Genomic DNA, 238,922 nt, shown 5'->3' with positions numbered 1-238,922 from the left:
GGTGAATCCAGGACAGGAGCGGTGGGGGGTCAGAGATGCCAGCCCAGTGCTGAAGTTGACTGGGCACAGGCCAGGCTCAGATCCAGAGGGACGGATGGATAGAAGGGGGTCTGGGAGGTTGGGGTGGGGGTCTTGCCTCGGGCTCAGCAAGTGTCAGGGAGCTGGACAGGAAGCAGCCCTCTTCCCTCTCTGCCCTCCTGGCTGCAGAGCCCCAGGGCCTGCGTGCTCCACCTGGGGGCCGAGGGAGGGCGGGGAGGACGTTTGGATACGGGATGAGTCCCTGGTCTGGGGAGGGCTTCAGCCAGAGGCCACTCCACCCAGGCCCTGGCCTGAGCCCCCAGCTCTCTTCTACCAGGTTTGTGGGGGGCTGATGGCTTTATCTTTGCCTTGTGACGTGTGGCCCATGGTTTCCTGCCAAGAACTTCTGTTTCCGGAGGCCCAGCAGGGCCGCCCAGGCCGAGTCAGGAGGGGCAATGGGGCTGGGCCTGGGTGGCCCCCCTCCAGCCCCGCCCCCATCTATCTTTGGGAATTTATTTGTTCACAGGCACGGCTGGCCCACAGTCCATCGCCTGCCAGGGGCCAAGAGCAGCTCTGACCACCCAAGGACGCTCCCACTCAACTCAAGTGCTGCCAACCGACCTCTGACTCCTGACCTCTGGATCCACCTGTCCCGCCCTGCTCTTTGTGAGGGGTGGGGAACCCCCAGAAGCTTTGCCTCCGTAAACGCTGTGAGCACTGACGCCTGGCTCACCCCTGGGGAGCCAGGGCTTTGCAACGGGCTTGGTTCTCAGCCCCTAGCCTGGCCACCATGGCGCAGCGGATCCAGGATGAGCTGGCTTCCTTCTTCTTTGAGTACGACACCCCCCGGATGGTGCTTGTGCGCAACAAGAAGGTGGGCATTGTCTTCCGCCTGATCCAGCTCGTGGTCCTGGTCTACGTCGTTGGGTGAGTGTGGACCCCCCTCCCCGCTGCCCCCCGTCACCAGCCCCCAGCCAGGGCTTGTCCTCCAGGCTCTGCGATGCCTCCCATGACCCCAGAGAGCCCCTCTTTCTCTCATGGCTGTCATCCCTCCTGACAAACCCTTCTGGTGCCCTTCAGAAGGAATGGGAACCTACTAACCCGCTGCTGAGATGGGGACACAGGGATGAGGGGCAGCCCTGCCTCCAGTCATATGGGGACAAGAGGTTAAGCCATTGGGCTCTGAGGAACTGACTCATGGCTAACGGTTCCCTCGAGTGGCTTCCCACAGAGCCCTTCCACCTCTGACCTCCCAATGCACTGCTGAGGGATGGAGGCAGTGCCTCACCTTACAAGCCAGCGTGGGATAGACCCTGCTCCCATCTGCCCGCCTGAACTAGAAGCATCCTGGGTTGCTCGAGACTCTGAGCGGAGACACCTGGAGGTTCAGAACACTTGGTGCCTTAAAGGCACCATGTCACACGAAGGTCGGAGGTCGGTTCTGGCCCCAGGGATGACAGCCCCTTTCTGGGCATCATGGGACCTATCCCACCCACCCCGGGCTGCAGGGGCAGAAATAGGTGGGACTCACCTATGGGCTGCTATTCTGGGGTCCACACAAGGCCATCTTCCTGGCTGTCTTAGCAGGTGCTTATGTGATCACACGCGTGGTGTGTGGATGCGTGTGTGTCATACCCAGAGCTCTGCATGGGCTGTATGTGCCTTCCTGTGTCTGGGCACCTGCTTATCGGGTGTGGCTGTGGGGTGTGTCTCTGGGACTGAGTGCCCAGGGGGGTGGTGAGCAGGGCAGGGGGCAGGTGCACTTACAGTGACCCCACAGAGGGCTCCCGGAGGCCCCAGGGCCACTGAAGGGGGTTCAGCCCCTGCTGGGGGGTCTGGGGCACCAGTAACCTTGCCCTCTGGTCTCCACATTCCCATTTTTGCCGTGAGACCAAACCAGGGCAGGCTGACCAGGAGCCAAATGGAGACCACATAGTCCTGGTTCCCCCAGGGCCTTCATCATCCGAAACAGCCTCCCCTCGGCTCCATCTGGCCCCCAAAGCCTCAGAACCGAGCAGGTGGAGCACGGCTACAGACCAGCCCTCCGAGACCTTTTGGCTTCGGCCTTCTGTCCACAAACCAATTTGATATCTGCAGTGTCACTGAGCTTGTGAGGGAAACGGACCCAGAGGGGAGCAGTGGAGCTTCCAGGTCACGCAGCGAGTCAGCCTCCAGTCCCAGTTTGAACCGGGGCCTCCTGGTCCCCGGCCTCCTCCTCTCCTACCTCTTGAGGGTGAACCCCTCTAATGGGTTCACCATTAGCCACACTCCTGATCCTCCTGGGAAGGGAGGGGTTGCCCAGCCGGGCCCAGTCGACCCCTTGCCCCAAGAGGCCGGGAGAATGTTGTCCTCACTGTGGCCCCCTGTAGTTCCCTGTTTCTGCTTCCGGGTCAGCACTGGGAGCAGTGCCATGCCTCCTTTTGTGTGTTGGTCACAGACTGTCAGAGGGAAAGGGGACAGTCCTCCCACCCCACCCCCAGCTGCAGCATATGCCCCAGGGCGCCACCCGGTGCTGAACACATGCCTCCAGGGACGAGGACCTCTCTCCCTCGCCCCCCAGTCAGTGCACTCAGCTTCCAAATGGACGTGGACTCCTTAGGGTTGCCAAGACTCACTAACTTAGCCAGGTTTTCACAGCTACAAAGACGCAGGATCAGGATCTGAATCCAGCTGTGTGGCTCCAAAGTCGGCCTTGACATCCTGGAAAGGAAATATGCTCAGAGAAGGGCACTGACCTGCCCAAGTCACAAAGCAGAGGGAGGAAGGCAGGGTCTCTTTGACACACCCGCTAACTTGACCCTCAAACTCCGGCTGGAGCTGCGACTCCTGCTGTCTCTGGCGCCCTCATCTGGCCACTTCCCATCACTGCACAGATGGCTCAGCCAGGCACCCACTGCCATTGACCAAACCCTGGCTGCACTTGGTCTCACAACCTGAGGTTTCGGTTTCTCAACTGTTTCACGGAGCAGGGGGTTGGGAGACCCTCTAAAGACATTGCCTGAAGGCTGAATAATTTGCTCTTTCCTGAGGAGGGATGGCCTCTCTTTAATTACTCCCACCTCCCAAGGCTCCCCTGGTGGTCAGACAGTAAAGAACCTGCCTGTAATGCAGGAGACCCAGGTTCAATCCCTGTGTTGGGAAGATCCCCTGGAGGAGAAAATGACAACCCACCCCAGTATCCTTGCCTGGAGAATTCCATGGACAGAGGAGCCTGGTGGGCTGCAGTCCATGGGGTCTCAGAGTCAGACATGACTGAGCGATTGAGCATAGTGAGACGGTTAGGACTTCTCTGGTTAAGAATTCACCCGCCAGTGCAGGGGACACAGGTTCAGTCCCTAGTCTGGGAAGATGCCTCGGGGCACCTTCCGCTCATGTGCCGCAATTACTGAGCCTGCACTCTAGAGCCTGTGAGCTGCCACTACTGAAGTCTGTGCACCCTAGAAGCTGTGCTTCACAACGAGAGAAGCCATGGCAATGAGAAGCTCAGCACCGCAACTAGAGAGTAGCCCCCGCTCACTGCAACTAGAGAAAGCCTGCACGCAGCAACGAAGACCTAGTGCAGACAAAAATAAATAAAGGAATAATATTTTAAAATTCAGACAGTTAATTTACAGTGAGAGCTGTCTCCTGGGAGGTGATGAGCTCTCCGTACTGGAGATGTGTAGGCAGTGGGCTGTCATTCTTGACCGTGCAGGTCCATACATGGGGTATGCTGGGACATGTCCCTGTCTGGCCTGCTCTGGTCAGGGGAGGAGAGAGGTCTGGCTGCACACACAGGTGGGTCTCAAGGGGATTTGTGAATGTCATGTGGGAAGGGGAGTCTGGGAAGGCTTCCTGGAGGAGGTGACACAGTGATAGAACCAGGCTTGAGCAAAGGCCAGGAGGCTGTAGTCCAGGCAATCTTGCTCTTGGCTTTCCTGTGGGCCTTCTGTGTGCCCCTATATGGAGCACTTGAAGCCACATGTCTCTGATCCTTATCAGAGTAAGGAGAGATACAAGTTATCGTTGGGAGAGAGGTATCTGAGGACACTTATCCAGCATCTTCTCTGTATCTAGGGCTGTGTCAGGTTCCCTGGGATAGAGGTGGGGTACAGGGTGGACAAGGAGAGAGAGAGAGAGAGAAGCTGGGGATGGATTAGCTGGAACTTCTTGGTTTCCATTGGCAGAAACCCAATCAAAATGAAGAGTTAGGGGTATTGATTGGTTTGTGTAACTGAAAAATCAGTGCAGGCTTCAGGCCTGGCTGGATCCTCCACGATGAAGGTGCAGAAGCAGCACATTCTATGGGATGGTGAGGAATTCAGGTTGGTCTCATTGGGTTCTCCAAAAAAGCAAAGCCAGGCTCTCCTCTTCTCGGCTCTGGTTTCCTCCATGGAGGTCTCATTCTCAAGTCGACTCTATCCACAGAGTGGAAAAAAGGCCACTAGCAGCCGTGGGGCACAACTCTGATCTCCTCCTCCAAAGTTCCAGTGAAGTCCCAGGTCCAACTCTTATTGGCTGGGATTGGGTCATGTGCTCATCTCAGAACCAATCAATCATTGTGGCCAAGGAAAGGGAGTATCCTGATTGGTGGAGCCTGGTTGAGTACCCACCTCAGTCCAGGCGCTTCTGCCGGAAAGCAGAGTGTGAACAAAGGTCCTGGGTCAAGAAGGGAACAGCAAAAGAGTCGCTAGGATTAGGCTGGGGGAGCATGAAAGGAGCCAAGGGAGAGGGGAGGGAGGAGCAAGCAGGGCCACTGGCTCAGACCTCTCAACTCTGAGCTAAGGAACATGGGCTTTTTTCTGTATGTGCTGGAGGGCCATGGGGAGGGGGGCGGGGGGGGGGGCGGGTGTCTAACAGGGGAAGGCCCAGGACAGGCAGGTGCTGGGGTAGAGTGGGGCCGTCAGAGGCAGGACATCTGAGAAGCAGCAGTGATGACAGGAGAAGGTGAGGCCAAGGAAGAAGCAGTAGCAAGGAAGACAGGTCATCATCTCGCGGGCCCCGTGCTGGGGGTGGCCACCCCTCAGCCTCTTCTGCCCATCATTGCAGCACTGAGCGATGTGACCGGCATGGCCAGAGTTCCTGGCTTCTCAGGAGCGGTAGGAAACTGGAATTTATGGATGAAAGGAACATTTCTTCGTTTTTAGAGGCTGGTGACTCATTCAAAACATTTAAAGACATAAATCATCAGCTTGACTTGTCTGCATGTTGATTAACCCCTGAGCTTCCCGTGTGGGCTGCCGCTCTGAACACAATCCTTCCTGAGCTTGGAGTCTGGTCTGGGCCCTCCCCAAGGATGCTCTGCCTGCTTGATAGTGCGTGGACCAAGGTTACACCCTGTATCACCAACTGCATGACCTGTCCCCCCTGTCCCATGTCAGAGCTGCCCTGGAGTCTGATCCAGCTCCTCTTGTGTCTCAGCCCCTCCCCCTACAAAAAGTTCTCTGGGTCTTTTGGTGAAAGCCAAGGGGAGACAGGAAGGATGGAGGGATATAAAGAATATGAGCATGAGGCAGGGCAGGGCAGGGGGCTGGGGGTGGGGCGTGAGCATCGCCATGTCCAGGCTGTGAGCCTGGGGGCTGGGGTAGGTACTGTGCTTTTCTGCAGGATGAAGGCACCAGAAAAGTAAGTTCTGTGGGGAGTTGAGGCGTTCAGTTTGGCCCAGTTGAACTTTTGTTTTGAGATGGATTTCCCATGTCATAACATTCATCCTTTCAAAATATGCAAGTTGGTGGTTTTTAGTATAATCACAAAGTTGTGTAACCATTGTGCTCAATCGTGTCCAACTCTTTGCGACTCCATGGACTATAGCCCGCCAGGCTCCTCTGTCCATGGAATTTTCCAGGCGAGAATACTGGAGTGCGTTTGCCATGCCCTCCTCCAGAGGATCTTCCCAACTCAGGGATCGAATTCATGTCTCCTGCGTCTCCTGTATTGGCAGGCAGATTCTTTACCACTGAGCCACCATCACCACTATCTAATTCCAGAATATTTGCACTACCCCAAAATGAACTTCATTGGAAGGACTGGTGTTGAAACTGAAACTCCAATACTTTGGCCACCTGATGCAAAGAGCTGACTCATTTGAAAAGACCCTGCTGCTGGGAAAGATTGAGGGCAGGAGGAGAAGGGGACAACAGAGGATAGATGGTTGGATGGCATCACCAACTCGATGGACATGGGTTCAGGTGGACTCCGGGAGTTGGTGAAGGACAGGGAGGCCTGGCGTGCTGTGGTTCATGGGGTCACAAAGAGTCGGACATGACTGAGCGACTGAACTAAACTAAAAATGAACTTCACACCGTTAACAATCATTCCCCATGTCACCTCCTTACCCCTTACTTTGCCTATTCTGGATATTTCATGTAGATAAGATCATACAACATGTGGCCTTTTTGCGTCTGGCTTCTTTTACTTAGCATCATGTTTGCAGATTCATCCATGTTGGTTATAACCTGTCAGTTCTTCAGTCCTTTTCAGGGCTGGATAATACACCACTGTATGGAAATTCCACACTTTGCTGGACATCTGAGTTGTTCCCACTTTTTGCTTGTGAATAATGTTGTGAACATTTGTGTGTGAGTTTCTATGAGGATATGTTTTCAGTTTTCTTGGGTATTCAGTTCCTGGTAGTAGCTTATGGTGAATGGTGTCAGGTTCTTGATCTCCGAAGAAGATTTAGCTTTGGGACCAGGGACCAGGCTTACTCACTCAAGAGCTTTTGTGTAGCAGAGTTTTATTAAAGTATGAAAACGGACAGAGAGAGCTTCTGACATAGGCATCAGAAGGGGGACGGAGAGTGTCCCGCTCGCTATTCTAAGCAAGGGAATTATATACGTTTTAAATTAGTTATTACAATAAATCAAAAGAATGTCTCAAGGTTGTAGAGATCTTACTAGACCCACTCCCATATTTTACATTTTAAGATAACAGGATTAGCCAGAAGGTTTTCAGGAAGGAGAAACTATCCTCAAGCAGGATACACTGTTGTTATACAATCTTTAGTACAGAGTTTAAACTGAGTTGTTTGTTGTGTAATCATCAGTTACAGGCTTAAAGGAAAAAAATGATTTATGTGACTAAGACTAAGGAATATAGAGAAAAAAAGATGTTTGTCCTTTCCTCCTCCTTGAGAATTCCAGATCCCTATCTCCTCTTGAAGAACCCCAGACCCCTCTCTCCTTCTCAGGGACCCCGGACTTCTTATCAACCTGCCTAGGAATTGACTCTCTCACTAGGAGTGGAGTTGCTGAGTCAATGGTAATTTCATGTTTAACTTCTTTTTTAATATTTATCTATTTATTTATGGGGCTGCCTCTGGTGTTGGTTGCCACACACGAGATCTTCCTTGTAGACTCTCTGGTTGTGGTGCCTGGACTCAGCTGTTGCGGCACACGGGCTTAGCTGCTCTGCGGTATGTGAGATCTTAGTCCCAGACCAGGGATCGAACCTGTGTGCCCTGCGTTGCAAGGCAGATGCTTAACCACTGGTCCACCAGGGAAGTGCCTTCCAGACTGTTTTCCAAAGGGTTGAGTTAAGGTGGGGGCAACTGTGCGATGTGTGGAGGCAGGGTGGGCCCAGGGCAAGCGGAAGGAATGTGTGTCACCAAACATTCACAGCTGGAGCCTCAACATTTGGAGAACCTCTTTGAGAGCAGAATTGGGGTTTATTTGGTTCTTTTCTGTATTTTTCACGCCTAGAGCGGTCCTTGGCACATAACAGGGCCTGATAAATAGATACTTGTTGAATGACTAAATGAATGTGTGGGATTGAATCTCGGAGGAGAGTGCAGAAGCGGAGATGGAAAATCAGGGACAAAGTGTGCCTGCAGCGGTGCACATAGGGTTCCGCCTGGGCCGAGAATAGAAGCCAGGGGACGGGGCCAGATTGACATTTAAGGAGGAATTAGTGAAGGAGGACCAGAAACCGTAAATAAATTGGATTGTTTTTTTATGGGCTAACTGCATGCCAAGCACTGTGCTGATTTCCTTAAAGAGAACTCACGGGGGCATCCTCCAATCACCTGGACGCTTTCTCTTCTTGAGGCCCAGGCTCAGTGAGTGGCTGCGTTTGTTGAATCAGCAGCATCTTTGAGGCAGGTGCCTTCACTTCCTTTTTAACTGAGAAATCTAGGGCTCAAGAGGTTTAGTCTTTAGCCTGAAGCCACACAGCTGGTGAGTGGCGCTGCTGGTACTTGAACCTTGACCTCCGCGGCTCCAGAGGCCGCTCTCCCAGCCATTCCACCACGTGATCTCTCCCACAAGGGGCTGTTAAAGAAGAGAGACCAGGTCAGGGTGTTGTGGAGGGTGAGGAGGAAAGAATGGGAAAGAGAATTTCTGGAAGAGGAGGGGCTTCTGAAGATGCTGGTGTCTTTGGCATCAGGCCCCCTCGGTGGCCTTCCTGGGGTGGTGACTACGAGACCCAGTCCAGGTGAGCATGGCTTTAGGGGGCGGGCCAAATGGCCCCATGGTCATTCTGTTATTGTCAGAACTAAGGTCACTGAGGCCAGATTTGGGCCTCCCGGGACTGACAGCCCCTGGGGGTAGACACAGCAGGGAATAGCGACATTGGCTCCAGGGCACAGCCTCCGTGTGGCTCCCAGTAGACATGTTGATGCCAGGCTGCTCTGCGGAAAAGGGGGCAGAATCCTGGGCTGGGGACTTCGAGCCTGGGGTCTGTCTCAGACACAGAAGGGACACTCCCTTCAGTTCAGTTCAGTTGCTCAATCGTGTCCAACTCTTTGCAACCCCACGGACTACAGCATGCCAGGCTTCCCTGTCCATCTCCCAGAGCTTGCTCAGACTCATGTCCATCAAGTCGGTGATGCCATCCAACCATCTCATCCTCTGTCGTCCCCTTCTCCTCCCACCTTCAATCTTTCCCAGTATCAGGGTTTTTTCCAATGAGCCGGTTCTTCGCATCAGGTGGCCAAAGTATTGGAGTTTCAGCTTCAGCCTCAGTCCTTCCAGTGAATATTCAGGACTGATTTTACACTCCCTTTGGCCTCTCTTTTTCCATCTCTACATGAGGAGTTGGTTTTGGGCAAAGAAAGAAATAAGGCTAAGATGTCAGGAATGAGAGCTGCCAAGAGGCGGGCCTGTGACCTCTCCCGCAGCGAGTTCAGAATATGGGACAGCTCCCTATCTTCCCTGACAACAGCGACTTCAGACGGCCCACCTTCCCTGGTGGGGCTGGAGACAGAGAGGCAGGCTCAGGAAGCATTAGGAGGCTCCGTTGGGCCTCACCTGTTGCCATCCGAGACCTGCAGGGGGCAGCAGTGACCATGCTTAAGTTTGGGAGGTGTGACCATGCTTAAGTTTCTGGGGGCCAGCACCAGGCTATGGTCCGGGAGGGGGATAGCAGGGAAGGGGCTTAAAGGAGAGGAGTGGACCCTAGGAGTGGAGAGGAGGACATGGTGGGCTGCCTTCCTGGGGCCTGGAGCAGGGAGACACCCCCAGAGAGCCAGCAGTGGCTCTGAGAATAAGAGGCCAGGAGAATCCTGTCTTGGGGCCTGAGTTCTGGGGGACAGAAGAGGGATTTTGAGCTCTGCTTTGGACAGGTGGGTTAAAGGTAGTATGAACAGTGACAGAGGCAGAAACACACCTCCCGACACTCAGTCGCAGCCACAGATGTGCTCACAGATTTGCCCTGGAGATACACAACTACACACTCTGATGGGTACCATGGATCACACACACACACACACACACACACACACACACACACACTCTTACAGTGAATCGCCAAGATTCTTTCCTGAAGGAAGGGGACCACACCCTGGAGAGGAGTATTCTCCAGAACTCTCATTTGTAAGCAGTGGAAACCAAACCCAAACTGGCTTAAATAAAGGAAAAGAATTTATGAGCTCATGTAACTGGAAAGTCCAGAAGTAGATTTTTCAACATGCTTCAGGTATGGCAGGATCCAGGTGCTCAAACAGCACTGTCAGCAGTCCAGTCCTCCCCATCTCCCGGCCTGGCTTTCTCTTAAGCTGGTTTCCTTCTCAGGCTTGCTCTCTCCGTGAGATAACAGATGACTCACCATAGTTTTGGTCTTGTAACCACCTGGCTTAGCCACCCAGCGGAGATGATGTCTCTTTCTCAGTAATTCCCAGAAAAATTCTGGCCTCATTGCTGAAACTCCTCGGGATTCTGTGCCCATGCTTAGACCCATTGCCATTGCAAGGGCAATGGGACATTGCTTAGCAAGCGGTGGTCATGTGCCCCCACCATGGGGCTAGGAAGGAGGTTGGCCCCACGAAACCTCCCAGATTAAAAATGAAGAACCTAAAGTAACAGGGGTTCTTTTTTGAAAATATTCATGTATGTGGCTGAGTTGGGTGTTCGTTGCAGCATGCAGGATCTTTAGTTGCAGCATGAGAACTCTTAGTTGCGGCTGGTGGGATCTAGTTCCCCTGGCACCTAGCATTGGGAGCGTGGAGTCTTAGCCATTGGACCACCAGGGAAGTCCCAAGAGCCGGGGTTCTTGATGCTGGGAGGGGAAGGCCAGAATTTCCCAGGAAAGCTGGGAGGCCTCCAACCTGAGCCACTCCCACGAAGGCCTCACCTGGGGCCAGATGCTATAAGTCCCTCAAAGGGCCACTTGCCCCCTCTGGCTTCCCTTCCAGTCAGTCCCCCTCCCCAGGAGCTCCCAGGATGGCTGAGATAATAGCAGCTAATGTCTGTCTGGAGAAGGCAATGACACCCACTCCAGTGCTCTTGCCTGGAAAATCCCATGGACGGAGGAGCCTGGTAGGCTGCAGTCCATGGGGTCGCTAAGAGTCGGGCACGATTGAGCGACTTCACTTTCATTTTTCACTTTCATGAATTGGAGAAGGAAATGGCAACCCACTCCAGTGTTCTTGCCTGGAGAATCCCAGGGATGGGGAGCCTGGTGGGCTGCCGTCTATGGGGTCGCACAGGGTCGGACACGACTGAAGTGACTTAGCAGCAGCAGCAACGTCTGTCTGTACAGTGCTTACCCCATGTCAGTTTCCATTCTAAGTGCTTTTCCAGGCATTGACTCACAGCACAAGTACTGTTGGTACTCTTGTTGTTTACGTTTTACAAGGAAACTGAAACAGAGAGGAATTGAATAGCTTCCCCAAATCATAGAGCCTGTGAGATGCAAGCCCGGACTTGGACACCAAAGGTCAGGCTCTCAGCCATCATCATGCTCTGCTATTTCTCAGTGGGAGGGACTCAGGAAGGAAGGAGATAGGGATGAAGACTGGGGTCCAAGAAGCTTGAAAAGTGAAAGTGTTAGTCGCTCAGTCGTGTCCGACTCTTTGTGACTCCATGGACTATGGCCCGCCAGGCTCCTCTGTCCATGGGGATTCTCCAGGCAAGAATACTGGAGTGGGTTGCCATTTCCTTCTCCAGGGGATCTTCCTGACCCAGGGATCAAACCCAGATCTCCTGCACTGCAGGCAGATTCTTTACCATGTGAGCCCCTAAGAAGCTTGGCCTCCAACAAACCCTACTCTTGGAAAAGAAGCTGAAAGAGACCTGCAGGGGCTCTTCTCCGTAGGAATTAGCATTTTCCTAGTGAAAAGGATGGAGCTCCAGCACAGGGAGGCAGGTGAAGATTTCCTGCCTCCAGCCCCACAAGAAGCCTTAGGAGTAGAGTGGCCTCAAAGATGCACTTGGGGACGGGAAGGGAAAGGACTTCCCCTCCCTGGGGGAGGGAGGAAGTGGCAGTGGCCCACAGCCTTGTGCCATCCTGGAGTGGCTCTGCCCAGCTCTGGCTCCTCTGCCCTCCTCATCCCCCTCCAGGTGGGTGTTTGTCTACGAGAAGGGCTACCAGACCTCGGGCAGCCTCATCAGCAGTGTGTCTGTTAAACTCAAAGGTCTGGCTGTGACACAGCTCCCAAGCCTGGGCCCCCAGGTCTGGGATGTGGCCGACTACGTCTTCCCAGTGCAGGTGAGCTGACTGTGCGGGGGGCACCTCCCACCCACAGGGCGTGCAGGCTCAGAGCTGGGTTAGGCTCTGTCCCGCCTCCCTATGGGCCTCAGTTTCCCTGCGAACGAGGGACAGATGCAGCCCCGTACCATCAACCCACTCTGATGTCATGAGTGTTGAGGCTGCTGGGGGTCCTGTGGGTTCTGGGGGCTGGCTGGGACCATGCTGGTGTTCTCCGGGCTCTTCCAGCTCAGAACCCTGTCTTGCCCTCCCCCTGCCTCTCACTTCCAGGGGGACAGTTCCTTCGTAGTCATGACCAATTTTATCGCCACCCCCCGGCAGGCTCAAGGTCACTGTGCAGAGGTGAGGACTGTTACCCATTCCCTGTTTTTTGAACCTTCAGGAAAAAGTAATGTGGAAGAGGAGGTCCCCCGGAGTATTGGAGGGAAAGCCTGATTAAGCCTCCCTGTGGGGCCGTAATGGTGGAATTTCAGGCATAGATTCACACAGAGTGATAGCCCACCGTTGGCAGAGCTGAGGCTTCCCTCCCAGCTGTGTGTCAAGCGGGATGCTGAGCCTCAGTGCCTGCCCAGTCCCCAACACCTTCCCCCCGAATCCCTGCCAGCTGACATCGGCCCTGGGACAGCTGGGCACAAGCCCAGAGAGGTCCAGGCGGTGCGGGGACTGGGGAAAGGAGGATGTGAGCAAGGGTCACCCTGTAGGGATCTCAGATCCTGCCCCACACCATCCCTAGGGCCCTGGGCGGGGGGGGGGGGGGGGGGTGGCGGGTGGGATGTCTGTGTATCTACTCAGGACCCAACCCAGAGGGCCTATGGCCAGCAGCTCTCTCCTCCCCAGAACCCAGAAGGGGGCACGTGCACAAATAATAGCGGCTGCACCCCGGGAAAGGCAGAGAGAAAGGCCCAAGGTAAGGCCGTTCTCCTCTGCAGCTCCAGGCTTCCTCCACCAGGAAGTCCTTCCTGCCCCCTCCCCTCCTGCCACCCTGACCTTGGCCTCCCCCATCCCAGAAGATCTGTCTTCAGGCTCCTGCTCTTGGGTGCCCCATCACTGGGGGCTCCCAGGAGTGGGGCCTGGGGACTCTCCTCTGCCGTCCCAGCTTGGGGTGGGCACCCAGGGATTCCACCCTCGCTGCAGGCATCCGCACGGGCAAGTGTGTGGCCTTCAACGACACGGTGCAGACATGCGAGATCTTCGGCTGGTGCCCCGTGGAGGTGGACGACAACATCCCGTGGTAACGCCCTGTCCTTCCCGGGAGCGGGGAGCAGGGTCCCCAGCCCAGATAGAGGGGCGTCCGGATCTGTGCTCTGGGAAGGTCTGTCCCCACTTCTTCCAACCCCACCCACACCCCATCTGTGCCGCCCAGGCCAAAGATGCCTCAGCCCCTGATCAAGGGGCCTAGGAGTCCACATTACAGCACACCCACCCCTCCGATGACCCAGGAAGATCCCATGGGTTCTCACAGTCCCAGCCCCCCAGCCCAGCTCCTGTGGGCCCTAGAGGGATTCCTGGGGAGGGGCTGGTGAGTGAGTTCGGTCTCCTCCAGCCCCGCCCTTCTCCGAGAGGCCGAGAACTTCACTCTCTTCATCAAGAACAGCATCAGCTTTCCACGCTTCAAGGTCACCAGGTTCGTGGGAAAAGCAGGCAGAGACACAGGAGGCCCTTGGAGGCCACCACTTGTCCCCTCTGTCACCCTGCACTCGCGCTGACTTCCTTCTGGGGCAGAAGCTCGGCCGGGCCCCTGCAAGTGGGGCGGCTGCCTTCAGCTCCAAGGGCTGTGGGAGGAGCGTCTCTGGGGCCTGGGAGGGAGGGGCTCCCGAGCTCCCCGGCCAGGGTGGGTACCCTTCCAGCTGGCATGCTGCTGCCTTCTTGCCCGCGCAGGCGCAACCTGGTGGAGGAGGTGGATGCCCGCTACATGAAGACCTGCCTCTTTCACAAGACCCTGCACCCTCTGTGTCCAGTCTTCAAGCTCGGCTACGTGGTACAGGAGTCAGGCCAGAATTTCAGCACCTTGGCCGAGAAGGTATAATGCCGGGTGCGTGGGGAGGCCTGGACCCCAGATCACTGGGCCTTATTTTTTGACCTGGGTTAACAGGCCCAATTAACCACCCCATCCCTCCAAGTCCCTGGTTCTGGTTGACCATATATACAGACCTGTCCCTTAATATTGGGGCCCCTGAGATGCAGGCCTGTGTCCTTGGCAGGCCCTGGCATGGACCTGGCACCGAGGAGGTGCCCAGAATGAATGGCCATAGGCAGATACGACCTGGATATCTTCTGAGGGCCTGCTGTTTTTCTTTTTCGTTTATTAATTAATTTTTGGATGCGTTGAGTCTTCGTTGCTGCATGCGAGCTTAGGCTACTCTAGTTGCAGCGAGTGGTGACTACACTGTAGTTGCAGTGAGCAGGCTTCTCGCTGTGGTGGCTTCTCTTGTTGGGGAGCACGGGCTCTAGGGCATAAAGGCTTCAGAAGTTGCAGCACACAGGCGTAGTTGTCCCACAGCAAGTAGGATCTTCCCAGACTGGGGATCAAACCCATGTCCCCCTGCATTGGCAGGTGGATTCTTAACCACTGAACTACCAGGGAAGTCCTGCCTTTTAAGTATTAGATAAAAGCAACTTAAACCCCATGGTCCATGCCCTTGACAAGTCCTGTGCCTGCCTGGGGTTACTGGGGATTCTGGAGGAATTCTCAGATGTGCAGTCGCGTGGGGTTCCGAGAGGAGGGGAACCTTATAAGGAGCACAGACCAGCCTGACTGGGTTCAGATCCTGGCTCTGGCCTGAACAAGCCACATGACCTCAGACAAATTCCCTACCTTCCGTGTTTCTGAGCTTGTACTCATGTGAAGTGGGAGAAATAAAAGTACAAGTCTTGCGGGGTTGTCCTGAGGTCAAGTGAGTTCACACACAGGATGGCACTTCAGCACTGCCTGGCCCGAGGCATCCAAGGTACATGTTCCCCCATGATTCGTATCATCAGGCTCCTGCAGGACTCAGAGATGGAAATCAGTCCCTTTCTGTGACATCACCTGCCAAAACAACTCGCTCACCCCTTGTGGTTGTTTGGTCGCTCAGTCTTGTCTGACTCTTCTGCAACTCCATGGACTGTAGCCCGCCAGGCAAGAATACTGGAGTGGGTTGCCATTTCTTTCTCCAGGGGATCTTCCCGACCCAGGGATCGAACCCACGTCTCCTGCTTGGCAGACAGATTCTTTACCACTGAGCCACCTGGCAAGCCCTCATTCACTATACCTTTAACTAGTATGGGGGTCAACAAACTTTCTTTAAGGGGCCGGAGAATAAGCATGAGCCACAGGTCACATGGTTTCTGTTCCAACAACCCAGGGCAAAGGCAACCACAGACAATAGGTAAACCACATTTGGCCCTCAATCCTCAGTTTGCCAACCCCCGGAGGGGGTTTACTCTGTAGCAACACACAGGACCAGAAAGCTGAATGTTATAGTTTTCCCTTTTCCTAAAAATCTCCCTGCCACCCACACTGGGAACTTCTCACCCATCACCATTGTCTGCAAGCATCTAGCCTCCCACTTACCTGCCTAGCTCCACGCCTGCTCTGACCTGACACAACTCTCCTCTTGCTCAGCCCACCCCGACCTGTCCCTGGTTCTTGTCTCGCCCAGAGGAGCTTCACGGTCTCAGGTTCTTTCTTCCCAGCCCATGTCTTTACAGACTTACTTTTAAAAAGTATGTGTTATTTATTTATCTGACTATGCCGGGTCATACTGTGTCACACGGGATCGTCGATCTTCCTTGCGGTGAGCGGTTTCTTTAGTTGCAATATGCGAACTCTGAGTTTTGGCATGTTCCCTGATCAGGGATCGAACCTGGGCCCCCTGCATTGGGAGCACAGGGTCTTAGCCACCAGGGAAGTCCCTACAGACTCACTCTTTAATTCAACAGCGATTTCCTTGCCTCCCATGCTAGGACTCAGGAATTGGTGCAAATGAGACAGTCCCACCCTTGTGGAGTTTATGGTCATGGGTGAATAACCACAGAAAATAAATATATGGCTATAAAGTAAAACATGTTTTAGAAGAAAACACTTTAGAAGGACTCACAGGGGCACATTTGAGACTAAGGGTGGTGGTTAGGGGAGGACTCTCAGGAGAAGTGACCAAAGGATGAGAAAGAGGCAGCCTTGTAGGAATGGGAGGTGGGGGAGGGGGTGACTGCATGTGCAAAGGCCCTGAGGTGGGAAGAATTTGGTGTATTCTAGAAACTGGAGGGTGATGGGTGGGAGCTGGGGCCAGAGAGGGTGACAGGACCTCAACCCTCAAGCAGCTTCTCAGGGTCTCTTCTCAAACAAACAGCTAAACAAAAACATTCCCTCTTCAAGAGACTGCTGGCAACAGTTATCAGGCAGGAGTTCCTGATCCTACACCCTGGATCTTGAGCTCCTGTGTCCCTGGCAGGGCGGGGTGGTGGGCATCACCATCGACTGGCACTGTGACCTGGACTGGCACGTGCGGCACTGCAAACCCGTCTACGAGTTCCACGGGCTGTACGAGGAGAAAAAACTGTCTCAAGGCTTCAACTTCAGGTGCCTGCCGGGCCCCCACCAGCGCATCTTTCCTTGGGGCCCTGCGGGTTTTTCTACTCCCATCATCCCTTGAGATCAAGCAGGTGTCCTCAGGAGGGGAGCAGAGGAGCCTGGGAAACTCCCATCCTCCTGGGGTTGGCCAAGCAGGGAGCACAAGCTTAGAGGCCTGAGCCCCACCCCGGCTCTCCATTCCCTTGAGGCCCACCTGGCCAGGACTGGCTGGGGAAATTGCCAACGTCAGGAGTTAGGGTGATGGTTGAATACAGCATTCGTGAAATGAGGCTTGGATTCCTGCCAACGATTCCCCTTCTATATAATATTGGGGGCATGGGGCTTCCTCCTGGACCTCTAAGGGCTCCTGTGTCCCTGATGGTCTGGGAACTCTCAAACCAAGACGTTTCTCCATCATTCTTGCGACCTCTCCCCTTCCCCAAGATTTGCCAGGCACTTCGTGGAGAATGGGACCAACTACCGGCACCTCTTCAAGGTGTTTGGGATTCGCTTTGACATCCTGGTGGACGGCAAGGTGAGTGTCTGGTGTGAAGGGCAGCCTGAGACACATTCTTGGTTCCTGCTGGTTTCTCTGGGGTGTCTATGGTTTTAGGCAATGGGAAATTGGATGGGCCTCATTCAGCACTTCCATATCTGATAACGTGCTGTTGCAGGCAGGGCTTTCCTCTATCTCCCCATGTCCAGGGTGGCAGAGCCAAGGTCAAAACCCAGGGCTCCTGACCAGTGGCTGCGACCCCGTGCAAAGCCAGAACCGTGGGCAGTGGGCTACGGGGCCAGGAAACACTGGAGGGTGGGGAAGTCCCCCGGCCCCCAGCCTGATCTTAGGGCTTCTGAGGAAGGCCTTGTCCACCAGACCTTTCTGACCATTAACCCTTCTTTCCCCTGGGCCCTGCCACCAGGCTGGGAAGTTTGACATCATTCCCACAATGACCACCATTGGCTCTGGGATTGGCATCTTCGGGGTGGTAAGTGCTGAGGCCATGCAGTCATTGTGTTGGGGTCAGTCCCTGTCCTCCCACACCTCAGCAACAAGTTCCCACCCCAAAACCTGACCAAAATTGTTCACTCTTTCTGAGCCCACCCCACCTCCCTAGACCCACAGCCTGTCTGAGGAAACCAAGGCCCAGAGCTGGGGCAGGACAGAGGTGGGAGGGGACCTGAGTCCAGACAGCACTCAGCCTGGGCCCCGAGGTCAGCAGGGATGGAGGTGGGGTGTTCAAGGTCCTGTCCCCAGAACCCTGTGCTCTGTCCTCCACCCACCGCCCTCAGGCCACGGTTCTCTGTGACCTCCTTCTGCTCCACATCCTGCCCAAGAGGCACTATTACAAGCAGAAGAAGTTCAAGTACGCGGAAGACATGGGCCCAGGGGCGGTAAGAGAACTCCCCCACTTGGCCCCTCAGAGGCTTCAGGCCTGCATGTCTGTGCCGGGGACCCATCTGCTTCCGGGGGGCTGACCCACCACCCCCCTGATGCTCACACAGGGACAGCATGACCCTGCGGCCACTGGCTCCACCCTGGTTCTGCAGGAGAACATGAAGACATCCTGACCTCCATCCCCAGCTCCTACTGGACGCAGCAGGAGGGGAGCCCTACTCCCTGGGGAGCTGGTGGGGTCCCAGCCAGCGCAGAGGGGTCCCTCCACCAGGGTGGAAGGATCTCCCCAGGAGCTCTCCCACCCTCTCAGCCAGGAAGACACCAAGTTGCCGGAAGCTCACAATTCTGGGCTCCAGCTCCGACTCCGCAACCCTCCCAAGGAAGCCTTCCCCAGCCTCAGCCACTCCTGGCCCCAAGCTTTGTGCCTGTCCCTCTGGGCCCTCATCCATCCATCCTGCTCCCTCGTGTCTCCAGACCTCTGCTCTCCCTAATGGCAGCCACTAGCTGCTGGTGATCTTTTAAATTTAAATTAATTAGGATTGAATAAAATTAAAACTTCAGATCCTCCAACTAGCCACATTACAACTGGTAAAGACACATGTGGCTAGCAGTTGCCCTACTGAACCACAAGAGATGTTTGCAGTATCCCAGAGAGTTCTGTTGGATGGCTAACCTTGAATCCTGTTCCCTACTGGCCCCAGATCTCCGTGGGATGTTTGTCAACAGTGCTGGCACTTGGGAATTCCCTGGTGTTCCCATGGTTAGGATTTTTACCGCCAATGGCCAGGGCACGATTCCCTGGTTAGGGAGCTAGGATCCCACAAGCTGCCAGGCCAAAAACAAACAAAGAAATGCAAAAACAGTGCCGGACCCGGGCACACCCCAGATCTCCCAAACCAGAATGGCCAGGGCTGGTCACATGGTCTCCAAAGATAGCATAACCCTTCAGGACCTAAATTTTAGAACTGCTCCTGATGGGGTATCAGACTTCATTGCAGCCAGCATCACCCGGCAGGTGCAGGCCTTGAGCAGGTGTGTAATGTGCTCACAAGCCACACAGTGTCTCATGCACACATACACACGTGCACTCACCCACATGCACAACCTCCTCCCATCCACACTGTGTGTTTGAACAGCTTGGGCCCTGCAAACACAACCATCTGAACACACCTACACCCCCAGGCACAGACTCATGGTCCACGCCTTGTCGCCTCCATGGGGATGTGTTATCTTGAAGTGTGTGAGGCCAGGACGGCCCTTCTTAGTGATGGATCCTTACTCAGCTACCTCTGGTCAGGGTGGGAACCTCAGCCAAATCCTGGGCTCTCTGCCTGTGACCCAGCCCCGGCTCCTGAGGCCTGCCCAGCTCTGTTAACACAAGGTCTGAGAAATGAAGGTGTGGAGGATAATAAAAGGAATGGTGAATGAGTTCAAACCTCTGCCTTCTGCCTTTTCTTTCCCGCCTTCTCTGAAACTCAGCATCCCAGCTGTGAAACTCAGGGCTGAGCTGAGTGACCGTTGAGGTCCTCCTGGATCTCTCCGTGGAGGTGGTGAGCTGACCCTTAAGCCCTGAGCCCCGCAGAGGCAGTACTGGGGATTGGTTCACCTTTATCCATGGGCCACTGTCCTGGCACAGCGCCTGAACATCGGCGCTCTTCCCAGTCTTCCACATGCCCCTCCCCTGGTTTTGAAAGGCCTAGCACTGGGACAATTAGAGACCCCAGGCATGGCCTCATGAAAGCTGGGCTGGGGAAGGGGCTGGCTGTCCTAGGAGAGAGTTGTGCTGGAGTCCCAAAGAGGAGAGGCAGGTCTTGAATGGAGACAGTGTGGGAGGGGTCTCCAGGGACCCTGCTGTGGGCATGACCCTCCGGCCACATGGGGTCTCTGGGCACCCCCATCACCATGCTCTGTCTAGAGCAGCATTGTCCGACACCAGTGACAGAACGTTCTCTATCTGTGCTGCCCAATGTAGTATTCACGTGTGGCCATTAAGTATTTAAAATGTGGCTCACACAACCCAGGAACTGGATGTTTAATTGCATTTGTGTTAATTTAAATCGCCACATGTGGCTACTGGCTACCATATTGGATGGCATAGGCTAGCCCCACCCCTTGCCCCCAGGCCCTTGGCCTTCTGCCCTCTTCCCTAGCCAAGAGCTGTGTCTCGGATTTTACAAAACAGGAACTTTCCCTCTTCTTCCTTCTCTGGAGCTACCCGGTTTTGCACCTCCTGTTTCCTTCCCTCCTGAGCAAGCAGAGGATTCCTTCTTGATTTCCAAACCTCACCCAGCCTGGAGACCTCCCACCAGAGGCTGTCTCTCCTCTCCCACTCCTGCGTTTGCTCCCCTCTTCCACCTCCTTCTCACCCTGCTTCTCCACCCTGCTACCTTCTTGCCCTTCTGTTTCCCTGCTACTCGGCCTGCCCTCCCTTCACTGCCAACACCATTCCGGAAAGACCAGTCTACACATATTCCCTCTGCATCCCCCTCTCTACAATTGGCCTCCAGCCCCTACCACCTTTCTAGATGCCCTTGCCAAGGTTACCAGCAGTGCCCTTGTTGCCACATTCAAGCAGACACTTCAGCCCATATCCTGCTTGGCCTGTCAGTCTCTGACACTGTTGGCCAAGCCCTGCTTTGTTGAAAGATTTCCTTTCAGCAACTCCTAGGTCCCACCCTCCCCTGATTTTCCTAGCCAGCCTAGTATACAGGGAAAAGATAGTTTTGAATTGCAGTTCTGCCACTATATGTACTTGGGCAAGTTGCTTAACTCACCAAGCTGCCTCTGTGAGTCAGGGATAATAATAGCCTCTACTCAGGTTGGGCTAAGATATATAAAGTACCTAGCATGGAGCCTGGTACACAGCAGTGCTCTGCCCCTCCGTCTATCCTCTCTGCCAATGGTGGAGTCAGCAAGCTGTCCCCAGATATGTAGTCTCTACAGTGATACAGCCTTTGGTTCTTGGTTGGGTATGAGGCTGCCTAGAAGCTGCATTTCTCAGCCACCTCTTGCAACTGGCTCTGGTCATGTGACTAAGTTATAGCTAATTGGATGTTTGTAGATGTGTCATGTGACACCTTCTGGGAACTTTCATTAAAAGAAAGCTGGTAGATCTTTTGCCCAGTTCTTTATCTTTGTCTCCATCTCACTGCCTGGAATGCGTATGTGATGGTTGGAACTCTAGCCATCACCTTGAATCATGAGGACAAGAGTCAAATCCAGAGGTTGCTGGAGCAGTGAGTGGAAAGAGTCACTTCTGGGAGGTCTTTGTGGAGCAGAGCTGGAGCAAAACTGTTGCCCCCAAACTAGGTTCATCTTGTAGTGGGTGTCCAGTGAAAACACACAACCAAGCCAAAGAGTGGGAGAAGGAAGGATTTATTACTTGTAGCAAGTAAGGAGAACACTGGGGATCTTTCTCTGTAACAGTGTCTCTTGGAACAGCAAAACTGGGGAAGTTTCAAGCTTAGGGCACATGCTTATTATTCATGAAGAGGCTTGGGGAGTTTACGTATCATAGAACTGGGGCAAAGGTTGACAGGAGGGTCAGAAAAGCTCAGGGTCATCCCTTAGGTTTCGGTTGATCTAGTGGTTGAAGGGGGTTTCAATTCTGCAAAACAACTCAAGAAAGTGCTTCAGGCTAATCTTTACCATTGAAACAGAACTGCGGGGTCTTTACCACTGATATATCATCTTTGCTGCTGCTACTTCTTTGCCTGACAACAGTTGTTTGATCCTGCATTCTTTTGTTCCTTTAAAATCATTAATTACTGGGACCTGTTCATTCATTATTGAGACCTGTTCAAAGACAAGCATTGTGACCAGGCTTGGATCACAAAAGCGGCTTAGGGCACAAATGACTTCTCTTATACCAAAATGCTACATTTGGTTCTTTTTCTCTGGGACTCCTTACTTTATCTGCTTACAATACCAACTCAGGACTGTTTACCCTGAGGCTTTTATGTGGAATTTCTGTTATGTAAGTCAGAACTGATTCTGCCTACTACAGAGATTTTGGGGCTTCCCTGGTGGCTCAAATGGTAAAGAATCTGCCTGCAGTGCAGGAGACCTGGGTTCGATCTCTGGGTTGGGAAGATCCCCTGGAGGAGGAAATGGCAACCCACTCCAGTAATCTTGCCTGGAGAATTCCATGGACAGAGAAACCTGGTGGGCTACAGTCCATAGGGTCACAAAGAGTCGGACATGACTGAGCGTCTAACACTATACTACTACAGAGATTTTTTCTCCCCTAAAACTGTCTGTCCTCAGCCCCTGTGTATTTGCTCTGAGTTATCTCACCCTTTCCCATGGCTCTACTATGGGTCCTTCCTGATAACTCCTCAAAACGCCTCACTGGCCCAGCTCTCTTCCCTGAACTCCAACCCCACACATCTGATCCCCTGATTGCCATATAAAATTAATTATTCACTCAACAAACATCTTTCATGCAATGTGTCAAGCTGTGTGCTGGATGAATCAGGCACAGTCCTGCCGTCAAGGAGCTCACAGTTCAGAGAGGGGAACAGGCAAGTAAACAGATGCCATAAACTTCCAAGGAAGTCCCTAAGGAAGGTTGTTAACCCGTGCTGTGCAGTGAGGTCATGGGGAAGGGTTTCTGGTAGAAGAAGCATTGAATCAAGCCCTGAAAGGAGTAGAGCCGGTGGTTAGGACTGATGTCATGGAGAGCCTGATTAGATCTCTTCCCAGGGTACTGCTGAGCCATGGGAGACTCCTAAGCAGGAGCTGACCAGTTGGACTTGTGTTTCTGAAATATTGTTCTGGATACCAGGTAGAGAAAAGCTAAGTGGGTGAGGGTGGTGGGGGAGGGCGATGAGGTTGCTTGGGGCTGGGAGTCCCAGGAGGAGGCGGCTGTAGCAATTCAGGTGCAGGAAGACAGTGATCTGAGATAAGAGAGGGACAGAGAAGTAGAAATAAGTGGCTGGATTCCAGGAATATTTAAGAAGGAAGTTGGGCAGGGCTTGGTGATCTATTGGTTGGAACAGGAAAGGGGTTGGCTATTCAGACTCCCAGGTTTCTGGCTCCAGATTGAGACAGGGACGCAAGAGGCTAGGTTTGCAGGTGTGATATGGGGCTCCATCTTGGACAAGTGGTGGAGTGAGGTGCCAGAGGGTATACAAGTGCAGAATGTAACTGAACCGATAACTGATGAACTCGCCAGGGAAGAGGTGGGCTACCTCCAAGCTCAAGACCTCCCGCCCCAGCTAGGCTATTCCTGTTGCCTGCTCATAGGTCCCTTCCCCAAGTGACAACCCGATTCTAACCCCAGCATTATGTTAGAACCGCTTCCCTTTCCCCCTACACCCCACAGCAGCAGAAGGCTAAACTCCTGAGTCTACCATTCAAGGCCTTTCTCCCTGGCCCTAGGCCTGGGCCCCATCCAGTGGCTGATCTCGCTTCGCCCCTCCCCTAATACACACTGCACCTCATACCCGCCCCCGAGGGCGGGGGTGCGCTCTTGCCCCTGCCAGGCCGAGATGGCTGGGGGACAAAGCGTAGGGATGCACCCGTACCCTCCAGGCCCCGCTAAGGGGCGCAGGCCGCGGCCTGGAAGGATTTCGGGGGACCCCAGGTAGCGATGGGGGCGTGACGAGGCCGGTCCCGCCGCAGGGGGAGGTGCCTCTCTGGAGCCACCGCCCGCCGCGGCCCCTCCCCTCCGGGAGCCGGGCGAGAGTCCTGGGCTCTGATTGGGCAGCTCCGGAGGGGGGCCGCGCAGCTCCACCAATGAGCGCGCGCCGGGCGCGGCAGCTGGCGGAGGAGCGAGCGCAGCCTGGAGCCGCGGCGCCGCGGGTCTGAGCTCGGTGATCTCGGCCCTGGGAAGGCGGGCGGGGTGGGGTGCGCGCCGCGGGAGCGAGCCTGGCAACCCGCAGGGCCGCGGAGACTGTCGTTGGACGCTGAGGTAGGGGTCGGCTTGGGGGGGTGGGGGGTCAAGGGCGGGGGAGCGGGAGGGGACGAACGCCTGATCGTCTGCCCGGAGCCTGTAGGGGAGAGGGATGGTCTGGGAGGTTGCGAAGACAGCCCAGACCTAGTCCATGCGGGGATCCTCCCCCTTCGGTCTGCGGGGCCCAGTCTTTGGGGTGCCTCCCGCCGGAGCCTGCATCTGTCTGCGCCGGCACCCGGGACCCGGGACCGCATCTCCGAGGACGCTCCGCCGTCTGCGTCCCATGCCTAGCTCTGATCTGCGGGACCGCGTCCATACCCAGCGCACTACCCCCTCCCCTGCTCTTGGTGGGAGGCCGTGCCTTTGAGGAGTGGGCCCAGACTGGGGCACCCACGTGTGGATCTGCGCGGAGCGCTCCGCCCACACGGCCCTCCCCCGAGTCTTCCTGCAGGAGCTGGGGCTGGAGGATGAATGGGACAGATGCAACGCTCTCGTGGCTTCGGCTGCGCTGCGCAGTCCTCCTGGCTGGGGCGGGGGCGGAGGGGGGCGGCGGAGGTGGAGGCTGCGGTGGCTGCGGCCTGACAGGCGCAGAACTGGTAGCTCGGAGGGTGCACACGTGCTCGAGGACCTGTGTGTGGTGTTTGGAGGCGGGTGTGCGTGTGTCACGTGGGCATAGGAGTGTGCCTGTGTGTGTGAGGGGGGTGCATTTACTGGATGGAGTGGTGTGTGAGGGCGGGTCACGCGGACATGGGCGTGCGCCTGCTCCGGGAGTGGTGTGTGTATGTGTGTCTTCGGGGTACAGGAGTGTGTAGAGAAGGTTATGTCCCAGGTCACAGGACTATGTCTGGGTGGGCACACATGGGGTTTATATCCGCCACGGGGGTGGGGAGTCTGCAGGAGCAAACAGCTTGTGTCCTTGAGGATGCACTGGTCGCCCCCACATCCCTCATTTTTCCCTCTAGAGCATACAGATGGAGCACCCACCGAGTGCCAGACTGTATCCTAGGCCCACAGACTCTGGGGACCCCTGCCTCTTCCTTGGCCTGTTAGCCCTAGTCCCCACAGAGGACAGAGGGTTCTTTTTTTTTAAATCTCATCCAACGCAGTCACTCCCCTACTCAGACCCTTCCTTTGGCTTTTGAGATTTCCTGGTCTCTGTCCAAAAAGACCCCCGAGGCCAAGCCCTGCGTCCCAGCCAGGAAGTGGCTGTCTGTCATGCACAGTGTGACCTTCCATCGCCTCCTCTGAAACTCTTACTCAGCGATCAGGAGCTTAAATGCCACCTCCTCCAGGAAGCCATCCCTGAGACCAGGCACAGTGAATGACTGTGCCTTCTCATCAAGGTGGAGCTCTGCTTGCCATCAGGTACCTCTCACACATGGACACCACACTCCAAGGACATCGGCCTCCTTGCTGTTCCTCAGATAGCATGATCACCGTCTTATCTGGATGCATTGGGTCTTAGTTCTGACACATGGAATCTTTGTTTGAGTCATGTGGGATCTTTCCTTGAAGGATCTTCGGCTCATGGACTCTTTGTGGTACGTGGTCTTAGTTGCTCAGCAGCATGTGGGGTCTTGGTTCCCTGACCAGGGATGGAACCCATGTCCCCTGCGTTGCAAGGTGGATTCTTCACCACTGGACCACCAGGGAAGTTCCTGGGCCTCACTCTTGATTCCCTCAGACAACTGTAATTTTTTTCTCCACAGCATGTACCACTTGACATGCCATCTATTAATTCCCGGCTTTCTTGTTTGTTGCTTCTTGTCCCACTAGAAATTAAACTTCACTGAAGCAGGGACTTTGTCTTTTTGGTTTGGTGCTTTATCTCCTGGCACCTAACACCGTGCCTGGCACATACAGCAAGTGCTCAGTTGAGTTTTTTTCATGTGAATGAATGGTCCTGGGTTCCCTGGCTGCTTCCCAGCCTCTGAGCCCCAGTCTCCTCGCTGCTCAGAGCAAGGTCTCCTGCTCTTCTGTCCTTCAGATTCCAAGATCCTGGAAGGCCAGGTCTGGAAGAACTGAGACCAAATTAACTTGCATGTTAGCAATATCCCCTCTAGGAAGTGGTATGGAGGATGGGGTGGGGTGGGATTGAGGTGTGAGCCTGGGGGTGGGTGGCAGGTATGGAGGAAATAGTGGGGAAGGAAAGTGGAGGGCTGGATCTGGACTTTTTAAGGAGTTAAGTTTGGTGACCTCACCCAGCTGTGGGGAGATCAGGGAGGAGATGTCTGAATTGTCCTCCAGCAGCCAAGGAGAGGGAGGTGTGTTCCTGGCAGAAGGCACAGCCTGTCTGAAGGGCTGGCAGCACAAGAGAGTCTGCAGTTTGGGACTTTCGGCTAGAATGGAGAGTAAGTGGGGTAAGGTTCGGGGGTTAAGGATGGGCAAAAGGGAAACGATGGGTGATAAGGAGGGCTGCCAGGCTTCTGGCCTGGGAGAACTGGGAGGATGATGGCACTCATCTCTGAGATGGGGACAGAGGAGGAAGAGCGGACTCGAGGGAAATGCTGAGCTGAATTGGAACCGAGCTGCCGGGGAGCACCGAGGGGAGGAGGCAGCTGGCTGGAAGGAGTTGGGCTGGAGGCATGGACCTGGTTTGGAGGATGAGGAGGGGCAGAGAGAGGAGGGAGGACCTGGAGGACATCAGCAGGAGCCACTGAGGATGTGCTAAGGGCTGCTGGGCTGAATTAGGCGCAGAGCCCACCTCAGTGGCTGGGGCCTCCCTGGGGATGGTGGGAGGGGGCGTTGTCACAGCAGGCATCCTCCAGCATGACTTGGCACCAGACGCCTGGGCCTCCCCCGAGGGGACTGAGTCATCCCAGGCGGAGGCGGGAGCCGCGGAGGCCACCCGTTGCCAGGGCCATCCAGACACTTGTCAGGAGCATAAACACAGCTCCTGTGAGGCAGCCTAGGGATACCCAAGGCCACCTTCTATGTCTGGTCCCAGGGGACCAGACCACCTCCTTACAGCTTTCCCTTCTGGCCTGTCCCCTGGCAACCAGGGCCATGTCTTGTCTTGCCTAGATGGTAGCTGGGCCCCTGCTCAACCTGGCCCTGAGATTCCCAGCGGCCTTCCAGAATTCAGGGCGAGATCTGAAGACATTCATCCCAGGCGGGGCTGCTTGAACCAGTGTGGGTGAGAGCAAGATATGCCTGCTCTGTCCTCTTCTGGGCCTCCTCTGAGGGACCAAGGTGATGAGGTTCATCTTGAAGAGGAGACCTGGTCCTGTGGGGTCTGGAGCCAGGGTCTGCATCCCCTGTGCGCTTCGGGCTAAGTCCCTTCAGTCATGTCTGACTCTGCGATTCCATGGACTGTAGCCCGCCAGGATCCTCTGTCCATGGCATTTCCCAGAGAAGAATACTGGAGTGCATTGCCATTCCCTCCTCCAGGGATCTTCCTGACCCAGGGATTGAACCCAAGTCTCTTGTGTCTCCTGCATTGGCAACCAGGAGGGCCTCCTGGGAAGCCCCCTGCATCCCTTAGGAGCAGCCAGATACCTGGGAATGAGGTGGGGATGAGGGACATAGCCTGGAAGGAGAAGTCTGAGCTGGGTAATGTGCCAGGCCATCCTGGAGCCAGGGGTAGATATGGGGCTATGCTTTGTGGGCTTTTTGTTTGTTTTTGTGTTTTTAAGAGTAACTTTTTTTTTCTTTTTTGTCTGTACTGGTCATTGTTGCTACACGTGAGCTTTCTCTAGTTGCAGCGAGCAGGGGCTACTCCCTCGTTGTGTGCATGGGCTTCTCTTGTTGCAGAGCACAGGCGTGCGGGCTTCAGTAGTTGTGGTACATAGGCTTAGTTGCCTTGATGCATGTGGCATCTTCCTGGATCAGGGATCGAACCTGTGTCCCCTGCATTGGCAGGCGGATTCTCAACCACTGGACCACCAGGGAAGTCCTTGAGGCTGCACTTTGTGTGCACAACAAGGCTCTCTCTCTTGGTGGTTGTGACAGACATATCCTAGCCCCACATCACTCAGACACAATCTGCTTCAACGTCCATAGTCTCATTCACTTCCTCCCATAGCCCTGGGAGATGGCAGGATGGGGGCTATCTATCCTATTCACATAGCTTACTGAGGCTCCAAAAGTTCAATGATGTGTCCAGGGCAACATAGCCCCAGTCTGGGAGGACAGCTGGGGGTCGCGCTTCTCAGTGAGGAAGGGCCTGAGCCTGGCCATTCTCACCTGCAGGACCAAGCTGGTCCCTAGGAGGCTCCCCATGCCTGTAGAAGTCCTTGCTCTGCCCTGGGCCTGGCTGCCAGCCTGTCTGTCCTTCTTTATGCCCATGTGGCTCCTAGCTAGCCGCCGAGTCAGTTTCTATACAGTGTCTACAGACTTAAGGGCTTAAGCTTGGGGATGGCCTTGAGAAACGCCCTGGGTGAGCTTCCAGAGAGGGATGGGTCCTACCCAAGACATACAGCCCAGCCCAGCAGGCAGCCCCGGGCTGGTGGACAGGTGACTGTGTGGGAACGTGGGAGGTTCCAACTTGACTTTCTGAGATCAGGTTCCCATGGCACCCAGCGGGTGCAGGGCCCACCCCCTCCCCCAATCCTGGGGCACGGGTACACAAAGACCCCAAGACACACAACGCACATGAACATGCTTAACCACCGAATGTAGACCACAGCCGTAGATTTTTGTTTCCGGGCAGACGGGCTCCTGTGTGCAGAACCCCCTCCCCCCACACACACTGTTACCCAGAGCTGACAGCCCTGCTCGCCCATATTCCCTCACTTGACACACACCCTCACACACAGGGTGCCAGGCCCTGTCGCCTGGACACAGGCAGGAACCGGGGGCCTCCCCGGGGCACCTCCTGCACAGCCGTGCTTAGTCACCTGAATCTGATCCAGGCGGGAGGGAGTGTGGAGGGCCTGACGTCAGCTCTCACAGCTGCCTGTGCCGCCCGCGCCTCCATCTGGGCCACCGCGTGTCCCAGGCAATCACAACAACAGCAACACAACAACTCAGTTTTACGGGGCTCCGTTAGGGGCAGGCCCGGTTCTGAGCCCGGTAAGGGCGTTCCTCCCTTTACTCCTCCCAGCCACCTGGGCAGTGATACTGCTGCTAACCCCATTCAGCAGATGGGGAAAACCCAGGCACAGAGATCAGTCACCTGCCCGTGGATGGGCACACCACCAGGAAGGGGCGTTGGCCTGGCAGCCTGGCTTCAGAGCCTGGGTCCTAAACCAGGGAACAGGGCCCCAGAGTGGAGCAGGAAGGGTCTGCCCTGACCTGAGGTGTGACCCCAGACCCACCCCTGTCCCTTGCTGGGCCCTACTTTCCTCATCTGAGAAAAAAAGGGTGACAGTCTCAGGGGAAATCATACGCAAATTTGTTGGGCTCTGCAGCCTGTGGCCTCTGCCTGTGATGGTTCTCAGTCCCCTGGGTTCCTGCTGGGGACCAGAGGACAAGAGTTCCAGACACTGCCATCCATTCCCTGCTGTGGGCTGGGGTCTTAAGCTCCTTGGGGTTCCCTCTCTCCTCTCTGCTTTCCCATCTGTGTAATGGGGCCAGGACTGTAATGATCACTATGGCAAATATTATTGAACGCCTACGATGCCTCAGGTACTGCTGCAGAGGCTAGTGGTCTTATGGAGACGAGGCAGACAAGAACCCTAATCTGTGGAGTTTATGTGGGAGAAAAAGAACTTACAGAGTGAGGGGGAAGGGTGGCAGGGTGGGCCAGGCTTGGAGGGTTCCTTTTAGCCCTGGCTTCTTCCTTCTTGAAACCATCTGGTTCCTAAAGCCTTTCTGATGCTCTAATCCCATTCCATCTCCTCCAGGAAGGCCTCCATGATGCTCTAGCCCTACTCACTTCCTCACCTACTTCAGAGAAGCCTTCCCAATGTTTTAGTCTATTTGCCACTCTAACCTCCTCCAGGGAGGCCTCCCCGATGCTCACATTCCCCTCACTCCTTTAGGTCCAGCGTCCGTATCTTTTCCTGTTGCCAGTCTAGATCCCCTTCCCCCTTCCTTTCTGCATGCCAATATCAGCTCCACCAGGCTACCACTCATTCAATACTTTGGGTGTCAGACACAGGGGGTCTGGACCATGCCCTTACCCACAGTTCATTTCCAAGTCTTGTAGGCTTGGGAATCTGGGAAGGTCCTGCATCTGTAGTACAGATGGGAAGACTGACGCTCAGAGCTGGGAAGGAGCTGCCCTAGGTAGGTTGGCAGGCAGGACAGGAACCCAGCCCAGGCTCCTCTGTAGCCAGTGGACTCCAGCGAGCCCAGCCTCCTTGACATCTGTCAAAGTAAGGTGATGGGGGAATAAGGAGTGAGATAAAGACCATGTTCTCGAAATTGTTTTGTGGTGACAGTGCAAGTTACCACCAGACAGGAAGGGCAGAGGGTCAGGAGTCCACTTACTTCCTTTTCCGGAGAAGATACTCAGTCTGGTCCAGGAAGGGGGAGGGGCACTGAGTGGGGTGGGGCCTGTGCTCAGCCCTGGGCAGAAATGGAGTCCCAGCCTGCGTATCCGGGTTCAGCCCGGGGTCAGGGTTCAGCCCAGGGATGTGGTTGAATATGAGGGCTGGCTCTGGACACCAGAGGTTGGTTTGGGGTTCAAGCTGGAGAGGTCTGGGGCCTTGCTGGGGGCTCAGACTACAGTAGGACCAGGGTGCAAGGCCAGGCCAGGGGAGCATCTCAACCTGAACAGATGAGGCGAACATTTTGGCCACATGAATAAACTGGAAGGGAAAACCAGGAGAAATAAGTGCAGTGAAGTCTCTCTTCACCGTCATCAGAGCAGTAGCCCCCTCCTCTAATGGAGCCTGTCCTGGGCTGCAGGCTCTGCTGGGGCAGGGAAGGGAGCGATGGGAGACTTGCCCTATGGCCCTGGAGAGGCCTCCCTGGAGAAGGTGCCAGGGTGGGAGAGGCTGGAGCCCCAGGAAGTCTTCCTGGAAGCAGCAACAGGGGTGGAGGGGGGGACCTGAAGCATCAGGAGCTCAGCTCGGCTTCAGGCAGTGCAGCGGTGGTGGCGGCAGCCTTGGAATGCTCTGCTGTCAAGGGGTGGAGCTGTGAGTCACTGGGCTGTCTGCTGGATGGGGGCCCAAGCTGACCCTGGGTTCTGTTTCTGCCAGTGCCGCGAGGCCTCCAGTTCTGCCCAAGTCTGTCTGTTCTGACTCCAGAATATCAAATTCTCCCTGCTTCCCTGTGAAGCCAGCAAGGCTGATGTGCCTGTTTTACAGATGGGAATACTGAGGTCTAGAGGGCTGGTGTGCAGCAGAGCCAGATAAGTTCCTGGAATTCCTTTTTTTAAAAAAACCTGTATGTATTTTTGGCTGTGCTGGGTCTTCGTGGCTGCGCCGGCTATTGTCTGGTGGCGCAGGCTTCTCACTGTGGTGGCGTCTCTTGTAGCGCACGGGCTCTAGGGCCCTGGGCTTCAGTAGTTGCGGCACGTGGGCTCGGTAGTTGCTGTTTCTGGGTTCTAGAGCTCAGGCTCAACTTCAGTAATTGTGGCGCATGGGCTTAGTTGCTCCACGGTACGTGGGATCCTCCCAGATCAGGGATCGAACCCCTGTCTCCTGCATTGGCAGGCGGATTCTTTTCCACTGAGCCATCAGGGAAGCCCTCTGGCATTCCTTTAGTGAGGAGGGAGACCTCAGTTTGGATGCTGGCGACCCAGGCAGAGGGAACAAGCAGGGCAAAGGCATGGAGGTGGGACTCGCAATTTGTGGCTATGGTGGGGGTGGGGCCTGGGAACCTGACCTCCTTGCTCGGTGGCCAGGACTGGAGCCTTCTCTGCCCTCTTTTCTCAGGCTCCCCATAAGGCTGCACTGAGGACCCCCTTGACTGTGGCAATGGAGGGGGGCCCGGCGGTCTGCTGCCAGGACCCTCGGGCTGAGTTGGTGGAGCGAGTGGCAGCCATTGATGTGACCCACTTGGAGGAGACGGATGGCAGCCCGGAGCCTCCCAGGAACTGTGTGGACCCTCCGTCTCGGACCAGAGCAGCCTCCCTGATCCCCAGCGGTCCTTCAAGACACCCTGCAGTCCGGCCCAGCCTCTCGACAAGGAAGTTCTCCCTGCAGGAACGGCCAGCGGGGAGCTGCCTGGAGGCCCAGGCTGGGCCTTACGCCACGGGGCCTGCCAGTCACATCTCCCCGAGGGCCTGGCGCAGGCCCACCATTGAGTCCCACCACGTGGCCATCTCGGACGCAGAGGTTGGTGGAGCAGAGCTGGGGGTGCCCATGCGCTTCTCAGCTGTCCTCAGTGAAGACCCTTTGGGACCCTTTGCTCCTCCCCCTGCCACACAGCTGTCCAGACGTTGGTTTGCATACCCCCGGAGCTGAGGAATTCACTACCTATGTGGCCTCTTCCCACCCAGGGGAGCTCCATCTGAGCCAGTTGCTGCCTCCTATAAGTCCCACCATTCCCACTCCCAGTCTAAGCCTAGGAAATAGATCCCTCCCTTATTCCCCAAGAAGTCTGTTCCGAGATTTGAAGATAGACAGTATGTTCTCCTGTCCCCCAAGGCTTCGCCAGCTTGAGTCCCCCACTTTAATCCTGCCTCACAGAGTCTGCTGTGACTCAGAAACTGCCAGTGTGCTGCCAGCCTCTGGGCTCCCACTGGCTCTGTCTTTGCCTCTTAAATCTAAAGTGAACCTAAGTACCGAGCAATCTACAGATTTTAGAAGCTGAGGTTTTTATGCCTGAGCCAGGGCTCTGGTCTCTGGTCCCAAGGCTGTCCTCATTTTTCTTGTCTACACAGTCTCCTCATTCAGCTTCTTCTAGAAACACTTGCTCGTGGATTTCTTACATCAGGGTCTCCCAGCCCCCAGTATCCAGGTGGAAATGAGTGCATTTTTCCACCACTTCTCAGGGAGCAAAGCATAGGCAAGGTTCACCATTCACATATTCAAACATCATCCAAGTCTTCTGGTCGCTTTCAGTATCGCTTTTGGTGTTGGCGCGACCTCAGTTCCCCATCTAAACCTGAAATGTTGAGGAGGCCCAGGGCTGGGGGTGAGGGGCCTGGGGCCAGGACTGGGCCCTGGAAGTGCACGTGGAGTGCTGCTTCTGGATCAAGCTCTGCCTCATGGCCCCTCTCTTTCCCCCACCAGGACTGCGTACAGCTGAACCAGTACAAGCTGCAGAGTGAGATTGGCAAGGTAGGCCTGGGGGCAGGCCAGGAGCAGGGGGAACTTGTCTTGGGGGTTTGCAGAGCCATGCTGTCTGGATCCTCCACAATCCCCTCTCCTCCTCTGGGAATGTGAGGCTGAGCCAAGAAGGTCCTACCCTGGATATGAGGGAAGTTTTATCCTCTACAGGGGATGGGAGATAATTTTTGATTCCTGACTCCCTGGAGTTTTATATGTTTATTTATTTATTGCCTGTCCTGGGTCTTCCTTGCTGCATGGGCTTTCTCTGGTCGCGTTGAGCAGGGGCTACTCTTTGTTGCAGGGCATGGGTTTCTCATTGCAGTGGCTTTTCTTGATATCGAGCGTGGATCTAGGCTCACGGGCTTCAGTAGCTGCGGCTCACAGGCTCCAGAGTGTGGGCCCAGTAGTTGCGGTGCCTGGGCTTAGTTGCCCCATGGCATGTGAAATCTTCCTAGACCAAGGATCGAACCCTTGTCCCCTGCATTGGCAGGTAGATTCTTAACCACTGAACCACTGGGGAAGTTCTCCCCAGATTTTTTGATGGACGGGACTGGGGAAGGCATAGAGCTGTGCTGAGCCCAGCAGGGGCAGTGACCAGGGCATGGAGCCCTCTCCTTGCCTGCCTGAAATTTATGCCCACTGGAGGCCAGGGTGGAGATGGGATGTGGGAGGAGATGGGGGGCAGGAGCAGCTCAGGCTCCCCTTCTCTTCTCCCCCTAGTCCTGGGGGAGGCTGCCCTGTCCAGCAGGGGCTGACCTCTGCCTCTTTGCAGGGTGCCTACGGCGTGGTGAGGCTGGCCTACAACGAAAGTGAAGACAGGCACTATGTAAGTCTGGGGAAAGGAAGGAGGTGTCGCCTACACTGGGCCCTAGATGACTTGGGGGTGGGCAGAAGCTGTGCCAAGACGGTGGACAAGGCTGCCTGTGAAGGGAGTAATCTCCCTGTCCCTACCAGAATGCAAAGGGAATGAGCTTATTGACCCTGGGAATATGCAAACAGAGGCTGGATGCCTCCGAGGGGAGAGCTCCAGAAAGGGTTGTTTTGGGAAACAGGGGTAAGGCCTAAGGTTCAGTCATGGCCACCTCCTAACTCAGTGTAACTGCAGCCAGTCCACACGCTCAGTGCCACGTGCCCATGAGCCTTTCTGGACCGCAGTTCATATGTAACCAGCCTGTTCTAGCTCCTGGTGGCTCCACGTAAGTGACATCTCTGCCTCTCCCTCCTCAGGCCATGAAAGTTCTTTCCAAGAAGAAGTTACTGAAGCAGTACGGCTTCCCACGTGCGTATCTGTCTGGTCCTGTGCATGGGAGCTCCTGGCCTGGGGGCGGAGGAGGAGACCTCGGAGGCTAGCTTCGTTAGGACTGGGGGTGGACAGGGAGAGAGTGAGCAAAGGCCTGGTGGTGGGACTGTGCTTGGTGGGTTGAGGCCAAGGCCAAGGTCTTGCAAGATTCTTGCTTGAGGCTGGTTGCAGGGCTGTGATGAGGCCCAGCCTCCTGTGACAGGCTGGACTCCTGTTCCTGGTCACAGGTAGGCCTCCCCCCAGAGGGTCCCAGGCTGCGCAGGGAGGCCCAGCCAAGCAGCTGCTGCCCCTGGAGCGGGTGTACCAAGAGATTGCCATCCTGAAGAAGCTGGACCACGTGAATGTGGTCAAGCTGATCGAGGTAGGTGGCAAGCCGATGAGGCCTATGGAGTAGCCCTTGGTGCAGGGGGCACCTGGCATAGACCCAGGGATTTTGCCAAGGCGGGTATGCCAAGGGCAGGGCCAGAACTGGGATAGGGTTGGCCAGGGGGCTTCTGGGGTCAGGTGAGGCTGCTCTGGAATGTCCTCAGGTTCTCATGGAGGGAGACGAGCTGTTCCAGAGGCAAGAAGTGAGCCCCATGGCAGAAGGGGAGAGGGACAGGGTGCCATGTGGTGGACCAGGGTCAGGGGCCAGTGGTTTCTGAGGCCTCATCAGCCTCGTGCTGGCACAGTTCCTGCTCCATCATCTGGGGTGGTTGCAAAGCATACAGTGGGTCCTGGGGCTGGCAAGCACCCCTACCCCAAGCCTCCCCAAGTCCCACCCCCATGTCTGCTCCTTCTCACCAGGTCTTGGATGACCCAGCTGAGGACAATCTCTATTTGGGTGAGTGACCCAGCTCATCCCCAAAGTAGCTTACCCGGGTGGGTCCAAAGGCTCCCCAGGGACACACTTGACCTTCAGATGGGCCTTGTGAAATGCACTGACCTCCTGGGGACACGGAGGAAAGACATGTTCTCAAGCCCCAGATTCTCTCCCCAGCGCTACTGAGCCAGACTCAGGATATCCAATTAGAGTCAACTAGTATTCCCAAACCCCCACGCCACTGATCGGAGAGACAGTGGATCAGGCAGATGCAAGAAGTAGGCCATGTGATGTGGGTTCCCAGGCCCTGTCTGATAACTCTGTGCCTCAGTTTCCTCACCTGTAAAATGGGGGTAGTAATGGTATCTACATCATAGGGTTGATGTGAGAAGTAAATGAGTTATTACGTGCAAGACACATTAGCTATTATTGTTAGTAATAGTAATACTGATGCTGTTACTTAAGTCCCTGGTGCTTGATTCAGGGTTGGGCTTAGAGGCTTTGAGGGAATGGGCCAGAAGCAACACAGGCTTAGGAATTAGAGGCCAAGGCTTTAGCCTCCACTCCCTCTCATACCTGCCCCTTCTCTGAGACTCAGTTTCCCCTGTTAAAGGGGTTCATGATGATGCTCCGCACTCGGCACCTAAAGTTCCAGTGAGGCAAGTTCACAGTAGACCCATTCTCAGCCATTTATCTTCTCTGATACCCTGGGACCCCTCTCCTGTCTCTCCCTGGATGCCTGGATGCCTGCCCCCTCTCCCACCCTCCAGAAGGGGCAGAGATCTTGGCATCAGCTGTGTTTTCAGCCTGGCTGCAACTTACCTACTCTTCTTTTCTTCTCTTTTCTTTCAGTGTTTGACCTCCTGAGAAAGGGGTGAGTTCCCCATCGCGTTCAGGCAGGACAGGTCTTCCTTTCCCTCCCCGTATCCCTAATCCTAGGGTCAGCTACTCTAGTGAAAGAAAGAGGCCCGGGCTCTGTCCTTAGGGAGCTGTGGTCTGGGTTCAGGGGGTGGGGTGGGGGAAATGGGTGGGAAACGAGAGACCAAGAGGGTGATTCTTTGAAGGCTGGTGGGGTCAGTGAGGCTGGAATAGTCAGGGAGGCCTCAGGAAGAAGGGTGGATTTCCAGCCAGGCTTTGAAGAACTGGAAGAAAATTTTGATGCCAGAGCGAGAGAAGAAAGGAAAAGTATAGAGATGAAACTCAGGTCTCACCTGTATTCAAATCACAAAAGAGTTCTTTCAGTTTTACACGTTTTGTGAGGTAGCTGGGACTGCATTCACTCCCTTTTACAAGAGGGGAAGCTGAGGTTCAGAGAGGGTAAATGGCTTGCCCAAAGTCACACAGCGAGTTGCTGATGAAATCTAGGGTTCTAACTCATGTCTGCTTTGTCTAACCTTCTCAGGGTATGTGCAGAGCTGCAGACATGGAGTAGTGGGTGCAGGGCTGGGTGGACTGGGCTCCTTAACCACTAAGGTCTTGAATACAGTCTGTGACTTGTCTCTCTGTCTGGGAGGCTCTAAAGACCAGTTCTGGGAAGAGGCAGGGAATGTGTCCTTTAAGACTCAGGGGCTTTCAGCAATTTTGATCTCTGTTCCAAGTAAGAAATAAAGTTTTACATTGCCATTCATATCTGTAATTGAAACCAAAGTTTTCTAAAACAGTATATATCCTTATTACATGTGATATACTCTAGTATATAGGACTTTATTAGAAAAAAAAGAAAAAGCAGTAGCCACCCACTAAATTGAGTTCATGACCTTCTTGGTCCTGGACCTATAGTTTGAAAAACACAGCTGTAAATGGAATCTTTGCAACTGTCTGATTGTTGATAATTAAGTACTTAGAAGAAGATATACCGAACCAATCAGAAGTAAGATAAAGATAATTTGAAATTGTAACGATTGAACAGGGATATTTGCATCTATGTGTATTTTCAAATTTTCTTTATATGAGAGAAAAAGCTACTGTGTTCCAGGGACCCATCGAGCTTAGAGGGCTCCTGAAAGGTCCCAGGGAGTTTGTAGGGCCCAGTGAAGGGGAACCTGCCATCTGCTTTTGCTCATCCTAATTCCAGCTAAACACGCCCCCCCCCCCCCCCCGCCCCGCCGCCCCACCACGCTCCGCCTCCTCCCCCGCTCCGCCCCCCCACCCCCACCCCCGCCTCGCCCTCCCGACAGGCCGGTCATGGAAGTACCCTGCGACAAGCCCTTCCCCGAGGAGCAAGCTCGCCTCTACCTGAGGGACATCATCCTGGGCCTTGAGTACTGTGAGTGAGGGGCTGCCTGCCCCCCTGGGCTGGGGACCCGAGAGGGGGACACGAGAAGGGTTGGAGCCCAGGCTGAGCCGGCTCTGAGCCGTACCTGTCAGTCAGTGTCGATCTGCCAATCATCTTTAGCTGGGGGCGGGTCAATGGGCCTGTGGGTGGGGCCGAAACGTCCTGAACAGGTAGGGTAGCGGCAGATTTCACTGGGCATGCGCCAAGTCCTCCTGGGAGCCTGCTTATTACCGCATAGGTGGATGTTCTTCCTGTATCTCAAGCTTAGCCTCTCACAGGGCATCAGGAGCTGTGAGAAGGAGTTTGTGTCCAGCTGGTCGAGGAAGAGTCAGTCCTGGCATGGAATCGGTGGGTGGCAGCAGAGTGGGTTTATTGTGAGGCCCCCTAAGGTGATGGAGAGCTCAGCCTCCAGGTTGAGCATCACCTCCGGGCTCAGCATCACCTCCTCTCCAGGTGATGTTAGCTTAGCCTCTGTCTCGAATTCATTTATTCATTCATTTGTCCATTTATGGGTACCTAGTAAGTGCCAGTTGGGGGCATGTAGATGTCAAAGACCCAGAAGAGATCTCCAGGATCTCACAGCCTAGTGGGAGAGACAGGAACCTAAGCAGTGCTTGCCAAGGCTGGGGAGGCACAGGAGCTGTCAGAGAACTAAGGGACCAAGGGAGGCTTCCTAGAGGAGACCACTTATAAGCAGGGTTCTGAAGGGTGAATAGGAGTTCACTGGCCAGTTTGAGGCATGGTGGGAGGGTGTACCATATGGCAGCAGCATAGAGGGGAGTAGGCATGTACTGTCTGAGAAGGGAGAGTTCAGTTTGTTTGAGTCTAACCAGGGAGCCAGGGATGGGGAAAGATGATGGAAGCAACTGTCCAGGCCACACCTTGAGGGCTGGGAATGTCTCTGCAAAGGACTTTCATGATTTCATCCTGTCAGCCTTGTGAGACCCAGAGGGCTTCGAGCAGGGGAGAGGAGTGATCGGATTTGTGTCTTAGAAAGCTCTGTCTGGCAGCTGTGTGGCAGCTGGATGGAGGGCAAGAGGTGGCCAACTGGTTAGGGAGGAGGCTGGTTTTGCAGCCCAAGTGACAGATGGTGAGTCCTGGATTAGGGCTGCGGCAGTGGGAAGCAGATGTGAAGGAGGTGGGGTGGCCAGGACCGGGTGACTCTCTGGTCATAGGGAGAAGGGAGCCTGCACACACCTAGGGTCCTGGCCTGTTTTGGGGAGTGGGATACATCCCCCCTCTGAAACCTCAGCTTGGTTTATCAGAAGCATCTTGTCTCCCTAGGGGACCAGGTGAGGGCCAGCTGAGGTTTGACCTGCAGCAAATGTCTATCTCATTTGAGCCACTCCAGTGCCTTCATGTTAATGCTGTCTTTGTACATATGGAGAAACTGAGGCACAGAGAAAGAGGGCTTTGCAGAAAGTCCCTACAAGGGCCTAGAGGTGTGAGAGGAGGGCATTTCAGCCTGGTGTGGTTGCGGCAGACACAACCCTACACCAGCTTGGCTTCCACCCACTTCCTGTCCTGGGCCTGTTGTCTCTCATCCTCTCTCTGCAAAAAAAAAAAAAAAGCCAAGCTGATCCCATCTGACTCTTGGGTAAAGCCTCATCAAGACCTAGCTAATCACAGTCGATGAAGGGCTTTCTGGAGTGGATAGGACAGCACCAGGGGCTGGACAGGCAGACAAATGGAGACAGTGGGTGCTGGAGGCCCATCTTCTGATTCCGTGCCTGAGAAGGGGGAGTTGAGGCTCCCGGTGCTCTGGGAGGCTCAGGCCTGACTCTCGCAGACAGGGCGAGTGCAGCCATGCAGGTAGGAGAAGCAGTCGGGTCTGGAATATATCTGAGAGGTCCACCTCGTAGGACTTGCTGATGAACTGGATGTGAGATTTGACGGAAAGAGGGGTTTTTGGCTGAGCAACTGGTATTATGGCCATTAACCAAATGGGAAGGACTAGACAGGGAACAGGGTTGTTTGTTTGATGGTGATTGCAGATAGAGAGGTCAAGTTCTGAATTAAATATGTGTTTGGGGGACTTCCCTAGTGGTCCAGTGGTTAAGACTCCATGCTCCCAATGCAGGGGGCGTGGCTTTGATCCCTGGTCCAGGAACTAAGATCCTGCATGCTGCATAGTACGGCCAAAAACCAAAAATGTGATTGAGAAATATCGGGATATATATTGAGATGTCTGCAGGATGTCCATTTGGATAAAGAGCTGAGAATTCAAGGGAGAGGCTAGAATTTGGGAGAGGCTAGAATTTGAGTCCACTTTCCATGGTCAAATACAGAGCCTCCTGAGCCTCATGCTCGAATGGGTGTGTGTCAAATGCTTCATGCGCATCTGACACATAGGAGGAGAGTGCTGTAGGGTCGTGAGTTCTGTTGTTATTATTTTTTTTAAATAATTTTTATTTATATATTTGTTTTTGGCTGTGCTGGGTCTTCGTTGCTGCCTGGGCTTTTCTCTGGTTGCCGTGAGCGGAGGCTGCTCTGTAATTGCGATGTGCGGGCTTCTCATTGTGGTGGCTTCTCTTGTGGATCGAGGGCCTCCAGGTGCGTGGGCTTCAGTAGTTGTGGCTCCCAGGCTCTAGAGCACCAGGCTCGATAGTTGCAGCACACGGGCTTAGTTGCACTGTGGCATGTGGGATCTTCCTGGATTAGGAATCGAACCTGTGTCTCCTGCACTGGCAGTCAGATTCTTTACCGTTGAGCCACCAGGGAAGCCCTTCTGTTGTTAGTATTATATGACCCTCACTCCTTCTGCCCCCCACCTCCAGCCACCTTCTCCTTCTCCTCTCCCCTCCCCTGCCCTCCTTCCTGTTCCATCTTCCCTTGTCTCCATCATCCCAGGATGTGTTGGTCCAGGGGAAGGTATTTGCTGAGTGGCGAGCTCATAAGTGCATGGCTGTGAGTGAAGTCAGTGCCTTTTCTCTACTGGGACATCTCTGGTCATCTAAGTCTGAGCTGCTCGTCTCTTCCCAGGAATGCTGGACCCAGGAAGCAGGGTGGGCACTCAGCCTACTAGAGAAGGCTGACCATAACCCCAGCCATGTTCATCCTGGAGGTCCCAAAGCCTGGCATGCCCTCCCTCTCCAAAACCCCATTGGCCCAGAGTCCAAGGGCTGAGGGCAATACCTCTGCAGGATACCCCACAAGCCTACCCTCAGTCCAAGAAGCAGTGGCAGCTGTGACAGGCTGGGTAGGGGAAGGAACTGGAGGCAGGTTTATTTGTTTAATTGATTTATTTAGCTGCGCGATGTCTTAGTTGCGACACACAGCGTCTTCAGTCTTCGTGTGGCATGCAGGACCTTATAGTTGCAGCATATGAACTCTTAGTTGTGGCATGTGGGATCCAGTTCCCTGACCAGGGATCGAACCTGGGCTCCTTGCATTGGGAACATGGAGTCTTAGCCACTAGGCCACCAGGGAAGTCCCAAAGTATGGAAAGATTCTGATGGGCTTTGAGCCTGCAGATGGCACTCACATGGGAGGGGGGCAGGGAGGGCCTATGGAGACCCTCTTCCCCCAGTTTCCTTTGACGTCCACTCAGTGGCAGGGGCCTTGACTGCCATGGAGAGAGCACCGGGCTTGGAGTCCCAAGATTCCTAAGAGTCCAGGCTTGGCTCTGTTACTAACAGCCTGAGTTAGTGTCTTCACTGCATAGCTGAGCAGGGGGCCCTGACATCCTCTTCCAAGGTCCTCATGAGACGAGTGTGTGCAGGGGCCAGGAAGTCTCAGCTGCTTCTCTCCTGGAGCTTGAGGCCGCCTCCTGGGCCAGGCGAGGGCCGAGGGGGCAGTTTTGGGTGAAGGGGCCGCAGGCCGACGCTCGAGCTGCCTCTCTCTGCAGTGCACTACCAGAAGATCATCCACAGGGACATCAAGCCATCCAACCTGCTTCTGGGGGACGACGGGCACGTGAAGATTGCTGACTTCGGCGTCAGCAACCAGTTCGAGGGGAACGACGCTCGGCTGTCCAGCACGGCTGGGACCCCAGCATTCATGGCCCCTGAGGCCATTTCTGACTCCGGCCAGAGCTTCAGTGGAAAGGTGGCCCCCAGGGTCCAGTCTGGGTTGGGGTTTAGATGGAGGGGTGGGAGAGCATGTTATGCCATCCCATGTCCAATCTGGGGGAGCCAGGGTCCTCGTGTCTCAGGAGTGAGCACCAAACACGGCCCTCTCCCCCAGGTTTGCCTTTTCCTGGCAAACAAGAACCCCAGCTTGGGTCTCCTCTCTTTCTCTGGCACAATGGCCCCCTGCAGAAATTTCTCATCAGCTGCTCTGTGCTGAGTTCTGGGCTAGGATGTGGAACAGTCAGAGCTTGGATGGCTCAGCTCCCTGCCCTCTGGTCATGGTGAAAGAACAGGAAAGCTCTTGTCTAGGGGGATGTCGGAGGCTCCCCTGACTTCTTGGGCTATGGCAGTATTTGAACTAGGCCTTAAAGAACGGAGAGAATTTACAGGAGGTGAGGTCCAGAGAACATACCAGAGAACTGAGGGGTGCAGTGGCATTTGGGCAGAGTTTAGAGGGTCTGGAGTGTGGGCTTGGTCCTAAGTGACAGAGGCAGTGGCAAGGCTTTCTGAGCAGAGGCTGTGTTCTGTGTCCCCGGGCACACAGCCTGCTGTCCCCTGTGGAGTGCTGGCTGCCCCCCACCGTGGTTCTGCCATGGAGGAAATGGTTGAGGAGTTTGGACACGTGTGTTGATATGGAGGTCAAGAGAGGGATGTAAATAGAGACTTTTTTTTTAAATTTTTATTTTAATTAATTTTTATTCGAGTAGAATTTATTTACAATGTTGTGTTAGTTTCAAGTGTGCTGCAAAGTGAATCAATTATACATATATACATATTAAGTCATTCCCATATAGGTCATTTTATCCCAGTTGCCTTTTCACTGTGGAAGTTGTAGACATTATCCCCCCTTTATGGCTAAATACTGCCAGGGATGTTTTCTGAGAACAAGGACATTCTGTTACATAACCTCAGTAGAGTTATGAAAGTCAGGACATTTATGATCAATAAAAGACTGTTACCTAAGCGACCTAAACGACCTCACTCAGATTTCGTCAGTTACCCCCATCCTGCGTCCTTTAATGCCTTTTCGTTTTCTGGTTCAGGATCCAATCCTGGGTCAGTTACTGCATTCACTTGTCCTGTCTCTTTGGGGCCCTTTAATCTGGAAGAGTGGCTTAGCCTTGGCATTTGCGAAGAGAACAGGCCTGTTATTTTGTAGAATGACATCAGTTTGCATTTGCCTAGTGTTCCCTGATTGGATTCAGATGAGGCATCTGTGGCAGGAATGTGTAGGTAGAGATTTGAGGATCACTCACATAAGAGAAAGTGGATATGAGAAGAGGAAGTGGGGTTCCAGAAGCGGGAGCTTGTAGAGACAGGCCACATTCGAATCCAGGGTGCAGGGGAGCCCCGAGGGGTTGTGGAGGTGACTGAGGGCCAGGGGCTGTTCTGGTGTCAGAAAGAAGGTGGATGGTGGCTTCTCCAGTGGATCATCAGCAAGAGGGATGACTTCTCAAAGCCAGAGCTGGTTTAGCAAGTATAAATTCAATATTCTGGGGTGCATCAGTGTTATAGGTACTGCAAATGTGACCTTGTAGACGAGGTGGGTTTTGCACTGTTCTCTTGGAAACATGTCTGGTTTGGGCCCATTCCAAGGAGACTTGGAAACCCTGGAGGGCAGGGGCCCTGCTCTGGCCATCCACATGTCCCCAGTGCTCAGCACAGGGTCCGGCATAGAACAAGGGCCTGGGAGTGTTTGTTGAGTGAATACATGACTGGGGAAGGAGGTCTCCTGCTTGCCCTCTCCCATGGCCCACTGGATCTGGGTGAGCAAGGGGTGTGTCTGTTCCTTTTGGGGGACTGATGGGAACTGTTTCTTTCTAGGCCTTGGATGTGTGGGCCACAGGGGTCACGCTGTACTGCTTCGTCTATGGGAAGGTGAGTGCTGGGTGGGCTGGCAGAGCCGGGGCCAGCCCACACCCCTGGCACCATGGATTGGGCGAGCTGAGCCAGGATGCATGATAGATGTAGGCTGTGCCTTTGCGTCCTGAAGTAAAGTGACTTTGAAAGAGCCCACTCAGCTCAGAGATGATGGAAGGAAAAGGGGCGTTTCTATTTTTCTCATGTCCCCTTGTCCCCTTGAGGGGATGGATTCATGTTCAGGAGTCCTGGGTCAGCAGACTTCCCATAGAGGTTAGATGGTGGTCTTAAACACCACTCCAGCCTGAGCGCTCCCTGTCCTTCTATCCTTCGATGCCATTCATTCATTCACAAATTCACTCAATCCTTCATTCATTCAACAAATCGTCCTGGACACCTGCTCTGAGTCAGGCCGGACCCCCGACCTTGACATGGCCGAGATCCCTGTCCAGAGGTGTTCCCACTCCAGGGACCGTGCTGAGGCACAGGACGGAATCTCGGGGAGCACGTTCCCAAACCTTAGGCCCCGGCAGTGCAGGCCTTGCCGCGAGTGGCTGTTACGCTGGCGGGTACACAGTGTCCCTCCATGACACATCCATTCAGTCCACGTTTGTTGGGCATCTCCTGTGGGCCAGGCCCTGATGAGGCCCCCCTACCCCCATCTCATGAGGAGCCCAGAGCTGCCCCCAGTGGGCTGAGGCGCTGGGCCCGCATTCTTTGTCTCTTCCCCCTGCAGTGCCCGTTCATCGACGATTACATCCTGGCCCTGCACCGCAAGATCAAGAACGAGGCCGTCGTGTTCCCTGAGGAGTGAGTTGTCCAGTTGTCCACCATGGGCCCCGCCCACCCCCAGGGAGGCGTGTCTGAGTCTTAGCAGAGCTTTTGTCTTTCCAGGGCCCCGCCCCAGCCTGCAGACCTGGAGGTGGGGGTGCTGCTCCCTGGGAGCAGACAGGGGGTGATGTCAGAAGGTCCCAGATACCTGAGTCAGATCTCCTTGTACAGACAGGAACTCTGAATCCAGGAGTGGGACAGGGATGACCCCAGGTTACATGTTCATCTGCTCCTTCACTGAAGGCCTCCATGAGATCAGTGACATCATGCCCACATAGACCCTGCACCCATGGGGAATTTCCACCTTCTCCACACAGGGTGGGGGGACTTCATGGTGCCAGTGTGCTCCCCCATTTCACAGATGGAAAAGTGGAGGCTCAGTGGGCCTCGGACTTGAAGCCACTCCTTCCGCCCTCCCCCTTCCTTTGCGACTGAGGTCCCTGAGCCCAAAGGGACTGTTTGGAGAGGCCCCCCTGTGCTCATTCAAGGTTCTGATCAAGATGCTGGTTACCACGGCAGCCGGCCTGCGGACCCAGCCTTTACATTTTAGGGCCCTTTTGCCTTGTGCTCAGAGTGCCCCAGGCAGGTCAGAAACCAACGTGGGAGCTGTCCTCTGTGCTCCTACCCCCTCTCGCCCAAAACTTCCTGTCTGGCTCCAAGCCTTGGTGAGTCCACCGCTTACATTTTTTTGGCTTGGTTGCCAAGGGCACCTCCTACCTGGTTCAGTCCTCCTCCCTGTCCAACCACCATGGTCAGGCAGAGTGACCCTATAAAGCACAACACATCTCACCCTATCTCCTGCTTCAAGAACAGGAGCGCCCTGGCCCGGGCATTCAAGGACCCCCGGGTCCCACCCGCTGTTCACCCACCACATGGCTCCCCGCCCCCCAGCTGCCGCCCCCACAGCACTGGCTGGTCCCTTTCCTCTGACTGCCGGGCTTCTCGTCCTTCCTCCTGCTTTGTATCCTCCCCAGCCCAGGAGTTTTAAAAGGGATTAGGAATCTAGGCCAGCAGAGGGAGCGAAGGTCATAGTCCTAAGAGTAGGCTCCTTCTGCCAAGAATTTAAGTAGCAGTGAAGCCTGAAGCCTGGGCAGAGCCGGTTGAAGCTGATGTGGGCTGAGCCCTGCACCCTCCCCACGAGCCTTGGCCCTGCCTGCACTCTTGGTGCGGGGTCGGGGTTGGGGGTGAGGTGGGGTGATGCGGGCCTTGGTTTCCTTCTCTGTCCAGTGGGTATCCTCCTGGCTGCCTCCCTGGTGGACGAAAGGAGAAGATGGGGGTGGGGTGAGTGGGGCTGAAGGCCCCCTGGAGCCTCATAAAGCGACTCTTCTCACATTATCCTCATCATCTCTGCCCTCTGCGGGCGGGTGTCCAACACCCACGGGAGCCTGTTTGTGTGTCTGTGACCTCTGCCCCCTGAGGGTGACTGCTTTACGTTGTACTCAGGGGAGAAGGATATCCGTACCCTTGTTCTGAAACTCTCTCCTTCCACCTTGGTGCCTTGGGGGCGTCTCTCCTGTCCTGCCCTCTGAGACCTGAGGGTCAGCAGTGTTTCTGCTCTGTGTGTGGGTCCTCAGTCATGTCTGACTCTTTGTGACCCCATGGACTGTAGCCCGCCAGGCTCCTCTGTCCATGGAATCTTCCAGGAATACTGGAGTGGGTTGCCATTTCTTTTTTTTTTTAATATAAATTTATTTATTTTAATTGGAGGCTAATTACTTTACAATATTGTATTGGATTTGCCATACATCAACATGAATCCGCCACGGGTGCACACGTGTTCCCCATCCTGAACCCCCTTCCCACCTCCCTCCCTATACCATCCCTCTGGGTCATCCCAGTGCACCAGCCCTGAGCATCCTGTATCATGCATCAAACCTGGACTGGCGGTTCGTTTCACATACGATATTATACATGTTTCAATGCCATTCTCCCAAATCATCCCACCCTCGCCCTCTCCCACAGAGTCCAAAAGACTTACTCCGGGGGATCTTTCTGACTCAGGGATCAGAGAGTCACTAAGAGTCTCTGGCATCTCCTGCATTGGCAGGCGGGTTCTTTACCACTGAGCCATGTGTCAATTCAGGGAAGCCTGGAGCAGGGTAGGGTGGAGAGGTGGGAAGGAAAGGACCATCAGCTGTCTCTCCCTCGTCTCCTTCCTTCCTCTTTTTTAGGCCAAAGGTCAGCAAAGAGCTCAAGGACTTAATCCTGAAGATGCTAGACAAGAACCCTGAAACGAGAATTGGGGTGCCAGACATCAAGGTTGGGAACCAGAGGTGCTGGGCCAGGCTGGGCCGCAGAATGCAGGCCTTGGTTTCCCCATTTGGGGAGCCTTACACTGGAGGCATGTGTGTGCTGGGTTGGGGCTTGTGGCCTTTGGGCCCTCAAGGGGACTGCTGGTGCAATGCCCAGGTCCTGGCATTTGCTGGCCAGTGTCTATCACCGGTGGCCCTGACCCTCCCTATCCTCTCCTCCACAGTTGCACCCCTGGGTGACCAAGAATGGGGAGGAGCCCCTTCCCTCGGAGGAGGAGCACTGCAGCATGGTGGAGGTGACGGAGGAGGAGGTGAAGAACTCGGTCAGGCTCATACCCAGCTGGACCACGGTGGTAAGTGGATGGGGGCAGAAGGCGCCAACTCCTGGGAGGGCCTGGCAGCGGGCGTGGGCACCACCTGAGACTTGCTCTGTGCTGGGCCCGATGATGGGACCGACGGCTTTCTGCTTGGCCAGCCCCATTGCTGGGCCCAAGGCCACTGTTTCACTGCAGACCCACGGGAACAAGGTCACGCTATTCAGTCTCATGGTAGAGAGACCAGGAGGCGTGGTGAGGAGAGTGAATGATTTAAATATACTGGCCCTTGCTGAGTGTCAACATTCACCACAACTGGAGAAGCATTTCCTTCCTTCCTTCCTAAGGTTTATTGAACTTCTGCTATTTTCCAGGCACTGGACTAGGTGCCAAGGACATGACAGGGGAAAGGCCTCGGATGCCTTTGATTTGGAGAAGTGACCCCGGGGCCCCCGCACATCAGGCAGACACCACCTGTGTGCTCCCCCTGCTCTCCTGTCAAGTTTTAGATGTTCTCATCCTCCTCTGGACATCTTCCACCTTAACAGTTGGAAGTTATTAACATAGCCCCTGATGGCCATCTGTTTTTTTTTTTTTTTTTGGTGGCGGGGGCAGGGGACACTGAGAGTCATGGCCTGCCCTGTGCTGAGGTTTCATGGTGAGTCAGGGTGAGCACGATGCCAGGAGAGCGAGCTGGAGCCTGTGCCGGGGGTGGGGTCTGGTCTGTGCACTTCATGCCTCCCTACTGGGTCCAGGCCCAGCTAGGGCCAGCAGGCTAAAGGTTCCTGAACTCCACAGAGCTCCGGGGCTGTATGGAATCCCTGGAATTATCAGCTCCTATAGCAATGGCACCCCACTCAAGTACTCTTGCCTGGAGAATCCCAGGGATGGTGGAGCCTTGTAGGCTGTAGCCCATGGGGTTGCTAAGAGTTGGACACGACTGAGCGACTTCACTTTCACTTTTTACTTTCATGCATTGGAGAAGGAAATGGCAGCCACTCCAGTGTTCTTGCCTGGAGAGTCCCAGTGACGGCAGAGCCAGGTGGGCTGCCGTCTATGGGGTCACATGGAGTCGGACATGACTGAAGCGACTTAGCAGCAGCAGCAGCATAGGGTCCATACTGCCACATCCCTGGTCTTAGCTACCATCATCTCTCTCCTGAACCAGTGGAATTGCCTCCCAGCTTGTCCCCCTGATTCCACCCTTGCTCCGGTCCCCCTACAGTAAATGCTCAGCTCAGCAGCCAGGGTGGTCTGGTGACCTGGTCATGTCACTTCTCAGCTCAGACCCTGCATGGCCTGCCTGTCCCCCTTTCCCTGCCAACCTCCTCTCTTCCCTCCATTCTCTTGGTTCCAACCATGCACCACGGAAGCTGCTGCCCCAGTGCCTTTGAACATCCTTTCCCTCTGACTGGGACACTCCAGCCCCAGTGTCCACAGAGCCGCTTCCTCACTCCCTCCAGGTCTTCATTCCAGAGTCATCTTGTGAGACGAGACCCTTCCCAGCCCCCTTATCAAAAATTCCATCCTCCTCTTTGTCATACCTTATCCCCCTTCCTTGTTTTATTTTTTCCACCTGAGCCCTTACCACTAATGAACATATGTTCTAGTCATCTGTCTTATTTATTGCCTGTCTCTGCAACTAGAATATAAACTCCATGCTGCTGATGCTGCTAAGTCGCGTCAGTCATGTCTGACTGTGCGCAACCCCATAGACAGCAGCCCACCAGGCTCCGCCATCCCTGGGATTCTCCAGGCAAGAGTACTGGAGTGGGTGCCATTGCCTTCTCCGATAAGCTCCATGAGGGCAAGAATATTTGACGCAGTGTGCTCCCTGTGCCTAGAATAGTGTCTGGCATATGTAGGCACTCAATATAACACTTATTGATAGAAAGAAGGAAGGAAGAGATGAAGACAGCCCTGGCGCCATGCACACGTGTGAGAGTTTATGTGCATGTGGGCAGGGGGGATGGAGCTGTCCTTATAGCGGGAGGAGGGACAAAGTCACAGAGTCAGGGATAGGGGCCTGTCCTCTGTCGACATCCCCCCACTCCACTGCGCAGCCCAAGACAGCCTCTCCTCCACTCCATCCTTCCTGCGCAGCCAGAAGGCATTTCCTTATTGCACTCCCTGTGCCCTCCGCCTGGTGGTCCAGATCCTTCCTGGTCCGCTACCGGTCTCAGTGTCCCCCACGCACCAGGCTCCTCACCGTTTCCAGAATCCACCCTCAACCACCTTCCCTCCATGCTCTTGCCCTTTCCTCTGCTTGGGATGCTCCTCCTCGTCCTGTCCCAGGAAAGGGAACCTCAGCAGGGCCACCCAGCTGCCTCCCCGTCTGGAAGTCAGAGTGGAGGCTGTCTGTGTGTCTGGGAACCTGGGGGCCTGTGTTCCTCATGCTGATCCATCCTCCCCAGATCCTGGTTAAGTCCATGCTGAGAAAGCGTTCCTTTGGCAACCCGTTCGAGCCCCAGGCACGGAGGGAAGAGAGATCCATGTCTGCCCCAGGAAGCTTACTGTCGTAAGTACTGGTGGGCTGAGGCCTGCCGGGCGCTCCCTGGGGTGGGGTGGGGGCTGCGGCACATCCCCTCACTCTGAGCATCACCAGGCTGAGCCCCGAGCCTGGGGATTCAGCCAGGCCTCACAGCAGGGCCCCGCCTGCACCTGCGTTCTCAGCCCCTGGCAGCCTAGTTGAGGTTTCCAGACAGGCCTCAGGTCTGCTCTTTGTAGAAGGCTGGCTTGTCTTGGAGGCAGGAACTGCTTCTTCCTGGTCTGGGGGAGCGTTCGCTGCTTTTCTGAGTGGCCTGTGCGATCTCTGGTCATTGCTGAGGCCGTGCGCCCAGTCAGCACTTTGTAAACGCTTATCCAGCAAGTAAGGACAGGCTGGCCGATGACAACGACGGCCAGGAAAAAGGAACCCCCATGGCTGCAGGCTCCCTCCTGAGAGTCAGGCCTGTGCATTCACCACCTCCTGAGAGAGGGCCAAAAAGCAGTTCCCCAAACCTCCGTGAGCCCTGTCCTCAGCACTTCCGCCTTCTTCCACTGAAATAAAAGTCAGTTTGGGGTGCCAGCGAGCCCTGCTGGAGTTTGTGCAGAGACCCACAGGGAGAAGGCAGTGAGGGGTCCTGGGCCTTGGGGAGCACGCCTTCTCTGAAGAGCATGTGGGGAGGTGCAGCCCCTCCTCCCCGCAGCCCCTTCATAGGCTACAGGAAGGCGTGCTCCCCAGGGAGGTGAGCAGCAGCCACTGTCCATGTTCCTAGGCCTCTCAGGAAGGGGCAGTTTCGCTTGTGCCATCCAGGGGCCCAGATGTTGGTTTTGTTCATGTAAGGCCACCTTCTTGTAAGTGGGCTCTTCAGACTATTGAGTCCCATCATTGTGGACGAGCTGGTGTCTGCTCCCTGACAGAGGTTTCTCACCCTCAGGGAGGTCCCTGTACCAACCTCGGGCCCTCCTCTTGACAAAGGAGGGTTGCAGGTGGGGGCCTGGGAGAGGCCTTGACTGTCCTGAGCTTACCGCTTGTTCCCTGTGAAGTGGCCAGGCCTGGGAGACGGAGTCCTTGTCCTCCTCGGGATCTGCAGGCCACAATGCTAGAACTGGGTTTCGTGTAGGGGACCATATATCTACCATCCAAATGGAGCCACTTTGGAGAGTGAAAGAGAAAGCTATTGCTAATTATGTCCAGACAGCAGGCAGAACTAAGACCAGAGGGGCAAACCTGAACATCTGGTCTCTAGCTAAGTGCCTATGACTCAGCGCCCCCTGGTGGTGGGACAGGCCAGTCACAGACTAAGGACACATCCAGCCCAGGTCAATGACGGGCACAGGGCTGAGCGCCAAGGGTACAACTGAGCAAGGCAGCCATTGTTCTTTTATTGACACGTTAGTGGGGAGACAGGTCAGTTCCTTCATCTGGACTGTGAAAGGATGGGGCTTAACATTTCCTAGATATAAAAATTCTAATTCTGTGACACAGGCTTCCCCAGTGGCTTAGTAAAGAATCTGCCTGCAATGCAGGAGCTGCAGGAGACACAGGTTCAATCCCTGGGCTGGGAAGATCCCCTGGAGGACATGGCAAGCCATTCCAGTATTCTTGCCTGGATAAGCCCATGGACAGAGGAGCCTGGTGGGCTATGGTGCATAGGGTCACAGAGTTGGACATGACTGAAACAGCTTAGCATGCACACATGTCACAGGTTTAGTTTTGAAAAGTAGGTTTTACCCCATCAGAGTCCCAACATTTATCCTTGATTGACTCTGTTCTTTATGCTTTAGGATAACTCTATAGTAGAATTAAATGGGATGGATCCTTTTTAAAGATACCAAAACCCATTTATTAATCTTTTTTTTTAAAGGCCCTGGCACGGGGTTGTGGAGGGGGGGGGGTGATATCAGGATGATAATGGGAATCTACTGAATATGGGACAGAATCCCAAGACTGATGGGTAGAATCTGTCCTGTGAACAAAGAAAAAGCAAAACCAAAGCCCTCCTACCCTGGACCATGGGGCCTGAGCCAGGCCATGTCTGGTCAGATCTGGCAAGGCTCCAGAAGTCAGGGTGGGAAGTCTAGACTTCCTTTCCAAGCAATAGGGAGCCATGGAGGGTGGTGGGCTGAGACTATGGGTGGGGAACCAGCAAGGGACCACAGTGCAGGGTGGCGAGACTGAGCTGAGCTTGGGGGATTTGAGAGATGTGGATAAAAATGCCTATGAGTGTATATGAGCGTGTCCTCCTGCATGCATGTTCTGACCTCTGAGGTCCCTCTGCCCCTGGTGTCCCCTGAACAGGAAAGACGGGTTTGGCGAAGGAGGCAAAAGCCCAGAGCTGCCCGGTGTCCAAGAAGACGAGGCTGCGTCCTGAGCCCCCCGCATGCGCCCAGGGCCGCCCGGCAGCACGCTCATCCCGCGCCTCCAAAGGCCCACCGCCCTCATGCCAACAGCCGACCCTGCCGGCAGGGGGCTAAGGACTGTGGCCCCTCTCCCGGCCCTCCTCCCCCGTCTGCATGACCTCCGCGCGCACGTGTCCAGGGACAGGATCGGAATGTGTGTCACCTGGGGTGTAGGGGGTGGGTAGGGCTCCCACAAGGCCTTTCTCTTCGTCCTGGCTCTCCCTGGCGGGACTCATCCTTTGGGGAAGCTCGGTGCCCGTGATGCCTTAGAAACCCAGCCCGGCCGGTTGGCAAGGCCCAGGGGCAGGAGGCAGGAAACAAGGAAGGCGAGCGGGAAGCCTGCAGAGGCCAGGTGGGCGTGGCTCAGCGGCCGCACGCTCGAGGAGGGGCGCACGCTGCCCACCTCCGGGGGGCGCTGTCGGAGCCCGTGTCTGCGGAGAACACTGGCGTGGAGGCTCTGAGTCCTTGGTGGGTAGTCCTGGGCCTCGCTGGGGCTGGGGCCAATGTCGGAGAATCCAGATTCCTTTTTCTTTTGTTTGTCATCTGGTGGGGGAGGCAGGTGCACAGCCCTGCTTGGGAACACCTAATGAGCTGTGGGTGGTCCCCAGCGTGCCCACCATTCCTTGGCCACCAAGTGGATTGGACTGACCGTCCTGGATCGTGTTTCAGCCCTCTCCGCAGAAGGGGCCAAGTTGAGGCTTTGAGCAGAGAGGCCTGAACCAAGAGCATCACTCTTCCCTGCGCCTCTGTCTCTCCCGCGGTGGCTCCCTAGAGCTGCGGCTGCAGAAAGACACCAGGGCTGACATTGACCGAGGGCCCTGGGCTCACAGGCCTGTGGGCTTAAAGATGGTAAAGTCACAGAAATCAGATCATCAGCCGGCCTCCCCATCTGGCCCCAGAAGCTGCCCTCACATTCCAGCGCCCAAAGGACCAACTGCCCAGGTTGGAGGCTGCACTAGAGGCCTAACCCTGGTGAGGTATGCACTCGGGCAGTTGCCCACAGAGAGGTGGGCCTTTTGTTACTGCCTCACCCCGACAGTCATCATCCTGTCTGCTCAGAGCTGGAGCTGACTTCTCTCTGGGATCAGTGCCTGGCTGGTGGCTCGGCCTTGGACTGACCAAATGCTCAAGAGACTGACCCCCCCGAAGGAAAATAAAGCAGGACTCGGATCCCTGCCCTGAATACATGAGCCAAACAAGGGATTTCAGTCGCCTGCACTGGGTTCGTGTGGCAGGAGTGCTCTGTTGAGAGGAAAGAAGGCGGGGCTGGAGGAACGGTGCCTCCCGCGTGTTCTCTGTGCCTGTGGGTGTACGTCGCTCCTCCGCACACGCGCCCGTGTGTGCCCATCTGCTGCACACAGCATGTCTTGCACTGGCAGATGCATCTGTAATATACTTTCTATGTTTATTTAAGGCTCTGAGCAGAATGCGGCCCGTTGTCACTGGGTCCATGTTTCTCCCTGCTCCTTTGCACTAAGTCATTGTAACCCAGGGCTTAAACGATGATTTGGTACTGTTCTTCAGAACACTTTTATGGAGTTCATGGGAGGCCATTCACAGAGCAGCATGTTTTCCTTCAGCATCTGTGTGCTGAGACCTGGAGGGTAGGGGTTTCAAGGGCACCTCACCACCACCTTGCAGGCTCACAGTGGGCTTAGCCTCACTGGGGCCCAGCTTCATTGGGGTGGGTCCAGCTTCATTGGGGGTGGGCCCAGCTTCATTGGAGGTGGGCCCAGCTTCACTGGGGGTGGACCCAGCTTCATTGGGGGTGGACCCAGCTTCATCGGGGTGGACCCAACTTCTTTGGGGTGGGCCCATATTCACCCCATTGCTGAGGGTTTTGGTTGGCATCATTGTTTCTGAATGTAGCACAAGGGATGGATAAACTCCATAAGAGTGTTTTAAAAATTAACTTCCCAGGAAGTGAGTTAAAATCAATAAAAGCCCTTTCTTGAGTTTAAAAAAAAAACACAGACTTGTATGTACATTTTCTGCATCTGGATGTGTTCTTTCTCACCAGCTGGCTTTGCTACCTTTTCTGCAGGGGTCTGAGTAGGAAAACAGGGGGAGGAACTCTGAGTGTGGAGGAGGCTGGAGGGCTGGAGGGAGGGGTGATTGGGAAGGCAGCTACCTTCCCAGCACGATACCGCCAATGCTGCACCGAGAGGGTTGATTTGAAGAGTGAGGGGCTACAGTTCAGGATGTGACTCAGTCTCCTTGGTGGGTCCTATGGCTCCTGCTTGGAAAGAACAGGGTGTTTGGGAGCCGATCGGCAGCCCCTAAGGACATCCTGCCTGTTTCACGGGGGCCCAGGGAGGCCAAAGTCTGCTCCTGGGGAGCCAGTGCTACTCCTCATGGGGCTCAAGTCCCAGGTGGGCACTCACAGGAGTCCCTGTGCCACGGGCCAGTGTCCTCCTGGTGCCTCTTAGCCTTGGGCACTGGTACCAGCTTTTTGGCTTCCTTTGTAGCTCAGGTGGTAAAGAATCCATCTGCAATGCAGGTGATGTGGGTTCGATCCCTGGGTTGGGAAGATCCCCTGGAGAAGGGAAAGGCTACCCACTCCAGTATTCTGGCCTGGAGAATTACATGGATTCTACGGTCCATGGGGTCTAAAAGAGTAGGACGTGACTGAGCAACTTTCAGTTTTACCAGCGTTTTGGACCCAGCAGCTCCCCTCTCGTGGAAGGCCTCTCCATAGCCATGATGAGAATAGTCATCATTGGGGTACTTCCCTGGTAGTCCAGGGGTCAAGGCTGCCCCTCCTAATGCAGAGGGTGTGGGTTCGATCCCTGCTTAGGGAGCTAGATCCCACAAGCCACAACTAAGAGTTCACATGCCACAACTAAACCCTGGGGCAGCCAATACGTATTTTTTTTTAAAAATGATCTACCCCGCCCCTCAATTTTGGACCCACCATCTCTCACTTCCTCACTGGTCTCTGGCCTTGGTCAGTGCTCCAATCCATCTTCTTACAAGCAGCCAGTGATCTTTGGGCACCCACCTGACCACATCCACCCCTCTCAGAACCCTTCCGAGCTCCCTACAGTGCTCAGCCTGGGGTTTGAGGCCATTGCCATCAGCCCCGAAGGCCTCCCTGTATGCTCTCCTGACCCATGCCCCACCTACCCCCTCTCCTTGCTCCCCATGGCTCCTCAGACTCACCCACTCCTCCCGGATGTGGCCATTCCCCCTCCCCGCTTCTGCTCATCGCTGTTGGCCCCTCCCTCCAAGGCCTATTCTGCGGTGGGAAAAATCCTCAGGCTGGTTCATCCCCAGCGCTGGTCACCAAATCTCCTGCCTGGGTCTGACAGTCCAGTTTGTCATGTGTTCCAGGAGCTCTAAATGGGACCGCGATGTCATTTCGCCACGAGGACAGCCACTCTATGTGCCATACTAAGGTCAGGAAACTGAGGCTCAGAGTCACACTCGTGAGTTAGGGAAGAGCCAGGCTAGAGCCCAGGTCTCCTGCCCCCACCGCCACCCAGGTCTTCCCATGTCATCTGTCAGGAAAACCAAGAGCTCTGCACACCTGGAAGAACTAGGAAAAATCAGAGATGGGGGTTGCACTCCCAGGCCTAACCACAGGGTGGAGGTGAGTCCAGGCCAGGGTGCCCAGCTGAAGGCTTGAGGCAAGTCCAAGCTTTACCGTGGAAGGTCCTGATTTTTTGCAGAGAATGTCTTTGGGCTCCGAATTCCATAGGCACTGTGCCTGGTCTCTCCTCCCCCCAACCTCTATCATCCTATATGGTCTCAGCCTGAAGGAGAGGAGGGATGGGTGGTCAGGGCCACTGAGAGGCCCAGTATTCCCAGGGAACATCCAGACGCATACTGGGACCCATATAAACAGTTCACAGGTTCTAGAATCACTCCCCTAAACACAGACTGGCACATCCACATAACCTCCCCTCAGGAAAACAAGCAGACCCATCTATGGGGCTTCCTCCTGGGCCCTGGGATTCCACTGAGGGAGGCCAGGGAACAATGTGGTGGGCCCTAGGAGTCAACTGGGGCCCAGAAGGAGACCAGGAGGGGCTGGGAGGAGACTGTCCTCTGTCCCACCTGCAGAACAAAGCCCTGGTCACTCCCTGCACTGCATCAGCCTCCTGATGGTCTGGGTGTCCATGGCTTAAATGACACTTCCTGTCCCTGTCCCTTCCTGCACACACACACCCCTGGATCTGCCCTCTGGGGTCTCAGACACATCCATTTTTCCAGCTAGGATGACCCAGGGAACAAAGTCTGGGTCCTCTCACTCTCCAGGACAGCTGACAGTTTATCATTAGCCCATGCCAGCTCTGTGGTCAACTTCCTTGCCCTTTCCATCTTGCCTTCCCTGCCTAGACCCCCACCATCTCCAAGTCACCTCCAGGAAGCCTTCCCTGGTCCACTGTCCCAGAGGCACCCTTGGCATGTGGTCTGGTGTCTGGTCCATCTGCTACAAGACTGGAAACAGGGCTCAGGGGTTGCAGCCTTGTCCACTGACTGTGTCACTCCCTGATCTGCCGTGGTGAAGACCATTCAAAAAGCATCTTTCAACTAAATCACAAGAACAGGGCCTCCCTCCCACCCAAGGGCCTCCCTCCCACCCATCCCCCACTTCGGGAATCCCATTCTGTCCACCTGATCCCTAGGAAGTTCCTTCCCTGGCCTGTATATCTCTGGCCTTTGCTGGTCATCACCTCCTGCTCCTCAGCTTTCTGACTAGCTCAGGTCTCCCCTTAACCATTTATCCAATTTCTACTCCGTTGGCTCTCTGAAGGCTACTCCTTTATACTCCCAGGCATTCAAAAAGAACCCCCTTTGCCTTCTCACTCAAACACGCTCTGCACAGGCTCCGTCTTCCCTCTCGCTGCCTGGTTCACTCTGCCCCGTCCCCAGCAGGGCTGGTCACTGCTTGGCCTAGTCATAGCACATGCTCTTGGCTGATACTCTCTGCACTGACAGCCTGTTGACCCACTGGTCTTTTGGTCTCAAGACCCACCCCCTTGGCCCAGGCACAGGTCCACACTGAAGGAATGATCTCACAACCACAGGGAACCGAAACACGGGAAGCAGCTGGTTAAACTTCTCTACCCTCAGTCTCCCCCAGGTCCAGGGGATCAGCCTTGAGGCGAGGAGCTTTCCTGGGAGAGGATCCGCATGCTCCCAGGTGCTCTGGTCTTCTTTCAGCTAATCTTGCCAACTTCCACCTGCCTTCCTGAGAAACTACACCCCAAAAGGGAGAGAGGGCTCCCAGCTGTGGTTTGCCCTCTCCCACTCTCAATTCAGCCTAAACAGCAGTTATCAATGTGGCTAGAATTTCCTAGGGAGCTTTTTTTTTTAATTAATTAATTATTTTAAATATTTACTTGGCTGTGCCAGGTCTCATTTGTGGCACGTGGCATCTTCCTTGTGACATACAAGCTCTAGTTCCCTGACCAGGGATCGAACCCAGGCCCCCTGTATTGGGAGTGCAGAGTCTTAACCACTGGACCATCAGGAAGTCCCTCCTAGGGAGCTTTTAAAAAATCATCCACCCCTAGAGATTCTGATTTAATTGGTCTGGGATGTAATCTGGGTGTCAAGGTTTTGTTGTTGTTTTAACAAACAGACTTTATTTTTTGAAACAGTTTGAGGTTGACAGAGAAATTGAGTAGAAAGTATAGAGTCCCATATACCCTCTCACCCCCGCCCTGACCCAATTTCCCCTGCTAGTAATCTTGCCTTAATGTGGTACATTTGTTATAACAGATGAGCTAATATCAATACGCTATTATTAGCTAAAGTCCACAGTTTACTGTGCGGTTCACTTTTTGATTTGCACGTTCTATGAGTTTTGAAAAATGTATGTCATGCATCCACCATTACAGTTAAATACAGAATAGTTTCACTGCCCTAAGAATTCCTTGTATTCTACTTGTTTATCCCTCCCTCACCACCACCACCTCCCCTCATCGCCATCTCCCCCAGTGCTTGGCAATCACTTCTCTTTTTTTAACTGGACTCAGTGCATAATCCTTTCAGCGTCTAGATGATTTACAATTCTTTAAATTATTTTAGAAATTAAGATAAAATTGGCATATACCATTGTATAGGTTTAAGGTGTGCATGATGTTGATCTGATATATTTGTATTGCAATAAGATTGCCATTGTAACAGGAGCTAACACCTCTGTCTTGTTATAATTATTCTTTCTTTCTTTGAGAGGAATAGAGTAGCTTTGTTACTTTTCCAGGCAAAGGGGGAACACAGCAGGCTCGCACCTCAAGAACTGTGCCCCCTTCCCTGGTAAGTAGGGAGAGGTTATATAATCATTGTTGTTCAGTCGATCAGTTGTGTCCACCTCTTTGCAAACCCATGGACTGCAGCGTGCCTGTCCTTCACCATCTCCTGGAGCTTGCTTAAACTCATGTCCACTGAGTCGGTGATGCCATCCAACCATCTTGTCCTCTGTCGTCCCCTTCTCCTCCTGCCTTCAACCTTTCCCAGCATCACGGTCTTTTCTAATGAGTCGGCTCTTCGCATCAGGTGGCCAAAGTATTGGAATTTCAGCTTCAGCATCAGTCCTTCCAATGAATATTCAGGGTTGATTTCCTTTAGGATTGACTGCTTTGATCTCCGTGCAGTCCAAGGGACTCTCAAGAGTCTTCTTCAGCACCACAGTTCAAAAGCATCACTTCTTTGGCACTTAGCCTTCTTTATAGTCCAACTCTCACATCTATACATGACTACTGGAAAAACCATAACTTTGACTAGATGGACCTTTGTTGGCAAAGTGATGTCTCTGCTTTTTAATACCTGTTTAGGTTTGTCATAGCTTTTCTTCCAAGGAGCAAGCGTCTTTTAATTTCGTGGCTTGCAGTCACAATCCGCAGTGATTTTGGAGGCCAAGAAAATAAAACCTGTCACTGTTTCCAATTTTTTCTCCATCTATTTGCATGAAATGATGGAACAGGATGCCATAATCTTTTTCACTCTCCTCTTTCACCCTCATCAAGAGAGGGTGTAGCTATTTTCTAAGCCCAGACTGCACTAGGCAGTCAGCTCAGGGACCGTCCTCTACATCAGGCCCTGCCCCGGTTTCCCAGTCGGTCCCGCCTCTTCTTCACCAGATACAGCTCCAACCGGCCCTGCGTCCCTCCTGCCACCAGGGGACGCCGGAGCCTAAGAAGGCTTTCTGACCGCAGAAGGCGACGCTCTAGGTAGCGGCGGCTGCTCCGCGGCCAGTGGCAGCGACGCTCTAGCCCGCAGTGTGCCGGGCGGGCTCTCAGTGGTGCGGCCGGCGGGCGGCGATGGCGGCCGTACGGGGCCTGCGAGTGTCGGTGAAGGCGGAGGCCCCAGCGGGGCCGGCCTTGGGGCTCCCGTCGCCTGAAACGGGTTTGGACCGAGGCGAACCGGAGCCCATGGAGGTGGAGGAGGGCGAACTGGAGGTCGTGCCGGTTCGGCGCTCGCTGAAGGAACTGATCCCGGTACGGGCGGGGGGCGGGGGCGAGGAGGAGGTCGCAGAGCGAGTGTCCCGCGCCCGAGCAAGCCGGAAGGGGAGGCGGCCGGGGCCGGGGGGAAGTCTGGGGAAGGGGGCACCGGGGCGAGCGCCCTGGGGGCGGGGGCGCCAGACTGGAGCAGAGACGGGGGAGCGAGAGAAAGGACGCCCGGGCGCCCGGAAATGGGTGTTAAGGGGGCTTGAGGAGGAGGGGTCGGAGAGATTGGGGGGGTAGTTGAGATCACCCCCTTCGCTGCCCCTCCGAGCCGTTCTGTGCAAGAGGGCGAGTGAGGAGGGGTAGGGCTTGTCTGGGGGGTGCAGTTTGAGATAAAGAGGGAGCCCCCCCTGGCGGGGACACAACCTGGAGCGGCCAAGAAGGAACTGTCGGGGAGCGGGGCGCTGGCATCCTGCTCCGGTTTAGCTGGTGTTTGTTAAACAGAGCACCCGCGGTTTCCCTCGAGAGGGCTGGGCTTGTCAGCTGCAGAAACTCAGTGTTTCTGTTGTGACTTGAGGGTCATCTCGTCCCCGCGCGCCTTCACTGCTACACCGTGCCTCCAGCATCTCACCCTTCGTGGAATCAGAACATCAGCGAGCCAGCAGTGGTCCTTGGTCCCTCTCTTCTGTCACAGTAGGAATGACGAGAGGTGTTTTGCTTGTCCTTTGGTGGTCTGATGTCCGGTTCTTAGGGCTGGTCTCAGGCCTGCGTGGCTCCTCTCCAGTATTGGTACTTAATTTCTCATCTGACCTCGTCCACTTTTTTACCATGTCTGCAAGTGTTGCATTTAAACTGAAATTATGGAAGAAGGTTTTTAAAAAAATGTAGGAGCACTACAGATTGTAAATTATAATGACTCTGGCAACAAAGTTAACATAGTGGTTTACATGTTATCATTTAAATATCACGGAAGTTGTGAAGTAGATGTCATCCCTTCATTCATTCCGTTGGACCTGTACTGTTGCATCCCCACACTTTGTGGCAGGCACAGTCCTAGCCGCTTGATCAAGGTCAGACTCTGTCCTGGAGTTTATGTTCCAGTTGGGGGCCACAGGTTAACTAATAATTTCCCATAGTGGTGAATGCTGTGGAGAAAATAAAACATGTTAATGGGATGGAAGAGTGCAGAGGGAAGCTGTGGAGAGCAGGAAGCAGAATGCCACAAGATCACCAGGAAAGTCCTCTGGATAGCGACATTTCAGCTGGACCCTAAGTGACAGAAAGGAGCTACCCATGTGCAGATCTGGAAGAGTTTGTTCCCAGCAGGGGCAACTTAGTAAACCCAGAGGCTCTGAGATGAGAACAAGATTGATTTATTGGAGAAACAGAAAGTTCTATAGCACAAGTAGAAGAGCAGTAAAAGAGATCAGAAAGGTAGGCAGATGCCACAGAAGAAACCCAGGTCCAGAGAAGCCAGGGGACTTGTACAGTGTCTTGTAACCAGTGAACCTTAGAGCTGTGATTTGAGTCCCCCGGCTGCAGAGTCTCATTGTGTTTTCATTGCACAGTGTAGCGTTTCCCCCAGAAGGTCGAGGTGAGCCTGGACTTTCTGCGTTTCAGTGAAGACTTGTGCCACATCTGGTGGCCTGGCACAATGAATTTGTCCATTCTGAGCTGGGGAGATGAGTGACTGTACCTCATCTTGGGTATTTCTCACGAATGCCTTTGGATTTTCATTTACACGGATACCTTCAGTAGATGGAATTACTTTAGGTTGTGGACAGGCTCTGATTTAGAAAAAGCTTCTTGGTAGAGTGGTTGATTGCTACCATGGAGTCGCTGGGACAGGCTTCCTCATAATAAAGGGTTGTCAGGGTGGGGAACAGATTGCTGAAAGGAAGACTGTCCAGAAGGAATGGGTTGTCAGGCTGTTGTTTATCATGCGCTTGTCCTCAGTTGCCTGTTAGCATTTCTCACCCATCCCCTTCGTGTTAGGACACAAGCAGAAGATATGAAAACAAGGCTGGCAGCTTCATCACCGGCATTGATGTCACCTCCAAGGTAAGATACACCGTGATTCATTGATTCATTTTGAGAAGCGGTTGAACTTAATGAGCAAGTCCCTAGGACTTACAGAGCAGCAGTTATTCTTTACCACCTTTTTTTGTCGTTGTTGGATTAAGCCTTTGTAAGTTTATATTTTGTGTTTCACAGTGATGCCTGAGAACATTCAGGCAGCATTTGTGTGTTCTTGAATCCATAAGAAGATAAAGTAACTAGACGCCTGTGCTTAACCATGTCCAAGAAAAAGTTCTGTTTGTTCCTTTTCCATACATATGTATCTGGCTGTGTCATGCCTTAGTTGTGGCATGTGGGGTCTTTTGATGCCGAGCACAGGCTTAGTTGCCCTGCAGCATGTGGGATCTTAGTTCCCCCACAGCATGTGGGATCTTAGTTCCCTGACCAGGGCTAGAACCTGGGTCCCCTGCATTGGCAGGCGGATGTCCCTATCCATTTTTTAAAAAATGTGTAAACTGTTTCCACTTTAAATGAAGCAAAGCATAAAAGTGTCTGGCACATAGTGGGCCTTTAGTAAATGTCTTTATTCCTCACTGATTGAGGCCTAGAAAAATAGGCTTTCATGAATATGTGGCTAAACTTTGAAGGCCAAGCAGACTGAACTGTTTTCACTGCCTGGGAGTATTGCCTTTTATCTGGTGATTGCTGTTACTAGATTATCAGCTTCATTGCAGCTCTTCACAGAACCAGACATATTATTTTCCTTATAATCAGTACTTATTTGTTGCTTTAATTGGTGTTGATATTCAGCTTAAACATTCCTTCTGATTTTAATGTGTGCCATTTAAAGAGTTGAATTAAAACTCTGAATAAATAACACTGTGTTACTATATTGGATGTATGAAAGCAAAAATAAGTATGTCATGCTTGCTTTTTTGTGTTTTATCTGGGTCTCAATCTGTCTCAAATTGCTTAAAGGCAAAAAGAAAGAACTGATCATCTTTTTTGACAGGAAAATAGAATGAAGTGAAGGTTTTTTCTTACTGAAACTGAAAAAGCAGTATGCAATCCTGTTCTTAAGCCTACACAATTTACCATTATTTGAAACAAATATATGGGGGAAAGGGTGGTAGCCAAGAATTGGTACTTTGGTTGTTACCAAAGGAAGATAAACCAGTTGTTTCCAATGGGAAGACTTCAGTGGAGAAAATTAACATAACTATTGGGAAATAACAGAAGTGTTGCTGCCTTACCAATCCCCAGAAGCTTTCTATAGTCAGACCTTCAATTAGTGTGGCAAAGTCAATATACAATTAGTGAAGGTTCCAAAGAGCTATCAGAAACCCACAGTTGGACCTGGGTATATTTTAGCTCTTGGGAAAAAAAAAAATTAGGAAGCTGATTATTTGGTCTTTCAGAAAGCATCAGTGCTTCTTGTCACTTCAAGATGAAAACTGGCAATTCTGTGGACACAAGTTTAGAATAAAGGAGAGAGTTTCTTGGCTTCAGTGTTATTTTTAAGCACAGAAAAAGCTTTAGGGAGTGGACTGCTCAGGCAGACATAACGTGATAGGTGTGATTACCATGCACACAGACGATGTGAAATGGGGGCGGTGGTGGGGCTTCTAGAAATAGCGCCGAGAAAATCTGCCCCTTCCCAGCTGAAGTGCCCCTGGCAAACACTGTAACTTGTTTGCGCCTCAGTTTCTGCACAGATACAGTGATGGGCCCTGAGTCATCCTGGAGATGATGACAGGTTGCAGCGTTGGTAGTGTCCACTCTCCCAGTCATCGCCAATACCCTGTTCATTGCAAAAATGAGGCAAGGCACAGTGTCCTTTACACCTTCTGAGTTGCTTGTCGCGGTGTATCATTTGATGTTTGTGATTTAACTCTCCTCCACATTTCACTTCTTTGGCTTTTTTTCTGCACCTTCTAGGAAGCGATTGAAAAGAAGGAACAGCGAGCCAAGCGCTTCCATTTTCGATCAGAAGTAAATCTTGCCCAAAGAAATGTAGCCTTGGACCGAGACATGATGAAGAAAGGTACAGGGTGTCTGGGGGTTGTTTTCCACAGTTTCCTTGCCACGGCCTTGTGCTTCTGGCCTCACCTCACATGGAACTTGTGAATTCGCCACTTCTGAGGTGGCCTGTTAACGATGAGCTGCATTAGCTGTCTCAGTGTTGTGTGTGTGTGTGTGTGTGTGTGTATTCATTTGGCTGTGTCCGAACTTTCAGGAGACTGTCTAAGGAGCCCCAGAGAACATCATGGAGTTGGTGGCAGATCGGCGATTAGAACTGTGGCTCTGTGGGACTGACTCTTACTCTTTTTCTGCTTTATTGTAGAAGTGTTCACTTTCCTTTGCCTTTAAATGTAGCAGGAATGTATCACAGTGAGACTCTTTTAGAGGAGTCCGATTGGGGAGGGATACCGTTAATACGTCTGTTGATACAGGTTTGTGATTTTACTTTATTTTTGTGTTTTATTAAGGTTAAGTATTTTGCTTCCTGAAACTCACCCTGAATTCTTCAATATAATAACCTATCCCAGTTTTTGAAGACGGTTTATAAATAGAAGGGAAAATTATTGCTTCCCTTTTAGAGAGTTCACAGCCATGTTTATTATTCCATAAATGCAAATGATCTCCCTTTGTTGTATTTGCAAATTTGAGACTTGGCAAAGGGCTTCATAGGCAGCCATCTGAATGCACGTTAAAGGTCTGTGCTCTGCTGTGTGAGTTTCTCTAGGTTTGCCTATTTGATAAAAACTTGAGGAATGAATGAAAGAATAGCTGCTATTTGTCGGGAACTTGCTATCTTATGAGGCACTGTGTTAATTAGCACATTACGTATTTGTTTCGTACTCATTTCTCACAACAACCCCACGAGGAATATATTTTTATCCCTATTTTACAAAGAAGGAAACAGGCTCAAAGAAATTAAATAAATGCGCAGGTTTACACAACTGGTAAAAGTGGAGTCAGGATTAGAACCCAGGTTTATCTGACTCTAAAGCTCACTCTTAACTGTTGTGCTCTGTCGCCTTACAGTGTATGACATGATAGCAGAGACCCAGGCCTCCTCGGTCCTTCCCAGTGCTCAGAGTAGCTCAACTCTGGATGCTACTTCACTGTTTTTATTCTGCATCGTGTTCAATTTGGAAACATGACCTTGCTTGCCTCACAGGCTAGGTTTCCAGGCACCTGCTCGAGTGGCTGGCTGTTTCAGGAAAAGTCCTGTGAAGGCCAGGGCCAGCCGTGCAGCTGGTCATCCATGTACCTGCACACTGGACCCACACAGACGTCTGAGGCCTCTCCCACAGCTCCACCTTGAGAGCACCGTGGTTTCACATCATGCCTGTTTACTTCTAGTCCTGGGCGCATTCCATGTGACATCTTGCCTCTGATCTCGTTCATGCCTGTCACCCTGCTGATTTGTCTTTCCTTGTCCCACACTTTGTCTGGTTCAGATGTCATTCCCTCTGCAGCATCCCTGATTACCCACGTCAGTCTCTCTCCCCACCTGTGCTGGGGTTCTTCTGAGCCAGAGTCCTCCTGGGATCCAGTCTCAGTTCTTTAGTGAATGTGGGTGAGTTAGTGAAATTTTTTAGGTCTCATTCTCTTTGTTTATAAAATGGGAATATGATACCCTCCTGAATAGGATCTCTTCTTTTGGGGTTAAATTTTAATTTAAAAAAAAAGCTTTTTGAAAAACAATCTTGATTCTGAAGATACTCATAAAAGACTGTAGATCTCCCTGGACTATCAGTGGCTCGTTACAACCTGTTTTTGGCCCAGAAGGCAGCATGGCTTCAGACTGTGTTCTTGAACTCCAGAGAACCCTGCTGCCTTTCCCAGATCAATTTAAATTAGAGTAGGGGGTAGGTTTGGATAAATCTCAGAGTTCCTGTTTTTTCATCTCCCCTGGTAATTCTGTTGTACAGTCAGGGTTAACTGTACCCTAAGAGCGTGGATTCTGAAGCCTGACTGACTGTATTCAAATCTTGACTTGTCACCTTCTAACTCTGTGATCTTAGGCAAGTTATTTAGCCTCTAAGAACCTCAGTATCTTCATCTGTAAAGTCAGGTTAACTTAGTTCTTACAGGGTTGTTGGGAGGTTCTAACAAAATGTTAGGATTCCTAGAGTGGTGCCTGGCACATAGTAAATGTTAGTTATTATTATTATCTGGCATTCTCCATCTTCCAGACAGCCATTTAAGTGGCCCAGCCTCTTGTGAGAATGGGGACATTGGAATAAACATCTCGATTCCTGCAGCCACAGTAAGGTACCGGGTTATTTCTTCTTCTTAATATCAATAGTGATGAAATATACCATTCTATAAGTGCTCCCCACATGCCAGTCACTCTGCTGTGTGGTTAATGTACCCTTTCAGCAACCCCATTGCAGGGAAAGCGTTATCATTTCTGTTTTACTGGTGGGGAAAGGAAGATGCTGAGAGGTTCAGAAACTTGCCCAAGGTCCCACGGGGAGTAAGTAGCAAGGCTGACTTAGAAGGCTGGTCTGACTGAAACCTGTGTTCCTGACATCTCTGCTAGTTTCAGGGGTGCAGTGTGCTAGACCAGTCTGTACTGAATGCCCTGCTACTCTTGAGTGACTGGGTGTTAAGCAGCTTGGATCTTTTTATCTCCAAGGTCAATGCTCTCATGGCTGAGGGACCTTAGGAGTCACCTGGGTCCCATATCTGGCCTGGTGCTGCAGGCCTTTAGGCAAAGTTCCCAGCGGTCTGTGGCCTCTGCCTGAACAGTTCCTAGTGGTGGCATGATAGCTATTTATGAAGCGGTCAGTCTTGTTTTTGGATACATCTTCATGTTGAAAAGAAATTGCTTTCTAGTAATTTCTATCTGTTAGTTACTGCATAACACTTAGAACAACATGAAGTCATTTCCTCATTCACACAGTAACTCTTCAGGTGAAGGAATGGACAGCCTGTTCCCTGGACTCTCATGTGACAAGACTTTCTGGTCTCCCTCCTTTAGAGCCTGCTCAGTTTCTTGCTGTGCTTCACCAGGTGAGGTGCAGATTCCAGATTTGGTTGGATTTGTGGAGTGCTTGGCAGGACTCTGACCATGGTCTCTGTACTGACCACTTCATAGTAGTCATCTTCTAGTCAGCCAGAGCACCCGTTCTTTCCCCCAGGAACTGCACCTGTCGAAAGAGTCTTCCTCATTGTGTCCTTAAAAAACTTGCCTTTTTCTTTATCCTGATTAAGTTCCATCATGATTTCAAGACTCCGTTTCAACCTGTGGAGTTATGTTCATTTTAATTCTGCCCTTCGGCATTTTAGCTATGCTCCTCCCTTTGATATGGCTTCTGCATGTTCATCCAGTTGTTGGTAAATGTCAAACAGGATAATCCCATATCATGCCATGACACACAGATCCATGAATGGTAGTCTTATTCTATTTTCTGGCCCATCTCTTATTTTATTGTCATGGGGATCTAGATTACGTGCCTTAATAAACTTGAGGTAGAACACCATCTGTGGTCTTCTTTGAATTTCTTGGCCTGCTAATCCAGTCAGGAAAGAGAAGAGGTCAGCTGGGTTGCTGCTTGGCTTATCATTTCCTATGAAAAAGACTTGGTTTCTTAAGGGATCAGATATTCTGTCTAAGGTGTATTTTAAAAATTTCTGAGAATGACAGTCTTTTTGATCTGTTTGGGAATTTCTCTTTTCTTCTTTTATGAAAGTCAGTATGGGATTAGTCCTCAAGGATTTAAGGTACCTTGCTCCTTCCCTGCAATAATCTTAAGAGATTATTACCCGATTGTGAAATCACTGCTTCGTGTTTTAGTCAGTACAGTGGGGTATAACTCTAAACTAGAGGGTTTGAATCTATTAAAACTATTCCTTGGGGACGTCCCTGTCAGTCCAGCGATTAAGACTCTGTTGCCAATGCGGGGAGCATGGGTTCGATCCCTCGTCAGGGAACTAAGATCCCATATGCCACAGGGTGAGGCCAAAAGATTAAAAAAAAAAAGACTATTTCTAAAGCCCTTGTCACCTGTCTTGGTTTTGGTTCTTCCTTAATGATAGCTGCTGCTGTCCGTTAGTACTGTAGCAAAATTGATCAACAGTCCTGCCCTTTTTCCTGCATCATCTTCCCAAAGCAGTGTTGCTCCAAACACTTGTAAATAAAACCAACCATCAGCATTTTTGTTGAGCCTGTTGGCTCTGGACTATAACCTTTTCTTCTTTAGATGTTAGACAGTTCATGTCCACCAAAGAACATTTGGAGAATGAAGTAAGAAGAGAAGTTGCCCACAGTCTACCACCCAAACCCAGTCATTGTCAGCATCTTGTGGATTTCCTTCTAATCTTTCCCGAGTGTGGACTTTATTTTTGTTTTCCCCTTTGTAGTCATGCCGCTTTCTTTCTCTTCACTTGACAGTCTGTCATCGGCACTTTGTATGTTGTTTTAGAGCCTGACAAAGTTTTTCAGATTCTTACATCTATTCTCTTATATTTGTTAATTTGTCCTTTATCCATCTCCCATACATGTTCTTTGCAGGTCATGCTCAGCTAAGCTTTGCTGCTTTCTCTTTTCTTGGGATCACCTCTCATACTCTGAGTTACTGTATTTAGTGTCTTCCAGGTTTTTTGATCCTTCTGATCTTAGGCTTGGACTGACTACTACTTCTTTGGATTTTCAGAAATCTGCTTTCCTAAAAACTTGAGTTTTGTGTACTGTGCTTAGTTGCTCAGTCATGTCTGACTCTTTGTGACCCCACGGAATGTAGCCTGCCAGGCTCTTGTCCATGGGAATTCCCCAGGCAAGAGTACTGGGTGGGTTGCCACATGCCCTCCTCCAGGGGATCTGCCCAACCCAGGGATCGAATCCGGGTCTCCCGCACTGCAGGCAGATTCTTGACCGTCTGAGCCACCAAGGAGCCCTTTTTGTACTGCTACCTGTCAGTAATTGGGGTCTTCCCTGTTGGAAGGGAGGATGACTCCCTCACCCCCTTGCTTGCGGTCGGCACTTGGTGAATACCCAGTTCCATCCCCCCGTCCATCTGTTTACTGGCACCTCAGCAGTTAGTCCTCGCTCGTCAGCTGGGCCTGAGTCTAGGTGCCATCTTTGTTGCTTTGTTTTATTTTAAGCAGTGATGTTGTCAGCAAGGTGACGAAGTGTGGACATTCTGCTTTGGCAGGCTTCCATCGTTTCTTGAGCTTGTCTCATGTATGATTAGTCCTTCTTCATATCAGCATCTCCAAGATTTTCTTCTCTCGCTCCGTAGTCTGTTTCCTCTGCCTTCACCAGGAGCTCTCCTTGTTGTTTGTTACCTTCTTCAGAACCAGCTCTTTACTTCTCATAGGATTCTTTTCTTCCAAAATCATGCCACTTAGTTTCAAGAACTGAGGAGGTTCCCCGGGCTACCCCTTCAGTTTCCCACCCTGCATGTTAGAGTCACTCTGCATGGCCAGTGTGGCTTCCATCTCACTTGGGTCTGTGCTCATGTTTCTTTTTTTTTTTTTAGTATTTGCTTACGTATTTGTTTGACTATTCCAGGTCTTAGCTGTACCATGCAAACGCTTATTGAGGCATGTGGGATCTAATTCCCTGACCAGGGATCAGTCCTGCCCCACTGCATTGGGAGCGTGGAGTCTTAGCTCCTGGACCACCAGAGAAGTCCTTCTGCTCATTGTTGTACTGCTGGGCACTAATAAGGATTAGTGCTAGGATTAATAAATCTTGATATCTCTGTCTTCATGAATCTGAGTTGGCAGAACAATACTTACCCAATTTATTCTGGCCACATTGAATGGGCTCCCATTAAACCTATCTTGTACTCTTCAAAATGACAAAAAAAAAAGGAATTTTTATCTGGAAATGTTCACGTGTATTTTGGGTTTGTTTTAAATAAAATATATGACATATAAAAGCATCCTTAAGAGTCGTGGATGTTGAATTCTTGACAGAACTGCTTTGGAGAAGCTGGGGAGAGAAGGGATACAGAGAGCTTACACAGGGCCTGGCATTATATGCAGCATTTTATTTGCCTCGCATTGTTATAGGAATTTAAGCATAAAGCTAGGTGGTGGATCTAAGGTATTTTTAAAAATATCTTTTCTTTGTTGATGTATTTTTTGATACATTTGTTGATGTATATTTTGATGATCTTTTCTTTGTGATGTATTTCACAATTAAAAAGATTAAATAATGTAAAGTTAACACACAGTTCTGGTAATGCTGGGATTCCTTTTAACCACAGCCTTCAACCTTTCTTCCTTCCTAGAGGTAAGAGCTATTATCAGTGTGGACTGAATTATTCCAGCCTTTTTTTTCTAGATATTTGTGTAAATAAATATGTACCTTTAGAAAATAATTGGTGATATTTATCTTTTTTTTAATGTATGTATTTTTCTGCATCTTTTTTTTCACTCAGTAATCTGTCTTAGAATCTTTCCATGGTATGTGATAAATTATCTCTTTGTTTTTAACTGCTTGCTTACTGTCCTTTGACTATCATATGGAAAACCCTGATTCATTTGATATGGATAAGCCATAATTTATTACTTTGATAGCTACTGGGTTATTAAAATAGTGCTGCAACGAATATCTTTGTGTGAGCCACTCTGTGAACCCATGTGTTAGGACACATATTGAAGAGAATTCCTAAGCCTATTAATTCATTTGTAATAGGTACTCTGAGTTGCCCTTCGGAGTGGCTGTGCCAGTTCACACTTTCCACCAGTAGAGGCCGTGTCTCATTCTGCCACTAACCGATACTAAAAGACTTAAGTTAAACATCTGGTCAGTGGAAACTGATACCTTGTCTTAAGATGGATTTTCCTGATTAGTAGTAAGGCCAACCATCTCTTGACGTGTTTATTGGCCTTTCCTCTTTCTTTGTGTGTGAGTTGCCTGCTCCTGTCCTTTGCCCATTTCTGTTTGGGACTGTCATTTTCTTACTGGTTTGTAGGATTTCTTTACTCCAGTTTCAGACTTTGCTTTACATCCAAGGGCAGTGTCTCTTCTTCTTTTCAGAATTGTCTGGACTAATACACATTTCTCTTTGACATACCTTTAAAAAATATTAGAATCAGTTTATCAAGTTCAGTGTATAATCCTGTCGCATTTGATATTCCTTTAATTACTACAGGTCATTTTGAGGAGAAGGTATCGTGTATATTATAAGCACCACTTGTTTAATCTTTCTCAGCCTAATAAGCCCATTCTGAATTAAGTCATTTGTTTAATGCTCTTGTTGTGTGATAAAAACTTAAAGTTTGCCTTGCTGTCAAGTCTTATTTTCTCTTGAAATAATTGTCATCTCTTTCAGCATATTCTTTTTTTTTTTTTTTTTTGCCATGTGACATGTGGGATCTTAGTTCCCTGGCCAGAGATGGGACCTGTACCCTCTGGAGTGGAAGCACAGAGTCCTAACCACTGGACTGCTGGGGAAGTCCCAGTGTATTTCTCTTTAAAATACGTATTATCTGAACTGTCATAAAGGGGTGCTGGTGGGCTGTGCAGCAGCAGGTGGGAAAATTCTCTCATCTTTTCTGTGTCCTGTTTTCCTAGCAATCCCCAAAGTGAGACTGGAGACAATCTACATTTGCGGAGTAGATGAGATGAGCACCCAGGATGTCTTTTCCTATTTTAAAGAATATCCTCCAGCTCACATCGAGTGGTTGGATGATACCTCCTGTAAGTACCCTCAAAGTGTTCTGTTGAATATGCTTTCATATATGATTTTAAAAGAATTCTTGCCATCTCAAATGGTGAACGATTGTGGCCAGACTATGTCTAACCTCTGCCTTCAGCCCAGGAGAGAAAAATTTCCCATTGATGAGAACCAGAGTCCTTGTACATTAGCCAGCCTGCCATATCATTTTCCATAAGTGTTCCGAGGCAGCTCAGGGGTGGTGGTCAGGCCGCTGGGAGGTTGGTTGCTGGCATCTGAATCCAGGTACACAATTGTGACCCCTCCTGACACCCACAGTTTCCCAGCAAAGGCGTGAGTCCAACTGCATAGACTTGGGGCTGCCCTTGCAGGGCTTTCAGCTTTGTCATTGCAACAGCTTTTCAGAGTGCTGTCTCTGACCTGGAAATAGACCAGAGCCCTCTGACGCTGTGCCAGACCTCTCACCTCTGCTTGCTCTGGTCTGTGTTCTCTCAAGCTTCATCTGCTGGCCCTAATCTGGGGCTGTTCCGCTTGTGAGCTAACTGTGATTTCTGACTTGTGTCCCTACTCTCAAGTCTAGTCTGACCTTCGGTACCCACTCTGCTGGCTTCTGGTCCTGACTCACTTCTAGTCTAGCTTCATTTTCTGCCAGCATGCTGACCTGGTTTTCCCAGTTTTTCTGGCTGCTTTCTTTAGATGTTAAATCACCAAAAGAAGAAACATGACTGAGTTAAAAGATTTTTCTCCTTTTTTCTATTTGCTTAACTTAGACCATCCAGATCAGGGGTTGGCAAACTTTTTTTTTTTTTTAATAAAAATAAAAGACCGGATAAAAGATATTGTAAGCTTTGCAGACCATATATATTCTCTGTGGAATCTACCCAGCTCTGCCATTGTAGCATGAAAACAGCCATAGACCATATAATTGGATGAGCCTGGCTGTTTTCTGTAAAACTTTGTTTGCAAAAACAGTTGGCAGGTGTGTAGTTTATTGTATGTTACTTATAACTAAATAAATAAAGTACAAATATAAGTAGATAAATGGATGGATGATGGATGAATGAATGAATAATGGGTCATGGGCTAGATTTGCTAACAGCTGATTTAACTAATTAAAACTATCTATCTAAGCAATGTTAGAGGGACCCTTAGCGTCGTCCAGCTCACTCCCTCATGTACATCAGAAACAGAGGAGGGAAATTACTTGCTCAAGACCATGTAGCATATTGGGCTTCCCTGGTGACTCTGGTAAAGAATCTGCCTGCCAGTGCAAGGGACCCAAGTTTGATCCCTTGAGTCTGGAAGATCCCCTGGGGAAGAAAATGGCAACCCACTCCAGTATTCTTGCCTGGGAAATCCCATGGACAGAGGAGCCTGGCAGGTGACAGTCCATGGGGTCACAAAAAATTCAGATACGGCTTAGTGACTAAATAACAGCAACAACAATGTAGCATGTTATTAACAAAACATGAGAATCTTTAGACCTTCATTTCCCAAACTGAGATACAGGGGTAGCTTAAGTTTGAGAAATGCTGCTTTAAAGTTGATCTTCTCAAGACCTTTTTCTTGCTAAATTCTCTTAAAGGAGCAAAATAAATTGGTTGCTGCAAAGCCAAGTGGCTGTCACTCCTCCATTCTATATATGCCATGGGTGCCCTCATCACCCACACTTTACAGTAGGGAAACATCATGTAGCATGTCTGGATGACAAGGAAGACCAGAGGGCTTCCATGTGAGGGGCAGAAGAATAAAGGATAAAGGACATTTGTTTGACATTTTCATCATCGTCATCAGAAACTGCTAGCACTTACGTATAACACTTACTGTATGCCAGGCATTTTTAATATATAGAACTTTTTTTCATGGAGTACCTGACCAGTATTTTGTGGGACCCAGTTTGGAGTACTTCTCTAGGCTAATCTTATTAAAGAAGTTTTTACTACCAGATTCTATACTTCTTTCATTGGTTGGTCTGTACATTTATTGATGTCAGTCCATAGCTGAATGATACTGTAGCAGTGAATATAATGTAGTCTCTGCTGTCAAGAAACTTAATCACTTGGATGTGATGTGTTATTTTACATCTTATTTTAGGTAATGTGGTTTGGTTGGATGAAATGACAGCCACAAGAGCCCTTATCAATATGAGTTCTCTGCCAGCCCTGGATAAGATAAGAAGCAAGGATGCCAATGAGGAAAAGTCATCTGAGAAAAGTAAAAAAGGTAACTGACTACAGAGGAGGAACTTTGGGGCTGAAGGTCCTATTCTTTACAATTTGAATTCTGTGCAGTGTTAACGTAGTATCTCATTGCCAGTTACTTCTGAAACAAGCTATGATGCTTTGGATCATTAATAAAGAGGAGGAGACAGTGTTAGACTTTTAATGTATGTGAGATGGAGTGAAGATTCATCTTGTCCCTCACATTCCATTTTAGACAAGCAGGAAGACAGTTCTGATGACGATGAGGCTGAAGAAGGAGAAGTTGAAGATGAGACCACAAGTGATGTAGAGGTCAGTAGAGGGCACAGGTGTCTGTGAGGTTTCCCTGTAAACAGCTGCCTACAGCCTTGATACCTGAGCCTTAAAGGCTTAGGATAGGACGTTGTGTTCTTCCGCTGACTAGCACCATCGAACCTCCTGAGGGGGGCCCAGGCTCTTCGCCTTTTAAGTTCTTGTGGGTGTAATGAACGATTCGTCTTGAGACCTTAGTACTCACACTTCTGTATGAAAGGAAATGGTTTTATTGAGAAAGACTTTGCAGTGCTATCTAATCAGTAAAATTAAGGAATAGCAAGTAATGGTGTATCTCCTAATGGCATATGGCGTATGTACTATTGTTGGAAATATTAAAGTGTATTCATTTTTAAATTATTTATTAAGTGCCTACTATATACCAAATTCTAGGTGCTGGGGATATAGCGTCAAGCAAAACAAAGTCCTTGCCCTGTTGGAGCCTACATTCTAGTGGGGAAGACAGACAATACACAGATACGCAGATATGTAATGTAATGTCAGGAAGTGATGAGTGCTATGAAGAAAAGTAAAGAAGGGTAAGCGGATAGTCAATGATGGAGATGATTCTTTTAGACAAGGTGGTCAGGGAAGACCTCTGACTTAGACATTCTGCAGAGGAACTGGTGCTGTGATGCTTATGGGTTTTATTAAAAGTAGATTGCTTCCTTAATCCATGGTATCTTTGCTACTGAATGAACATGAAAAAAGGCTTTAATTTTTATATCGAAAATGCTCTTTTTTTCTTAAGTTGGACACGTTGTCGCAGGTAGAAGAAGAGTCGCTGCTGAGAAACGATCTTCGTCCAGCTAACAAGCTTGCTAAAGGAAATAGGTTATTCATGAGATTTGCTACAAAAGGTAAATGATAATTGGTATTGATTTTAAAAAATAATTTTATTTGTTTATTTTTGGTTGTGCTGGGTCTTCCTTGCTGCTCGGGCTTTTCTCTAGTTTTGGCCAGTGGGGGCTCCTCATTGCGGTGGCTTCTCATGTTGCAAAGCACAGGCTCTAGGGTGCCCAGGCTTCAGTAGCTGTGGTGTGTGGGCTCAGTGGTCGTGGCTTCTGGGTTCCAGAGCACAGGCTCAGTAGTAGTGATGCAGGGACTCAGTTGTTCCTTGGCATGTGGGATCTTCCTGTATCAGGAATCTAAACCGTATCTTCTGCATTGGCAGGCGGATTCTTTACCACTGAGCCACCAGGGAAGCCCCTGACTTTTATTTTTAATGAAGTGATATTTATTAAGTGACGCCTTCTCTTTTGAATTGGAACTTAGACCAAGTAATCTCAAAGATCCTTCAAACTGTAACATTCTACACTTAACAAAATCGATGACTTGCTGCCTGAGTTGGAATTTCAGACACTGAAAGTGGATAATAGCTATTTGTATACTTTTGTGATATCTGGCTAAAGTAAGTTATTTTCTGTTAAAGCTGGTTTGCCCCATATGCTTTTCAGCCAATTTATCATCTGAACTATGAAAAATTTTAAAAATCTCATGTATCACGGCAGTGTCTTCCTAGATGTTGCTAATAGTACCTTTCAGCTCTAATTCTCAGAAGAATTAAATTAAAAGCCTATTAATAATTCATAAGGCCTTTTATGCACAGTGATTTTGATATGCATTAATAATGTGGGAGGAGTGGTTTTGAGTCAATTGAGAGTTATTGGAAATGACAACCCTTCACCCCTGAATACTTTAGTAAGTATTTCTGAAGAACAAGGACTTTGTTTTACACAGTCATCAAAATTAGGAAATTTAACATTAATGCCATTCTGTTATCCAGTTCATAGTCTGTGTTCAGATTTTACCAGGACCCCCGCAGTGTGCATTAAAACTGCCTGGCACACATCGAGTGCAGTATGTGGGCAGTCTTTGATGATGACGACGACAGCGACGATGATGATTGTCAAGTAAATTTGGGTTATTCTTGGTACTCCTTCCGTGCTACACTAGGGTCCACTCCAGGACTGGGCGTTTCAGTCTGCCGTGTTCCCTCAGTGTCCCTGAATGTGGAGCCACTCCTCTGCTGTGTTTTCCTTGACTGAGACATTTTTAAAGAGAACAGGCTCATTATTTTGTAAGCTGCCCCTTAGTTTTGTTTGTTTGATGTCTCCTTGTAATTAAATTCGAGTTGTGTGCTTACACCACAGAGATTGTGTCATTCTCAGTGTGTCGTATCAGGAGGCACATTGCATTTATTTGTCCCCTTCCTGGGGATGCTAACCATTATCTCCTGGTTAAGGTGACAGTCGCCAGGTTTCTCACTGTAAAGTTACTTTTTCCATTTATAATTTGGAGTTTTGTGGAGAGATGCTTTGAGGCTATGTAAATAGCCTGTTCCTCATCAGATTGCCATACAGGAGCTTTAGATCCATTGGTGATTTTTTAACTCTCTCATTTACTAGTTGGCACTTAACTGTAAGGGGGAGCTTTCCCTTTTTACCCATTTATTGATGTATTTACCTGTTTTTTTAAAAATGCATTTACTTGTTTATATTAGTTTAGATTCGTGGAGTTTTATTCAGTGGGCTATCATTCCTTCTGTCATTATTCGGATTCACAGGTTATTTTGGATCTAATCAGTAGAGCCTCTTCACACTGTTCTTTTGACACGCCTGCGTGATTCTTCGAGTACTTTCTTGCAATTATGGCACAAGGCGCCATCTTGGTTTGCCAGTCTCAACTTGTACTTTCCTAGTCCCAGATCTGGAACCAGCCGTTTCTCCAAGGCGCTGGTGGGCGTGTTTTTCGTAGGGTGCACATTCTGGTTTATGCCTCTAGGTTTACCTGGAGCACTGGGTGCACTCTCGTCGGTACTCATCTTTTGTAGTGATGCGTGCCCATGGAGTTGTCAAGAGGCCTTTATATTGTGAAGATACGTGTGTTCACTGAGCACCTTTTCTTCCTGTCAACTGGCATTTTACCTTGATAAATGGGATCTGTTCTCCTTTTGCTTATTTGAGTGCATGGTTTACCAAATACATGGAACTATGTATAACCTGTTTCTTGGACCCTGATTCTGTGTCATTAGTGTGTGTCGTTCAGAAACGAGTATCATCTTTCGGAGGGCAATGAAAGTGCCACCTCTTCTAAAAGCCTTTTTGATCCCTGAACACTGGTGATAACCTACACTCTCTTGTGCTTCTTGGGAATTGCGTTGTTGTTGTTGTTATTGTTGCTGGCATTTTCTCTTTGAAGTCAGCTCCCCGGCAGCAGCTTAACCTCATTCGTCTCTGAGTTTTGCTCCACCCTCTCGACACTGCACTGCTTTAGGAGGACTCAGAGTGGTCATAGTGCATCTTTCTCTTCTGTAGGCAGAGTGTGCTGATCTGATCCCAGCTATGAAAAACATTCTGTTTGTTCAAACCCGTTTAACATTGCCTTCACACTCGCAGGGAGTCCTTGGTAACTGTTGTAATTAATTTTTAGATGACAAAAAGGAACTTGGAGCAGCAAGGAGAAGTCAGTATTACATGAAATATGGGAATCCAAATTACGGAGGCATGAAAGGAATCCTTAGTAACTCTTGGTGAGTCCAAAACCTTAAATACAACAGTTTATATAGTACTTAAGCTTTTCATAATCCTTCAGGGATCTACATTAGTTGGTATTCTTCAGCGGGTATTCTGCAGTGGACTGTCAGCACCGTGTGTGGATGGACGTGAGGAAGACAAGAAGAAAGCGCTCAAGGCTTTTAACTGTGGTAAATGGTGTGAGAATGCTGAGTTTCAGTTTCATGCGACATGTCTCTGTGTCAGCACCTAACGTCGTGTCAGGGTGTAGTTGACATTAACTAGTGGACGTCGAGGCCCTTCCTCTTGGTTTTTGATTCTGTGCTTATTTTGGCGATGTTGCAGGAAGCGGAGATACCATTCCCGTCGCATTCAGCGGGATGTTATTAAGAAGAGAGCCCTGATTGGGGACGACGTTGGCCTGACGTCCTATAAACACCGACATTCCGGTAGTTGCCTGCTCAGCTCTTGGGTAGACACATGTTTGGCTCCCGAAATGACATTTTTATCCTTAATACAGTCCTTTAAGGTTCCAAACTTTATCATCCTCTCTTCCTTGCCCTCACCCTCTGCCAACATATAGGAAAGTAAGTCAAGTCACAGTTAATTTGAAATTGCCCATACAAAGAGGTCAAATGATTTTATAAAAGCTATTCTAACAATAAAGGCAAAATGTAGGAAAAATTAAAACTTTTCCTACGGAATCTAATTTTCCTAATTAATAACAAAAGCTGCATGAAAAAATTTTTAAATTATTTTGTCAGACGAGTTGATTTTATTGTTCTTTTGTCTGATGATGAAAATAAGCTGCTGTGTCTAGTACTCTGCTTATTGGCTTGTGCACGTGAATGCCACAGTGAAGTGGGATACAACACGGGTTTCATTTTGGTTTTTGTTTGTCTTTTTTCTTTTCTTCTTTTTCTGTTCCTTTGTCTCCCTGGGGCTCCCACCTTCCCACCCTTCAAATCTCCCTTTCTTCCCCGCTTTCTTTCTTTTGGTGCTTATTCTTAAAGAACTGTTTTTATTATGTTTTATAGAGATTTGTTTTTATGTTGAAACTGATCTGTGAAAATCTACACACTTTGTAGAACCAGCCAAGTCAGCATACAAACACAGAATAACAGGCATACACTTTTATCTTTGTAGTAGGGACAGGGAGAGGTGAAATCTATACATTTTAATTTAATGTGAATGCCCAAACTTGGATATTTGAAATCTACATCTTAATGCACATACTTTTCTGTTAGACAGTTAAGCTTTTCCAATTTCACTTACTTTAAGATATTTTTATCATATAATCTTAGTATTCATATCAAAGAAATTAAAAAGCAAAAAGATAAGAACTGATTTCATTTTACATTTTTCTTATTTGTCTCTTTTCACAATAAATATAACTGTTGTGGACATATATTTTATATTGTGCTTCTTCCATTTATAAGCATTTTTCCATGACCTTTAAAGGCACATTTCATTATTCATGGCGGTTATGTTCTGTAAAGTCACCGTGATCATTGAAAACCATTCAGAGACTCTTAATCACACTTTTTGTCAACTGATCAATATAGAACCTTAATTTGATGTATGTTTCTGATTAAGGACACCTTATTTAATACATGTTGATTCATTAACGTTGAACTCAAGGGCAGCAGCCCTGGAACTCAGGCCCAAACAAAGCCTGTCTCACACATGTGTTGTCTCCATAAGGCATATCACAGCCTTCTTGTATTTAGGAACACTAGACAGCTTTGGAATTCTGCTCGGAGGCTGTTTGAAACAGGGAAATCGTCAATAAAAATCACAAAGGTGTTAAGAAGTAGCACTCATGGACTGCAAAAAGGACCCTTGTTTACAGTGTTTGAGCGCTGCAACAGAAAGGCAGGACAGACCTTGTTTCCCTGCACCTGGGAACTTGCATGGCTGGTGTCTCAATTTTTGGGGGCTCCTGTGCATGTCCACAAATGACCACAAAAGTGCCATGGGTGTTGGTTGTGGAATTACAAATAAAATTGGCAGATTCATAAATCTAGAATCTGTGAATAATGAGAGGGTCTGTATTTTAGATAACTTTATAAAATTGCATCAGGCTGCTAGGCCATCCTTTACCTAGATGTTCATGTGTTGTAGGGGTCAGAATGGTAACCAGATCAGCACTGTTAGAGACAGTGCTCCAGTAAACTCTTAGGATGGGAATCTCATCTTCTACAAAGGTCACTGATACAGAACAGAAGATCCGGTGTTAGTATTCATGCTTTTACTAATAATGATTTTTGGTTAAATTCCTTAGGACTAGTGAATGTTCCTGAGGAACCTATTGAAGAGGAAGAAGAAGAGGAGGAGGAGCAGGACATGGATGCCGACGACAGAGTGGTGGTGGAGTACCACGCGGAGCTCCCGGCCCTCAAGCAGACCCGGGAGCGGAGCGTGTCCAGGCGGTCCAGCGCCAGCAGCTCAGACTCGGATGAAATGGACTATGACCTGGAGCTGAAGATGATTTCCACTCCTTCACCAAAGAAGAGCATGAAAATGACCATGTATGCTGATGAGGTGGAATCTCAGTTGAAAAATATCAGGTAAAAATATTCTTTTCTTTTTATCACTGCTAGCTTTTAATTTGATTGAAATCCGATTACTAACTTCTTCTTAGTACCTCTAAATTTTGTAATCACTTTTTTCGGTTCTAATTTCAGCCCTTTATAGAATTTGAGTAAAAGCATCTGGTTTTTCCTCTTAATGAACAAGAAATGATCCTTGTTATAAAAACTATGAATGATACAGAAGGTGAAGTCACCTGTAATCTCATCCTCCCCTAAGAGAGTGACTGTTAGCAGTTGGGTAAATAACTTTATTGTCAGCTTTATGTGTATATATAACATATGGGGAAATTATAGATGCATTTGTACAAAAGTTATACTGTTTATATTGTTTTGAAATATGCTTTTTCCATTTAATATAGTGGAGACATTTGCTCTTTTTTCAACTATATGTAGTCCCTGTTTCCAAATGTTATCATTTGTTGAACCAATCCCTTCCTGTTGGACGTTTAGATTTCTGTTTTTTTTTTGTCCACATCCTGCAGCTTGAAGGATCCTAGTTCCCTGACCAGGGATTGAACCTGGGCCCTCAGCAGTGAAAGCATAGTGTCTTAACCACTGGACCACCAGAGATTTCCGTAGATTTCTGTTTTCTTACTGTTGGACTAACTAGATACATTCCAGTTATTGTGCAAAACAATGCACATGCTTTAAAATGTGGTATGGCTAAATTTCCTTCCTAAAAGATTTTACCCACTCACATTACCACATGTTACCTAGATATTCACCAGCCTTAGGTATTATCACTGTGATTTTTGGTATTCATGGACAAAGAAGTACATTCTTTGATAACTAGTGGGGCTGAGCAGATTCCTGAAGGCAGAGAGCATAGGCATGTCTCAGAGGGCTGGAGGCTAGGGTGCTCTCTTAAGAGTTCCTGATGGTGTGTTTGGGAAAAGGGAAGAAGAAACTTGTAAGCTGGTTGATTTGTATGGCTTTGTTCACATCCTTAGTTTTTAGAGAACTTTCCAATGGCAAATGCTGCCAGAATAATGCCCTTGCCCTGACACAGTGGGAGAGGTCTTCCCTTTAAAGAAAGGGATTGTAGGCTGTCTTATATCTTGACTACAACCAGTTCACAGCCCGGAGAAGCAGAGGCCTTCAGTCCTTCGCAGGCCTCTACTTAGGCCTGTGTCCCAGGAGAAGGGCAGGCACAGTTATGTGCTTTGCGATCGCTCCCAGATACTGCATGTGGAAACCACCCCGGAAACCTCGGGGAGCTGCTTACCCCGACTGGCCTCTTTGGCAAGCCGGTCGTGACTTTTGTGAGCAAATTACTACTGGTGTATGGTGTTATTAAGTGAATGTTGGCCTTATTAGATTGGGTTTCTTAAATTGCTTTTTTCCAGAGTGTGTGAGATGGTTGTGTGAGTGTTGCCTCACAGTTCAAGCTGCTTTACTGTACCCCCGCCTCTCTTTTTTAAGGAATTCCATGAGGGCAGATACTTTATCCACAAGCAATATAAAAAACCGAATTGGTAACAAATTGCCAGCTGAGAAATTTGCAGATGTCAGACATTTGTTAGATGAAAAACGTCAGCACACACGTCCACGGCCGGCTGGCAGCAGTACTAAAACAGGTATTGTTGTTCGGTTGTGTTCCTGGGCTCTGTCCTGAGTTCCAGAAAGCAAATGCAGACAGGGGAGGTTCTTGAATAAAACACTGTCATTTGGGGACCAGTTTAATTGTCCATATTCATCACTTCTAAATTTTGGGTTAGGCACTGGAACTTGAGGACATGAAATTTAATCAGATTTTTGCAATATTAGCTTTTGATATTTTTGTCCCAACAGTGATTTTACTCTGTATGTCATTGGTATACATAAGGGTAATAGAAATTAGGTCGAAGTATTGTATAAATGGTTAAGAATTTGAACTGGTGAGTTTATATGTGCAGACACGCACATAGCAGGCCATACCCACCGTGTGCCCGGGCTAGGCACTGGGGGTGTCATAAGTCTTCGCAGGGGATGCCAGCTCATCATAGACTCCGATGCAGCAGCCTAAGGGCACATGCTCAGGTAATTCCTCCTGAACCTGAGTGGAGTGAGTGGCCCGGTAGGCACTATGAGCAGTGGGCTGTGGGAGCGAAGAGGGGAGTGGGTCTTCTGGGGGAAAGCCTGTTGTGGGAGGCGTCTCAGAGCAGGTGGCAGTGGAGCGAGGCCTCGGAGAGGAAACAGGATCTCAGTCACCAAACCGAGTTCTTTGCGGTGGGAAGCAACCTGATCTTCTGATGAAAATGTCCAGCCTTGTAAAGGAGGAAGACTCAGCACTGGGAGGAAAGGGAAAGAAGCCATGGGGCTCGGGCCTGAGGGGCTGAAAGATGGGGGTGCTGTTCTCAGAGAGCAGATGAGGTGGGAGAAGGCCCAGCGCAGGGACTTGCTCATGACTGTTTGTGCTGTTGCTATTAGCGTAAGAAAGCTCCAGAGGATTGGCAGATTCTGGAGGGGTTGGAGGAAAGGCAGGTTTGATTTGGGACAGCTTCCCCTGATCCTTTGCTTTTTGTCGGTCTCATTACCTTTATTGTTCAATGTAATAGTCTTTATTGACTAGCTTCTTATATGTTCAAAGAATGGGGCTTCTGCCCTCAGGGAGCGTGCAGTATTTCTCATTAGCTGCACTGTTTGTTAATTATTTGCTCTTGATTCTACTATTTAAAGAAGGAAAAAAAAAAGACAATTCTGCCTCAAAAATTCCTTTCTGAAGCAGTCAGCTAAGGTTTCCCCCAGCTGCGAGCCCCTGTGGGTTCTCACTTGAATTTTCCTGGGAGAATCCAGGCTGTGTAGAGGGAAGGCTTTTAGAAGCTTGGTAGTGCTGGGCCCCATGTCCTCACTCGGGAAGATCTCAGGTTGGCAGTACAGATGACACAGTATAGTCACATGGTCACAGCAGTGCTTTTTTCTTTTTCTAGATATACGCCAGCGATTAGGAAAAAGACCATATTCTCCGGAAAAGGCTTTCGGTAGTAATCCAGTTGTTCGGAGAGAGCCCTTTTCTGATGTGCATAGTAGGCTGGGTGTTCCCAGGCAGGATGTTAAAGGCCTCTACTCTGATACTCGAGAGAAGAAGTCAGGTTGGTAACAGTGGGGACTGATGGGGAGGGAACTGGGTAAGAGTAGAGACCATGGGCGCAGCATGGAAATACTTTGTTGATACAGGACAGAAGCAGCACAGGAGAAAAATAAATTATTTTTCCCTCTTCCATTATAATCATCATAACGATAACGGTAACAGTGTGGGAAACAGAAAGCAGGAAACAAGACTCACCCCTGAGTCTTTGTGATTAACACGAATACTTTTTAGTTCCCTGCTGTTCCAACCTTTGTCCGTATACATACCGTACTTTTTTCATATAGCATTTTATCATGATCATTTTTCCATATAAGTTATAGCCTTTATAAATAAAACTTTTAATTGCCTTATCGTGTGGCTATCCTATCAAATTCTATGTATTTGTCTATTGTCAAATACTAACATTTTAGAAAGTGAACAGAGAGTTGGCAGAATCTCAAAAGTTGACAGGGTAGCAGGTCCGTGAATTTGCAGCATGCTGTAGGTGGGGATGGCCTGGGAATGGCCCGCTCCTGACAGAAGGAAGTTGTGCACAGGTGGTTGTCTCAGCAGACAGGGGCAGAGGGAGCACAGGCAGCCTCCCAGCTCATTCTGATGTATCTGGTGTGGGGGTTTTGGGGGTGGTGGTGCGTATCCCCGAGCTGGGAGAATCTCCCAGCAGGTCCAGTTCCCTGTCTGCCGGCAGGGAACTGGGAGGACCTGCCCAGGGCTGCTCCCTGGTTGCAAGTGCCCCAGAGCCCCCCTCCCCTAGTGTTCCCTGCACGTGAGGCATTGCAGTGCCCCTCTTGCTCAGCATTAACTGCCAGAGCTGAAATGCCTTCTCACCCACACAGGTAGCTTATGGACTCGCTTAGGATCTGCACCCAAGACCAAAGAAAAGAACACGAAGAAGGGGGATCACAGGGCGCCGGGCACAGAGGAAGACGACTCGGAGCTGCAGAGGGCATGGGGGGCTCTGATTAAGGAGAAAGAACAGTCTCGCCAAAAGAAGAGCCGCTTAGATAACTTGCCATCTCTCCAGATCGAAGTCAGTCGGGAAAGCAGCTCTGGCTCAGAGGCTGAGTCCTGATGCCCTGGAGGCCGAGGCGGCCGCCCTGAAACCTGACAGTCTTGCGTAGGGCGGGGCGCACAGTAGGACCCCCCCCTTGGGAGTTGGCGCCCCTCCCCTCTTGCTCATGCAGTCGCCCTCCGCTCTTGCTAGTTCAGCAAGACATCTTAGGAAACGTGACCTGTTTTGAAGGGCATCCATCTAATCTTTTTGCTGCAGAGTTACAATTCTGGGCCCTTGATTCTTTTCCCACCACCCCACAAGCTTTACCCATTGAGGAAAAGGCAGCCCTCCAGATTTTGTAGACATTTTTTTCTTAATATTTTTAACATTGTGTCTTTTAAGAGAAAAGTTTTACACAGTTCATCCAAAGAGCAGAGAACTGAACTTCTCACTATTGCCTTGGCCCTGACAGCTTTACCAGCACCCTTTTTCCAAGAAAAGTCAATTCCCAGGTGCTTATCGGACAGCCTTCGAGAGGAAAAGACTAGGGAAGCTGCCAGCTCACCCTTCCAGGATCCTAGTGTGGGGGCTTACTCACATGGACCTGACCTCAGAGGTGCAGCCGTGCTGCCCGGGTAGATCAGAGCTGCAGCGCCGACCGCCCTTCGTTCCTCCCCGGGGATCTCTGTCAGGAGCCTCGTTAGCAATCAGCTTGAAGTGAAGATCAAGTTCAGTGCTGTGGGGTTTTTAGGAACAAAAAACTGTGACTTCTGGATTTGGGGTGGATTTTCGTGCTAGGGGTGGGGTCATGGGTTAATGTTGAACAATTTGTAAGTCTGTATTATGTTTAAAAAATACTGATGATTTGAAAGTTTAAATTTTTAATTTTTATATGTGAAAATACTTCCTGTTGGCCTCCAGGGAAGCTCAAGTGGTGTCTTCTTATGTGCTGTTAAATATATATTATATACTTTGGAAGAAGGCAAAGAGAGGCGTCTCATTATTTTTAAAGGATCCTAACTGTAGAGTCTGTCTGTTATACATAGAGTTTAAGTTCCTCTTTGGCCAGTGAAAGCAGGAAAACCTGCCCCTGAGATGGGAACCTGTTGTGTGTGATCACTTCAGAAGTGACGCACCGCTGTTTATCCTTTCTGTCTCCCAAGTTCTGGCCCCTGAGGACATCTTCAAAACTGGCAAATAAGATAATAGTCACAGAAGTTTTAGTTTGTTTATTTCTAGTCTCCTTTCAGATTATTTTAACCATGAAAAGGCCTTAGGTTCTTTGGTCTTCCTGTCTTGATTTTTATTTTGAAGTATTTAGTGTTTGTATTCTTCTGCAGGCTTAAAAATTGTGTTTTAAATTCAATTCAGTAGAGCTTAGGAGTTAGAATAAAGCCCTTGCTCCTTGTGTGATGTCACAGCCCCTCACCTGCGTGGAATGTTCAGCACCCAGTGTGGCTCGGGACTCTAGAGATCTTTGCTCGCTGCTGAGCCAGTGAATCACACTCATGGTTGATGGCACCATGGTGTGATTGAAGGCGGAATTAATGCTGTGGTTTAGTAAAGAAAGAGCAGGGAGACTCGAGAGTTACAGAAAAACGGTGTTGTCCATATTTTGTTGGTTAACCTGCTGTTTTCCCTCCCTGTAGAAAGATGAGAATGTATAACCATGATGTTTCAGCTTCCTGGTAAGATTCCTGGAAAGAGCTGGTTCCGGTTTCTCTGCCAGTTGAGACCGAAGGTCGCTGAGGTTTCTCAGCTCTTTGCCTCTGAAGCACGGAGCTGAGAGCCAGGTTCTTGAAGAGGGAGGGAGGGTTTGGGGCGGGGGGCGGTTAGTCACATGAGAAGTGCAGGGGCTGTGGTCAGAGACGCCAACTACTGGCTCTGCTTCATGGACCCAGGCCTCAGTTTCCCCTTCTAGCCAGTGAACAGGCTGGTTCCAGAGCTGCTGGCTTCACTGTGTCTCAGTGGTGTTTCACTGTCCCCAGAGCTGTGGCCGCTGCAGGCTGGCCAGCACCAGTGTCTGTGGCAGGCCGGGGGAAGGTCAAGGAGACGACCGAAGGTATGCATGAGTTTGTGGATGGGACTTAACCCCATCCCATTCCACCCTCTGGGTCCTCTCGTGAGGTGTCCCTGGGGCCAGCGTCCCCTCTGACGTGCTCTCTGCAATGTTTGTTCAGAAGATGCCCCTTCTTACACTTCTTGTGTTTCCCAGTCTGGACCCCTCCCACCAGCAGTTCAGGCCCATTTGTCCCAGGCCCTTACTGCCCTCACTAGTCTGCTAGAGATCAAGGCAGACTTTCAGGAAGCCGGGTAGTCTCTAGTGGAGACTGACCTAACCAAGAGCGCCCACTTCAGCAGCCTTGCAGTTCTCACAAACAAGCAGAGCCTGGAAAATTACTTTTGTGCTCAGGCGCTCAGTCGTGTCCAGCTCTTTGTGACCCTGTGGACTGTAACCCACCAGGCTCCTCTGTCCATGGGGATTGTCAAGGCAAGAATACTGAAGGTCGGTTGTCATGCCTTCCTCTAGGGGATCTTCCCAACCCAGGGATTGAACCCAGGTCTCATTGTGGGAGGACTCGTTACATCTGAGCCACCAGAGAAGCTCAAGAATACTGGAGTGGGTAGCCTATCCTTCCAGGGGAACTTCCCGACCCAGGAATTGAACCGGGGTCTCTTGCACTGCAGGCGGATTCTTTACCAGCTGAGCTACCCAGGAAGCTGTAAGAGCTTTACATTTTAAAGATGTATTTCCCACGGTTATGGGCCTTAGCCTCTCACCGTCGAGCCCACACTCTAGCACTCAGATGGTGTGGCATCTGATACATGTTCTGGATGCCCAGGCCCTCCTTGGGAGCTGGGGAGCGAGGATGGGCAGTCGGGGCTGTCCTTGGCCAGCAGCTCAGGGCGTTCCTCGTGTATGAGGGCAGCAGGGCTACAAACTTCTCTCTATTCATTTTAGTCTTGACACAGTGTGGGATTTGAGATACATTTTTGCTGCTTGATGATAATGGCAGATACCTCATTCCTCTTTTCCATTCTCCATCTTGGGAGAGGTACCAGCTACCCAGGACAGCTTGTGGAGTCCGCCGCTGGATGGAATCTCTCCTCCCCTGGAATCTCTCCTCCCCTGGTGTCTCCAGTCTGACCCCGTGAGTGCCTCCCCTCAGTTCAGCCTCTGTCCTCTCCCACTCCACCCCTGCGGCAGCCTCTTTCCCGCTTCCTCTCCCTGCCTTTCTCCTTTCTGAACCCTGCAGCTGGGATGTAATTTGCATCGCCTTTGTGATTGTTCAGTCGCTAAATTGTGTCCGACTCTGTCGGACTTTGCCTTCTCCTCTCCTTCACCCTCAAGGATGGAGACTTCTCCGGGAAGCTACCCATAACTTCCAGAACTGGGTTACGTGTCCCATAACGCTGCCACGGAGTCTCGTTAAGTTCCAGGGTCAGGGTATAAAGTCATGCCTGGGATACAGATGGAGCGTGATAAAAATTCCTCTCCGAAACCCTGAGGAAGGTGCCTTGCTGAAGACCCTTATCGCGAGGCCGGGTGCCGCTGCTGCCTGCCCCTGTGGGAGCAGGTCACAGCTTTCTTTGGGTGAGCCCCAGGAGAAGTCACAGACCTGCAATTCAGGCTCTGTTATGCAAACAGCAGGTGTTAGACTCACACTCAGGCGAGCTGCTCACTTTTGAAGAGGCCCGGGGACCCGAGACAGGCCACAGGAGTAGCAGGGGCTTGAGCTCGCCTCAGGCCCTCCTGCCTGGCTGCTCAGGGGATGGAGGGACAGGTGTTGTTCAGTCACCAAGTCATGTCTGACTCTCTGTGACCCCATGGACTGCAGCACACTAGGCCTCCCTGTCCCTCACCGTCTCCTGGAGTTTGCCAAAGTTCATGTCCATTGAATTGGTGATGCTATCCAACCATCTCATCCTCTGTGACCCAAATAACTTAAAATTGCTTTCCCCATTTTTTTCCCCCTCCCTAGCTTTTTCAGACAAATACCATGTGTTTGCTGAAGTGAAATACGCATGGAATACCAGATTTCTGCACCCTCCCCGCCCCAAACCTGCACACCTGTACACTGCATCACAGTTTCCTCTTACTGTTTGTCTGTGTGCTAGACTGTGAGCTCCATGAGAGCAGGGCCATGTCCGGCTTGTTCATGGGGGTCCCCCATCCGGGTACCGTGCCTGGCACCTGGCAGGTCCCCCCGACACAAGGCTGACTGTGTAAATCCCCTGCTTTACAAGGGACAGCTCCGTTCTCTGAAGGCCAGGCACTGCCTTACAGGCCAGTCCTCATGGTTCTGCCTTGCACACGCAACACGTGATGCTTTGTTTCCCCTGCTAGCAGCCTCTGATGAGCAGGCGTCTTCGTGTTCTGATCTCTGTTCCTCCTACCAGGCCACTCCAGAGTGATGCCTAAAGTGTTTGGGAAAATGAATAAATTGTGGAAACCCAACCAAGCTCTGGTGTTTTTGTCTGCAGGCTGGTCTGCTTCTAGCCAAGACTTGTTGTTTTTCAATCGCCCAGTCGTGTCCGACTCTTTGTGAGCCCGTGAGCTGCAGCATGCCAGGCCTCCCTGTCCCTCACCATCTCCTGGAGCTCGCCCAAGTCCAGACTACTGGTTTCAAAAAGAGGAAGGTTATCCATAAGTGCATAAATTGCACTCTTGTAAGCATCTCATTAAGGAGGTCTCCATAAAATTCAAAATTCAAATCTTAATGATCTGGCTATATATGAGCTGAAGCTTCCCTGATATAAAGAATTCTCTGAAGAGTCATGTAGATAGTCTAGAATATTTTTTAGAAAGCATTCATCTGTACCAAGGACAGCAGGAAGGGAAGCGGGCATGTGGAAGAGAGGCCTCAAAGAGGCCACTTCTTAGCATCCAATCCAAGGCGTGAGGAAGTGACGTTGGCCCAAGGAGGACACAGAGGAACAGACTTATTCCTGCCTGCGGCCCTTTCGCCTAGGGTAGCCTCTGCTGTCAGGCTGGGCGGTGTGAAGAGTTACAGTGCGATGTGAACTCGAAGTTTAGATGAAGGTTAGCAGAAAATGACAGCTTCACAGATTGATTGCTGCCCAAATTAGTTGATGTATAAGTCTTTGCTTTTAAATCTAACATAACAAGAAGTAAATAGAAGTCAACCCACTTTTTCTTCTTTTTAAGAACTGAAAGGACAGAATGTCTTTGATCTTGAGAACAGCATACTGGCTTCAGGGCAGACTATTGTTGTGTAATCTGACAAGCAATAATGTAGAACTTTTCTTACATGTTTATAAAATAAATCTTAAGTACTGTAGCTTTTTAAGAAAATGAAATTCTATGAATGTTTCACAGAGCTTTGATGTTCTTGGGAGCAGTTAGGGAAATGCTCACTCAAAAGCTTATTTCAAGTAGTTGTGAGGCATTGCAGTGGGCTTTTTTGCTCTGCTCCAAACACAGCTAGGGTGTAGGTGGTCTTTAACACACCACAGTAAGCACTCAGCCCCGGGGCTCTTAGCTGGTTTTGTTAGAGCAATTCCAAAGGCCCGTCCTGGAGGACAGAGTCTTCAGTAGTTGATGTTCTGTGTTACCTCAGACTGTCACCCCCCGCCCCCAACCAGCGTTGGTCAGAGCTAGAGAGCAGATGCCATTGACAGGAGAGCTGACACGGCCTTCCCATCCCTTCCTGGGGCTCTCGTGTTTAATGCGTCACCTCTGTTTATTGGCGAGGGTTCCTCAGAGGACCCATGTGCTCCAGGAGGCAGCCAGCCCTTTTTGCTCAGGTAGAATGTCAGAATTCTGAGGACCGTCAAATAGGCTGGCAGCTGAGGCTGGGCCTGGGGCCCTGGGGGCTCATTCATCTCATCTACAAACTGGAAAAGACCAAGCAAGTCCCTTTACTTCTCAGGACCTCCATGTCCCTGTCAGATAACAGGCTTGGCGGGAATGTCTCCAGGTTTACTTCTAGTGCTAATGTGAGTTCTAGGATCTTTGCTGAGCTTTCCCAAGGAGCATCTGGAGTGGAAGTTGGAGAGGAAGGAGTTGGGGACAAGCAGCAGACATTACTTGGCCGACAAAGTTCCGTCTAGTCAAAGCTATGGTTTTTCCAGTAGTCATGTACGGATGTGAGAGTTGGACCATAAAGAAAGCTGAGTGCCGAAGCACTGATACTTTTGAACTGTGATGTTCAAGAATCACTCAGACTTCAAGGAGATCAAACCAGTCAATCCTAAAGGAAATCAGTCCTGAATATTGGAATGACTGATGCTGAAGCTGAAGCTAGAATACTTTGGCCATCTGATGTGAAGAACTGCCTAACTGGAAAAGACCCTGATGCTGGGAAAGACTGAAGGCAGGAGGAGAAGGGGGTGACAGAGGCTGAGATGGTTGGATGTCATCACTGACTCAATGGACGTGAGTTTGAGCAAGCTCCGGGAGATGGTGAAGGACAGGGAAGACCTCATGCTGCAGTCCATGAGGTCACAAAGAGTCGGACACGACTGAGCGACTGAGCAACAACAAGATGCCTAAGCCCTTGGATCCTTGGTTCCATGACCCAGTGCAACAGCACCACCCAGCCCCGCCCCCGCCTGCCCAGCCCCAGTTATGGAAGGACAAGGGGATCCTCGCCCTTGTTCCCTTCCCCACTCAGCTCCCTTTCACCAGCAGACGCACACACACGGATGTTTTAACATGGGAGAATTTTTAGGAGTAGCGCATGTGTTAGTCAGCTTAGGCTGCTGGAACAAAATACCATGGACTGGGTGGCTTAAATAACAAATTTATTATCTCAAATTTTGGAAGTAGAAGTCCCGAGATCAGGGTGCCAGCAGTTGAGTTCTCACAAAGCCTCTCTTCCTGGCTGGCAGACAGCATCTCTCTGTGGGCTCACGTGTCCTCTCCTTGGCGCATGAACTTGGGGAGAGAGAAATCTCTCCTCTTCTAAGACCTCCAAGCCTATTGGACTAGGGCCCTACTAAAGGCTCTGTCTCTAAATGCAGTGACCTTGGGGATTGTGGCTTCAACATATAAATGTGGGAGGGATGACCCAGTTCTGTCCATGGCATCCAGGAATGCAAGGATCCCGGTGTCTGTGTGGAATGAAGTCCCTGCTTTTTAAAGGCTCACAGACTGGGAGGAGTTTAGACCCATGGGTCTGGAGGCAGTAGGGTTTGTAGTCGTTCAGAGTCCTGGATCTGGAGGAAAACAGTTTTGTTTGAATCCCAGCTTGGCCACTTATTAGCATGTGAGAGAGTGTGTGTGTGTGTGTGTGTGTGTGTGTGTGTGTGTTCAGTCACTCAGTTGTGTCCGACTCCTTGTGACCCCATGGACTGTAGCCCCCCAGGCTCCTCTGTCCATGGGATCTCCCAGGCAAGAATATTGGAACAGGTTGCCATTTCCTGTTGCAGGGGATCTTCCCGACCCAGGGATCAAACCTTCATCTCTTGCCCCTCTTGTGTTGGCAGGTAGATTCTTTACCACTAGCACCACTTATGATCTGGAACAAATTACTTAACCTATTACTGAGCCAGCATCCTGATCTGTGAAATCAGGATAACCGAGCAGGGTGGCTGTGAGGGTCAGACGGGGGCTTGTGTGGAAGGCCCCTGGCACCGAGCCTGTGCCCACTCTGGATGCTCAGTCAGTGGAAGTGATTACGACTGCTTTTCAGTCTTCCCGGTGCCCCTTTGCCAACTCTGTCCTTTGCCGCAGTCCTGCCTCTGGTCTCAGTAACATCCTCACCCTTCCAGATGTCCTCTTCCTAGCATCCTAGGACTCAGAGGCAAGTAATTAGAAACACTTGCTGCGTCTGGGGGCGGTGGGACAGGACTGTGGGAACAGCCCCCCACCCGTCCATGCTTTTCACTCGCTCTCCAGACAGAGCATCAGTCCTACCCCGTGCTAAACACGTGTCCTCTATGCTCTAATTTTAAACTTCTTACTGTGGTATCATTTAACAATCACAGAATAGTTTTGAGGGTAGAAAGCTCTTTTCTTCCTCCCCTCTTTCCCCCCTTAACCCTTATCCCCCCAACCATAAACTATTTGAGAGTCACTTGCATACATATGTAACTTTACCCTCTAAATATTTGAGTGTACATTTTCTAAGAAGAATGATTTCCCTGGTGGCTCAGATGGTAAAGTGTCTGCCTACAATGTGGGAGGCCCGGGTTCGATCCCTGGGTTGGGAAGATCCTCTGGAGAAGAAAATGGCAACCCACTCCAGTACTCTTGCCTGGAAAATCCCGTGGACGGAAGAGCCTGGTAGGCTACAACCCATGGGGTCGCAAAGAGTTGGACACGACTGAGCGACTAAACGTTCACTTTAAACTTTGTAAGAACAAGGACTTTCCTTCATATGACCACAGCAGTGTTATCAGATTCAGAAATTGTTTAATTTTATTCCCTGGTGGCTCAGACACAGTAAAGAATCTGCCTGCAATGCCAGAGACCCAGGTTCAATCCCTGAGCCAGGAAGATCCCCTGGAGAAGGGAATGGCAACCCACTCCAGTATTCTTGCCTGGAGAATCCCATGAACAGAGGAGCCTGGAGGGATACAGTCCATGGGGTCGCAAAGAGTTAGACATGACTGAGAGACTAACACACACACATCTAACAATAGTAATATCTAACCTGTCGTTCATGTTTCAGTTTTGTCAACTGTCCCAATAATGTTTTTTTAAAGCAATTTTCTTCTGATCCTGGGAGTCAATCCAGGATCACACACTGCACTTGATATCCTCTCTTTAGTCTCCTATAGCCTGGAACAATTCCCTTGTCTTTCTTGGCCTTTTATGATATGGTCGTTTTTGAACAGTTCAGTCCAGTTATATTATAGAATGTCCCTCAAGTTGGTCCCTTAACATTTGTTTAAAATAAAATGTACTTCAGAAGCCATTTTCACATTCTTTTAAGGTACGGAGGTCATTCCTGAATGCCTTGCACTAGGCTCTGTGAGTTGGGAGCATGATATAGCCTGACTCTGCCTTGGGACCTGAAGTCTGGGTTTGTGGGCAGTTACTGTCAGAAGGACTGGAAGGGCCTGTCCATGCTCGTGACTAGTGGTCTGCCATGCAGCACCCAGAAGCTTGGAAAACGCATCTCAGAAGGATGCAGGCCAAGTCAGCATTCTGGAAGTCTCCAAAGATGCAGAAAATGGCTCCGCACCTGTTTCATTATCCAAGTTCACACTCTCAACCAAAGGCCTGCTTTTCTTGGACGCCTCCAGTGGGCACAGTCCTGGGTTCCAGCCTGTCCCTAATTCTGCTCTGCTCTGTGGCCTGGGGCTGCTCTCTCCCTCTCTGGGCCAGTGGTGGGAGAGGAGCCCCTCCTTGCTCTGCCAGGCGCCCCGGGAGCTAGGGACAGGGAGGGAGAGAGGCGCCGAGCCCTGAGTGTGGGAAGACACCCAGGACCTCGGCCCACAACAGGGTTAAGCCACCTTGGGACAATCTTCCTTGTGACCAGGCGGATGACTCATCAGACCCGGAGCTTTGCTTTCTCAGCTGTTTAACGTCTCCGTTGGGTGGTATATATAGTGTGGAAAATGGTGAATCGTAATCTCAACAACCATGTAACATCCGGGAACTGTCCTGCTAGGTGGAGGCATTTTCTCAGACCAAAGCAAGCAACATAAGACTGCAACGTGACCTCAGTCATTACAGAACTTCAGCCAAGCAGGCTTTCATCATGAGAAACAAGATAAAATTGATCTTCATCTAGTCATCGAGTCAACACCGTCCTCTGCTGCAGGTTTTTTTTAAAGTTTCCTTTTTTAATATGTATGTATGTATTTGACTGTGCCAGGTCTTAGTTGCAGCATGCAGGATCTTCACTGTGGCATATGGAATCTAGTTCCCTGACCAGGGATCAAACCCGGGCCCCCTGCATTGAGAGCATGGAGTCTTAGCCTTTGGACCACCAGGGCATCCCATCTGCTGTGTTTTAACCCTTATATTAACACTGCAAAGTGCTCTCCCTGGAGATGCACGCATCCAGGTGAAAGATTTTGATTGTAAACAAAATTAAATAAAATGGAAAATTCAGTTCCTCAGTGACTGGGGACATTTAAAGGACACAGTAACCACAGTTGGACTGTGTAGGTCTAGACACTGATTGCTGGGCTCCGTGGGACAGCGCTGCTCTGCACGGCCAACCGTCTGGGAAGCAAAGGTGCGAGAGAGACTTCTGCGACAGACGTGGGCACACATGGAAAATCTGACAGATCGTGATGTTGGCACTTACATGCGACTGAGGGCTGTTGGCAGTGCAATTCTCTGGGCTTCTGGGCTGAGTCAGAGATGTGCTAAAAGATGCATGGAATTTCACTTCTGTTCTGGTAGCCCAGATCTCTGTTAGGTTAGTTCTACACCCTGGTACTGTAGTCAGGATATAAAGAGAATGCAGCTGTGAATTGGAGAAGGCAATGGCACCCCACTCCAGTACTCTTGCCTGGAAAATCCCATGGACGGAGGAGCCTGGTGGGCTACAGTCCATGGGGTCACTAAGAGTTGGACACGACTGAGCAACTTCACTTCCACTTTTCACTTTCATGCACTGGAGAAGGATATGGCAACCCACTCCAGTGATCTTGCCTGGAGAATCCCAGGAACGGGGGAGCCTGGTGGGCTGCCGTCTATGGGGTCCAATAGAGTTGGACACGACTGAAGCGACTTAGCAGCAGCAGCAGCAGCTGTGGATTAAGAATCCCCCTGCCAATGCAAGGGGTATGGGTTCAATCCCTGGTCCAGGAAGATCCCACAGTGCCACAGGGCAACGAAACCCATGCACCACAACTACTGAGCCTGTGCTCTAGAGCTGGAGAGTTGCAGACACTGAGCCCCTGTGCCACAACTACTGAAGCTGGCATGCCCTAGAGCCCGTGTTCCGTAATAGGAGAGGCCACAGCAATGAGAACTTGGTGCACTGAAACTGGAGAGTAGCCCCCGCTCGCTGCAACCAGAGAAGACCTAGCACAAAAAATAAATAAAAATTTTTTAAGTTAAAAAAAGAATGAAGAGAACGCAGCCAAAGCTGAATTGAGGCAGTGATTCAGTCATTGCCAGGGTCTTTCCCTTCACCGGGCCCTCCGCAGTCTCAGGGCCTTGAATGTGGAGGCGGTTTCTAGCTGTGGGGGGTGCTTCCTGTGGGAGGGACCCTGGGCCAGGCTCCGGGGCAGAGGTGGGTGGTGGGTGATGGAGCAGGGCAAGGGGGCTGGGACTCGTCCACGAGGATGATAAACAACACATCGCTGGATTCATACTGCTCCTGTCCCTCAAATACCTGCTCCTGACATCATCCGGCCCTGTTCCCAGGCCAGACCTCAGCTCCCAGTTCCACAAAAGTGGTAGAGATGGAGCAGGGCTGCCAGATGTCTCTGGGCTTCCAGGACCCAGGTCTCCTCTACTGAGGAAGCCACGCAGCCTGTCTGTCTGTGGTCCTGGCCTGTGGGTGCGCCTTTGTCCCCGCCTCCTGCCCGCCCGAGCCCATGAGCCCAGGAGGGAAGCTGAGCCCTCGAAGCCTCCCTCGGCTGTTGCCTGCGCTCCCGCCAGGATGTGGCTCTTTCACTCTCTGCTCTGCGTGACCAGTAAGTCGGCCTCACCCCTTGCCCCCCAATGGGCTGCTGTGCCCTCAGCTCGGCCTGTCCGTTTGTGCGTCTGGTGGGGCTCAGAGCCCGAGGTTAGAGAAGAGGTGGGGCCTCCCCCCGGGTGGATGCTCTTGCTCGGTGGATCAGACCCCCTCCCTGGGGCTGGGAAGGGCCCCTGAGGCTCCCTCTGACTTTGGACTCCTTTGGACTCCGGGGCTCTGCCTCCTATTCCTCCTGCCACCTCCCCTCCCCATGCGTCCCCTTCCCCCAACCAGGCGTCCATGTCAGGCAGCCCCTCAGGTCTGTGCCGCGCTTCTCCTCAGAGTGTGCAAGCCCACCTGCCCAGCAGAGCCCCCTTCTCTTACACAGGAAGGGTTTAGCTGAGGAGGGGGTAAGGACCCTGTGAACAGGTGACCGCTGATGAGAGATGATGAGAGATGGTGGGCTGTGTGGTGGAGGACGAATGCAAGGGGGGGCCAGCTTCCTGTTCCTGACGTTAAGGCCCTGTGAGAACCTGTGTGGGGGAGGGGGCGCTTCCTCTCCACACTGCCTAGGGGGTCCCTTTCTGGCCTTTAAAATACCCATGGAAGCCCCTGGAGGCAAACCAAGCCAGGAGCCCACACCCAACCACCAGGCCCCAGGGAGGAGAGAGAGCGTGGTCAGTGAGCCCTGCAAGCCTGAGGCCAGGTGGTCCTGCTTAGTGATCTGACAGGACTCCTGTGCTGGTCAGAAGCTGGATGGAAGACCGGGTATCAGGCAGATGTAGTTTCAAAGCTCCTAGGAGCCTGTTTCCCCTAAGGATTGATGCAGGCCACTGAGTGAGGCCCGACAGTAGCTGAGCTGAGGCCAGGCTGGGGGGTGCTCAGAATCACTAATAGCGCTACCACAGGCCAGGCCGCCCAAGAGGCCGGCCAAATGCGCCCCAGCAAAGCGCACATTTCTGCACTCTGTTTAATATTTGATTATTTAAAAAAAAATCAAAATAGTTATCATGGAAAGATCAAAACCTTGTTGAACTTCCTTTTCCTTATTTTACAGTTTAGACTTCCCTTTATTTTCAGTTACATGTGGTGTGTGGAGAAGGTCTCATGCTTTTTTGATCTTGCATCACCAAACGTGTCCATAGACGATGTTCAGACGAGACCCTGGTCCACTCCTTCCCAGTATGGAAGAGGTGACTGAGGCCCAGACAGGGGTAGTGACTGGCCATAGTTACAAGCAAGTGCTGGTGGAAACGAGGCTTGAGCCCAAGCCTCTGCCTGCCTCCCGGCTCTAGAAGCTCCAAAATACCCCACGGCCTGGGACACTGACCCTGGTGTCACTCTGGGCTCCTGCTCGTCTCTTTCTCCTGTGGCCTCTGGAAGGATCAGTTATCACCCCAGCACCTTTTTCGGCGATGTCAAGTCACATGAGCTTTACAAAACCCCTTCTGAGGCCAAGGCACCCCCCAGGTGGATGGACAGTGGAGAGCAAGATGGAGCAGAGCCGCAATGAGATCCATGAGCCCGCAGCTTGGCTATGCTGTGGGCCAGGGACGAGAGCAGGGCCCCAGCAGCACCAGTGTGAGTGGGAGAAATGGAGCCGTGACAATTCTGCCCTAAGAGTGAGGTCCTGAGACTTAGGGGTGGACTAATCATGAAGAGCTTCCTGGAGGAGGCGAGACTGGTGCTGAATCTTAAGAGCTGGAGAGCGTCTGAGAAAGTGACAAGGAGAGGCCAAGGGAGGGCGTAGGAACCCCTCAGACTGTGAGCCCAGGCCCTGCATCCTGGCTGCACCTCGCTAGGCTGGAGAGAATCCAGACTGTTCCTGGTCTGACCTCCTACCCTTCTCACCGTGGGGAAGCCCTGCAGCTGTTCCCTGCAGCCTGCTACTCCCATGTCAGTCTTCACCCTGACTCATTCGGTGACCACAGCCATTCACTTCTCCTCCCAGGCTCTTAGAGATTGCATCTACATAGCTCGGGTGAAGAAGGGAACTATGCTATGGTCTATAGAACCTTACAGTGGTCCAGGAACCAGAAGTCCAGGGTTGGCTTAGCTGTTGTATCAACTTCAGGCTGGAGCCTGGGGACCCCTCTGAGTCCTGCTGGGGGAATCGGGGAGGTGTCAGACCAGGCTCTGCCCAGGGCACACCCCAGATGGAAAGGCAAGTCTGTGATGGAAAACCTCAGCCACTGAGGGTGGAGGACTGTAGTGTCCAAGGTGGCCCGTGGGAGGGGGGAGGTCCTTAGCAAGTGCAGACAGTGATAGGGGTGGGAAGCTTCTATGCAGGAGAAGCAGTATGGACAGAGACCCCAGTGTGAGGATCATGTTTAAGGAGACACAGGGTGAGATCTGAGTGGGGATCAGATGCTCTGATGTTGACTGCCCCCCACAGCCAGGACACCCTGGGCACTAGGGGGAAGCAGGCCACATGCACACCAGGACCCTCTGTCCCCAGCTGGAGGGCCCGCTAAGGACACCTTCAGGCAACACATGGGGATGGGGAAAGTGTCCCCCAGGCAGAGAGGTAAGACACATGCAGTGTGCACGGGCAGGCCAGGTGTGGGGGCAAGCCACTCGGGAGCCAGACACCTCTGACCTCCTCCGGGAGTCTGGGTTTTGGGGAGTGTAAACAGGGGCCATGCGGGTGGTCAGGGAGGTGGTGGAGAGTGTGGGGGATCCAGAATGCTAGGCTAAGGGAGCTCCGGCTGCACTCTGACGGCAGGGGGAAAGCCAGTAGGCCCCGAGCCCAAACGTGACCATGAGACTTGCCTGTTGTGTAGAAGGCAGTGTCCTGGAGGAAAGGGAGGCAGAGGCTCGTGAAGAGGCAGTTGCCGAGACTTGGGGCAGGAGGATGTGGGGAGGAGGAGACACGGGGAAGATGTAGGAGGAAACCGCAAGCACTTTGCGTGGAACCTAGCCCCCCAGGTCTCCCCCAGACCTGCTGGCCGTGGCCATCAGGTAGCCTGTGAAGGGAGTCGGAGGGCAGGCATGAGGCTTGGGGCTGAGATGATGAGGCTCAACTTAAAGGCCCAGGTGGGTGAGCGCAGGGTGAGCTGCCCCGTGGGACAGGCAGCCTGCAGACCTTTCTGGGTGCTCTCGGCTGGGCGTCAGGATGGCTGAGTCTAGTCCTAGTTCTATGGCCGGGCTTCTTGCTTAATTTGGGGAAACCATGCCCCCCAGGTTCAGTTTGCTAAGCTGGGAACAGTATTGTAAGAATGTGTATTTAAACAGCCCAGTGTGATGGGGGAGAGGGGGGCTGGTGGGGGGCCGTGGGGCTGACAGGATGGAGTGGGGTCTGACTCAGCAGGCCCGTGTGGCTGAGGCAGCTTGGGAAGGCAGCCCTGTGGGTGGTGTGGTGGCAGACTCTGGTTCAGCCGGGCTCTCATCTCTGACAGCACTAGAGGGGGGGCTTCACCCGGAGAGCAGACGGCAGAGAGCGTGGCGGGCCCTCTGTGGTTATAACACTGACATTAGCACCCACCTACGGAGCCTTCGGTATGTCGGGCCCTACGCAGGGCATCGCCCTGCTGGTGCGCACGGTTCCACATCATAGCTGAGAAGACTGCAGTGAGGTGACCGCAGGTCCTTCAGGGACTCCGTGGCAAAGCGAGCACTGTCTCCCTCCGGGGCTCATGCTCATTTCTCTGTCTAGGGGGGAAGTGGGAAGGGTGGGGGGGTCCCTGATGGATGCACAGTCTGGGTAAAGGGACTGTGGCAGCGACTGGGTGTAGAGTCTGCTCCAGCAAGGTGACTCACGTCTGGTGGACCCCAGGCACCGGCTGGCCTTCTGAGAGAGCTCAGTGGACCCGTTGACACACCTACACACACACACACACACACTTCTCAGCTCAGAGGACCCTGTGACACATTAGCACACACACACAGCTTACACACGTGTGCATGTGTGTTGACCTATCTATACATGCACACACACACGTGCGCATGTTCTCAGGTCAGCAGACCCATTGACACACCTACACACACACACACACAGCCTACACACATGCACATGTTCTCAGCAGACCAGCTGACACATCTACACACACACACACATACACATATTCTCACTGACCTAATTACCAGCTCGCTCACCCAGAGCTCTGCCCCAGTTCTCATCTGCTGGCACAACAGGGAGCCTGGTCTCAATTTACACCAACACCCTCGTCCCCAGGGCCTCCGGCTTTTACTGAAGACCTTAGAATGAGGCAGACCTGGGCCCCAGACACCAATTTCAGTGGGCAGATGGGCCACAAAGCCATCCCCTGACCTCTCTGAGCCCCAGCACCTGTGTATGGTGCCTGGAAGAGAGCAGGTGGTCCAGGAAGGTGGTCGTGAGTGTCTCTATGCTTGTCTCCTCCCCTTTCCCACCCCTCAGAGATTTTGAGCCAAGACCCCTCAGGTGAACAAAGCGAAAGATGGGGGTGCCGGGGTGGAGATCAGAAATCTCCGGCCCTATCTGATGTTTCTAATCTGGGCCTGGCACTATGTCAAGTGGGACTTTGTGGTTGAGGGTGTCATGGATGACAGATCAGATTACTGTCTGGGGGAAACAGACTTCATCGTAGATCACTCTGACCCAGACAGGATTTAGTCAGAGCCAGACAGAGACAGCCCAGGATGCTGAGGGGGCTCAGAGATCAGAAGGGCAATCTGGTCAAGAATCTAGTTGGCTCCTGGGGCAGGGAGTGCCTGAACAGGGCCCCAAAGGATGGGGCAGAGCTGGGAGAGTGATGAGGAAGGCACACGGGGCAGAGGGAGCCGCCGTGCACAGGCCCTGTGGTGGGAGATATGCAGTGTGTTCAGGAAGTGGGGTATCAGGCAGCTGGAGAACAGAGCAGGCAGAGGGGATACTGGGCTGGGCAGGGAGATATCATGGATGTCCGGGAAGGAAGACTACACTTCTCACGGGGGTTTCAATTCATGTCTGTGAGTCACACAGATGGTAAAAAAGGGGAAAGAAGGCCTTCCACTCACTCCTTGTAAGAAGTGGGTAGTTCTCACTTCACTTTTTAGTTTTTGTTTTTTTTTACCTGCCCCATCCTTATAAGTTTTATTTTAGCGCATGATATATTTTTATGAATCACCACCCATCATTCTGGGCAAGGCAGGGGTATAAAGGGAAAGCAATAAAGTACAGATTTTGTGTCGGGCTCAGGGAAGAGGAAAGAGAATTGAAAGGTGAAAGCAGACACTGCCCCTCAGAGGGAGCCTGCGCCTTCAGCCTTTGGAAGATTGGTTTTTAACAAAGTTTCAAGTGTGTACAGAAATAAAGAAAACGAGGGGACTTCCCTGGTGGTCCAAGGGTTAAGCCTCTGCCCTTTCACTCCATGGGGCATGGGTTCAGTCCCTGGTTGGGGAACTAAGATCCTACATGCTGAGTGGTGTGGCCAAAAGAAAAGGACATTAGTAAACCCAATCCCAATATGCCCATCACCCAGATGACACAGCTATCAAGATCTTGTCACACCTGCTGCATTGATTTCAGCTGTCATTTTTTGTTTGCTTTACCAAAGTATGTTAAAGTCTTGATGCTCACAGCTTGGTCTGAGGACCAGATGCAGCCTGGCATCACTTACCAGCCTGTTAGACTAGGATCTCAGCCCCACTCCCTTACGTCCTGAATCAGAACCTACAATTTAGAAGAAGATCCTTGGGTGATCTGTTTGCACTTTCATGCTTTGGAAGCTTTATTTGAAGGAAAATCCCACCGTCAGTCATTTTACCCTCAAATGCTTCAATACAAATTTTTAAAGGCGATATCCTCTTACAGTCTCAATGTTCTCATCACCTAACAAAATGAACAGTAATTCTTTGTTAATGTCTAATGTTGTTGCTCATTTGCTAAGCTGTGACTCTTTGCAACCCCATGAACCGCAGCACGCCAGACTCCCCTGCCTTTCACTATCTCCTGGAGTTTGTTCAAATTCATGTCCATTAAGTCAGTGATGCCGTCTAACCCTCTCATCCTCTGCCACCTCCTCCTCCTTTTGCTAATACTCAGCTTGTATTCGAATCTTCCTGACGGTCTCCACATGTCTATTTTTAACAGTTGATGAGTTCAGATCAAGAGCCTAACAAGGCCCAGACATCACGTGCGGTTGCTATGCCTTTCTTATTCTAGAGGGGCCCCCTCGCTCATTTGGGCGTCTGTGTGTCCTTTTCAAATCTTTGCTTGACTGCAGAGCTCCGACGCTTGTCCTGCAGAACAAATAAATCTTCATGAAAGATTTTCGTGTTTGCTTCCTCTCAGAGTGATTTGTCCTTCAACCCCCTGTATTTCCTGAAACCTGGCAGTTAGGGCTAATGCCTTCAGTAAAGGCAGGTTTAACTTTTTTTGACGAGCACACTTTATACCAGCCATCCCCAACCTTTTTGGCACCAGGTGCTGGTTTTGTGGAAGACAACTCTTCTGGACAGTTGGGGTGAGGGGGTGTTTTCAGGATGATTCAAGCACACTGAATTTCTTGTGCACTTTACTTCTATTATTATTGCATCAGCTCCACCTCAGATCATCAGGCATTAGATCCCGCAAGTTAGGGACTCCTAGTCAAAAAAATCAGGAGGATTTTGCCATTTTTCCTGCATTTCCCTTGCTCCTTTTTTCGGTTTCCTCTGCTGAGGTATTTTAAAGACTTGCTTCTTGGTGTGGTCTGATGACTGGCAGCCTGGACACCACATGGGAGCTGTTAGAAATGCAGAGTCTTGGGCCCCAGTATTCTTCCTGGGGAGTCACACTAGGAGGCACACATGCCTGGGGGACCCACTCTTAGGGGTGCTAAGATGAACTAGTGGGCTGGGGGTGTCAGTCTAATTGTGAAGCGCTCTATCAAGCTTTCATCCAAGTAGTTTCTTCCATTGATGATTGTGGCCTGAATTAACTGTTGTATTTCATTCAGATCAGATCAGATCTGATCAGTCGCTCAGTCGTGTCCGACTCTTTGCGACCCCATGCATCGCAGCACGCAAGGCCTCCCTGTGCATCACCAACTCCCGGAGTTTACCCAGACTCACATCCATCAAGTCAGTGATGCCATCCAGCCATCTCATCCTCTGTCATCCCCTTCTCCTCTTGCCCCCAATCCCTCCCAGAATCAGAGTCTTTTCCAATAAGTCAACTCTTTGTATTTCATTAGGACTTGCAAAATTGTATGCTTTTTTTGTTTTTGACTGCATTACATGTGGAATCATAGTTCCCCAACCAGGGATTGAACTTATGCCCCCTGCACTGAAAACTTGGAGTCTTAACTCCAAATTAAGACTTAAATCCAAATCCATTGGATTGCCAGGGATGTTCTGCAAAATTCTGTTTTTATGATTCTATTATTCCTTCCCCATTTGTTAGTAATGATTCTTCCTTAAAGAACTTTTTCTCACCAACTAAGACTGGTGACCCTGAAATGCAGTGCATACAGGAAAGGCAAGATTGTTGAATACTTTCCCTTTCATAGTCGATTTTCAGAGTTAGGGGACAATGCCCTCATTACACTGCCAATGGTGAGCAATGCAGTGTTTTGATTTCTTTTGTTTTTGCTTCCTCTTGGACACAACTTGGCGACCGAACAACAACAACAACAAGTCTTTTAAGTATCATTAAGAATCCCTGGAATTTTTATATATTAAATATGTTTCAGACACTTGCAATTATTATTGTTTTTTAAATTGAACTATAGTTGATTTACAATATTGAGTTAATTTCAGGTGTACAGCAAAAGGATTCCATTATATTGGGTTGGCCAAAAAATTCTTTCAGGTTTTTCCATAAGACATTACACATATACATTCTTTTTCTTTATAGGCTGTCACAATATACTGAATATATATATAGTTCCCTGTGCTATACAATAAATCCTTGTTGTTTATCTATTTTATGTATGTGTGCTTCATTCGTGTCCGACTCTTTGCAACACTATGGACTGTAGCCCGCCAGCCTCTTCTGTTAATGGGATCTGCCAAGCGGGAATACTGGAGTATAGCAGTGTATTAATCTCAAACTCCTAATTTATTCCTTCCCACCCCTGCGATTACTATTTTTTAAGGTAGGCTGTTTTTTGAAGTCACACACAAAAATGAACAAAGTCAGAGCAGTGAATTTTCAAATTAAATCAAATCCACATGCTGATACCCATTTCAAGAAACAGAACATTACCGACATCCATAAACACCTCCTGTGGACCCTCCAGTCATTACTTTACCCCCAAGGGTAACCATCCTCCTGACTTCTAATATCATGGATTACTTTGCCTGTTTTGAACTTCACTTAAATGAAATTATACATGTTCTGTTTCGTCCCCAGCGTTTTTCATCTGACGTTGTGTTTATAGATCTACCCACCTTGTCGTCAATTATTTTTGTTGCTGTAGGGTATTCCATTGGTGAATATACTGCAGCTTGTTGGTGGATATGTGGGTTGTTCCAGTTTGGGGTTATTATGAATAGTGAGGCTGTGAACATTCTTGTACATGTCTTTTCATGAATTTATGAACATATTTCTATTGGATTTATGCCTAAGGCTAGAATCGCTTAGTCATGAGTTATGCATATATTCAGCTGTAGTTGATAATAGCCAAACGATTTTCTAAAGGGGTTATACAAATTTACACCCCCACCAGCAGTATATGACTATTCTAGTGGCTCTACGTTATTGTTAACACTTGGTATTATCTTTTTCGGTTTAGCCATTCTGGTGGTTATGTAGTGGTATTTTTACCGAAAGAGTATGTGTGAGGTCTGGCTGCTCACTGCTCAAAAGCCAGTGAACAGGCCAAGTAGGTGGAAAGGAAAGTTTGCTTTATTTCAGAAGCCAGCAGCTGGAGGGTGGGGGGAGGTGGATGTCTGTCCAAAGTCCAATCCCCGCCCCATCCCCGGCAACCAGTGGGGCAGAAGCTTTTATAGACAGAAGGATGGGGTGGTGGGGGTGGCTACATGCAGAAACCGCAGTCAGCTCTGATAGTCATCTTCAAGTTGGTCATCAGTGGTCTGACCAGTGTCATCTTGATTGTTTTAGGTACAGTTAATCTTCAGTTCCAGAGTCTGTTTGTTCCCATTTCTTTGTGGCCAGTTCTTGGAATTGTGGCAGGAATTGTCCTGGGTACAGTCTGGTCATCATGTAGTTAACTTGTCTGCCTGGTGTAGCTAGAAGACAGCTCCCAGGACATGGCTCAGAGTATTACCTATAGCCCTTGAGAAAGAATTAAAGGTCCTTGACTATGCTTAATGACTACGTTATTATTATTTAGTCTCCTTTGACAGTTTCCCTTTGATTCTGCCTTTCTCACTTCTCGGATAAAACTATTTGACTGAAGTTTTCCACAGACAAAAGGCAGGCAGAGGTGCCAGGGTGGGGGGCAAGGACCCATAAGGTCTTGCGCTGTTTCAGCATCACACAATCTCAGTTTGCCCTTCTGTGAAGTCTAATGATGACTTCTCATGATTACTGGATGTTGCATAGTCTCTTTTGTGAAACGTCCTTCTGTCTGTTAGCTTACATGCCTTTTTCATACTGATTTGTGATCAGATGCTTGTATTGCAAACATCTCCTCTCTGTGGCTTGCCTCTCTCGTCTTTTAGTGATGTCTTCTGATAAACAGTTCTTAAGTCTAATGAAGTTCAGCTTATCAATGCTTTTCTTTATAGCTAGTGTTTTTTTGTGATCTGTTTAAAAAGTATCTGTCTACCCTAGGGTCCTTTGTTTTCTCTTAAAAGCTTTCTTATTTCACTTTTCATAGTTAGATATATGGTCCATCTAAACCCACATTTTAATCTTCAGTTCATCAGGAATTGATTTTTTGTGCCTATAATTTTTTTCAATGTTGATATCCAAGTGACCCAATCCAATGTATTTAAAAGATCATTCTTTCACCACTGTTCCTTACTGTCACCCTTGTCCTAAATCAAGTGACTATATGTTTTTGGGCTCTCTGTTTCATTGATCTATTTGTCTATCCTAATGCCAATATAATTCTGTTTTAATAACTGTAAGTTTATAATATTGATAAATGATAAATCCAAAAATTTTATTCTTATTCTTCAGGAGTACCTGACTATTCTTGCCCATTGTGTTTCTTTCTCTCTTCTTTTTTTTAATGTCAGCTCTGTCCTTCTTGTTTAAAAAATTAATTTATTTCTTAATTGGAGGAAAATTGCTTTGTAGTGTTGTGTTGGTTTCTGCCCTAGAACTCGAATCAGTCATAATTATATTGCCCTTTGCATTTTCACATAAATTTTTTAAATGGCTTGCTAACATCTCCCCCCTCCCCACAATAACTTGCTAGGATTTTTTTTTAACTAATCAATTTCATTTTATTTGTTTATTTGGCTGCCTTTATTTGGGCTATGAACTGTAGCCCATCAGTTTCCTCTGTCCATGGGATTCTCCAGGCAAACACACTGGAGTGTGTTGCCATGCCCTCCTCCAGGGGGTCTTCCTGACCCAGGGGTCGAACCTGCATCTCTTTTATGTCTTCTGCAGTGGCGGGTGGGTTCTTTACCATCACAGCCACCTGGGAAGCCCTAAGTTGTATATACTATCCTCTTATTTCATGAATGTCTTAGGATGTGTTCTGATGTAGTTTTTTCATTCATATTGGTAATTTCTATGTTCTCTCTCTTTTTTTTTCTTCCTTAATCAGTGTTGCTAGAGGTTTATCAGTTTTATTACTCTTTCTAAAAACCAAGCTTTGATTTTCTCTATGTAGGTTAGTTTTCTATTTCATCGATATGCTCATATCTTTATTCCTTCCTGTATTCTCTCTGAGTTTGATTTGGTTTCCATTTAGCTTTTTGAGATGGAATATTAGATAACTAGTTTTCAGTTTTTCTTTCTTTTTTTTTAAACATATGCATATAATGCTGTATGTTTCCTCTAAGCACTTCTTTAACTGTATCACACACGTTTTGATTTGTCCTATCTTAATTCTCATTTAGTAAGGTCTCCATTTTTGACCTTACATTATTTAGAAGTACATTGCTTATTTTCCAAGAAGTTCAGATTTTTCTTGCTTTCTGTTATTGATTTATAGTTTAATTCTACTATAGTCAGAGAACATACTCTGGATTATGTCAATCCGTTGAAACGTACTGAGGTTTATTTTATGACCCGGCACACTTATGGTCAATTTTGATATTTCATGTGTACTTGAAAAAAATGTTTACTTTGCCATTGTTGGCTATAATATTCTGTTAGTCGATTATATCAAGTTTGTTAATTGTGTTGTTCAGATCTTCTAAATACTTACTGGATTTGGTTTTTTGCTTTTTTTTGGTCTACCTAATATGAAAGACTTGTTAAATCTTTTAGTTCAATCAATTTTTGCTTTGTATAGTTTGAAGTAATGTTATTGGAGACATACATATTTAAAGTGGTTATATCTTCCTTAGGAGTGAAGAACCACATAGTCGTAAGTTTTGTATTTCCTTCTCTTCTTTAGTTAAAAGAATAGTTTATACCTGTCTGTTGCTTAAGGATTTTACTTTGTTCCTAAAATCTCTACGCCAAGTGAAAAGCCATTAATTGGGGGGGGGGGGGGGGGGGGCGGGGCGGGAAACTTCCATCAGTTTTTCAAATGAAAAATTGTGATGCATTACAGCCACCCCAATATCTAAATAACTTTTAATGATGGAAAATTTTATAAATTTACAAACAAAACAAGTATATATTAAAAACCCAATCATTTGAATATAAAATTACAATTTACAGATACAACTTATTGTAATGAAGGCTTGCTGTCCTCATTAGAGGAGGAAAGGAAGACTCAGGGGTGGGTGGTGGAGGATGGGTGTGAGGGGGTCGTTACTAAAAAAGTACATTTTCCTTTCTGTACCACTTCTTTACTGTTTTTTAACTTTTGGGGGACCTATGGCTATCTTACATTCAAACTCCCTTTAAAAATAAAGTCACAGAGAAATATTTTGAGGCCAAAATAAATACTAAACCTTAAAATCACTTCAAGACACATGGAAACAGCTTGTGCACTCAGTAGCCTGTAGAATCATAGAAGACAGTATCTCTTCAGCTTCCTCGATGGGCATACATATGCAAAACAAAGTATATGAGGTTTACCCGAACTTGGGGCTTCCCTGGTGGCTCAGATGGTAAAGCGTCTGCCTGCAATGTGGGAGACCCAGGTTCAATCGCTGGGTCGGGAAGATCCCCTGGAGAAGGAAATGGCAACCCACTCCAGTCCTCTTGCCTGGAAAATCCCATGGACAGAGGAGCCTGGTAGGTTATGGTCCATGGGGTCGCAAAGAGTCAGACACAACTGAGCAACTTCACTTTCACTTTCACACTTTCAAACATGGCAAGCAATGCAGATTTGTTTCCTATGATATTGTTGGGCTAAGAAACTCTCATGTAAGTAAATTGGTGCATATGTTTTTGCCTGAAAATGTAATGTCAGAATACACTTCCTTATAGCATGTTTATTTGGTGTATTCAGGGGTGAAAAAAACCATTGTATCAACACAGAAAAAAGGAATGTCCTTTTTTTAAGTGGCATGGCTGGGCGCGCCCCAGCAGTCCAGTGGTTAGGACTTGGTGCTTTAGCTGCCGTGGTCCTTCATTCAATCGCTGGTTGAAAACTAAGATCCTGCAAGCTGTGGGGTGTGGCCAAAGCAAAAACAAAAAAAATTGAGCGAAACTCAAGAAGTGGCATAGCTTGTCAAGAGCCATTGTGACAAAAAGTTGTTAATTGAGCGGTATTTGAACAGGTAAGTCTATAGACTGAGCTTCACTTTGCCTTTTTTTCCCATGCAAACATATATTGTAATTTTAAGCAGTGGCACAGCACGGTCAAACCATGCTTTTGAAAATTCTTTCTGACTACTGGTATGGAAAGGATGTACCTGGAGGGACAAATCTGGAAAGAGAAAGGCAGGAGACTAATGAATGTGTTCAAGCAGGAGAAAGTGAGGTCAGTGGGGCAGAACTGAGTCCCTGGGGACACCAAATTGCATGTGAGAATTCTGAGAATGATAAAGTGGTATTTCAAACCTATGGGAATAATATAAGCTATTTGAGAAGGAATGCTGGGACAATTTCATTTGGGGGGAAGAAAAATTAAAGCTGGGTATATGCAAAAATAAAATCTAGGGACTTTCATGGCAGTCCAGGGGTTAGGACACTGTGTTTTGACTACAAGGGACATGGGTTTGAACCTTGGTCAGGGAACTAAGACCCCACAAGCTTCATGGTACAGCCAAAAGAAAAAAGTCTAGATGAATCAAAGATGCAAGCATAAAAAAATGAAACAAATAACATACTGGAGAAAATAAGAGTGAATTAAAAAAATAATCTCTGGTGGGAAAGTGTGACACAGGAAAAATAATTTGACTACATAATAAATGTAGGTTTGGGAAAAAATATAAGGAAGTCGAACAAATACCTAAGTGACACGTTGACAATTTCTTCTGGGAAAAAAAGCTCTTGTATATTAAATAAGAAAACTTCCCTGGTGGTCCAGTGGTTAGGACACCAAACTTCTACTGTGAGGGGGGTGAGGATTTAATCCCTGGTCAGGGAACTAAAGATCCCACATGCCATGTTGTATGGCCAAAAGAATGAAAAAGAAAACAATAAAGACCTCTTTAAGATGGGTAATGTACATGAATAGACAGAAAACAGCTTATAATAAGAGGCTTGACTTCACTCCTAATTAAAAAGTAGTTTTGGAAGCAAATGATGAGATACTCTTTTAAAACAAGGATGAAGAGGTCTGCACAGTCAGCTCAAGCAATGCTGTGGGAAGTAGGCCTTCCATTTTGTTGCTGGAGTACAAATTGGCACAGCCTCTTTGGGGAGCAATCTATCCATATCAATTCTGCCTCCCCGAGTTTCGCCCCCACATTTTTAGTGAAGAATTTCCAAACATAGAGAAAAGTTGAAAACCTTGTGCAGTGGACAACCACATATGACTGACTTTGTTGTAGGAAGGGGGAGGCCCCCTTTCAGGGCCCCAGGAGCGGGCTCTCGTCTAACACGTGGAAAAGAATTGTCTGAGGAGACACGTGCTGACAAAGCAAGACATTTTACTGGGAAAGGGCACCCGGGTGGAGAGCAGTAGGGTACGGGAACCCAGCAGAACTGCTCTGCCGCGTGGCTCGCAGTCTCGGATATTATGGTGATGGGATTAGTTTCCGGGTGGTCTTTGGCCAATCATTCTAATCCAGCGTCTTTCCTGGTGGCGCACGCACCGCTCGGCCAAGATGGATGCTGGCGAGAGGGGTTGTGGGAAGTGGACGGACACGCGATGTCTCCTTTTGACCTTTCCTGGACTCTTGTGGTTGGTGGTGGCTTATTAGTTCCGTATTCCTTACCAGGATCTCCTGTCATAAAACAACTCATGCCAATGGTTACTATGGTGCCTGGCCAGGGTAGGCGGTTTCAGTCAGTGTGCTTCCCCTAACAACCTGACAATGTACAGATTTTACTATACATATACTGCCGAGGTCCAGCCCCGGTGGAGTCAGGGGTTTCGAAGGGGAGCCGACTTCAGCGATCAGGAAACGACAGCTTATTTAAATGTTAATTAAAGATATAAAGAGTGGTTAAATAAGGATAGCTCAGTGAGAAAATTTAGTGGAGAAAAGAGGCTGAATAATTCAGCCAGAAGGTGAGAGAAAGAACGACATGGGGAGACCAAGTTTCGGTGAACAAGGCCCGCACCTTATTTTCCAAAGTAGTTTTTATACCTTAAGTTATGCATAGAGGATAATGGGGGAAGGGGTGGAGTCATGCAGTAAGCCAGGCTTTCTTCCTGCAAACTTATCATATGCAAAAGTTTAGGTGATTTGCATCATCTTCTGGCCCGGAGGCCTGTTAACATTTTAAGACCCTTTCTTCAGAAAACTTATTTTTCTCTAAAGGTGATTAGTCAGGCGCCACCCTCCAAAAGCATTAGATAAAGTTGCATTCCTACAGGGCAAAGGTGTGGTGGGCTATAACAAGAAAAAGAATTAACTCAAGGGTCCAAGGTTACAAACATTAAAGCTACTACTTACACCAATTATATTAATCAATACACTGCCAGGGACACAGCAGGTAAGGGATATGGAGACTTAGCAGCAAACATTGGCCCAACAAGTGAAAAACCCTTCACCGATACAATTTCTAATCAATCTTTTAACTGCTCAAAGGAAGCTGTATTTAGACAGTTTAGAACATCTCATGCCTCTCACAGTTGGGAGGCTCTGAACAATCACATGTGGCCGGAAAAACCTATTCAGGCAGGCTAGAGGACTTCCAAAGGAGTTTGTAGGTTGAAACACTATCACACCCAGGAACTTTATTAACTGGAGCTGTAAGTTAATTTTTTCAAAGAGAGGTAGTGGGGGACAGCCCCCCCGTAAAGTCAGAGGTGTAGGTGAGAGCACAAGGCAAAAGTAGGCAGACTCTGGTTTTGGGGGTAGATGCTCGAGAATTTCCAGGGGGACTCCTGAGGTTTGATCCCGCCTTTGCGTATGCCGAGCCTCCTTCCTCATGACCTTTGCCACAGGCGGAGTTCCTCACGCTGGCTCCAGGCAATATACTTTTGTGTATCACATATATGTAAAATATGTGTGAGAGCGCAAATACAACAACATGTTGACAATTGTAATTAATGTATATAAAAACATTTATTTATATCCACCTCTATGTAAATTACCATCCATATATATATCCAGCTATCCACCCATCAAGCCGGCTTACATTTTGATGCATTTCAAAGTAAATTGCAGGCATCAGCACGGTTTATCCCTAAACATTTCAGCATACATGTTGACTAGAATTCAATATTTGCTTATGGTTTTTTTTTTTTTTTTTTTTTGAGGTAAAATTTACATAGTGAACCAAATTTTAAGTGCATCATTTGATGGATTTTTGACAAATTCATGTCTTTGTAATCCAAATGCCTATAAAGATGTAGGCTATTTCCAACACCCCAAAAAGCTCCTCTCTGCCCCTTCTCAGTTAATTCCCACCCCAACTCTCACTACTCCAGGCAATATTTTTTGCTACAGTTTTTTAATATTTATTTTTCTCTATTTATTCATTTCAGCTGTGCCTGGTCTTACTTGCAGCACGTGGGATCTTTAGTTGTGGGAACTCTTAGTTCAGCATGTGGGATCTAGTTCCCTGACCAGGGACTGAACCTGGATTCCCGCACTGGGAACTCAGAGTCTTAGCCAATGGACCAACCAGGGAAGGTTCACCCATCTTGTTGTCCATGTCAATTGTCTGTTTCTTTTTACTTCTGAATAGTATTCATTGTCTGAAAATATCCGTTTATCCATCCCCCAGCAGATGGTCATTTGGGTTGCTCCAGTTTGGGACTGTTACAAATAGGTATTTTTGAGGACGTATCTTTTCTCTTGGGTCAATTGATGGAGGTGTATGTAGACAGAATGTAAGCAGATCCTCTCCATTGGGCCCATAGTCTATTTTAACTTTGGTACCTGACACAGTGATGAACATGTGCTTTGAGGCAGGTACAGAAAGTGAACAGTGGGAGGTGTGAGAAGGTGGGAAGTGCTCTGGGACAGAACCACAGAAGGCTTCCTGGAGGAGGGGGCCTTGGTGCCAACATAGCTTGGTTTAGTAGGAGGGTCAGGGGTTCTGGGTCAGACACACCTGCATTCCAGTCCTATTCCTATAGAAAAAGACCTTGGTTGATGAGTGGGGGGTTGTGGGGGCGGGGGACTTCCCTGACTGTCCCTGGTTAAGACTTTACCCTTCCACTGCAAGGAGCACTAATTTGATCCCTGCTCAGGGAACTAAAATCTTGCATGCCACAAGTCATGGCCAAAGGAAAAAAAAAGAAGACCTCCTGGGGCAGGGATCCTTGGTACAGACACAGCTTGGTTTAGCTGGAGGATCAAGGGTTCTGGGTTAGATGTGCCTGTGTTCCAGTCCCATTCTTATGAAAAAAAATAAAAATAAAAAGTCCCTGGGAGTCCTGCTTTTCCCATCTTTAAAGTGGGGATAATAGCATGGCGGGAGGTGATGGAATAATGATGCCTCTCCTGTTAATTGTTCTTCTTTCCCCCTCAGGCCTGGCTCCCCTGGCCGCCTTCAATGTGGATGTGGTCCGGACCTGGGTGACTCCTGAGGGCGGCGACCCCTATGTGCTTAGCTCCCTTCTGCATCAGGACTCCAGCACCAAGAAGACCTGGTGAGCAGACAGGGGATGGGCAGTGGGGACCGAAGGGTCCTCGGAGAGCTGGAGAAGGCCCCAGACAAGGCTGTGGTACCCCACTCCACAGCTTGGGAGAACCCCTTTCAGAAGGGCATGCAGGGGAGAGGCCATGAGCCCAGGGTCAGTCCTTGCAGGCTGGCCCCTGACCTCACTCTGGCCTCTCCCGGGGTGGAGGAGGGGGAGACTAACTACCTCTCTTTTGTCTCTTACAAAAGTAACACATGCTCAATATAGAAATTTTGGGCAGTGACAAAAAAAATATTTTTTTTAATGGAAATTATGAGGCAGGCGGGCGTAGTGGTTACGAGCGAGGCCGGGGCTGTGGGTCTGGCCGCCGTGGTTGGGCGACAGCTTCACTCTGTATTTATAGCAAGACACTCAACCCCCAGCCTCAGTTTCTCATCTCTGCAATGGGGGTGATATTTTCCTACTTTACAGGGTTGTTGCAAAGACTGTCTGAGTTAATGCACGTTAAGGGTTTGACACAATTTATGGCTAAGTTTATTGATATTTCTCCTGGCAATCTTGATTCCAGCTTGTGTTTCTTCCAGTCCAGTGTTTCTCATGATGTACTCTGCATATAAGTTAAATAAGCACGGTGACAATATACAGCCTTGACGTACTCCTTTTCCTATTTGGAACCAGCCTGTTGTTCCATGTCCAGTTCTGACTGTTGCTTCCTGACCTGCATACAGATATCTCAAGAGGCAGGTCAGGTGGTCTGGTATTCCCATCTCTTTCAGAATTTTCCACAGTTTATTGTGATCCACATAGTCAAAGGCTTTGGCATAGTCAATAAAGCGAAATAGATGTTTTTCTGGACCTCTCTTGCTTTTTCCATGATCCAGCGGATGTTGGCAATTTGATCTCTGGTTCCTCTGCCTTTTCTAAAACCAGCTTGAACATCAGGAAGTTCACTGAATTGAACTGATGGCTAAGTTTAAGATCAATACACATCACTTTGTATTTTAAACATATCATCCATACCCACCCAACAGATAAGCAAAACATTTTGTCTGACAACATTCTGTTGGCCAGGATGTGGTGAAGGAGGGACTTGTGGAGATGCGAGTTGGTATCATCTCCTGGGTGAATCATTTTGTCGTATCAAGCAGGTCTGAGGATGCACATAGCCTTTGACTTGGGGATCCCACCCCTAGATACCACCCCCAGGGGTATTCTCAGATACTCGTAGAGGTATCGATTGTGATGCTGTTTTGAAATAAGCATCATTGGAAAGTGAAAGAAATAAGGTGTGAATCACCTAATGTGATACCAAAAGCTGGTAAAATGAATGAATTGAGTGCAATGGTTATGAACTGAGTCAATCTCAAAACATATTGTAAAATGGAGAAGGCAGGTTGTAGAATGATTTGTACCACGGCCCTTCACTCCACAAGCATTTATTTATTTTAAAAGTATTTATGTATTTGGCCGTGCCAGTCTTTAGCTGCGGCATGTGGGGTTTCTCCTTGGGGCATGTGGAATCTGATTCCCTGACTGGGGATGGAAACCAGGCCCCCTGCTTGGACCCATTGGACCACCAGAGTCCTTTCACAAGCATTCAAACAGAGCACCTACTGTGTGCCAGGCCCTGAGGGTACCGTGGTGAACAAAACAGACACAAATCCTCATGCTCAAGGAAGGTAGACAAGAAGCAAGTCGATCAAATGTGGATTCTATCAGCGGGAGGTAGTGGTGGTATGTAGAGACATGTCTGGTTTTAGAAGTTTTGCAGTCAAGGGTCACGACACGCCCTCCAACGTCCCCTGTGGTCGCCAAGATGACAGTCAGGCTTCTCTCCCTCAACACCCAGCCTAGGAATTTCGTCAGCCTTCCCTGTGGCAGTGGTACCCATTGTCATTGCTAGAGTTTTCCCTTGTGGGAACAGTGCTGATGAGAGGTGTTCTGGCAGTTTCCTTGGCCTATGACAACCAGCGCAGCTCTGCATTTTCTTTCACTGGGCATCTTTTTTAATCAAACACCAGGGAGCCCAGCTGTGGAATTGCTAGATCATGGCTTCTGCACTGGGTCAGCGTTCAGTTTTAACAAAGTTTGCAGTGCCTGACATTCTGATTGCTCCCCAGCTCACGGCTGGGTTTCAGCCTGAGTTATCTGTGACTGTCTCCTGCCCAGCCCCCCTCCCACCAGTACCCCAGCAAGGCCCTCACCACACCCACTTCAGGCCCAACAGACTTTAACCCCTCTCTCTCAGAAGCCAAGCCAAAAGGCCACAGCGGAGGAGGGGTCTTTGAAGTTCCCAGAGCAGAAGGCTCTGAGCCACCCCACCTCCCACCTCAGGGCTGGGGGAAGAGCGCTCTTGGGCTCAAGAAAACCTCCCTGAACACCTGTTGAAGCAGAGAGGGGCTCACAGGTTTGAACGTGCAGGGGAGGAGGATGTGGTGGGAGGCACTTCTGGGTTTCAAACCTTGGAGCCTGAGACCACGGGCTGCTCACAGGGCAGGAAATGCATTTCTGGCCATCTGGGCCACAGAGGAACTAGCTGGGGTCCCTGGGCAAGGATGATGTGTCCCCTCTTTCCCTCATGTCATTTCTCTGTAAGATGTAACAGCCAGAGCTGGCAGCATCATGGACTTGGCTGCTGCAGTAGGTGGAATGGGATATAAATGTGGTGACTCAGATGGTAAAAGCGTCTGCCTGCAACGCTGGAGACCCGGGTTTGATCCCTGGGTCAGGAAGATCCCCTGGAGAAGGAAATGGCAACCCACTCCAGTATTCTTGCTTGGAAAATTCCATGGATGGAGGAGCCTGACAGTCCAAAGTGTCACAAAGAGTCGGACACTACTGAGCGACTTCACTTTCACTTCACACGGGAAGTATGGGAATAGCCTCTGAGTGAGAGCTGGGTGAAGGTTGGAGATGGGCGGCACTCAGCCCAGGTGTAATAGGGTCTCTGGGGCTATCAGCTGATGGTAAAGTCAGTTAGAATTTAGTTTGCCAGTCTCTTGGTGGATAAACCTGTAGATCAAGAGACCACCCACCATGGAGGGGCTGGTTAAAGGGGTGAGCAGCAGAAGCAGCTCAGACTGGGCCCCAGGCCACGGCACTGCATGACTATGGTATGAAGGCAACCTTGGGTTCTGCAGTGTGCAACGTGTGCAACTGTACGTGGTAGTCCCACCTGAACTCACAGTCTACGTGGGAACAAAAGTCGGGGATAAGCGTAGGTGTCCAGGAGTGGGGGCTTCCTAGAAGGCTTGGAAAGGGTCAAGGTGCTCCTTCTTTGGGGAAGGCTTTTTGACGAACTGGTATTTAGGAAGACTGTTCTGCAGGAAAAGGAGGTGAAAGGCACCACAAGCGGAAGTAACAGCTTGCGCCAAGGCCTAAAGAAGGAAGGAGACCTGAGGCTATTCTAGGCTGCACCTACAGCACCAAAATGTGGTCTGGGTTAGAGCCCAGTTCTGAGCCCACCTTTGTGGGGGAGCAGAGAATAAGGTGCTGGGCCCAGGGCTGAGGCTCGGGCTGGGCAGGGTCTGGGAAAGAGGCAAGGTTGCTGAGCAGGCAACCTAATCTGGGGGCTCAGATTTAAGCCCACAGAGCTGAGCTGCATGCGGCCCTCCTCAACCTCACCCTACACTGGCTCCCTCACCTGCTGCCTGGACAGTCATTCAATCATCACTCAACAAATATTTACCAAGCCCCTGCTCTACAGAGGTGCCACATTCCAGGCGCCTTAAATAATACAACAAACAAGATAGATAAGATCCTTGGGGAACATATCATCTAGGGGGAGAGAGAGATAATAAACAATAAAAAAGTGAACAGGATGCCATCAAACAGGACAAGTTCTGGGAAGGGAATGAATGGGCTGATAAAAAGCAGAGAAACTGGGTTGTGATGTGAGGCTGGTTGGAGAAAGCATTTGTGACAGTTAAGCGAGGCCAAGGAATGAGAATGGGCCAGGTTTGGGGAAAGTAGGGGACAGCAAGGCAGAAGGCCCAAGCCAGCAAAGAGCTGGGTGCAGCCTAGGAACAGCAGCCAGCCCGTGTGGAGCTAGAGCTTGAGGAGCGAAGGAGCCGGAGGGGAGTCTCAGGGTTGGGGAAGGTGCTAGATGGTGCAAGGCCCTGTTGGCTGCAGCGAGGGGTATGGGCAGACTCTCTTTCTAAGGACATGGGAGGTTGCTGATGTAGGGGAGTGATGTGGTGTAATTAACAAGACTGAATTTTAAAAAAGAAATAATAGTTACGAGGCTATTACTACACATCAGGCGAGATGATGGTGGCAGGGGAGACAGAGAGAAGAGATGTTCTGTAGATATAATTTGGAGGAAAAACCAGTAGGGTTTACTGATGCATTTGATGGAGGGAATGAGTGAAAGAATGAAGCAAGGGGGCCCCCCAGGCCTCGGACTCCAGAACGTGGTGGTCAGGGGTGACATGCATCCGTGGCGGGGAGATGGAAAGGTTCAGTTCAGGTGCAGGAGGACAAGACCATAGTTCTGTTTCGGACATTCTAAATTTGAGAGACGTGTTAGACTCTGGGCAGTAGGTTATTTATTACTTCCTAGGGCTGCTATAACAAAGTCACCACAAACGTGGGACTTTGCTGGTGCTCCAGTGGTTAAGAATCCACCTTCCAGTGCAGGGGACAAGGGTTTAATCCCTGATCAGGGAACTAAGATCCCACACGCTGTGGGGCAACTAAACCTGTGTGCCACATCTACTGAGCCTGCAAGCCACGGCTAGTGAGTCCATGTTCGGCAACAAAAGATCCCACATATAGCAACCAAGACCCAACACAGCCAAATAAATATGTTAAAAACTCACAACAAACTTAAGTGGCTTAGAACAGTACACATTTGTACAGAAACCACAGTTCAGTGGTTAAGACTCTGCCTCTCCAATGCAGGGGGCACAGGTTTGACCCCTGGTCAGGGAACTAAGATCCCACGTGCCCTGTGGCCAAAAAGAAAAAAAAAAAAGAATTTATTATCTTAAAGTTTTGAAGGTCAGAGTCCTTCACGGGTCTTACTGAACTAAAATCAAGGAGTTGGCAGGGCTTTGTTCCTTTAGGGGCTCAAGAGGAGAATCTATCTGTACCCTCACTTCTTTTAGCTTCGAGGGACTGCCTGGACCCCTTGGCTTGTGGCCCCTCCTCCATCTTTAAGGCCAGCAGCGCCTCCCTCTGATAAGGACCCCTGTGGTTACACTGATGTGCATGCTGGGTCTCCCCGTCATGTACGATTCTTTGCGATGCTTTGGACTGTAGACCACCAGTCTCCTCTGTCCATGGGATTTTTCAGGCAAAAATACTGGAGTGGACTGCCATTTTCCTCCTCTAGGGGATCTGTCCGACTCTCAGATTGAACCTGAATCTCCTGTGTCTTCTGCACTGCAGGCAAATTCTTTACCTGCTGAGCCATCGGGAAAGCCTGATTACATTGGGCCTACTCACATAATCCAGGATAAACTGTCACAAGATCCTTAACTTAATCACATCTACAAAGTGCCTTTTGCCATAAAAAGTAGCTTATTTGTGGGTTCTGGGAATTAGGACATGGACTTCTCTGGGAGTGGAAGGGTCATTATTCTATTTTCTATAGCTATGCTCATCTGGCTTTTTTTCTTCTTTTTTCCAAGGGTGAAGCTAATTTGTATTTATTCTTATTTTTATTATTTTTTGGCTGTGCCACACAGCATGTGGTGTCTTAGTTCCCTGACCAGGGATTGAACCCTCACTCCTTGCATTGAAAGTACAGAGTCTTAACCATTGGACTGTCAGGGAAATCCTTCATTTGGCTGCTGGTGGAGGAATCCTAGAATTGCAGGTATAAAGATGGGGATGTCAGCATCTGTAGGTGTATTGAAGCCAGTGATTGGAGGGGATCGATAGGGAGAGTGTGTGGTGAGGAATACAGGGACCCACCCAGCGCAGGTGACATTTAGAAGTCAGACAGCAAAGGAACAAGCCAAGGATTAGGAGAAGGAATAGTGAGGAAGGTCAGGGGAAATCCAGAAGAAAGTGCTTCAAGGGGGAGATGGGCCCTTAGGAAGACGAGGACGGGAAGGTGTCCCTTGGGCTTGGCGATGTGGGGACCACCGCTGACCTTGACAGGAGTCCTATCGGGGTGGAAGTCAGCTTGGGATAAGCTGGGGAGGGCACACACCCAGTATAGATTTTATTATTATCCTGTCAACCATGAAAGATAAAGTGAGAATCTTTCATAACTTCCTAAAATGTCAGGTAACAAGAGGTGAGGAAGTGGCAACCCAACCTTGTTTCTGGCCCCCGGCCCACCATGGCTCATCATGACCTGTCTAAGCGTGTGGTTCCCTTTCATAAAGCCCTCTGTGGCTTCGCACTGCCCTTGGTGTAAAACCCTGGACTTGCTTCCCTGTTACCCTTCCCCAGTGCCCCCTACTCACAGCCCTTAAGACAGAGAGACCTCCCTGTCAGGGGCAGCTCTTATCCTCCCTGGGTGGCATGGACACCGAGAATATTCAGGCCGACGCTGTCTCTGTGTCTCTCTGGGCTCTGAGTCGGGGGCAGAGTTTGCCATCGGGAATCACATCTCCTGAGGCTTCCTTAACCAGGCCGAGGTGCCCAGAACCTCCAGTTCTGACCAGCCCCTGTGAGAGGGGGCACTAGAATGCTCTTCTCAGGAAGCACGGTCACTGAAGCCAGGTGGGGGCAGACCCCCCAGCAGCCACTAGGAAGCCAGCACTGCCGGCAACAGAAACAACTGTGCTGCTGGTGGCTTCCGGGTGCCCCCCCACCACCATCAAAGAGCAGAGAGTCTTTATTTACCACCAGTATCACCCCGTGTCTGTCAGGGTGGGCCAGCAGGCAGAGAGGGGAGGTATTTAGCCATTGCCTGCTGGAAACCATGTGAAGGTTAAAGCCCGTGCCTCCCTTGAAATACAGATCCACTGTCCCGGGCTGGGAGCCTGCCTGCCTGTCCTGGGCTGGTCTTTTCCATCGTTTTCCAGATGGGGAGCCTTTGGGTCTCTGGGCCTGGAACGGAAGGATCGAGCCTGGGCAGTGGGGAGGCAACAGGGGATCCTTGACAAGCTCAACTCTTTTGCTCAGGCTCCTGGTCACCAGCCCCAGAACCAGCCGAACAGCAAAGCCCCTGCATCAGTGCTCTCTCATCCAGGATGAGCTCCACTGCCAACCAGTAGGTAAGTCAGCCCCCACTCCAGGGAATACTCCCAGGACCTCCTTTCCAGGAATCCCACTCATCCAGGCCAATCATTCCAGCCCCGGCCCCACCTAATCCGGTCCCTCCACCACAGACTCCGCAGCAACAAGCCTTCCCCCCTGGTGCCCAATCCCATCTCTACCCAACCCTAACCCCTAACCCATCTTTCCAGATCCAATTCTAACAATGAAAATGAAATCGAAAATGTATGGAGTGTTCACCATGTCGCCTGACACTCTTTTATGTACTTCGTGTACTTTTAATTCTCAAAACCACAGCCTTTTACAGAAGAGGAAGCTACAGTTCAGAGAAGGCCTCTGGTTTCCAGTATGACTAACATCACATATCTGGGTAGTACCAAAGATGCGAATCCAACTCCACTTGATTCCAAAACCCACCTACCCCAACTCATTGCACCTCAGTGGGACCCAAGCCTTCCCGCTCCCATCTAACCGTGGCCATCTTGTCGTCCAGCATATTGCTGTTGTTCAGTCGCTAAATTGTGTCCAACTCTTTGCAGCCCCATGGACTGCAGCACGCCAGGCTTCTCTGTCCTTCACCATCCCCCAGAGCTTGCTCAAACTCACGTTCATTGAGTTGGTGAAGCCATCCAACCATCTCATCCTCTTTCGTCCCGTTCTTCTTCCGCCTTCAATCTTTCCCAGCATCAGGGTCTTTTCCAATGCATGCGGCCTGCCATATATTAAGTGCTCAATAATGCTGTTTGAATGAACAAAGGAATGGACCTCATTCAGTCATTGACCAAACACTCACCACCCACCCAGTCCGGCTGAAGGCCCATCTTTGCTGATGACCACTCGGCAGTGTTGGGTGGAGTCCTGGACTGTGAGGGAGGCCCTGTGTTGAACAGCCTCCATCTCTGCCTCAGAAGGGAACATGGTCCAGCACGGTGGCTGAGTGATCCTGAGACTCAAATATGAGAGTCTGCTGAGGTCCACAGTGGGGAGGGAGGGGAAGGAGCTACACTTCCGCCCCTGCAGTTGTGGGGCAATAAGATTCCCCAGGGACGGGACCTGGCGAGGGGAGGGTTCATCAGACTCTCGGCCAGTCCCTCAGCCTCTTGCCCTCCTCCCCCGTGCTGCACACACATGCCAGCTGCTGCTTCTCTACCTGCCTGCCCACCAGCCCAGGAGCCCCTGAGGACCAGCAGCAGGTCTCAGTGTTTCTGGATCCCTATCACCATCTGTCACAGGCCAAGCATAGAGCAGACATCATGGGGCACGTGTTGAATGAGACACTGAAGGAGCCTGGGGGAGAGGCTTGTCCTTGAAGGCTCCCCCATCCAGCTTCTGGAGGTTGCTCTGAGTGGCCAGCTGGTCCTCATGGGGCCTTGACCAAGATGGCCCTGTGGCCTCAGCCTTGGCTCCTGGGTTGCCTCCCAGCATCCCTCCCCCCTTACCTGGGCTTCACTGTTTCAGAGCACATCCCCATCCCAAAGGGGAGGTACCAGGGCGTGACGGCTGTCCGAAACCACCACGGTGTTCTGGTGAGTGTGCGTGGCTAGGGGATGGAGGGCCTCGGGGAGCTGGTGGTGACCCCTGTGGTTGACCCCTGTGGATACTAGTCCTGGCTGGTGTGTTATTCTCAGGGCTGAGCCCAGGTATATCATTGATCAACCCCAGGGCTGATGGCGGCTCTGACCTGGGTACACTGTGTGACGCTGATGCTGGCACTGACTCGTCCTCCCCCTGGGGAGGGGCGAACAGGCTGTTCTGTGGCCCCTGCCTGGTTGAGGCTCTGGGTTCTGGCATGGGAGTGTGGGTGTGGCCTGGGTCAGGGGTGACTCTGGCTTGCCCCTTCTTTGTTCCCCTGTTCTACCAGGTCTGCATTCAAGTGCCAACCCGGCAGCCCCACAGCCTCAGCTCAGAGCTCACAGGCAACTGCAGCCTGCTGACCCCTGACCTCCGTCCCCGGGCCCAGGTCTACTTCTCCAACCTTGGTAAGCACTGGACCTGCGTTGGCCTTGGACAGCTCTGAGGGCTCTCCTGGGGTCTGCAAGAAGAGGCACCAGCCTGCGGTAGATGTGGAGGGACACAGGGGCCTGGAGAGGGCAGGGCAGCCTGGAGAGGGAACCAGGGAAAGCTAAGTGAGGGCTGGCCTGGAGGTGAACCAGGAAGCTGTCTGACTCTGAGCTCTTCCATGTGGACTTTTTAAAGAAAGATTTCTGGATCCCGACGCCCCTGTGGATGCTGAAGCCTGCCCCAGGGACAAAAAAGGCAGCACAGAGAACACAGCCAGGAGGCGACGGGATTTGAAGGTGGAAGAGGAGGAAGAGGAGGAGGAGGCAGCTGGTGAGAAGAGGCAGATCTGGGCTGCTCCCAGAGGCTGTCAGAGCTGACCCCTATGCTGGAGACCTCTAGAGTTGAGGTGTGCCTTTTCCAAGAGGTGGGAGGGGTGGCTGGATTCTGCAGGCTTGACCAGCTCTGTCTCCCCTCATCTGTAGGCCCAGGGAGCAAGGGTGCTGGGAGAGACTCATACAACATCAGAGCCTGAGCAGGTTCTGGCTCTCTCTGCCTCTGAGACAAAGGCTTCACTCTTGGGAGTGGCATCTGAGTCCCCCCCTGAACTGAGCCTTCAGGGCTTGACTGGGCGGGTGCCCTTCAGAGCAGGAAGAGCTGCCCTCACTCCAGACGCCACAGCCACTCCTAACCTGCTCCCCATCTTGGCCCAGGCACTGAGATCGCCATCGTCCTGGATGGCTCAGGAAGCATTGATCCCCCGGACTTCCAGAAAGCCAAAGACTTCATCTACGACATGATGAAGAACTTTTATACGAAGTGCTTTGAGGTGGGCTTCCCTTAGAGCTGGATTCACACAACTTGTGGGTTGTCTACCACCACTGTGAACAAACTGCTTCAAAACATCCACCAAGGATCTGTTCTCCTTCTGTGGGCCAGCCATTCAGGTTGGGCTGAGCTGGGAGGTTCTTCTGCTGTTCTTACCAGGAGTTAATTCCTGCAGATGCAGACACCTGCTTGACTGGACCGTAAATTGCCTTCACTTTTCTGGGCCATTTGTCTCCAACAGCCCAGCCCAACTCTTTCATGGCAAGCACTTTCCAATGCTCTGATTGCATCACATTTCCTGATGTCCATGGGCCAAAGCAAGTCACCACAGCCTATCCTGGAGTCAATGTGGAAGAAGGGGCTACCCAGGGACATAGATTCGGGAGAAGCCCATGATTCCCCAGGAGCCATTGCCATCACACCTTTCTCCACCCTTGCTGGCTTAGAGGTTGCCCTCTGCCTGAGCATCTCCTCCTGCCCAGAGACTAAGAGGAATGAGTGGATTCTTCCACTTCTTCCAGGGGGAGCCATCTAAGGGGTAGGGGTGGCCTTGAGCAGCTCTGCCAAACTCCTCCCTTCTTGGCCCCTGCCCTGCAGTGCAGATTTGCTGTGGTGCAATATGGAGAAGTCATCCAGACCGAGCTTGACCTTCTAGACAGCCAAGACGTTAGAGCCTCCTTGGACAGAGTGAAGAACATCAGTCAAGTGGGAAAAATCACCAAGACTGCCTCTGCCATGCAGCACGTCCTGTGAGTTATCTGTAGACCTACTGGCTGCCAGCCTGTGACCCTGCCCAGAGGCTCTGAGACATCCTGCTTGGAGAAGGTGGCTGGACAGACTATGTAGAGGACAGGGTCAGGGTTCAGGCTCTTCCTTGGCTAAAAGGGGACTGTGAGGTCTTCCAATCCAGCCTTGGCAGATGGATGACACCCCAGGACAGTCCTCCAAAAATTCTTCCAAAGACTACTCCTGTGAGCAGCAGTGGGGCACAGTGCTTACCAGAGGAGTGAGTGGGCAGGCTTCCTGGCTTCAATCCCAGCTCCAGTTTGCACTCGTGAGACTTTGGGCAAGCTGTTTAACTTCTTTGTGTTTCAACTGCCTCACATTAAAATTGAGAATCATAGGGAATTCCCTGGTGGTCCAGTGATTAGGATTCTGCACTTTCACCACTGAAGTCCAGGTTCAATCCCTGTTCAGGGAACTAAAATCCTACAAGCTGCAAGGGGTGGCCAAATAATAATAATTATTATACTTGCCTTATAGGATTTTTGAGGATAAATGGGTTAAAATATGTTCAGTGCTAGGTTTTCTCTGCTGGTTCAGTGGTTAAGACTGTGCACTTCCAATGCAGAGAGCATAGGTTCGATCCTTAGTTGGGGAACTAAGATCCCACAGGGTGCGACCAAAAAATACATATATATGTGGTTCTTACCACAGTGGCTGGCACATACGTGCTATGTAAATCTTAGCCACTGTAATTAATATCATTATTAGTCTGACATACACACAAGGAATAGGCTCCAGTGCTGTCCTCTGGTGTCACCTGTCTGTTGGGAGCAGGTGAGGGGTAAGAACACCTGCGCTGCAGTCTTACCTCCTGTACCTGTGCTGCTGTGTACCCAGAGACATCACCACCCCTCTTTGGGGCTCTGTCCTCCTAGGAGGGCTCCTTTAATCTTCTTTGATTCTAAAGCAAGCCAGTGAATAAAACCTCCCCAGGGCTCAGTCAACCATCTGGCAAAGTTCTCTCTCCCTTTCTCCCTCCCCGACTTAGAGATAACATCTTCACACCAAACCAAGGCTCGAGAGCAAAGGCATCCAAGGTCATGGTGGTGCTCACCGATGGGGAAATCTTCCAGGACCCCCTCAACCTCACGACTGTCATCAATTCCCCAAAGATGCATGGTGTTGAGCGCTTTGCCATTGGGGTAAGAGCCAGGAGCTGGGGGTACCTCGTGACTCTGTACAGCCTGAGGCAGTGAGGAGCCAGGGTTCCTTAAGGGGCATCAGAAAGCAGCTTACTCAAACCCTGCTCTAGTCACAAACACCAACTTCTCTCAGCCCCTGTGTCCCATGCTCCCCACACCCCCAACCCCGCTCAGGGTCTTCCCCCAGATGGCTCACTTCCTACTGGTGGTCACAGCTTACTCTCCCAGAAGTTATGGGGAGAGCACTGGATACCCTGGGAGCCCCCGGGAGGGAAGTTTCCTGGAGGAGCTGATGCAGAGCCGAGTCTCAGAGGACAAGAGGAACCACTGACCTAATGCCCGGGGAAGGGTGGAAGGACTGCAGGCACAGGAAACAGCATGGGCAGGGGTGGGGGGCCCTGGTGTATTCAGGAACATTCAGGTAGAGTGTGGGGAAGCAAGGTACAGGGAAAGAAGGAAGCAGGTGCTGGGGGGCCCTCAAGGCCAGACGGAGGGGCTCAGCTCTCTCCCTGGGCCTTGAGACCCTCACAGTGCTGGCCCACTGACCTGGGGCCTCTGTGCAGGTGGGAGAAGCATTTAATAAAAGTAAAGCATACCATGAGCTGAAGCTGATCGCCTCGGATCCCGATGAGGATCATGCCTTCAAGGTGACCAACTACATGGCTCTGGATGGGCTGCTGAACAAACTGCAGGAGAGCATCATTCGAGTGGAAGGTGAGGCTCCAGGGCCCTGGCCACCCTGTGGCGGCCCCCTCGGCATTCAGCGGGAGGCCCCAGGCCCACCCTCCAGCCCCATCCCCGTCCTCCCTCTGTGTGGCACTCTGGCAACTCCCCTCACCTCTCTGAGCCTCAGCTGTTCCATCTCTAAAAAGGTGACAACTGACAGGGGAAGATGAGGGGAAGGAATAGTTGGGGAATTTGGGATCGTTGGGTACACACAGCTGTATTTAAAATGGATAACCAACAAGGACCTACTTACTGTATAGCACATGGAACTCTGCTCAAAGTTATGTGGTAGCCGGATGGGAGGAGGGTTTGGGGGAGGAGAATGGATACTTGTATATATATAGTTGAGTTCCTCCACTGTCCATCTGAAACTATCACAACGTTGTTAATCGGCCATACTCCAATATAAATCAAAGTGTTAGTCGCTCAGCCGTGTCCGACTCTTTGCGACCCCATGGACTGTAGCCTGCCAGGCTCCTCTGTCCTTGGAATTCTCCAGGCAAGAATACTGGAGTGGGTAGCCATTCCCTTCTCCAGGGGAATCTTCCTGACCCAAGGATTGAACCCAGGTCTACTGCATTGCAGGTAGATTCTTTACCATCTGAGTCACCAGGGAAGCCCCCAATATAAAATAAAAAGTTTAAAAAATCAAAATAAAAAGGTAACAATAGTCCCAGCCATCCTCGGCACTCCCAAGTTCTGTGAAGCTCTGATGAGAAGCTCTTTCTCTTGCTGGAAGAAGAAGGGTGACTGGGGAATGGTTCCTGCTCCCAGGAGCTCACAGATGAGGAGACCGAGGCCCAGGAAGAGGGAGGGAACTGCCCAGCCTACTTTGCTGGCAGCTGTTAAAGCAGGCCCCTCAGTCTCCACCCTGACGTGGTTTTTCCCTTCGCCTCTACTCACGGCGGGCTCACTGGGCTTCTTGGCTTTCAGGCACGGTTGGAGATGCCCTCCACTACCAGCTGGCACAGGTTGGGTTCAGCGCCCAGATCCTGGATAAGGTACGTGGCTGACTGAGCACCAGGAGAGCTCAGCACAGAGGAGGAGCCCCAGGGACTCCTAGGAACTCGGGGTCTCCCCTGCCCCCACCTGGCTTACAGGGTCCTCCTGTAGTGAAGCATCTAAAGGAACCATTCTAGGACAAAAGAAAACACTTCTGTGCACTTACCCTAACCTGGACCTGTGCGGTCGAGGAGAGAGCGACCCTGTTTATAACAGGGAGTCATTCTGTCCTGTGCTCAAGGGTTAAGTGGCTCACTTAACACAGACTGGGAACCCCCAGGCCTGGGTGGGTTTGCCCACCAAGCCGGCTACTTCTCCCCACTGGAGGCCCTGTTCCCCACCGATGGGGTGGGATACAGGCCATGAGGACACGATCCACGAGTCTGGTGGGAGCATGGTTAGCATGTCACTCAGCACAGTGGGCCTTGGGTGCCAGGCCCAGATGTGCAGCCTTGGGGGAGACAAGCCCCATTTTGCTGAGCCATACTTGTTTAATGTGGGCTTCCCAGGTGGCTCAGTGGTAAAGAATCTGCCTCCAGTGCAGGAGACCTGGGTTCAATCCCTGAGTCGGGAAGATCCCATGGAGTAGAAAGTGGCAGCCCACTTCAGTATTCTTGCCTGGGAAATCCCATGGACAGAGGAGCCTGGCGGGCTGCAGTCCATAGGATCGCAGGAAGAGTCTGATGTGACTGAATACACCCGCACGTCCTTTTTACACTCAACGTCTGGGCCCTCCGGGATGGATTTCTGAGCCAGAGGCTGCTGGTACTGGAGGGACAGCTGCCCTGGTGGAGTGCTGGGTACAAGGCCAGAACCCAGTGTTTGCCTCTCACCTTCCTCCTGCGCCTCTGGGCCGGTGGGCACTGATCTCCACCACCTCCTCCCCCAATCCCCTGCAAGGTTTGCTGTGCTGGCAGATAGACCTGCGGTCACCTTGGCTGGCCCTGAGTCCCTCCGGCTCAGATGGCCTCCAACCCTCCTCCCCTGCAGGGGCAGGTGCTGCTCGGAACCGTAGGGGCCTTTGATTGGTCCGGGGGCGCACTGCTCTATGACACACACAGATGTAACGGCATCTTCCTGAACCAGACAGCAGTGGACACCAAGTCTGCGCAGTATGGCTACCTGGGTGAGGGCGGGGTCCGGAGGCCGCCTGGGTGAGGGGCGGGGCCCGGAGGCCGCCTGGGTGAGGGGCGGGGCCCGGAGGCTGCCTGGGTGAGGGCGGGGCCCGGAGGCTACCGGGATGGGGGCGGGGCCTGAGTAGGGACGCAGGCTGTGGTAGGATTCCTAGCTGGAGAGGGCCCTGGTTGTTCATGTGGACTGAGGGATGGACGCTGAGGCTGGTACCAAAGTGCCAGGTCCTGGGCCGCTGCCTAGGGAGGCGGGGCCTCTCCATTAGTAATAGTGGTGAGTGAGCCTTCACTCGGTCCTCAGTCTTCATATACTGCGTATGTGATGAGCGTGGGTGGTGCATGTGTGTGGAGAGCATTTTGAGTGAAGCTGTATGTGTGGTAATGTGTGTATATCACTTCTGTGTGGCGGAGCACATGGGTAAGTGGGAGCCACCACTGATGATTTTTAAGAGGATGAGATAGTGTCTCCAGTTTTGCCCCGCTGCCCAAGCTACTTGGAAGGCCTGACTGGGAAGGTGGAGGAGAAAAGAGTGGCCCGGCGGGAGGTCCTGATCACAATTCCACCACCCCACCTGGCAGGTTACTCGGTGGCCGTGCTGCACAAGGCTCATGGTCTCTCCTATGTGGCGGGGGCCCCAAGGCACAAGCAGCAGGGGGCTGTGTTTGAGCTCCAGAAGGTGGGCAGAGAGACCAACAACTTCATGCCAGTGCTGGAGGGCGAGCAGGTACCTGTTAGAGAAGGAACCCCCCCCACACACCATTATTATAGATGGGGATCCAGAGACCCCGGAGGGAAAGGAGTGGGCTCCAGGGCACACAGCAGGTGGGGGACCGCGTCTGAGCAGAACTCAGCCTTGGCCCCGGCTCTGTGTGCCTGAGTGCCAGCTGGCTTTCCCCATCGTGGGGGATCCAGCCGTTGACCCAGCCTCCAGTGTTATTCCGGTGAACATACTGACCTGGTCTGACCCAAATCTGATGGTCCAGGAAGAACATAAGCAGGGGTCTAGGCTTGCCGAGGGGTCTGGTGGTGGTGGTGGCAGTGGGGGCGGGGGGTCCCTGGCACTCCCCGTGAGCTGCAATTCCCCTGGCCTGTAGTTGGGGTCCTATTTTGGCTCTGAGCTGTGCCCTGTGGACGTCGACATGGATGGCATCACAGACTTGCTGCTGGTGGCGGCCCCATTTTACCACATTCAAGGAGAGGAGGGCAGAGTCTACATGTACCGTGTGAACAAGCAGGTTAGAGATCTCCATCTTCACAAGGTGGCTGAGGCTGTGGCTGCTCAGCCTGGGACTGAGGTGACAGAGGCTGGAGGTGCCCTGGCCCTGCCTGGCACTGGAGGGCGGTGATGGGGAGCTCAGGATGGATGGCAGCCTGGTGGGGCGGCTGCTCCCCTACCCCTCTTTCTTACTTTCCCCACCCCACCATCTCATGTTGATGATGATGACATTCCACATAGCTGCACAGTTGACAAAGCATGTTTTATCTGTAATCTCATTTGTTTCTCATAGTAACTGCGGGAGGTGGCTGTCACTCCCATTTTACAGATGAGGAAGCTGAGGCTCAGTGATGTTTGAGACTTTCCCCGGTTTACAGAGCCAGTGTGTGATGGAGCCAAGCCAAGAAGCCAGGCCTCCTGATTGCCAGTCCAGTACCCCGATTGTGGGAGCGAGGGGCACAGCTCTGGGTCCTGGACTGCAAGGCAGCAGGACCCCAGCTTCATCAGTCACTCACTATGTAAACTTGGGGAGGTCTCTTGCCTTTTCTGGGCCTCAGACTCCCGGCTGGAGAGTCAGAATCAATGAGTCTTTGAGCCTGCCTCCGGGGTGGCAGTGGGGTGAGACCTCGCTGCCTCCCTGTCTTGAGGGCTGAGCTGCCTCTCTGCCTTACAGGATGGCTCCTTCTCCTTGGCACGCAGGCTGAGTGGGCACCCCAGGCTAACTTACGCACGATTTGGCTTTGCCATGGCAACAGTGGGGGATATCAGTCAGGATGGGCTCACAGACGTGGCCATTGGGGCCCCCCTGGAGGACTTTGAGGCAGACAATGGTGCAGGCTTCGGCAGTGTGTACATCTACAATGGACGCTCTACCAACCAGCTGGCTGACCTCTCTGCCACCCAGCCACAGGTGACCTCTTGCCTCTACTCTGGCACTTTGATCTTCCCCAGATATGAGGGCCTGAGACCCGAGCCAGCTCCAGTCCTAAGTGTCAGGCAGGTCCCAGGGGGTTGAGAGGGCCCCTGGGGGACAGAAGTCACTGGGAGGTTCTCACCTCCACATCCTTCCAGTGGGGCTAGAGGTTGTGGCAATATCCATCTTCTTTCCTGACCTATGACTGTCTCCTTCTTTGGCATTCCTGACCTTGGACCTGCCCCAGATCCTCCTTCCTCTTTCTCTGTCCCTTCTCTGGCTCCTGTCCCTACACTGCCCCCCGCCCCACCCCATTGCATAACCCTCACCCCTCTGGACTCCACTGCCAAATTACACACTGTATCTTCTATGGGCACTGCCACCCACCTCCAGCTGCAGTTTCTCTCCAAGCTTCAGTCCTGTGTGTCCAGCGGCTCCTGAACCCCTCCCCTGAATGGCCTCCAGCATCTCACTCCCAGGATGCCCCACTGAAAGCACCCTCTTCCCTGATACCTGCTGCTCCTCTGGGCCCCATCCCTCCACCATTCACAGCAGAAACCTGGGCTAATCATAGACCCCCACCTCAGCCTGTCAGCCTCCATGTCCTAAAGATCTTACCATCTTCCAAATCCAGCCCCTCCTCTCCATCCCCATCACTACACCCTGACTCCTACCTCATCTTCCACCCTGTGTCTGCAATGGGGTTCTGAAGTGTAATTCTGTAGACACACCCCAGCCCCGCATCAGGCCTCCGGCACCCAGTCTCCCCTTTCCCACTGCACTGACCCCTGACTGTTTCCCCACCCCCTGTTCTCCTTACCTTCTCGGTCAAGCCCCACCCCCTTCAAGCCTCTGTTCCAATGCCATTTCCCCTGGGAGAACCTTACTTTTTCTTTCCAGTGCCTCAGTGTCCCTGGAGTGGACCAATCTGTTGACTGAATAGAACTGAAAGGAAACCCCTTCCCTCTCCGACATCCTGTGTTTCTCCCCCACAGAGGATCAGAGCCTCGGCAGTGGCCCCAGGACTCCAGTACTTCGGCACCTCGGTGGCCGGTGGCTTAGATTTCAACGGCGATGGCCTTGCTGACATCACCGTGGGTGCGCTGGGCCGGGCGGCTGTACTCCGGTAGGGCTCTGCCCTGCCTTCTGAGCAGCTTCACCCCCTTGCCCTACCCTAAATGACCCCAAGAAGACACCAGGCACTGATGGGAGGGAGGGAGTGCCCTGTTTAAGAGCATTGGTTCTGTTGAACTGGGTTTGAATCTAAGCTTGTACTTAAGTGTGTCCTTGGGCAGAATCTCTAAGTTCCAGTTTTCTCATCTATAAATGTGAATAACAATGCACCTACTTCACAGTAGCCCCTAGTCTCTATTACCTTATCCTATTTTATTTTTAACATACCTTTTCCGGCACAGAGGATTTTCCTGTTTTTTCATGTTTATTTGATAGTTGTCTGTTTTCCCACTAGAGCAAGGCTTGTCTCTTTCTCTGCTATATTCTGAGGACTCAGAAGGAGCACTTGGCATATGAGAGATGTTCAGTAAATATTCACTGAATGAATGAGAGAGCCAGACACTAATCCAGAAGTCCTGTGGTCACTTCTCATATGCCCCTTTGCTGTCTTACTTAGCTCAAGACCAGTACTCTTGCCTGGAAAATCCCATGGACGCAGAAGCCTGGTAGGCTGCAGTCCATGGGGTTGCTAAGGGTCGGACACGACTTCACTTTCACTTTCACTTTAGCTCAAGACCTGTGGTTCATCTGAAGGTGTCCATGAACTTCACTCCCAAGGCGCTGCCCATTGGCTTCAGCAGCAGCGTGAATGTGTGTTTGTGTTTTGAAATCAACTCCACAACCCTAGCTGCCGAATCAGGTAACAGGCAGCCTAGCTGATCTTTCCAGTGCTCTGGTCACTCTTTGTTGGCTTCAGTGGGGGCGGGGACAGAGAAAGAGGGCTGGGTGGGGGTGGGGTGTTATGAAATCCCTCTATTAGATTTTAGTTCCTTTGACCTGTTGTTGCTGTCCAGTCGCTAAGTTGTATCTGACTCTTTTTGACCCCATGGGCTGCAGCACGCCAGGCTTCCCTGTCCTTCACCATCTCCTGGAGTTTGCTCAGATTCATGTCCATTGAGTCGGTGATGCTATCTAATCATCTCATCCACTGCTGCCCTTTTCTTCTCCTGCCCTCAGTCTTTCCTGGCATCAGGGTCTTTTCCAATGAGTCAGTCTTTCGCATCAGGTGGCCAAAGTATTGGTGCTTCAGCTTCAACGTCAGTCTTTCCAATGAGTATTCAGGGTTGATTTCCTTTAGGATTGACTGGTTTGATCTCCTTGCAGTCCAAGGGACTCTCAAGAGTCTCTTCCAACACCACATTTTGAAAGTTTCAGTTCTTTGGTGTTCCTTTGACTTTAGGTTCAGTTTAATGGGAACCGCCCCAGAAAAGGGTGACCTGCTGTTAAGTCCACATTCTGAAGAAGTCTTTCTGACCCTCTTGGGAAGGGGGCATTGGATCCCGTCCTTGGGTTGAAGGGTTGGGTTTCTGAAAGAAAACTTGGAAAAAGGCAGGCCCTTCTCCATCTCCAGCTGCTGTGCCCACGCCTGTGTGTGTGTAGGTGCCTCTCCTCTTTCTCTCTGATTACATCTTCTTCCCTTCCCTCCCTCTGCCTTCTCCCCAGTTTAGGGGGATTGGATAATCTGCTGGAGGCCTGGCTTCCCTTCCCACCCTCTTACCTGGTGCTGGCTGGGAGACCTTCTGGAAGGCAGAGGGTAGGCATGACTTTCACAACCCAGGTACTTACTGCCAACCCAAGAGGTCTCCTCCAGCACAAACCCTCAGCAACAGTCCCCAGGGCTTCGTCTCTCAGTCACCATCCCTGAGAAGTCGTTCTACTTCCTGCAGGTCAGAAAGCGGGCTCCCAGGTGGCCTGGCTTTACCGTAGGAGTCCAGGATCAAGTCTGGTCATTAGAGAAGGGCAGCCCTGTCGTTTCCAGCTGTACAGGCTGGAAGGTTTGGGCCACAGAGCCTGAACCGCATCTGCTGGGTGGTCATGTGACACTGGGCAGGTGTCCTTCACTCTCCGTGCCTGGTATTTTGTTTTGTTTGATATTTATTTATTTTATGTATTTTTGGCTGTGCTGGGTTTTTGTTGCTGTGCGGGCTTTCTCTAGTTGCAGCGAGTGGGGGCTATTCTGTAGTTGTGGTGTGTGGCCTTCTCACTGTGGTGGCTTCTCCTGTTGCAGAGCACAGGCTTTAGGGCACTCAGACCTGGCTCAATAGTTGTACCACACAGGCTTAGTTGCTCCACAGCATGTGGGATCTTCCTGGACCAGGGATTGAACCCGTCTCCTGCATTGGCAGGCAGATTCTCTACTACTGAGCCACCAGGGAAGCTGGGGCCCCCGTTTTTGTTCTCTACAGATAGGGAGTTGGCCCAGGTAATCCACAAGGTTCTTCCAGCTCTGCTATCCTCAGGTTTTACTCTATAGTCTCTCTCTCCTCCTTCCTTGAAATTTTCCTCCTCAATATTTCCCCCCTCAATCCCAGCCTCCTCTCTAAAGGCCCTCTTCCCATAGGGAAGACTGACTTAGCCTGGGGATGTTCTGCCCCAGGTTTGGGTCTGGGGCACTGAGGGACCCTAACTAGGGGACAGAAGACATGAGAAAAGTAACTTTGAAATGAAGAAGAAACTCGGGGAAGTGCCTGTGTGGGGGGCACCACTCAGGAGGGGCTCATGGGAGGGCCCTCGGTCTGGAGTTTGACCTCCCTGGCTCAATCAGAAAGATCTGATCTTCATTCCCAGGCCTTGGTGAGACCTCTCTGAACTTCACGTTGGATGTGGATGTGGTGAAGCAGAGGAAACGGCTGCAGCATTCAGACAAGAGGATGGATCAGAGCTCCCTTAGGGAGTGGGGCAGGGGGCCCCTTCTCTGTGAGTCCTTCTTGCTCATCCCTACAGATGGAGATGTGAGTGGAGGAGTTTCCAAGAGTCCAGAGGGTTCTGTCTTTTTTTTTTTTTTTAAAGGTTGCTTTGCTTCATTTTTTTTTAAATTTTATATCAGAGTATAGTTGACTAACAGGGGTTTCGCAGGTAGCACAGTACTAAAGAATCCGCCTGCTGATGCAGGAGGTGTGGGTTCCATCCCTGGATCGTCGGAAAGATCCCCTGGAGAAGGAAGTGGCAACCCACTCCAGTATTCTTGCCTGGAGAATCCCATGGACAGAGGAGCCTGGGGGCTAGAGTCCACGGGGTCGCAGAGTCGGACACGACTGAGCGTGCTCGCATAGTTGATTAACAGTGTTGTTTTAGTTTCCGGTGTGGAGCAAAGTGATTCAGTTATACATACACACGTGTCTGTCCTTTTTCAAGTTCTTTTCCCATTTAGATTATTACAGAATATTAAGCAGAGTTCCCTGTGCTGTGCTATTCAGTAGGTCCTTGTTGGTTATCTATTTTATTTTATTTTGGCCGTGCCGTGTGGCATGTGGGATCTTAGTTCCCTGACCAGGGATCGAACCTGTGTCCCTTGCAGTGAAAGCTGGGAGTCTTAACCACTGGACTGCCAGGGAAGTTCCCCGAGGGGGTCTGTATTGTTGAGAAAAGAACTGAGGTGTATGGAGTGAAGTACAGGGATCCGTACACACACATGAGGCAACTAAAACAATCATAATAGATCAAGAATCACATGCTGGTGTGGGAGATGAGGGTTATGGTACCAGAAAACCAGGTTAAAGCAATCTACAGAGACTGAACACTAAGGAAATCTCTGAGTTTCCTAGAAACTGTACAAAAAAGGGAAATCCTCCAATTTTTTGGAAATCCTGCCATTTTTCTTGGTAATACATTGGAAATAACAGAGCTCCCTTGCCTACCTGATAACAACAGTGGGGCAGAAGGCCCTTATGTGAGACGACATTAGAAAACCTGAGTGAGGCAAAGTAGAAATAGAAAGACAAAAGTTGTCATTTACAAAAGTTGACTCCTGACAAAGGTGCCTAGAAACATGAAAAAAATGTATTTGTCGGGACTCAGAGTCTGCCAGCACCCAAAACTGTGGACCTCAAAGGATCATGTATTCCAATAACCTCATAAATTATGCTTCAGACTACACATCTGTTCCAACATCTGTTTGGTTGTTAAATGGATTAAGACTTCTAGTTAGTCTGTGGCTTCCCTAAAGATAAGCATAGCTACCTTTTCCAGCCAAGACGCTTGCTCACCTGTTCTCAGGTGTTCAAAGCTCCCACCTGGCAAAAAGTCTCAATAAACAAAGAGAATGGCAAGTGGCATCCCAGGCCATCTCCTGGTCTTCAGGGTTCTTCTGTTCGTTTGTTTCGGCTGTCCCCCGACCAGGGACTGAACCCATGACCCTTGTATTGGAGGCACGGAGTCTTAACCACGGGACCTCCAGGGAAGTTCTGGTCTACGGTTTTTATTTTTCTGATATGTCCTCTGTGCCGCTTCAAGAAAGATCTTTGTAAACATAGCTGAGACCACGACTCTTCCTCTTCTTGGCTCCCCTTTGTCCTCTAAGTCCAAGCTGGCGTTTAACTCCTGCTGGCCAGAACCCCTCTGTGACTGGGGCAGGAACCAGAAGGAGATAGGAGGCCAGAGGCCGTGGCAGATCAAGGGAGGTTTTCTCAATGCTCTTGGCAGCCTGGCTTACTTGGAAGAGGCTTAGGACTCCTAGCTTAACCCCTTTCATTCGTTAATATTGTGACCACATCAAAGTTAAAAGTATTCTTTTTGTCATCTTCTCCCCCGCATCCAACTCCAACCTCGCATTCCTTGGTGACTGTGCAGCTGTGTCAGGAGGACTGCTTCTCCAACATCACTATCAAGGTCAGCTACCACCTCCAGACCCCTGAGGGCCGGATGGACCAACCCCAACCAATCCTGGACTTCTATGCTGAGCCCTCTGCCATCTTCCAGGTGACTTGGCTAGGACCAGACTCTCCCAGGTGCCACCCCTGTAAAAGTCCCTGCTCCCTTATCTTCAAAGAGTATTAAAGTTGGGAGGGTCTTCAGACAACGTTTAGGACCCTCCCTGCACAGACGGGGATAATAGAGCTCCTGAGATGGTGTTAATTTGCCCAGGACCTCACTGGTGGGTAATACAGGTCTCCAAATGACTCCCAAGGCTGGTTCTTTTCTGTTCACCAAAGGTGCCTGCTACATATTTAATGAAGCATATGGATACTTGGCACAGGTCTCTGATAATGGTGTGGTGGAAGGCCTGTGTGGGGACTGGACTGAAGCCCACCTGCCCTGTACACAGAAAGTCATACCAGGGCTAGTTCCCTTTGAAATTAATAAGTATATTATGAGGAGATACTTTGAGATTACATTTGTGTGTGCTTAGTCACTCCGTCGTGTCCTACGCTTCATGACCCCATGGACTATAGCCTGCCAGGTGCCTCTGTCCGTGGATTTTTTTCAGATAAGAATGCTGGAGTAGGTTGCCATGCCCTCCTTCAGGGGATCTTTCTGACCCAGGGATCAGGAATCTGCATCTCCCGTGTCTTCTGTATTGCAGGTGGATTCTTTACCTGCTGACCCATGATGTATCCTGTTTAACATCCATTCAGGATTCTTATCTTAATCAATGATTACTTTGATGCTTTGGCAAAGAGATTTAAAAAAAAAATGATCCCACTGAGGAAATGGGTGAGGGGAAATTATTTGGTGTTTAGGCACATAGATGGGCTTCCCAGGTGGCACAGTGGTAAAGAATCTGCTTGCCAGTGCAGGAGATGCAAGAGATGTGGGCTCGATCCCTGGGTCGGGAAGATGCCCTGGAGAAGGAAATAGCATCCCACTCCGGTATTCTTGCCTGGAGAATCCCATGGACAGAGGACCCTGGCGGCTACAGCGCATGAGGCCACAGAGTCGGGTACCACTGAGCAGCAGCGGCAGCAAGCACATAGATTTTTCCAGAGAATGAGCTCTAGCTGGGCACTTAGGATGTTTTAATCCTACTGAAAGAGAACAAGCTGCTTGGCTATATTAAAAGCAAAACTAAAAAAAAAGAAGCCCTCAATTGTTGACCCAGTCAGATAGTGCCCCAAGCTCTGACTTGTGCAATCTGCATCTCCCTTCTCTGGGCAGTGGAAGGTTTTCTTTCTTACCCTGGGCTCTCACTGTAAGCTCCAATAATGGAAACAGTCCTTGCGTAAAGCTACTGTGATGGTCGCTGGCTGCTGGGAAGATAAATGCAGTGATTCCCCCGGTAGGAAGCTGGCTGTGTCTCCTTCATAATAAAAAATAGACCTTCTCCTTTAGAAAATGTGACTTTGCAACCTGAGCTGGAACTTTTCAATCTTACATGGACCTTTTGGGCCCACTGTGATTTCTGAATTTGTTGGGTGTAGGCAGGACTGCAAGGGGGAATATTTAACCTACAGAGAAGACTAGCCATGGGGGTAGAAAAGCTCACGGGACTGAACGTTGACAATATTTGGTTAGGAACCCCCCCCTCCCAATTTGTCCCCTGATGTTCCTGCTTTACTTAAGAGGACTAAGGAGGCTTTTCTTCATATGGTTTCACCCACCCCTAAATGTTCAGAGTAGTGAGCTGTGAGTGTTGCTACTTAATTAGCATAATATGCAAGTGACGGCTACTCCCGCTGTTTCACAAAGGTCACCCTCTTTTTGACCTTGGCCAGTGGCCTGATGCATGGTACCTGTGTTTTAGGAGCAAGCACACCCCCATGCCTGACAAATCAAGGAATAGCACAGTCACACCTCTCACAGCCATGTGGACACAACCTCAGCCTGTCAGCCTCACCTACACTTCTCAGAGTCAGCGGAAGGGACACACATGTCCTAGGGAGAAGATCACAGAGCAAGGCTGCGGGGGATGGCGGCGTCCCTGGGCTGATCCTGCCCTCTCTGTCTGCTTACAGCTGCCCTATGAGAAGAACTGCAAGAATAAGCTGTTTTGTGTTGCGGAGTTACAGTTGGCCACCACCATCTCTCAGTGAGTTGAATCCGGTTGTCATGGTTTCTGCAGTTAACTCTCCTGAAGGCTTATGGGGCAAACCCCTCACCAGGATCACTTGCTTCCTCCTTTCCCTCACAGCCCACAAAGGGCTTTTGCACTAATTGTATCATTGCTTCCCCAGCCACCCAGTGAGGAAAGCAAGACAGATTTGTATTCTTACGTTATAAATTTGGGAAGAGTCAGTAGTTGCAGGCCTGCGTGGGGTCCCATGATCATTGGATGGGCTTACACCCAGATTTCTTTCCATAACCCAGGGTCCCTCACTCCTAGGACCCCCTCACTTAGAGATAACCTCTTCCCTGGCTCAACGCTTTACCAAATTACTTAATTCATTACATACTTAGGGAGCTCCTCCTCTGTGCCCAGCACTTGAGGTGCTGAGAGATACAGGAAGCCCCTTTTTCACTTTCACAATTTTGCTTAGGGAGAGAAGATAATATATAAGTCAACTATGTTGAAAAGATGTACTATGAAGAAAAAGAAGACAGGGAAGGTGGGAGGGAAATGCCAGGGATGCGGTTGGGGTTGCAGTTTCAAATAGAGTGGTCCAGAAAGGGCTCATGGAGAAGGTGATGTTTAGGTTCATGGAAGTGAGGTGGAGGAATAAACTCTGTGGGTGTCTGAAGTAAGAGTACCTGTCAGTGCCCTGAGCTGGGTGCTTGGAGGTGGGAGGAAGAGGCCAGGACACCAGAGTGAATTGGAGGGGTGGTGTTATTCAGTGGCTAAGTCTTGTCTGACTCTTTGTGACTCCATGGACTGAAGCATGCCAGGCTTCCCTGTTCTTCACTATCTCACGGAGGTTGCTCAAACTCATGTCCATTGAGTCGATGTTGCCATGTGAGGGGAGGAAAAATCCTATGTGGCTCCATTTCCATGAGGACTTTTACTGTGAGCTGGGAAGTCAGAGGAGTGACATGACCATGCACTTTCAGAGGATCATTCTTTGTATGTGGGGGGGAGCTGCTCTCCCCCACACACTGCTGTCTTTGTTGGTGCGCTAGGGCTCTCTAGTTCCCCTGTAGCATGTGGGATCTTAGTTCCCTGACTAGGAGTCAAACCCACATCACCTGCATTGGAAGGTGGATTCTTAACCACTGGACCACCAGGGAAGTCCCGATAGGATCATTCTTGCTGCTGTGTTGAGAATAGACTGTAGGAGCAGAGGTGGAGGTGGGGTGACAGTAGGGAGCTATTGTGATAACTCGGGTGAGAAGTGATATGACTTGGGCCAGAGTGGGAGCAATGAAGGTGGTTATATTTTGAAGTTAGAGCCCGCAGGATTGGATAACAGATTGGATGTGGGGAGTGAGAGAGAGGGGTCTAAGAAGTCTTTCAGGGTTCCAGCCTGAGCATCCAGAACTGTGCTGTCCAACACAATAGCCTCTGGTCACATGTAGTTATTTAAATTGAAATGAATTAAAATTAAAGAAGATTTTAGGTCTTTAGTTGCCCTAGGCACCTCTCACGTGCTCAGTACCCACATATGGCTAGTGGTTTTGAGCAGCACAGATATATAATAGGTCATTTCCATTACTTCAGAAGTTCTCTTGGACCACACTGAATTCTAGAATGATGCAGATGCCAAGAACTGAACTGGGAAAGCTTTTGGAAGAATGGGTTTGGAAGGCAAGGTGGGGAGGAGAGGTCATGAGCTTGGTAATTTTTTTAAATTGATTTTTATTGGAGTATAGTTTCTATATATTGTTGTGTTAGTTTCTACTGTACAGCAAAGTGACTCAGCTATATATATACACGTATCTCCTCTTTTTTGGATTTCCTTCCCATTTCCCTTGTAATTGTCTTTCATTTCTGTTACTATGATTTGTTGTTGTTTAGTCGCTAAGTCATGTCTGACTCTTTTGCAACCCCACGGACTGTAGCCCGCCAGGCTCCTCCGTCCATGGGATTTCCCAGGCATGAATACTGGAGTGGGTTGCATGAGTTTGGTTTTGGACATGTGGTGGTCTTAAAATGCTCTTTTCCCCCACACCTAGTGCTATGTGCAGAACATGGCACTGATGGCCGGTTGGCTGAGTTGGCATCTCTGAAGAAGAGCTCTGTTCTGGGTCCTGAGAAACCTTTTCACAGACATTTGCAGGACTTGTGTTTCAGATGCGGATAGCTTAGCTCTGCCCGTCTCAGTCATGGAGGAGCCAAGTCAAGGCTTTTGAGTGCTTTGGAATCCAGCCTAACAGGAAGACTTGTTTCTAACCGGGAATTCATTACAGCCCCTAAAGCCCAGCCAAGTCCTTGCGGAATAGACTGCGAAACAGCTGGCCCTACATCACCCCCTAGTGTCCACAGCTGGCAGTCTCGCCTTTTTCCCCAAGTATTGAGCCTAATCCTTAGCATCCAAATGCCTCAGCGGTTTGACCTTTTTTGTGGACGTGAATCTCCTGAAGAATCTAAGGTAAACTACAGACACTTGTCTTTAGAAGATCACACTTGCAAACATGAAGCGTTTACATTCAGGGAACTCTGAAACTGTCCCTGGACCTCGAGTTAAGAATCCCTGGTACAAAAAAAAAAAAAAAAAAAAGAATCCCTGGTACCTATTCCAGTGACTCTCAGATCTCTCTGTTGGGCTCTGAGACAGGACACCCAACTGACATTTCAATGTCCCTGCCTTCCTGTCCTCTGAGCGCTTCTCATCATGTGCCGGACTGAACTCATCTGGCCAGTTTCCACCCTCTGGTCTCCCGCTGTGCTCTTTCCATCACAACTAGCCCCACTGGGTCATCCAAGCTGGAAACTCTGAAACAGAAACTCAGGACACATCCTTGACTCTCTTTTTTTAAAAAGAGTTTTTAAGTTTTGGGCCATGCTCATGGCATGTAGGATCTAGTTCCCTGATCAGGGATCGAACCAACACCCTCTACACTGGAAGCATTGAGCCTTAACCACTGAACTGGCAGAGGAGTCCCCAACTCCTGTCTCTTTTGCGCTCTGTTTGTAAGCATGGCCTTATCACCCTCCCCATCGCCACTTCGTTCGTTAGTTCAGTCGCTCAGCCGTGTCCGACTCTTTGCGACCCCATGAACCGCAGCACGCCAGCCCATCGCCACTGCCGCTGTCTTATTTCAGGTCTGTGTTATCTCCCAGACGGATCCCCACACAGGCTCTGTCACTGCCTACTATCTTCCTCTCAGCTGTGATAAAAAACAAAAATGACTCAATAAGACACAGGTCACATTACTCCCCAGAGCAGCACATTCTATTTTAAGACCTCTCAGATGGTTAGGAAGTTTTCTTTGTGTTGTCAATGTGTTTCCCTGTAGGTCTCAATTACTGAGAGTGGTTGTGCACTCCGGGACCCCACGGGGCCTCAGTGTGCTCAGTGTGAAGGGAGCCCTCACCGTCCCCACATCTTCTCTTCTCCATGCTGAACAGACTCACGTCTTAACACACAGCCTGTAATCTGGAAGGGCTGGGGTGGTTTTGTGGTGGGAAAGCTCAGGCCAAGGCAGGGGTGGAGGCAGCATCTGTCCCCTGCATGGTTTCTCCTGCGTTGGGTGGGGCGTCTGGCCAAAGTCCCCTGTAAATGTACGTGAAATGGATGAATCTGTGTCTCAAAGTACGTTGCCTGGGGTCACAGTGAGTTGGTGGTAGAAAGAGGATTTAGGTCTGATTCTCCCAACTCTCTTTCGGGGCTGTGGGACCTCAGGCAAGTGAGCGAGCCTCCCCTGGCTTCTGTTCCCTTCACTGCAGCACAGAGAGTAACCATACAATTTCACAGAGTTATCACCAGGATTAGCAGAGAGTGTGAAACATTTAACACAGTCCCCAACACATGGTAAACACTAAATAAATGGTCATGTCACACAGCAACTGAGGTGGGGATGGTAGTCCAGGTGCTTGCTTCTGTTGTGGGGAAGAAGATCTAGGCTAAATGTATCCTTTAGGCAATAGTATCTAAGAAGTTAAGAAGGTGCTGTTGCATCGCACTGAGGTTTCCACAGATTAAATAAACTGGTAACATTTATCTCTTTGCCTACCCTGTGCAGGCAGGAATTGGTGGTGGGCCTCACAAAGGAGCTGACCATGAACATTAGCCTGACTAACTCTGGGGAAGATTCCTACATGACCAGCATGGCTGTGAATTTCCCCAGAAACCTGCAGTTTAAGAGGATACAGAAGGTAACTATGAGAGCAGTTTTGGAACCACATGGCTCAGGGCTTTAGGGGCTGTAATGAATTCCCGGTTAGAAACAAGTCTTCCTGTTAGGCTGGATTCCCTTCCTGCATCTCGGCTTGGTTATGGAAGCCTCCTCACTCTGCCTCCGGCCTCATCCTCGTCCATCCAATAAATGATTATTAACTAGACAAATCCCATCTAATCCAACAATAAGCCAGGGATCCAGTCGTATCATTCTCTGCCTTAAACATCAATGGTGCTATTTTGCCACCCAATCACTCCTTCTGCCTGCAGCCTTTCTAACCTAGAGTTCTGAGAGAGAAATAATCTATAATAAATTAGCTTGACTGGAAAGTAAAAGTCTGCTCCGCCTTTCATCAGCCTGGGAGCACAGACTCAAAGCCAGCTGTAAGATACCAGAAAACAGTATTTCTCCCAAGGACACCCAACAGCTATAAATATTGTAACATTGAGAAATTTTGCTCTCTAAAATCATAGGCAATCAGAAACTTTGCTGTTTGAAGTTATATCTATAATTTTGAAACCATCTTACTGTTGCCTGGAGAATCTAAACTGTTTTGACAAAGAGAAGCATTCTTATTTTCCATCTGAGACTTGAAACTTCAGATAAAATGTTTCTACACACAGCTTTTCACATTCACCTGAATAGTTTCCAAGAAAGTGGGTCTTTGGGTCCACTTTGCAGCCCAGAATTGATGTTGAGTGGCCCTTTTACACATAGCCCTGGCCTTTTTTTTTAAAGGATTTTCTTTTTTTTCACGTGGACCATTTTTAAAGTCTTTATGGAATTTGTTACATTGCTTCTGTTTTATGTTTTGGTTGTGTGGCTGCAAGGGATGTGGGATCTTGGCTCCCTGACCACGGATCAAACCTGCACCCCCTGCATTGGAAGGCGAAGTCTTAACCACGGACCATGAGGGAAGTCCCATCCCTGTTTTATTTTGAGCCTGTAAAACACTGCTTTGTTTATATTTCCCCAAACTCTTTCCCCATAATCCTTTAATAACTATCTTTTCCTTTGTTTGGTGAGATACACCACAGTGCAGTTTTCCTCACTCTAATGAGTCAACAAACCTGGCTCTGTCTTATTATGGGTATGTCCCTGGTGGTCTGAGGCTGTTTGAGCTAGGACAGCACCCGTTACATGCCACGATCTCCTAAGCACCTAGAATGGAACTAGACCCACCATCCTTGGGAGAATTAAGAAAACAGTGGCCACTCGGTCATTTTCCATATCCAGTGGTCCAGATGAGGAACCATGTCTGAAAAAGGCTGCGTGGCAATGCAGGGGGCCTTCCATTGGTCCAAGGTGCAGTTCAAATGCCTCCCTCCCCAGGAAGACTGATTCCTCCTGGTTGGACCTCATCTTTCTTCACCGCATGTTTCTGTGCCGCTCTCACAGAACCCCTCCTGAGGCCTTGTGTTTAAATTCTTCAACCATCTAGTACTGAGCCGTCTGCCCAACTTGTGAAGGAGATGAGGACAAAGACAGGTTTATTTGCATCTCCAGCTCCTGGCAGGGTGTCTGGCATGTTGTTGTGAGGAAACTGAACCTTTTTTTTTTTTTTTTTGCCTTTTCAAAACCATATCTTTTGTGTTAACAGCCTCCTTCTCCAGACATTCAGTGCGGTGACCCTAAGCCGATTGCTTCTGTCCTGGTCATGAAGTGCAAGATCGGTCACCCCATCCTCAAGAGGTCATCCGTGAGTTTTTTTTTTTTTCCTATTTATTTGGCTGCTCTGGGTCTTAGTTGTGGCATGCAGGATCTTTTAGTTGCGGCACGTGTGATCTAGTTCCCTGACCAGGGATGGAATCCCGGCCCCCTGTGTTGGGAGCTCAGCGTCTTAGCCACTGGACCACCAGGGAAGTCCTGTGAGTCCGTTTTGATTAGCTGACTCTTCTCACTACCCTAGGGTTAGTGTTTTCTACTTCCCAGGCTCATTAGAATCTCCCAGTTGCAGTTTCCACACTTTCCTTGACTATACCGTCATCTGTAACAGAGCGTAAAGCTGCCCAGTGTGCTCTGGAAGTAGGGAGCGGTGGAGGTGAGGGTACAGTCACAGAGACAAGGTTGGCTCACCCCTGTACAGCAGAGCGAAGCTGGGGGTGGTCTGGAAGGCTATTAGCCTTGAGGGGAGTCCTTGACCTGCCACTGATGATCTCTGTGCTGCGGGAGACCTCTCGAGCAGCTTCCTTGGCTGTAAAAGGGGAATAATGCTGTCTGCCCTGCTCACCGCATCGTGACACTGTATTACGTGGAATAATGGGACCTCGAAGCATCCTATGCTACAGAAGCATGGAGTACTGAATTACGTTTTCCAGGTCTGTTTAGTTAGTAGGATTGTGAGTGGTATAAACGGGAATCAATCCACCTTTTTTTGTTTAACTAGGCAAACTTTTCGTTGGTTTGGCAGCTGGAGGAGAGTGCCTTTCCAAACAGGACAGCCAACATCACTGTGATGGTCACCAAGTAAGTCATGCCTGGGTCAAGGGAGCCTGGGCTGTGGTCCTGCAAAAAAGCTCCCTCCCACGCGTGTGCATCAGAGCTATGACTCCTCACTGCCCCAGAAGGGAAGCCTCAGGGAGCCCCAGGAAGGCACCTGTGTCCCTGCAGTGACCTGGGTTTCCCTTGTTATCAGAGATATTTAAAATGTTCCTTTATTGACAAAGTAAAACTATGGTATAGTCTGGTAGACTGAGTTTTGCACTGGAGAGCTCATTTTGGTTCCTCTAACCTCAGAGATGCATCTAACCTCTATGTTTGGGGTAGGGTGGGGTACACTGTCGGTAAAGTTCTCAAACAGGGGTGATTCTGCTCCCAGTGGCAACGCCTGAAGACATCTTTGATTGGCATGACTTTGGTGGGGGTGTTATTGACATCTAGTGGGTAGAGACCTGGGATGTTAACATCCTACAATATATAAGACAGCCACTCATGAAGACTTTCCTGGCCCTAAATGTCAATATTGTCAAGGCTGAGGAACTCTTGTCTTTTTTGCCACACCGTGCAACACGCAGGATTCTAGTTCCCTGACCAGGAAGTGAACCCGTGCCCCCTGCATTGGGAGCGTGGAGTCTTAACCACTGGACTGGCAGAGAAGTCCTGGAGAAACCCTTTTAAAATCAGTGTTTCTCCAAGTCTGGTCTTCCAGTGCAGAGTCTTCTGCACTCTGTTTATCTCCAAGAGTCTTTTCTATCTGACCCCCAGTGATCCTGGGAAGCCAAGGTAAGAAGCAGCCATGTGTACAAAGCAGGGGTGCTATAAATTGACACTCTTATTTTCTAGTTCCAATGAAAGAAGGTCTTTGGTCAATAAAACTCACAGCCTTCAAATCAAACACGCCTTCATTGCGGTTCTTCCCAAGTAAGTACTTCCGGGGGGCCCCATACCTTCGGGACAGCTTCAGGGGTGGGTCTAGTGGTCAGGGTGGATGTGGGCATTGCCTTTCCCTGAGAGGAGGCTGCTTAGAATTCAGGCTCCCACTGATCTCTAGGGCATTAACTGTTAGGTCCTAGAAACCCTGTGGCTGTAATCAAAGGAGGAACAGTGCCAACAGGTTTTGATACCAAAGGGAACTGATGGGATGCTGAGGGAAGAGAGGACTTAAGGGATTAGGAAGAAAGGAAGAGAAGAAGTAAGGCCACCCTGAGGAATGATAATCGGATACAGAACCAGCCTGAAGGGACTGAATTCAAATATTCTAACCTGATCCCAACTGCCCCACCACTGCTCAACATTTTGCTATTCAACTTTGATCTCTCTTGAGAATTAAGGGTCCTCTTAGTGTGTCCAATTGATAGCACTGAGGTGTATTTAAAATGAGAAAGGGGCCCTGAGGCCTAACCCATGTCCTCTCAACTGCAGACCCTCAGTGATGTACATGAACACAAGCCAGGGGTCTTCCCACCACAAAGAGTTCCTCTTCAACGTAAGTGCTCTACTTATCATCGCAAAGCCAACAGGTGTCAAAACAACACCAGCCGTGACTTTCCGCTTGGATTTTATCTTGTAGATACATGGGGAGAACCTCTTTGGAGCTGAGTTCCAGCTGCAAATTTGTGTTCCAGTTAAATTACAAGGTTTCCAGTTCCTAACAGTGACGAACCTGACCAAGATTCAGGTACATAGAGGCAGTTCTGTATCACGATCACATCTCTTTCCAGAGTGGCTATGGATTCTCAAAGGTATAAAAACTAGAACTCTAGAAAAAGGAGTAGAAAAAAGATGAGTTAACCTGGGAACGCATTTTAGGAGTAAATTACCCAAGTCATATTCGTAAGGAATATTAACTACTCAGCCCAAACTGACATTTCGATTTTTCTTCCCTTGATGAAAAAAGTAAGCAAAATTCAACCTTTTTAGTAGCCATGGAGACATTTATTTTCCCTTTGAAAGTCATGGATAAATTCTGCTTCTCTGTGATTGGCAAATGAGATTGATAAACATGTGGCACTTCTTCCTATAAATTGTCTACCTTCTGCTTTTCCTGTCTCCCAGTCTGTACGCCTGGGACTCTGCTGTGGTACAGCCTCTTTGCTCTTAGTTGACTCATCTGTAGTGTGGTTCCCAAAGCCAGCCTTATGACACCTACAGGAACAGGCTCTTAGCAGTGTGACAGCTGAGGCCTTGGGTGTTCCTGATTTTCTTCTTTTCTGTTCAGGCTACATAAAATGTTGAGGTTCAAAAAGGAAACTGTGGAAAGGAATTTACAAAATGAAGTCTGCTGACAGAAAAAGGGCTTTTCAGTTGTAAATGGTGTTCTCACATATAGTTTATTTTCAAAGAATATTTGTTAAGTTTAAACATGTCAGTTTCCACTTGGAAACAAAATTCTTGTTTGAACAGCTGATTGGAAACTTGTAAGAGCAGGAATCCCACGCTGCTGTGGGGACAGAGGTTAAAAACAGCATCAGGGGCTTCCAGTTCCACGCCCTCTCCTTTGGGGGTGGTCAGTACCCCCGGCTTACTTAAACAGACTATGCTGGCAGAGCAGGTCCGTGGCAGAGCTGAAGTTCAGCATAGTCTGATAGAAATGCTGGATCTGTTTCTTCATTCGCTTCAAGGCGGGGGTGTTATGTTTGGACTTGAAGGTCATCTGATTCAGGATCTTATCTGTGAGGTAATGTAGCCAGAGCACGTTGTTATATGGGTGATATTCACCCCAGCAGTTGTTGTTTTCTTTCCTCATCAGCCTGTAGATCTCAAACTGGTAGTCGCCTTGTCCCATAAACAGGTCCTCGTCCCTGGAGATGTCACAGAAAACCACAATCCCATCCCGCTCCAAGCGGGACAGGGTGTAGTCGATGATGTTGACTTGCAGCCCTCGGGTGGGGATGGAGCTCGTCTTTCCATTGAGGGTGTAGTGGAGCTCTTTGAGGCTGGTCTTCTTTAAGAGCACGTTCCCCCAGTGCAAGTCTCGGTGCTCAAAGTGCAGTGAGGCCTCAGCCACGGCAAGGGAGGCGGTGATCTGGTGCAGAATGCTCTTGGCAGTGGCAATGGAGGACAGCTTCTTTCTCATCTGCTCTAGGTCGATCCCTCCAAACTCAAATTCCAGCACAATGAAGAGCTGGTCTTCCCCGAAAAAGTCAGGCCGGTCGTTTGCAGACCCTTTGGTTGAGTGATAGTGATCCCAGGCTTGGAGGAGCAAGGGAGGGTAAGATCCTTGAACACAGTGTACTGAGTTCAGCCCAATGAAGCCTTCTGTGCGGTTGCATGCCTCATCAGACAAGAGGCTCAGCTCTTTGGAGATGATGATTTCTGGCAGGATTTCCTCAAAAGTTTTCTGGTGAGCTCCATTGACTAAGTCCTGTCCTTCGATAGCAATGATTTTTAGGGCTACAGGTGTGTGGTTAGTAACTGTTTGAAACACTTCGCCAAACACCCCTTCTCCAATCTTCTCACAGCATTCCAGTTTTTCTTCGGAGAGGTAGTCGCTGAAGGGGATGGGGCCCACCTGATTGCATTCCCCATAAAGCTTTTCTGCATCAGATGTCCTTTTGTCTGTGACCTGCTGTGTCTTTAAGGGGGTTAGCAAATACATAGAGGAGGAGTGCCAGGGGGACAGAGCACAGCTTGTTCTGTTCTGAACAGGGTGGTGTGAATATTCTGACATGAGGGACTCAGACAGAGAACCGGCCAAGGTGTCGCAGCTGCATACTTCAGACACAGCTGTCACGATCTTCTTCTTGTGGAAACTGAAGGAGGCTCTGGTTTTGGTCCAAGAGCAGGCATTCTGTAAACGAGTCAGGTCCTGGGTGACGCATGAACTATCTTCTATCTTTTGGCCTTTTGTAACCTGGCAGTGATGGAGGAGGGAGGTTTCTGCTGTCCCTTGATGCTTCCTTTTTCGGCTTAGCCTGGTTCTCTCAGGCCCGTTGCTTTTCCCAGATGCGATTCCGCCCTTGCACCCACGGGCCTCCTCGTATTCTATCTGGACAGACTCTTGAGACTCAATCTCTCGACAAGAGTCCTGGTCTGTGGTCCTCTTCTTACCCCTGCCTGATAAACCTGGGCTCTCCAGCCTCCTCCCCACCAGTTCCCTGTCATGGCAGAACTCCTGCCAATTCTTCCCATCTGTCCCAAGCTCGGAATCCTCAGGATTTCCTGGATCCAAAAAGCTAAAGAGAGCTGACCTGAGGCTGGCCTGGGCTTGGTGGGCCAACCTGGTGAACCTGCCTCCTCCTGTCGCTGCGTCCTGGGAACAGGGGAGGGGTGCCTGGTCCAGGGAGGCTTCTGGGAGGTGGAAGTTGCTCGGAGCTTCTGAGGCTGCATCCAGAAAGGTGGAAGGATCGGTACAGATGCTGTCTTCTGGCGCAGGGAACCCGGGGCCGGGAGAGGCCAGAGAGCTGAACAGGGAGGCACTGGTGCCCAGCTCGCCGCCGTCCCTGGGCTGGCCGCACACACGGAGGTCCGGGCTCAGGGAGCCCGGGTTGCCGTTCGGAAAGGACGGAGGTTCTAGCGCGCCGCAGGGGGTGCTGCACTTCTGCGGGCACCGCGATCGCAGCCTCAGGCGTCTCGGGGTCGCGATCTGACTCGGCCGGCCCTTGGCGAGTCGGGCGCCAGCGCGCCTCCGCCGCTGACCCACCGGGCTGCCGGGGAAGTCGGGGTCGTCAGGATCGTCGGAGACGACAGACTGCGAGGGGCCGCCACTGCTGGTGTCACTGCTACTGCTGCTGAAGAAACGCTTCCGGTCCTGCGGCGGGAACCACTGTACGGCTGCCAGGCCCGGCCGCCTCCGCGGCCTCCCGCCGCCGGCTGCCCCGTACGTTCGGAAGAGCCCACTCGCGGGTAGCGGGAGTGACGCCGCCATGGCCTGCACCCGCCAGGCAGTTCAAATGCTAACACCGCGAGACTTCCTCGAGACGCGGAGGCGCCTGCCCGCCGGGTCCTAGCGCCCGGCCGTCCGCGCAATCATGACGGATCTCGCGAGAAGTGGGAGGGGGCGGGTAACTATGGCGGTTTGGCTTTTTCATTGTGTTGCGGGGATGGGCTGAGATGGTTGTCGTTTCAGGCCCACACCGTGTGCACTCAGGCTCTCGAGCGCGTTTGTGGGAGCGACCTGGTTCAGGTGAGCGCAGTCATCCCAAAGACCAGAGAGAGGGGGTCATGGGGGAGGGAGGACGGCCTGAAGCGGGTGCCGTGAGACGCCGGGATTGTACTTTGCCGAGACTTCCCCTGAAAGCACAGGCCTGAGGCGCCCTTTAGCCTCTTCACCGGCTCACGTTTGCCAGGGTTGCGGCTTTGCTGGAACCAAATGAGGGCAGAAACTGCTCACACCCTTTATTCCTCGACCTTGAGGTTGTCTGTGTGCTAAGTGTTAAAATTCCCAGCTTTTCCACCCCATAAACAGATCGTGCAAATTAACACCCATCCTCTTTCAGCTTGTGGAAGAATGGCATTCAGTAAGCTGTAAGGTCACCTCGGATAAAGAAAATGTAACCGTGGCTGCAGAGCTCTCCTTGAATCAGCTAAAGCAGGTACTTAGGATTTGATTAATCCACGTTTCTCGGGCATCTTCCCTGGAAACGATAATATTAATAGCATCTCCAAATATAAAGTGTCCAAAACAGGTCTGTTGATCCACCTTCTGCTCCAGCCTGTTGCTTCCCCACTCTCTCAGGGTAACTAACTAGGGTAACTTAAGAGTTGCTTGCGTGCTCAGGGGTGTCCGACTCTGCGTTCCGGCGGACTGCAGCCCACCAGGCTCCTCTGTCCATGGGATTATCCTGACAAGAATACTGGAGTGGGTTGCCATTTCCTCCTCCAGGGGATCTTCACGAGCCAGGGATGGAACCCGCGTCTGCTGCTGCTCCAGCATTGGCAGGCGGATTCTTTACCTCTGAGCCATCTGGGATGCCCTTACACTGCTGACTTACTAGGAATTCTAGGAATTCCTTGTGGCGACTCCTTTTCCTTAAAAAAAAATTTTTTTTTAATATGTATTTACTTATTTGGCTGCACCAGGTCTTAATTGTGGCTTGCAGGATCTATTTCCCTGACCAGGGATCCAACCCATGTTCCCTGCATTGGGAGCTCTGAGTCTTAGCCCCTGGACCACCAGGGAAGTCCGAACTCCTTTTTCTTACATCCCCTTATCTGTTCCAGCAGCAAACTCTGTCATTCTGTCCCATCCCCACCCCCAGATATATTCTAAATCCATTCACTTCTGTCTGTCTCCACTGTTGTTCAGGTCACCACCTCTTGCTGGATTCACTGCGGTAGCCGCCTCCCTGCTTTTCTTGCCTGTGCTTTTGCCGTGTCCTTCACAGACATTCTTCATGGAGCAGCTATTTTTTAAAAGCAAACACTATGCCACTTATCGGCTTAAAAAAAAAAACAACTGTATACACTTAGACTAAAATTTGTCTTTTTCAGTGGTGTCCCAGGCATCCTATGATCTGGTCTCCACTTACTCCTCCATCTCCTAATACTTTCGTCTTCCCTGCTTCTTAGACTCCAGCTTGCTGCTATTGTTCTAGCCACTGGACCTTTGTACTTGCTGCTCCTTCTGCATGAGACAGCTTTTCTCCTAGATCTTCATGTGTGTGCTTTTTTCTTACATTTAATTCACATATTACCTTCTTAGCTAGACTTTGCCTGATCACTCATTCAAAAGTAGGAACTAAAGTCAAGTTTAACATCTTGTGATGATCCAGGTGAGAATGATGGGATCTGAGCTGAAGAAGTAGCAGTGAGAATGGCGGAAAAGGGACAGGTGTTAAGAGAGACTGAAAAAAAAAAAAATCATCAAGAACTGACTTGGGCATGGGAGTGTGGTGTGGGGTAAAGGATAAGGGAAAAGAAGTTGAGTTTTAACTAGGTTTCTGGCTTGGGAAACTTAGTGGTTGCTGAGGCCATTCATTAGACTTGAGGAATACTGGAGAAGGAACACATTTAAAGGGAAAGATGAGAAGGGGGGGGGGGGCGGTTTCCTTGGCAGTCCAGTGGTTAAGACTTTGCCCTCCAGTGCAGGGGGTATAGGTTCGATCCCTGGTCGGGGAACTAAGATCCCACATGCCTTGACCAAAAAACAGAAACGTAAGGAATGATGCTGTCCAGGAATTGTAAGTCCATTTTTTTTAGAAGTCTATTTTAAATCAACTATACTCCAATTAAAAAAAAAAGTTAACTCCAAAAAAAAAAATGTAGTAGGTCCATGTCTAAAATATGTTTCACTTTTTTTCTTCCCCATCTTATAGTTACTAAGAGATGTGACTGAGCTGCAGATCCTTGGTGAAATATCTTTCAACAAATCTCTGTATGAGGGGCTCAACACAGAGAACCACAGAACTAAGGTAATCCCTGGCTGTTTTTTATTTTCTGGGTGTTGTCCTGGGAAGCCTGTGCCTGGCTTTAGCGCCCTTGTACAAATAGGCACTTGCTATTGCCCTCTTCCTGTTTCAGTCTTATCACCTCTGCTCTTGACTCTGCAACCAGCTGTCTCCATGACCTTGAGTTACTCAGGTTCTGCCTAAGTTTTTCTGTCTCTGAAATGAGGCAACTGAATAAGAGGCCTAAGCAGAGGAAGTCTCAGTTGTTATAACTAGGCTGGAATCAACACCTAACTATATATACTTTGATTTGAAAATTTTTTTTTTATTTCCTAGTTGAGAATTTTTTTTTCTTATATGTATTAACTCGCTTGCTAGTATGTGATACCAGTGTTTAGTTACAGTGTCCCATGGTTACAATACTCATGAGTGCACAATTCTCTTATGTCTTTTCTTTTTTTTTTTCCTCTTATAAGTCTTAAACTAAGTCCTGGAACCCTTGGATTCGTTTTGCAGAGGTTTAACATGTGACTGCAAGTCAGACTGACCTTTGACCTTTGTGATCTGTGGGCTGAAGACTGTGTGTGCCCCCGCGGGGCTGTCGTTCTTGTTGACACTTGCCCTAGGCAGCTGCTAGTGCCAGAAATGGTCCATCTGTGAGCTCTTTAGTGAAGCCTGAGTGTCAAGAGGGTGAGAGTGGATTGCTCAACATTAGCTCCTCTGCTTTCCTTCCTGGAGGAGGGGAAAGGCACAGTTCTCTAGACATGTCAGAAATAACATTTGTTTATTTTTGAGTGTGTCTGATACAGAAAATGATGTGGAAGAAAGAGAAGTGTTCCCATTATATCATTGCACAGATTAAAAAAAAAAAAGAAAATCCAAGTCTTATGCAAAGATCCCAAATGAAAAATAGTGATTCCTTCACTCCCTGTTTCCCACACCCTGGATTCCCTCCTCCCCAAAAGAGTTCCTATTAACAGTGTCTTATATGCACATTCTTAAGTCATTTATTTATGTATAAGTGTTCCCCCTTTACTTACTGGTGCTTTTATTGTAGAGTCTCCATGATGATTTTCCTTTTTTGAAATTCAGTACCTGAAGCTAAGTTTTAAGTGCATTTCAGCTGCAAAAAAAACCAAACTAATGTGCCTTAAAGGCCTCTTGTGTTTATCTGGGGGTGGAGGCAGACCGGTGTCAGTGGCCGGGCTCCTTCAAATCTTGAGCTTTCCTGACTGTGTGCTGGCGATGCCTTCCCTTGTGCCTGGCCTAAAGTCGCCACCTCTCCCAGCAGTACATTTTCACATGGCAGAATACAGAATAGGAAGCCAAGAGGTCAGTAGCAAAAGGAGTTTTTCTTCCCGTGACTTCCTTTTCTTTCTTTTTCTTATTTTTCGGGCCACACGGCACATGGCACATGGGCTCTTCGTTCCCCCACCAGGGATTGAACCCGTGCCTGGTTCAGACTCTCTCTCTCACACACACACACAACCAGAAGGTCAGTCTCCTGGCGGACTGCTAGATAAGAGACCAGAATAGTTTGTATAAAGTATTTTGGTAATTAGATCACTTTCCTGTCCTCTGGTTTACTCCTCCCCCCACCCCACCTCCAGTTTTTGTTCTCTTTGTTTTTCGAAGATTCTGTTGCTCTACCTAGCTCAGAGATTCTTTGCTCAGCCATGTCCAGTCTACTGATGAGTACATCGAAGGCATTCTTTGTTCCCATCACAGCAGCTGTTCATCTCTAGTCTTTCTTTCTGGTTCTTTCTTAGGGTCTCCGTCTCTCTGCTTACATTGCCCGTCTGCTGTTTGTTCTTGTGTGCTGTCTGTTCTATCCTTTGGAGCCCTTAGCATATTCATCGTGGTGATTTTAAATTGCCAGTCTGATAATTCCGACATTCTTGCCGTATCTGGTTCTGGTGCTTACTCTCTCTTTTTAAATTTTGTTTTTTTGCCTTTTGGTATACCCGATAATTTTCTTTTGATAGCTGGAAATGCTGTACCAGGTAAAAGGAACTTCTGTAGGCAGACCTTCATTAATGTAGTGAGGTGTGGGGAGGGGAGGTGCTCTGTGGTTCTGTGATTAGGGCTCAGTCTTTTAATGAGCCTGGGCGTCTGGCCTGTGAACTTCCTCACTGTTTCTGTGGGACAGGATAGCTAGAGTGGGCTTGAGTTGGGCACTTCCCTTCCCCCAGAACAGTTAGGCTCTCATTATATCCAGCAGGTTAGGCTAGGGTTAACTGTTTTCCCCTGAGCCCAGTCCTTGTTCAGATCAGAGTTCTTTGGCTTATTTCAAAGTGATTCCTTTTCTGTTCCCCCTGCTGGAAGCATGAAGGGTTTTTTCTCCAGCACTGACTGTGGGAACCTGGTCAAGTGCCTGGAGTAACCTCACCCCAGTGGCTAGGTTCCCTGGAGTTTGCAGCCCCAGAGTCATCACTGTCGTGCTTACAGCAGTCCATCCGTTGCAGTTCAGGATTTCCTTCCCTGGCGGTGGTGAGCCTCTGTTCTCTGTGTCCATCTGTCTGTCTGTCCCTCTGCTCTTGGTGGCAGCAGGTTTGCCTGGTGTCCTCCCCTCTCTTGGGGATCCAAGAAAAGTTGTTGATTTTCCAATCTGGTCACCTTTTTCCTTGTTAGCATGGAGTGGTGACTTCCAAGCCCCTTACATGTGGAACCAGAAACCAGAAATCTCATTAGATAATTTTAAATACTGCATCAGGGAAGGTTTAGCTTTTTGCTTTACTGTTGTCAGTCTTGATCAATACACGGTATGTTGCCAAGTTCTCATATTTCGCTTCTTAAAATAATGTGGAATTTTCACTTCATTTTGCTTCACCTGACTTACAGGGTGATCTCTGTGTTTTGTTGCAGATCACTGTCATCCTCCTGAAAGATGAGGAGGCGTATTCTCTGTCTCTCATCATTAAAAGCAGTGTCGGGGGCCTTCTGGTTTTGATCGTGATTATAGTCATCCTAGTCAAGGTCAGTTCCCCCCACGTTCATGAAGGTTCTGGTGTTGGGCAGAATTCTGCTTAGAGAGCCACCCCCCGACCTCGAGCAGCTACCCTAGCCTTGTGACCCCGTTTCCTTCTTCCTTTAGCCACACACCTGTTGAGGCAAATGAATCAAGACAGTTTCTGTCTGAAAAAGATCAAGATCTCATTGAAGAATTGGAGTGCAGAGCTATTTTCCTGAAAGGGACCTGATGTTCCTTTCCTGTTTAAATCCTTTCCTTTCCTTCCCCTGATCTAATGTTCAAACTCTTTCACTGCTATCCAAGGCATCTAATGTCTGCCTCTACTCTCTCCACCCTCGAGTCTTGCTTTTTTTCTCAACACACTGAACTGAATAGCTTTGTCTCTCTGTGTTTGCAGTGAGGCTCTCTACACCCGCCTCCCAAGCCCTGCCCTTCATAATTTGCTCTCGCTCTTCCCTTAAAACTCAGCCCAGAGATTCCTGAGTCCTCTGAACTGACCTTTATGCCTTTCCCTTGAACTGCCCTCTAGAAACCCTTCCAAGAAGCAGTGGTTATACTGTGTTGTCATTGTTTCTCTTCCCAACTAGATTGTGAGTTTCTTGATATGTAGGGGGACTGTACTTGATCTCTTTCTATCTTTTACATAAATAGATCCAGTACAGCTGAAATGATAGTACTTAGCAGAATTAGTTAACTTAAAAAGGTGAAAGTGGGGTGGGGGTTCAGAGGAAGGTGGAAAACCACTTCTGACTGGGGACTGAACACAGAATGCTTGTGGGAAGGCAGTATTTAAGATGGGTCTCGAAGGATTGGATCATCTGGGGAGATTCAGAGGAAGCAGAAGAAGCAGAGGAGCACTGGGGATTTGGCAACAAAAAGATAAATGGTTTTCTAAAGCAGATGGATGGCTTAGGCCTGTAATTGGTCTTCCCTCCCTTTGTTTTAGTGTGGCTTTTTTAAAAGAAAATACAGAGAGCTGAACTTGGAGAGCATAAGAAAGGACCAGCTAAAATCACAGAGTCTGCTGGAAGAAGATAATTAGGAGCAACTTCCTCATCCATCCGGAGAGAGTATCAGCCAGTCCTGAAGCTTCTAGAGACCTTCCTTTTAGGTTGTACAGACGACCTTCCCTTTAGATGACCAAGTGCGGAATCTAACAAGTTGTTTGTGGAGTGTTTTTTAACTATACATTGTCCCCAAAGTGCCTGTGCATTGTGCAGAAAAGAAACCTGGGTAACATTTGGTTGTAAATAAAGGTAAACTATTTTCTTTACAGAAGAAGTGCCTTTAATATGCAAATATGATATACTTTGTGATCCCCCCTGCCCCGCCCCAGAGAAGGTTATATGGCATCTCCCAGGCTTGCTTGCCTAAGAGCACTTTTTTCATGCCATTTCTATTAACATCTTCCAAAATAGTCTTCCATGAAGTACATCTTTGTGGGGGACAGTGGTCGGAAGCAGTTCCTGGTCTGGCATTTTTATGATCAAAGGATGCAGTCTGTTATTTCAAATCAGGCCATGAAAAAGCACCCCCCAGAACAAAAGTAAAAAGTAGAAAAACAGGGGTTACCAAAACAGGAACAAGGAGGGAGAGGAGACCAGGACTTTGTTCTGTAGTGTCTGCTTAACATCCTGTGCGGGTCCTCGCCTGGCTTCCTGCTGAGTGACTTGCTCAGGGACCTTCATGTCTCAATGAGAGACATGCCTGCCCACAGGGGGAGGTGGAACCTGGCCTGGGAGTTGGGGACACCGAGATTAGGGCCTCATTACAGGCTGACCTTGCTCTTAGTATCCTTATTTTATTTATATGCCCCATGCTGTTAAAACTTGACCGCATCTGTCCACTCTCAGCTGTGCAGAGGCACAGTTTGTGTTTTCATGGGTGATAAATATCATTGCAAACAAGCGAAGCAGGAGTATATAATGTAGAAAGCAATCCTGCGATCCTTCTGTGTTCTTTAATTCAAGTGCTTTCATTGTTTGTTTTCGTTTGTCTTTGGCTGAGCTGTGAGGCTTATGGGCTCGCAGTTCCCCAACCAGGGATTGAATCCTCGAAGTGAAAGGGCTGGGTCCTAAACACTGGGCCGCCAGGGAAGTCCCTGGACTCTGTTTCTTCATAGCTTTTCCATTGACTTCAAAGTCCTGTCTGTACATAATGGTAATTGGGAGTCTTTCTGATATTTATACTTTTTCCCATCATTATTTCTCTAACCAGGACTTATTGGGGTCTAAGAAGTTAACCTCTGTGCCTGACAAAAACATTTTTTTTTGGGCTGTGCTGAATCTTTGTTGCTGCGTGCGGGCTTTCTCTAGCTGCAGCTGGCGGGGACTGCTCTAGTTGTAGTGCACACGCTTCTCGTTGCTTTGGCTTCTCTCGTTGCAGGGCACAGGCCTTAGGGCACGCAGGCTTCAGTAGCGGCAGCTCATGGGCTGCAGAGCAGGGGCTCAGTAGTTGTGCACATGAGTTTAGTTACCTCTCAGCATGTGGAATCTTTCTGGACCAGGGATTGAACCCAGTGTCTTTTGCATTACAAGATGGATTCTTAACCACTGAAGTCCTGACATAACTTTTATATGTACTGGGAAACCAAAAGTGTATGACTCATTTTATTGTGATATTTGCTTTGTCATGGTGTCTGGAACCAAACTTGCACTGTCTCTGAGGTATGCCTTTGAAGGAAAAGAAAGAAGTAAATTTGCTTAGATATTTCCCTGTTGTGTGTCCAGGTTTTCATTATTACAGGTGACTTGCAGTCTCTGCTTTTATGCTGTTCATTGTAAATAAGATCCCACTGTGATTATAACAGTCAAGTCTTACATTGACTGCCTATAAGCTATTGACTGACTGGGCTATGATTGGATTAGACCAATGTCGTAGTCAGGAGACTTCACAAGGAATCAGTCCCTGAGGAGGAGGAGACTGAAATGGAGACATGGTTGCATTGTATAAATTCATGGGCTGTGACTTGGGCTGTAACCTTGTCTTTCTTCCAAAAGATGCCTGTCTAGTGCCAGACCTTTCCCATTTCCTGTTGACCCTCCTCCTCCCGGGAGCAGGACATGCCAGAGCTTGCACAGATCCAAGGACAGTGGGTCATGCCACAGGGCCATGCTCCTGGCCAGAAAAGGCCTCAGAAGGGGCCAGCTGGACACTGGCGTGGGGAAGGGCCCCTTCAGTTTCTATGTTTTCGTTTCCCGTTACGGGCCTGTGAGTGCTCATCCAGATAACCTTGTTCTCTTATGATAACATCTGAACTTTGAATTTGATCATGGAGGGATGAAACAAGCAGATGCGAAAAAGTCAAAGTGAAAGTTGCTCAGTCGTGTCCGACTCTTTGCCACTCCATGGACCATACAGTCCATGGAATTCTCTAGGCCAGAATACTGGAGTGGGTAGCCTTTCCCTTCTCCTGGGGATCTTCCCAACTCAGGGATCGATCTGTAATAAACTGGTCAAACTGTTTAGGCCCAGTTAGATTTTGGTTCCATTCAGCCAAGCCCAGCAGTCTAAAAAGATCTGCACTAGAGTGTTATTCTGTGCATTTTCTCTAATATCCATACAAGCAGGGATATTTGGTTAAGATCAGGGTTAGGTATTTTGGGGTCTCCTAGAGGAGCCTGGTAGGCTGCAGTCCATGGGGTCGCACAGAGTTGGACACAACTGAAGTGACTTAGCAGCAGCAGCAGTAGCAGCCCTAATTATAACCTTGTAATAGTGCCAGGATTTTACTGTTACTTTAAGAATAGCTCCAGTAAATGGAATCAAGGGACTCTTAGTCACTCCAGGAAGAGCAGTTGTTCAACTGTCAAGAGTTCAGAAGGTAGCTGGATGCACCTAAAGGGACAGTTCCCAACTCCAGTTGACTTTATTTTGACCAGTGGAAGGACATTTCAAAAACTACGTAAGTATTAATATTACTAAATACATATTCATTCTCGTAGTAGGGTCAGAGTGGAAAGTGAAACTTTGCCTTAGCCGCGACCTTGCCCCGACTTGTGCCCCTCCTTAGAGGCTGAGGCGAACTGGCCTGGCACGTGTCTTCCAGACCATATTCTGTGCTTTTGTAATATTCACATGTACTTATTAAATGTACTTACAAAGGTGTTAAAGCAACAGGTCTAATAACTGTGCTACTTTTGAAGTAGTGATAAGCTTAAATGTTTTTTAAGGCATACCTATAATGTGATGGGAAAATATAATTTCTTTTGGTATTAAGATACAGGTACTGCCAAAAAACAAAAAAAGATACAGGTACTACTGACACTCCTGTGGTTTGTTGTCTGCATTTGTAATTGAAAGAAATGTTAGATTTCAAATAAAGAGCAGTAAAAATAAATGTGGAACAGTTTCTCCATCCAGCTTCACAGACCTCCTCCGTATATTCTGGTCCATTTAATAAGAACATCTGTTCTACCCCAGGCTCTGTACTTAGGCAGCTCATCTCAGAGTCACCCCAGGCTCCATTAGCTGTTTCATGGAGGAGGAAACAACTTGCCTGAGGCCTTAAAACTAGTTTAAGGAAGAACCTCCAGGTCTAATGTTTTTCCACAAAAGCTCAATTACAGATGGGCAAGGTGTAGGTTGGCAGAGTGGAGGTTTACAGGCTTTGCTGGGGAAGAGGCACAGGTGGCGCTCAGCTCTTCAAGTTCCCAGGCTGCAGGTAGGATGCTGAAGGTGCCGATGCTCTGGTCCTGGGAATCAGCTTTTCCGGCAAGCTCTCTGAGTGATCTCTGATGCAAGAGCCACACCCTGTGAGACACTAGTTAGATCAGAGTTTTACACTTTGTCAATGGATAGCACAGACTCGGAGTCTTGATGACTAAGAAGTTGCTTCAGGAGACAAATTTAACATAATGCTCTAGCAGAATGATCTCTGTTGAAATCTTCAAGAATATACACTCAAAGGCTTAGTCACTGTACTCTTGACACCTCAAATGTGCAGGCTAATGGGTACAGGCAGGATGTTCAGGATCAACTTTCCCTCCGCCCTCTCTCCCTCCCCCACCCTGCCACTTGTCTCCTGGATGATCGTCTATGTCATTATAGGCAGGTGGGGCAGAAGCGGTAAAGCCTTTCCTGTCCTCATAGCCCTACGGGACATGAGATAGCACTCAGCTGTAACTCCTGGAAGAGTGGATCCTGTCCTTTGGGAATTCAGAGAAGGCGAAGGATCCAGGAAGCCTTTGTGAAGGAGACGGACCCCTGTAATCGGAATCTTGAAGCCACGGGGTGCTGAGGAGAGACTGGCCTGAGCAAAGGCCCCGGGGGTTGGAACGTGCAGGATGTGATGAAACTGTCAGCCAACCCCCCTGAAGCTGGTGTGCTTAACGGGCTTGTCAGGCCAGAAAGGCGGGCGGGGACAGTGACTGCAATAAAGAGGAAGAGCCTTGGAAGGACTGAGTGCAGGAGCTGCGGAAGTCACACCCACTCTTGGTTCACAGGAGGATGTCTCACTTGCTGTGGGTTCATCACTACAGCCCTGGGAACTCAAGGCGACAGAGGAGGGGATGGACCAGGGTGACTACATGCAGGTTTTGGGGAAACTCCTGCAGGGAGCAGGAGCAGCTTTCTCTACCATGTACCATGTTCGAGCTGGTGTCACTTCGGTTTGGTTGACTTGAGTTTGAGCCTTTACCCTTTTCAATACCAAGTGGACCAGCATTTGACAGTTTATTCTTTTTAAGTGCCACCTCAGTGGAGTTTTTCCCCAGGTCACATTCTGAGAACTGAATAATGAGGAATAACCCATCAATTACGACAGGTCACCAGGCTGCTGATGGACTCAGAAATGCTTCCCACAGAGATGGGCTTCCTTCTTCCTGTTGACTCTTTGAAGCAACATGAGTAATATATCTGCTGTTTCTTAAATGGACCACTAATGTCTATTAATGGGACGTGTTTATCATAGCAGGACTCTCCAGAGCAAAAGAAGAATTAAAGGATAAATTGCTTTGTGAAACCCTTTCCATGCCACCATGCCTTTTCCACTCTTGTCCCTTCCAGGTCATCCAGCATCCTCCGGGCTCTGAAGCAAGGGCTTTCCTTGCCTTGGGATGACTTCCTTTTGTGTCCTGAGACAGATTGAGATCTCCTGTCTCAGCCGTTGCTTGAGCCTTCCTCTCCTCTGGGATGGGAAATGAAACCTTGTTTGTTAGGTATAAGTAACCTCTCCTCCAAGGACCAGATTGTTTTATGCAGTTTGTGTTTCCTCTTGTGCTTCCTTTAATTTTTTGGAGAATACATTCTGAGTTTATTTTACAATTCCCCATCACTTCACTGCAGTTACCTTAGATCATCCGAGACAGCCTTACGAACCAGATGAGATTGGTCAGTCCAGTCACGGCCAGTTCCTTTCTTTCAGGTGGACGACACTCGTTACAATGAAGTATGATGTGGATGATTTGGGTGGAGGAGAGAGAAAGGGGCTTTGACTATTCACCCTGACTGCTGACTTAACTATTTGCTAAGCTGATAAACATTCGAACAGTAATGGTGGGGAAGATCATTTGAACAGGATGCCTGGTGAGATGGGTTTAGGTAGAGACTGGGAAACCATCACTCAAAGACTGCAAGCAGTTTTCACTCAAGTGCTTGAATTCATCTTGGTTTTGGAAGCATCCCTGAACTTGGACTTCTAGTAATGCCAATGCAAAAAGCAAAGACCCCTTCTCCTGCTTGGGGTACAATGGGGATTAGATCTGAACTTGGGGTGGTGAGCCAGCCCCAGCCACGTGGAGGTAGATTGCAGATACTTGGTTTGCAGCTCAAGGGAAGTATTTTTCACGTTGTTTTGACCTTGACCCACGGGAAGAAATGCATTATACGTCATAATGTCATATGCACATACTTCAAACAAGTTTCACAAAACTGTCTACCCATACTTCCTTAAACATACTCTAATTTTTTTTTTGTGTGTGTGTGTGAATATACTGGTTGGAACCCAGGAAATTGCTATCATGAGCCACTAATGGGTCTGGGTTTAGCTTAAGAAGCTGTGAGGGCGCCCACATGGGAGAGTCTGGCCACACCTCTGAGAAGAGCCCTTTCCCCTCTGGACATCCCTCACGTCATGTCTGAAGCCTCTAGAGAGTTCTGTCAGAAACTGCAGCCTGGCTTTGGCTGGGCCATGGGGAGATCAGGAGGGGCTGCCCACACTGGAGGGCAAATGAGCAGGTTGTCGGAGAGCCATGAGAGGGAGGGCTAAGGGAGAGGCTGGCAGGAGAGGGAAGGAGTACATGGTGCGTCCTCAGTCATGTCTGACTCTTCGAGACCCCATGGCTCCTCTGTCCATGGGATTCTCCAGGCAAGAATACTGGAGTGGGCTGCCATTTCCCTCTCCAGGGGACCTTCCCAGCCCAGGGATCAAACCCACGTCTCCTGCATCTCCTGCAGAGGCAGGCGGATTCTTTACCACTGCACCAGCTGAGAGGCCCTGAGGGAGAGAGGGAGGCCAGGTGACAATTCCTAAGCCTTTCTGCCAGGATGATGTCAACTTCCAAAATCCCCAGTCATAATTGGAGCAGCAGCTGGAATCCTCTCTGGGTTTAAAAAAATCAGGCCTGAATTCACTCAACAAACACTGACTTATTTTATGGCAGGCACAGCAGTGGCCGTGGGGTGCAGAGATGCCTAAAGGCAAGGTCCCTGTCCTCCTGGTGCTTATGGTCTTAGAGGGGGACACAAGCAATAAGTAAATGAAGGACAGGGCCTCTAAGGGAATAAGAAGGGGTAATGGGATAGAAAGTAGTTGGGGTGGAGGCTGCTTTAGTGAGTGGTAGTAAGAACAGGCCTTTTTTTTTTAAAAAAAAAAAAAGGAACTGGCATTTGAGTTGAAACTGATGAACAGATGCAAAACTCAGTGCTTCCTAAATGGCAGTTTGAGGGCAAAATACAGATTCCCAGGCTCCATCCTAGTCTTAAGAGAATGACAATATTAGGTGCAGTGCCCAGGAATTTGCATTTTTCTTCCAAATGATGCCCAGGCTCACTAAAACTGGAGACCTGCTGCCTTGGGGCGTTTTCTTTGAGAGAAGATCACACCTGGTGAAGTTTAGGGTCCCTTCCAACTTCTGACTCCCAGAGCCTGTGGTTCAGGGAAGGGACTTCTCATTGGTGTGTGAGGGCCAGGCCACGGAGAGGGGCAGGGCGGCTTCCGGTCAGACTGCAGGATGGTAATGCCTGAGATGCAGAAAACAACGCGTGCACAGCCCCACACACATGCACTCGAAACTCGCCCAGGACCCCGAGTCTCTCTGGCCACCCCAGGGTCCAAACCTGATCTCAGAGCTGTCCTCATCTCCGTTCTCACCACCTTCAATTTAATTTCACGTGTTGTGAGGGTGACAGATTTAGAAGCTTAGATTAGGTCCCCTCTCTTGCCTTGGGAACATTTCAAACAGTTGGCACCCGCCTTCTCTCCAGGCATATTTTAAGATCCCAGGCCTCGGTTGCCTGTCTCCCCGCCCCCACCACACCCCACCACACCCCACCCCTCCTCCCTGTCCTGGCCGCCGACTCCTGGGGACTGCGGGGTTTAAACCGGCCGCAGCTGCTGCAGTAGGAACACGCACCTCGTTCCAGCCGAGGCGGGAGCCGCGCGTCTGACAAGTCTAGTCTCGCCCATCTTGCTCTTTATCCTGCCCACCCGCACTTCCTGTGCTGTAGGTACCCGTCCCCACCCCCGCCCCGGGGGCCTCAGTTGCCCGGTCTATTCAATAGGAGGAACCCCCGGGATTTCTTTGGGAGGCGGAAAGAGCGGGGGTTGCTTCCAAAGAAGCCCCTCTCAGCGCGTCCCTCCCGCGCGGCGGTCGCCGCGAGGGCCGCCGCAGGGCACGGCGGGCGGCGGTCCGGCGCTGTCGCTGTCACTGTCCGGGGAGGAGGCGGCAAGGTCGCGGTCCGAGGTCCCCGCCTGGCCTCCGGCGGCGCTGCCGCAGCCTCGCCAGCAGCCGGCCCCGCGCGTTGAGCCGTGTACCCGGCGGCCGCGGGGCCCAAGCTGGGGGCCGGGCGGCGGGCGGACGGGGGCGGCTCCATGCGCCACACGTGCGGCCGCGCGATCGCCGGCCAGGTGAGCCGGAGCCATGGGGCAGGCGGGCTGCAAGGGGCTCTACCAGTCGCTCTTCGACTACAAGACGGAGAAGTACGTCATCGCCAAGAACAAGAAGGTGGGCCTGCTCTACCGGCTGCTGCAGGTCTCCATCCTGACCTACCTGGTGGTGTGAGTTCTCTGGGGGCTTTGGGGAGGGGGCAGGGTCAGCCGGGGGCGGCAGCGGTGGCCTCCGGAGCTTGGGAATTGGTGTGTGGACGCCTGGGGTGCCCTGTGACTGGGGTCTGGGACTCTGCTTCTGGAGGGGACCCTTTTTGTACCCGTGGGTGTAAGGGTGGGGGCTAAGGAAGGAGGCCTCAACTCCCCCACCGGCTCAAGAGGTGATGAGATGTGCCAGGGGCTCCTGGGTCCTCTCATTTCTCAGACTTGCCGTGGTCGGCTCCTTCCTCAGGGCTGGGGCCCCAGCATTAGGGCTTTGGGCAGGGGGTGAGGATGCAGGGGGCTGGGCTTCGGCTGTCCCTGCCGCCTCCCTGGGCCTGGTCTGGAATGGCCCCAGCACTGGGTAGGTTATTTATAATCACTGAGCTCAGTGCCAGGCTTGGGGCTGGGCAACTCATGAGCCTGGTGTTGTGTCCCTGAACTCCCTGCTGGTCAGCTCGCCCCAGCCGGGGCCAGGGGTCCTGCTGGGATCCCTCGATCCTCTCTGGCACCCACCTCTCCTGCCCCGCAGGAGCTGGCACCATCAGCTGAGAGGGCAGCTCTTTGGGGTCAGCCAGGGGTTCAGAGCCCTCACCCCCAAGCAGGGAGGGGATAGGTGGAGAGGAGATGCGCGTCTTTTACTTCCGCAGTTACTGCTGTGGAGTCCCTCCTACTTCCTGCCCCTTTGGGAGGGCAGTCCTGACCTCACCTTGCTCCCACCAGAAGGCTTCATCCCTGAGGCATCTGGCTGTCTCCACCTGAAGGCTTTTTCTTGGTGCTGCTCCTCAGCCAGGGGTCCCTTTCACACCTGGCTTCTCACAGGCTCCTCCCCAGAAATCCCAGTGTAATTATATGCTCATTCAGGGGATCATTTGTTTAGTGTCTGCGCTGACTCCCTGCCATTCTGGGAATGCCCTGAGGGCGGGGCCTGCCTGCCATCCCTGAACTGCTTAGGGAACCAGATGTGAAGTGAACGAGTGGATGTTGTTGCTGAATGTCTGTGTCCAGGCTGGGCCCATTGTGTCCCCACTAAAACAGCTGTTTGGCTCAAGGGTCTCAAGCCTCTCAGAGGTCCTTGGAGATGGGCCATGCCAGCTGTGCTCCCAGAGACGAGGGTGGAAGGGTCCTGGTTGGTGCCTGCTGTACAGAGAACTCTTCCTGGCACCCCGGAGGGGCAGGGCGTCCTGCGGGACCTCTGGAAGGCGGCTTCCCGCCCTCTCCTGGCCTCAGTGTTTCCAGCTTTACCGAAGGTTCACCTGCACAATTTCTAACTAACAGTAACATCAGTAATAAGTTGATGTGTTCATTGAACTTCTCCTCTGTGCCTGGTACTCACTGTACTAAGCAATTTACATGTCCCATCTTATTAAAAAATATATATATATATATATTTTTATATATTCAGTTCAGTTCAGTCGCTCAGTCGTGTCCGACTCTTTGTGACCCCATGAATCGCAGCACGCCAGACCTCCCTGTCCATCACCAGCTCCCGGAGTTCACCCAGACTCGTCCATCGAGTCAGTGATGCCATCCAGCCATCTCATCCTCTGTCGTCCCCTTCTCCTCCTGCCCCCAATCCCTCCCAGCATCAGAGTCTTTTCCCGTGAGTCAACTCTTCGCATGAGGTGGCCAAAGTGCTGGAGTTTCAGCTTTAGCATCATTCCTTCCAAAGAAATCCCAGGGCTGATCTCCTTCAGAATGGACTGGTTTTATATATATATTTGATTAATTTGTCCTTACAGAAAAGTTCTAAGAGTACTACAGACGTTTTTAATGCCTTTCACCTTGACTCCCCCAAGTGTTAACGTTGTGCTTCATTTGTGTTGGCCTTACCTGTCTCTCTGTGTGTATATATATGTGCAGTTGTTTCTGTTGAATAGGTTGCAGGCATGAAAACTTAGAAATTCACATTGAAATAATATTATCACCTAAGCAATAGACCTTTTGTAAATTGTCCCCTAAGTTACCTTTATAGGAAAAGAAAATCTGAAATCATGCCTTGTATCCAGTTGTCCTGTCTCCTTTACTCTGGAATCACTCCCGAGTCTGTCTTTGTATCTATGACTCTGACATGTTTTAGAGTACAGGATCTTTTTAAAACCATTTTTAAATTGAGGTAAAATTCATAGAGCATGTAATTCATCATTTTAGCCTTTTTAAGTTATGCAATTCAGTGGTTTTTAGTACATTCACAGTGTTGTACAGCCAGCACCATTATCTAATTCTAGGATGTTTCCATCACCCTCAAAATAGATTGTGTCTATTTACAGTCAGTTGCAGTTCTCCCCTACCTCCATCCCTTGGCAACCGCTTATCTATTTTTTGTCTCTATAGACTTGCCTATTCTGGACTTATATAAATCAAATCATTACAACATGTGGCCTTTTTCGTCTGGCTTGTTTCCCGTAGCACCATGTTTTCAAGGTTTGTCCATGTTGAAGCCTGTGTCAGTGAATCATTCCAAGGGCTGAATAATATCTCATTGGATGCAGACGCCACATTTGTTTATGCATTCATCTGTTGGACAGATGATTGTTGGACAGATTGATTGGACTTGGATTGTTTTTACTTTCTGCCTATTATGAATAATTCTGCCGAGAACATTCACGTGTCCGTTTTCGTGTGGACATACATTTTCCCTTGTCTCACACACTTGGGGATGGAATTGCTGGGTCACAACTATCCATCTGCTTTCCACAGTACCTGTACAGTTGTACATCCCACCGGCAAGCCCCAGTTTCTCTGCATCCTCACCAACACTTGTTATTTTCTATTTTTTGGACTACAGCCATCTTATTGGGTGTGAAGTACTCTCTCATTGTGGTTTCTATTGCATTTCCCTAATGACTAAAGATGTTAAGCATCTTTTCAGGGGCATATCGGCCATTTGTGTGTCTTTCTTGAAGAAATGTCTGTTCACATCCTTGGGTGCTAAGTTGCTTCAGTCGTGTCTTGACTCTTTGAGAGCTTACGCACCATAGCCTGCCAGGCTCCTCTGTCCATGGGATTCTCCAGTGGGTTGCCATTTCCTTCTCCAGCTGATCCTCCCAATTCACATCCTTAGCCCATATTTAAATTGGTTTATTTGTCTTTTTTACCCTTGAGTTGTAAGACTTTGTATATTCTGGGTACTAGACCCTCATGAGATAATGTGACTCACAAATATTTTCTCCCATTCTATGGGTTGTCTTTTCACTTTATTGATAGTGTCCTTTGATGCACAAAAAAAGTTCTTAATTTTGACCAAGTCCATTATTTTTCTCTCTTTTTTTCCATTTGTTGCTTGTGTTTTGGGTGTCAGAGTATAGGATTTAAAAAAAAAAACTGTTTACTGACTTCTGGCTGCCCTGGGTCTCCACTGCTGCACACAGGCTACTCCCTGGTTGGGGTGCTCGGGCCTCTTATTGGGTGGCTCCTCTTGTTGTGGAGCTCAGGCTCTAGGCCATTGTGGTGCTTGGGCCTGGTTGCCCCGTGGCACGCAGGATCCTCCCAGACCAGGGATTGAACCGGCGTCTCCTGTATTGCAAGGCAGATTCTTAACCACTGGACCACCAGGGAAGCCTCAGAGTGTAGGATTTTGCACTCTGGTTTTGTAGAGTCCCCTCAGTTTGGATATGTCTGCGGTCTCCTCATGATTAGTTCTAGGTTGTACCCCATGCCCCTTAATTGAAGGGAGGTGCCGTTAGCCCTGTGTTGACCCCCAGAGTTCACTGGCTCGCCCGAGGTCATGTGACAAGTGGGGGTGAGTGGTCGGCAGGGCCCTGGTCCCTGACAGCAGCAGCCTCTCCCTTCTGGGGCTGCTTGTCTCCTCCACTGTTTGCAGGGCTGGCTTTCAGGCAGCGGTGGGAGTTGTGACTCCTGCCCAGGAGTGGGTGGGAAGGGTGAAGCCCCAAGCCTGCCCTCTCTGCGCCCTGGCGTCTGGGGAGACTTCCTGAGGGCAACGGGAGGCTGATGCCCACCTGCTTGCCCCTCCCTGCAGTTGGGTGTTCCTGGTGAAGAAGTGTTACCAAGACACGGACACGTCCCTGCAGAGCAGCATCATCACCAAAGTCAAAGGCGTGACTTTCACCAACACCTCGGAGCTTGGGGAGCGGCTCTGGGATGTTGCTGACTATGTCATCCCACCCCAGGTCTGAGCCCCACCCAGCACAGGGGGACCCAGGTCGGCAGGGTCTGGCTCTGGACGGGTCATGTGGGAAGTTGCTTGGGGACTCAGGGGCCTCCACTCACTGTCTCCCTTGGCCTGTGACGGCTGCAAGGTTTGCAGACAGACTCTGCCCAGGTCCTTCCCCCCTCACCAAACCCCTGTACTCCTTGACTGTGCCTTACGGGGCTGCTCTGTTTGCAACAAACCCTGATCCTGTTGAGACCAAGTGGGACCCAGAGACCTTCCCTGCCTGTGTGAGCTGGCAGGTCTGACACCAGGAGCCCCACCTTTATGTTGGCCACTGCCCCCGGCAGCAGTTCCCTGGCCTGGTCACAGTTCCTGGGCCAGGGCTGGCCTGGCCTCACTGCCCCTTCTCTCTCCCCTCCTGGAGCTCAGCTTGGACCCTGGGGGCTGAGGTCAGCATGGCTTGGGGTTGTGGGCGTGAGAGACCCATCTAAGGACACCTACTCAGGGACTCTGAGACCAGTGGGCACGTGGGTGGGGTCCACTGATTTTGTGGCCCCAGTGTTTTGAGTACCCGTGCAGAGTCCCTAACACCTGCCAGGCAGCTCCGGGAAGGAGGGACCCCAGATGGCAGGAAGGGGCTCCTCAACCCCGCTCTGATTTCTCAGGGAGAGAACGTCTTCTTCGTAATCACCAACCTGGTCGTGACCCCCAACCAGCGGCAGGAAACCTGTGCTGAGGTGTGTTTCGGTGCTGAGAGCAGGGAGTGGGGATGGGAGAGGTACAGGCAGTGCTTGGGGCCCACCTCTCTCCTGAAGCAGGGGTTTCTACCCCCTCCCAGGGCCCGCGGCGGGAATGTGTGTACTGGTGTGCATGCCTGCACGGTTCAGGGGAGAAGCAGGTTCCCAAGGCATGTGTGGCCCCAGGCAAGGGAGGATCCCCTGTCCTCCCCCTGGGGCGGGACCTGGATCTGAGAAGGGGCACCCCAGCCCAGGTGCTCTCTCTCCTGGCAGAGTGCAAGTGTTCCCGATGCCCTGTGCTATGAGGACAGCGACTGCCCTCCTGGGGAGCCTGTTGCGGCTGGAAATGGTGAGGCCTGGAGCGGCCAGGGCTGGGGGTCAGGGAGGGGCTGGAGCCGGGAGGTTCCTGGCACTGTGCTTGTCCCCCTCCCCCTGCAGGAGTGAGGACGGGCCGCTGCCTGCGGGAGGGGAGCGCACAGAAGGGCACCTGTGAGATCTTCGCCTGGTGCCCGGTGGAGACAAGATCCAGGCCAACGTGAGTAGCTATAAGCTTGGGACCCTGAGGAGTCACCCAGTCCTGGGCAGTGGGTCCCAGCCTGATGGTGGAGACACGTCCACTCGGAGTCCTCATTCTGGGGGAGGAGCTGGGACACCCCACAAAGGCCCGACGGCCAATCCAACATGACTGAATTAACTGTCCTTTGCCAAGGCTTCGGGGCACCCATGGGCAGGCAGGCTTCAGCCTCAGCATGGGGCGGGCAGGGCCCCCTGAACAGGCTGTCCTGCCTTTGTTTTCAGGAAGCCACTCCTGGGCGAAGCGAAAGACTTCACTGTTTACATAAAGAACTTCATTCGTTTCCCCAAATTCAACTTCTCCAAGTACGTGGGTCCGTGTGCATGGTGTGTGTGTGACGCTATGTGTGAACGAACCACTGGGCATCGAAGGGGCACCCTTTCCTCTGCTGTGGCGGATGTTGGGGGTGGAGGAATTAATCAGGACTGGGGTAGGGCTAAGTCAAGGGCTCAGTCTGGGCTGGGCGAGGGGTCCAGTGGCTCCTGGGTCAGGCCATTTCTGGCTTGGGAACAGCAAGTCTCACCTTTATTCCCCTGGCTCTTCATGGCCTCCACCCAGGACCAATGTGCTGGACACCACAGACAGAACTTTCCTGAAGTCCTGTAAGTTTAGCCCCGAGAATCCCTACTGCCCCATCTTCCGACTGGGCTCTGTGGTCAGCTGGACGGGGAGCAACTTCCAGGAGATAGCGGTGCAGGTGGGTGGTGTGTGCTCAGGGAGCTCCCCCCCCCAACCCCGGGGCCGAGGGCTGTGGGCTTGGGCTCTGCAATGAGGAGGCAGGGTGGAGGAGGACCCACAGGAGGAGCCGGCCCTGCAGTAACCTGCCCATGGACCTGCTCTCTCAGCATCGGCTGTGATGCAGTCAGCTATGCCACACTTGCTGAGGGGCACACTCGCACCTGCGTTTGGTTCTAAGTCCTCTGCTGTGAGCTGCCAGTGCCACGCGGGGGCTCACTCTGGTCATTCCCTTCTCCTTGGGGCATGGAGCAGGAGATGTGGGCTGTGGGTGATGCTTCTTCTCAGCCACTCCAGAAATGTGAACCCTGGGCCTTCCACCATCCTTCCAGAAGGATGCTGCAGTGGAGCTGAGCCCTTACCCAAGCTCTCCATGAACAGCTGACTTGTGACTTCTGTCCACCTCCAGAAAGTTCTGGGCCTTGATTCATGTCTTTTGCATCAAGGGCGGCGTGATAGGAATTCAGATTGAATGGGACTGTGATCTTGATAAAGCGCCTTCTGAATGTTACCCTCGCTATTACTTTAACCGTCTGGACAACAGATTTTCAGGAAACTCTATCTCTTCCGGGTACAACTTCAGGTACCTGGCGCTAAGCCTGCCACCTTATGACCCTGTCCTTCCCTGGGTGCCAGCCCTATGACACCCCTTCCTGGGGGTGGGTGTCAGAGTGGGAGGTGCAGGGAGGCAGCCAGGGTGCCTCTGGGAAACTCCTGCCATGGCTCTGGAGCTGCCCTGGAGCGGAGGGCTGGGCCAGGTCCATCGGTGCCTGGTGGCCCCAGGTTGGCCCAGCAGTGGTGGGAAAGCCTTCACCCTTTGGGGACTGTCTGGCAAGAACTTCAAAGATCGGAATGAACCTTTAATGTCACATAAGCAAAAGGGTCTCCAGCCTTTCCTGGGGTTGCTGAGAGCCAGGGTGCCGGGGTGGGTGGGTTTATAAATCTCCAAGGCAGCCGAGCCTGCACTGAAAACAGGAAAGGCCCAGGCAGGCTGAGCCGTGTCTCCCCCAGGTTTGCCAAGTACTACCGAGACGCAGCTGGGGTGGAGTTCCGCACGCTGTTTAAAGCCTACGGGATCCGCTTCGATGTGATGGTAAATGGCAAGGTGTGTGGGCGAGGCTCCCTTCTGGGAGGGTGGGCCATGTGGGGGTGTCTGGGCTGGCTCTGGTGGAGTCCTTGGTGACCCCGCTGTGCCTCACCTTGTCTCTCTGCTCCAGGCTGGCAAGTTCAACATCATCCCCACGATCATCAACGTGGGCTCAGGGGTGGCACTCATGGGAGTGGTGAGTACCTCTCCCCTCCCCCTTGACCCTCGGAGCACCGCAGGGGGAGCGGGCACTGCCCAGGGGAGAGAGCTGTCCCAGTGCTCCAGAAGGAATCGGAGCTGGGGAGGTCAGTGCGGGACGGGGTGAAGAGGGCTTCCTGGGACTTCACACCCCTCTGGCGGCCCCCGGTGTCAGCGCCTGCCTGGGATTCTCTTTCCAGAGCTAGAGGCTTCTGCCTGTGGCTCAGCAGCTGGGGGTTCTCCGGAATCCTCCACAGCCTTGTCTCCACTTCCACTAAAACGAGGCAGATCTGGCGATATACAGGGCTTCTCAGCCATGGCCCCGTTTATATTTTGGGCCAGATAACTTTTTTTGTGGGGTGATCGTGTACGTTGTAGAGTGTTTAACAGCATCCCCAGCCTCTCCCCATGAGGTGTCGAAAGCAACTTCCCCCACAATTGTGCTGGCCAAAAACGTGTGCAGGCATTGCCAGACTGCCCCGAGTTGTGAATCACAGGGACTAAAAAGATGAGAGGCAGGGAAGTCGGGCTGTGGTCCTTCCTCGGGTCTGTTCTGAACTTCAGCTGGGCAGAGGGGCCACAGGAGGGGATGTAGCACTGGAGGGCAGGGAAAGGCTTATTCCTGACCTTTCATGCCCCCCCTTTTTTTTCTGGAAGTTTTTTAAATACAAGGGAGTTATCAGTGAGTGGCTTGCATCCACCCCAGTGAGCCCCTTATTGAGATTTCTGGCAGCTTTGTCCCTGGTTCCTCTGCCTAGGAGGTCACAACAGCTCCCCTGGAGGCTTCCAGGAGGACCTGCTGCTGCTAAGTCGCTTCAGTCGTGTCCAACTCTGTGTGACCCCATAGACAGCAGCCCACCAGGCTCCCCCATCCCTGGGATTCTCCAGGCAAGAACACTGGAGTGGGTTGCCATTTCCTTCTCCAATGCATGAAAGTGAAAAGTGAAAGTGAAGTCGTGCAGTCGTGTCCGACTCTTAGCGACCCCATGGACTGCAGCCTCCCAGGCTCCTCCGTCCATGGGATTTTCCAGGCAAGAGTACTGGAGTGGGGTGCCATTGCCTTCTCCACCAGGAGGACCCAGGACTGACTTTTTATTGAGACCAGAAACACCGTGTCCTATAACAGGACTCAACGAAGCCATGCTCCTGAGAGATGGGTCAGTGGATGAAAGGGGGCCCCAAATGACTCCTTTTTAACTGCAGACAATATTGTTGGGGAGCCCTGTATGTGTGTGTATGTAGAGAGGGGCCATGTTCAGGCCTCTTTCTTATGATGTGCATATATCAGAACATGGGCATCTGGGGACGTCCTGTGGGATGCAGGTAACGGGAAAAGTGGTAGAGGCTGGGTGGGGGTGTGAGGAGTGCTCTCTATGGAACAATGAATTGATAACCCTTTTGACATCTGGAGGGGGAAAAAAGAAAAGGTGTGCAGTGCCCAGGCTCACCTGTGGGACTGTCCCTCAGGCCTCTCCCACCCGCTCTGTCTGTGCTCTGGGTGGAGTTGCCCTCTGGTGGAGGAGACCGGTATTTGCACCATCTGGTCTGGTCTGAAGAGCTCATGTTCAGGTGTCAGTCGTTCTGCTGGGTTGCTCAGGCCTCCTCCTCTTTCCTTGGCCCCTGCTGTGGTGTTCTTGTTCAGATACCCTCCAACCCATGTGACTACTAGAGGGATCTTCCCACAGTGCTGCACTTCTGTGTCCTGCCTGGGTTCCCAGGCATGACAAGCTGGCTCTTTGCTGAGCTTTTTTCCTTCTGTCTTAAATAAAATCCAATTCAGACTCAAGACTCGGCCCAGAGGACCCTCGAGGCTGCGTAAAGTTCCATCTTCTCTCTGCTTCTCTTCCCATCTTGGGACAGGTCGCTTATCATTTACATGCTTGTCTCCTGCACCCGAGGCGGGGGCGGGGGGTCCCCCAAGAGTGCCATTGTCCTACCTCTCCCTGTACCCCAGGGCAGTGCCTGGCACTGGTGAGCGCTGAGCAAACACTGGCTGAAGATGTGATTGGGAGGGGTCAAGGCAGTGCAGAGGTGCTTGGCCTGACAGAGCAGAGGGACCACAGGCTGGCTGGCTGCACGGTGGGCCGGCTTTGTGGCCTTGGACAAAGGAGCCTCTGAGCTCAGCGCCCTCACCTATTGGTGTTAAGTGGCCTGGCGCACTGAGTCAGGGACCTCCACTCTTTTACAGGGGTCTTTCTTCTGTGACCTGGTACTCATCTACTTCATCAAAAAGAGCCACTTTTATCGAGACAAGAAATACGAGGAAGTGAGGTCAGTTACGCTTCCTCCCGGTGGCCCTAGGGCAGCCCACTAGGTCAGTGTTTCCCTCCATGGCTCAGAACTCTGGCCCTGGTTTTCTGTTGACGTTTGTGGGGTAGAGGCAGGGCTGAATGCTGGGAGCCATCTTGGAAGGGCTGGGGAAGGTGGAATGTTCTGAGTACCGGCTCTACAGAACTGGATTCTGCTTCGGAGCAGCCAGCAGAAGAGAAGGCCACCAAAGGCCATGGGAAGGAGACCTGGTTTCCAGGCCTGGCTCTGCCGCTGTCTCCCCAGGCCTCCTTGGGCCTGTTTCTCTCTGTGTGAGACAGGAGTGTTGGTTTACATAGAGTGTCTTCCAGCACCTGTAATTTCAGGATTCTTGGACTTGGTGGTCCTGGTGGGCTGGGGTTGAGGGAAGCTGGAGTGGTAAAGGAAGGAAAAATAAATGGAGTCCCCCTACCCCCCACTACAGAGGCCTATTTCCAGGCTCTCTTGGGCAGTGGGCTCGGTGGGGTTTGTGTGTGTGTATTCAGAAGAGCAGACTCTAGTGTGAGTGGGAAATCCTGAGAGCTGGGTGGACAGGAAGGGGCAAGGGGCTCTGGCCAGGCCTTGGGGAAGGCTTTCTGGAGGAGTGGGATGGGAACGGGGAATTGCAGCTGGTGGGCTCGGGAAAGGCACTGGGTGCTCCCTCAGTCCCGCCACCCCCTGGGATGGGACAGGGGGCCAGCTTGCCTCCTCTGCCTGGACTGACCCCCAGCCCTGGTTCTCAGGCTGAGCCCTGAGCCCTGACTGTACCTGCCACCCTGCAGAGCTGCTGGAGGAAGAGGGGCGCCCCCTGCAGGGCAAGTGGCACGCCAGTCCCAGGGAGGGGGTCACGCCCAGGGCCCCCAGGCCAGGGTTAACAGGTCATGTCCTGCCCAGGGACCTAGAGGTCCTCGCCCAAATGGCAGAGTCCTCACAGCAGAGCGTGGCCCCGGACGCAGCGGGGCTGGCGGAGCAGCCAGAGGCGCAGGATGAAGGCGGCGCCCAGAAGGAGAATGGCTGTGTGTGTGGGCAGCTCCTCCAGCCCGCCAGGTGAGGGGGCTGCCCAGCCAAGGGCCAGGAAGGAGGCCTGTGGAGACAGCCCAGCTGCCACCGTGCTCCCGGCTCTGGGTGACCTGGCCACAAGGCAGGGTGCGGGGGACCTCACGGAGCCCATCCAAGCTGGACTCTGGGAGGAGGGGTGCTGGTGGTTGGCGCTTTAGCTCCTCCACGATCCCCATCATCCCCCAACCCCCGGTGACCACAGACCTGCCTGCCACTATGCTGCCCCAGCACTACAACAGCAACGCACTAACATGCACTCAGGCTTCCTCTGCTGGGCACTGCGCTGAGCCCGGAGCTCATTTCAGCACCCTAATGAGATGGTCACCAACAGTCCCTATTTTACTAATGAGGAAAGTGAGACACAGAAAGGTCAAGTAACTTGCTTCAGTCACATGGCTAATAAATGGCAGAGTTGGGACTTGAACCTGGGCAGTGTGCTCCTAGAATCCAGTCCTTCTCCATCAGGTTATTTGACCTTACCGAGCCCTTCCTTCCTCTACTCCTGTCAGAGCTGCCTCCCCTATGCTCCTCTCTGATGTGGACATTCTGGAGCTGCCCGAGCCTCAGGATGGCGGTGGCTGTGCTGACAGGTGGCCTGCAGGCCACCCTTCCCTGGAACGCTGCCCCGGGCAGCCTGGCAAGGGAGGCAGCCCTGGGGCTTGCTTTGCTTCTGCCTCACTGTGTGCCCCTGGGCAGGCGCCTGGCCCTTTCTGGGCTTGATCACCCTTTGATCCAGGGGTGTTGGACACAGGGGCCCCTCTGGCCCAGTGAGCAGGGTTCCCTGACTCTCCTGTCAACTGTGTCAGAGGGGTTCACTGACCTGGGCTGGGTGCTATCTGCCTTGAGCGTTCATTCTCTGCTGACTCAGCGATTGGCAGCCTCCAGTGGGGAGTTGAGCGTGGGCAGGGGGAGACAGAGAAGTGAGCCAGGACGAGAGGGGAGGCAAGTAGGGAGAGGTGTGGGGAAAGACAGACGGAGAAGTTGGGGGACCTGCCGGGTACGCTTGTGCCAGCAGCCCTCCCACACACTCCCTGAGCTGAGTGCCACTTCCTGGGTGCTCGCCTGTGCTCCTTCACATGCGAGAAGGAAGAGTGGTTGCCTTGCTGGTCTTGGCAAGCCTCAACTGTTGCTGTGGGTGCGGGGGGGGAGTCGCTCAGGGGGGCCCCCCACCCGAGGTGGTTGCTGCTCATTGCTGGTGCAGCTCCAGATGCCTCAGCCCGAGCATCAGACTGCGCTCTCTGCCAGTGCTCACCGCCTGCAGCGCTGCCTGCCAGAAGCTTCTGCAGGTTGAGTCTGCCCTTAGGGAGACCATCCCTGCCCCAGCTGTCCTGTGTGCCCCCACTTGCCCACACAGGTCCGGCCACCAGGGGAACGGAAAGGTGAATGTGGAGCAGCTGCAGAGCCTGCAGACCGTGGAGGCGTAGCCAGGGATGTTGGCTGAGAGCAGATTTAGGACAATTGTCCACACCTCTGAAGTGGGAAGAGTCCTGTCGTCGTCCACATGGAACCAGGCCTCCAGGGACAGCACCTCTCCTGCACTTTGGGATCTTGCTACAAGCTTCTTGTTATGTGTGTGGGGAGGGGGGGCCTCCCAGTGGGCGCAGTGGCTCATGCAGAAGAGGCCCTAAAGCGCATTCAGTTACTCATTCATCCATGTGGTAAACAGTTTTTGATGCCGGCTGTGGGCTGGACCCTGTCCAAAAGATGCTTGAATGAGACACTGACCTGGCCCTCAGAGAGGGGAGCACTCATCTAATTCCCTTCGGAGCTGGTGGACATGACAGCTGGGCCGCACACTCTGGCCTGCCTCCAGCCGCTAGCTGAGACCTGTACCATTAGCTCTGAAACCCTCAGAGCAAATGATGGCTCCTCACAGAAAGACCTTGGTCAACTTCCAAGCGGACATTTGGCCTTGCCCCCAGGGGTGAAATTTAAAGGCGTCCAAGGAGGCAGCCAGCAAAGGACTAAAGGACGGGACCTGTGAGGAGGCAGCCGGCCACGAGGGGAGGAGGAGGAGAGCCTCGGGGAGCCTGGGGGACAGCGTCTCACCCCAGTGGGAGATGTGCTTGCCTGTGTGGTTGGGCTCTCGCGGTTCTGTTGGGCTTGTTTTTCCCTGCTCGGCTTCCCTTCCTCTAAGGCCCCATCTGAAGGGATAATGAGATGATGGATGGTGCTCGATGTCAAGTGGAAACAGCTGTAAGTAAGCTGGTCCTTGACCCCCTCCCTCAGTCGCTGTAAAGCACTGCTGTTCAACGCGTGGTCCATGGACTCGCAGCACGGGCATCACCTAGGTGCTTGTTAGAAATGCAGTCTCAGCCCTCCCTCACCGCCCCCCCCCAAATCAGAACCTGCATTTCAACAGGATTCCCAAGTGATTCATGTGCATGTGAGTTTGAGAAGCAGTGCTTGAGGAGATATGCAAGGCCTGGCTCTGAAAAGGCCTGCTTTGGTGGGTGGTGTCAATTTCTGGGTCACACTGACACTGAAGTTACCTCGAGACCAAGCAGATTCCCTCCTTCCCTGCCCTGGGAAAGTGACATTATGCTCAATTCATTCAAATTATTTTGAGTAGGTCATACTTAAATGATTCAAAACTTAAGAGGTACAGAGGAACAGAAGTGAAAAGCTTCTCTTCCACCCCTGTTCCCCAATTCCCTGTGCTACCCCTGTGCTACCAATTCCAAGAGGCTCACCAGTCTTGCTGAGAATTCACTGGGTTACTCATGTCTTCCCTCAGGAAATGAACATTGCCGCCTGCACTCAGACCAAGTCCCTGCTGTCGGACGAGATGGAATGTGCTGGGCTGGGGAGCCCCTGCACAAGGGGAAGGGCCTAGAGCTCCATCACTGTTGGAACCACCGGGCGGCCAAGGCCTGCGGTGCTGCCTGTCTCCCCGCGAGCCCGGGTGCTGTCTGAGCACTTGCCCTGCCTCCAGGGAGCATTCTCTCTGTGAGGACCCTGGCTCTCCTCTGCCCAGCGGGGGCAGTAAGCCCCCTTCCGCTGGGGCCTTTGAGGAGAGGGTCAGAGGGGCGTGGTTCACAGAAGAGGACCCCTTGGAGAGCAAGCAGCTCCTCCCCCTGGGCTGCCAGGCGACCTGTCAGTAAGCTCAAACTGCTGCTCTGACAAGAAAGTGAGAAAGGCAGGTGATCTCCTGTGGTGTCTCCCTCTCTAAGGCAAACCCTTGGATTTAACAAGACAGCCTGTTACTTGTATGTCTGGAAGGGAGTTCAAAGGGCAGGGGTCCCAGCCGCTTAGAAGTTGATCTGGTTTCCTTTAACCTGTTTTTGGAATCGCTTGGCAGCAGCCACACAATTTGCAGACAGCTGTGCTACTTGTTTTACACTGGAATGGAAATGTCTTCCTACAGTTATTCATCCAGTCAGTAAATAGTATTGAGTGCCTCTCGTGTCGCGTGTTGGACCAAATGCTGATGGCAGTGGCGAGCGGCACAAAAACGGCCTCTGCTCCCAGGTGCCCAGTGTCTAGGGGTCACACACCAGTCACAAACAGGACGGGATGCTTCGAGAGTCCTCAGTGAGGCGCAGCCAGATTTCCACAAGGAAGTGACATGTGAGTTGAAATCTGAAAGGTTAGTAACAGTCTAACCAGGTGAGGGGAAGCATCCAGGTCAGGGAACCACATGTAGAAAAGACATGAGGAGGACTTAGCGAGGACTGGATGAACAGTGTGTCTGGAGCAGCTTCTGTGACGCTTTCATCACGTGGGCATTCATTACTTTTAAGGGTTGCCCCTTTAAACCTCCTGCCATAGAGGACTTGTTTCTTTAAGTCCAGCAAAACCTTCCTGGTGGCTTCCCCACTAGATGTCAGGAGCCCCATGCACAGATGGCCCTGTGACCCCCATCACAGCTTCTGGATAGTCACACATAACCAGTTCCCTGGCTTTTGCACAGTTCTCCCCACCACCCGCATAATCTTGACTCTGAAGGGGGAAGAAGAGGAGCAGGAATCTGAGCACGTTTCACACTTGGGAAAGCCCCTTTCCCTCGGCACAGGAAGATGACCACGCCAGCCTCTCAGATCTGTCCATGCTGACATCTCAGTATCACAGGAATTGTCTATGGTTATGTTCAAGCCTTGGCCTAAAAGCCCTCTGCCTAATGTCTTCCTGACAGTCAGACTTATTCCATGCCTTTGGAGTACCATGATGCTGGCCAACAGGAAAATTTTAAATTAAGTGCTATTAGTGTGACATGATGGGGACCAGCCACTGAAAGAGCAGAGTGCCCTTTACTCCTGATGCAGGGTCATCAGGACTGATCCATCATGGATGCCTTTCTGCTCCCCTCTCAACCCCATCAGTTCCTCTCTCAATGGCTAGCTAACCCCCTGGGGGACCAGTCATAAACGGGGAATGTGACTTCCTCCAGGTGTCTCTGAGTGCCCCGGGAAGTCCTTACATCACTCCAAGTGGAGAGGCATCTTGGATGTCTGGTCTACTTGGTTCCAACCTGCCCCTCTCCTCCCCAAGTGGTACAACTTTCCTCAGAGCATATTCTCCAGGGGAGCCAAGAATGCTCTCTACAAAAGACACCTTTCTTCCAGCTCTTTCCCCTTAGGCCTGTTCACAGAATTAAAGCCGGGAGGATGGCAAGCATTTCCTGGGTCCTGCCCAATACATGCATTCTCTGACATTTTAATTTGGCTATAAGACAATAAAAAGGTGTTAACTTTAAATGTGCTCTTTTTTTATCTTTCATATTTTCATGGACATCCCATCAATGTAAAGACATGACCAAAAGAGGCAGACACAAGAAACAGTGAGCAACATATTACCTTCCTTACTGTCTTTGCAAAGAAATTCAAATTAAAGTAAGGAAACTTCTTAAATGCACTAACATTAAAGGACCAGGAAGGCACTGATAAAAGTGGTACTTAGCATTTAAAATCAGGTTTTTAGCTTCTGCTCTAGTAGATTAAACATCCTCAAGATGATACAGACATGCACTGCTGTATTTTATTTTTTTTATAAAAGTGAGCATCTCAAACAATCTTCCTGCTCAGCAACAGAGGAAAGGTTAAGTAAATCAGATCACTGATTTACTCACCAGAAGGACTCACTCTCAGAGAAGGCAATGGCACCCCACTCCAGTACTCTTGCCTGGAAAATCCCATGGACAGAGGAGCCTGGTGGGCTGCAGTCCATGGAGTCACTAAGAGTTGGACACGACTGAGTGACTTCACTTTCACTCTTCACTTTCATGCATTGGAGAAGCAAATGGCAACTCACTCCAGTGTTCTTGCCTTGAGAATCCCAGGGACAGGGGAGCCTGATGGGCTGCCGTCTATGGGGTCGCACAGAGTCGGACATGACTGAAGCAACTTAGCAGCAGCAGCAGCAGCAGGACTCACTCTGCTTCCCCCTTACTCGGTGTCAGGACTGACCCCTGCCCACTGAGTTCAGAGGTGGTCACTGGGAGACACGGGCAAAGCTATCGTCTCAGCCACTTCTTAGCTTCATGTGAAAGCACCTGATACAGAACCCAAATGGGATTCAGGAGGCCTGGGCCTCCGCTGTTGGTCACAGGCCACCTATTATCTGTAAAAGGGAACTTGGCTTCAAGCTTTCAGATCCCCTTCTGATCAAAAACTGATTCTTTTTCTAAAAGTTCCAATCTGATCACATCACTTCCAACTAAAACTTTCAAAGGCTCCCCCTTCATATGTTAGTATAAAGGTCAAACTGTAATTGAGCCAAGAGCCTATGTGGCCTTCCCAGGACAGACTCTTTTCTACCTGCCTCCTGTCTGTAGAAAAATCTGCCTCTGAGCCTTCCCTGAGTTCCAAAGAATTAATCAGAGAAGTGAGAAAATGCAGAAAGAAATGAAAACAGTCAAGGAAGACAAAATAACAATAGTTAGGCCAATAATAACTAAGTCCAGGACCTTTAGACCCTTCCCAGGGGCTACAGATAATATTTTGAGCCATGTTTTTTGAGCTGTTTAGCAGATACTGAAACCCTCATCAGGGGGAAGTCAACTGCATTCTGCACACAAGCACATAGACCCCAGATGGGTTAGAACCATTTGGTTGATGGTGTTGACTCCCAGTCAGTTCAAAAGCAACCAATCAGAAGAATGTCCTCAAGTTAATAACACACCCTGAAACCCTCTCCTTCACCCTATCTCAAAAAAGCCTCTCCCTGAAAGCTGGTGGGCAGTTTTAGGCCTTTTGAGCACTGGCTGCCTGGTCTCCTTGCTTCTTGCCTGTGATAAACACTGCTACAGTGTCAGCAGATTAGCTGGACTGTGCATGGGTGGGTGGGCGGACCCAAGTCTGGTTTGAAAGCAGAACCCCCCACTGTGGCCCACCTCACAGCCTCTTAACTGCAGACCCAGGCCAAAGACCTTCCTTCCCAATCGCCCTCACACATGCACTTTCTTGCACGTAACCCCCTTCTCCACAATTTTGAGTCTCAATTGTAATGTTATTTCTTAAAGGAAGCTACCCAACGCCCCCCCCCCACCACACCCCCAATAATCTGGACTAGGTTTGGGGCTCCTCTGTACTCTCTTCATAGTCCTTATCACAATCTATTTGTGACATCAGGTAGCAGTCCTGGTTGAGTACAGTGGTAAGAGTATCCCCACCTATTGGGGACCGGTGACGATTCCCCCACAGGGAGGCAACATGCACAGTGATAAAGAATCTGCCTGCCAATGCAGGAGTCGCAAGAGACCTGGGTTCGATCCCTGCATCAGGAAGATCCCCTGGAGAAGGAAACGGCAACCTGCTTCACTATTCTTGCCTGGAAAATTCCATGAATAGAGGAGCCTGGTAGACTACAGCCCATGGGGTTGCAAAGAGTGGTACATGACTGAGGAACTCAGCACCTAGTAACTGAGTTACAAGTGTAAAATAACAAGTGTAAAAAAGTAGCAAGTGTAAACGGTACAAGGTACGATGCCCGGCATATTTGTTGTTGCCAAGTTGATTCTTCTGCGACCCCATGGGCTGTAGCTCGACCGGCTCCCCTGTCCCTGTAGGGAACACTTTAACTGTTACTAGTTCTCAGGATGCTAACGGTAAGTTCTCTCCTTGTTTAGGTCCTCGTGTCCTCTCTCTGGGTGGACAAGGAATCAAGACAGAAAGCCAAGGCCCCAGTCCCAGTTCTCCCAGAGTCAGTACCAGGGATTCTGCACCCCCTGACAGCCAGGGGTTATGCGATGAGGGAGGGAAAAAAACTCCACAAAGGGTCTCACGCTTCATTTAATCTGAAGAACTGTACAGGCTCTTCGTCTTCAGATATAAATTATTTATAACTTTACAGAACAAGCAGCGATTCCAACAATTTAAAAACTAGGTAAATCTACCCGGTGTTAATTTCTGGCAACAGTCCTCCCGATCTGTTTTTTTTTAAAAAGTCATCCCTGCCCCCGTTTCAGTAGACGTGCACCATGCCGTAGAGGAATGTCCAGAACAGGACGTAGGTGAAGAGGCCTCCGATGAGACCCCCTGTAAAGAGAGGTCTTCGCGACTTAAAATATTTGTTCCACCTCCTTCCCGCCTTGAGAATTAAAAGCAGGGAGAGCAAGATGGAGGCGAGCAGGTAAAAGATGAAGCCGTAGAGGCCAGTGAGGCCGAGGATGCCGGCCGTGGCCCCCGACAAAGCCGACACCGAGGTCCGGCAGTAATCCAGGACGGCGGCGTTGCCCCGCACGGCGGCCTCGCTGATGAATGGCGGCCCTTCGCGCTTGGCCACCACAGCGGCCATCGCACCCTCCCGGGCTCAGTCTGATTTCTCGTGGAGCAACGCGAGGCTGCGGAGAGAACCAAGTTACAAGTGGTGCCCGGAGCATGGCGAGTTTGGGTTCACGCCGCCCCTCCCCCTGGGGCCGCCGAGACCCCGCACCCCTCGGTCTCGGACCTTCGAAAGACGCTGAGAAGGCTGAGAGCTCGGGGTGCCGGCGGTACATCTGCATTTCCCGCCCAGACTCGCTCAGTTACCTGGAACCCAGCTGCGGACGCGGTCACTCGACGTTCCCTCAGAAAGGCTCGGGTACGGATCCCCGCGACGCCATCTTGCGCTGGAGGATGCTGGGACGGCCCAGGCTGCGCAGGCGCCTGGCCCAGGTGCCAGCCTTACGACGCATGCGCAGTGGTAGCCCCGAGTACGCTCCACCCGCTCTCTGATTTTCTGCGCACACGCCGAGACTTCCGAAAGCCGAACAGCGTTCCGGTCGATGATTGGCCGGAGACTTCTTAACTATTCATAAGGGGGCGGGCCTGGTTGGGCAGCCTTTGTTAACCAAGAGAGGGCGCGGCCGCGGGGATTTTCGCTGAGGGCTTCTCTAAACTACACTTGGTTACCAGTTTGGGGTCGAGATGTCCTACGTCCCGGGCCAGCCGGTCACCGCCGTGGTGGTGAGTGCGCTCGCGCGGGCTCCTCCTCGTCTTGGCTAGCCCCCACTTTGCAGATAGGTAAACTGACACCCCAAACAGGTTGACACAGCGTCGAGCGGGGCTCTTGCAAACTTGGAGCCAGAGCTCCGATTCCCGCTCTGCCTGAGCCGGGCCGCGGTCTTCCCCATCCATGCAACAGAAGAGTCTGGGACCCAGAAACCCCCTGAAGAGCCAGGATCCAGGCCAGACCCCGCGTATTACCGCCGCCGCTTTGGACTTCTCTCAGCCAGCCGGGAGCAGCGAAGATTGAGGAGAAAGGCTCCGGCTGTGGGAGTCTGGGAAAGCGCCCCTTTCCTGGATCTGTGTCCCCAGCTGGGCAGCCGCGAGGGGCGGGCGCCGGCCCCGACGTCTATGAGTCGCAGCCTCTGGAATGAGGAAGTGCTTCCTCCGCTCTAGCCGGCGCCGCCGCCCAGAGGGAGGCTTGCGGGGTGGAGGTGGCCGGGGCCAGCGTAGCAGCCAGACCCTCACCCCTCCTGTGCAGCCTTTCCGTCTCGGACCCACCGCCGCCCGGGCCAGGGTGAAGGTTCATGCAACGGGCTCGATCCTGATCGAACTTTCCATGGATTCCCAGCCCTTGGGGCAAAGTCCAGGCCCCCTAGCTGGCACTTGGGGCCTGAGGAGACCTTTTGGGGTCCGCTCAGGCCCTACTCTCCTCCCTTGGGTCGTCTCGGGTGCCAAGTACTATTAGAATAGGTAAAGGCAGACGGGGACATTAGAGCCAGATGTTAATGCCACAGCTGGATGGGACCTGCAGGCCCCATTCTGTGGCTGAGGTGGGGAAACAGACCTAGAGAGAAGTCTGCTGCTGCTGCTGCTAAGTCGCTTCAGTCGTGTCCGATTCTGTGTGACCCCGTAGACGGCAGCCCACCAGGCTCCCCCGTCCCTGGGAGAGAAGTCTGGTCATGCCTAATTGTGCAAAGAAGCCCTCAGAAAGGAACCAGGTCGCTGAGAAGAAATGCCTTCTGGGCAGCGAACGGGTTGGGTGGAAGTCCCATCCCTGGGGCCTGGGACTGGCTACAGTATTTCAGATGGCAGTGCTGGGGACTCCTGCAGTCAGGTGGTGTGACCAGGGAGCCACTGATAAAAGCTGACCTTTGAGGGTGAGCTTAGAGCACCAGCTCCAGGACCTGTTGACAGCAGTCCTCAGCTTCACCCTGGCTGCACCACCTGGCTTTTCCCAGCTCTCTAGCTGCCCTAAAGAGAACAGGTCAAGTTTGCTCCTTAGCTGGGAAAAAAAAAAAATGGGTGTAGGTGGGAAAGCAGAGAGGGGCAGTAACCTGCCTGACCTTGCCCAGCAAATCAGTGACGGGACCTTCTCTCTCAGTCTTAGAGCCTGTACTTTTTTCTGACCTTGGAGAGTGTCAAAGGTGTGCAGAGGTGTATGTCAGAGGAGGTGGAGGCGGACCCGGAGGAGCGCACACGTTTGGGCACGAGGACGTAGGTCCAGTGGGCCACAGGTGTCACGCTTCCTACAACCCCTTTCTCACATGTCATGGCTGGTCCCTGGGCCTTCCTCAAAGCTTTAGGACCTTGGACTTCCAATTCTTCTCATACTAGGAACATGTCTGAACACGGTGGGTGGGGTCTGGCCTCTCCCTCTTGTGTCTTGGATCCAGGTTGGGGTGGAAGCAGCTCCTCCCTACCCCATGCCCTCTCCCGTGTAGTGAACATTTTGGCTTCTCCTCTGAACTCTGGCTTCATAGGCTGGTCTGCTTTCTGGACCCCTGCCTGGAGCGCTCCTGGCTCTCCAGCTCAGCATGCTCCTTCCCCTCTGGGGTCCCCATCTGGGAGGTGGTTGTGTTCAGCCAGGCCAGGTGGCCAACCCGGTGCTCCCTTGATGCTTTTCTGCCACAAGTAGTCTGGAGTCTGTTTTTTCATTTTATTTTAAATTTGGCTGCGCCTGGTCTTAGTTGTGACCTGTAGGATCTAGTTTCCTGACCAGGTATCAAACCTGGACCTCCTGCATTGTGAGTGAGGAGTTTTAACCACTGGGCTGCCAGTGAAGTCCCTGGAATCTGTAGATCTCACTTTCTTAGTGGCTCATGTCCCCTGGCCTACATATTCCACCTTGGTGAGACACCTGTTCCCCTTCTGCCTGAGTGGTCGTTCTAGCATCAAATTTGACCACGATCTACCATCACCCAGCCCTCCCCAACTCCTAAGAGCTCCAGGGCCCAGAATCAAGATCAAGTGGCCAAACTCCTGGTCAGTCCAAGGCCTGGTGCAAACAGTACCTCCTTCCTGAAGCCCCTCTGGTCGAGATCCAGTCACCTTTTGGTTTGGTTTTTTTCTTCTTCCTGTTAAGACTCTCAACTTTGGAGGTGTGGCTGTCTGGTCTGGCTCCCAGCATCTGGTGACCGGAGGTGCCTGCTGAGGACTTTGAAAGAAGCCTGGCACAGATGGGAACCCCCAACCTCAGAGTATGGTGGGAGAGCTCTAGATCCCTTCTCCGCTTCCTGCACTGCTCAAGTCAGGGCCTGAGGCTTAGGGAGATGCCCCCTCCCTCCTGTCCTTCCCAGCCTTCTTGATCTGGGTTCAGCCTCATTTCACCTCCCAGTTCCGGTCCTGCACTGTACACTCCGGTCTCGTGGACATGTATCCACAGCACCTTCAAGCCTCTGCTCCTGTTCCTTTGGCCAGGACAGCCCTTCCTCCTTTCTGTGCAAGTCCAGTCTCTGCTTCTCCTGAAGCATCTCCTGGCTTGCCCTGGACAGGGCTGGCTCAGCAATCTGAACTGGCTCAGCCAGGTGCCTGCATTTGTTTTCAGGGCCTGACCACTCCTGCCCTGTGTGGTCCCTCCCTTGGGACACAGGAGCCCATCCAGAGCAGCCACAGCAGCCTGGCTTTTGGGCCAGGAGGGGCTTAACATGTGTGAGGAAGGCTAGTGCTTGAGGCAGAGTAAGCTAGAAGTTGGGACAGAGGGTTGTGGGGGTGGACTGGTATGGCTGAGTTCTGTCTCAACCCCCCAGCCTCCCAGCCTTGTGACCAGCTAGATTCCTGGTGACCAGCTAGATTCCTGCAGGAGGCCCTGGGCCCTTCCCCCAGGACATGTCTACCCAGCCGCCTGAGGCTGCTGCAGGGGTCACAGACCCCATTTGCTCTCCACATCTGCTCATCCCCAACTTGTTTTTTTTCATCTTTGCCAGCAAAGAGTTGAAATTCACAAGCTGCGTCAAGGTGAGAACTTAATTCTGGGCTTCAGCATTGGAGGCGGAATTGACCAGGATCCCTCCCAGAACCCTTTCTCAGAAGATAAGACAGACAAGGTGAGCTGGACTAGGATCTGGGGATCTCTCTGTGGGGCACAGAGGCCTGAGATAGTGGCTCTTTGTTTCCTGGGCCTTTGTGGAAGGAGCAGACCTCCTCTCTCTCAAATGGTCCTCTCTTAAGAAGGTCCAAGGAAAAAAAGAAGGTCCAAGAGATGATCTGGTGGGAGTAACTAGGGGTGGGGTGGGGGAGAGTAGGCCTCCCAGCCCTCCCAGCATAGGAAGGCCCAGGTGGCCAGCAGGGGTTGGAGCATCCATGGGGCTGCCCTACTTCCCCCTTAGCTGTCTTAGCACGGCCAGGGTGTGGGATAGATGGCTAGGAGTATGCGCTGCTTGGCTTTGCTCTATGGCTAGGTGGCCAGTCCAGTGACCCCCAGGGATTGACGTGGGCTGCCTCTTCCCAGGGCATTTACGTCACACGGGTATCCGAAGGAGGCCCTGCGGAAATTGCTGGGCTGCAGATCGGGGACAAGATCATGCAGGTAACCAGTGTGCCGAAAGAGGAAAACAAGGCTTGTGCTGGAGGGTGTAAAGCCCTTGGGGGTGGTGGGGCTGCCCCTACCTACCTTCCTGGGCACCTGGGAGACACACCAAAGTAGTTTAGGAGCCTGTGCTGGATCCCTCTTGTGTGTGTGTGTGTGTGTGTGAGCACGTGCCCAGCCCGGGGACATCAGCTTGGGTGACCTAGGCCCCCAAAGCCCATCCTATTTTCAGATCCCAGAAGGCAGTGACCTGAAGGGGGCTGTGTTCTCTCCCTGGGCCAGGTGAACGGCTGGGACATGACCATGGTCACACATGACCAGGCCCGGAAGCGGCTCACCAAGCGCTCGGAGGAGGTGGTGCGTCTGCTGGTGACGCGGCAATCACTGCAGAAGGCCGTGCAGCAGTCCATGCTGTCCTAGCAGCTGCCAGGGGCCCCAGCTGTGCCTGCCTGCCCTTTGTACAGTGACACCACTTCCACGCTCTGTCTGCCTCTCGTCCTGGCTTCTGCTCATTGCTGGGTCCCCCGCTCAGAAGGGCAAGAACGGATCCCTGGCCCGGCCTGATCCCCTCTCCCCGCACTGGCCCAGGGCTCTGGGACCATCTCTCCCCCTTGGATGCTGAGGACTGGCAACAGGGCCTGGAGCCGAGTCACAGTCAGCCTGCAGTGACCAGTCTCGGCCCCCAGACCCTGCTGCCTGGCCACAGTAGTGCCCAGGTGATCAGGGGCCCCACTTCCTGATAGCACCACGCAGCTGAGAAGCACAGGGCTTGGCCCTGCCCCTGTTTCTCAGCTCCGCAGTGCCTGTGCCCCACGCTTTTCCCTGCATTCCCCAGAGGGGACTCGATTCACTGCCAGAGACACTACGAAGGTCTGCCTGGATGGAAGCCAGGCAGGCTCATAAGTCACCCCATTTCACCCCCACCCCCCAAGGGGCGCTGGCCTCCCCCAGGGTTCACCTGCTTACAGGATTTAGACGAGGGTAACATTTCAGGGCAGTTTTCAGGATTGCCCGTTTTTCTCTATGCCTGTGGGTTTAACTTTTATATTTTTTTAATCACAGCTTTGATACAAAGTGTTTTTTATCTCACTCTTTGGAGGTGCCAGTTCAACTTTGGAATTTAAGCTTACTAATTCACACGTGGGAGCTACTCTTAGTGAGGGCACTGGCCTGACTTTGGTTACTGTGGAAATGGGGCAGTGGGAAGCTGCTCTACATTCTGTGCCCAATAAACAGTGCTGGAATTCATTCATCAGGGGTCTTTGCTGAGACACAGGGGAGGGATACTTGGGGGTGAATTGTCAGAGGGCTTTGGCCGTGGATGAAGCCCATCTATTCCCAAACCCACTGATGCTGTACTGGGCCAGGGCTGCTCTGTGGGAATGTCTGAGAGTTCCTTCCCTGGAACTGGGCCAGGGAGACCCCCACTACCTTGGTGTAACCTAGCCTCAGCTCCCATTGGGAAGGGGCCTCATGGACACCAAGGGCAGACACGCACCCCCTAGACATAAGAGAACTCAGTTTATCCATGCCAGGGATGCAGGCTGTGGTTTGATGGTATGGGAGTGAGCTGGGGGGCGCTGTGCCCTCTGCGTGGCCCAGGACTGGTTGCAATACTGACTCTGGGAATTGCCGCCACTCATAGACCCACTAGCCTAGGCAAGTCAGATTTTTGCAATCTCCCATCTTTAAAGTGTGTTACCCAACCACACACTGGGTGGCCCAAATAAATGAGGCATGTGGGCTTGGTCAGGCTGCACTTTCTGCTTTAGGGAAACAAGTCCCTAAATTCTTTGATACTTAGTACAGCTGGCTAGAGGAAGAATCTGGAAGATTTACCACCCCCCTCCCCTGCCCCTTCTCCCACATACCCTTAAAGAATGCATCCAGCCCTTGCTTACGGCCACACAGCTGGACTGCCACACCTTTGGTCATGCAGACAGCTCCTGTGGGACCAGCCTGGCCCTGAGCATCCAGCAGTGCCGCCCAGCAGGGCTCCCCTGGTGATACACTGGGTTGGCACACAGCCATTTCGGGATTGGTGAACTTCGAAATCCCACGCACTTCCTTACGGTGGAATGACTGAGGCTGTCTCTCTAAGCCCTAAGGACTTGGTTCGGAAGCCAACACACCTGCCTCCTGCATCTGGCAAATGCTCAGTTTGCAGAGAGGAAATGAATCAGGTTTAATTGAGGACAGAAGCCCCTCGTCCATCTCATGGATCGACAAGCTCGAGGTATGGACAAGGCACATCTACCTCCCCTCCTGCCAGAGGCAGGACGACTGCTTGGGGTGGGAAGGAAGGGGCTCTGGGATCAGGCTGGGCCCACAAGGAGTGTGTGAGGTGGTCTCAAGTCCTTTGAGGCTCTGGAACAGCCGCAAGTTGGTGAGTCTCAGGTCGGAGTCTGGGAAAGTGAGGGAAGGGGGCTGCTCTCACCACTTGGCAGGTCTAACATGCCTCTAAGGCACAGACTGGTGTGTGTGTATGTGTGTATGTGTGTGTCCTATCCTCCAAACTTGGGGCAAGGAGCGCGTGTGGGGCCTGAACATGGGAAAGTGGAGGTAGGCAGAGGCAGAGGAGAGTAAGCCACTCACTTCCGAAGCAGCCCTCTGAAAAATCCCAAATGGCTCGTTAGTGTGACGAAGATTCTGAGAGAGCTGGATGTGAGCTCGGTTCTGAACCAATCTGTTGGGCACCTCAAGGTTTGGAAATACTGGTCCTTTACGAGAGCCTGGCTGTGGCCACCTGGATGTAGGGTGAGTGTCCGCACTGTTAGTGCTCAGAGGACGCAGCCTTCAGAGGCGGTGCCCCAAGGCCTAACCCCAAAGTCCTAGCCCCTCTGCCACCAACACCAGCGCCTCCGGGTCTATCAGACACAGCACCTGACTGCTTGGTCTCTGAACACAGCAGTGGCAGCAAGGCTCCCTTGACTCTCCCAGCTGCCCGGTCAGTCCTTCAGGCCGCTCCCAGAAACACTGGTTGCTTGGGCGGCGGGGCAAGGCCTTCAGCTCCAAGCTCAGTGCTCAGTCCTGCCTGGGACGGCTGCCAGAAGCCCTGTGTACTGCCTGAAGCCTTAAAGAAAACAGAGATGCAGCATCAAGATGCAGGAGGGCCAGGTGCCCGACTGGAAAGGCCCGGGGCAACAGACCGCCAGCTATTAATCTCTGCACACAGTCAGGGTGCCTATCCCAGAGGGAGGGTCCTCCCTGGCCTGGCAGAGTCCAGGATGAAGGCAGGCTGGTTCAAGTTTAAGGCGTCTGGCCCCAAGGAACAGAGTGCTTCTCCGCACCGAGCCAGCCCAGCTCTCCAGACCGCTTCTCCAGCCTTCCTGATGGGAACTTCCCCACCAGGGCCTGGGCCTGGGCTCTTTCCACTGGTTCCCGGGGAGCTAGTTCAGCTGGTCATACCCTGGTTTCTTTCTGTACAAGCAAAAGTGCTGGATGAAGAAGACAACATCGAAGATGATGGAGAAGATGCCGAGGCCAAACTTGGTTGGGTCTCCGAAGATCAGTGTCCACTGGTCTGTAAACAGCCAGAGGGGATGGGATGGGTTGTGGTTTTAGGTTGGATGCTTCTCAAACAGCTGGAGCACGTGGGGCTTCAGGGAGTCAGTGGAGGGGGGTTCCCTCCTCTGCCCAGGAAACCACAAATCCTCTAGCTGCCAAATCCCCTAGGCAAGGGACTTCCCTGGTGGTCAGTCCAGTGATTAAGAATACACCTTCCAGTGCAGGGAATGCGGGTTCAGTCCCTGGTTAGGGAACTAAGATCACACACCATGCTATGTGCTCAGTTGTGTCTGTCTTGCGACACCATGGACTGTAGCCTGCCAGGTTTCTCTGTCCATGGGATTTCCCAGGCAAGCATACTGGAGTGGGTTGCCATTTCCTCCTCCAGGGGATCATCCCCACCCAGGGATCAAACCCAGGTCTCCTACAGCGCGGGCTGATATTTTACCATTGCGCCACCTGGGAAGGACGCAGCCAAGTGAATTTAGAAATGCCCCCTAGATGAGCCTCACCCAAGGCCTGGGACTGGCTAGGATTCCCGAGTAGGGGAGGGGTGGTTCCCAGGAAGCCCTGCCCCTACCGCCCTGCGCCTCCAGCTGTCCAGGTGGGCAGCAGCCTGCTGGCTGACTTACCATTGTTGTAGGACTGCAGAAACATCTGGAGGAGACTGAAGCTGCCCCCAGTGAAGTCCAGAAGCACGTTGCCAATGCTCCAGCCCTCGGTGCTTTTGTAGTGAAAGTTCATGTAGGCCTGGGCCAGACAGACAGACGGAGGGCGGTGAGGGGGCTGACCGGCGGCCTCCCGCATCTTGTGACTATGTCCAAACAAGAGCGGCTGTCATGCCTCCCACTCCTCTGTTTGGACCTCAGCCCCCAAAACACAGTGACCTTTGGACTTGGAGCTGCAGGCACACTCTGGGCGGGTTCTGGGGTCTCGTCTGTGAGCCAAGCGAACAGAGCTCTCCTCCCCATCCCTCCCCACCTCCACCCCCGGCTCCAGACTCCCCACTCCAGCCAGGGCAATGGGAGGAGGGAGAGGGGTGTGTGTGGATGCTATCTCTCCGTCTTCTTCATCCTTCCATATATCCTGGCTTTCAGGCAACTCTGATTTGTTTCTTCTCACCTTCAAATGGAGATTCTCCCCAAACTCAGCCTGGACTTCACGTTGGGCTTATGAACCAGCCTGGGAGGTCCAATGACTTACTTTGGAATCCCAGCTTCACCACAGGAGCTGTGTTACCTTGGGAGAGTGACTGGAGTTCTAGCCTCAGTTTTCCCACCTATGGAGTGGACTTAACTCCTTCCCCAGCCCTGCTGAGGCTCTAGGGCTTCCACCTTGGGCTTCCCAGGTCCAGTCCACTTGGACATCACTCCTCTTCCAGGTATCAGGGCCCCACACTCTTCCTCCAACACCAGCCCCCTCTGGGCGTCTCTGCGACCGCTCTTCTCACCACCCGAGGGACGGCTTGGCCTCCGTAGTGGTCTTCTCCCAGTCAGCCACCTGTCAGGTCCCCTTCTTGGCCCTCTCCCACTGTCTTTCGTGCTTGCTGCCACCTCTCCAGTCCTGGATGGTCCTAGACATCTCCAACTGAGGCTCCTGCCTCCCAGGTTTCCCAGGCCCAAGCCTTCCCACACTCAGGACTGAGGCCCTACTTCCCCCAGACCCTTCCCCTACTCTGAAGCCTCCTTCCCAAGCCCCCTGGACCCCGATCCCACCTTCCTAGCTTCACACTGCTCCACCAGCAAGGCCTCCTCCGACAGCACCTTTGTGGAGAAAGCACTGGCCTGGAGTGGCCCCTCCTCCCTGGTCCATGGGACTGAGTCCTGCTGATCCTTAAGGGCATAGCTCTGTTTCCACGCCCTCCAGGGGACTGGCCCTGACTCTGGCCAAAAGGTTCTCCTTCCTGAGTCCCTGGAACAAAAGGTTCCCTGTGCTGGGGAAGCGAGTTAAATGAGGTCCCAGATTCATGAGTAGAGCCTGTGGTTGTCAGTTCTTTCATACCTGGACTGGTCCTAGGCCATTCTGGCTGTGGCGGAAGCTGTGTGAGTCTCAGTCCCCGACTCTGAGTAGGACTGTCTTGAGCACTCAAGGGAGGGTTTGAGGGCCCACAAGGAGGACCCTGGGTGCTGGTGGGCTGCCTCCTCCCAGCTCATCTCCCCAGTATCCTGCCGTGGCTTGTCAGGGACATCAGTTGGTGGTCATGGGCAGCGGTGGTAGGGTGGCGGGCAAGACTGAAGTCATTAGAAAGGTGGCAAAGGAGAGAGACGAGAGTGATCTACATGACCCCGACTCTCAGAGCTGAGTGTGAGTCAGAGAAGTGCCACCAACTTCCCCATGGGATTTCTGGGCCCAGGGAAGAGCAGGCAGAGGTCACGGCTGGCTTGGTGTGATGTCCCACTCCTGCTGGGCTCGCTGGCCTCCTGGTAGCTTTCCAACCCACATCTTGCCCCAGTCAGAAGCTGCCCCCAAGGGATCCGTGTCCCTCTCATGCTAACAGCCACGGGAAAAGGCGGGCAGACCTTGGAGGTACCTGTGGAAAATACTTGACCAGCGTCACTGCCAGCTTGATGTAGGAGAAACAGAAGAGAAACTGCAGCCATGTGGTTGCCCCGACCGCAGCCATGATCAGGGCGATGAGTGTGGAGAGCCAGGAGAGCACCAGGAAGCTGATGGCCAGCCAGGACACACGCTGGCTGCCTCGCTGGGGATGAAAAGGGGAGGGGGAAGGGAGGGACATGGGTGGGGTGGGGGTGGGGTGCGGAGAGCCCAGTACCACCTACACCTTGTCACTATCAGAGCCTCTGGTTCCATCCTTCTTGGACTTAGCAGAGCCCTTTTGCTTCTTGTTCCCACGTTGCAGGACTGGGTCCCTCTCAGAACCCACCAGCAGGGAAGAATGCGAGGACCTGGCCCCCATCACGTCGGAGGCCTGGCACCTCAATGCAGCCCAGGCTCCTTTGGCCACCCGAGGGAGCCTGCTCAACTCTGGAATCTCTCCCCAACCTGTGTACCATTCCCCAAAGCAGGCCTCCCTCATATAACCTTCTCAGCAAAGGGTAAGAAAATCCAGAAGGTTTGTGAAGGTCAGGCCGAGCAATCCTGGCTGACCTTGCAGGTGGGAAGAGAATTCCCGGGGGGAAGTGGTGCACCCACAGGGAAGTGAAAGAGAACAGCGGCATCAGTGACACCCTGAAGCACGTGCTAACACACACCGTCCTTCCCTGCTCAGTGGATGGTGGTCCTCCAGCGACAGCTGTGCCCAGGCTCCCAGCTCGGCTCTCAGGCCCTTGTTCCTGCTCCCTCCACTGCCATCCTGGCCACACCCACCTGCTCTTGGTTCCTCTAGCTGCTCCCTGGGCTTCACAGGTCTGTCCCCCTGCAGGGGTGGTCCACCCTGGCCCTCTTCCCCATTACCACAGAACATTATTCATCCCATGGACCACAATTCAGCGCCCTCCATCCCCCTCCTCCCTGCTGAGTTGTGGGGCCCACAAACTGCCCGTGTTCTCCCTGTCCGCTCAGCTCTCAGCCTGCTGGGTCGTCACTGCCTCCCTCTGTGTCCTTCACCACAGACCTGGGGGCACCCGAGGGTTTGGGCTCACAGGACCCAGCGTGGGGCCTGATCTATGATCCAAAAGCAGATGTGAGTGGATGGACACATTTCCCTTCTGGGGGCTTCCGTGTCCTGTGTAAAAGGGCAGGTGGGGGCCTGGGGTCGCGGCTCACCTCGTACAGGAGGCACTGCACTATGACAACCAGGGTGAGGGCGACCGCGTGCAGGCTGAAGAAGACGTCGTTGCTGTCCACGGGGTTCACGCCGTTGGGGTATTTGAGGAGAAACTGCTCCTGTGTGGGGGTGGGGAGAAGCTGGGGGGTGAGGGGCAGCCTGACCGCCGGCCAGCTTGGTGGGGCTGCGGGGCCGGGCAGCGCTGTACCTTGATGGAAGGCACCCAGAAGAGGCCGACGTTGAACACGCTGTAGGCCACGAACCCCATCAGGTTGAGGACCACTAAGTCGAAGCTCAGACCCACGACACTGGGGGAGAGGGACGGGGAGACAAAGCAGGGTGTGGGGGAGCCTGGAGGACACAGAACTCCCCAAGGAGAGCACAGTCCTCAGTCCCTCTCCATGCCCACCCATGCCATCTGACCCCCTCCTCCTCCTGGGGCTGTCTGGAGGCCTCCTGCAGAGACGAAGTGCCTCCCACCCTGGTCCCAGCTCAGCAGCCCCTCAGAGGCCCACACGCCTTGTTGGCCTTGTGCCTGAAGCCTGGGTCTTTAAAATCAAGGTGGGCCAACTTCCTTCTCCAACTTGACACAAACTCCTCCAGGGTGGCGGGGACCAGGAGCACAGCAGCTGTGGGTGGACCCCCCCCTTCTCGCCCACCCAGCTCCTTCTCCATCTCGACTGAGAAGCCCCATTTGGTTGCTTTCAGAGAGAGGGGCTGAATTGGGCAAAAGACCAAATGCCCAGCACTGCAACTGTTACATGGGCTGTTAGAACTTTCACATCAGACCACTTCTAAGAAAGGGCAGGGGCTTCCCTGATAGTACAGTGGATGAGGATCTGCCTGCCAGTACAGGGGACATGGGTTCGATCCCTGGTCCAGGAAGATTCCACATGCCCAGGAGTGACTAAGCTCATGTGCCACAGCTGCTGAAGACCCAGGTAACATGAGAAGCCCGAGCACCGCAACAGAGAGTAGCTTCCGTTCACTGCAACTAGAGAAGCCCACGTGCAGCAACAAAGACCCAGTGCAGCCAAAATAAAATAAAATAAAAATGAAAGGCAGGGGTGGGGGTGGGTGGGTAGGAAGACAGAAGAGCAGAGGGATAAGTCGGAATCCAGGCTGCCTACAGCTTCATTGGAATGCCCGTCCTACTGGCCCCAAGTGAACCTGCTTGTAAAGCTCTGTGGGTTACCTTTTCCGCCTCCAGTTGGTGATCACCTGAGGGTAGAAGGAGACCGACCAGGCCACAAAGTAGATCCAGCCAATCACCTGGTTTATGATGCTGACGATGTTGCTGTGGATCACCAAGAAGCGTATCCTTGGGCTGGAGAGAACGTGGGGACCAGTGTGAGCTGGGGCTGGGGGTCTGGAAGAAACCCCACGTGCCGGCACTGGCTCCCTCCTCATCATTTAGGGCCCCCGCTGGTGGCCATCCTACCTGGTCTGGTTGGAGTGATTTCCATGCAGATAAGTGGTAACTTGTCCAACACTTTGAGATTTCACTCGAAAAGAGGAATTTGTTGTTCCAGGAGGCACCACAACCTGTTAGAAAACTGAATCAGGTCCAGAGCTCCATAGTTATTGGGACCTTTAGTGAACGTCCAGCTCCAAGCTATTCACTAGGGAATGGAGGGACAGGTCACACAAGCCCCTGCCTTCTAGGAACTTCCTAACAGGAGGGAGAAATGTTGGGCCAATCAGCCAACCGGATTTCCCCTACTCCAGTGTAGACGTTATGAGCAGAAGGGCCCTCTCTCCCCTGGCTTATCTCTTCCTCTCACTAGATATTTGATTTTGGACAAGTTATTTGAGCTCTGATCTCAGTTTGCTCATCTGTAAAAGGGGATGACACAAGAGTCTACCTTACAGGGTTGCTCTGAACGACATGATGTCCATAAAGCTTACGGCACTGACACAGCAAGCAGTGAACTGTTTACCATCACTACTACCCTATGATGACTGTTATTAACTCGACTTCCTCTACCATGGACAGCTTTTCCAGATCCACAGAGAGATGTCTGCCCCACGCCCAGCCTGGCTGCCAAGAGACAAACCAGAAGAGATGCAACACACCAGACACTGCAGGGAGAACACCTTTACTCTCATCTCTGTCCAGTGTTCCTCGAAAGCTCTGCTGTAACAAACTGGAGGCCTGCCTGTAATATCTGACCTCCCCATCACGCCTCCTGATGCTCTCGAATTCTGAGTGAGGCAGGGAGCGGGATGAGACCTTCACTGGATCCCACTGTCCCCCTCCTCCCATCTCTCTGTTCCCTGGATCATGCCTGGGCCCCACCTTCCACCCATGTCGTGGGCACCGTGAAAATGGGGCTCACTGGGTTGCAGTGGCTTCTTCAGGGACCCTTGAATATGTATTTTGGCTCTTATCCCCTGAAATCAGGGGGCTTCGGCAGGACAATTGAAATGGTGCAAGTGGCTGCTGCAAAGCCTGCGATCCAATTCGTGGCCAGTGTCTTGTGAGCTTCATTTTCATGAAGCGTACTGCTCTTGGCTCTTATTTTCCTATCCTCATCAACACTTACTTTTAGCAGGATTTGCTGGCAACACTGTGTTTTTAAGTGGCCACCAAGTCCCTTCTGGAACTAGGCATCTGCCCTGTATCTGATCATGTGTCAGTACTGTTGGCTTGCTCAGGGGCTCAGAGCTGATTTGCAGCCCATTTCTACAACCACTCACGGCCTCCTGCTGAGCCTCAGGGCTACCACTTCATTCTGTGTTTATCTTCATTCCTGTGTTTATCTCTCATCTGTTTTTTTCCCCTCCCTACTGATTTAAAAAAAAAAAAAATCAAGTTGACTGGTAATTGGCTCGAATCCTCCGTTAGGAGGAAGCAGTGTTATTAAGATATAAATGTATAAAGGCTACAAATAGCTATTACTATTATGCCAGACAGCCTCTGGCACTGGTTTTTCCAGACACTCAACCAATGGAATCCCAGAAGGGAAATTTGCAAACTTTAATGTGGACCCAAATCATCTGGGGACTCTTACTCATATGGAGATTTTTAATCAGTAGGTCTGTGATAGGGTATTTCTAAAAGGTTTTAAGGGGGAGAGATAGATTAGGAGTATGGGATTAACATATACACAGTATTGTATTATATATAAAATATATAACCAACCAGGGCCTACTGTATAACACAGGGAACTATAGTCAATATTTTGTAATAACCTATAAGGGAAAAGGATCTGAAAAAGAATATATATAAGAAAATAAATATTTGTGTGTATACCTAACAATCACTTTGCTATACATACACCGGAAACTAACACAACACTGTAAATCAACTATACTTCCATTAAAAATAAAATTAAAAAAAAGTTTTAGAGCAAAGACAATGCTGCTGATCCATGGATGCTCTTTGAGGAGCAAGGTCTTAAAAAAATTCATCTTAAGAATTTGTTCTACATTCTCAGAACCATTTCTGCCTCACATTTTTTACCATCATCTTCCTAATTCCATCTTGATAGCATAAAACATCCATCGTCTAAGAGACTATCAAAGCCCCAGATCAGAGGTTTCTAGACTAACAGGTCAGGGGCAGCCCCCGGTGCACAAACAAGGTGGCCTACTTCCACAAACTCTTAGTGAAAATGTGTTTTGTTATCTAGTCATTTTCTACCCATTCTGTTAAGATTCATTACTTACTTCATCAGGGAGCTGAAGGATAGTAACGTTTTTTGAACGAAATGTGATTTCAAAAGTGATCACCAAGGTTGCATTTAAAGGGCGCCTGTGGAGGACAAGAGTCTGGTTACTGCTGAGACGCTGGACTCCTTGAGATCTCAACCCGCCCTCTGGACTTTGTGGTGGGCCTGGCATATCTCAGGCAATTAGGGTGACGTAGTTTCACTTTCATGCATCGGAGAAGGAAATGGCAACCCACTCCAGTGTTCTTGCCTGGAGAATCCGAGGGACGGAGGAGCCTAGTGGGCTGCCGTCTATGGGGTCATACAGAGTCGGGCACGACTGAAGCGACAGCAGCAGCAGCAGGGCTATGTGCTTAGCCCTGGGGGTTTGAGAGGTGGGGTCCCTTTGGCCAAATGAGAACACAGCTGGTGGGAAATATTCTGTGAATGCCACACAAGGTGTTCAGAGGCCGACAGGAACATGGCATTTGCTCTCCTGGGAAAGACTTCCGAGAAGGGCCAGGCAGAGTCCCCAGAAACTGATGAGACATGTCTGAGTGGGAGCAGCCTGTGGGGCTCAAGTCTGGGCTTAGAGGCCTGGAGTTAATCTGGAAGGGGGTGGGAGGCTGCTCAAGGACTCTGTGCTAAGGGGGATGATGCGTTGTATTTACAAGGTGTCAGTGTGCAGAAGTGGCAGTATCTGGGGATGGGATGCAGGTCTGTTAGGACGCCTTGGTGCCAAAGCTCTGGTTTAGATCAGACATCCTAGGAGAGGTGAGGAAAAGGGAGAAGGGTAAAGAGGGGGAAAAAAACCCCACTAGGATTCCAGACCTTCATCTTAAGGCATCCTCATGGCTGGGAGGCACAAGCTGGGGAAAGCAGGGAAGGGTAAGGAGGAGGTGGGCTCTCTGGCACAATCTGGACTAGGTGGGCACCCTTGTGCAGGAACCAGCAGAGGGCAGCTGGAGAGACTCTCAGATAAGGCTGACTGGGAGCACTACACAGTGGGATCCACCCAAGGGAGCTGGATGTCATCTCAGAAAGTGCTGCCAAGTGACTCAGCTCCTTCTCCCAACCTTCAGTCAGTCAATCAGTTCAGTCGCTCAGTCGTGTCCGACTTTTTGCGACCTCATGGACTGCAGCATACCAGGCTTCCCTGTCCATCACCAACTCCCAGAGCTTACTCAAACTCATGTTCATCAAGTAGGTGATGCCATCCAACCATCTCATTCTCTGTCATCCCCTTCTCCTTTTGCCTTCAATCTTTCCCAGCATCAGTTTCTTTTCTAATGAGTCAGTTCTTTGCATCAGGTGGCCAAAGTATTGGAGTTTCAGCTTCAGCATCAGTCCTTCCAAAGAACACCCAGGACTGATTTCCTTTAGAATGGACTGGTTGGATCTCCTTGCAGCCCAAGGGACTCTCAAGCGTCTTCTCCAACACCACAGTTCAAAAGCATCAATTCTTTGGTGCTCAGCTTTCTTTATAGTCCAACTCTCACATCCATACATGACCACTGGAAAAACCATAGCTTTGACTAGACGGACCTTTGTTAGCAAAGTAATGTCTCTGCTTTTTAATGTGCTGTCTAGGTTGGTCACAGCTTTTCTTCCAAGCAGCAAGCGTCTTTTAATTTCATGGCTGCAGTCACCATCTGCAGTGATTTTGGAGCCCAGGAAAATAAAGTCTGTCACTGTTTCTATTGTTTCACCATCTATTTGCCATGAAGTGATGAGACTGAATGCCATGATCTTAGTTTTCTGAATGTTGAGCTTTAAGCCAACTTTTTCATTCTCCTTTTTCACTTTCATCAAAAGGCTCTTTAATTCTTCTTCACTTTCTGCCATAAGGGTGGTATCATTTGCATATCTGAGGTTACTGATATTTCTCCCACAATCTTGATCCCAGCTTGTGCTTCATCCAACCCAGCATTTCACATGATGTACTTTGCATATAAGTTAAATAAGCAGGGTGACAATATACAGCCTTGACATATTCCTTTCCCAATTTGAAGCCAGTCTGTTGTTCCATGTCCAGTTCTAACTGTTGCTTCCTGATCTCCAGATTTCTCAGGAGGCAGGTCAGGTGGTCTGGTATTTCCATCTCTTTAATAATTTTTCAGAGTTTGTTGTGATCCACACAGTCAAAGGCTTTGGCATAGTCAATAAAGCAGAAGTAGATGTTTTTCTGTAACTCTCTTGCTTTTTCAGTGATCCAATGGATGTTGGCAATTTGATCTCTGGATCCTTTGCCTTTTCTAAATCCAGCTTGAACATCTGGAAGTTCACGGTTCACATACTGTTGAAGCCTGGTTTGGAGAATTTTGAGCATTGCTTTGCTAGCATGTGCAATGAGTGCAATTGTGCAGTAGTTTGAGCGTTCTTTGGCATTGCCTTTCTTTGAGATTGGAATGAAAACTGACCTTTTCCAGTCCTGTGGCCACTGCTGAGTCTTCCAGATTTGCTGGCATATTGAGTGTAGCACTTTCACATCATCGTTTAGGATTTGAAATAGCTCAACTAGAATTCCATCACCTCCACTAGCAATCTTCAGGATTCTCTTCAAATATTTAGAGCCTTGCAAAGGACTACTTTGAAGTCCAGCATCAACTGCTGGTCACTCAAGGAGCTAAGAAAAAGGCTCACGTGTCTTCCCCTTCCTGCCAGAAACAAAGTTTCATCAGTTGTGGGGGGAGAGAGAGATCTTGGGACCTCAATCTGCAGCCCAGGGCCGCTGCCTGTCTTTCCCTGGCTTGTCTTAATGTGAAGAGGCAAGGGCATCACTTAAAATATGAATATAGTGAGCAGGGGTCAGCCCTGACCCAGCCTTGGGGCAAATGGGCTGGGCCGAGGACAGAGCTGGGCCTGGGAAACTTACGGGAGGGAGATGCTGACGCTGGTGGAGCTTCCTTTTTCCAGCTTCACGATGGGAGGTACAGAGAAGTCAACTGTTGACTCTGGAACAACCCAAATCAATAACATGAGTCATTACGACTGAGAGCTCAGGCCCATGAAACACTGGGAGGAGGGGCCCTGACACTTGAACTTACGCTTTATAACCACCTCTATCCCCCAGGCGAAGACCCTCGAGGTTCTGAGAAGCTAAGTAAGTGACTGGGAGGGAAATGCCCTCTTTATGCACTTTCTCCTCCTGCTGCCAGAGACAGAGGGAGACACAGGCCTGGCCAGGAGATGCTGTAGCTTATTCCTTCCCCACAGATGAGCTCTAATGGTCTGCAGGAGTCACCTAGAAATAGAAACCACAGAGCCCAAAAATTGGTCACAAAGGAATTCAGCCACGATCTGGGACTAGAACACGTGGGCTTAAACCACCTCTTCAGATGGAAAGCACAAGGGTTTCCTCTGTTCGTGGAGCTAAAATGGCCCTGCAGAACCAGTCCTGCCCCTTCCTGTAGTCTCAGAGAGACATCTTGTTTCAAAGAACCGCCTTTGGTTCCCTGTAAAAGCCCAGCTTACCCCATTCACTGATCCCCTTCTGGAGGCTGACCCTGCTGGGGACTTGGGGGAGACGGATGAACAACACAGAGTTTCACTACCGGAGATTTCTTCTTGGCATTAAGATGTTAACTCAGGAGGAGGTAGGCAGATAGGCCTCTGGGGTGAAGGAGGAAGCAGGTTTGGGAGGCCAAATACAGGGCAGTTGGCCACAGGAGTTACCTTCTCTGGGACTCCTCCTGTGTTCTCTGGGCAGCACTGCCCCATCCCTGCCCCCACCCCAGGTATGTCTACTTCACTCCCTCACCTGAGAGACTTCAGGGTGACTCACAGCCTAAGGTGTGATCATGAATCTAGACTGGGTTGGGAAGGGGGCCCACAGGAGAAAGTAGGTGCTCCATTTGATGAACATGGTTCGTTCCGGAGGCTGTGGCTGAAGGTGAGGCCCAGGTCTTCCCCTCCCCAGACCCCTCAAATGCAGAAGATGAAGAAATGAAATTTTAGATGCTCAGGTTGGGAAGGAATTTAAAAGTTCCCTAATTTGACCTCCACTGTCTGAGCTCCTTCTCAATACTCCTCCCTGGCAGTTTCTCTTCCTCTGGCTGGACACCTGGGCCAGTGGCAGAGGAGGGGAGGGAGGAGATGGGGAAGAGGCAGGGAAAAGGAAGAGTAAACTCATCTCCCACAAGGGAACTGGCCAGCCTGAAACTCACACTCTGGGGCCTGGCTCTGGGACCTGGGGCCTCTCAGCTCTGCCTGAGCCACCTTCTCCCTGCCAGCCCCACGCGGGAATGCAGGTGCAGGCTCTGTCCTCACAGGACTTTAGCCCAAGATGGGAGGCAGTTAGGAAGCTGGCATCATACAGTATCCCAGAAAAGCACATTTTAGAGTCTGCTCCGGGGCAGGAGGCTCTGGATACCACATTGGAATAATCAAATGAGACTCCCTGAAGGTTCCTCCAAGAAGGGCCTTTGCTTTTTAAAAACGAATCCTCATTGGCATCTCTCCCACTCCACACCAGCCACTGCCGTTCTCTAATTACTACACCAGTGAGAGGTGGGCAACGTGACGCCTACTGTAGACAGAAGAAAACAGAGAATCCCAAGAGGGGAACTGTCGTGTCCACACAGCTCAGAAATGGTAGAGGCAGGATGCAAACCTAGGGCGGCTTCGGGTCCAGGGCTCAGGTCCTTGCCACTAGGTGGCAGCACTTCTAGGGTCCACCCACAGCCGGCAGGGGCAAAAAACACTGAAGGTGAGTGAGCTCACTATGTGCTGCTGCTGCTAAGTCGATTCAGTCATGTCCGACTCTGTGCGACTCCATAGACGGCAGCCCAACAGGCTCCCCTGTCCCTGGGATTCTCCAGGCAAGAACACTGGAGTGGGTTGCCATTTCCTTCTCCAGCTTAGTCGCTCAGTTGTGTCCAACTCCTTGCGACCCCATGGAATGTAGCCCACCAGGCTCCTATGTCTATGGGGATTCTCCAAGCAAGAACACTGAAGTGGGTTGCCAAGCTCTCCTCCAGGGGATCTTCCCAACCCAGGGATCAAAACCCAGGTCTCCAGCATTGCAGGTGGATTCTTTACCATCTGAGCCACCAGGAAGTCCATCACATATATCAAGGGCTAACTCGGTGCCAGGTCTTTTCATTAATTTCTTTTAATTCTGACAACTATGAAGCAGACTCTTTCAGTCCCTGGAGGAGAGGAGGGCCTGGCAACCCACCTCAGCGTTCCTGCCTGGAGAAAGCTCACCACAGGCCCTCCCTATTGTTCAGTCCCTCAGTCCTGTCTCTTTGCGACCCCATGGACTGCAGCATCCCTGCAGTCCCTGTCCTGCACCATCTCCTGGAGTTTGCTCAAAATCATGTCCACTGAGTCAATGACGCCATCCAGCCATCTTATCCTCTGTTGCCCCCTTCTTTTCCGGCCCTCAATCTTCCCCAGCATCAGTCTTTTCCATTGAGTCAGCTCCCTGACCACTCCCCAAAGCAAAGACAAGACAGGCAGGGTAGAATGAAGTCAGAAACCCAATTCTAGCTCCTTGATTTTATGGTGGTTTCTGACTATTCCTTTATAACATTTAGGAAAAAAGACTCAGTGACACAATGCAGCACGGGTCCCAGTCTCGTTACTTGGTGGCTGTGTGACTTTGGGAGAGACTTCTACCCTCTCTGGGCCTGTTAGCCCTCTGTACAATCGAGTAGTAGCAGCTGAATTTGTTCTTTCCGAGGGCAATGAATTAGCATGACTAATGGAACTTTATTTAAAGCAAGCCAAGGTGCATGCATGCACACTTTTGGGCCTTAGTCCCAGAGAATATGACCCAGCAGGTCTGGAGTTGGGGCTCTGGCATCCGTACTGAAGAACACCAGGCTCCATGGTGTTCTTTCTTTCTTGGAAGAAACCTCTTCTTTCTCGGAAATTGCTTCCCCACAAGCAATTCCCCACAAGTCACGCCTTCCCCACAAGGTGTGCCTGCAAAGTAACATGACTGACTGTTTAACAAACCTGGAAGAGCTGATCAGATGACCAGTGTTTGCTCAGAGACTCAAGAGCCCAAATGACTAGCAGTGGAACCACTGTGCGTAGCTCTTGGCAAACTTCGGCAAGGGTTTGCATAGTTTGTGCAAGGTTAATTTGGAAACTTTGGTTGGGAGTTTTAAGATGTAGTTGATTTTTTTTTTTTTTTGGCCACACTGTGAAGCTCATGGGATCTTAGTTCTCCAACTGGGGACTGAACCCAGGCACCTGGTTGTGAAAGCATGGAGTCCTAATCCCCAGGGAACTTCCAAGATGTACTATAAAAAAAATTATTTTCATTTTATTTTTTGGCCTCATTGAGTGGCATGCAGGATCTTAGTTCCCCAAACAGGGATCGAACCCATGCCTCCTGAAATGGAACTGTGGATTCTTACCACTGGGCTGCCAGGGAAGTCCCTGTATTTGATTTTTTTTTAAATTTATTTTTATTTTTTCTAGTTCTACCAGTTTATTGCTACCAACCCGTGACCCTCCACCCTCATGCACACGTGCTCAGTCATGTAACCCCATGGACTGCAGCCTGCCAGGCTCCTCTGTCCATGGACTTTTCCAGGCAAGAATACTGGAGTGGGTTGCCATTTCCTTCTCCACCTGTATTTGATTTTTGACAACAGCCAGATGATCAAAATAATGGGCCTGGTGTCACTGGAGGCTTTACACAGTGTTCATGGAAAGAATTTCAGCAATGTTTGGGCAATGGAAAATTGATGGTATAATACAGGCCTTTAAAGGGCCCTGCCCTGAAGGTCACGCCTCACAAGGATACACAAACCCTGATGTGTTTTTCGATAACCAGCCCAGATTCTGTAAGGCCCCTAGCCCTGCTGAGCCCAGTTCCTCTGTCCTTCTCTAAGGGAAGGGCTCTGTCATCTTACCAGGGGATGCTGGGCAGGCTCCTCAGGTGTCTTTGCTTGGCAGAACCAGGTAACAAGGTGGCCACCTCAGCTGCTTCTGCAGCATCTCCCAGGACCCATAAGTCACTCTGTGAGGTCCACGGGGTGGAACACAAGCTCTTCTCTACAGACATTATCCCAGATTTTTGGAGCTCCACAGTTTGACTTTGGTGATACAGAAAAGGGAAAAGCGCCCCCAGGGCAGAAGGTCAATTATTTGTGAACCATTTGGCTCCCTGTAAAACTCCTGGACTCCAGACCTCGGTCTGTTCCACCACCTGGGTGGCCACCTAGCCAAGAGGCACATGGACACATGCTGTCTGGATGGTCCTAAACCTTTGGCTGCAAACAAGTAAGGCTACCTCCTCCATTTCGCTCTACACAGCAGATAACCCATTTCTAGACTTACCACATTTCTCTATGAGCTGCAGGGGGAAAAGGATAAAAATAACCAGCCACCTCCTTATCATGTTCCTTGATTTCAATGAACTAGGAAGAAACACAAAGAGGAAGAGAAGTTCAGGTTAAAGTAGGATCTGCTTAGCAACAAGTGGACAATAAGCCACCTGGAACCATGCATGGACAGTTCATAAAGGACTTTCACTTCACACCTGTGACCTCACAGGCTTTGCATCACCAGCTTGGAGAAGAGGTTTAGAGAGAATCTATCTTTCTTTGATATGTGGGGAAATGGGCTCTGAGAGGCTCAGTGGGTTGTGTAAGGCCCTACCCTGAGGAAGTGGGCAAATGCTGAATTTTTCCCTCTTCAACTGTTTTGTGTAACCTAGACAACAGAAAGAAAGATGCAGCCTTATTGGCTGGGGGTTCTTTTATTTTTCACAAGATATTAAAACCGTAGTCAGATATTTGACTCCATGAACCTATAAACTTTAAGGAAAATTTTTTTCTTTAACTAGCTTTATTTATTTTTGGCTGTGCAGGGTCTTCACCGCTAGTTGCAGTGAGTGGGAGCTACTCTCTGGTTGCGGTGTGCGGGCTTCTCATTGTGGTGGCTTTTCTTGTGGAGAACAGACTCTAGGGTGCGAGGGCTTTGGTAGTTGCAGCATGTGGGCTCAGCAGTTAATTCTTGGGCTCTAGGGCACAGGCCCAATAGCTGTGGTGCACAGGCTTAGTTGCTGTGAAGCATGTGGGATCTTCCTGGATCAGGGATCAAACCCCTGTCTCCTGCACTGGCAGGTGAATTCTTTACCACTGAGCCACCAGGGAAGCCCCAAACCTTAAGGAAATTAACTTTATTTCCTGTCCTGGGAGAAGCGTCTATAGGTTAATGCCACCAACAGATTCTTGATTAGGAGTCATTTTTCATTTGACAGGTGTCACTTTTCTGGGACCAGCAGGGATCACTGACGAAGGGGACCTGGTGTGGAACAAACCCCAGATCAGTCCTGGAGCAGTTTATTGGTTAAGTGAAGGAGATGGGTTGCTGTGTACCCATAACCCCCACGCATGAGAGGTGAACCAAAGGTCAGGAGGGGGCAGATCAGCATAAATATCCATAACTTGGTTTCTACATGCTGCTTTAGTGTACAAAAGCTTTCCCACCTTCCAGCATCCATCTCCCCACTCTCTGGCCTCTGCTGGGTGCCTTGTCCTTGGCCCTGTATTCCCATGCTCCCTTCTCCTCAGCTTTCTGTACGATGACCTGCAGGAAATTGCTCTCTGGTCTATGTGGAATGACCTCCCCCCGCCCAACCTCTTCTTGCCACTCTCTGCTCTCCACACCTGCTTATGTCCTCAAGCTCAGGGTTTAGTCTGTCCCCCAGGGCAGATTCTGGGTTTTCTTTGAGGACTCAGACGTGCAGAATCAGGCCTAACTGGCTCCTCCTTCATTCCACAGGAGTGGAATGTAGACTGCGGACCTCAAATTCTTGGACAACAAAAGTTCCCTGGTCCCAAAGGCTGACACATGTGGGAGGAAAGACATCAGGAGAGATAGAGACCTTGAGAGATATGTGGTCGAATAAAATGTTCGAAAAAGATCAAGTTAATAATTACACAAAAACTAGTGTCTTCCAAATGCTACAAAGTAGAAATGGAGAATTTCATCATTATGGGCTCTGTGTGGCATGCTGCTCCCCCAGATGCCAATTGCTTCAAGAAGTCTCCCACTCCCAATCCCCTCCCCAGGGCTCCCTGGGGTGAGGGGTCTCCTGAGGCAGCTTCACTTGGTCAGGTATCCAGTTAATTCTGTCACCTGTTCCACCATCTGGAACTCCCTAGATCGTCTTCTCTTGGAGAAGTAATACAGGGAGTGGCAAGGAACGTGTGTCCTGGAGAGTGACTGCACAGGTTTGAATCCGAGCTCCCCATTTATGACTTGGGCTACTTTGGGGCGTTACTTGATCGCCTCAAGCTCCAATTTCCTAAAGTGAAAACAGGGACAGTGGAAACTAAATCACAGGATGTAGATGAAAAATGAAGCACGATTTGTGGCCCCTTCATGCATGCATGCATGCACGTTCTCAGCTGTGTCTGACTCTTTGCCACCCCCATGGACTGTCTGTAGCCCGCCTGGCCCTTCTGTCCATGGGATTTCCCAGGCAAGAATACTGGAGTGGGTTGCCATTTCCACCTCCAGGGGATCTTTCCCACCCAGGGACTGAACCCACATTTCCTGCGTCTCCTGCATTGGCAGGTGGAATCTTTCCCACCAGCCACCTGGGAAGTCCATAGCCCTTTTATAAGCAGTATTACAATTTCAAGAGGGAGAGGTTGGTAAGAAAAAACGGTTGAGAAACAATGCTCTAAAGTATTGATAAATACAACCCTTGTCGAGGGCACTTAGCAAGCTCTCACAAGGCCTACGTTATTTCCCTTAACATTGTTGAAAGAGGCAGGGCCCAGTACTCCCCGCTTCCTCCAGACTGAAAGCCTCGGAGAACGGAGTGGGGTTTCGTCCGGCCGGCGCTCAGCACCTTGGAGCCCAGGCCGGCGCTCAGCACCTCAAAAAGAGTTCCTGAAGTGGTCTGTCCTCTCAGTGTTTCCCCTCTGGAAAGCCATCTGCAAACTCTGCCACCGGATTCAAGCGACAACTAAGCAGAAGGCGGGGAAGGGGCGCTAACCTACAGTGGAACGGAGCCTCCCAAACCATCCTGGCAGCCCGGTGCCCCCTGCCTCCGCTCGCTACTACCAGAGCCCTTCAACCCGGGGGCTGTCCGGTGCCGAGAGGCCGGGACTGGTGGCCGGTGAAGGAACCCTGGCGCGGCTGAGGGAGGCTGGATGCGCGGCAGGCTGCCCAACTGACTTGCTGTGCCAGTCTCTGGACCTCAGGGGGTCCGCCTGGGAAATGAAGCGGGGAAGCCGAAGGAGGCTTTCGGGGCCGCGTCGGCTCTCACCTGAGGTCCTCTAGGCTCAGGGCATCGACCAGATGGAACGAGGCAGTCGTCTCGGACTGTACCCGCTTCCCGGGGTCGGCTTGACATACCGTGAGGGCTAGCCAGAAGTCACCTGACCCGAGCCGCCTGATTCGCGGACTACGGGCCTCGGCGCGATGCAACCTGGGAGCTGTAGTTTTCCCGGGCCTCAGTGAGACACCTAGGGGTTGGTGAGGAGCGGAGGGGCTCAGGCAACTTGGCAGGGATGGGGAGGTACGGTAAATGGGGGGGCTAAGTCCCTGTTAGGGCCACAGGGCTCTTGAATCTTCCAGGGCCTGTCCGAGAACTCCGAGACACTTTGGAGAGAGAAGCTGAAGCCTCGGAAAACATTGCACACCCTGCCTTGCGGGGCGGGTCCTCTAGGTGCGGTCTTCCCCGCGGCTCGGCCTATAACTGGGGCCCGTCGCGCGGAGTGCGCGGAACGCAGCCCTCCTCAACCAATGGGAAGATGAGAATTCTGTGTGTTGGGCGTGGCTGGAAAGATTGGCAGGCGAGGGCCCGCCTCGGCGCCTAGGTCCAGGTTGACGGGTGCTGGCGAAGACGCTGTCATGGCTGCACGATCTGTCACTCTCGGCATCGACCTGGGCACCACGTCTGTGAAGGCGGCCCTGGTGGAGGCCGCGCCCGGCGACCCTTCCGGGTTCGTGGTACTGGCGAGCTGTGCTCGGGCAGCGCAGGCCGAGACGGCGGCCCAGAGCGCGGCGGCGGGGCCCCAGGTGAGGCAGCTCCCTGGAGCCGCACCGCCTCCGGGAGCCTCCGGACACCCTCTCCCTCCTCAATGAAGTCTCCCTGACTGCTCCAGCCTGCCTGATCTCTGCTTGCCTGATGCAACTCCCTCGATTCGATAGCTCTCCTCCCAGGAGCTTTCCCACCTGCTGGCACCGATCTAGCCACTCTCGAGCCTTCTTTGGAAGCCTTGCCCTCGGCGCTAGATCCCCGTGCTCTCTGCCCTTCACCTTCTGTACCCTGACCTGCGGGAAAATTGCTCTCCTGCATATGGAGTGATCGCAGGCCACCTTCTCATTCTTGTGGCTCTCTGCTCCTCACATCTGTCCCATGTCCTCAAATTCAGGATTCGGTTTGTTTCCTAGGGCAGTGTCTGGGTTTTCCTTGAGAAATCAGATGCAAAACCAGGTGTAACCTGCCCCTCTCTCATCCCACAGGTATAGATTGTGGGTGGAGGAACTCAAACATTTGGCTAGCAAAAGTCCCTTGACCCCAAAGGCTGAGAGAGCTTAGAGGAAAGAAATTAGGACAGGTCCATTGAGAAGTTCAGATTGATATTTCTACACAAAAACTAGTGTCTTGTGAAAACTACGAGATAGAAATTGAGAATTTCACCACAGTGGGCTCAGTTGTAAGAGGTGGGTTCAGAAAGGATATTAGTCCTCAGAGATGGAGTCCATTAATTCCCTGAAAAGGGTATCTCAATATTCAATTCATTGATAATAGAAATTAATATCAAGGAACTTTCTTTGTAACCTCATGACTTTCTGGATCTCGGCTTGTTTTTGTAATTGAAATAGATAACCTCTATGGCCGCTGCTGGCCACAAACTTCGATTTTCTGAGCCAAACCCCGTTCCCAAGAACTTTGTTTTTCACAAGCTCTTGCTACATAACTGGGCTCAGTTCTTTAGGGTTCACACTCCATCTTTTTTTTTTTTTTTTGGCTGCACTTTCCATCATGTTGGATCTTAGTTCCTCAACCAGGGATGAAACCCAGGCCCTCCTCAGTGAAAGCATACAGTTCTAACCACAGGGCTTCCAGGGAAGTCCCCAGAGTCCATCTTGCTCAGAAGCACTTCAGAGGATAAAGATTTCAGGAGCATATTTTCACAGAGTCTTTCAAAATTAATTTGGTTGGAGCATCAGGGCATTTTAGAATCGTTATCTCACTTCATGCACCTTGACATGGAGACAACGTCAGCTTGGACCCTGTTGGGGTGAGCAGCAGAGCCAAGATTCCAGGAAGTGGGTTTTAGGCAGTGCCCTTTTTCTCTTGAGAGAGTGCCACTTCTTGGCTCTAGACATAGGGCCATATTCCCCACTTCCTCCAGTGTTTAGCATGCTGTTCTCTGTTTACAGGCACACCCAGTGCTCCACACCTGCCTAAGGAGGGGTTTAGGAGATGTTCATAATAGCCCCCTCCCTTGCATCCTCCGCATGTGTGTTGTGCCCTGGGACAAACAGCACTACTGTAATTTCACCTGGAGCAGGATTTCTCAACCTTGGCACTGTTGATATTCGATGGCAGGATGATTCTTTGTTGTGAGGGGCTGTCCTGTATGTTGTAGGTTATTTAATAGCATCCCTGGCCTCTAACCCATTGCATGCTGGTAGAACCCTCCTCCCCAGTTGCAACACCCCCAAATATCTCCATATTGCCAAATGCCCCCTAGGGGACAAAAATCACCCCTGGAATAAATACTACTGATCTATAGAAACCTGTGATGGTTCTGTTCCATCCTCCTGTCCACATTTCTCACTCTAGAAGCATTGTGTACTCCATGGCCAAATTTGGCAACTATGTGGAAGGTCAGATGTTTAGCTCTTTGCAACTTTAAAATAACAGGATTTTTGAGGGAAACTGTCTACCCCCTTTTCTTTGGCTGTGCTACACGGCTTGTGGGATCTTAGTTCCCAGACCAGGGATCAAACCCAGGCCCACAGCAGTAAAAGTGCCGAGTCCTAACCACTGAATTGCCAGGAAATTCCCTCTGCAACCCTTCCTGTGCTATTAATTTGTCCTTTCTGGGCCTCCATTTCCCCCCTCTGTAAAAGGAGTGGGGAGGAGGAGGGTTGAATGAGTTCTTAAGCTCTTTATTTTCCAATCTGAAGTTCTAGGATTTGATCTGGATATAGACCACTTGATATTCTGAACTAAGGAATGGGGGCAGCACCTGTCTTGTTACACTGTGGGTGTACCCATTGTCTGTCCAAGAACTACTCCCCCGTCACACTCACCACTAAAACTCGCTGTACACTGACTGCCTCCTTGTCTTCACTCCATCCAGACTGTTCCCCTCTTCCGCTGTCCCCATCCACACAGCCCACCCACTTTGGGCCCATATAGAGAACAGCTTCTCTGTTCTGGGCTCACGCACCATCTGCCGGCCACATGGGAACTCTGTAAACCCGCACTGCCCAATGGAACTGTGAGCCTTGTGTAGTTTTCAGTTTTCTGGCAGCCACGCTAAAAAACAGTAAAAAGGAACCCTGAAATTAATTTTCATCGGCTATTTTATTTAACCCAATGTATCCAAATGTATCGTTTCAATATGTAATCATATGAAATTATTAATGAGAGATTGTTCTTTATTTTTTTCCTACTAAATCTGAAATCTGGTGTGTAGTTTTCAATGTGGACCTGCCTCGTGTGGCTAATCACTGCTGTGTTGGACAGGGCAGGTGTAAACAAATGTCTCTTCCCTGCTTCCTTTTTCCTTTGCCTGCTGTCTTAGTTTTTCCCTCCTGGGGGATCATGCGCATCTATGCAGCTCCTCTCTGCCCTGTCTTTTACTGCCCAGTCAGTTCTCCTGTAGTCTCTTCTGCATAAAGAGTCTTGTTAGGAGACTTCCCTGGCAGTCCAGTGGTTAAGATTCCAGACTTCCATTGCAGGAGGCACGGGTTTAATTTCCAGTCTGAGAAATAATATCCCCTATCCTGAGTTCAGTTCAGTTGCTCAGTCGTGTCCGACTCTTTGTGACTCTATGGACTGCAGCACACCAGGCTTCCCTGTCCATCACCAACTCCCAGAACTTGCTCAAACTCATGTTCACTGAGTCGGTGATGCCATCCAGCCATTTCATCCTCTGTCATCCCCTTCTTTTCCTGCCTTCGATCTTTCCCAGCATCAGGGTCTTTTCTAAGGAGTCAGTACTTCGAATCAGGTGACTAAAGTACTGGAGTTTCAGCTTCAGCATCAGTCCTTGCAATGAATACTTTCAGGGTTGATTTCCTTTAGGATTGACTAGTTAATTGGCCACACCATGCCGAGTGGTTCTGTCCAAAAAAAGAGCCTTGTTAGGATGTGGGGCTGCCTCCTCAAGAAAATGCTCTGTGCTGTCTGCTCACTCTTTCCCCCATCCTACCCCTCCTCACCTTCCTTCTTTCTAATCCTTTTGTCATATCTGTTCGGAGCCAAGAACTGCCACAGCCCAAGGCCAGCTGACAGATGAAGCATTAGCTCCAGGGAGGGGAGGCCTGCACTGCCCCTGGAGCAAATTCTGGCCCCTCAGCATGTTCAGGAAACACCTGCCTGAATGTGATCGGAAGCAACTACTAGCACCTCTTGTCAGGTGCTTTAGTCCAGGAAGCCTTTCTTATCTTTCTTTTTAAAAATAAGTTACAAGGTTTTTTATTTTTAAAATTTTTATTTATTTATTTGTCTGCACCAGGTCTTGGTTGTGGCACGAGGGATCTTCAGTTGCAGCATACAAAGTCTTAGCTGTGGCAAATTCGATAGAGTTCCCTGACTAGATCTCGAACCTGAGCCCCCTGGCACTGGGAGCTCAGAGTCTTAGCCACTGGACCACCAGGGAAGTCCCCAGGAAAGCTCTCTTGTCTACCTCTTTCCTGCTGTGTTCCATCCTTTTTCTACCCCAGTGTTCCATGTACCTTGCCTTATTTCTCCTTGCAGCACATCTTTCTCGTGTTTTCCTGTCCTGCTGGACTATAGGGCTTCCCTGGTAGCTCAGCTGGTAAAGAATCCACCTGTAATGCAGGAGATCCCAGTTCGATTCCTGGGTCCAGGAGACCCCCTGAAGAAGGGATAGGCTACCCACTCCAGTATTCTTAGGTTTCTCTGGTGGCTCAGTTAGTAAAGAATCCTCCTGTGGTGCAGGAGACCTGGGTATGACCCCTGGGTTGGGAAGATTCCCTGGAGGAGGGCATGCAATCCACTCCAGTATTCCTTCATGGAGAATCCCCATGGACAGAGGAGCCTGGTGGGCTACAGTCCATGAGGTTGCAGAGAATCAGACATGACTGAGTGACTAAGCACAGCACACAGCACAGCTGGACTGTAAGCACCTGTAGGGCAGGGCAGCGCTTTTCTCAGCTCAGACTGTTCCACAGCAAGGGCCAGAGTCCGGCCATTGGTTGAACTTGAGCTGCAGTGGCTCCTCATCAGTAACTGAAGTTGCTCAGTCATGTCTGACTCTTGGCGACCTCATGGATTGTAGCCCACCAGGTTCCTGCTTCCATGGGATTTCCCAGGCAAGAATGCTGGAGTGGGTTGCCATTTCCTTCTCCAGGGGATCTTCCCGACCCAGGGATCAAACCCATGTCAAGCCCTCCCTCATTGCTAAAGGGAGGAGTGGAACCTTGCCCACCACATTCCTACTCCAGGAGGAGGTGGTGGAGACCCCTCAGGCCCACATCTCACCCTTGAGGCCCAGTCCGCAGGTCCTGGGAGTGACCTCGGGGGAGTTAGCTAGGCAGCCCCCACGCAGGAAGTCCCTGCCACCTCTGTCTTCTGGTCCTCCCAGTGTGCGTGCCTCTGGCCAGCATGTCCTATTCTGTTTCCAGGGGCAAGAACAGGACGTGAAGAGAATCATCCAGGCCCTCCACGAGTGTCTCGCTGCCCTTCCCCGGCAGCAGCTCCGGAAGGTCTGTGGCATCGGCGTGTCGGGGCAGATGCATGGAGTCATGTTTTGGAAAACAGGCCAAGGTATGCTGGGCTTGGGGGCAATCACATTCTGTTAACAGTCACCCTGTGGGCGTGGGTTCTATCCCTGTTCTGTGACTAAGATCCTACATCCCTCCAGGACAAAAAAACCCAGTGTTAAACAGAAGCAATATTGTAACAAGTTCAGTGTGGTTGTTGTTCTTTAGTTGCTCAGTCATGTCCAACTCTTTTGCAACCCCATGAACTGTAGCCTCCCAGGCTCCTCTGACCACGGAATTCTCCAGGCAAGTATACTGGAGTGGGTAGCCATTTTCTCCTCCAGGGGATCTTCCTAACCCAGGGATCATACCCAGGTCTTCTGCACTGCAGGCAGATTCTTTATCACTGAGCCACCAGGTAAGCCCTATGAAGGCTTCAATAATGGTCCACATTGAAACAAAACAAAGCAAAAGCAGTCACCCTGCGATCTTCGATGGCCTCAGCCTGTGGTGCGGCTTAAAGCAGGAATTTGGTTCCCTGGCCAGAGACTGAAGTCAGAGTGAGGCAGTGAGAGAGCTGAATCCTAGCCCCCAGACCCATAGCCAGTGACGAGGTGCTGGCCTGTCAGCTTTGTAGAAAGGAATTTCCACAAAGATACAAAACGCAGTGAAACAAGTAAATTGTTTGTTAGGAGGAAAAAGGGTGTGTGTGGATAGACGCACGGGTGGGCTCGGGGAGAGTTGTGCCCTCGTGGTAGTTTGAACCACTTATATGGGGCGTTTCTTCTGGTTTCCGCCAATCATCTTGCTTTGCCATGTTTAGTTTATCTCAGGGTCCTCCCCTGTGTGTGTGCGCATCTCTTAGCCAAGATGGATTCTGGGAAAGAGGCCTATGGGAATGTTGACATCACCTACTATGGGGTGGCACTCCCTCCCTTTTTGACCCCTGAGGAGCCTTTTTACTCATGTGTAGTTGGGAAGGTCTCCTTGACCTCAAGAACGAGAAATATGTGGTCTCGCTCTTTCTTTTTTTGGCTACAAGGCATGTGGGATTGTGGCATCTTAGTTCCCAGACCTTAGTTCCCATGGGTCAAACCTGTGCCCCCTGCATTGGAAGCACGAAGTCTGAACCACTGGATTGTCAGGGAAGTCTCGGTCTCTTATTAATCTTATATCTGAGCAGGGTGCAGCTCCCCTTAGCTCCTGCTATTATCTTCATCTTGGAGTGTCTGTCCACAGGGGACAAACTCCAGCTGCTTAGCCTGGGGCTCATCTATCTTCTGCCTCACCGGGAACCAGAAACGTGCCGCCAAAGACTCTCTGTGAAGGGTCAGGCTGTCCTCTTGCGTTTTGTGAGCATCTGTCCCGTTCAAAGATGTAATAAACTGAACTGTCCACTCACACATTATACATGAACAGGGAGAGGGTGAAGAGTGAGTCCTCTCTGATTCTCTGTTGGGTTCAGTCGAGTGGATTTTTTCATAGCCTTCTCTTTCTTTGTACCAGTATCTTGGAGCATCAGTGCCAACACCAAGAGATTAGTGTAGCTGCAGGAAATATCAAGACACAGAGGAAACTTTTCTGCATTTGAGCACAGTTTTTGTTGTTTAACATCATCACAGATATTCGTGAATTTTCAGTTCCACGTCCTTTTCATGGGCACCGTTGCTAAGCATTATTTAGTTGGGTATTTATTTCAGAAGGTCTGCCACGGTGTAGATGTGGGTGGCTTGTTTTTTTTGGCCTCCAGGAGGGGAATTAAGCCAGCAAAACAGCAATGAGCACTTGGCATGCCAGGTGCAGAGCTAAGGGCATTACCTGTGTGATCTCATCGAATTTTCCCAACACCTTTATGATGTAGGTGACATTATTGTCCCTCTTGAGCAGATGAGAAGTGGAGGTTCAGAGAGATTACAAAATAATATGCTCAGGGTCATAGGACAGCAAGTGGTGACTCCAGCTTTCAAACCCAAGTCTGTCTGACTTCAGACACCTGAACTTTGAAAGGTCTCTGGGAGGACCAGAGCCACACAAGGATACACTAGCTCAACGGAGGGAGGAACAGCCCAACAGAATGTCCAAGGAAGGAAGGATCAGGCTGCTGTAGGAAGTTGTGAGCTTCTGTTATGGCAAGCATGAAGAAAAATTTTTAAAAATTCTAAAATGTTCAGGGCTCCCTTGATGGCTCAGTGGTAAAGAATCCACCTGCCAAAAAAAAAAAAAAGAATCCACCTGCCAATGCAGAAGACATGGTTTTGATCCCTGGTCTGGGAAGATCCCACATGCTGCCAAACAATTAAACCTGTGCACCCCAACTACTGAGCCTGTGCTCTAGAGCCCGTAGGCCACAACTTCTGAGTCCACTCCCCTAGAGCCTGTGCTTCTGCAACAAGAGAAGCCACCACAATGAGAAGCTCACACACTGCACTGAAGAGTAACCCCCGCCCTCCGCACCTAGAGAAAAGCCCGTGAAGTAGTGGGTAGCTTTTCCCTTCTCCAGGAAATCTCCCCAACCCAGAAACTGAACCAGGGTATCCTGCATTGCAGGCAGATTCTTTACCAACTGAGCTATCAGGGAAGCCCTGATGAAGACCCAGCACAGCCATAAATAAATAAATAAAATTATTTTGTATATATATATATATAAAATTTCTACATAGACATAAAAGTAGGGAGAACAGTGTTGTTATGAATCAACACACACCCATCACCCAGCTTCAAAAATATCAACATTTTACTGCAAGTGTTTTAAGCAGAGAATGATGGCTACTGGGGGAGGGATTGTAGTTAAGGAGATCTGAACATGGGATTCACCCCTCCTTTGCCTGGAGAATCAGTGGGCCAAGTGAGTGGCGACCTGCTTTTGAGCAGCTTGACGGAGGTCTGGTGATGCCGCCTTTGATCAGTCTTCAGGATGGGCCTGGGTAAGTGCAGAAGCCAGCCCAGGCTCTCCCCCTCCTCCTCTCCCATTGTCTGCCCACCGTCAGGCCAGCAGGGACCACGGGAGCTGCTTGGCTCCAATCGGTAGCAAGAGCCAAAGGCTGGTCATGGTGTTAGTGCTGACCTCTCGGGGAGAGTCTAGGTTGTAAAAGTTTTTTAAACTCCTTAATTTTGCGTTAATGAGAATAAATGTCCTTTTAATACTAAAACCCTTCCCAGAGTGGACAGCAGAGATCTAATGATTGTGGTCTGGTCACACGCCTTCCCTTCTGCCCATCTCCTGGACTCTGTAACAACCACACAAACCATCATCCATATGGGTGGAGAGAGCTTCTTAATATTTCATGGAGCCCGCCTGCCCACCTACTTGGTTTGGTTTCTGTTTATGGGAAGGAGGAGAGTCACCATTTGACCATGATGATAACCTGCTTAGTGGAGCGAGTGAAATCCTATTTGAGATCAAGTCGTTCTGCTTTTAACAGTGGCCATAATTTGGTTTGATTTCAGAATCTGCAATACTTGAGGCTCCTTGCTGGGCCCCATGGGAGACATAGGAATGGAGATTCAGCCCTCCTCTGCCAGGGCTCACTCAAGGCGGTCAGCACAGACAGGCACCAGTAACCTGAGCAGAGAGCTAAGTGCCTCCATGAGGGCACAGGCGAGCCCATTGGAGGAGAGGAGAGGGAGTGAATGGTGTCTTTTGAGAGGCCTGTGGTTATGCCAGTTTCCACATTCCATTTTCAGGCTCAGTAATGGCAGGAGACAAGTAGGGATCATAAAACCAAGCTAAAAGCCCAGCAGCGGGCAGGGAGAAAATTTTCACTAGTGTATAGTAGACAAAGGATGAAGCTGGGGGCCTATGAAGAATGAGTAACAAAGAAAGGACTAACGGCCCTGTGGACTAATGGGCAAAGGAAACCAATAGGCAGATGCCAGAAGAGAAAGTACAAATAGCTAATAAGCACTTGAAAAGATGCTCGATGTCACTATGAACTAGGGAAATGCAGATGAAAATAACAGTGAGAAATCATTTTTCCACTCACTGGATTGTCAGAAATCAGTTTGAGAATATCAAGAGTTGGCAAAGGGGGTGGAAAATTGGTTTTTTAAAATGCTGTTCCTGGGGGTTTCCCTGGACACCAGTTTGATCCCTTATCTAGGAAGATCTCACATGCCTCCAAGCAACTAAGTCAGTGAGCCACAACTGTTGAGCCCGTGTTCTAGAGGTCTTATCACACATATGTTGTAAGGCTAATATGTAGATGAAATAAATTAATATTTTGAAAGTGCTTTGAACAATCCCTGGTACATGTAAGAACTCTGTTTTATAATACAGACAAAATAAAAATGATAGTTCCAGAAGTTTTTTAAAAAGGGTCAAAAGAGTTTTGGAAGCAGATTAAAGGGTTGGAAAAAAAAAGCTGCAGATGTCCAGCTTTAGTGCAGGGGTTAGACTGCCAGCTTTAGGCAGAAATGTGGCTTTGAGGGTGGATTACCCTAAGGGGGGGCCATCCCATCGCCTGCTTACACCTATTTTGCAGGTGAAACTTCAAAAGGTCCAGGTGCATACATTTGTGACCACCTCCCTGCTCTTTTTCTTTTTTTAAAAGTAACTTTTATTGGAGTATAGTTGATTTACAATGCTGTGTTAGTTTCACGTATACAGCAAAGTAAATCAGTGGTACATATACCTATACCCACTCTTTTTTGGATTCTTTTCCCATATAGATGATTAGAGCATTTTGAGTAGAGTTCTCTGTGCTATACAGTAGGTCCTTATTAGTTATCTATTTTTTAAAAATAAAAATCTTGTTTGTTTGTTTGGCTGTCCCAGGTCTTTGTTGTGACACGCAGGACCTTTGATCTTCGTCATGGCATGAAGAATCTTTAATTCCGCATGTGGGATGTAGTTCCCTGACCAGGGATGGAACCCAGGCCCCCTGCTTTGGGAGCATAGAGTCTTAGACACTGGACCACCAGGGAAGTCCCCAGTTATCGGTTTTATATAAAGTAGTTTGTATTTGTCCATCCTGACCTCCCAATTTATCCCTTCCCCTCCTCCTCTGTAACTAGATTTGTTTTCTCCATCTGAGACTCTATTTCTGTTTTGTAAATAAGTTCATGGGTACCATTTTTTTTTTTTTTAGATTCCACATATAAGCGCTGTCATATGATATTTGTCCTGTGTCTGACTTACTTCACTCACTGTAACCATCTCTAGGTCCATCTACTCCCTGCTCTTCTGGGTCCTGGCTAGGACCCCTGTGTGTGAATAAAGCATTGTCACGGGTGATAAAGTCCATCCTGTAACCTCACTAGCAGGGTAGTCTCAAGGACATGCTGCTGCCCATCAGTTGCCCTATTCTCCTTTTTTGGTCATCTTCCTTCCAGGCTGTGCATGGACAGAGGGAGGGGCCGCCCCTGTGTTCGAGCCTAGAGCTGTGAGCCACCTGGTCACGTGGCAGGATGGCCGGTGTAGCAGTGAGTTCCTGGCTTCTCTGCCCCAGCCGGAGTCCCATCTCAGCGTGGCCACAGGGTTTGGCTGTGCAACCATCTTCTGGCTTTTGAAAAATAGGTACGGACGACTGTTCTTTGAATTGGATGATGGATTTTCAGGGGAATGAGAGTGGCTAGCTGATGATGGCTCAGTGGGTAAAGAATCCACCTGCAATGCAGGGGGCACAGGAGATGTGGGTTTGATCCCTGGGTCAGGAAAGATCCCCTGGAGAAGGACATAGAAACCCAGTCCAGCTTGCCTGGAAATCCCATGAACAGTCCATGGGTCGCAGAGTCAGACACAGCTGGGCCCAAGCACTATGATTTTGATGCAGGAGAGTGGCTAGGGAGCGGTACCTCTAGCCGGTCAGCATCACTCCACACTGGACTGTCCCTTAGTGAGCGTGGCCCCGCGCAGGGTACAGTCTCAAGACCTAGACTTGGTCTCCCACTGCTTCTTCATTTTGCAGAGGGAGCTTGTTGATTATCCGATTCTAACCCAGAGGGGGAAAGAACGGGGCCAGTGAGGGTAAGGGAGTTGCCAAGGGTCACATGATGGGTTCATAGTGGGGTCAGGACTGCTAAGAACGGTTGATGTCCTGCTTTCCCAGGCATGATGTGTCCTCCTATGAATACCCTCCCCTAAGGCTGACTCTGACCAGCTTGGCTTGGAGGCTTTTGGAGGTCCTCACCTTGGGAAGTTCGGCTGTGGGGGACTGTAGCCTGTGGGATTCTGGTCGCTGCCCAGTTATGCCATGTCTAGTCCACACTGCCCTCAGTTAGCTGTGGCTCATGCTTTTCAGTCAATATTAAACCACGCTGAATTGTTTTGGGTATGACAAACAGCCCGGAGTTCCTCAAGTCCTACGATACAGCTGGCACCATCCATGACTATGTGGTTGCCATGCTGTGCGGCTTGGCAAGACCCCTGATGTCCGACCAGAATGCTGCTAGCTGGGGCTATTTCAACACCAGGAGCCAAAGCTGGAACTTGGAGATGTGAGTATAATCTTGCAGGCTGGCTTGAGGCTGAAAGGTAGAATCTCTGAAGTGGGAGCTTCAGTGGGGTTTTCCTATCTGGGAATAGTGGAGGATTCCCTGAGACCAAGAATCAGGTTCGAACAGCCCCCAGCCTGTTCCAGCCCCTGGGCGTGGGTGGGCCTGACCATAAGTGAAGTCCCTGGGGAAGGGCGCTGCCCACCATGCCATGCTGTCCTGCTCCTCCACTGTTGCCTGGGCCTGGGGTGCACTCCCCAGTTCTTTCTGAATCCCAGACCCAGCCCATAGATGCTAAACCACAACTTTCATTTTTAAATACATTTTATCTTAGTTTTTTTTACTTTCTGTTTTATATTGGAGAATAGTTGATTAACAATGTTGTGTTAGCTTCAGGTGTGCGACAAAGTGATTCAGTTATACAAAAACACGTACCTATTTTTTTTTCAAATTATTTTCCCATTTAGGTTGTTATGTAACATTGAGCAGAGTTCTCTGTGCTGTGCAGTAGGTCCTTGTTGCTTTTCCATTTTATTTATTTTTTGAATTAGAAAAGAATAGCTTTATTGCTTTTGTCAAGCAAAGGGGTACACGGCAGGCTCCTGACTGTGAAAATTGTGTGTCCTCCAGTTATCCATTTTAAATATAGCAGTGTGCACATGTCTCCTTAACTATCCCTCCCCACCACCATTTTATATATATATATATATATATATATAAAATGACACAAACTTTTAAAAGCATTTCATTTATTTCATTTATTTTTTAACCTTTAATTTCTTTTAATAATGGCTTGTATGCATAGAGTTGTACATCTTTTATTAAATTTATTGTAGGTATTTGACTGTTTTTGATAATATTTTAAATGCATTTTCTTTTTTAAAATAAATTTTTATCATAATATATTTAAAAGTAGGGTTAATAAATGGAAGGAGTAGACTTGAGGGATACCTTTTAAGTTCTTTTGAAACAATCATTTGCCTTTTCAGGTCCAGAGGCCCATAAATTCACTTCCTCCAGGTCCCAAATTCTGAGCTCTGTAATAAAACAAAAAGCACCTGGTAGTTCAGGTAAAGGACTTTCTAGCATGTTTTATGAACTTGACAGCCCCATGTTCACTAACCCTGAGTGGTGACTACATTTGGTACTCAGGAGACTGATGGGTTTGACTTTGGTTTGGCCTGTGCTAACCAACTGTGACTTGGCTCTAAAACTCTGACTGCCCCCCTTTGCAGAGTGTTTGTGCTCCCCTCAAACACAGGAGGCCAGATGCCGATCTGCTTCTTAGCCAATCCTTTCCGATCACCTCTGCTTAAACTGGTTATGGTCTTCCTTGGAAGGCCCATCCCAAGCTCTTGAAAGCCAGTGTTCACTCTAAAAAACTCAAGACATCTCATGGTTTTAAAAAAAGGCAAAAGGGCCCTCTGTACAAACACTGGATTCTGCCCTCTCTTCTTGAACGCGTGTCCCAGAGCACTTTCCTTTGCTCGGTTTCCTGGAAGCAACAGGAGACAGAAGATCCAGTACCAGCTAGATAGGCTGTCCACTTTTGATTTGCAGACTGAGGGCCGCCGGCTTTCCCGTCCAGCTGCTCCCAGATGTAGCGGAGCCTGGCAGTGTGGCAGGAAGAACTTCACAGGCCTGGTTTGAGATCCCAAGGGGGACGCAGGTGGGCGTGGCCTTGGGTGATTTGCAGGCCTCTGTCTATTCCTGCATGGCCCAAAAGACCGATGCAGGTAAGTCTTTCTTTGGTTCTCTCCTCTAGTCTCTACCGGGGCCTCATAAGCCTCAGCTCTGTGTGAGGGTTTAAGGGGCACACATAGCCAGCCATCTCGATGTCCTCTTGACCGTTGTCCTGCAAACATGAAAAATACCTTCGGGACTTCCCTGGTGGTCCAGTGGTTAAGACTCAGTGCTTCCAATACAGAGGGCCCAGGTTTGATCTCTGATCAGGGAACTAGATCTTGCATGTTGCAACTAAGAGCCCACATGCCACAATACAGTCCAATAAAAAACAAAACACAAACAACAAAACAAAAAACCCCACCATCATCCCTACAGGTGAAGCCCCTACCCAGGGAGCTTATCCTCTAGCAGGACGAGCTCTGCCCTGAGCACAGCCAGTGCCTTTCTTTTCTAGGGTCAGCTAAGGAAAATGACTCTCTCTAGTTAGCTGGTTTCTGTGTGTCTCCCTGACCAAGGAAACAGATGAGTAGATTAGGGTTTTTGTTACTGTGTGTGTGTCAATGAAAGTTCTCTTGGATTTGATTAGAAATGCAGATTTTCCTGTATTTTGTGTGAGAGAGTCACAGTGAGGTGGAGGCTGCCCTCCAGGGCAGGGTTTGGCAAAGTTTTCCTGTAAAGGGCCAGGTAGTAAATATTTCAAGCATTGTGGGCCATTTAGTTTCTGCCACAACTACTTACCTGCTGTTGGGGCAGAAAAGCAGCCTTAGCTAATGCATAAGTGAGTGGGTGTAGCTGTGTTCCAATAAAACTTTATTTATAGAGGCTGAAATGTGAATTTCATAAAATTTTCATGTCTCATGAAATAGTCTTCTCCTTTTCATTTCTTTTCAACCATTTAAAAAGGTAAGACTATCCCTCTGGGATTGTAAAATGGTGCAGTCCCTTTGGAAAACAATCTGACAGTTCTCTGAAAGTTAAGCATGAAATTACTACGACCCAGCAATTCCTCTCCTTGGTGTATACCCAAGGGATTTGAAAACACGTATCCACACAAAAACCTGTACACAATTTTTTCCCTGCAGCCTTATTCATAATAGCCAAAAGAGAGAAACAACCCAAATGTTCATCAACTGATCAGTGGATTTTTAAAATGTGTATCCCCAGAGATAACATGCTACAGCATGGGAAGGAAAGTGAAGGGCCACGTAGTGTGTGATTCCATTCCTGGGAAACGTCCAGAGTTGAATGGGCAGATTCAGAGAGACAGAAAGAAGAGTCATGGTTGTCAGGGGCTGGGAGTGGGGCTTGATTGCTAACCCGTAAGGGATTTCTTTCCAGAGGGGTAAAAACGTCCTAAAATTAGATCACAGTGATGTTTACCTGTGTATATACCATATACAGCGCATATAGTGAATATACTAGAAAGCACAGAACTGTACACTTGAAAAGGGTGCATTTTATGCTGAATTTATTTGAATTATAATACATCCCAATAAACTTATCATTAAAAATGATATGTATACAAAAGCCACTCCTAGCTCCTAGGCCATATAAAAACGGATGGCCAGGCTGGATATGGTCTGGGGGCTGTCATTCGCCCCTCCTGGGGTGGAGTAGACCTTGGGCTTTGGGCCTGCCTGCCCCAGCGAGGTGGTGGCAGACTGTGTGTTTCATGTGATCCTCAGGGCAACCAGGTTGAGTGGGCCCACTTTGAGAGCCCTGCCTTGTTATCAAGGGGAACAGAGAATTCATTCATCTTACGTGGGTTTTCTTTGTCATCACATCTTTTTTCCTCCATCAGTTAGAACTATTACAATTCAAACTTTAGTTTAAAAACTGACCAGTACTATCCTTTGTTGTTGTTTAGCTGCTAAGTCATATCTGACTCTTTGCGACCCCATGGACTGTACCCTCCAGGGTCCTCTGTCCATGGGATTCTCCAGGCAAGGGTACTGGAGTGGGTGGTTCTATTTCTTTCTCCAGGGGATCTTCCCGACCCAGGGATGGAACCTGTCTCTTATGTCTCCTGTATTGGCGGGCAGGCTTTTTTTTTTTTTTTTTTTAACCACTAGTGCCACTTGGGAAGTCCAGTTGATTTATTTCAATTAGTCTCTGCCTCCTGAAAGGAGGAGTATCCAGAAATTTGTGGCACACTTCCCCAGCCCCATTGTGACTTGTGGCCTCTGAGTTAGCCCAATGGGCCTAACCTCTGCTTTCCTCGGACCCCAGTTCTCAACATCAGCACCTCGCTTCAGCTGGTAGCTTCCATGCCTTCAGGATTCCAGCCACCACAGACTCCAGACCCCGCAGCCCCAGTTGCCTACTTCCCATACTTCGACAGGACTTACCTGGCTGTGGCAGCGTCACTGAATGGGGGCAACGTGCTGGCCACGTTTGTCCACATGCTGGTCCAGTGGATGGCAGATCTAGGTAAGGGTGGTCCATTCAGCGGTGTGTTCTCTGCTTGTCCTTTCTGTGTGGCAGTGTCCTGGTGCTGAATGTACAATAAACTTCTAGATTCATGTCTCAGACTGAACCAGGTTCTGTAGGGATCTGAGCTGGCAGCCTTCTTTACTCTCATCTTCTGAGCTGCCATTGCCTACTCTCTTTTGAGAGTATTACTCCTAACCTTGACTGTGGAGCATCCTGATAGTCTGCCAGCTCTCCTTCACCCCACTGTTTTTTTTTTCGGTCAATTACTTTCTAGGTCAATAAGCCTCTGGGTCCCATGTATTTGAGATTTGCCTTATTTCTTTTTTCCTTACTTATTTGCCTGCATTGGGTCTTAGTTGCAGCACATGGGAGTTAAATGTGTTACTGATGAGACTCTACAGTGGCTTTTGGTTGGAGGTTCTCAGCACTGGAAATACTGTCCTATTTTTATCCCTAGAAATGGTGAGTATTTGACTTGGGGAAGAGGGATGCTGAGCATGGGATTTTGTAAAAGTTCCTCAGGTGGGACTTCCTTGGTGGTCCAGTGTCTGAGACTCTGCACTCCCAATGCAGGGGACCCAGGTTCAATCCCTGGTCAGGGAATTAGATCCCACATGCTGTCACAACTAAGAATTTGCATGCCACAACAAAGATCGAAGATCCCACGTGCTGCAACTAAGACCTGGTACAGCCAAAAAAGTGAATAAAATATTTTTTTAAAAGTTCCCCAAATGATTCTGATGCTCTCACGTAGGGGTAAGCACTGGTCTAGAACCTTCTACTCAAAAAGCGTGGTCCTCAGGCCAGCTACACTGGCTTCCTCTGGGAGCTGATGACAAATGCAGAAGCTGAGGCCCCATCCCAGGCACACTGAGCCAGGAGTTGTATTTTAATAAGACCCTTGAGTGATTCAGAACTCTAAGCTCTGGTCTAGACTGGTGGTTCTCAACCTTTGCTGAGGGGCAGGCTAGACTGTGGTCCTGGGATTTCTCTGGCACTGCTAATAAGTCTAATAGGAGATGTGATGATACTTACTGATCAGTGTATGCATTTGGCCCACTTGGGAGCAAGCATCCCACAGCTGCGGGATGGTTAGGGCTCACACAGCATATAAGTTCTCTCTCTGAAGGCTGGGTTGGGGTGAGCAGTGAGAGAGCTGGCTGGAGTCTGGGGCCGAGCACAGCCAGCCAGACTGAGTGAGTTCTGAGCCCCCTACAGTGAGGAGGGACAGCAAGTCAACCCATTCCTGCCCCCCTGGGAACTCTATAGCCTGCAGCGAGGGGGTGCCTAAACTCACACGACCTTTTCTGTCCCTGGCAGGCCTACAGGTTGAAGAATCCATGGTGTACTCATGCATGATCCAGGCAGCTGCACAGCAGAGAGACACCTGCCTGACCATCACTCCAACAGTGCTGGGTGAGAGGCACCTGCCGGACCAGCTGGCCTCAGTGACCGGAATCTCCTCCTCTGACCTCTCCCTGGGGCACGTGACGCGGGCCCTGTGCAGAGGCATCGTTCAGAACCTGCACTCGATGCTTCCATTTCGGCAGCTCCGGGAGTGGGGTGTGGAGCGGGTGATTGGCAGTGGGAGTGCGCTGTCCAGGAATGAAGTGCTGAAGCAGGAGGTGCAGAGGGCATTCCCTCTGCCAGTGTCCTATGGACAGGATGTAGACGCAGCTGTGGGGGCCGCTCTGGTCATGCTCCAGAGAAGCCTTAGCCAGCAGAAGTCCTAGCACATTCGTTGGCCAGAGGACTGTTGCAAATTTTATCTAATTAACGTCCCTGACCTGATCTTGGGGGTCATCCTTTTCTTGGACAGCTCTGTGTTCAGCTTTTAAGCAGTGCTTGTTATTGGGGCCTCAAGAGTCAGTCTTCGGGGCACACACTCATAATGCAGCCAGGAATCATCAACCAGATCCCAAATCAGTGCCTTCTGAAACTCACCTGAGAGCTGGTTGCAAATGTAAATGTGAGAGAGAGAGAAAGAAAGGAGGAAGGAAAGAGAAAGGGAGAAGGAAAAGGAATGGTAACCCAGCATCTTGGTCAACAGGGTCATCTGTAGGCAAAATAAATGTGGGCTTCAGACACCAAATATAGTCTGGTGGTTGTGGGCTCCAACTAAGAACACCCTGTCGTATGTTCTCACAACACAGCTGGTTGAAGGCACAGAAGAGGGAAGGCAAGGTGGGTGACGTGACCAGTAAGGGGGACAGATGCTGTATAGCCCGACCATTCAAGCATATTGTTCCCAAGAGTCTGGCCAGACAGCGGAAAGACCCTTTTCTAGGAGTGTGTCTGTGCAGCAACGTGTTTTTGCCCCTGCACGTCTCCAGGAGGCCTTCCAAGGGGAGGGATGCAGCTGCATGTGCTCCTTCCAGAGAGAAAACAGAGAGAACCCCTTGTCCTGATTCCCCAGGCTGGCACTGCTGCAGAACTGGTTTTGGGAGGTTGGACATGGCTCTGGGAATCATTTGTAGGTTGTCCCATGCAAAGCCCTGCCCGCCCCACAGTTCTACTGAGATAAGCAGCTGCAGATCACTCGGGAAAGTCATGGAAGTTCTCTCAGCCAGAATGAGTTGACACCACCATTTTGAGAGAGAAGGCACCTCGGGCTGTACCAAAGGCTAGCAGACAGCCCTGTCCATTGGGAGGAGCCGAGGTCAGGGAGGCAGCCTGTCTTGCATTCCCAGGATTCTCGGGGTGGAGACTGTAAATATAGGATTGGGAGCTGGATAGGTATCCTGCAAAGCACTGAAACTCTCTGTCCCCATTCTGCATGTCCACTGTATCTCTCAGGGCTGAGCCTTGCACAGTCCAAGCTTGTTAGCTAGCAGTCCTGCTGCTGTTTCTATTGCCAGTGGCTTGGAGCCTCTGTAGCAGTTTGGGTGCAGCTGCCAGGGCCTCATTTCTCCAGTCTGTAGTAATAAACCACTCACTTCTTCTGTCCCATGCTTAGGAGGTACCAGCCTGAGCCTCAGCTGAGGAACTGGGTCATTAGTGCTGTTTGTCAACATCCTGATCTTAAGCACAAAGTAGGCTTGGACTTTCCCAGCTGATTGGTTTCAGTCGGTGAAACATCAACAGAAGTGATAGCTTAACAATGTCGGATTCGTGATCTCTGAAGAAGATTTAGCTTCGGGACCAGGGACCAGGCTTGATCACTGAAGAGACTTTGTATAGCAGAGTTTTATTACAGTGAAAAGGGACAGAGAAATCTTCTGAAATAGACGGGGGATGGAGAGTGCCCCCCTTGCTAGTCTTAGGAAGGGAGTTATATACTTTTTCAGTTGGTTATTGCAATAAACCAAAAGAATGTCTCAAGTTTGTAGACATACTTCCACAATATACATTTTAAGATAACAAGATTAGAACTAACAATAGAAAGATATTACCAGACCCTCTCCCATAATACACATTTTAAGATAACAGGATTAGTCAGAAGGTTCTCAAGAAGGAGAAATACGTCCTCAAGCAGGATACATTGTTGTCATAATGGTACAGAATCATACATTGGTATAGAGTTTAAGGGAAAACATATTCTTGAGCAAGATGAATTGTTTTGTTGTGTAATCATCAGCTCTGGGCTTAAAGAAAAAAGCATTTGTCTTTTTCTCCTCCTTGAGAGCCCCAGGCCCCTTTGTCCTCCTCAGGGACCCCAGACTTATCAACCTACCTAGGAATTGACTCTCTCATTTCCCTCTTTTCTTTTAGGAGAATTATGTTGCCAAGGGAAAGGGGCACCATTTTCATTCCATAACTACTTTCTGCTGTTGAGGGGCATCATCCCTAAATTGTTGAGGCAACATATTCTCCTTACTCTCATATTGAGGGTCTCTGATCCAGGGGCCTCAAGTAACAGTTGGAGGAGGTTGTGGCACTTGTAGGAGCTCGAACAACCATTTGTAACCTAAAAGCTTTCAGATGGTTAGAAACAACCCCCATTTTACAGTTATAGATGTAAGGCAAAAGAGTAATTAAAACAAATCAAAACATAATCAAAATTAAAAGTCACATTATGTACATAGTTAAGGTACAATATGTTACACCAGTCCATCTTAGGATCATTCAGTTCATTTCAGTCGCTCAGTCGTCTCCGACTCTTTGTGACCCCATGAATCGCAGCATGCCAGGCCTCCCTGTCCATCACCAACTCCCGAACCCTACCCAAACTCACGTGCATCGAGTCGGTGATGCTATCCAGCCATCTCATCCTCTGTCGTCCCCTTCTCCTCCCGCCCTCAATCCCTCCCAGCATCAGGGTCTTTTCCAATTAGTCAACTCTTCGCATAAGGTGGCCAAAGTATTGGAGTTTCAGCTTTATCATCAGTCCTTCCAATGAACACCCAGGAATGATCTCTTTAGAATGGACTGGGTGGATCTCCTTGCAGTCCAAGGGACTCAAGAGTCTTCTCCAACACCACAGTTCAAAAGCATCAATTCTTCAGCGCTCAGCTTACTTCACAATCCAACTCTCGCATCCATACATGACCCCAGGAAAAACCATAGCCTTGACTAGACAGACCTTTGCTGGCAAAGTAATATCTCTGCTTTTTAATATGCTATCTAGGTTGGTCATAACTTTCCTTCCAAGGAGTAAGCGTCTTTTAATTTCATGGCTGCAATCACCATCTGCAATGATTTTGGAGCCCAGAAAAATAAAGTCTGACACTGTTTCCACTGTTTCCCCATCTATTTCCCATGAAGTGATGGGACCAGATGCCATGATCTTCGTTTTCTGAATGTTGAGCTTTAAGCCAACTTTTTCACTCTCCTCTTCCACTTTCATCAAGAGGCTTTTTAGTTCCTCTTCACTTTCTGCCATAAGGATGGTGTCATCTGCATATCTGAGGTTATTGATATTTTTCCCAGCAACCTTAGATATCATCAGATCAAGAAGAGTATCACATATGATTGTTGGTGAAGGTGTTCGCAGAGTTGAAGAAAGTCCTTTCCCTGAAGTAGGGAAACCCACCATGGGAAGCCTTCAATTGATGAGGATATTGAAAAGCTGAAAGCTGAGTCACATAGTTAATTCTAAGGCTTCAGGATATATGACAATATCTGTGTGCAAAAACAGTCTGTCATAGAGACAGCCCCTTCTTGGGGCAGTTCAAGCCCGTATTAAAGCTATGGGTAAAACTTTAAACCAATTGTCTTGTGTTTCCTGAGTTAGCTTACGCAGATGCCTCTTAATAATGTCATTAGCCTTTTCAACTTTTTCTGAAGATTGGGGTCTCCAGGAACAGTGTAAGTGATATTCTATTCCTAGAACTTTTGACACCCCTTGAATTACAGCAGCTTTAAGGTGGACCATTGTCACTCTGAACTTTAGAGTTGAAGATCCCATTTACATCATGAGAAGTCATTGCAGTAAGATTTCGCCCATTCCTTAACCTTGGGCTTTAGTGGATACTGCTTTTGATGTGGAAATAAGTGAGGGTCATTGAGCTTGATAACAATAAGAACAGTATTTTGTGCTTGACTCAGTTTTTTCATCAGCCCACACTTTTACATTTTGTTCAGCTAAAAACAGAGGGTCCCATATTCATGAAAACAGAGGTCTGGACCCAGAAAGGGTGAGGGAGACTCTGGCACAATGAAAAAAACAGGACAGAGTCCCACTTTCAGCTTAAAGGAAAACGGAAATAATAATGTTTGGCTCACCCAGACAGTCCCATTATGGTAGTGGGTCGGGAGGGAAGTGGGTCAGGGGCTTCAGCGAGCACAGAGAAAGTTGCCCCAGTGTCCAAAAGAAAACCAACTGATTGGTCCCCCACAGTTATTAATACCTGGGGCTGCTCAGGTATTATTAGGACAGGGACTTGTGTGGGGACCCCTGGGCACCTTCAGTCTTGATTGTCCTGAGAGTCTGACCCCTGGGGCCTATGCCTCAGAGGGCAGTCTCTTCTCAGGTGTCGTCCTTTACAGACCGGACATGGAGCTGAGGGGCTGCTTAGATGCCTGAAGGCAGTCCCGTTTAAGATGCCCCTCCTTTCCACAGTAGTAACAAGCCTGTCCCTTTTCACCTGGGTTCCTCTGGGCATTTTTCTCAGGCTGTTTCAGAGTGGATCTAACAGCCATTGTTGGGGCTTCAGTCTTTTGCCTGGTTCTTTTTTTCCTCCTATTTTCTTCCTCGTATTCTCTACCATAATATACTGTCCGAGCCAGCTGCAACAGCTCTTTCTAAAGACTGGTTTGGTCCAAATGCCTGTTTTAGTAGCTTACGGCAGATATCTGGAGCCAACTGAGTGAGAAATCTATCTTTTAAGATTATTCCTCCTTCTGCAGTTTTAGGATTAACATCAGTAAACTTTCAGAGAACCTCCCATAGTCTATCTAGGAATTTACCAGGAGTTTCCTTCTCTCCCTGTTCTGTCAGCCAACTTAGCATAGTCTAAAGTCCTAGCGCTTACTCGCTTGAGTCCTTCAAGAATACATTTGACAAAGTGACTCTGATGTTACCTTCCTTTAAGCATGTTATAGTCTCAGTCTAGCACTGTTATGGGAACCGCTTGGCTCCCAGTAGGGAGGAGGGCTATTTCATGTACCCTCTTTCCCCTGTCTCACGTTCAAGCCATTCATCTCCAAAAATAGTAGCTTCTCCCAAAACTCAGGCTCTCGAGTCAGGAGTCAGTGTCTGTCCCAAGACATGCATTGCTGCTGCTGCTGCTAAGTCGCTTCAGTTGTGTCCGACTCTGTGCAACCCGAGACGGCAGCCCACCAGGCTCCCCCATCCCTGGGATTCTCCAGGCAAGAACAATGGTGTGGGTTGCCATTTCCTTCTCCAATGCATGAGAGTGAAAAGTGAAAGTGAAGTCGCTCAGGAGTGTCAGACATGCATTATATCTCTCCAATAAGGTCATAAAGTAAACTTAGTCCTGTAAAGGCCTCTATGTACCCTTTGGATCCTCTAAATAGTCTCGACCATAATTGGGGCTGTTTGAATTTCTACCTAGATTGAGGTAACCCCTCCCGAAAGGCTGCCCTGATTCTCAGCCTGTTCAGTTGGGAGCAAAGTAAGAGAACAGGAGGCAGCTGAAGCTTTCATGCCCAAATCTGCACCCTTAGAACACAAGTCTGGCACATCTCACAGAGAGATAAAGAGCAACACATACGGCACTTCTACCCATTTCTCTTATTTTCTACAGAACTGGTCTAATTGTAAGAGTTTTGTAATTGAGATCCTTCAACAGGCCAGCGTTCCCCATCCTCCAAAGACTACAGTGGCCATTCAGTATCACAGGAGAAGATCAGGTGTGAACTTAAAAAAAAATTCTGGGAATCAAACTTGTCCCAGTTTTTTAAAAAATACATTTTTAAAGGAGTGGCTCTGGAACTGCTAGCTCCCATCTGTAAGAGAGGAAAAAGCGGCATCCACAGCCACGGCTTCTTTCCGCCCGAGGCGACCCTCCCTGCTCTGGATGGGGGTGTAGACAGACTTCCCCCAAAGCTTTCCTTCCCTGGTCAGATTTAGTCTGTCCCTTACCGACACAGGTGCCTTGCTCGTCCCTCCTGGTTCTACCACTGAGGTGGGGTGGAGATGCACCAGGCATTAGGAGATGAACAGATGGCATCCCAGATTGATTTCTGGTTCCTTACCACCAGACCTTTGTTTGATTTGCCCTTTTCCTTTGATGCCACCTGGGGTGGAGAAGAGTAGTTTTCTGGAATGTTTCCCAAGCTAGGACTACTAGGGTAAGTATCCATCTTACATGTGCCTTTGCTCATTCCTGAGTACAGTCCTGACTGCAGTAGAAATGGTGAGCCATAAAGGGATAAACAGCAACCAAGATGTCCCTTCTGAGTGTCACCAGGCCAGTAACGTGATAGCAAAAGGGTTGGCCAGTGAGGAAAAAGTGATTTTTGTCCTCAAGCTACTAGGACCAATCCTTCCAGGTCATTTCCACAGATTCCACAAAAGGAGTATCTAGGGAATCGAGAGAGAAGCCATCAGAGTGCCTTCTCTGGTCTGCTAAGAGCTAGCACTACCAATAGAAGAAGCCCATTGCAGTTCCAATCTGACCAGATCCTGCAGTTCCTGATCTGGGTCCTCAAAAACCTCATGGTCACCAGCAATGCTTCTACCCACATAGATTGGAGGCAAAGCCGTGACAGACTCACTTTCAGGTTGCTGGCCCCTGAGGCAGGCAGCCAAGAGAGTGACCTCTAACCTGAGAAACAATTCTGGAGCTAGAGCTCTGCCTTGCTCTGAGACTGCTGCTGGAGCTAGAGTTCCGCCTCATTCCTGAACATGCTCCTAGCAAGTCTGGATTCCCTGTGACTACCAAGCTTGGGGTCTAAGTAAAAGTACACTGTAATGGCACGGATCACAGGTCCCTTGAAAGCCTATGATCCATCAGATTAGATTAATAGTTCTAATTCCCCACAAAATTATGAAGTGATCAAAGAGACCAGGAAAACGTGACCGAAAAAAGGAAAGCTCGGTACACACACTTTAACCATTTCTGGCCCCTCCCCTCTCAGGGGGTTGGGTGTCTCTTAGCATTGGCAGGTCGGTAGAAACCCCCAACACGGCTCCCCTTATGGGGGCTGCCTTCAGTCATAAAGGGCTTCCCTGGTGGCTCAGAGGTTAAAGCATCTGCCTGCAAGGTGGGAGCCCCAGGTTCAATCCCTGGGTTGGGAAGATCCCCTGGAGAAGGAAATGGCAACCCACTCCAGTATTCTTGCCTGGAGAATCCCATGGACGGAGGAGCCTGGTAGGTTACAGTCCATAGGGTCGAAAAGAGTCGGACACGACTGAGCGACTTCACTTCAGTCATTACGAGGCACCACAAAACCACAGAGCAGGGCTTATCACTTACTTCGAGCAGGGCATGTCATTCATTCACACAAACACACCTTAGAGTTAGTAAAGTAAAGCAGAAAACATGTATACTGAGAAAGCAGAGAGGATAGAGCTCTGAGTGTTCTTATATTGTCCTGAAGATCCTGGACAAGCCCCCAAGATGAAAGCTGAACAACGTTGGATTCATGATATCTGAAGAAGAAGATTTAGCTTCGGGACCAGGGACCAGGCTTGATCACTCAAGAGTTTTGTATAGCAGAGTTTTATTACAGTGAAAAGGGACAGAGAAATCTTCAAGCTTCTGACATAGGCATCAGAAGGGGGATGGAGAGTGCCCCCAGCTAGTCTTATCAAGGCCTTATATACTTTTACCAGACCCACTCCCACAACATACATCTTAAATTAACAAGATTAGAACTAACAACATATAGGTCTCACCAGACCCACTCCCACAACACAAGTCTTAAGATAATGGGATTAGAACCAACAAGATATAGATCTTATCAGACCCACTCCCATCATATACATTTCAAGAAGACAGGATTAGTCAGAAGGTTCTTGTTAAGGAGAAACTTGTGCTCAAGCAAGATACATTGTTATATTGACTAAGACAAAGGGATGTAGAAAAAAACGTTTGTCCTTTTCTCCTCGAGAGCCCCACACCCCTTTCTCCTTTTCAAGGGCTCTGGAACCTTCCCTCCTCCTCAGGGATCCCAGACTTCTTATAAACCTGCCTAGGAATTGACTCTCTCAGAAGTGTGTCACTTCCAGGCAGAAGCCCTTTGGAACAAGTGTTGAGATTTGCCACACTCCCTTCCCTTTGCAGTAAGTGACCCCAGGTGTCCCAGAGAGGAGGCTCTGCTGGTGCGGGTCCCATGTGAGGGCAATGTGGTGTGCAGTCCTCATTCAGTGAGTGACTTGAGGCGTGACTAGGAAGTAAACCTTTGACGTTTAATATTGCTGGGATTTGGGGGCTGTTTGTTACCACAGCTTCACTCACTTTTTCCTGACCGTTACAGCCATGGTAGAGACTGTCAACATCATAGACCCAGATGAATCAACTACTCAGCGCTGGGGGTTCTATCAGGCATGGTGACCTGTTGTCGAATTCCCATCACTAGAGAATGAAATAAATGCCATAACAGGTTTACCCAATGCACAGAAGGAGGAGCAATTCATCCTTCATGTAAGCAACGTTGAACTAAACCTCAGAGAGTTTCAGTCCATCGATACTAACACCAGTTAGTGTTAGAGTGCCTATGATGGACTAGAAGCTAATCTAGACTCTACTTGTTTGAACTCATTTGATCGTCATGATAATCCTAGAAGGTGGGTATATTATCCCTGTTTCACAGATGATGAAACCGAGACACAAAAAGTTAAGTAACTGAGAGAGTCAGTTCCTAGGCAGGTTGATAAGGAGTCTAGCGGTCCCCAAGGAGAGAGGGGTCTGGAATTCTCAAGGAGGAAGAAAGGACAAACTTTTTTTCTTTCGCCACATTCCTTAGGATTATATAACAAGAATGTATCCTGCCTAAGGACAGTCTTTGGATTAAACCTTCTGTTATCTTAAAATGTAAATTATGGGAGTAGGTCTGATGAGGTCTGTACAACCTCCAGACACTCTTTGGAATATATAACTTCATTGTTAACACTAGCAAGTGGGTACTATTTCTGCCCTCTTCTGATGCCTATGTCAGAAGCTTTCTCTATCTCCTTTATACTTTAATAAAACTTTATTACACAAAAGCTGTGAGCGATCAAGCCTCATCTCTGGCCCTGGATTGAATTCTCCTCCGGGGCCAAGAATCCCGGTGTCTTCGCGTGATTCAACAACAACCTTTCAGTAACTTACCTAAGATCACAACGCTAGGATTCCAAGCCCAGAGCCCCCTTTCTTCAGCATTCTAGGCAGCGAGGTCTGGCTAGGGAAATGTATTTATGTTCAAGTGATCGGCCTGACCAGGGTGTGATGAATTGTCTGGTGTCACCTGGTTGTAGGGCAAATGCAAGTGTGTCGTGGGAGGGGTGGCTAGGAATGTTGGTAAGGGTGGTGGATGCCGGACTGAGGATTTGGACGTTCTCCTTGTAGCGGGGTTAGGGGCCAACTGGGGCTTCTCTGGCTTTAGGAGAATAGCCAGCAGCATGGACTCTGAATTGGAGGCTGGGTGTTATAGGAGGTGGGTCCCAGTTAGAGGGGCCAAGAAAACAGCCTGTGAGAGATGGTGAGTCCGGAACCAGCCAGGGGCAGAGGAGTGAACGCCAGCTCTCCTGATGCTCACCTCCCTTCCCAGGGCCACACGCCTCCCCCACTTGGCTCCTTTGGCCTCTGGCTACATGCACGTGACATTTATGTGTCTTTCATGTTCCCTGTATTTCTTTTTTTTCCTCAAGAAAGTCCCTCGGTGGCAGGGTCCCTGTTAGGTGTTCTCTGCCTTCTCCTCCTCATGTCCACCTCACAGGGCAGAGTCTGATCTCACTGCTGCAGCCCCCCTGCGGCGTATTTGTCACTGGTGACAACCATATCCAGGGCTTCCCTAGTGGCTCAGACGGTAAATAATCTGCCTGCAATACAGGAGACCCAGGTTCAATCCCTGGGTCAGGAAGATCCCCTGGAGGGGAGCATGGCAACCCACTCCAGTATTCTTGCCCGGGAAATCCCATGGACAGAGGAGCCAGGCGGGCTACAGTCCATGGGGTCACAAAGAGTTGGACATGAGTGAGCAACTAACACACACACACACACACAAGACTGCCTCCAGGACACCGCTCAGTGTTTGCTCTTGGCATGACCTCGTGGCCCCTGGCTTGTGTCGGTTACAGGGAGCCCCACCCTGTAAGCATCAGAGAGAGCCTAGCAGGTCTCCCTCCTTATCTGTGCCAGCCTCCTGGAGGGCACAGATGATCTTATTCACCCTCTTCACCACTCTGGGCTCACAAAGCACACAGAGAGCTTCAGGAAGGAAGGTCGGTTATGCCTGACTGCTTCTCAGGCATGATTAGACGAACAGGCTTCATCTCTAAACTGAGATGTTCTTGGCCTAGAGATGTTCATTGCGTGACTCATGAAACATTACGGAAATCTTTTTTTTTTTTTTTCACCAGAAAACAATTAGTCACCGCCTCAAGCTAATGGCCGGATGCAGCTTAGCAGTCAGCAGATGCTTAAATAATGAGATGTACAACCCCGAGGGCTGCCCAGAGCTATACCAGCTCACAGAGCCCATTCACATCAGTATCCTTGCTAATCCCCAGCAAAGCCCTGGAAAGCAGGCCAGGCAGGTGCTCTCACCTGTTTTGTGGCTGAAGAAGCAGGCCTGGAGCTTCAGCTACCACCTAAGTTCATGCAGCTGGCGTCTGGTGCAGCTGGGCCTCTTCCCTCCTGCCTCCATTCTCTGTTTGCATCCCTGACCCTCCAACTGCTTCTTGCTTCTCACTCTACTCTGGTTGCTCCCTAGGGCCCCAGCTCTGCAGGGCAGGGCTCAGTTGTGGGGAGCCAAGAGGCTGTCTGCTCGCTCCCCAGCTCAGATGGCCAGCTCCATCTGTGTCTGCAGACCCCTCTCACAGATTCCCATCCTCCACGGGAATTGACTCATGTGGGTCCCTGGGGACACTCACTCAGCGACCAAATGCAGAAAAGAAGGTCGTTTTCTTCCTGGTTTGCTGTTTTCCCTCTGGATCTGGGACCCTGAAGCCATTCAAAATTTGGGAGGCAAGACTCATAAATCAGGATGAGATTTAGAAAGCTCGAGACAAGACTAGTAGTGTCGTCACTGTCCTTGGGTGTTATAGGCACCTACAGTAGTGCCTTCCCTAGTCTTTCTGCTTCCCATCTGGCTCCTCCCGAGGTGCCAGGCTGACAGGTCTGGACTTTAGCAAAACATGGAAGTTTGCTGATTTTTAGCTGTGCCAGAAAATCTGGGTTCAAATCTGAGAGGAACCCAGGTAAGTGAAGAAAATATATTAGTCTCCCATTGCTAGGGTCTCCCATTGCCAGGGAAGCCTGGCATGCTGCAGTCCATGGGGTCGCAAACAGTCAGACACGACTGAGCCACTGAACTGCTGGGGTCAATGTGCCCCATGGTGGTAACATAGACAGAGAACTGTGGCCATTAGGGATGCCGGTAATTTTAGCCTAGGCCACACGAGACTGGGCTCAGCCGTGTGCTGTGAGACCTCCAGCACTTTTCTGTGCTGCTTCTAGTCCCCATCAGACTGGAACTGGGAGGGGGCGCCCTTACAAAAACGTGATCTACTTACAAGGAGTTTTAATGGATACATCATTATGTAGATCCAAGAACACTGTGTTTCAAATAATGACTCAGAAACCACACTGATGGTGGCCAGGCTCAGTCCTGAGGTCTTGTCCCAATGCTGTTTTATGAGCTTTAGTGGAACCACTCAGGGCAGGTGCTGTTCAGATAAGGCCAGGCCAAGACGCACTTTTGGGAAAGGAATGGAACTAGGCTTGGAGAAGGGAAATGGATGCCAGAGACTGTCTCTCCCTGGAGCCACTGAAATCTGCAAAGTCAGATACAAACATCGGAGAAGTTAAAGCACAGTACAAGTTTTAGGAAGCTTCGGGTGAGACAGTTGTCACTGTCCTTGGGCAGTTTGCATGGCCTGTCTGCTCTTCATTGCTTCATCTGTAAAGTGGGCACAAAGTTGTATTCACCTCATGAAATTTTGCAAGGGTCAGATGAGATCGTGCATAGAAATTGCTTATCCCAGTGCCAGACACTCTGCCTGCCTTTATTGTTGGCACTGAGATCAGATGCACCAATAGTCCCAGGAAAGCATCCTTTGGAGGAGGTGGGATTTGAATGATAGAATGTCAGCATCTATAGGTCTCACCTGCCACCTGGGTCCAGTGGGATGGGTCTTGAGCAGAGGGAGGGCAGGCACCATTAGTGTGGCTGGGGAGGAGGTGTGTCTAGGTGATAGGAGGGGTGGGCCACAGTGGTGGAGGGGACTGGGGCTGTGAACTCAGGGTGCCAGGTGGAGGGGTGGGGTCTTGTTGGGTAAGAGGCAAGATCAGGATGATGTTTAATTAATTTTTTTTTTGTCTGCACCATATACCATGTGGGATCTTAGTTTCCTGACCAGGGATTGAATCTGTGTCTTCTGCACTGGAAGTACAGACTCTTAACCACTCGACCATCAGGGAAGTCCCATCCATTCTTTTTTAGATGTTCTGCCTTAGCCCAGACAGCGAGGGCAGAGGAGGAGAGGACGAAGATGCTGGGCTTGGTGACCAGAAGGAAGATGGTGCCTTTTCAGGCAGGAGCATGGAGGCAAGGGGATGTGGGGAGGTGGGGGGAGTGGAGGCCACCTTGGAAGGTGCTGAGGGGAAGGCGCTCAGGGTCTTCACCTGGAGATTCCTGAAGGCAGGGACAGAGCTCGGGGGAGAGGGCTGGGGTGGACCCCTGGGTGGAGTTGCTGTCTTGGGAATGTCAGATGGGTTCTTGGAGGGGTGAGAATCTCAGAGAAGGAGGAGGTAAGGTCCCTGTGTGCAAAGAAGGGCTTGGCAACAAAAGACCAAGGAGATGGAGAAGGAGCTGTCAGGGAAGGAAGAGAAGGGCTGGGATTTCTCCTGCAGCTCTCGGGGCCTGCACAGTACCGCGTAGGCACCAGGATGTTGTCAACTTTCAGTGCCTCTGTGCGAAGAGAACACCTTTAGTGATCCATGCTGTCCTCACTGGAGGCAGAAATCACTTTGGAGACTAAGGGGATGGGCCCGGAGGAGAGGAGTAACCCCTTCCCTCCTCTCCCCCAACTTTCCTCAACATTGCTCCTGGCTGGCCAGTGTTCTCAGCATCTTTCTCAGGTGTGTCCCACCCGTGCCCGGGGGCTGCCCACGGCTGGGACCCCAGCTGGGCCCAGGCTGTGTGTGAGCCAGGGCTGTACCTCATCCAGTGTCGGTACGTCACAGTCTCCATACTGAAGTGTATTTAATACTCTTGATCTGTACACTTAAAAGTTATTAAAATGGTAACTTATGTTGTACATGTTTTATCACAATTGTCAAAGAAAAGAATGAATTCCAAGTTTCACTTTTTAAAAATTTATTTTTATTGGCGTATAGTTGACTTACAACATTGTGTTAGCTTCCTGCTGTAGGGCAAAGTGAATGAGTTATATATACATACATATGCACTTATTTATTTATTTAACTTTTTTGTCTGCACCATGTGGCATGTGGGATCTTAGTTCCCTGACCAGGGATTGAACCTGCATCTCCTGCACTGGAAGTGCAGACTCTTAACCACAGGACCATCAAGGAAGTCCCATCCATTCTTTTTTAGATTCTATTCCCATATAGGTCATTAACTAGTACTGAGTAGAGTTCTTTGTGCTATACAGTAGGTCCTTATTAGTTCCAAGTTTCTTTAAAATTGAAGTTAAAATGGCATCTATCAAATGATATACATGAAAAAGTGTGCAAGCAGGGGACATGGTAGGGCATAGTGGAATGGGCCCAGCTTCCTTGCCCGACCAAGGCAGGGACCTGGGCAGTCATCTAACTGCTAGAGGTCACAGATTTCTCATCTGTAAAGTGGGTACGACAGGCTCCACCCTCCTGCCATGCAGGGCTGTGGCGTGGCCTGGGCAAGGGGTCAGTAAGAGCTCTTGGTAAACTGTAGAGACTCATGCAGGACCCACGTAGTGTCTGCGCTTCCATCCTGACTCAGGGGTCAGAGCTTGTTGCAATGGACTTTTCTGGCATGTGGCTGCTCTTTTCAGGCTGTGTCTCCCCTGAACCTTATTGGAGTCCTGTAGGGTTCCCATGGGTAGCTGCTAGGACAGCTTCTTGGGCTTTTGGGGCTGTAGCCTGTGTAAACTTTGTGTGAGCATTCTGTTGTGTCCAAC

At 50.6% G+C, this 238,922-nt stretch overlaps 10 protein-coding genes and 1 non-coding gene across 23 annotated transcripts; 7 read left to right on the top strand and 4 right to left on the bottom strand.

Moving 5' to 3' along the window:
- The first annotated feature begins 494 nt into the window (after window positions 1–494).
- On the top strand, window positions 495–19,302 carry P2RX1 (purinergic receptor P2X 1). 2 transcript variants are annotated; one of them, XM_027516572.1, is made up of 12 exons: window positions 495–945; window positions 11,772–11,919; window positions 12,190–12,261; window positions 12,757–12,826; window positions 13,054–13,150; window positions 13,463–13,543; window positions 13,798–13,939; window positions 16,353–16,480; window positions 16,916–17,006; window positions 17,392–17,457; window positions 17,762–17,863; window positions 17,975–19,302. In XM_027516572.1, the coding sequence occupies exons 1-12, from the start codon at window positions 809–811 to the stop codon at window positions 18,038–18,040; spliced, it is 1,200 nt and encodes a 399-aa protein (XP_027372373.1). In that variant the 5' UTR covers window positions 495–808; the 3' UTR covers window positions 18,041–19,302. The 2 variants fall into 2 exon arrangements, with proteins under 2 accessions (XP_027372373.1, XP_027372374.1); XM_027516573.1 differs by lacking the exon at window positions 495–945 and adding an exon at window positions 7,497–8,427.
- A 4,341-nt stretch (window positions 19,303–23,643) lies between these two features.
- Window positions 23,644–53,427, top strand: CAMKK1 (calcium/calmodulin dependent protein kinase kinase 1). Its single transcript, XM_027516574.1, has 16 exons — window positions 23,644–23,781; window positions 31,530–31,931; window positions 32,832–32,879; window positions 33,643–33,696; window positions 34,098–34,149; window positions 34,398–34,531; window positions 34,957–34,993; window positions 35,825–35,846; window positions 37,150–37,238; window positions 41,095–41,294; window positions 43,142–43,195; window positions 43,914–43,987; window positions 46,180–46,267; window positions 46,485–46,613; window positions 48,989–49,092; window positions 51,358–53,427. Exons 2-16 carry the CDS (start codon window positions 31,572–31,574, stop codon window positions 51,428–51,430), a joined length of 1,518 nt encoding a protein of 505 aa, XP_027372375.1. The 5' UTR covers window positions 23,644–23,781; window positions 31,530–31,571; the 3' UTR covers window positions 51,431–53,427.
- Window positions 53,428–56,867: 3,440 nt separating this feature from the next.
- On the bottom strand, window positions 56,868–56,940 carry TRNAG-CCC. The gene has a single exon. It is a non-coding gene; the product is annotated as a tRNA-Gly (tRNA).
- Window positions 56,941–58,693: 1,753 nt separating this feature from the next.
- Window positions 58,694–84,188, top strand: NCBP3 (nuclear cap binding subunit 3). 2 transcript variants are annotated; one of them, XM_027516566.1, is made up of 13 exons: window positions 58,694–58,906; window positions 60,848–60,913; window positions 62,810–62,915; window positions 70,416–70,541; window positions 72,613–72,741; window positions 72,955–73,031; window positions 73,801–73,891; window positions 76,464–76,563; window positions 76,892–76,995; window positions 78,831–79,116; window positions 80,563–80,717; window positions 82,050–82,211; window positions 83,044–84,188. In XM_027516566.1, exons 1-13 carry the CDS (start codon window positions 58,730–58,732, stop codon window positions 83,277–83,279), a joined length of 1,815 nt encoding a protein of 604 aa, XP_027372367.1. In that variant the 5' UTR covers window positions 58,694–58,729; the 3' UTR covers window positions 83,280–84,188. The 2 variants fall into 2 exon arrangements, with proteins under 2 accessions (XP_027372367.1, XP_027372366.1); XM_027516565.1 differs by having other exon boundaries at window positions 73,783–73,891.
- Window positions 84,189–94,688: 10,500 nt separating this feature from the next.
- ITGAE (integrin subunit alpha E) lies at window positions 94,689–158,048 on the top strand. Of its 2 annotated transcripts, XM_027516576.1 has the most exons (31): window positions 94,689–94,772; window positions 111,780–111,900; window positions 118,975–119,066; window positions 120,526–120,593; window positions 120,929–121,046; window positions 121,264–121,398; window positions 121,779–121,894; window positions 122,491–122,642; window positions 123,668–123,821; window positions 124,385–124,535; window positions 125,481–125,548; window positions 126,540–126,675; window positions 127,259–127,404; window positions 127,775–127,915; window positions 128,570–128,806; window positions 129,805–129,935; window positions 130,552–130,682; window positions 132,611–132,774; window positions 134,612–134,740; window positions 136,714–136,787; window positions 140,816–140,948; window positions 142,572–142,670; window positions 143,358–143,437; window positions 144,254–144,331; window positions 144,833–144,896; window positions 144,981–145,088; window positions 148,479–148,535; window positions 148,849–148,944; window positions 150,667–150,762; window positions 153,604–153,714; window positions 154,656–158,048. In XM_027516576.1, exons 1-31 carry the CDS (start codon window positions 94,739–94,741, stop codon window positions 154,749–154,751), a joined length of 3,516 nt encoding a protein of 1,171 aa, XP_027372377.1. In that variant the 5' UTR covers window positions 94,689–94,738; the 3' UTR covers window positions 154,752–158,048. The 2 variants fall into 2 exon arrangements, 1 of the variants encoding a protein (XP_027372377.1); XR_003506646.1 differs by lacking the exons at window positions 94,689–94,772; window positions 111,780–111,900; window positions 118,975–119,066; ... (22 more) ...; window positions 144,981–145,088; window positions 153,604–153,714 and having other exon boundaries at window positions 148,408–148,535.
- HASPIN (histone H3 associated protein kinase) lies at window positions 145,324–148,305 on the bottom strand. The gene has a single exon (XM_027516564.1). The coding sequence runs from the start codon at window positions 148,275–148,277 to the stop codon at window positions 145,932–145,934; it is 2,346 nt and encodes a 781-aa protein (XP_027372365.1). The 5' UTR covers window positions 148,278–148,305; the 3' UTR covers window positions 145,324–145,931.
- A 4,652-nt stretch (window positions 158,049–162,700) lies between the features above and the next one.
- On the top strand, window positions 162,701–178,440 carry P2RX5 (purinergic receptor P2X 5). Of its 5 annotated transcripts, XR_003506645.1 has the most exons (14): window positions 162,701–162,926; window positions 166,933–167,083; window positions 167,733–167,804; window positions 168,078–168,153; window positions 168,243–168,339; window positions 168,603–168,683; window positions 168,937–169,075; window positions 169,560–169,696; window positions 170,125–170,218; window positions 170,331–170,396; window positions 172,587–172,669; window positions 173,579–173,731; window positions 175,098–175,939; window positions 176,481–178,440. XR_003506645.1 is itself a non-coding variant. In XM_027516568.1 (13 exons), exons 1-13 carry the CDS (start codon window positions 162,790–162,792, stop codon window positions 175,165–175,167), a joined length of 1,356 nt encoding a protein of 451 aa, XP_027372369.1. In that variant the 5' UTR covers window positions 162,701–162,789; the 3' UTR covers window positions 175,168–178,440. The 5 variants fall into 5 exon arrangements, 4 of the variants coding, with proteins under 4 accessions (XP_027372369.1, XP_027372372.1, XP_027372371.1 ...); XM_027516568.1 differs by having other exon boundaries at window positions 175,098–178,440; XM_027516569.1 differs by lacking the exon at window positions 162,701–162,926 and adding an exon at window positions 165,352–165,377 and having other exon boundaries at window positions 175,098–178,440.
- Window positions 178,441–180,954: 2,514 nt separating this feature from the next.
- EMC6 (ER membrane protein complex subunit 6) lies at window positions 180,955–182,970 on the bottom strand. Its single transcript, XM_027519570.1, has 2 exons — window positions 181,711–182,970; window positions 180,955–181,523 (listed from the first exon to the last, which is right to left on the bottom strand). The coding sequence occupies exon 2, from the start codon at window positions 181,475–181,477 to the stop codon at window positions 181,145–181,147; it is 333 nt and encodes a 110-aa protein (XP_027375371.1). The 5' UTR covers window positions 181,478–181,523; window positions 181,711–182,970; the 3' UTR covers window positions 180,955–181,144.
- Window positions 181,896–187,162, top strand: TAX1BP3 (Tax1 binding protein 3). Of its 2 annotated transcripts, XM_027519568.1 has the most exons (4): window positions 181,896–182,127; window positions 185,313–185,432; window positions 185,837–185,914; window positions 186,197–187,162. In XM_027519568.1, the coding sequence occupies exons 1-4, from the start codon at window positions 182,089–182,091 to the stop codon at window positions 186,332–186,334; spliced, it is 375 nt and encodes a 124-aa protein (XP_027375369.1). In that variant the 5' UTR covers window positions 181,896–182,088; the 3' UTR covers window positions 186,335–187,162. The 2 variants fall into 2 exon arrangements, with proteins under 2 accessions (XP_027375369.1, XP_027375370.1); XM_027519569.1 differs by lacking the exon at window positions 185,837–185,914 and having other exon boundaries at window positions 182,023–182,127.
- A 912-nt stretch (window positions 187,163–188,074) lies between these two features.
- Window positions 188,075–207,457, bottom strand: CTNS (cystinosin, lysosomal cystine transporter). Of its 5 annotated transcripts, XM_027519565.1 has the most exons (12): window positions 207,048–207,131; window positions 204,101–204,180; window positions 199,677–199,755; window positions 196,821–196,905; window positions 194,590–194,693; window positions 194,344–194,475; window positions 193,357–193,456; window positions 193,148–193,267; window positions 191,952–192,122; window positions 190,054–190,171; window positions 189,323–189,437; window positions 188,075–188,987 (listed from the first exon to the last, which is right to left on the bottom strand). In XM_027519565.1, the coding sequence occupies exons 2-12, from the start codon at window positions 204,159–204,161 to the stop codon at window positions 188,939–188,941; spliced, it is 1,134 nt and encodes a 377-aa protein (XP_027375366.1). In that variant the 5' UTR covers window positions 204,162–204,180; window positions 207,048–207,131; the 3' UTR covers window positions 188,075–188,938. The 5 variants fall into 5 exon arrangements, 3 of the variants coding, with proteins under 3 accessions (XP_027375366.1, XP_027375365.1, XP_027375368.1); XR_003506996.1 differs by lacking the exon at window positions 199,677–199,755 and adding an exon at window positions 191,423–191,652 and having other exon boundaries at window positions 188,075–189,437; window positions 190,054–191,332; window positions 207,048–207,457; XM_027519564.1 differs by lacking the exon at window positions 199,677–199,755 and having other exon boundaries at window positions 207,048–207,453.
- A 125-nt stretch (window positions 207,458–207,582) lies between these two features.
- On the top strand, window positions 207,583–228,392 carry SHPK (sedoheptulokinase). Its single transcript, XM_027519563.1, has 7 exons — window positions 207,583–207,802; window positions 212,618–212,759; window positions 218,027–218,210; window positions 218,978–219,130; window positions 220,688–220,863; window positions 223,043–223,243; window positions 224,567–228,392. The coding sequence occupies exons 1-7, from the start codon at window positions 207,635–207,637 to the stop codon at window positions 224,977–224,979; spliced, it is 1,437 nt and encodes a 478-aa protein (XP_027375364.1). The 5' UTR covers window positions 207,583–207,634; the 3' UTR covers window positions 224,980–228,392.
- Window positions 228,393–238,922: the final 10,530 nt, after the last annotated feature.

Source organism: Bos indicus x Bos taurus, chromosome 19 (genome assembly GCF_003369695.1).
Source record: "Bos indicus x Bos taurus breed Angus x Brahman F1 hybrid chromosome 19, Bos_hybrid_MaternalHap_v2.0, whole genome shotgun sequence".
NCBI lineage: Eukaryota > Metazoa > Chordata > Mammalia > Artiodactyla > Bovidae > Bos > Bos indicus x Bos taurus.
Note: the sequence above shows the minus strand (reverse complement) of the source record. Positions and strands in the feature narration are given on the sequence as shown.

What these genes read in the sequence shown, in the direction of transcription:
- P2RX1 (XM_027516572.1), top strand. Translation starts at nt 809, where the DNA reads ATGGCGCAGCGGATCCAGGATGAGCTGGCTTCCTTCTTCTTTGAGTAC. An exon ending in CTCAAGGTCACTGTGCAGAG is followed by an intron (nt 12,262 to 12,756) that starts GTGAGGACTGTT and finishes TCTCCTCCCCAG; the next exon opens with AACCCAGAAGGGGGCACGTG. An exon ending in TCTCAAGGCTTCAACTTCAG is followed by an intron (nt 16,481 to 16,915) that starts GTGCCTGCCGGG and finishes CCCTTCCCCAAG; the next exon opens with ATTTGCCAGGCACTTCGTGG.
- CAMKK1 (XM_027516574.1), top strand. Translation starts at nt 31,572, where the DNA reads ATGGAGGGGGGCCCGGCGGTCTGCTGCCAGGACCCTCGGGCTGAGTTG. An exon ending in GCCGTCGTGTTCCCTGAGGA is followed by an intron (nt 43,988 to 46,179) that starts GTGAGTTGTCCA and finishes CCTCTTTTTTAG; the next exon opens with GCCAAAGGTCAGCAAAGAGC. An exon ending in TACCCAGCTGGACCACGGTG is followed by an intron (nt 46,614 to 48,988) that starts GTAAGTGGATGG and finishes CATCCTCCCCAG; the next exon opens with ATCCTGGTTAAGTCCATGCT.
- HASPIN (XM_027516564.1), bottom strand. Translation starts at nt 148,277, where the DNA reads ATGGCGGCGTCACTCCCGCTACCCGCGAGTGGGCTCTTCCGAACGTAC.
- EMC6 (XM_027519570.1), bottom strand. Translation starts at nt 181,477, where the DNA reads ATGGCCGCTGTGGTGGCCAAGCGCGAAGGGCCGCCATTCATCAGCGAG.
- SHPK (XM_027519563.1), top strand. Translation starts at nt 207,635, where the DNA reads ATGGCTGCACGATCTGTCACTCTCGGCATCGACCTGGGCACCACGTCT. An exon ending in GCGCGGCGGCGGGGCCCCAG is followed by an intron (nt 207,803 to 212,617) that starts GTGAGGCAGCTC and finishes TTCTGTTTCCAG; the next exon opens with GGGCAAGAACAGGACGTGAA. An exon ending in TTCTGGCTTTTGAAAAATAG is followed by an intron (nt 218,211 to 218,977) that starts GTACGGACGACT and finishes TATGACAAACAG; the next exon opens with CCCGGAGTTCCTCAAGTCCT.
- TAX1BP3 (XM_027519568.1), top strand. Translation starts at nt 182,089, where the DNA reads ATGTCCTACGTCCCGGGCCAGCCGGTCACCGCCGTGGTG. An exon ending in AGCCGGTCACCGCCGTGGTG is followed by an intron (nt 182,128 to 185,312) that starts GTGAGTGCGCTC and finishes CATCTTTGCCAG; the next exon opens with CAAAGAGTTGAAATTCACAA. An exon ending in CAGAAGATAAGACAGACAAG is followed by an intron (nt 185,433 to 185,836) that starts GTGAGCTGGACT and finishes GCCTCTTCCCAG; the next exon opens with GGCATTTACGTCACACGGGT.
- NCBP3 (XM_027516565.1), top strand. Translation starts at nt 58,730, where the DNA reads ATGGCGGCCGTACGGGGCCTGCGAGTGTCGGTGAAGGCGGAGGCCCCA. An exon ending in CATGAGATTTGCTACAAAAG is followed by an intron (nt 73,892 to 76,463) that starts GTAAATGATAAT and finishes ATTAATTTTTAG; the next exon opens with ATGACAAAAAGGAACTTGGA. An exon ending in TACTCGAGAGAAGAAGTCAG is followed by an intron (nt 82,212 to 83,043) that starts GTTGGTAACAGT and finishes TCACCCACACAG; the next exon opens with GTAGCTTATGGACTCGCTTA.
- ITGAE (XM_027516576.1), top strand. Translation starts at nt 94,739, where the DNA reads ATGTGGCTCTTTCACTCTCTGCTCTGCGTGACCA. An exon ending in AACCCTAGCTGCCGAATCAG is followed by an intron (nt 130,683 to 132,610) that starts GTAACAGGCAGC and finishes CTTCATTCCCAG; the next exon opens with GCCTTGGTGAGACCTCTCTG. An exon ending in ATCACTGTGATGGTCACCAA is followed by an intron (nt 143,438 to 144,253) that starts GTAAGTCATGCC and finishes CTTATTTTCTAG; the next exon opens with TTCCAATGAAAGAAGGTCTT.
- CTNS (XM_027519564.1), bottom strand. Translation starts at nt 207,134, where the DNA reads ATGTCAAGCCGACCCCGGGAAGCGGGTACAGTCCGAGACGACTGCCTC. An exon ending in CTGAGCCTAGAGGACCTCAG is followed by an intron (nt 204,181 to 207,047) that starts GTGAGAGCCGAC and finishes GTTTCTTCCTAG; the next exon opens with TTCATTGAAATCAAGGAACA. An exon ending in TGGTCAAGTATTTTCCACAG is followed by an intron (nt 190,172 to 191,951) that starts GTACCTCCAAGG and finishes TGTCTGGCCCAG; the next exon opens with GCCTACATGAACTTTCACTA.
- P2RX5 (XM_027516568.1), top strand. Translation starts at nt 162,790, where the DNA reads ATGGGGCAGGCGGGCTGCAAGGGGCTCTACCAGTCGCTCTTCGACTAC. An exon ending in CCCAAATTCAACTTCTCCAA is followed by an intron (nt 168,684 to 168,936) that starts GTACGTGGGTCC and finishes GCCTCCACCCAG; the next exon opens with GACCAATGTGCTGGACACCA. An exon ending in TCCAGGAGATAGCGGTGCAG is followed by an intron (nt 169,076 to 169,559) that starts GTGGGTGGTGTG and finishes TTTTGCATCAAG; the next exon opens with GGCGGCGTGATAGGAATTCA.